This window comes from Anser cygnoides, chromosome 2 (genome assembly GCF_040182565.1).
Source record: "Anser cygnoides isolate HZ-2024a breed goose chromosome 2, Taihu_goose_T2T_genome, whole genome shotgun sequence".
NCBI lineage: Eukaryota > Metazoa > Chordata > Aves > Anseriformes > Anatidae > Anser > Anser cygnoides.
This window is the reverse complement of record NC_089874.1, coordinates 83,075,970-83,364,327: the sequence shown is the minus strand read 5'-3', so window position 1 is coordinate 83,364,327 and position 288,358 is coordinate 83,075,970. Positions and strand designations below refer to the sequence as shown.

The 288,358-nt window shown below is 40.9% G+C and overlaps 7 protein-coding genes and 1 long non-coding RNA gene across 16 annotated transcripts; 2 read left to right on the top strand and 6 right to left on the bottom strand.

Moving 5' to 3' along the window:
* Positions 1 to 106,434: 106,434 nt before the first annotated feature.
* MYLK4 (myosin light chain kinase family member 4) lies at positions 106,435 to 188,499 on the bottom strand. Of its 7 annotated transcripts, none has more exons than XM_066992535.1 (16): positions 173,826 to 173,960; positions 140,133 to 140,294; positions 137,292 to 138,105; positions 127,525 to 127,600; positions 126,508 to 126,973; positions 125,649 to 125,668; positions 122,691 to 122,796; positions 121,733 to 121,826; positions 120,921 to 121,030; positions 119,683 to 119,824; positions 117,281 to 117,351; positions 116,425 to 116,553; positions 115,742 to 115,894; positions 115,305 to 115,377; positions 113,610 to 113,685; positions 106,435 to 111,339 (listed from the first exon to the last, which is right to left on the bottom strand). In XM_066992535.1, the coding sequence occupies exons 3-15, from the start codon at positions 137,949 to 137,951 to the stop codon at positions 113,638 to 113,640; spliced, it is 2,148 nt and encodes a 715-aa protein (XP_066848636.1). In that variant the 5' UTR covers positions 137,952 to 138,105; positions 140,133 to 140,294; positions 173,826 to 173,960; the 3' UTR covers positions 106,435 to 111,339; positions 113,610 to 113,637. The 7 variants fall into 7 exon arrangements, with proteins under 7 accessions (XP_066848636.1, XP_066848638.1, XP_066848640.1 ...); XM_066992537.1 differs by having other exon boundaries at positions 113,610 to 113,682; XM_066992536.1 differs by lacking the exon at positions 106,435 to 111,339 and adding an exon at positions 111,363 to 112,962.
* Positions 178,432 to 202,573, top strand: WRNIP1 (WRN helicase interacting protein 1). The gene is made up of 7 exons (XM_013201121.3): positions 178,432 to 179,109; positions 187,195 to 187,386; positions 188,429 to 188,673; positions 194,991 to 195,220; positions 200,219 to 200,374; positions 201,193 to 201,272; positions 201,811 to 202,573. Exons 1-7 carry the CDS (start codon positions 178,447 to 178,449, stop codon positions 202,084 to 202,086), a joined length of 1,842 nt encoding a protein of 613 aa, XP_013056575.2. The 5' UTR covers positions 178,432 to 178,446; the 3' UTR covers positions 202,087 to 202,573.
* A 7,299-nt stretch (positions 202,574 to 209,872) lies between these two features.
* Positions 209,873 to 218,966, bottom strand: LOC106048981 (leukocyte elastase inhibitor-like). 2 transcript variants are annotated; one of them, XM_013201115.3, is made up of 7 exons: positions 218,779 to 218,966; positions 217,418 to 217,593; positions 215,092 to 215,229; positions 214,090 to 214,207; positions 213,206 to 213,348; positions 212,297 to 212,464; positions 209,873 to 211,546 (listed from the first exon to the last, which is right to left on the bottom strand). In XM_013201115.3, exons 2-7 carry the CDS (start codon positions 217,583 to 217,585, stop codon positions 211,145 to 211,147), a joined length of 1,137 nt encoding a protein of 378 aa, XP_013056569.3. In that variant the 5' UTR covers positions 217,586 to 217,593; positions 218,779 to 218,966; the 3' UTR covers positions 209,873 to 211,144. The 2 variants fall into 2 exon arrangements, with proteins under 2 accessions (XP_013056569.3, XP_013056568.3); XM_013201114.3 differs by lacking the exon at positions 218,779 to 218,966 and adding an exon at positions 217,930 to 218,441.
* Positions 218,967 to 219,248: 282 nt separating this feature from the next.
* On the bottom strand, positions 219,249 to 250,203 carry LOC106048984 (uncharacterized). Its single transcript, XM_013201118.3, has 16 exons — positions 250,066 to 250,203; positions 248,568 to 248,744; positions 248,098 to 248,184; positions 247,583 to 247,720; positions 246,913 to 247,030; positions 246,214 to 246,356; positions 245,299 to 245,466; positions 244,353 to 244,752; positions 228,917 to 229,198; positions 228,152 to 228,269; positions 226,782 to 226,953; positions 225,078 to 225,215; positions 223,808 to 223,925; positions 223,419 to 223,561; positions 221,505 to 221,672; positions 219,249 to 220,532 (listed from the first exon to the last, which is right to left on the bottom strand). The coding sequence occupies exons 2-16, from the start codon at positions 248,733 to 248,735 to the stop codon at positions 220,128 to 220,130; spliced, it is 2,766 nt and encodes a 921-aa protein (XP_013056572.2). The 5' UTR covers positions 248,736 to 248,744; positions 250,066 to 250,203; the 3' UTR covers positions 219,249 to 220,127.
* Positions 229,228 to 239,578, bottom strand: LOC106048982 (heterochromatin-associated protein MENT-like). Its single transcript, XM_048076113.2, has 8 exons — positions 239,460 to 239,578; positions 237,620 to 237,796; positions 236,472 to 236,558; positions 235,619 to 235,756; positions 233,490 to 233,607; positions 232,787 to 232,929; positions 231,207 to 231,374; positions 229,228 to 230,326 (listed from the first exon to the last, which is right to left on the bottom strand). Exons 2-8 carry the CDS (start codon positions 237,785 to 237,787, stop codon positions 229,925 to 229,927), a joined length of 1,224 nt encoding a protein of 407 aa, XP_047932070.2. The 5' UTR covers positions 237,788 to 237,796; positions 239,460 to 239,578; the 3' UTR covers positions 229,228 to 229,924.
* A 2,233-nt stretch (positions 250,204 to 252,436) lies between the features above and the next one.
* LOC106048983 (serpin B10-like) lies at positions 252,437 to 260,106 on the bottom strand. The gene is made up of 8 exons (XM_013201117.3): positions 259,982 to 260,106; positions 258,742 to 258,919; positions 257,752 to 257,865; positions 256,047 to 256,181; positions 255,528 to 255,645; positions 255,014 to 255,156; positions 254,334 to 254,489; positions 252,437 to 253,462 (listed from the first exon to the last, which is right to left on the bottom strand). Exons 2-8 carry the CDS (start codon positions 258,907 to 258,909, stop codon positions 253,058 to 253,060), a joined length of 1,239 nt encoding a protein of 412 aa, XP_013056571.2. The 5' UTR covers positions 258,910 to 258,919; positions 259,982 to 260,106; the 3' UTR covers positions 252,437 to 253,057.
* On the top strand, positions 259,995 to 277,087 carry LOC125184293 (uncharacterized). 2 transcript variants are annotated; one of them, XR_010829507.1, is made up of 4 exons: positions 259,995 to 260,049; positions 270,911 to 271,151; positions 272,914 to 273,064; positions 276,010 to 277,087. It is a non-coding gene; the product is annotated as an uncharacterized lncRNA (long non-coding RNA). The 2 variants fall into 2 exon arrangements; XR_007168078.2 differs by lacking the exon at positions 259,995 to 260,049 and adding an exon at positions 265,974 to 267,840.
* LOC106048985 (ovalbumin-like) lies at positions 269,480 to 277,224 on the bottom strand. The gene is made up of 7 exons (XM_013201120.3): positions 277,057 to 277,224; positions 276,366 to 276,416; positions 275,657 to 275,785; positions 274,718 to 274,835; positions 273,400 to 273,542; positions 272,922 to 273,077; positions 269,480 to 271,301 (listed from the first exon to the last, which is right to left on the bottom strand). The coding sequence occupies exons 1-7, from the start codon at positions 277,222 to 277,224 to the stop codon at positions 270,906 to 270,908; spliced, it is 1,161 nt and encodes a 386-aa protein (XP_013056574.1). The 3' UTR covers positions 269,480 to 270,905.
* Between the last annotated feature and the right edge of the window lie 11,134 nt (positions 277,225 to 288,358).

The window sequence follows — 288,358 nt, the reverse complement described above, 5'->3', positions numbered from 1 at the left end:
CTACAACTATAATTTCTCATAGCAAGAAGTATAACACATACAGACTCTTCTCTGTCTGCACTTCTCAAACACAACCACAAATGCACACATCCTGCTCCCTGGAGGCTGGGTAACAACTATTGGACTCTGGGCTCTTTCAAAAACCTGGCAGAAAACAGGCAGCACATGTGTGCTCGTATATGCGTGCACATGTGTAGGACACAAAAGTATCTCAACTTCCATTGTTTGCTTCCACTTCATTATATGTCTTTGCCTTTCTGCCTACTTGCATTTTCTACACTTGCTTTGTACCTGCTATATGCTCAAGTAAACAGGGTAGACAAAAAGCACACTGTGGTGGCTAATGATGCCTAGAATAGTGAAAAATAACTAGGTTGCATTTCAGTATATAGGACCGATGTCCCAAGTCTTCTTAGGTAGTTTCCCAAAAATAGCTCAGGGAACTATGAACCATTACAAGATACTGGAAAAAAAATTACATAGCGGTTTGTGATGCCAGCAAAACTGAAAGCATGTCATCAGTGTATACTTAGTAGATATTTATAAAATCCGGGAATTTCCACTTTCCTTATTTCATAACATATTTGTCTTTCTGAGTACCTCATGACTGAATGTTAAACACCACGGCTTGCTGAAGAGTATTTAGTGAAAGAAAGTTCAGTCCCAGCCTGCCATTGCTCACAGATGATTGCCAACTTGGTGCATGACACGGCAGCAGGTAGAGTGTACCTGAGGTGTTCTGTTGCAGGTTGGGGTCCCCTCATTCACAGATGTGTAGGTCCTTTTCATCTTCTCTTCCAGTTCCAGCCTGCTGGTAGGCTGAAGCAATTATGGATGTAGAACCTTGCTGGGGAAAAAAATTACTCTATTGAACGGTCAATTGAAATTTCCCCCAATCGTTGGTCAGTATATTTAAAGAATTACTACAGTAATTATGTTTTATGAGCATGAGTCATTTTTCTGTTTTTAAAAAAGTACTTCACTTTACCCATCTCTTTTAGTACATTTCCATTTGGTGTGGTTTGGCTGCACGGAGAAATGCGGCAGCTGGTTACTTGAAAATATTTAACAAAGCGCCAGATTCCTCGGCTCTGGCATACCTGTGGACCACATATATGGACATAATTGCAAACATCTGTCCACCCACCCATGTAACAGCTAAGAGGAGTCATTTAAGAAAAAGAAGGCTAAAATAGTCAGCGTTGAGGGTGAGGAACTGCAGAACTGCCTATTTGTATGTTTATTTATTCGTAATGTATTACCAACCAATGGTCTTCAGAGACAAATTCCCCTGCTGTTTTCACCAGAGGACCATGACAATACAATGCATTGCAGTACCACAATACATACTCACTAAACCAAACAGTGACAGGTTACAACAAAAGCATGACAATTTTAGGAGCCTTGTAATCGGTCAAGGAAGGACTTTCTACGGTGTGTGTGAAATCAAAAAGAGGAAACTAAAAAAGCCTTGGGGATAAATTGGGAAATGTTCCCTGGAGCTAGTTGCACGAAGAAGAATTCAGCTAAAATTTTGTGAGACAATTCAATTACTTAAGCAGTCAAAACTGAGACTCTGGATCCAAACTGCTCTCCTCCCCTGCAGTGAATGGTGCATCAGGAACATCAATGAGTCCTGGCCAGTCCTGGGTTGATCTGAACCTCTATACAAGATCACCCTGACCCCAGACCTCCTGAAATCAGTGGGTGGCATCAAATTCAACAATGGCAAGAGTTAGACCAGTATATTTTCCACCCTCCAAAAGTGGTTATATTTATGATCTCTATTCAGATCCCCTTATGGAAAGGAGTCTTTCACAGTAGCTTGAATGATCAGAACTAAAGGCCTTGGCTCGTGTCCTTTGAGCTTTGGGATGCCCAGAATCTAGATCCACAACATTTGCGTATTTGTATTATACTTGCATCACTTATACTCACTGGCTGTCAAACAGAAACCACCCCTTTCCTCTAAGCCACCCCCCACCCCGCCTTCTGCTAGCTATTCAAACAGGGGAATGGTGGATTGGCAAGATCTGGGAGACCCTCAGAGCTAGTAAAGACAACAGGACCAGTACCATCATTCCTTGAACCACGCAAATGGGATGTTTGGAAGTGAGACAATTCTAGGCAGAAGACTTGCTCATGAAGGAGCAAGAGGATGCTGTTACTTCCTCTAGTCTTTCAGCTCTGGGTTCTGTAAACAGGACACAGAATGGGTAGCTTAGAACAGCCTCACGGCTGCTTTAAATCTCCTCTGAATTGTATTAGGATACAAGGTGACCCTAAGACACTTTCTATCATTGGAGCAGAAGTCCTCCTTGCCCGGTTCATTTTATATATTCTGCATATAAATACTGCATATAAACTTTGTACGAGTTAAGAAGATGCTGCTTGCATTTATTTATTCCAGCAGAAGACTCCTCCTTGTACAGCAGTGCTGCCTTATGGATCCAACAGGCAAGAATTCATGTTAATGGTCCTAAGGCAATTTAAGACCCCACAACGTCCAGCCACCAGCCTTGCCCCACTGCCAGGCACTTCTGCCCCCACCAAGGAGGCAGCGGAGTGGAAATCCCCAGCCATGTCATAGCGAGATATTCAAGCCCCTTCAACGTGAGACTTGATCCATATGCAAATATTTTAAGGTTACAACTGAGTGCTCAGTTTACTACATATGCAACCAATCCACAATGAATTACTAAACTAAATACTAAGTTTTTCCTGCCCATTTATTTTCTCCTTCTCTTGTTGTTAGACTCCAGGTTCTGAAAGGAAAGGGACATCTGTCTGAAGAAATTTAGCCTGGGCAGAAAAGAGGCTGAGCACATGGCTTTCCCTGCTATGTCTCAAGGCTCTGTGAAAAACCATACAGGTGAAAAAAGATCTGTCAGTGCAGTGTTACAAGAAGCAGAACATACATTCACAGCCTGAACAAAAGTTAAATTGAGGATGTGGTGTGGTACAGTATTTGCTCGGACTGATAATTTCTGGCTGGTCAAGGTCTGAACACTTTGAATGGACTTCTTTTGGCATTTGGATGTACCTCACGGTGATTTACAATTGATGTGACACTGTGATACCATTACTCACTGTACAGTTCCACAGGCACGTAATATATAAAATCTGCACCATGTTAAAAGGCAAATTGAAAATCAGCTCCAAGCATTATTTTGTGGCACAAATTCTAGCTTTTTTTTCCCAAAGCCAAAATGCTGTCTCCCATCATAAATGCTACACATAAATACTGTATAATGGGAACAAGGTGTCAGCTGGAGGCTTGCAGGCTCTACTTAGTTTTTGATGTTTTTTTCCCCGTGTCTTGACATATAGTGTTGCAGTTGTGCTACCATTACTCTGACTGAAATGTTATTTTCCAAACAGATGCTGTGAGACCTAGATCTATATCAGATAAGGCGTAAGATCTGAGAAAGCACATGGAAGCCAGGCACAGATTGGTTTTGATCTGATAGTCTGTTTCTCTGCAGAACTGAGCTTCCAGGATTGTCATTTCTATTTGTAGAGAGCGGCAGAACAAAATTTCAACATCTCACTCCTGGAGAAGTATTGGTAGAACAAATCCTGGAGAGCAATAATTGCACTTCTGGATAGATACTGATGCCTCTAGCAAGGGTCACGTCCAGAGTATAGACTGGAGCTGTTCTCTTCCCCCCTCAGCATTGTTTCAGTTATCTCAGATGCTCGCAATTAATGAAGCAATGAAATCACTGGTCAATGATATGATGTCAACCATGATTTAATTGTTAGTAACCATTTCATTAATAGATAGATCAGGAACAGAGTCTGTATAATTAACTGTAAACTCTGACATCCAGCTATTGTCTGAAGTCTGTGCCAACTCTCCTAGCATGTGTTGCCCTTTGGAAACTAAACTATAAAGTCACGGCATGAGAAAATAACTGGGTATGAAAAAGTCTGTGTTCAGTTAGTAGCTCCTAGTGGTTTCACCACAGATGGAATATGAAGAAAGCATCTTGCCACACAGAACAGTGTAATCCAAACATACAGACAACAGAAAACCCTTTCTCGGTGGTGAAGGGTAGTCCTATAGGAGGTGTCAGCACAGGACATGGATGCCTTTTACAGAATCACAAAATGCTTCAGAGCTAGCCTACTTTTTGTCCACCAAGATTATTAGATAGTCCTCCTATAAAAGAGGGGCAAGGTCCTCCTGGCCAAGAGGGACAGGAATAACAACAGCACCATCACCTGGCAGAAGAAGCACCCAGGAGAGAGGCACCTGCAACAGGACAGTTTGGGCACTATGATATCATACATGCTCTTTTGCAGTCTCTCCAATTTACCAAGCAGTCTAAATGTCTAGGAAGGTTTTTATTTTATTTTGTTTTGTTTTGTTTTGTTTTGTTGTTTTTCCCTCTGTTACTCTAGTATCTGACTGTCCTGGTTGTTAGAAATCTTATTTCAGCCTAAATTCATGGATATCATATCCATATTATTTCCACTGTCTCTCGTGACATACCTCTTCAGCCTAACTAGTTCTCTACTCACTTGCACATGAAGAAGCAACATAACTGCTTCTAGTACATCAGTTACTGGAGTTAACAGATCAGCTTCATTTGGGCTGTGTGGCCTCTAGGGAGCAGAGCCACACCATGCCACCACTAGCTGGAGCCCTGGAAGAAATAAAGCTGCATTTCACTCTAGCAATTGAGTCCAGCTGTGCCACCTTTCTGTTGATGTGACTGCACAGCTTTCAGTTCTTGGACTAGGCCACCCTGGGCATTTCTGCCACATTTTTTGTTTGTGTCTAAAATTCTTCTTTTGAAATAGGTTCTCTACCTCCTTGTCTCTCTACCTTCTCCTTTGTAAACCTGTGCCAGCTTAAATACATCTTCCCTGAACACAGGAAATTGGAACCATATATTGCACTTCAGGTGAAGCCTTGAAATTGTCTTACACCTGTCACAGAAGTATTTCACCAGCTGCATCCTAAGATCCCAATCACACCCAGCTTGGAGATCACAGTCATTCTACAACTGACTGGTATATCCGGGTATACCTCCTTCTCCTCCATTGTTTCCAGATGTGTTTCTCAAGCACAAATTCTTGTTATCCGTCCTGAAGGGATGGATTTTGCACTTTGTGCTATTCGCTTTCATTCCATTTCCATTACTTCTGTCCTCAGGGCCATCCAATTCTCTCTGCATGGTATTCTAGTCCTCCTCTGAATTGACAGGGCCTTCCAACTTTGTGTCATCAACACATTTCATAAGCCCACTCCTACTTTTTGAGCCAAAACCAGTCCTTGAGGAACTCCATTAATAGCCTATCTCCAGCCCAATACTTCCTCTCTCAACAGTCTGCTGTCATCTCTGCTTTAACCAGTTTTCTACCCATCTTACAGTTTCTCTACTAATCCTCTTTTTCCTTAGCTAAGCAGACATTTTGTCACATGGCACCAAACCAACTGTTTCGCTGAAGTCCAGAACACTGTATTTCCTTTGTCTAGAGAAAACAGTCATGTTAAAGAAAACTATTATGTTAGTCTGGCATGACCAGACTATGACCAAACCAGACTGAAAATGGCATTTTACATTTTCCTGCTTATCTTTATTTTTTTCCTACAAAATTTGTTCTGCAGACTTACATGTTGTTGCAAACTAAATGACCCCAAGATATCCAGAGAACGTTCTTCCTTGTTATCCCATTTTGAAAGATGGATATGATGTTTTCTCTTCTTCAGTCATCTCCTCTGTCTTGAGTGTCCAGGAGAGGGCATTTGTAATGAACTGGTGATTTCATCTGCCACTACCCCAGGATTTCTGGTGTGGAGATTAACCTCCAAAATAAGCTTGACATAGCACTTCTGAGTTCTGCTTTTATCACCATAAGATTCTTGCCATATTGTCTGTATCTCTCTCCATTGTCAATGTCTTTGTGCATAAAAAAAAAAAATAAAAAAAAAAAAACAAAGCATGGTATGTCAGTTTTAGGAAAGTAGGAAAGTCATAATCTCCACCCTGGACTACTGCATTGCAGTTCCCTTTTCTTCTTTTGTGCTCAATTCCTACATACATGGCTGATTTTTTTTTTTTTCTTTTGGTATTAGCTTTATTTCCTTTGGAAGATCTAACACAGTTTGACTTTTGGCTATTCTTACTTTATTTCTGCACTTTGACCTCCACAATGCTGCTTTCTTTGCTGATTTGTCTTTCTTCTCATTCCTTTTAGGCTCTGTTATTACCAATGTGATTTCTGAGGTAGATTTTTATTCAGTTCCTTCCTACAAGGTCTCCTCCTACTTGTACCCTTACTTAGGAAATAAGTTTTCTGGACCTCTGACTCCAAGGTATTTCAATTTTAAGTAGCTGTTGTTTTTCAGCCTATATCAAGATGTGAATAATTCCTTTCTGACATAACTCATCTTCACATCTTTCACAACTCTATCATTCTGTCTCCCTATCTTAGTTTATTCCTGACTTTTCCTTATTGGTGTGGATCTTGAAACACATTCTGTGCCTGTACAGAATGACAAACTCTGGAAATATGGAACAAAGACACAAGTAGTAAATATCGTAATAATAATCTTTAAAAAGCATATATTTTTCTGTCTGTATACATATTTATTCACATATTTTTATAGAGAGAGAGAACACATGCATGCTAATGAAAGACTAAAAATGATCTGTCCAACTTAATTATTTAAGTGGCATTAACCATACCAAAGTATGGTGATGGATCTTAGCAAATCATTCTATCAATGAAAAAACAAAAGGAGAAGTGTCCACAGCTCTCACAGCTCACCCAGAAAAAAAAAAAAAAGAAATAACATTACCAAGTTGGCCAGATAGGACTGAAAATTCACCTTGAGCAGACCACTGGGTTATGAAGAATCATTTTTACACAGCTATGCTTGAGAACAAGACCATACATGAAAAATATCTCTGACATAGCTCTGATATCTCTGATTGAGACATAATATCAAGTCTCAATCTTTAGCTTCTATTCTGCCAAAAAAAGTGAAAAAGTGATTGAAATTTTTATTTCTTCTGCTTATCTTGCTGCTACTCAGAAGTTGAAGGAAAGGGTATTGGACAACACTGAGCATAAAACTGTCTGAGTACTTAACAAGGACCCCTGTTTATGAGTGATAACTAAATGATAGCAACAAGAATGATTATTTTTAATCTTTGGTGTGTATGCCTAGACCTAATCCAAATTAGAGTGATGGAGAAGGTCTGAAATGTTCTTCTGAAGAGAACTAGTACAGGCTGGCATGAGGAATGCCAAGGCCCTAACAAATATGTGCTATTTTAATTAGTCAATTTTAGGTAGAAATATCTGAAGTGAAACACTGAGCCTTGTCATGCAGGGCTAAAGTCTGCCTGCCCCTCATGAGGTACAGGGAGATAACCTTTAGCACAGCTGATGTCAGGACAGGGCAGAGCTGCATTTCTGATGCTCATCAGAATGCATGGGCTACACCTCTTGAGCTGTGCGATAGAGAGGAAGGAGGAATGTTGTGTTGCTTCCTTCCAGGCATGCTGTCCAGCTGAGATGCTTGAGTCTTTTCCAAGAACTATACTCAAGGGACCACTAGGAGACATCCTTCCTCTCTCAGCATCACTACTGAATCATTTCGTGTGCCACAGCACGGAAGAGGAGCTTTGGGACAACATTGTGCATAGAATGAGATGTCTACTCCCAGCTAACCTATGCATTTGCCTGAATCATTGTTTTGGGAAGACTGTTATAAGTCATAACTCATAATCTAGTGAATTATGAGTTCCAGATTCCTATCAGTAGCTGCTTTATAGCACCCCATGTCATCATGACTGTTATGTCACAAAATTCCCCCTTAGTTAAGCAAAACATTATCTTATCTGAAAGGATGTAAAACAGGCTTTACTAAAAATGGATACTGACTAGAGGGCAGGGGTTTTTCAGACAAATTTTATAAGCACAGATAGAAGTTCAGCTGTTGAACCTATGACAATTTGATGCTTCCCTACCCCGACTGTGGTTTTTTTTCTTCTTTTTTTCCTCCTGAACAAATGCTCTTTTTTTTTTTTTTTTTTTTTTACTTCTCTGGATGTGGAGAGAGAAACAGCACAGACAGTACAATATTGTCATATTATTATGCGGAAATATATATATATTTAATTGTAACCACAGTATGAAAAAAAATGCCTCGGAGGTCTGACATTAACAGCTATATAAAATTCAGAGAGGCTGCTCCCTTGGATCGCTCTATGGAGAAGTATGCTTGAGTGTGTGTTTTGGGTTTTCTCTCTCTTTGTCCCTCTCTCTCTCTTGACTACACAGGGAATCGGAGTAGAGAGATCCCAAAATTAAGACATTAAAAATATTTACAGATGTGCCCACCACCCACTGAAATTAGTCAGAGAAACTTTAGTGCCTCCTTAGTCAGAGAGAAATTAAGTGTGCTTATAATTTAAGCATGTTAATTCAGATCTATGGCAGGAAGAGTTTGTGTTGATTCTGCTCCCAGGCAACCTCCTACAAAAATGCAAACTAACTGCTTTGGCTGGGTCCTGGGATAATGATTTGGACTCAGGAAGTCAGTTCTGTGGTAACAAGAAAACACCAGATCCTGCACAGTTTGAAGCTATCTGCATGCATCCAGCCGACCTGTGTATCACAGATGTTTTCTGGCTGCGGAAAGCCAGCACTGAGCTGCCACGCAGTGTGGATGGCATGGAGCAGCTCAGTGACAGGTGCCTCTTACGTCTGATGCAACTGGAGCAGAACATGTGCCCTTTTCATGTAGCCGGGGACCGGTTTATGCATTTTCTCTCAGATGATGTCTGAAAGCAGGGCAAAGAAGCCTGACCATTACTCATCTATCCGTATTTCTGATTTTATTCCTCTAAGCTTTTGATCACTTTCAAAACACTTGGCTTCAAAACACTGCCAGAGTAATTCCTTTAAATTTTAGGTAACATGCTGGAAGAAAGCAATGTCTGTTAAATATTTTTAATTTGTCAGCGATCATCCACATCCCAGGAAGCAGGACCTCAATAGACGTAGCAGTTGCTTGGGAGGACAGATGTTTTCATAACCAGATCCCCCCTTCTCCTTGCCATTTCCCACCTTTTCCTGCTGAATGTGACACCACACAGTATGGAATATCCCTTTTGTTGGTTTAGGTCAGCTGCCCTGGTGATGTCCCCTCCCCACCTCCTGCCCACCCCCGGCCTGCTGGCTCTGGGTGGGTCTGGAGGGAGTCCTGATGCGGTGACAGCACCGCTCAGTGGCAGACACAACACTGGTGTGATACCAGTGCTGTTGTAGCTACAAGTGCAGAGCACAGCACTCTATGGGCTGCTGCAGGGAAAGTTAGCTCCATCCCAGCCAGACCCAGCACACTCCCAAGCACCTCTGATGCTCAAAAGGTTTCAGCGCCCATTTTTACTCACCTAAAGGGTGGAATAAATTTTGCCTCTCATCTGGCTTTAATTTCAGGCGGTGTTAGGACAAGCAGAATCTCCAGTAGTGTAGTGAAGAATTGGCTAGAAATATCCCCGTCGCGGCCAGGACACTGCCCTCCCGGAGATCGCTTTGCCACAGCACAGACAGTGTGCAGCCGATGCAAAGCGCTCTTTGAAATATGGAAACATCCAGCATTTTTGCATGGCAGCCAAGATAAGCCTTTGCCTCTGCCACTTTGCTGGAATCCACCCTGTGGAACTGGTGAAGGCTTTAGCTTGAGTGAAATGAGTCCACAGAGGCCAAATGCTGGTCTGGGATGTACCCACATAACTCTACTGAGACGATGTGCCTGAACAGGTGTAAGCCTGAGAAGGATTGAAAACCAGCGTTAAACCAATGCTTCGAACCCAAGGCTTTATTTTATCCCATGTTTTCCTTTTATGGCCCCATTCTGCAAGACGCACAGACACTGTAGTTGTGATCAGATTAAGTCACTGTGCACAGAGCCCAGTGCAGCACAGGGACTTCAGTTAGGACCTTGTACTCCTGGGCCCTAAGGCTGTCCAAAAAAATCCTCAGGGAAAGCTTTGTAAATGCTTAGTATTCAGCTTAGGTGCCAGAGTTTTACAGAGTGCTTATTATAAATCTTGTGGAAAATCTGACAGTGTCGAAAAGTGTCTGAACTGGAGCGGATCTTTTCTAGAAGGTGGATTTTCAGTATGCGATGCACTGCTCTGTTTTCAAGTCCCTATTTTAGGATACCAGATTTTTATCAGTTAGTTGGTAGCCAATTAACAGTTTTTGAAAAAACATATACCCCCACCCCACCCCGCCCTTCCAGCTAACTGATCATCTGAGAGAAACAGCATCAAATTATTTTCCTTCATATGACATGTCAAGTGGACAGCATCTTGCAAGCCAAAGATATAAACACTAACTCACCCACATAATTTTATTAGTCTAAAATAAAACCATATGATGTTTCTGTATCAGTGCCTGAAAAATTAGTTCACTAGATTCTGGCAATATAATGTGTCCCTAACACTTTTGTTCTTACACATATAAAGTCCAATGAAAAATGGGGAAAACTATTTTCAAGGAATAGCTGGAAAGCAGTTCCCCCAGAACAGAAGTTACCTCAGCTGTTTGCCATTACTGCCACTGACGATAACTCAGAATATGTTCAAAACGTACTGTATACAATAAACTACATTTTATAGGTGTTATTCAATAGCCGGTGAAGTAAACGAAAGGACTCAGATTAAGTTCAGTGGATTTTGGAGCTGTCTCTCTGCTTCACACCTCACGTTACAGTCGTACACTCGAACACTACCAACATTGTGTATCACACACAAATTCAGAAATGGTGTTACCTAGTTTTAGGAATAGCTGTACAGTCAAGGTAGCATCTACCCAGAAGACAATTGCTTCCATCTGTTTAAAAGAACGACATTCTTAGTTGTAGTCACATACTTTTAAAAGAAGAATAGCAGCAGAAATACATGAGTTCTGGCTTCACTGCTATTTCACTAAACTACTGTTTTGCAGCAGAGTTTGATTTTTCCAGGCAACAGAGCAAAATATAAATTACCTACAAAACCTGCTGTCCAAACCAGCACATTTGAAAATAAAATATAGTGATTTATGTAGTATCTTGTCATCGAGGGACTTCAAAATATTTTATAAATGAGAGTGACCCTGAAGTATCCTCTGTCGTTGCCTCCATTCCATGGAGGGGGCGTGCAGTGCTTGCTCTGCTGAGCGACTTGCCACGTCTGACGAGCAGAGCCAGGAGCTGGGGCCGTCAATGGTGTTGTCTTATTGACTTTTTCTTCCATGGTATTGCTTATCGCTCTCAGCAGGGTCTGTTAATGCTTGGAGCCACCTATAGTGAGGCCAGCAGGCAACATTTCTTAGTATAGACCCTACCTACTATAGTTAGAAACAGCTACTTGTGAACAACACAGTAAAATTAAAATAATCAGAAAACTCAATGAGACTGACAGGGCTGGAACAAAAGCCTTCAGTGCCCGAGCTTAGGAAATGCCTTGTAAATGTCAAGACCTATATCCCGTAGGTGAGGCACTGGAGAGCAGCATCACACACACCTGCCACACGGGACAAGGAAGGCAGGGCAGGATTTCAACCTGTAAGACTTGGCATTGCAGGAAGGAGTTGGAATAAGCCAGGTCTACTGCACATGGGCACGTTGGTACGAAAGCTGAGTGCCCCAGCTCTGATGTTTGGGTAGTTGTGGAGGCTGTTGTATGTCTCCACAGCATCCTCTGAGTCTCCTCAGCTCTGCCCTTGGCAAAGCACCTACTGTGTGGTGACTGACCGGAGTTGTCCCACCTAAGTAGCAGAGAGGATGAGAGATGTCCTATTGCTCTCCCCACATGTAGCCATGCCACCAAGCAGCAGGCCCAGGTGTTTTCTAAAGTAAAAATCTATTCTCGGCTCTCTATATTTAGCTCATGGAACGCCGGTGGGTTTTGTTTAGAGAGTATTTGGGATTGTAGCACATCGATAAGCCTGCAATTTGCAGTTAAAGAATTGCTGGTGTGATCTGCACACAGTGCTTCACGCTGGCTCTGAGGACATCTCTGTGCATCTGTTTTGCCTACTCATTCTCAGACACCACTGGCCTCCAAGTGAAACGGGTGATGTGATGTTTAAGTATGTATGAGAAAACCATCAGAGTTACAGTTTCAAAATGCATCTGAGAAAAATAGTAAGTCAAAGAATTCAGGAGAATTTATTGGCTATAAAATGGAATATATCTGGATATTTTCTGAGCTAAGGAGATACAAGACAGATGATATTGACAAGAAACAACTATTTAGGATTATCATTCATAAAAAAAAAAAAATCAGTAAAATAATCACAGCCAAAAGAAACCTACACATTTTTTCACTGCAATTATTTTCAATAAAGTGTGTCATTTTTCTTAGTCTGATATTTGGCACCAAGATGGAATTGTACTTGAAATGAAGCAGTAAAACACAATTAGCCATTTTATGTAGCAATGGTAGTTTCAAATCCATTCAGCTCTAATAAAAAAATGTAGAGTTTTTGAATCAACAATAAATCACAGATTAAGATGCCTACCAGAAACAAATACCAGCTCTATATTTTAACAAGTAACATTTGGTATTGTAGCCTCTCTGCCTGTTCTTTGTTCTCTTCCTTACCCCTTTACTCCATCAAAAGAGTTGATTTATGCCACCATGGTCAAAACTTCATTACCTGCTATTTAACCCAGTGGAAATAAACCCTGTCTTGAGCAATCTGGAATATGTGAAAAATCAGAAGTTTGCTTTTTGATCTTTTACTTTTGGATATTGAACAGAAACGCCTTTTCTTTTCCCTCATAACCAACTACCTTGATTTTTTTTTTTTTCATTTCTTTCAGCAACAAGGAATGGAAGATTAAAGAAACGGGATATGGTTTATAAAACTTTTTTCCACAGGCGTGCCCTATATGACAGACTGTGTCCCTGGAACACCTTGGCTCAAATGTAGTAGCTGTGGGTGTGGTGATTATTTCCTGGCACAAGGAGGGATTTCAGGAAAGCACTGACTCTGCCTTCTCCACCCAGGCAGGTTCCTGACCTCTACTTACAAGCGACAAGAGCCCTCGTGTGTATAAATCCTACAGGATCCTTAAGGCAAAACCACTCACAGTGTTTGCATTGTGGGACTGTTCCCTTGAAAATATAAATGTATGCGCAGCGTGCCTGAGGGTACCCAGTTTTGAATTATAGAGTGCCTTGTGAGCAGCTGTGGCATTTGGTTTGAAGATACTCCCCCTGCCTCCCTCCCCACTTCCCACTTCTTATTTTAAATTCTGCTTTTCAAAAGCTTGTTACTGAAAATACTCTGATAGATTCGTGGTGGTGCTGACAGGCAATAGCTTTGCAAAAGAGAATGAAAGATCACTTTATGGACTTCAGCTTCTTCCTGGAATTGCTGCTTTTTTCCTTTCACTTTTTTCTTTCTTGGCAGATATATTTTAAAAAGGAAAAAAAAAAAAAGTGTATGAACTTACTGCTATGGGGGCTGTTAGATGGGTAGCCACAGAGATCAAAGTGCTCTCTCCACTGAACAGGTATGGCACGGAAAGTGCCAATTCTCTCTTTTCTAAGTCTAAGCCCTGCTCCGAAGGATTACATTTATTAGGCAAGACCTTACACAGCTGAGGCTGAACGGAGCCTGAATAGGAAAAAGTCGTGCTGAATAGGGAGAAAGGACACAGGAGCTCTGTGTCCAGATTGGGTTTATACATAAGATTTATAAGGAGCTCATTCTACCTCCATTCTTTTCCACACATCTTCTGGCTTCTCCTGGAAGCTTCTCAAGGCAACTGTGAAGATCGTGAGGAGATCATTGCTGGGCCAGTGATCTGACTCTTGTGCTATGGCAGTAGAGGGTAGGACTAGGAGCTTTTTTGTATTAGACACAGACTTTTTGCTTTCTTTTTCTAAAGAAGAGTGACAGATCAGTAAATGTGGTCAATGCCAAGCACAAAACAATGTATTTTGTCAATAAATTACCCTTCTCTCTTTTTTGAAGAGGAAGATCCAAGTATTCTGATTAAGCTTGTTAAGGAGAGAGTGGTGGGGAACAGGAGCCAAGGAGCCAAGGAGTAAAAGGAAGATGGACTGCAAAACAACAGACCATGTTTTAGGCATATACCAGAGCAAACCTACCTAGGGGGTACAGCTTCTATTGTCTACACATTGCAAATGAGTCATAATTTGACCTGAGGCAGTGGAAGTGTTGCCAAGAGTTTTGCAGACTTAGGAGGAGCCTGTGAGACATCTTTGCCAAGAAGAGGACAGATAGGGTCAACACAGGGGACTCATCCAGGGACAAAGTTGCCATGTAGCAAGCCTGGTCTTTGGAAGCATTGAAACTTAGATGAGCTTGAATAGAGCCCTATCTTTGTTTAACCAAGTTAAAGGGAAATGAAATGAAAGGGGAAATGACAAGGAGAATGATGTGCAGAAATGGGCTATGCAATCTACAGCATCCCAAGAATGGGCTGCATCCCAAGATTCCTGGTAATTTCTCCACTTGTTAGCAAATTTTAATGAAACCCACAAGAAAAAAGAAAAAAAAAAAAGGTGTTTGATTCTCCTTGAGTGAAGATCTGTGCCACTATCCCTGCCATATATCACACTAACACACTAATTTAGAAGGTGAGATGTTTCTAGAATATGCCATTGCATTTACTCAGTCCAGTCCTGAAGGTAAATAAAAGGTCATCCTCAATTTTCAGAGGGGAATAGAAACACAGGAAATAGGTCAACAGTAAGTAATGTAGCACTGTGTGAGGGTTCCCACATATATTTGCATTGTAAAATAGCTGCACAATGATTGCCTAGTTCTAGTGAGGCAGTCCTCTTCCTTTATCCCCTTTCTTCTCAAGGTATAAACCCTCTATCTTCTTCAGAAAACAAAGCTGCCATTCAACAGCCTTGTTTGTGCACAGTTAGTATTTATTTGCTTGCAGGGGTTATCTTGTACAATAAATCCAGGAAAGAAAAATCTGCATGCAAGTAGCTCATTAAAGACAACCTGTTTGTTGATGTACATGTGCAGTGTCTGATGAAGACTGCTCAAAACTGACTTAGTGTTTTGAATCTGGATGTCTCTTCAGAACAAAGAATACAGACCAAGAAGGCATGTTTTCTCAAATGGTGCATGACAGGGACAGCAGCTTGCACAAAAATTTTGTCTTCTGCAGTGGCAAGAGCACCTGAGCTATGAACCCCTTCATTAAAAGGGATTGGGAATACAAGTCGAGCATTCACACTTCCCAATTTTGTCTCAGTGTCCAAAAATTTTTTAAAAATGTGTGCATTTTCCTCGAGGGCTTGAGCTTGGCTGAAAAGTTCCTTTTTTTTTTTTTTTTTTTTCCCCACCACATGGACTTTTTCTGTTATGGAGCATAAACAGAAAGCATCCAACAAAGTACCTAAACACATACTTAACTTCAGGCTTCAGTGGAACTGCTCACGTGTTTACAATTAATGATGCTTACATTACGTGGGTGGAATAGTCAAAGGAGCGTGATGGAGAAGGGCTGAAAACCCTGCTTGCTTTGTGGGCATCTGACTCCCCAAAAACTTTTTAAAACTCTCTTTAAAAAAAAGCAAGCAACCAACCAACCAAAAAACAATGCTGTATTGAGACCCTCGAGAGAATTGTCAATTCCATGCCAATACACTATGATTCAGTGGTCAGATCTGATGCTGTTAAGTGAATGAGGCAGCCATGAAATATTTCTTTGCCATGACCTATAAGAACAGAAAAAAATATTATTTGTTGAAGTGCATTCAGCACTCACTTGGTCATGAATTGACTGTTCAGTAAGTGGGTGCCTTTGTGTTTGTCACACTTACCTGGTATACACCTAGACTGAACATCCAGCTGTTACCACCACCTTGTCTCTCTTCTTTGCACAATGTTATCTGTACAAGGAACACATAACACTGCTATTTAGAGCATAGGAGATTATTGTTAATTAGCTTAGAAATAAATGGAGAGAACACCAAGCAAAGAAATAGGAAGCTAGTTTTGGTTACTGGTCGTGTGCCTCAGTTTCTTTGTTTGAAGAAACAGAAATGATGATTCCAGATGCCTCCGACTGTTTTCAGAACAATGTTGGAAGACACCTTTCTGTTTTACAGACTGTCCCCAGCCAAATAACAGATTTTTATCTGAAAAGGTTTGGTCGTTATATCTGTTCCAAATATTTGGGGGAAATGGTGGGAAAAGTGTATTTCTGTTAAGTTTTGTTTTTACTTGATTCTTGCTTAAACTTTCCAAAAATAGTCACTTTTGGAAAGAGAACAGCAATGGAATAAGTTCAGCCAAAAAGGCTAAAGTTTATGAAAATAATAACTAACTAAAACTGGGCTTTTCGAATGGAAACGTTTAAGATGAAGTTAATATTAGTGCTTCAACACACAGGTGCTTCACTGGATTTTTGAGTCAGAAGTATGGAAGACAGGAAATGAGTGGGAGAAAAAAAATTGTGATTTTTCTTCTCCTGATATATTTTTTAATTAAAAGAGGAAGAAAATAGAAGATGTCATGTACAGTATGTGATAGTGATAGAGTTGGCCTAAAGTACTGACGCATTCTTGTGCTTCCAGTGACTCATCTTTGGTGGGTAATGTGAATTGCAATTGAAAGTGGAAAAGTTTTGTGCAATTTATAGCAAATGTTGCAAAAACTAAGGCTCCAAAATCAACAGATCAGTTAAGTTCAAATAAGCATGAGATTGGGTCCTATCAAAGGCAATGACATTTAACATCATACTTTAGAGAATTAGCACATAGTAGTCTCACAATGAGGTACCTTCCATAGTTGTGCAATTGTGGAAATGAAAAAGAAAAAAAAAAAGGGAGAAAATAAATAATGAAATCATGTTAGTATTTTAGTTTACTGAGAGTTAGAGACTGACAATATTAACAACATTAGCACCAGTAAACTTTGGAGACAAATGAGAAATAATAGTAAAATTAGAGCTCAAAATACTTTTGAGAAATTGATTGATGTGCTACTACTGTATTTTAGTGCAAGTTCCTGCTTATTTTTGATGAACACTGCTTGGAAATTCCTGTTAGTATGACTTTTTTGGTTGTCTCATTTTCATAGAAATGTTTGGGCCCTCAGTTAATCAACTCTTAAAGCTAACAAACCCAGAGCTTTCAAAATGGACATGTAAAAGCGTCTGATGTGGCTCAGATAAATCATGTGAGCTTCCTCCTATCAAATTTCTACTGACAAATATATTCACAAATGTTTATTTAAAAGCAAACAGAAAAGAAGTTCTATTTATCTTATTTTCCTGAATTTTACTGATGTGGATGCTCATGCATATTATTTGCAATATTTGCCTTCTCTTCAGCAATCCTGTTTGGATTTCCACAGCAATCCATGTTCCATGCATTCCTTTCAGAATCCATGCATAATTCCTTCAAAAAGAAAGACTTTGGGGTCAACAATGGATAAAAATGGCTGAGCTTTATGTTCTTCTCTGTCTAAATTAGTGTATTAATATTGAATAAAACACGCATGTTTTGTGCATGTTTTTTGTTTTGCAGCCAGTTCTCTGAGCTCTCTCTCTCTCTTGATTTTCACCCCTGGAAGGAGGAGAGGATAAGTCTGTGTGGCACTTCACACAAGCTCAGGAGCTGCCTGGACACAGCAGATCCTAGTATGAAACCTCAGTCACTGATAAACACCATCTTGACTCCAGTAACACAACAGGAATATGCAACAGGATAGATAACAACAGTTATCTATCTACCAATTCAGTGCATGCAGCTAGGACCATGAAGCATTATTAGCTCAGTTTGCTCTTTCATGGGATTTGGAGACAATTTTTACCTGTCTATACTGAAACCATGAATTTCTCATGAGTCACCTCTTCGGTTTCCACAGTGGTAATCTCCACAGAAATTAACACTTTTTGTGAATCGTTCTCATCACCTTTGGCAACAAGTGGAACTCCAGGCTTCACTCAGTGGCCTTCAAGCTGGACCCTAGACTTACCTCTGCTCCTTTTGCACTAACCTCAGAAAAAAAAAAAAAAAAAAAGAAAGAAAAAATCAGACTTGCAAAATATGAGATCAAAATCTGCTCTTACCATTAGCATTGTCAATGGTCTAAAACAAGAATAACTGCCCTTCCAGAAATGTCTGAAGGCCTTTGAACCTGGGGCCAAAATGGCAGAGTTGGAGGTCTGGCGGGATATATGCATCCATGCATAACCAGGGAGTGGACTAAAAGCTCTGGCAGACATCAGGAGTGCTCCTGGGCTCCAAGAGCCATGAGTTGCTGATGAGTTAACAACTGGCATGGGAGTCCAATTAATACAATTCAGCTTTGGACTGATTTTTCTAGCTCCACTATGAGTTGTATTTTTTTTTTTTTTAACAGATTTCTGGCAATGTCTTTCAACATTTAGGATACCTTTCCTCTGAAAAAGAGATAACTGTTTCTATTAGTTACTATATTGTTGTTGACTTAACTGAGAGTGCAGTTCATAGCTCAAGAAATGTGAATATGGAGCATTCGGGTCAATCATCCTTCTTGAATGAGGAGGAGATGAAATCAAAACAACAAAAGGCAAACATTACAACAGGAAAAGTGCCACAGTATTGAGAAGAGAATAAACTCTCTCAAGAGAGAGGAAGAGAAAATAAAGAGAATAAAGAGAATAAAATTAGGAAATTTCAATCTAGTAAACTAAGTTAGTGAGGCCAGGAGAGGGGAAAATTTGAATCTCAGGCCAGTACTGGCATACATTCATCTAATGCTCATACTGCAGAACATCACACATGAAAGTTGTGATTTTTGAAGCTTCTTAAGTGATGTGCATGCACATTCCTGGGACTTTTTTTGGAGCTGAATGTTTGAATTTCCCCCAATGGAGTTGAAAAAAGAAAAGTACAGAAAAGTACTGCAGAAAGTACCCTGACAGGCCAAGCAGCTCACATTGTAGTATAATGCGATGTATATGCAGTCAGTAAGAAAGAGGAGTATCAGAAACACTACTTTTTTTTCTTCTTCTGAATATCATAGACATACAAATTATTCTTTCACCTCAAATACTATACTGGTCAGTCCAGGATTAATATAGAATTAGGCAATCAGAAGTTAAATGTTGATATATACACAGAACTGGCATATATTTTCTTCCCATTTACCATTTCTTTCTGTGTACACCAACAAGCCAATGAAAACATCACTTCTGATCTGATTTTAAACTACAGCAAGCTACTGCAGAGTACAGAAAATTCAGTCCCAAAAATGAATCCCTGTTACAGTGGCAAGACTGCTCATATGCGTGTCTGACCAAGCAATTCTAACTTTTGCCCAGATTAATAGCTGTTTCCCTATCTGCTCGTGAAATTTTTTTGCCTATGCTCTATGCATGTACTATATAGGCTGCCAGTCACTGTGCTTACATACATGTATATGCCTGAATTGACCATTTCTGGTTGTGCACACACTGCCCAGGAGAAGGAAGAAGATACCAACTCCTGTGAATGAATAACAGCATGCTCTTTTCCCTGCTACCTTTGAGATTTTATAAGGTCCAATCCTATTTCATGTCATTTTTCTTCCAAGAGATATAGCTTAGCAGGGGCCTATTGCTTTCCCATCAGCTTTTCTACATTTACAAAACATAAATTAATGCAGACCACATTAACATATAGTTCTGCTAGATCCATTACAAAACCTGGAATTCCTTCCAAGCCAAGCACTAGTGCTTTATTTCAGATTACTCTAAATCATGACTGGTCCTTTCTGCCTTTTGACTAATGGGATGTGATACAGGAGATGACCTTTGATTGGGCATGACCAGATCTTTGTTTTGACTTTTGCTGTTGTTGGCTCTGTTTGCAGCAAGAATCAACATTGCCGCTAGCTTCTGCAGAAAACACTCTCCTCTAATGCTTCTATGGGTTGTTTCCACTGCAGAGCAAAGAGGAGACACCGTGCAAAAGGGTATGGTTTCAGGTGGTAAAAGTGGAAGAAGTAGCTCTCAGAGAAGAGTAAGAAAAGCTGATACACAAGAAAGACTCAAGCCCTTAAACGTGAACACCTGATTTTCAGCTGTGCCTGATTTCCATCTTCCAGAAGCCCTTGGAGATAAAGGTGCTCAAGATCTCTGGAAAGAACTGCAGCATTTCCATTTTCTTCTATAGGGTCATATTCCAATTGCTGTAGCATGGGGTAAGTCCAAAACAATCCTGTAAAACTACAGAGTCTGTAGTTAGAGACAGAGGTCTTAGCTGTTCCTTAGACTCCAATACCACCTAAACTCTGGTTCTCCCACTGCCGTAAGTCTCATTGTCCAAAGCCCTAGCATAAACAAAATACGGAAAACAGCATTTTTACTAACCCTGGCAGGCCACTATGTTAGACATCTGCCAATTTTGAAGATTTCCAAAAGTGATACTGGTAATGTGAAGTCCTTTTTTGGTGATATTTACTTCCCAGTGACTTAATTTTCACATACAGAGATAAGGTACCCAATTTCCTGGGAGGTAAATCAAGTTCTGTTTGCTTTCTCAATGCCTTTACAGGTTCAATGTACAAAAGAGCTCTCCAGTTGAAGACCATGACCTACCAAGGACCCAGTGCTGTGAAATCAAGTGGAAGAAATGGATTTAGAGTGAAAGAAAAAAAAAGTGGGGTGTGGGTTATGACTTGGGGGGCAGGGGTCCTGCGCAAAACCAGTAAACCAGTCTGTAATTTTTGTGGCAGCAAGTAGTTTCCACTTGTTCAGTTGGTGTTAAACTTGTGGCCATGAAGTGCCCTTAATTTCTCAGGCATACATGAGACCTGGTGCCCTGAAGAAACTCTGACTCAAGTACTTACTTTTGTTCCTCCTACCTACTCTCCCAAGCCATTTTGGTTGGCTATATTACCCTTTGCTTCCTCTGCTAAAACCAGTCTTGCTGGCAGTGCTGCTTTTCCTCTCTAGAAGTAGCCACATTTCAGTGACAGGTGACATGAGTTCTGCAAATACAGAGCCAAATTTCACTGTAGCGCAGCAGCATGTATGTGATACCAATGGATTTATGCCTCATTGCACTATGGCGCTATGAGGCAGGCAGATGATAAAATCATCTGAGGTGAAAAGCATTATAAAGCATTACTAAAACAGCTATGATAGGTAAATTTTATCACAAGTCTAAATGTCTCATGCAGAGTCTTGCAAAATACTAGGTATTTACACAAATATCTCAGGATTTATTGTTAAGCTATTTGCCTCCCTTCTTTCCTTCCTTCTTTTCACAAAACTCTTCGTTCATTTTTAAAACACTGCCTGCTTTATTTAAAGCTATGGAAAACTGATCATCAGAGGAGTACCTCAACAACTAGCGTTTGGTTTGGAGACTGAAGGTCCATACCTGCAGCATCAGCAGCCCTGGCTGGGAGCTATACTGCTATGAGCCATGGCCTCATGAGCCATGTGTATTTGTGTACAATGACCCAAATGGAAAAGGAATTTCTGACATGTAAACAAGTATTTGTCTCCTGCAGTCTTGAACACAGACCCATTATCTTATCGTTCATTAGCAGACTATTGAATTCACATAATCGGTAATAGTTTCTGGAAGCTGTTTGGCAAGCAGATATGGAAATTACTAACTCACAGCTGGGTAAGAAAAAATGGCAAATACACACGTTGTGCTTGCTCTCTTCCCTCGCCCCTCCCCTCCCCCCTGCACTCTCTTCCTTGGACACTGTAGATTTATTGCCTCACAGTATTCACAGATGATGTTTTCATAGTCACTAATGAGGTCCCAGCAGTTTTTTAACAATAACAGGACATTACTGCCCTGAAGATATATTATGTGTTTTCCCCATTTTTCTCCATTTTGGTTGAATACTCAGAAGTGTACTAGCTTAAAAATCTCCTGTTTTATTATTATTATGATTGATAGTCTGGTCATGTGATATAAACAACTGCTGAGCTGTAATTTTTTAAATGATTAATTTGTATACAAACTTAAAATATAATCTTTTAACACACAGTTCATGGATTTGTACATACGAATGCCAAAATGCTTTTTTTTTTCTTTTTTTTTTTTTTTCCTACAGACAAAAGGGCAAGACAACAGAGATCACTTTTCTGTACTGCTGTGTATTCATTTTCCTCTCTGCAAGAATCTGGCTTCAGCCCATCATAGCTGGCAGTGATACACAAGGTAAAATGAAAATATTTACTGGTAATAGTTCCAGTTAGTTGTTTAGAGACCTATGGCCCTTCAGTGCTTATTCAGCAAAATTATTCCTTTAGACCCTCATTCAGGAAAGTATTTAAGTATTTGCTTTATTTTAGACGACTTTAAGTTACACTAACTCTGCAATAAGGTAGAGTTTGAAGGCTTACTTTTTCTTGAATTTAAGCTTTTATACATAAACTTCTATAATAGAAAAGTAAGTTTTATTTCAGATAGTGAGTAGCATGCTGCTTTCTTAAGTCAGATCTAGAACTTGCTGTCAGTTACAATCATAATGTTTAGAAGCTGTTAAAGATGAAGTCATGTTTAATATAGGATAATTTAATATGCTATAGTGTGTTCATTTAAACAAAGCAGAGTTTAGGAGATCGGCCTCTTGTTCAGCTGGTTCTCTGAAGTACCAATTTCCTATCCTTTACTTTGCCCATGACTTAAAATCTTTGCTCTGGAGTCATACTAAAGGGTGTTCTGCTAGATAGATAATTGCAATGAGCACCATCCATAATACTGAAACTGTCCAAGGTCCCAACCATTCCAACATCTACACGCTTTTAGCCTTGAACAAATGAATATTCACACTGACTTCATGGATATGGGACTACACACGCCCTTAACATTAACCACGTGTGCAGCCTCTTGCAGGTTTAGGACCAAAGAAGTTACTGGGTGGGAATGAGTAAAGCTGTGGTCAGAAAAACTCCCAGAGCTACTATTTTCTCAATTAGATCACACACCTTACTTAACAACTTCCAAGTCCCTTAGGTCTGCATGCAGACTGGCTACACTCTTCAGAGAGTATCTAAAGCAGAGGACAAAATCCACACCCACTAAAATCAACAGGAGTTTTGCCAACAGGGTCTGTGTGACCAGAATCCCTCCTCACAGAATGTGCATTGATTTTGGAGGTTGTTTATGATGAATACAATATGGACTTTTTTTTTTTTTTTAATTATTCTCCTTTCTCTCCTTCCTGTGCAGATGAGTTGACAGAGAAGGCAGAAGGCACAACAGATGAAAGAGGCTGCAAGAAAGAGGAGAAATTCCACAATTTGGTCCAAAGAAACAAAGATTTTATTTGGTCTAATGGCTGTTCCTTTTGTTGTCAGCTGGATTGTGCCAGGGATTTTGGTGAATTGAAAATACCTTGTGCTGTATTTTTTGTTCCTGACAGATACAGGGATAATGGGCTATATTTTGTTTAGCAAACCTTGATCCTGAGTCTGTAGGGAGACCCTCATGGTCAGGAACTTCTTTCTGTTCAGGTTGGATTAGGAGACATCTTGTTAGCTTTTAATGCTGCAATTTGTAAGCGTAGACACTTTGGTTCTGCACTCATTTTTAACCAATTGCCATATTTAGCCAACACATGGTTCCAATTTTACCCCACCTCAAATTCTTATGATGTAAATTTTCATGGAAAAGTGTCGCTTTGAAAACCAGAAAGCTCTATCAAGCAACTTAAAATTTCATCAGCAAATATATTTGCAACCATTATCAGCAGCTTGCTCTTGGCAATACCCCAGTGCACTCTCCTAGACAGTGGATTTCTGCCTCCTGTTAGCTGCTAAAGCTGTAATATTTTCCTTGAAATTTACTTGCAAGACTCTTATCCCCAAGTCCCTAGTATCTCCTACTTTCTTTGAACTGCTTAAGCCATTTCCAGCCACTGAAAAAGAGCCAGTCCTTTAGAGCAGATGACTGAAGTCTTGGAAAGGGAGAAGAGAGTCAGAAACACACAGGAAAATGATTTTTTTTTATTTTTTATATTTTTTCCCTTGGAATGATAACGTCTCCATCTAAGTTCTTCTGTTTTCCCTTGTTATTATATTCTTACAGCTCTTGATTATCTCACCTGCCTGACAGTGCTCAAACACACCAGATGGACCGAGTTTTCCATTCCCATTTCGCAATAGCTTTTCTTTTCCATGAGACTCGACTACACAACCAAAGAGAAAAACAGAACATTGGTCATACTCAAAATTAAGAAAATGCCAAGTTATCCCTTGAATGATAGAATGAATGAAGCCTGGCCTCCCACAGGACTGTCCTTGTTCTTCTTCCTATCACCTCCAAAGCTTGCTCATATTCCCTATGACTGCCAGATCAGAAATAAACAGCATTTACTGTGGCCAGCTCATAGTAATGCATGTTGTGAATCACCAGCTGGCTGCAACCAAAGAAAATAGATAATGGCTAAGTAGAAAATGCTTTTCCTTTGGGTGTCTGGGGTGGGAGCAGGGGACCACTCTTCCCCATCCAGCTGCCAGTTTTCCTGAACTTCCTGTCTGTGAAATTCCTACCCCTCTGCTACATCGGTTAGGAAATGTGCAATGGATTTGAAAGCAATTTAGATTGGGAAGAACGGGCAAATACTGTGATTACAAAATCCTAACCTCTGTACCAATCTGTCCAAAACATAGGGATACATATCTCAGGGCATCAAGTGGCCCTGCCCCTTGCAGAGGATTGGAGCTATCTTGCTCCTGGTAGAGGTTAGAGACTTCTTCTTCTGCTGAAGTCTGAGCTCTGAGAAGATGTTGCTTCTGACTCTTGCCAAACTGCTCACCGCACAGATGGTGAGGGCAGGGCTTCCTCTGGTTATGAGTTTTTTTGAGAGAAGTGGAGACATGCTGACATTTCAAACACGGAGTGGCAGTGTGGCAGTCATACCTCATAGCATCTGACTTGAAGCACAGAACAAAGTGCCAGGAAAAGAAGGGCAAGGCAAAAACATGGATGCATTTCCCTGTAACTTCTTCATATGTGCCAGAAGAGTAAAATCCCCGGCTTCTTTTTCTCAAAAAGAAATCTCCAAGTCTCTATGCACAAGATTAGGGAAGGGCTTTGAAGAGCTACTTTGGGAGGCAGGGTGAAATGTGGTGGGCTGGGCACTTGCAGAGGGTCTTGTAAGAGAAGAACCTGGACCTGAGGAGCTTTGTTGGAACAAGAACTTCCAGAGCTGGGTATCATTGCCACAAAGGGATGTTTGGACGGAAGGCGCCTGACCAGATCAGATCTGGCAGGAAGACGTTGTACCACTGCTCTGCATTTTAAATATGAAGGCTGTTTGGCAGCATTGCAGGTACCGTGCCAACGATGAGAGCAGGCGGTGCATGGCGTGAGGGCCTCAGGACTGGCCTCAATCCCTCCTTCAACATCGCTGTTCCTGCAGCACTCGGTGCACCAGCTGCCTCTGGCACCTCGCCTGTCTCGTCCCAGCACGCTCGAGCAGGGCGTTTGCTGGCGAGGAGGAAACTGCAGCCATTTTTAAAGAGCAGGCCCCTCTTCCCTCCGCAGCTTATTAAAGAACAGCTGGCGAGGCGTGCTGGCAGATAAGTGCTTTTCTGTTGTAATCTCGTCATAGATTAGGACAGTTTTCCAAATAAAGAAAAAAAAAAGATTAGTTAGTCAGTGATGAGGTGGCCACAGCGCTGGAGACCCACCCTCTCTTCTGTTTGCCTCCTTTCTGCCCTCCGGCTCCTATCAGCCGTGTCCAGAGGCAGAGGAGTGATAGCAGCCCCAGGTTCGCTGGGCTGGCACGCACTTACCTACGCAGCGTATTCACTTGTTGATTGCTTAACGCATCCAGAAACCCTGTCTGCTCAAAATCCTGCCACGAAACCTGCCACTGGCCTCCGAGCCAGTTCTCACCCAGAGACACATCAGCCGTGAAAGTGGCGTCTCACCAGGCAGAGGCAGTATTTCAGCCAAAGGCAGGCAGGCTTTACCCTAAAGGCCAAGGGCGATCGTTTTTCATGTAAGCACCTAAAAGCATGTTTCCCTGGGCCAGGTGCCCAGGGCTGGGCTGGTCCGCGTGGATCCTGTCGGTCTCGGCTGGAGCATGGAGTCCCTCCGGAGCAGATCCCAGCTGAGGGCTGGGGCCTGCTTTTGGTAGAGGTGGGGCTGTGTGGCTCACCCCTTGCTTGCTCCTTTGTGAACATCAGCCTTATCTGACTGCTGGGGAAACTGAAGCCAAGAAATAAAGTCTGGCTTTTCAGAGTGTGCTTTAGTCTTAAATGCCCTGATTTGGAAAGGCATGAAGACACCAGCTCTTCCTCTTGACTCTGGCTGGCAGTGTAGACCCTTCACACATCATATCACTTATTTAGAGCCCTAAATTTAGAACCTGAACTTTCAGCAAGGCGAGGTTTTGTCAAGCCATGGGTTTGTCACTACTATGTGTACCCTGCTTCCAGTTGCCTTTCAGGCAGTTTGTCCCTTTTTTGTCCTTTCAGGCAAGTTTAATCCTTTCAGGATATTTCTTGTCCTTGATTGATAGCAAGAGATGCCTATAATATGATTTCTGCTGTCAGACAGCCTGGTGTTTTAAAAAGAATCCTAAACAAAACTACACTTTTCCATTCAGAAGTACATGTTCATCTCCAGAGTACAAACCTGTTCTGATGAAAGCTAGGAAAACCATCCTAATTTTTAGAGCTACAGAACAAGAAAAGGCCGCTCTCAGATTTAAAGATTCACTGAATCATGCTTTTGCCGTTACAGAGTCAATCTGCCTCTGCTGCTCTTGCTTTTGTTTTAACTGGAACAGAGGAAAAAAAGATTAATAAGATTAAAATAGAAGAATAATTTTCTCAGTTCATTTCAATCCTCCCTTTAGTTCATTGTAGTGATGGAGAACAAGGCAGTTAACTTCTTCTTACCAACACAAGAGTACTGAGTACAATAAAGTACTACCAAAGGTAAAATCTTTCATTTCAACCACTCAATTATTTTCTGGTTATGTCCAGCTTAAAAGAAAAGGCGAGAATGACTTGGCTCAGTTTGAAGTACTGGATGTGGATTGATAATTTGCAGCTTCGAGCACCTCCTCCCCTCCCACACACAAATTCATAAATATAGGGATAATATGATAAATATATCCATTGGTCATTTGAAATTTCAGATAATTTACTACTAGTAGATTTCTGGTTGGGGACTTTCTTTCCCCAGCTGATTCAGTATGTGCTGTTACCTAAAATCAAAATCAGCCTCATACAAAGCTGCTGAAAGCTTTATGTGCTCTGAGAACACACCACACCTAAACGCAGTCAGACATTGTTTCCTCGCTGTAGGAGAGATTGCAGAGAGTTACAAATAATAGCTCGGTTGCCCAATGTATTTTTAATGGATTAGCAAAGTTAACAAATGGTATCTTATTTCTGGCTCCTTCTGATGTAATGTAATGCTTCCAAAAGCATACTAGATGTTCCAGCTCAATGACCCTTCCTCTTTTTGGGGAACAAATATACACCTCCCTGTTGCTCAGTCCTTCACGCCAACCTTCCAAAAAATAGTTGGAGACAGGACAGCATTTGCCCTAACTGGATTAAAAATACTTGGGTCCAGTTTTACTTTGTGATGAGAGGAGTTTTGACAACCAGTGGACAGCTTTAAGCAAATTGGATTTGGTGGGAAGGATGTCAGGGCACCTTCCCAGAGCAAACCACAAGCCTGTCAGGGACTACCCCTCCTCTCACAGTGGTATCAGCTTATCAACACCATCCGATGTGCTTCTGGCAAGGGTCGCTGGTGTCTGTTTGCAGGTTACACCCAGCCATGATGATCCTAATGGATTGGGAGGAGGGAACACCTTTTGTCTTTTTTTTAATTTATCTTTTTCCTCTTTTTAATGTGACCTTCTTCCATCTAAGCGACTGCTTTAGGCTCCTGCTTCTGGTTGGAAGGGCGGGGTGAATGATTTCCTCTTCCTCTCCCTTCCCTGTTCTGAGCTCTGCTGCACACATCACTTGGCTGGGAGAGGCAGAGGGGAAGGGTGTTTCTAATGCCAAGAGCTTGGAAAAGACTGTGAGGATATTTTGCATGATTCCTGTTTCAGGCAGAAATACACGCAACTGCACAGTGCAAGGCAAGAAAGAGCAAAATGAAAAAATCCCCATCCCCAGTCCCAGGGGAGTGCTGTGCAGATGAGACACTGAATCAACTCATCTGCCTAAAATGGCTGATTGCCCTGTAGCAACAGGCAGGAGAAGAAGAAAACAAAACCAACAAATTTAAAGGAAAAAATCAATCCAATTAAAGACCTTGTAAGACCTATGTAGTCAAGTGTTCCTTTTAAAGATTGTCTCTTTAAATTCTCTCTCTTGTTGCATTGCTCCAGAGAGATGCTGAAGCCACAGAAAGGTCCAGCAGAGATCCAGGTACCTGTGAAAAACCTCAGCAACAACATTGCTCATTTCTCCCATCAGCTGCCCCAGATGAAGTCTAGGGCCTGTCTCCCAGTTAGGAGATGCCAAATACTCCCCAGCTTCACTGCTGGGCTGTCCTAACCAAGCAGGCACCTGGGTGTAGGCAGCTTTATTTTGGTGACGTTTTGCTGGCACATTTCAAACCATTCAGAACTGTTTGCCTCATAACCCCCAGACCAAAAGGGACTGGAGCTGAGATACAAGCACAGTGGTCTATGCTTAGCAGTGTGAAGCATTTTGAGGACAAAGGACCGCAAGAACACCTTAATTAGGAGGAGGAAGCCATCTCCTTTTTTTCATTTTTCATTTTTTTTTATTCAGCTAATATGAATGAAGCTTAGGGAACCCAGGTGGCTACTTTTGCTGGCAGTATGAAGGCTGTATGACAGTGGGGAAACTGCCTGAATCTCACCATCTCTCAGTTCCTGGGTAGCTTCCCTCCACAGTCAAACAAAACCAGTTTTGTCTTAGACCTAAATCACAGCTCCCCATTCTTTTTCAGGTCAGCCTCTTGCAGTCTGATGCAATCGCAGCAACGCTTCCTGGCTGCTGCAGCTCACGCAGTCAAAAGCATGCTGTTTTCAACCTCCGGGATCAAAAATACCACGCTTCCCAACACACGCTACCTGCCCACTTCCAGGAACACCACTGAGTGCTACACACCCTGAGGGCGATGACGGGACGGTCACATCCGAGACAAGGAGTGACGGCCTTTGGGGACTGGTGAAGTGCAGCAGAAACGCGGTCGCTGTCTCTGCCCTACTCCCGGAGGCTGGCGGCAGGTCATGCCAAGGGGAAATCTGCTCTCTCGGCAAAGCCAGCACAGCCTGCTCTCTTTCTGAGCACGGTGGAAAAGGCACTTCTTTGTTCAGCGTTTTTACTAAGTGTAAAAGCGTAAAACCCTTGATGGCTTGCCATCTGGATGGAAAGTGCTCCCTGTTCAGGGGCAGGCAGGTAAAAGGCAGAGCATGTGGGTGCAGCCCTTTTTTTTTTTTTTCTCCAAGTTTTGAAGTGGAAAGCATTTAGTCTCTCTGGTGATTACTGCCATATTTATGTGTAATAACAGTAAATATTTTTGAAAGAACAACAGTAATCTGACAAGCACCAGCAGCGAGCGGTGCTCTGAGACCGAAGCGAGTCCACAACTCTGGGAAGGAGGAGGCTGAGAAAGGTACTGCATGCAAGGTGCAAAGCAACTTTGGAAATGTGTGTCTCCGGAAGGAAAAAAATGGGGCATGTGCTTGTTTGTGGAGACTGGATGGGGGGCAGGACAGAAAGGTGGTGCTGGAGACCTCGTGGGGAGGAGGGCAAGCAAAGCGGGAGGATGTAAAAAAGAGCAAAGGGCTTTTGTGAGCCGTTTGGCAGATGCTTGAGCAGGTGGAATGCGGAGTGTTTACACAGTTCATATTTCAATATACTAAGAAAACACGGGGAGTCAAGCTCTAAGCTGTTATTAAGCTCCCCCTCCTCCTGTCCCAACCACTTCTTTAAAATCTGCCTTCAGATCTCGAATGAAACTGCTCTCTGCTGGACCGATGGCGCTGGGGCAGCGACTGTGCCACCAGCTGAGAAAACAAATTTGAGAAAGAGAGTGTGCGCTCAGGTTAACAAGCCTTGGGCGAGTGGGTCGTCCCCCCCCCCCCCCCCCCCCCCCCGTTCCCTGTTCTCACCTCCAGTTCCCCAAAGCCCCTGGAAATAGTGCGCTTTGGTAGGAGAAGCTGTCAGGCGTCGAATGGCGGCCGGGTTTCAGAGCAGGGAGCGGGGAGGAGAGGGGAGATTTACAATGTTCCAGTTTTGACTTTTTGCGTAATGAAAACCAGAGGTCTAATAAAATACAGCAGCAGTGACATTGGGGGGGGGGGGGGGGGGGGGGGGGAGGAGGGGGGGAGAGAAAAAGGAAAACAAACTTTTAGGATAAAATAAACATTGTGCACTCAAGTAAGGAGTCTATCTCTATTTCCATCTATGGATACAGACATAAACACACTCTCCTCTACTAATTCAAACTAAGGAGATTAAATCCAGGTAAACTGAACACAGGATAGGTAGGAACATTTCCCATTAGCAAATCAGTCCTCAGCAATCTAGACCAGAAAGGAACCTTATCCAGAGGACTGTATGAGTGGCCCAGAGGCATTTCATGCTTAGTTGCCACTCATCCATATTCAGAAAGGGACCAAGAATATATTCTTTTCAAGCTCTTGGTTCATTCATTTGGGTCATAGTGGTGAGGAGGTTGCATTTACACTTTTATTACTTTTTAGGGAGAATTTTTTCTTCACAGGGCTGCAGCAGAGGAAGTAATAGAGTACAAATGAATACCTCAGTGGGCTGCTTTACATCCTGTGGGATGAAAATCATGTTGTGAAATAACTTCAGTCTCTGGTAGACATAGTGCTTCTCATCTTTAAAGCAATGTGGGAACATTATGTTCAGGATATATTGGCCAGTTACAAAAGCTGATGGACCTGTGCAGTGCACAATGCAGGGTGCATCCTCCAGAGCTCCTGCATAGGACACACACTTCAGGATACAGAACCAGAATTGCTACACGGTGGAAGAAAGGGGTCACGGGTTGCATCCTCTGCCCCTTCCAGTTGTTCAGGGAAGTTCAGCTTCTGAGCTTAATTCACACAGGTTGGTTTCATTCTCAGTTGCTGATTCTGGGAAAATCATTTAACTTCTTTGACTTCTCCAGTTACTCATCCATAAAACAGATAGTTTTATTTTAGCTGGGAAGCTCGAGTAGAATTTCTACTTGAAATTTTTACAGGAAAAGTAGTATAGAGGGAAAATAAATGCCTAAATGGCAGTAGCAGCAAGACATACTTGCAATTCACAAAGGGCTTCTTTGAAATGCATTTGTTAATTCTCTACTATTTGCTTGGGCTTGGGAACGACACATCCTTTGACCACATGCCATATTATTGGTGATATATTCACTAATAAAGTCACAGTATCCTGACGACAATGAAATACAGCATTTGAAATTCAATAACCACATCCTGTATCCTGTTCAAGGACCAAGAGCAGACAGGCTGACTGGCTTGCTGAGCTCCCGCTCTTAGATCACGTTTGGCTAATGCAAACTCAGCTGAAGAGCAATGGTCCTGACTTTGGGTGTCCTAATACAATCTCCAAGTTTGGGAGCAAGGTTTGTCGTCCATGCGTTTATCATGGCTTCAAGTCTTCTTGCCAGCACATTGAAGAAGATGTACTGCACTCTGCCTAATTCAGAACATACTTTGGAAAAGCAGGGAGTGCTTCGTGGACAGACTCAGACCTCCTCTGGCAGAGAACCAGATTCCCCTGATTCCTCCTCTCCTCCCCCTCCTCTCCTCAAGAAATTTAATGCAAAATATCATCTCTGGACAAGAGGCAATAAAGCTATTATGGAACACACAGCCAGACAGTCAAAATCCAAACCTGTATTACTACATTTAATTCCTCGTTCACCCGCCTGGAGAAATAAGTGAGCTGAAGCCTCACTGTCCTGAGCTATGCATGGGTCCTGGCCCTTTACTGGCACTCCCGGTCATACCAGTAAAGCACAACCCAAAAGCCTGTATCTGCAAAGTCTATCTAGGAAGCTAGGAAATGAACTCTGGGCAGTTCTCTATGGGAACAGCGTAGCGCGCCGATCCGATCCCACTTCACCTTTTTGCAACATCAAATCCAACAGCACCCTCCACTGTCTGCGGGAGGGAAAGAGAAGTCTGCCTGGGTAATTTCCTCTGACAAGATGATAAAAGCCAGCCAGCGGAGATCATTCTAATTACGACAGATTATCCAGCTGTTTGAAGAACACAAATTAATATAGATGATTGTAAGTAAGTGATTGGAATGTGGCCATTGGTTTGAGAAAATAAAAAAGAATGACACTTCAAAAAAATGCAACCAACTTTGGAGTAAAATTAAAGATGAAATCATAATTAGTCTACTGTGTATGTCTGCTATGATATCATTCCAAAGAATGCAAAATTCTTTATGGTTAGTACTTTTCCTTTATGCTGTTATTTTAAGATATTTCTTCAGACTCTAGAAAATACAAGTCAGATGTTCTTTCTCACAGTAAACCTCAGCCATTTTAAGTTTGAGCGACTTATAGGCAGAGCACCGTACACATAAGTGAGTCATGGCTCCTTTCAGTCACAAATGCAGGTCACTAAACATGACCACCAGCTACTATTTCTAGGATAGGAGGCCTTTCTGGAACAACAGTAGCAGGAATATTTCATGAAATGGATCTATAAAAATAGATTGGTTTGCCCAGTTTTTTCTTTCTTTCCCATACATTTTTTCCTACTCTTCCTCCTGTTTCATGTATGCTTCCCCTCCATAAAACATCCATGACTGAACTAAGTTTTCCACTAGCATTCACAGGCATAAACTAATGGAACAGAACTGCCACTGGGAGAGCCGCCTGGTAGTCAGGGAACGAGGTGCATGTACCAAAAATGTCTGCAGAGGGAAGGAGAGGGCAGGAGAGTAACAGGCAACCAAAACTGCAGAAAGAAGAGGGAAACGATGAAGAAAGAGGATACAGTGAGGAAAAAAGCCAGGTTCCTCCTCCAGCTCTGTGTACAGAGTCTCTTATCTCCTCCTGTCAGAGCTAAATGCGCTTCTGGTTGTGATTTGTTCTGCACTGTATCCATATACTCCAAAGTCTTGTGCCATTCTTGTTGCAAACACGCAATAGCTCAGCATTTTCTCAGTCTGTGTGTCCAAAGAGTGGGAGCATAACAAAGATATTACAGATCTGCCCAAGTAACCTCAGAAGTCCCCTAATTTCCAGCACGGAGCATCAGTTCCCAGCAAGGCAGACATGTCTCACTGGGGAGACTTCACAGTACTGACGGCAGGAAAACGCAGGGAAAAGTCTCTGTACTGCCTCAGATGAACAAATGGTGTAGAGCCCAAGTTGGAAAAAATCTTCCTGATTTACTAGTGTTTTGTTTGTTTGTTTGTTTTGGAATTAGCACTGCTAGAATTGGTGACAGGAGGCTGATAAGGTAAAAGCAGGGATTTAGGTGGAGGTAGGGGAGGAGACAAAAGAAAGGGTCCAGTGGGCAAAAAGAAAAGGAGGAGAAAGGTGAAGCAGCAGTCACAAGGCTTCTCCAAGAGTCATGCTTGACCTTTGCTGCAGCTGACCCTGTACCAGAGCATGATGCTGAGACCCTGGGGCTGCCTTAACTCTTTAGCTGCAGCAACATATGGCTTGGTGTGTCTGCTTGTGCCAGACTCATCAGAGGAGACAGGGACTGAGCTCATGCCTCTGTTTTCAGGACTGTTGCTTAAATACTTATTGTATACTCTATTTGTAATTAGAATTGGAATTATCAACGGGAGTCCAACTCCCATGGAAAACAATGTTGGGAACACATTTACCCTAAACTCCTTCCAAAAATGTGATTAAAAAAAAAAAAAAAAGTTTCTCATTTAATATTTCAGAAGCTTTTAAAAAAAACATACACAGTGAATCTAAAACTTACTTCCTGCCACACAAAAAAAAACAAAATATGGACCCAAGAAAACCCCAGACTCAGCCTGAATATTCATAATGCTGTTGCACAAGGCTTTGGCAAGACTTTATCCAGAATAATCTGTACAGCTCAGGTCACCCACACTCAAGAATGAAATTTATTCAGACTGGGACAGTTGTGGGAGACTTCAGGCTCAGGGAAAGAAAAGTCTGTCTTTCTGGGTGAGCCCGAAAGAGCCCGTCTTGTTTAGTCTAGCCAAAAGAAGGTGGAAACGTGTTCACTTTTTATAAATATATCTAGGCAGTAGACACCAGAAGGGCTGACGAGCTATTTAAGCTAAAGAATGATGTTGTCAGAAGAACAAATAGTAATAGGCTGCCCTGAATACATTCCCACTGGAAACTGTGACAGTTTTCTAGCAGAAAGGGCAGCAAATTTCTGGTAAAACATCAGTAGTAGTTGAAACGTGAAGAGCGATCAGTTTACGAGAGGGATTATGTAACATAATTGCCTGCCTTAACGAGGGACTGAGTCAAAGATGACTACTCAGGAGGTCCTTCCCAGCCCCGTCTCCTCAGCTGGCTGGTGACTTGGATGCCTTCCCCGTTGGGTTCCCACACTCAGAGCTGCTGAAGGGGCATGGTTTCAGAAAACATGGAGCCTCTCTGAACATTTTGCCTGGGTCGTCCTTAAAAAAGATACACTGGAAAAAAAAAAAGTCATGACTTACAAACACCTCATTTCCCCCCCCCCCCCCCGCCCCCCACCCCCCTTTTTTTTCTTTTTTTTTGGATTGCAGATTTAGGATCAATGTTCTCAGACATTGGCTTGAAAGGGGATTACCTGATACACTGTTAGATAGATGTTAACCTGTTAACAGCAATGTGTTCTGGTGCTCATGCCCTGTGGCTAATTTAATTGTTAATCATTGTTTAACAACACCTATGGCTATCATATACTATCAGTTGGAAATGGTAGTAATGAAACACTCTATTACCTTGAAGAATCTGAGTGGAGTCATTCAACTAGACAAAGCAAGTGCCTATATTACAGAAGTATATTTGTAGATTGCAATAGTTTACATCAAATCCATGTTTCCTCTGGTCTATAATACCCAAAACCTGAAAGAAGACAGCAAGTTTCATAAATATTAACAGACCTTCGAGTGTGTGTATCTGTCATTGTGACACAGATTATTACAAAAAGCAAGACAGGTAATCTTGGCAGCAGAAATTCAGTTGGTGTTCCATTAGCATCTGCTGCCCTATACTACTGAATTACTTTCCATTTTTATAGCAATTTTGAAACAGTTTCATTATAAAACTGCATACACAAAAAACTGCCTCCAAGCCACCTCATTCTTCTGACTTTTTTTGTGGTTCATCATGCAGATTCTGTCAATAATTTAAGTTACTAAATGATGGGATCCATTTTTGGCAATGCTTAAGAAAGGTACAGCTGTGAGTTCTGGTTTAGAAATGCAGAGCTTATATTATGAAACAACTGTTTGTAGCGAGGCAAGAAAGCAGAGAGAAGAGTGCATGAACTACTCCTGGCATTTAGACATCCTGGTGATGAAGACTGACTTTATGCAAAAACACATATATGCAGTATCTTAACACATATGTCAAGGTGAGTAAAAAGGACTGCTTTCCTTGATAACCTATGTAAAATCTGTTATGAAAACCAGAAAAAAAGAGATATGCAACAAATTTCTAGAAGCTGAGACTGGAATTGCATAAAGATTTATTGAATTTCTAGAATTTCTAGAAGCTGAGACTAGCATTGCATAATGATTTAATGAATCACTTATTTTGTAAAACCAAGGCCATTCGTAGCTGCTGTAGAAATGTCAATGAAACATCACCTGACTGTGGTTTTCATTCTGCTATCAGCAAATGTAAGCTGTTGGATACACTGCAACGTGGCTGTCTTATTTTATACTCAAGTCAAAAATAGCTCTACAGGCTAATCATATGGAAGGGAAAAGTACACAACGGGTTAAAGTACACTAGGGAACAGTATTTCTTTCAGACAGGTTTTCAGTCATTGCTGCTCCTGCTTGTTTTATGTCTACACTGAGGTCAAACTAGTGTGGACTAGTATTGAGCACTGTTTACAAGAATGCCTGAAAAAGACACAAAGCTTCAAACCTGGCAATTTCACACACTGAATTTCTACACATGGAATTTGAGAGAACTTTGCAACACAGGTCACCAGTTGATAGGATGATACTTTATTTTCTTGCTAAAGCCAAGAAGTTTGACATAGCTTTCTGAACACCATCATGATTTTTATATTTTCTCCCCAAGACAGCATTCATCAGCTTTCTATATTTGAGAGATCTTTGCATTCAAGAAGGAAGATCACCCCTTAAGAACATTCATCTTTCAACTGGTTGCAGGATTAATTTAGACAGGAAAGCAACTGATGAAGGTTGCCTATTAACTGCAGGCAGTCTGGCTGTTACAAGGCACTGGAGAGTTTTGGAAGATTATAAGGCCCTGCAGTCAACTGTTATAGTATAGATGTGTTTCTAATCAGCACAGTGCAGCTGATTTGTTCACTAAGAAGCACATATGCAAAAATAGCATTCATTTTCAGTTATCACTTAGCAGCAACAACAGTTTGGAATAAAGCAAGCCATAAAAGCATTTCCCACTGGAACACATAAATATTTAGGGGAAAGGGGGAGTTATTTTCTTTTTATAATATTGCTTTTGAAATTGAATTAGGATCCAGCTTATAGGGTAATTAAATAAAAACACTTGTATCTGCCTAAAAGCTCTTTGGGCAGGTGATATGCCTTAGGGGAGATGTTTAGATGGCTTTTATAACTTCTGGAAAAGCAAACAGCTATCTCTCAAGCGATGGCTGTATGGTTTCACCAAGTTTTTGCCCTAATGACTTAAGGTACAATAACTTCGTGGTTTGCCCATGTGGAGACACTGTGTTATCTTTTTGTTATTGTTGTTGTTTTATGGCATACCTTTAAAAACTAAAAGTGAATCCAAGCAGAAGACTGGTGTGTTTCTTTCCCATGGATGGGAAAACACAGACAAAAAAAATAAATTATATGCACAGTAAGAAAAGCAAACAAACACACAAACAAAACCGCACCGATATGCAGCATGTGTAAATGAGCCATAGCTTCAACTAGTCATTTCAAAGGCCTTTTCCATGGTCTATGTTTAAAGTACCAGTCATTCTCCAGTAAAGATTGCTGAATCAAGAGAACTGCTAAAATGCATCCCATCTGGGTCCCATGGCATGCCTGTTCATTACATTTAGAAGGCAAGGTAAAATGTCCCATCTTTCCAAAGAATGGACATGCTGTCAAATCATCATTTATGCCCATGGAAGTACTGAGGAAAAGGTCCCAGCTAATGTTTCTGAAGTGTTCATATTTTTATTAACTCTGTCCTCTCCATCCTTCTACTCATCAGGTCCGCCTTCACCTGCCAAAATATGCAAGCATTAAGCAGTACAATAAATTCTCATTTTTCAGTCTCAAGAAATATTCCCTAAGTCCAACACTGGATCATTCACCTGGAAAAATATAATCAAAGAAAAGTTTGCATCCAGAAGCAAAAATCAGATCACTGTAAAACCTAAACTATGTCTGAAGTTTTATGGACAGAGAGCTTGGATTTGCTCAGGTTCATGCTATGCTTGCTTGAGACAGTGAAACTCCACTTCCATGTAAAAAAAGATTTGGCAAGTCTCTGCTAAAACTGACTTCATTATATATATATATCATGTTCATTCCCTCATGATGGGGGCTCAAACCAGATCAAAGCACAAAACAAGGTAGTCGGCAACCCAGGCTATGTTCCAGATATAATTTCTCTTGGCCGTTTTGCCTGACTGTGGACTTGTACCTTCTTTTCAGGTACCTAGCACATCTCAGAGTTAACACGAGCAAGGCAGTGAGATGTGTTTCCTGCTGTCTGCAGACTTATATCAGGCATCAACTCCATTTTCTTCAAGTTTAATTTATTGCTTTCCTTGGTTATGGCTTCACTAAGATTCAGAAAGAGAAAATAGGTTTTAAAGTATATATATAAGAGGTTTTCTGATTTCAGCTCTGCCCCAGGTGTGGGTATGTGGACTCAGAGCACCTGGAGCTTCACAGAGTGCAAGACCTGAGGCTATCTTTACTCTCTGATGGTGGTTTTCATTCTTTCAGTTCAATAAAAGATACTGACTAAACAATGATCATAATCCTCAGTTTGTGTAATCTGAGGAAGTTCATGCTCCTTCCAATCTCCCTTGTGGAAAATATGGGACCACACACTCAGTTTTACCTTTTTTACTAGGTCATTTCTTCCCCCCATGGTCTTTTATAGCCCTTTTAGCTGACCGTATAAAGACAAGGGGTCGTGGCAGAGTTCTCATAGCTGAAACTACTGTGGAGCAGATTTAAAGCTGCCTGGTGATGGAAAGGGGTGCAGCCTCGCAGCTGGAGGCCAGTCAGAGCCAGTATCAGTGCAGGGGTTTGCCCTGACCACTTTAGAGCTGCGCTTGCTTTCCGAATTTGGCCCAGAGTCTCCTTGGCTAGGGAGTCAAACAATGAGTGAAAAAAACAGTGGTTACAAAACTGAGCAGTTATTACAGCCTCTAAGAACTCAGCTTGTTTGACAGCTGATTCCCATTAAGGGTTTGTATGGATCATGCCAGTAATCTTGATAAACCTGTGATAAGGTGTCCAGATGTCCTGGTTTTGCCAGTTTCTAATTAGCAGTCCTGGGGTCCTGTCAGTTTAAGTTGGTGTTTGCTGCCCAGGGCCATAAAGTGAAAAGTTCTCCGCATCTGATGTCAATTCTTCAAAGGAGGACCCCCTCCTTGCCATTGGATATTGAGTCCTGGTTGGAGAGACTGCAAATTCGATCAGCCTAACAGAAATTACAGGCAAGCCTGGAAACAATATTCTCATATGCATGTCCTATTCTTCCTACACACCTCTCCTGTGCCTATGGCCATGAGTGCTCTCTAGGGAGAGTCAGAGCTTCTTGTACCTCTTGGTGTGTCTGTGTAGACAAAACCTGGTGCCACTTCTCCCTGCACATTGCCAAAGTTTGTGTCTCAAACATGACCAGCGGAAAAAAATAAAATTACCCAAGCTGGACAGTGCTCTCACCTGAGGAGAAAAACTCCTCGGCTATCTCCAGTGAAAGAAACTGCTGGCTGATTTCCTGTCCCTTCCTGAGCACTATTTCAGCAACAATGTATGTTGTAAAGGCATCTATGAACACACACTAAAGGGACAAAAACATCCCAGGTTTTTCTCTTGCTGAAAGACAGCCACTCGGAGGAGGTAGTGGTTGAGCACTTAAAAAATGAAAACCTGAAGGGCAGGAAGAACAAGAGCTGTGTAGATGGAGTTAACTTTACTAGTCCTTCAATTCTGCGAGTTACAGCAATTTGCTCTCTGCCTGAAATATCATTCATTTAGAGCAGGCAGGCAGAAGCAGCACTAGCCACTTCCCTGCCCACAGGGATCTCAAGATGACAACCCCTAAAAACCAATACCATTTAAATTTAAAAGTCCAAGCAGGCTAGATCCACTTTAAAATTTCAAACAAAGAGTGCAGGTCATTTACCATCTTTCCATCAAGTGCTGGGAAAGGGAATTATGTGTGAGGCAAATTCAGCCAGACCCTTCTTTGCTGTAAATGCCCTGAGATCCTATAAAACCCTCAGCCATTTCTTCCATAGCTCTGGAGGAAAACTTTTCAAGAACAAGCAAACTATGAATAACTGGGGTGGAAGGCAATCTAAATGTTGTCACAACAGTTAAAAACTTAGGAGTTTAGCAGAAGATACTGAGATTTCTCATGTTTTCTGTAATAAGAGTGGTAGAAAAGCAGTAGATGCAAATTTTTTCTTGAGGCACAAGTGTAACACTCTTTTAGAGTCACCATTTGCTCATCCTTTAAAGCCTTTAGTTTTTGTCTCTTTTCTCCTGCCATGTACGTACATCAGAGTTGCAAATTACGGGGCCATAAGAGTCTTCAGAAGTGAAAAAAGCAGACACAGAATCCTAAAAATATCATCTCAGGTGCTGCCTTTCCATCCCTATTCAGGCAGAGAGCACTTGCTGACAGCCCCCCTGTGTTTTCCGTGTTACAAGAAGGCAGGACCCCAGGAATCTGCCAACATGGCTCCACTGCCACCTTCTCCTCCCTCTTTCCACGTCCCTCACAGCCACAAAATAAAAGCAGATGTGTTAAGAGAGCGTGGCATCATTGCTAAGATCACCCAGGGCCAACCAACAGGAGACTTCTTGGCCAAGGGTACTGAACCCTCACGGCGAGAGGTGAAAGCGGGCGCCCAGACGCTCTGCCTTGCTTCCCAGCCAGCAAGAGGCAAGCAGTGGCCTTGGCGTCCTGCAGGCATCAGCCTCTGCCGAAAGCACAGACACAGCACTAGATACAGACAGGCGCAGCTCAGGGCTTTGGTATGCTTCCCCAGGCAGACGGGAATCGTCCCTGTTTAGTTTCAGCGAGAACTCATCCAACCGATCCGCGGAGGAGAACCTCCAGTACGAGCTGCAGCGTGCCAGGAAAGTTAGCTGGTCATGTGAAATCTCAGAAGGAAAATGAGGAACCCCATTTGTCAGAGTTATAAACTGATAAAGTTGGAACCTTGCCTCTCAAATAATATTAATGATAAATAAAATTCAGCTTTTCAACGAGCAGGCAGGCTAAGCAAAAAAATACAATTAAAGTCAAATTTCTGGATGTCAGTCCCATTGCTGGCTCTACTAAACGTGTTGATGCAGGAAGCAGAAGCTCTGCTTCGTAGAGATGCATTTTTATGCTATACACCCATTAGGCTACATTAAGTTGTTTATATGCACTGTATGCAACGCAGGGACCTCACTGAGCGACTTCTACTCACACTGCCCCTGCCCTGTATCATGCTTGCTGCAAGCTTTGCGTTCTTTTTTTTTTTTTTTTTCAATAAGTGCAGTGAACTACGGTAGTTTGGACCACAAAAGACTATTGTTGGCTGCTTTAGAAAAAGGATTTATAGGCTGTGCCTTTTTTTTCTTTCAACAGATAAACGCTAACACCAAAATTATGGCACAAGCTCTTAAAGACCGATAATTAAAAACAAAGGTTAGTCCCTATGGAAAGAGGTACGGAGGTCTGTAAGATGTCCCTCAAATTGAAACCGACTGCATAACTCCCAAATAATGAGGATACAAATTAGCTATATGTGATCATCCGCTTCTGTTTATCCAGAGCATGTTCTTTTCTTGTGGTTTTTGCATATGTTGCATTTACAGTGTGAATGAGCCACACACAGCTAGTGTTCACCATCCAGTATTTCACGTGGGGAAGATGGCAATTAACATTTTGGCTTCAATTCGAGAAAATTTACCTCCTTTCCATGACCCGGTGCCTGACTTGCCTCTTAGAATGACAGCTAGGACTTGTATACCTTAGAGCAAAACAGAAAGAAACTTCTATAAAGCACAGCACTTCTCTCCAGAAAATACAATACCCACTGAAGAGGAGCTATGAAAATTCATTAATGCAGTGCTGGGAGAAAAAATAAAAAATAAAAAAATCCTGAGAGAACAAAAAGAGGTATTCCAAAATTTATCCTGTGAACTAACTCCTTTTGATGTACAAACTAGCCTACACATCAAACAAACCCTTGAGAAAATGTCTTGCAGTTCCTGATGTCAGTGATGTGTGAAATATTTTTTTTTCTGGCCATTTCTGAAGACATAATTTGTAATTTTAACAAAATGTTAAGGACCAGCCTAGCCCCTGGATAGGCTTACTTTATTATGCTTTTGACTTTGAATAAACAAAAGATGAGTTGCTCCCATGGTACATTAATATTTTTACATCAGCCCCTTGATGGAATCAGGGAGTGGAGAGCTGCAGCAGTTACCAAGAAAAGCTAAACAAAACCCAAGCAGCAGCATCAAGCCTTTTGCAGAGCTCAGGAACATCTGAATTTGGACTCGGCTGCACTCAGGAGGGAAGATTCTTGTTGATTTTTGTCTTGGCTGAGCCCTTCTCAGTGTCTCGAGACTGCAGTGCAGCGTGGCGTGCACACCACAAGTCCAGCACCTTGGCCGAGGTTTCCACCGCCGGCAACTGGAGCTCAAACCCTGGCCAAGGTCCAAAGGGAAGCATGACAGTGGTGGTCTAGACTCGCTCCCCTGAGAGGCTTCATCCACATCGTCTGCACACGCGCAGGGAGGCACGCACAGCCCAAATACGCCACGTGTCTGCGTATTTGGAGGTCAGGGCTAGGAAGAGTCTCCGACTGCTCCCCGCAGTGCTGGAGCAACAGATCAGGATGGAGTAACATCAGCAGAGCTGTGTGGGAGGCTGGCACAGTCACCGATGACGCTCTGCCTGGTTCCAGGCAAGCCTGCAAGTCCTTCCTTTCCACTAGCTTTACTAGGATGGGGAGGATTTCACCATAACGGAATATTTCGGCAAAGCCCCCCAAAAAAGTCCCCACTCCTTTAGCAATGATAGAGAAATTGTGTGGGCTAGGTTTGTGCCCAAGCAGCCAGAGCTAAGTGGTAAAGCTTGGGGGAAGCTCTTTCCACCGAACACCAGGCTGAGGAAATTGTCCCATCCACCCACACTTCTGGCTGGTCCAACTCATTCCCAAGGAGTCTTTCCCAGGGAAACACATTTAACACACTCGTACATACGCACGTAAGTGCTTCACAAATCTTTGTCCTCTAACAGGAAAATAAACATGGCTGGGTTGCAAGGAGCGCCTCCTGCAGAAGCTCGTGTCCCACTGCTGAGGGACTCAGTCCCCAGCTCATATCCTTAACTCCCCCTCGCCCACTTCTTTCCCACCCCTTCCTCTTCCCCCTCTCCTCCACATTTTAGTGTCTTTACTGACCCTTTTCTTTAAATACCCAAGGCTCTTTCTTTGGTCTGACTTCCCCCATGAGTGCCACCAGCTCTGTCTCCTTTATGAACTACTCGACCTTGGCATCCCTCCAGCACCAGCGTGTTAAGAAAGACATTTTCTATTCAGCAGCTCTGACTCCATCACATGTGTCTCTGTAGAGTAGGTCAGAAGGCAAAGCCTGCAGAGTGTAATAATATTTGTACTGCTGTCTAATCCTAGAGGGAAATTCGTAGGAGGAAAGAAGCACAGGGAAGTAGAACCAGCTAAGAGGATGCCAAGTACCTCCAAATGGCAGGGCTCTTCAATAAAAAGGGGAACAAAAAGGGGAACAAAGCGAGACGGCTCCAACAATATCCACGTTGTTTCTTAATCTAATTATATTATTACTCTAAAGTCTGTCATCTCAAGAAATACCCCTCATAGGCTTTTGTTATCTTTTCCTTTTCCATAGGTAAAGTTGCTCACCTGGTTAAATAGAAAGCTGCTGGTTAAACAGTCCAAATATATAGCAGATGCACAAGGATACCTTGAGAAATGATTGCTAGAGACATAAAATCTGATTATTTTCCCCCATAGTTCCTTTCTCTATTTCCTCATGTGGTGCAAATACACCTCTGTTAGAAATGTCCCTGTTTTCTTTTGGACCAAGGCATGATGGTCCTTTTTCAGCCTTTAATTATGGCATCCAGAAATAATTTAAACTTACATTTCTAAGAGACAAACACACTATAAAGAAGAGCTTTTCCTTGCTCCATGGAAGAAGCTTTATTCTTTCCAGCATTCAGGGTGAGGACACGTAACAACACAGCTCACTTATCTATTAGAAATATCTCACTTGACAAACTTTAATCTATTAAAGTTTTAATGTAGAGGAATGAGCATCAATCATCAACAACACCTCTATCTGTGGCATTCTGTCCTTCCATATGAAACTTAAAAAAAAAAAAAAAAAACAAACACAAAAAGCCTTCCTAATTCTTTCTGTAAAGACAAAAGTATTTTTTCTAAGTAATACAGATCCCAAAGTAAAACCATCACTTTAATTATGTTGCTTTAAGAGAAAAGAAACCTGCAAGAAAGAGATAATATAAAACAATCTCTGTTGTGAGAGATTTCTATAATTACTGTAGAAATGTTTGCAGCATGGTATTAAGGGCTAGTGTAAACTCAATAAGAGAATCCATAAGTATACATGACCTTGACTGCTGTCCTTGCACTGGTCTTCCTTGGAAAAAGTAGTACAAAATGCTGAGAATAAATCACAGGCTTTAATGTTACTAGTCTCTTGAAACAGTCACACAGATAATGCATTTTTCCTTGACACTTCCTAATTCTTCTTGTTTCCTCTGTAGAGTTTTTCTTTCAGTTGATCTGGATAAGATTTTTCAGTCTTGAAAAGTTACCTTCTCTCAAACCCTGTGCATAGTTTCCCATTTTTGCTGGTTTTGGTAAAGTGAAATATCCTGGGCTCAGCTCAGCTACCCAGAAGTCTGCCATTTGAGATGCCATTGAGAATCCTGCTTGGCTCCCTGCTGCTGGAGGTCTTGGTCACACTTTGGAGCTGTGCAGTTGCATAGAGTCTCTAATCCTCAGCGTAATCCTCACTGAGTAATCACCAAAAACATCTGGGAGAGATCACCAGTCCTGATCTACTGAAAATAGATTCCCACCAAAGTGTCCCAGAATCACACAACACTGTGCAAGAAAGGACAGCCTTGACATAGCTGGAGATCTGTTGGTGTTTGCAGACAAAGTGGTTTAAATACTTGTGTACTTAATCTCTGCCTTTATAATGGCAGGAGGAAAATAAGTATTACACTTGGGTTACCTTTTGGTTATTTGTTCGACATACATGGCATTGTGGAACAAGTTTTCAAGGTGGACACTGAAAATTTATTCTAAAAATATCAAGAATCATGAAAGTAATCATTTGGAGAAACAGCTCAACCCCTTCCAGAGAAGATAACTATTTCTGAAATGAGGAGAGGACCCTCATTCTGGGTCATTTCAAGTATGTCTTGAGACACACAAAATAATGGCAGGCAGAAGAACACTAAATATAATCAAGGCATCTTTTCCCCTTTTCTCCCTGCTATGTCTTTAATCAAATGTCTGGTCTCAAAATTTCTAAGAAATGTTCTACCATCCCCAGCCTGTCATTAAAAAAGCTTGCTGTTCTACAGAGAAAAGGTACCGAAGCATGAACGGTATGAGGGGTAAGAATATCCAATGAAAGTGGGAGTAAGAAGTGTCACAATCTCTTAATTAAAGAGATGAGGGTGCAAGAGCAGACTTTTCATCTGCGTATTGAGGTTGAAAAGCTGTATAAGTTGATCTGAGACTGTATTAGATTAATGCCTGTGTAAGTATGGGATACTGAGCTAGATGACCCATTAGGATGCAACATGGGAAAAAAAATGATTAGTCTGAGGCTGATATGCAAAATACAGCTGTGGTTAAAGAGAGAATAAAGTTTTCTTGGGGATGGAGGTGAAAAGTTATCATATCCTAAAAGAAATAAAACACCTATAGCTAATTAATTTGCTTAGTTTTTTCAAAAGAATCTATGAAAACTAGATTTAAACTTTACACTCCTGCCACTTATTGGAAAGTTTGAATTACAAGGGGATAAAAAAAAAGAAAAGAGCACAGTAGATATCATTCTCCATGAGAGATGGGGATCAGGATGTTGTATGTTAACAACCATTTGTAAAATTATTTGCATTCAAATGTAGGTTTAGTTTTTTATAAATCGCATTCTACTTTTATTGGTGCTGGCAGATCGTGTGATAAGAGATGTGCTGCCCCAGCTTGACAGATGGAGCTGAAAAGCTTTATACTGCTTGAAAATAAATCCAAATAATGTGTGTAAAAGTTGTGGTGGACAGAAGAAAAGATTTGCTTGTGGCTAGACACAGATCCAAGGCAGGTATCATACCTGTCCCACTGCACGGTTTGTTCCTCAGAAGCGTTCACGCTCTTCAGGATTCCCCTTCCCTTTTGCACATTGGCAGTTTGAGCAGAAGCATTTAAGGGGAAAACTGACCACTCAGACCTACTTCAGTCTTGGTCAGATCTCCCCCAACAAGGGGAGACATCTGCTGTTCTCCTCCAGTGAGATAGAGAAGGTTGCTCCCTGCAGCCTCACTGACGTGGACCGGGAAAGCCTATTGCAGGTACCACCTCTGAAGCAGCTTTCCACAAAGCTCACAGGACATCAGCACAGCCGACATAGCATGCAGAATATATCAGAAAACACAAATGTATGTGGGGGAAGAGGGAAGCTGTTTCAGTGTGGTAACCCATGTAAGAGAGCTCTACCCTTCTATTCTGCCTTGGATCGAGTCAGACTTTGAGGCCTGCAGTCTGCTCCACTACGACTACACAGAGAATTCCAGCTTCAGTTTTTGGCCTGGTTCCAGGCAAGATGAATGAGACCATAATTATTGACAGGCTTTTGCAATGCTTTTAGGATTCAAGTACACATTTATGTCACAGGTCACCAAGGTCTTCTTAACTGATTTGATTTTCATGATGTTCTGATTAAACATTAAGAAGGTCTGTTGGATATATTTGGTTTTGGTTTTCTAAGATGCTTTGTTTCTGACAAAACAATTGCACACAAATCTGGAATAAATGCAGAAGGAATAGCAGGCAAGAGAAAAGAGGCATCTTTGAGCAGGGCATTACAAAGCACAGCAATCAAACACAGCATGGGATGATTTAACGACGTTTTCAGATGTGTTAGCGTGGCTGCACTTTGGGAAGCCCTAACTATTTCCAGGGACCTGCTGGAACATCACAATATAGGCTAACATTTTTCTTCTAAGAATCAGCTTGTTCCTTACAGGTCTCAGTAAGCTCTTCTCATCCTGAGTGCTCCATCTCATGAGGGCTTGTGGTTATTTACCAGCTCTGCAATGGGATGTCAAGCAATTGTACTTTGCTGAGTCACTTCAGAGGGCTGCACGGGAGCACTCAGCTCTGCTCTGCAGACTTCTGTGATCTCATTAGCTCTTTCCCCTCACGAGCATCTAGTTCACCCACAGAAATATGTATGCAGTCTAGTCATTACCCCATCCCAGTTGCCTGGATTTTAATCACTGCTCCATCCCCAGTTGTTCTGTGATGGGATCAGGCATAAAACAAATCTGCTCCTGATTCTTCCTGTCAACAAATGAACTAAAGGCCATAAACTATCCTCTTCTTAATCTACTATTTCAGCGTATTAGCTAACATAAACCTGTTCCAGTGACCCATGTAATAGCCATACTGACATTTTATGGTTGGTTTCTCAATCCCATATGTAAATGATTAAAAACTACAAGGGATTTGTTTATACAAATCTATTAATAGCTTAGGGATTTTTTTGTTTAGTTTTAGGGTAACGTATTCTGAGTCTGAAGTGCAGAGCGCATAGCAGTGGCTGGCGTCAGAAGCCACTGTAATATACATTTCAGTTTCCTCCAGCCAGCCACAGGAAGAAAATTGATGGCCAGTTCTCTGGGGCTCGTGTGTTCCTCCTTGGCTGCTGTCTCCCACGCTGCTGGTGTATTACTCTGCTTTCACTGCCAAAGAATGCAGGACATTCAAGCTATTCCAAGCAGCATCCTTGATGTCTGGATTTCATGGGAATGTTTCACACCGCAGTTATTGCTAACTGTTAACTTTCATACCTCGGACTGTTTTTTTTGGCAGCTTCCTCTGTTTTGCTAGCCGGACAGATGTAAGCCAAAGCAGCCTTTGCTGCAAACACGAGATGTGTTGCCATCTATCATGCTGCTGCCAACAGGGAGACCCAGCTGATGGCACCCTGCTATGTGGAAAAAAAGAGGGGAAAAAAAGAGAGAAAGGAAGAGAAATAGAAAAGGTTTTTGAAAAAAAAAATAGTAATCCATCTTTTCTGTGATCTCCAAGAAAGGCTTTCAACTCATTCCATGGAATAGGTTGGAATTTCAGCATCTTAGTGCTGTTAACAGGCATTTCGGCAATAGTGTGTGCATATCAGGAGCAAGGAGACAGTGGTTGTGTCTAAGAAATTCTGGCATTCTTTACAGTCTTCTCCGTATTATACAAAAGCTTTTTAAAGCAGTTACTCTCTGAGGAATGACTGGAAAGGCTTGGAAGAGACAGAGGGGGATATAATGCCATCTTTACTACTTGTACATCTCCTCTGCCACTAGAGCTGTATGCTGTTAGGTCACAAGCACAAGGCCGGGTTAACCATCCTGTACAGTTTTAGAGCTGGCAGCATGTCAAATATCCTCAACACTGGCTTGACATTGTAGGAATGAAGAAGGGGCATGGGAAGAGACGGATTATGTTTGAAGCTGTTCCTATGGTTGATTCGACTGATACCAGAGAGATAAAACCAAGATGCAAAGCTTGGACTCAGACCCAGAGTTTGTTGAGTTTGTCAGAGTTCATGGGTCTTCAGATGCGGCACTTGGTTCAACTCCTCAAATTAGGGGCTAGAAAAAGTTCATATGGAGATATGGTTTGCAATTTTCCTCTTGTAGAGCACGAAAAATTAGGGGTTTGGACTGGGTTCACATACCACACAGAGAATAAGCTATTGTTTATGTCACAATGAAAAAGAAAAAAAGATAATTATTATTAGGAAGCAGGGTCTACTTTCTATTCAAAACTCTGAAAATCCCACAGACTTTTTGGTGAGTAGAAAAAACAGAGCAGACAGCAATCTTTCAGCAGATTATTTAACAGGCTTTTCACACTGTTTTTCTTTTCATGCAGAGTGCTCCTATGTAGAGAGCTGGTTGCAAAGCGTCATAGAAAAAAATGCTGAGCACAACGTGCTCCCTTGAAATATTGAGAATTCTACAGCAGCATTGGAAGAGGAGGCTTGCCTCCATCCCTGGCAGATCCATCGTGGCCACAAGCCACTTGCCTGTCTTCCTCCTCACATTGAAGTTATCATCCTAACCTCCCTCTGCAGTCACTGGAGAAAGAAGTGCACAACTCCAGAAGGTAAACTGGATGTTCAGATCTTCTGCGGAGTGGTTTGGCACATGGCATTAACCATCGAATTCAGAGAGTGTTCCTTGTAAACTCGGTAAAAACACCCCAAAGAAGTGCCATCGTTCTGCTGTAAACACTGAATTGATTAGACATCTTTGTCAGCCAGCTATTAGTACAAAACCAAAGAATATCAAGCTGTAAAGAAACTACAGATCTGAGAAGAAAAAAAAAAAAAAAAAAAAAACGAAGAAAGAGAGAAAAAAAAAGAATTGGGTTCAGTCCAGTTCAGAGCTTTCCTGCTAGTATAATTATCATCTTACTGACAGGGAAGAAAAACACAAAAGCATTAATGGTTTGTTTGAGGCCACACAGGAAGCCTGAGAGAGGACTGGAATCTAAGACCATATCTTCAGCATCCAACTCCTTAACCACAAGGCCATCCTCCTTTTCATAGATGTCTGTTTTGGGGAAGAGAAATAGAGTAATTCTGAATCCCATGGGCCAATAAATCATATTACAATGACAAGCAGAATCAGTGCTTTATGCTGGCGTATTCTTTGCTGCATGCAATTACCTTACCAGGGATCACTGGGCTGCATTTATTGGAAGCCCAGTACATAATTTGGTGGAGATAATGTTTTGCTGTTTCGTTAGATCTATCAGTGAGCTCGGTGGTCTCTAAATCTATTGTCCACTGAGTAATGGCCCCTATTGCAAAATCCTCCCAACATTTTATCATCATCTGCAATATGTTTTGAATTGACTTCTGAATGGAAAAGCAAAGGCTGCTGCAGATGAGGATGAACAATGCATCTGGCTAGAGATAGCTTGGACATACTGCCAATATGTCTATCTGGCAATACTTCCTCCTGTTTCTTATCACTCTTCTGCCTTGAAAGATTGTGATGGGGGAAGAAAGAAAAAAGGTTTTAGTAACTTCTTTTATACATAGTAGTCTAAGGATCAAAGGTGAGGTGAGACAAGGCTGGTAGGGAGAGGTAATGCCTTATTTTAAGCTCATAAAATAAAAACATCTGGCCTAATAAAAGATACTAGCTCTACCCTGTAGTTTGGCTGGAGGTCAGGGACAGAGAACTGCTCTGGTATTGCCTTCACTAGCTGTTGTTATAGTCATGCACATGCTGGTTCTTCAAAATGCTGACCCTTGCAGCACTCAAAGATGGAAAAAAATAGCTTACCATTTCTTTCAACTCTGAACAGCAACTATTGAGCATTCCCCTGTAAGATATCTGAAATATTAAAGTGAATCAGTGTGCTGTGAATGGAGGATAAAGATCAAAGAAGTCATGTGTCTTACTCCAGACTTTCAAGTGGTAGAGATTTGGGAATTACTCTTCATGAGAAAGAGCAGGAATGACCATTTAAAACTTCTCTATCTTTCAAAGGTAGTAGACATAAGAAAAGATGGGAGGAGAATATCAGAGTAATTTGTTTTTAAGAGTAGAGCTATGGTGAGTTTTACTCTGTATCTTTCCTTTCTGGAGGACAAATGACTGGGTTATCTGCACTTTTCTGAAGGGAGTGTGTGGGGAGAAAAGTGATGACCCCCTCATTTAGACATGCCCCTTCCATCTTTTCCACAAGTGTGGGATGAACCAGGTGAGGCAGCTGCAACTGGGCTTCTCATGCTGATTGTGCTACAAGAGCTGCTCACAAGCAGCAGGGAGTCTGAGACCATTTCTTTTCACAGGTGCTAATCCCACCAAGACATTGTTAACTAAGCCTGGTATTGCTGTCCTGCCAAGCTGCTTCTCACGATCCAACAAATCATAGTACAAATAATAAAGGAAAGAAGTCAACCTCAGAAGCAATTCAGAATACCAAAAAAAGGGTTAATGGCCTTGCTACCCTGAGTCAATCTTTCTCCTGTGGCTCCCATGGAGATCCTACGGCATTTTGGTAAGCAGTACTGTGGCTAAGTGGATATTCTTAGGAGAGGTAGGATGAAGCCTGACATGCACATCTCAACACTTCAACCAGGAGTTGGAATTTCATCAGCTCACACTGAACACTAAGTATGTGAGCACAGCTTTTGAAAAAAAGGTCTCTTACTCAACACTCACGTGTGGATTTAGAGGTCTTGCTAAGCACGGTCCTCCAATTCTAGACAGAGATACATATTGACAAGGTGCTGACCAGGTCCCCCTTCCTCTTAGTTCATATCCCTGTCCTACAGGAATTTATAGGCATTTCAGGACCTTTTGAAAACTGTAGATGTGCTCTGACTACACTTCACGCAAATACATGAGATTATCAGAGGCCATGTGTGGTATTGGGCTAGCTGATAGCTTACGACTGTTTCTGCTCGACAGTGAGAGAGACTAAACAATTTAACACTGTCATAACCCATTTCTGTGTTTGAAGTACTAAGAGAAACCATATGAAATGCAATGAGAGAGACAGTGTCAAACCTTACGCATAGAAAGCACCTTATACTCATTTTAGAGTGAAATAGCTGACCTCCACATCTTCTGAGACATGCAGGGGGTGTACCCTACTTTTGTAGCCTTCACCTTTCCAGTCTTGTGACTGTTTCAGGCTCAGGCTTCAAAGCTGCCCGAGAAAGACCTGGCCAGATGCAGAGATTATTTGCTAAACATCCTGAAAATATGCAGGTTTGTGAAAGTTGTGCCTGGCAGCAACTTTTACGCTCCCTCGCCAATGGAAAACAAACCTAAGTGCCAGAGGCTGTTCAGTAAAAGTTCACTAATAAACTTTGAACTGTTAAAGACTGTGTGTTATAGGTATTCTTGTTAGCAGTGTGTGTTATGTTTGGCTTTGAAAATACCCCAGCTTTCGTTTTATGCAAATGAACCAGTCAGAGACATCTGACAAAATTTTGGAAGGCCTGGCAGTATGGTTTTTTGGACCCTGCTGCACTTTGGAGAGAGGGAGCATGCATATATATGCAAACTAAATTAACCAGAGGTTGTTTTCTCTGCTGACATGAGCTCCATAGAAACGGACTGCTCCTCCATGCAGGCTTATAGTAAAGGAACATGCTGACACCTGCTCTGATCCCAGGTTAAGAGTATTTCACGCTCAGGAGAAGCCACCTCACTGCAAGCCTACTACAAGTTCAGCATTCATATTTCCCATTAACTGTGGGATACCAAGGAAAACCTAATAAATATGAAGCAATCTATAAAGGGACAGTGCCTTAAATAGTTGTAAAATTTACATCAACATGAAAAACTTAATCCAGATGTTTGTGACTGGATTAATTACTTGTAAGTGTTCAGGTACTGCTAGTCAACAATTTCTTGCTTGTAAGTTGTTCACCAGGGAACTACTTTCTCCACGCACCATTTCTGCTGTGTAATTCATCACTTAGGTCCCATAATATTGTTTCTGATTCCTGGCTGAGTAACTAAACACTTTTAGTCCTGTGTGTGGACACATTTAAACAGGAGCGTAAGGAAGAAACAAGTGAGAAAATAGTGAAAAGACAAGAAACATTTTTCAAACATGCTAACAATAATTTAAAGCAGTCATAGCCCAAATATTTAAGGCAAATCAAGTCTTTGTGCAATCATTCACAACTGAATCATCAGTTAAACTCAAAGTTTGGTAAAGCTAGCCATTTAAACAAAGAATTTGGTTACAGATGCCACTCTCACTAAAATCAACATGTCCTGTTGTCAGACCTCTTCTACTTCAGTGCAGGATGGTCAATATGGACATCTTTAGGCAAAGGGAGAGAAGAAAATCATTACATTTCTCCTGTGTAATTCTCTTTCCAATTAGAGTGAGGCAGGTTTTGCTACACTGATTGAAAAGTATACTTAAGAAAGGTACTGCTTAGGTTTTGTTTCACTATGAAAACTCCCCGCCATAAGGCTAGCTATAACTCTTCTAAACTATCCATTTTGAATGACTGTCATTAGGAAAGAATTTAGTGGCTTTGCATTTCATATAAGGTAATGTTTCCAGAGGATTTTTGGGCAGCAAATAGTAACTTTAAACAGTCCCAGGGGAAGTCTGAATGACGTATAGCATTCAAAGCACCTGAAAGAGTCTGTCTTTTACCATCAAGTTTAAAGCATCTGTTACCTTCTTTTTCTCGTCTACACCCATTCTTCCAACACAGATAGGAGCAATTCCATCAGATTTCTTTACCATTGCCCTCTCCATTACAATTCTTACTAATCCTACCCAATCCTACCCTACTACCTTACTAAGTAGTAACCCTAGTTACTACCTAAGAGATGTAGGAACCGCAGAGCAATAGAGTGGACAATCCTGTAGAAGCCCTAGGGATATTTTGAGAGAAAACCATTTTCCTTTAAATATTGTATCTTCAATGCCCAATAGTTGGCATGGTGAAGAGAGGGAATGCTGTTAAAAGATTTGAACCCAATTCTGTCCTGATATAAGTCTACATATTACCCATTTACAGAGCCTGCAGGTTTGTCCCATAGTGTCCTGTTGAGGAGAAAAAATACCTCACATGGTATGCTGCTTAATGGAAGTGCTGTGTAGCTTTACTGCACACTACCTTTCAGCATCTTTTGAGATAATATAGAAGCATCCAGTGCTCCACATGCATGGGCATATGGGGTTTTCTTTGTACTGACGGAAATCATATATAGATGAAAGTTCCTGGGAATAATATCTTGTCTGCTCCAGGTTTGAGGAAAGCTGAGTTTTCCAGCTGAGTTCAACTGTTTTTTCTTGAAACTGAAAGAAAGGGGAGGGGAGCAGACAGGTTTAAGGGGCCAAGTTCTATAACGTTCAAATCCAGCAAGTTTGAACAGGTTGAAAGTGAGGATAGAATTTGTTACATGGATGAAATTATGGCAGTACTTCCATCATCTCACAGCTCTGGCCACTCTGAAGCCAGTAGGAAGCAATGTGGACCTTTCTTGCTTAAATTATTTTTGTTTTGGAAAACGCATGGTAAGACAGCAAATTTTTAGTGTTCCCAGGATGGATAAGCAGGTTTCTTGTATGGGACAGAGGGAAAAAAAAAAGAAAAAAGAAAAAAAAAAAAGCTTATATTCAAAATCTCCTTACTGAATAAAACACATAATCTTAGTTGTACTTGGAAGACAGATAAAAATAAGGCAGAAAATAACTGGTTTTGGAAGTGCTAACACGTTATTTTACTAGTTTTCAAATATTTTAACTAACATAACTGGATTCCAAGGGCACTCCAGTGCAGGCTGCAAAAACAGGGCAGGCTACACACAATTTCTAGGTAGAGATAGATAAATAGATCCTACTACAGCACACATTAGAATTTGGATGAAAACAGTATCTACCCCTCAGTCCAACATGAGAGTCATAGCCAGAATATAAGCCTTTTCATTCTATCTTTCTATGATTCATTCAAATCCTCATATAATCTGGCACAGTTTCATCAGGACAAGACAAGAAAGCCACTTTGGAATTCACTATAACATTTCTCAAGGAAGAATCTCTGCACTGAATTGGGTAAAGATGTGATATGAACTTTGCACCTCTTACTTCCCTGATGAGTAACCACAGCCCACAGTTTAGAACACAGATAGCAACTTAAGTTTTTACTTTCTGTTTTGCCAACAATTCCAAAAATGTACAGAAATTTTTAGGTCAGTCCAAGATAATTTATTTCTTTTTCTCCACTTGGCCAGCACACCAAAACCTCCAAACCTCAAATTAATCATATTCTTCTTGTCTCCAATACTGTATCCCACCAGAGTGACCAATACATGTCTTGGGATTGCACTGTTGTAGTGAACTGATCTTCATCCATGCTTCATCTAGTAATGGTCAGGAGAAGAATTTACAAATTTAAGGTCCTACCAAATTATTTTAAAAGAAAACTCGAATGTAAAAATATTTATTATACCCAAGACTGTAACCAGAGTTCCAAAATAACCAGCATCACTTTAAATATGGCTGTTTCATCTATTGCATTTTTTATTAAGTTGAGTCATAAACATGAAACAAAAGGAGTAAACAGTGAAGTTATCACTGAGGGTGAGGAAGCATTCCACTAATGATAATATCTGTGTTTGCAGTGCCTACAAAGAAGGTTTTTAAATAGAAGGAAGATGTGTAGGGGAAGAGGAGAGAAACATATGACAGAAACAGTTGTGGATAGCAAATATTTTGGCCACTTTTTCCTTCTCATTCTTGGCCACAGAATTCTCAGGTAGCTTAAGACAGCACTCAGTCTCCGAGTGGTAATATGCTTTTGTACATGGATGAACATTTACATGTTCATGTATGGATGAACAAACAGTTTCTTATCTTTTGAGCTGTTCTACTCCATTACCCTTCAGCTAAAGTTTTCTCTATCTTGTTTTGAAATGCAGAATGTGGTTTAGAAATTTGATTGGAGCTTATGTGTTTTTGGTTTTGCACTTACTCCAAAATCTTCAGCTTACTGCCTGTTCCAGGCTCTACTTTAACAAAAAGCAGAAGCACATATTTCAGTACAGCTGAGATAAAATAAAACTATTTAAAGACTTATAGCCACTTAAGAGCTTTATAGATTGAGGCCTAACAGAATTGTGCCTTAAAAGCGTGGTTCAAGAAGGAGCAAGCAAGATTAAAAAATAAAGTAAAATAAAATTAAAAATAAAATAAAAAATAAAAAATAAGCTGTGTTTCTTCTAAGCAATTGTACCTCAGGGCAGAAGGCTGCATTTATAGTGGCACAGCAGAAGACAGATTTTCACACCGGTGCTGTGTGCCTGAAGCTCTCCATCAGTAATTGTGCATCTGCCCTCCAGAGGAGATTCCTTTCTAAAATGACCCACAGTCCCCACCTGCTGTCTTTTCCACCACTGTCCTACATGACAGAACTAATACTCCTAAAACATAATAGAGGATTTTCACACTTTAAGGTGTCTCCCCATAATTGTTCTCATGTTGTACAACTCTCAGGGTTCATGTACAATCTCTGCACCAATTTTTCAACCAGATGGTTGTCCCCAAATATAGCTGCTGAATGACACATTAAAGAGTTTGCAACAGGATATAGATTGCATGTATAAACATGACATGAAGAATGGCTAGGGATGAAGCCAGAATGAAGTAATACTGCAACTGAAAGAGATGGTCCCACTTCAAAACCTCACTTCTTCTCCCTCCCTCCATTTCAAGGGGTGAGAAACAACCTTAAGTATCGAGACAGAATGTTAATCTTTATATGTAACATTTATTATTTTTTATTATTACTTTAATGCTCAAACCTTAGACTGTAGCCAACTCTTGTTAATTTTTATTTGTAACAAAATTCATATATGACAAATAAAAAAAAAAAAGAAAAGAAACGTATGAAGATGTGGATAATTACAACTGAGTCTTACTGACATCATAAATCATGAAAGACCCTAGAAGTACTTGTAACTATGTCACTCTAAATTTCCCTTTGGGTATTCTGTGTATTATTACACACACTCTCTCTATAAATGCAGATTTAAAAACCCCATGAGTTTCAAATAGCACTTTATTACAGAGCATTTAAATCATTTTTGAGAGCAAGATCAATTTAAGCATGCAGAATTTTTATTAGTAGCACAAAAGAGGAGTCCAGCTGTTCCTATGGAGCAAATGTGTGTGAACCAGGCTTCAGAGCAATTTCTGCTGTGCCAGCCACAGTGTTAAATGTTGGCCAAGAGGGACTTGCACAGAACAGAGTGAACTGAGTCTGCAGCACAGCTGAGGCAACACTGCCCCACATTTTGCATTTCTTATTAGAATGACCTAGTCCCTGAATCACCCAAACAAGCCTGTCAGAGACCCTGATCTCACAGCAGCAGGCACTGTGCAAAACACAGTGTCAGAAGCTCCTCTGGCTCTCAGAATACTAGAGGTGTTTGGGGTGGAGGGTGGGAGGGAAGGTGTCAAGTCTAAGGACAGCATCTATGTCTTGGCAACCAATTACTTTGATCAATGTAACTATATTATAGACTGGCACATTAGTTGTTTTACCCAAATATGTGAACAATGGATTTTCTCAAAGTCAGGAGCTCACTATTAACTGCCAGGAATATACCTCCTATTTTGGGAATCACTGCTGCACTGAAGGTAGCTAAGTAAGTCACCATAGGGCACCCACTGGAGCTACCAGAGTTTACACCAGTTATGAATTTATCTGCTTCCAGATGCACTTTTATTTCCAACAAAGGGCTCTTCCAATGAAATATGTGCTTTTCTAAGCAAATGAGGTACATTTACCAGAATAGCCGATCTTTTTCTCTGAATGCCCTAAAAAATCCGACAGAAAAATGAACTAGGTCTGCCCTAGTTGGCCCCTGATGGCAATTGCAGAGTGAAAAGTTTTAATTGCCAAAAAAAGTCCCTTTGCCAAATTCATGCCTTTATGGAGATTGTCAGCAATTTTCGGTTTCTGTCCAAAAAGCTGCCAGAGTGAAATCCAATCACTAATGACAGCAGGATAAAAAGTGCACAGACTGGCTGTCTGAATAGCAGTTTATAATAGAACAAAAATGTTGTGGATTCTACATAGTTGATTCATGGCAAGCTTTTTAATAGAACATACATTTTAATATCAAATGCCCATCATTTTATCCCCTGGCATTTCTTGAATGCATGGAAAATGTTGGCCTGGAACACGGAAAAATAAAAGTATTGCTCACAGTACATTTCCCTTTCTCTAGTGACAACTGAACAGTTAATAAATGGATTAGAAGTGGGTACTACTGGAAATGCAAGCATGTTTGAATCCTTCCCAGTCTAGAACACTGGTTTTGACTCATGCATTTACCAAGGCTTCTTTATACTTTAAATGTCTTTCTCTGCAATAGGAGAATAATGCAAAGAGACTATGGCAGTCCTTTGTCATGTTTTAGCTCATGTCTCCCATCATGGGACTGATCTGCATTAGCAACTCAATGTAATGAACTAGGAATTGCATTATATTAGCTTACAGAGTTTTAAAGTGAAATGCACTGTACGAAGGGATCCATAAATATGATTTAAATTGGCAGGTGGTAAGGAGGGAAAGCAGGACCTTAGTCTTTTGCACCTTTAAACACAGGCATTTCTGACCAGCAGAACAACTGAGATTTTGAGCATATGAAAGAAGTTTACACTTATACAAAGTATTAAGTCCTCTTCCTCTGTTTTTGATAATTAGATTAGTTTGAGTTAGATGAAACATAGATGAAAGATAGAGGTACACCTGTCTTTGCAGCATTTATATTCATTGAGCTGCACATGCATGTACATGCACATGCATTCACTCAAACATTCAGAGCATTATCTTGATGTTTTATAAACTTACTGCTTAGTGTAAGCTAGAATTTAAAGATACAAGAATATAATACAAGAACATAAATCACACGTCTCCTTCATTCACATATTGATCTATAATGTCACTATATATTTACCTGCATGTGCACTGAAGCCAAGTATATGACTCTAATACAAGTTTATCTTTAACTATCATTTTAATTCCTGTTGCAATATGCAATTCCGGCATAAGACTTTACTGAAGAGAGAAATATATGCTGTGGTGTTAGTACATCATAGAGATTGGAAACTGAAACGTCTGTTCTTGGTCTGTTTTAATGAAATCATTTGATGCTTACCTTGTCTCAGTCAAATCAGAGCTAACACCTATGGATTTTATTAAATTTATTTCTCTCGTGAATTTTCATCACATCTTTAGGATGTCTCATCATATATAACAAGACACAGGGAATACTATTTTGCATTTATGCCCAAAAGCTCTTGACATAGCTACACTCTCCCTTAACACTCAGGATTGTTGATATGTATTCTTGTTTGGTATTCCTCTAGATTAAACACAAGTACTGTTTGGACAAACGCGGTGGTTCTTTTGCCACAGAAGTATTAAAACCTGAGAAACCAAATGAAAAATAATGTAATTCTTACTTTTGGAACATGTTATGTCTGTATTTATTAAATATTTTGTTTTGGATGAAACATTAACAGAGAAGACTGGCAGGAATTTTCCCCCCTGATGATGTGGATAATAAAATAATTAAGATCAGAAATAAGATCCATTCAGCAAGAACAGCAGGACAGCCACTAAACCCTAGAATATTAATAAAGACTTATCTGTACATCTTCAAAAACAACCAACGGGGGTGAAAAAAACAAGCAAACAAACAAAAAAAACACATGAGCTCCTTTTCCTCAGAAGCAGATTTTGGAGAGATAACATTGATTAGTGTGGGAAATAATCACATAAGTTGATGAAAGCTCTATATAAACATAAGATGTCCTTTGGGCTCCATTAAGAAGAATCTCAGCTGTTACAGGGGAAAAAAAAAAAAAAAAAAAAAAAAGCCAAAGCCCTGGTTCACTTCAAGTCAATTGGAATGGACTCATGGTATAAAAAGCTATGATGCACTATGCCTTGGGGACACAAAACGTTTGGGCCCTAGAATTTAAAGCACTGAAGAAGACAAGGCAAAATATACTTACAGAAGGCTGAAAAAATCTATTATTTTAAACCAATGAAGGGATGGAAGGTAGCTTTTAAGTCTCTCCAAGAGAGTTCAGCAACAACATAAAAACCCTTTGCAATACTTCAGCTCTTTTGGAGTTCTTGTTCAACAGCTGAGCTGTTCTCAAGCTGGTAGGCAGTTTCATCTCTCTGTGTTCATTACTGTGATTACTGTCTGTTCTTTCCCAGAGCTCCTTTTTTTTTTTCTTTTTGTTGTTTGTTTGTTTGTTTGTTTTTGTTTTAAATGGAGAAAAGAGTCATCACAAAGCCTTTGTGTAAGAACCTGGAGGACCTTAAGACCTGGAGTGGTTGTAAGTAAATAACTGACACTAAACAGAAATATTTTAAACTATGTTAAAATGAGGAAAACTCACAAACAAATATATAATCCAGTAAATTAAATTTCCTTGTGCTATACAAATAACTTTTTAAAAATATGTCTCTCTAAACTAACAGCATATACTTCCAGTTAGGGATTCTAGTTTTCCCCTCACTACTCCCCGTACTTTGTCTTAATGACAGTAATACACCTTCCACCTCAATGCAAGCCTTTGCTAATGACAATTTTGCTTAACAGTGCCATAGCACAACCTGCTGTACTGTTTGGTTGATGGTTGCTGTTACTTCTTGTTATTTTACATTACACTTTTCAAAATAATTTGGCCATTGTACACCTTCTTGTTCAGGCTTGTTCAGTCTAATAATACTAGATGAATAATAGATGTCAAGAGATTTATTCTTTTTCTAGGCCCGTCAAACTAATCAGTTGATAGTTGTTGGGAGTTGCCAAATTCACATTTTATGTTCCTTAGCTTCGGGAAAAGTGGTTAAAACAGTGACAGACCAATCCAGATACTTTGTTATTAGAAAAGTCCAAGTAATAATAATTCTTCACAGAATTTGCTCCCAGCCATCCTGTTCAAGTGAAACATTTTCTATGCATCTCTCTCACAGCAATACCATGAAAGAATAATGTGACACATGAAAGCCATCATGGGAAAACAGCACTGCACTTCTACATGTCTTTAGATTGTTAATATCTCAGCTCCACTACTTTTCCATGGAAAATACTTTCCTTCTCCCATCTGCCAGCGTCCACCTCTCAAGGATGTGTACTAGAAATGAAGACCAAATTGTACCTAAAGTTTTTAAAAAACATATGAAAGCCTGTCAACACAAAATTATAAACATTTGCCAAAGACCTATTTGGATAAAACCAAATGTGCAGGGCAGCACAAAAAACATCATTGTTTTGATTCAGCAAACAAGCTAACTATTTTCTTATATTTAAGTGGCTGGCTATCTTAATCATTATTAGCCATAAACTTACCCATTATTAGATGATTAATATCTTACAACTCCTCTCTTTCAAAACTATTCAGAATTGTTTGGTAAAAAATCTCATTTTATACATCTAGATTGCTCTAAATTTACTCATAGAAACAGGAAAAACTATTCCTGGAAGAGTCTGGTTAAAAGTATTTCTGCTCCCACTCCCCTTTCCCCATCCCCTCTTCTGAGGAGAATTTGAGTCCCACTTTAGTCAACACTAGCTTCAGCATTGACCTTGGTGGAGCTGGAATTTCACCCCTAGAGTGGCAGGAAAGGAAACTGAAGAAGCATTAACCTCGTAAGTCTCAGACTAAAAGACAGACAGGAAAATAGACTAATGGAGCCTCAGCTTGAAATGTACCAAGATAACATACTAAGCAAAGGAAGAGACCATTACATGCATAGCACTTTACATTACTACTGAAAAGATGGACCACCCTAGGAAAATACTTGCAGGCATGGGAAAAAAAAAAAAAAAGTAAAGAAGAAGAAGAACATTAAATTGAATTGAGTTATTCTGCTTTATTCATCAAGGAAAGGACTCAATATGTTGTTTATTTTAGTCTGGGCTGTTCCATGGCCTCTCAGTTTTCCTTAACACAGGGCTCATCCTTACAGTTGCAAATGATACATCAGGCAGAAACAGTTCATAGTGATCTTACTGAACCTTATTTCTTTGATTTTTCACATCTTATTCAACTCTCTAGTCTGCTGGGTCCCAATCTATACTGTACTTTTGTGTATTTCCTCCCTGCATATTTGAAGATGAAAGCAAAAGGAAAGGCATTGTTCTTTACTCTGTCAAGCCCTCCGGCGTATACAGGAGATCATCTTTGCTAGCTACAGATTTAGATATTTCCTTATCTAGGGAAAATCCTCAAGCAAATTCTCAGAATGTTTCTAAAAGGATTTAGAAATAAGCATAATAAGCATAAAAGACTAATTGGCATTTCTCTTGCAGAATAGCAATGCACTATAGACCCAATCCTACAAAAGCCTCACTGATATAAAAATAATACCTTTTATTCAAATTTGCAAAGAAAGCCTCTTCCAAGACTGCAACCTTTGCTAAGGCTTAAAAATAAATAAATAAAAAAATAAAAATTGATTTTCACACTCTGCTATACTTAATGGCAATTAAAAAGACCAATCAGTCTCTAGTCCCTCAGTGATTGATCCTTTGCAGACACCAAACATTCTTCAGCTCTTTGCAACATTTTCAGGGGACTCGTCAAGGTAAAGGGAAATGACTGTTTATATTACAGATAGGAAGCCTTTTATAACTCCAGAGAATAAACAAATCCACTAAAGAAAAATGGTAATAGGAACAATGTGAATTTTAGAAGGGAATGCATCAGTCTCCACTTATTTTCCATGACTGTGAAAACAATAGCAGGGATATGCAACCGTATCTGACACTTCATTATATCAAGACCAAATGAACTTTTTTTCTAAGGACATAAATCCAACTCCCAGTACTCCAGTCAAATGCAAGTCATGTAGTTCATCACAAGTAAGAAGTTTCTGCTACCACTGCCAACGCACAACTTCTTCTTCTGCAGGCTCTACCACAGACATGTAGTTTAACACGGGGTTCTTTCCAATGGCAAATATCTCAGTTACTCATCAGTGCAACTGTGCACTGATGTCTTACTACACAAGTTACTACAGCTGAGGAACACATTATTTCTCCTTTTTTCGTTATTTGAAGAGTATGATATAATCCTTTTAAATTCAAGGCACTTCAAGTGAACTATAGTAGTATTGATGCAGTGTTGGTTAATACCTTTTTTTAAAGTGTTTCAACATGAAAATTACAATCAACAGAGCCACAAGAACTCTTCAGAAGACTAAAAAAGGTGTCTGCCTCAGGGTGAACCAGTTCTTTTGCTACGCTTCACTGACTGTATTAATGAGCTCTCCATTAATTATGACAGGAGCATAGATATTAGCTCACATTTACACAATTGCATGCAGAAACTTTAATTTGTGTCTTAACTTGGAACTGAATCCCATGCATTGTTTCCATCCTGAAACAGTTCAGCACCACTTCAGTTGTGCCCTGCAGTAACTGAATCACTTTACTGCCTCCTCACAAACGCCAGGTCCTCAGCACATCCCTCCTATACCTTTCCAGGAAACAGCTGGCACCATGCCTGGAGGTGTATCAAACTCAAGCTCTTCTTGAGCAAGTGTCACTTCCAGCCCTTGGGGGTTTTAAGAGTACAGTGGCAGTTACTTCCAATTGCAGTAGCATTGCACAAGGGTAAGGATAATTACTTGCAGGCAGTCTGGTTGAAAGCCAGACATACCTCCCTCCTGCAAACACTTGAGCAATCTCTAAGGCATTGAGCAGTAATTCAGTAGGCCCTCAAAATGATCTAATGTTCAGTAAACATGTTGCCACCTTCTTCACAATGATCTCAACACCTCACCATTGTGAGAAGCCGGTTCTCTCTGTAACACTCAAGTTAGATCTTTCCAGAGCCACTTGTCAACGCTATATCCAACAGAAGATATTTCAGGACACCTTTTGAGATGATAATCCCTCTGGGCACTACCATTTGAAAGAACAGGACTGTTCAAGAGAGAGACTGGTCAGTACAGCAAGGAGACAAAAACTTGCTCTGCATGATAAACAGCCTCATGATGCCAGGGCAAAAAAGATGACTATGCTAAGTCCTAATAGACCTAAGCACCAATGTGTAACAGCCTAAGGGACTGGTCATTCTTCATACCCCAAGCCTTACAATGAGCAAAGGCCTGCTGTCACGACCATGATGTAGCCTGCATGGAGCAATGGATCTGAAATCACTTGGTTCATATTTCATTGGGTGCAATATACAGTCATCTAGCTTGCTCTGTCACACCACTCATCATACTCTGAAACAGGGTCCCTGTTGAACTTTTTTGGATTCAGCTGTTGCATGGCAATAATATGACCTTATGAGACATCTAAAAAACGTTTTCATATATGAACCATATTTTTTAATTTCTGCTTTCAATCTCCAAACAAAGAATAGTTATTCTGTAACATAATAAGAGCTATTTACTGGTATTGAAACCACAGGCTTACCGTAAGTATTACAGCATTCAAAATGCAATGTAATTCTTCTCTTTTTCTTGTTAGCCCATAATAATTTATTTCCATAATCACCTCAGCACTGTCTCACAGTTTAAGAAAAAAAAAAGGGGGGAGGGGTTGAAAAGCAGACTGTGGAATACTTGCATGTTGCTATTTAAATTGCTGTTTAATAGATCAACAACAAGCTTGTGGGTAAAAGCAACTTAAGTCTGACTGGCATTTAATTCTCCTTTTCTTTTTTACTTCTCTCTCCAACTTATTTTTTTCCAGCTTTGTTCCCCCTAACACACGTACACATACATTCTCACTAGCTCACATAATGATACTGACCACTGAAGATCAAAATATCGGCTCTGTACCTTGACTGCAGCAAGAGACACAGTCTTTCTTTTTCCCCGATGTCTTGTTTGGAGAGTCTACCCACCTGGCTTTTCCTCGTGCAGTAATGTAAAGTTTGAGAAGGAAACACACACACAAAACCCAACCCCTCTCCCCTGCCCCCAAGAAAACCCAGGCCTCAAAATCCAAACCCTTTAATTCCTAAGCATATTGGAGGCATGCTTATTGTCTGGGCATGTTATTCTCTTGTTAGGACTTAGAAGACTAACTTTATTTACCGTACATGCCTGAAGCCTGATCCAAGGCTCTTTAATATCCAAGGGTTCACTCCCACTGCCACTCTCCCTAGGCTTTGAATCAAAGTTGAGCTGTGCTTCTCAAGCCAATTGTGCACAAATCTTGCCAACTCAAAACCCAGACCTGTACAGATTAGTCAATCCTCCCCTGCCCTGTAGGTGTCACTGGGGCAGCCTGACCCCTGCCTAACCAAATCTGTCTAACTTCTTGAAATCCCAATCTGAACTCATAATTGTTTTCTGACTGATACATCTCCAAACTGCCCATTTGCTGTAGGCTCTACATTGCTCCCTGTGCTGCTTGTTGAGGAGCAACAGAGGATTATGGAAACCTGTTTATACCACTCAAGTTACACACCGCTCCCACACCAAAAGTCCCTGCATTAAAAAACAAGTAGCATCCAAAGCTGTCTGTTGGTCTAAGAAGCCTTCTTGTCTGGCACAAATGACTGTCCTTTGATTATGATGCAGGACACTGGCTGATGTTTAACAATTTAACCATTATAGAAGTCAGCACTGGTCATAAAAGGGATTAGCAATTTCAACAAAATAATCTGGGTATAACAATGAACCAACAGGACTGAGGAATTTACTCTGAGTGGCTATCTATATACTTTATTTTGCTTTAAATTTACCTGGCCTTACTGCTGAGCTCATGACTTTTGCTCACATTGTGTGACAGGATCAGTGGAGAGGAATGCGTTTTTATTTATTTTACACTACAAAGAGAGCATCCTTTGTATGTCCATCAGTCCAACCTCTTCTAACATTGCACACACAGCTATCCTAAGGAAAATAGAATTTCCAGAAGAGAATGGAGTCTCTCAAAGCAGACTTACTGACAGAGTTTGCTTTCAGTAAGTTAATAATGTATTTTAGAGTTTCTTTTTCTCCAACCATTTATCCCAGCTTCTTTTCTCCCTTCTTATTTTACTCCATCTTCTACTCCTGCTCCCACAAAGTTCCCATCCTCTCAGTTGCAGCAAATGATAGGCCAATTATTTGAATGACTGCATAATAAGGGAGGAGAAAATGTCTAGGAAAGGTTGATATAAGGGTGAAGGGATGCTAGTAGAAGTGGAAAAAAAAAAGAGATGGGAACTTCTAAATGTAATTCTAAAGGGTTACATTTATTGTCTATAAAATGATCTATGAAATGTTTTCACAGATCTGCATAACATAATCAAACAAACTGAGCTTAACTTAATTGGTCAGGGTGCAGGAACATATGACAGTACATTTGTATTTACTACACTTGGATTTTCAAGAAATGTCTCTGTTTGATCTCTGATCTTGCTATATTCTGAAGGCATGGCAGGGACAGCCTGTTATAGTTTGTTGTTGTGCAATCAGAAAAGTTTCCAGTTATCCTTCAGACCAACACTACAGAACATAAAGACCTTAATCCTTTATTTTTTTCCACCACCTAACATCTTGGAGAGCATTCTACATTTTCTTGAAAGCTATTTCCTTTCTTAAGCATTCAACCTAAATTTAGTAGAAGCTGGGATGCTGATGACCTCTACTCTTATTTATCCACAATTAGGTAATTCCACAATCGCTCTCAGGGCTCTTTCACCAAGTTATTTGTCATTGTGTCACTGTGTTAAACACTCAGAAAGAACTGTTGTCTGCTTGAATACTGAGATTCCATTTGGAAGAACAGACCTATCAGACCTTTTAACACCAACATTATTCAATCCTCAGGCAGATAAGTTGACTATTAGGAAGAGGCCTTACAACATTTTAGCTTTATAACATGTGAGCAGAGTTCTATTTTGAGATGGTTCAAACTTTTGTCCCACTCAACTCTCTCTTTCCCTGAAGCATAAAACCAGGTCTCAGAATCTGGCACTAAAGTGCTCAACCAAAAGGCAGAAAGATTTTGCTAAACCTATTGCTGTGGTTACATCATCATAGTCATAGTGGGTATGTATGGGAGACGTAAAAGAAAACAAGAAAAAAAAAAAGAAAGAAATCAAAATAGGAGTAAGTCTGTTCTTTATAATGTATATGGATTTATTGTTTCATTCCTTTTCTCAACTTAAGCACGGGGAACTTTCATCGTAATCCTTCCTTTCTCTGATTTTCAGGCTTACAGGAAAAAGTTTTTTTTCTGGAGGACAGCACCTTTAATTCTTTCCTTATGATGAGTCAGTCTGACAGCCTTACCTATGGTTTTGCATTGGTGGCAAAGCCTTGCCACCTCCATAGAACAGTTGGGGGCAGAGATACTTATTTCAAAGCCTCAGCCCTTTCCCAGCCTGAATTAATCAACATAAGAAACTTTATCTTAGCCCACACATAGCGTGTCATGTAACTCCTACTAGCATTGCATGTCTGTTGCTGTAGGAGATACATAATAGCATTTTAAAACTCTCCTCCTCAGTTTTGAGGCAGCTCTTTGGCATTTCCACTGGAGCAGGATCACCAGGGTGGCAGCTGAGAGAGCCATAGATGAAGAGCAAAAAAGAAAAAGGAAAAACACTTAGAAGCATATAAACACATACACAGAGCACCTACCCTCAGAAGAGGATGGGCAGAGCCACTGCCAGCTCAGCCCTTTTTGCAAGGAAAGCGCAGCAGGGAAAGCTGAAAGAGCAAACAGAGGAAGAAATGTAAACGGGTCTTTCCTGAAACAGGCTCTCTTCTGAGAGGACTCTCAGTCTTCCAGCATGTGCAGACTTAGAATTCTTTGACTCTAATAAAATTTTGTCCAAGAGGACTACAGGAATTTACTCTACAGTCTGAGAGCAGAGATGTCAAAGGGAGAACTTAGAATTATATTCAAGTCTCACAAATATGATGGAGATGCACATACTACCCTAATATTACAGTGGTCAAATATGCATCATGTAGGACTGATGTGTTCTACAAGAGCTGTTTTCATGTGTTTGGTAATACAAAGCTATCAAAATGCACCTGTTACACAACTATTAATTTCCTTCAAGGATTTCTACCACATCTAAAGATTATACTCCTGACAAGTTGTTTAGGACAAGAAAAACTTATTTTAAGCTCTGAAGACACTGTTAAGTTACCATCCATATCAAATAGCACAGCAGACAATGTAAGCTCTATTTGTGTAAATTTTATAATCAATTGATCTCAGTGCCCAGAAAGACCAGAAAAGGGGGGAAGGAATCTGATTCTCCAGGGAACACAGAGAAGAGCTCCCATTTAGATTTTCTGGACGAAAACATGGTAATTAAAATTAATCATTTTGTATTTATCATACTGATATTTTAGCAAATTTGCTATGTTTTCTGGTTAGCTGAGAAATAGTTCTCAGTCTACCTAGATACACACAACCCTTGCCCTTTTGGAAGGACTCCAGGTTCTGAATGAATTCAAAGGTATGTTTTATTTACCCTGCAGGACATATAAGCAATAAAATAAATTACATCAATCCTTCATTTCCAAATCCAACTTGAAGCCAGTGGAGTCTTTGACTTCATGTCAACAGCTTCTGCTGTTCTTTCTTCTGAGCTTTCCTAGCCCAATAGGACATTATATGCTGTTCTCCGTAGGGCCTTCAGGGATCACAATCTTTATCAGAGGCTCACAACTCCATCACATGGCAAGTGACAGAGATGAAAGTTTGTGCCCAGTGTAGTGGCATGTGAAAACAGAAAGGTTGTTTCAGAAAAAAAGGGAATTATTTCAGCAGTGGAAGATGACGCACAAAAGTAGACAGACTTAAAAAGCAGCCCAGATGGGAAAATCCCCAAACACCAAGCCTTTCTTCTGAAGCAGTTGTACTTACAAGCAACAAGTACATGTCCACACTAGCCACCTAAAGCTGAAGTGTCAAATATTAAGTCTGAATTAACCTTCGCCCATCTGGAGTGGAGGCACAAGTAGCCCAACAGCAGTTGCTTCTTCCCAGTGCTTCATTTTAGTGATTTCAAGAAAACTGCTCACGTCTCTCTCCGAAGTCCCCAGCAGCCAAAGCATGGGGGGGCTGCTCCCTGCCTACAGGGAAACAGAGGACCCTCCAACCTGCTTATGACAGACACCGCTCGGCAGTTCCTATCCCCACTGACTGTTTGAAGGGCACCAACTCCCCGGGAGGGCCAAAGACTCAGCATGCTAAGTGATGAGAAAAGCCAAGATGCAGCAGACTCTGCCTGCTTGCTGAGTGCAAGGGCTTATGGCAGGAGGAATAGAAACGGTTCCCTGTAAGAGAATGCCTTTAATAGGGGGATGCTGAGAAATAGCACTTGGGTGTATTTCTATTCAATTCCTGGAGCCGGGCTCCCCATGAAAGTTCCCACACTTAAAGTGTCCTAAACTCTGAATCTGTGGCCACTCTAAAGCTCACTGTAAGTTTTGTAAGCACAACAGACAATGTGAGAGGTCTGCATCATCTTACACAAGCTGCATTTCCAAAAGCAATCAATACCCAAAGCTCTCATACGACACCTCCTTACTAAAGCACCTCAGTACCAAACAAAACAAAACAAAAATTTATATAACTGTATAATGCCATACGTGCTATTGCTGAGTGGTGAGGAGAAACACAGAGAGATTAAGGAGAAAATCAGAGTCTGAGAGGAAATTTCACCACATTAAGAATATAACTGCCCTGCTTGCAAAGAAAGGCTGATGGTGCCTACCTCAGGAGAAAGCTCAGAGCTGAAGCAGATCAAGGTACTTCCCAGCACCCAAGGAGGAAGGAGTAGGGTTGAAGGCTGGCCCTGCTCCATCCCAGATCCTATTGCCAGGTGCAGGTATTTCCCGGTGCTCAGGGGGCAGGAGGAAGGGGTAATTAACTCCTTTTGGAAGTGCCAGGTTCTTCCCACATGCTGGATTGGGAGCACTGGGTCTTAATATACTGTTCTGGACTCCACTTCTGCCAAAAGCTAAGCTTTTCAGCACCTAACGTTCAGACACTTAGGTAGTTTTTGGACCTATCTTTACAAGGTTTGCCAAAGATTGCTTAGGAAGGCTGCAATAGTCTGAGGTCTTGAACCTCTGGTCTCCCGCTGTCTATATTGAAGTGTTAATCACAGTGTCATTCTTCTTCCCCAACAGGTTCTTTTTAAGAGTTATAATCACCAAAAGACAGAAGGGTTATATCCCGTTATAAAATAGACAACCATTCATATAGCTCAAATTTAATGCACAGCAACCACTGACATCAGCCTGCCAGCAACCTTGTGACAAAGAATTAGTCACAAAATGACAACTGACCCGAACTGGCAAATGCCTTGAAAACAGAAGCTGTAATTACATACAGCTTTGGTTTGGGATAATTAGCTAAATACTGGTCTCTTCTTGGAGAGAGGTACTTTCCAGTGTATTTGACCTAAACAACAGCTATAAAACACAGTCGAGCACAGAAAACTGTGGCCTCTCCTTCTCCTTTTCCTGTGCCTAGTTTTTAACTTCGGCCCTCATCCTGCTCCTCTGAGCAGGACAGCAGCACGTCCATGTGGCTCCATACATACATTGCCATCCTGTGGACAGATTCTGCCAGCACATGCGGCTGTGAGTAGGCTGCAATAAAAAACTCCTGTGAAGTTACTGCTACTTTTTCTTGAGGAGTACGGTATTACATGGCACAGAGAAAACGGGACTTTATAATGGACATGGGCTCGAGCTAGAGAATGCAAATCCAGCTGCATTTTTGAAGCTTTGCAGTTCAAGAGCAGTTGAATTAATGATTCAGCTGGCTTGAAAAATATTTGAATAATTCTGAGATGCAGGTAAGGAAAAAGGGAACTTGAGGGAGAAGGGAAGTGAACATGAGGCTTTGAAATCTTCAGGAAAAGCAGAAGTGGCCATTGACTTGAGGCCTACGTGGGGCATCAGGGAGCAAAAATTGACTGGGGAAGTGTAAACACAAAGGAAAAGCTTCGGCATGACAGATGACCCAAAAGCCTGTGGAAACTTGACTCTCCTACCAAGAGGCAGTCAGAAGGAGGGCATGACATGATTAGGGTGAGTGACAGGAGAAAGAAAGCAGAATCTGGGTGGGAGTCTGAGGGTTGCTGGCACATTTCAGAAAGTTGCCCTGGGTGTTACGTCCAGCCCTCCATGGCCGCAGCGAGAGAGATGTGCAAATCTAGCAACGCTGTTTTGGTTGCCTAACTCTTTTGGCCTCCACGGAGGAGGCAATAACTGTAACTGCTTAGGAAGGCAAAAAGGAAAATGTTGATTAGCACTTAGGAGAGGAAGTGGCTTATTTGGCCTGATTATAATCATGGGAACTTTGTTCCCTCTGCTCCAGTAACCACATTGGTAGCATTAACTGGAAAGCCAAGTAACTGGTAAAGAAACCACTGAATCAAACGTAATCTCATACTGCTTGCATAATTTGCCTTGAATGGACATACAAAGAACCTTAACCTTCTTCACACATTAGGCCGTTGGTAGTTCTCCCTCAAATGCCATTTCTCATCTCCTTTTCAGATCATAATCTGCCTCTTTTTCCCTTGGGTGGCTGTTAGGACAGCGCACAGCTTTACACAAGGGTGCCTCAGAGCACAGTCTGGGCCTGTGATGTACAGTGGCTACCACCATTAAATAGGCTGAATTAGTTAATTATGTCTTGAGAGCCTTTTCCAGGCAAAGGCTTTTGTGTGTGTTTAAAACAAAAATTTACAGTGCCTTAGACATTAATTTCAGTTCAGGGTCATGCAGGCTATAAGCAATAATGAAATGGTATTTTCATAATTGACATGGGATTGTATTATTAAATGTTGGAAAGCTGAAGTGAGATTCTCCTTTGTTCTATTTAATTAACAGCTTAAGTCATTATACTTCTCAATTAATAGGTATTTATTTCAGCACGGGCTAGAAATCTTTCAATGCAGGCAGCAAGAACTTTTCCAGGCCATGCTTATATGCCAGTGTAGAGCAGCCCAAGGACTGCTTTAGCTCATACTTCATATTTCATGATATTGGTGCATTTTAGCCATGCTGCCTCCCATCCTTATCGTGTTCCATGTCCCCCAGGCTAGCACACGCTCTGTGTAGCACCTTGACATTGGGTTTCTGCTAGCCATAGAGGACATCTAGTATGGGCATTTCCACACTTTCTGAGATCTTTTCGGTTTTCAGATTATTAGCTGGAAAATAGTTTCATATATTAACTGGAAATCAGGCTCACCAGATCTGAAAACAAAAGCAAAAACCAGGAGAATGACTGGATTTCCCTGGCTTTCCCCTTCATAGTAGACCATTGCTTTTATCTTGCAAGACTGCAGAGCAGGTTTCTTTTCCTCTGTTGTCCTCAAAGGCAAAACAACAAGAGAAAAGGTAGTAATTTGGCAGCTTTCAGATTAAAAACAAAGAAGAAATCTTGCAATGTACTTGTCAAGCCCTGTTGTGCATAGTGGAAACTATGGAAGCTTATTAGAAGACCACGTGGGAAAAAGATTTTGTTTGGAAAATGCAAATAGAAAAGAATAATTAAAAGGTAACAGAAGACTGGTCCTTTTAGTGCTGAAACAGACACCCTTGGCTTAGGAGCACCAAATAAAATTACCCTGAAAAACATCCACGTAATCCTCCCATCTTCTCTTTCTCTTTAGATAAGAGCAGGGCAGAATATTCCAGGGATTTAAGACATCATTTGTTTACACGGTCATATTTTAATCATCTCTAGGAAGCTAAGGTTACACAACCCCAGCGTTCAAGCGATCCCCTACCTTGCTGTTTATAAGAAGTGAGGCCTGACATTCATAATGTTCCCAGGCTGCTCCAAGGGGACAGGAGGAGAGGGCTGGGGAGGGAGGGAGGGGGAGGGAGGGAGGAGGGAGGGAGGGAGGGAGGAGGAGGAGGAGGGAGGCAAGGAGAGAAAGGTCAGCTCCCTTTTTAAGCATTTCTGAGCTAGCTGGAAGCTTTCAGCGTGTGGGTGGTAGGTGTATCGGCTGACACGGGGAAGTGTAAGCGTGAAGCTGGCCACCCAAGACCTCAGGGTCACTGCTGACACTCCAGATCTCTGCGCTGGGGAAGGCACCTGCTCCCTTGCCAAAACAAACCATCTCCTGCTATGGGCATACTTGAAAAGACCTGCTTTTGTCAGCCCGGGGGAAGAGGGAAGGGGAGGGGGCGAGGGGGGAGGAATTAGAGGGATGTGGGGGCTTTTGGTTTTACTTAAACAGTCTCAAATAACCAGTTTACAATGCAGCGATGTTCTTCAGAATTTATTAAAGGGGGAAAAAAAAAAAGGAGCTGAGGAGATTCGACTCCAGATCTGGTGAGCATTAATATGCATCGTGCTAGAATTTCATGAGGCAAGCGAGTTTTGTAGCCCTTGCTCTGGTGGTCCTCTGCTGACAGGATCTCAAGCCGCTATTTGTTATCTTTAGGCCTGATAAGTACATCTGGTTTTGATTCAGGTGGCCGCGAGCTTGTCTCAGAGTTGAAAAGGGTGCTTTGCTCAAATTGAATTTTCTCACAAATTTCAAACTGGGATGAGAACCAGAAGAAGCTGGGCCCTGTCACACAAAACTCCCGTTTTGCTTGCTTGGCCCTTGGGCTCGTAAAAACCTGGCACAAATCAGTTTCACCTGTTTGGCTAAGTGAGTACATGCTAAAAGTAATAAAGCTATTAGTGCAATCAGATATTTCCCCGCATGTGTTCTGATGTAAAAAGAAAAAAAGAGAGAGCGAGGGAAAGAAAGTGGGGAGGTGAACTCTTCTCAACCCTGCCTGTCACATATCTTCCTGTGTCCCTGTAAATTGGTTGCAGAGATGCTGCTGGTTCTCCACAACTTTGTGTTGGGCACTGTGGGCTAGCAAGGAGACCTGGCTGCAAAGACCTGCTAGAATCCATAACCCTCCTCAGAAAAGCAACTTAAGTTGCTGCCTGAGGTGAAGAGGGGAAGGCGCTTTTTTGTTGATCACTGTCTCTTACTTTCAGACTCTCTTTGTATGAACACCAGACTTATCCCAAAGTTCCACCTGGCCCTCTGCTGCCTGAGCAACCTGGGTCCTCCTGACTCCAGCTACAGTCACCTCCAGTGGCAGGACAGGCCCTGGGATGGGGCTAGCTCCTGGGCAGTGAGTAGCTCCTGGGATGCTATAGAGTTTGAAATAACACACACTTCTGATACCATTGCCTGGTGCATGCATATAATTATGTCCTCACAGATGGTGTCTTTCAGGGCTTAGGAGAAAGGCTCTTGGGGAAGCTTAGAGATGAAAGAGTTTAAGAGGCTTCTGGCCCCAAATGAAGGCCAATGACACCTCTCATTAAACCTATAATGGCAACACAGTTTATTGCTCATAAATTCATGGCATTATAGCAGAAGATCCTGCCCATGTGAGGAGATGCTCTGTCAAACACTCTAGAAACCTGCTGGATGGAAGGTACCATAAGTATTCTCTGTAGATTTTCATCCTGTCATTTACACATGCTCCACTTGAGAAACATTTAGGATGAAACATGGGGCATTGATCTAGTGGGTGTTTTCCACATCCCTTTTCCCCATTTCATTATGCTTTGCTTTGTTGTGTATTTTTTCTTGCAGTGGCTTCTCTTATATCTCTTCTTATAGAATAGAATCTTCACCTGACATGGAGATTAAGAAATTACATTCATCTTGTCATCCAAATATAGATAGGCTCACCTTAACAAAATGTATAGAACAAATGCCTTCAAATAAAATGATAACCCTCATGCAGATATTTTAAAACTGTGTCAAGGAGATTCTGTAACCCAGATCTGACTGAAGGAAAAAAAAGAATGACACTGTTGGCATTTTTCGTATCTCTCCATATTTTCCAAAACTAAAATTCTATAAAGATATTAACATTCTGTATAGATTATTGCAGAGAAGGGTGTCATTCTTTAGGAAAAAGGTTACCAAGTTTTCCTTAGGATGTTTTAGGTGTTAATGTCTTTTAAAAATGTATAAAATTGACCAGCTGTACCACTTCCTTCTCCAAAACCTATGGAGGAAGAAAACCAGCTGCCTTCTGATATGAAAGGCTGACAAAAGTGCAAAGAGCCATGTGACACTCTACTGCACCAATATTTAAAGTCCAATATTTAACACAGGTATTTCAGGTACTCTTTGGGGTTCTCAAGGAAGGTACGTCATTTCCATGCTCTGTCTGCATACCTGAGGTCTGAGAGGGTTTTGGCTTTTGATAGCCTTCTTGTAATTTATCACTCTGTTTAAAGTGCTATTTATTGAAGATGTCATAACTTGCTCTTGCAGGTTCTCCTTCGGAATGAGCATTTCTGCACAGCATATAAAATGGCCCAGTGCCCAGTTCCATAACTGAGCTCTGAAAAAATAAAGAATGTTGAGATTTGAAGGACAGTGAGAGGACCTCTGACTATAAACCAAAGAGTGAACTGAGAGCCAGAGTCAAAGTATTTCTGTCCATTAAGACCCACCTTGTCTGGGGACAATTAATGTGAGTGTCACATTCTTAGTCAGGTCAATGGAGACAGAAAGCCACAGAGTATTTGGATGGCTCTTTCAGCTGTATCCAGGCCCCTCTGGTACTTGAACAAGTGCTTGAACATCTGAGGGACCTCTCCTTCAGAGTGAGGCAAAGCTCACCATAATGACAAGAGTCATAACAGCAGCCTTTGTGACTGGGTGGTACAAAATTGGTCAACGATTTTCACATTTACTGCCCTAAATACCTCTGCCCCATTGTTCCTCAAACTGCCAATCCTACTTTACCAAGCTCTAAATAAATGTAACTTCTTATCTTTCCTTCACTTCTGACATCCTGCCCTGCCTTTGCACCTGACCTGCAGAAATTCTCCTCATTCTTGAGTTGTTTCTCTAGGCTGCGAATCGCAGAAAAGAATTGGAACAATCAAAAAGGAAAACACGCTTAATTTCTGCTGGTGGGATGCTTCCCTCCACCCGCACTGGCCTTATACAAGAGGCTGGCAGTGGTGCCTTCTCTGTGCCATGCACACTGCGTGGCTGACAAAGTTCACCTGGGGCAGCAAAACCAGGTCACCTCAAGGTCATCATCAAATTAATATCTGCAGTGTTTTGTGGCCCCTCCGAATGTTCTTTAGGGAAGAGACAGGTCAAAGGTAAGGCTATAGAGTTTGGAGAGTTTTGTCTTTTAAGTCACAGGCACATCCCCAGTTGAAGAGCAGCACTGGGAGCATCAGAGCGTCATTCACCATGGGCAGGCAGAGGAGAGAAAGAAAGGACAAAGCTCTGGAAACTAGCCAGTGCCTCTATCCCTGCAGGAGCTGGGGATCACAGTAGTAGAACAGTATGGGGTGTCTCTTTTGGTCTTTGTGCTACAGCTGACACAACTCCACAAACTACGGTTTGTCATCTGGCCTCTATCAGAACCCACCCTAATGCTCACACGCAATTCACAATAATTTCTCCTAACTCCTTTCTATTCTCCCAGCTAAAACATAAAAAGGCAGAATTCACTTGAAAACCAAAATTTCAGTACTTCTTTGTTTTTTCAGCAACCTATTTTACAATGATGTATACTTTTCCTCTTTTACCTTTCTCATCTTTCTTTCCACCAAACATTTTCCAACAGACACAGGCTAACAATAAAAGCAAAATATTTAAAGTACCAGAAAGAAAAATCAGATTTATACTGGTTGTAATAGATCACAGCCACGGAAAACACACAGAAGCAGCAAGAATGCCAAAACTTCAGAAGAAGCACATTTAACAACTGAAGGAATTGACCAAAACAGATTGGATTGAGTGAAGCTTTCTTTTAGAGGTATTGGTTTCTAGATTTTCTGTCTGCAAAATCTTATGCTGTTTGACTTACGCTCTTTGTATATCACAGGGTTCTTATCTGAACTTCTGTTCATTCATAGCTATAAATACAATATTTTTAGTTTAATTAAATTTAAAATAGGTAAAGAGAAAAAAACTTTGAATTTCATATGTCACAAAGATGCTGTAAATGGTAGGATACAGGATAACTGTAGAAAAACGGCAAATGTAGATACTTAAACTATGAAGAGATACATGCGGTCCATAGTACTATCCGATGCTGTTTGAATAGCTTGAATTCCAGGAATTCCTTAGAAATTTTACTTCATTTTTCCCCAAAAAATATACATAGGTTTTTTTTTTCTCCATTTAAAAAATAGATCCTTAAAGTTGACTACAAGCATGATTACATTTGAAATAGGATTAGCGTTCTAGTGAGTTATAATATTTAAAAAGTGTATAGTAAATCATAAGTGATTTTCAGAAGAAATCATCCATTTGTACAGATTAAATACGCAGAAAGTCAGAATGAAATTAATCTTTGTTTGCCATATGTCTCTTTCTGTACCAAAAGGGCAACAGTTAATTTAATATTTCTAAGTTAGCAAACAGTCAAATTCCAAAATATTATAACAGAAAATACTCTTGCAATGATTACAAACTTTATGCTCTGAAAGAGAAGAAAAGGTGCAAAGAAATGGATTTCAAAAAGTATTTTGTTTCTTTAAATATGGATATTTTCGTGCAATCCTGTAGACAGGATTTTTGTGATTTATCTTTCAGTTTATTTCATTTCCTATTTCCCTTTTCTCAGCCAACAAATACTTAATACAAAGACTGTGATTCGGCGTGGATTTTGTTTACTGATTACATTGAAAATACTACCTTATCAGTTCTGAAGACCTTTGTTATAGTGTAGATCTTTCTTGCCTCAAAATCAGTTGATCTTAGCGAATGTTTGATTTTCTTTACCGACTTGGATAAGCTGTGCCAGGGACACAAGCAAACAGCAACCTCAGTCTCTGTTATGTGGGAATATGTGCAGAAGCAATTATTTTGCTGGAGAGCTCTGTGAAACAATTCTGCAGACTAGCCAAGAATTGAGCTGCTTTATTGATGCGAATAAACGAAATCCCACTTATGTTTGGGTGTGGTACTGAGCTATTTCCGTTTTAAAGAAAAGGAAGGAGTGTCATCTACAACCACATAAGATGTGCAAGTGTGAGTGGAACCAAATCATCCCAAACTCACCTACATTCTTTGTGAAAGGCTCAGAAAATATGTGCAATGGATGTACGAATTTTGTTCAATTCCTAATTCTTACTCACACTTCAGTCCATTATTCTTGGTGTTTTGGCTTAAAAATATGCGTATATGCATATATTTTTTTCTAAGCCTTTTCTTTGTATCCCCGCTCTTCTACCAGTGCTGAAGTTTTACATGAAAGCAACCAAAAATACGGGCTTTCTTTTTGAATACTTCTAGGTTACGTGGAGTTACCTGCTACTGGATATTTGGTAAGAGATTTTTTTTTTTCCACATACAGGTATGTGAATCCTTCAGAGAAGCTGTCAGGTGACACTTAGATATTTACAATTCAAGCTACACCTGAAAGTGTCATTAGTTAGCCCTGGGGCTCTGATTCGTGAATGGCTGGCGCAGCTGTTGCAGCACAGAAGAAAATAGTTCCTGCATGTATTCCCTGTCCCATATGTGGGGATAGCTAATGTTCATGTGAGCAAACCACCGACTTGCTGCAATTTCTAGTCAAAATGCTACAAAAATTAAGCATAGACAGACCTATAATGAAAATACTCAAGGTATGTAATTTGAAGCAATAAAAAGCTCCTTAAACTTAGTGGGAGTCATGGCCTGAGTGTGCCCACAGGTACAGCATTTTGGAGGGTAAGGTTGAAAAAGTGGATGATAAGAAGATTTGGAAGATTTTAAATCCAAACCAGTTCCAGCCAGATACCCACTGACTTTTTTTTTTCTTTTTTTTTTTTTTTTTCAAGAGGTGTACAAGAACCTGATCATCATTTTGAGGCAGCCAGAAGAAAAGTTGTGGGATAGTACGACTTGTGCACTATAAACCTGTCTGGCTATTTTTTGGCATTATTGTTAAATTAAAATTATATTAAAATGAAACACTTCACTATTTAGCTTTCTGTCTGCCTGGCAGGTTTTGCTACATAAATCTAGTAGGAGAAAATTGGCCCACTTCAATTGGATGTTGGATATGGCATTTTTGCACCATCAAGAAAATGGCTGCACATTTTTTTAATTGTTTCCCTCACATATAATTTTTAAACAGTCTTATAAAAATGTTTTCCGTGTTTCACTCCCCACTGAATTAAGAATGCACATGAATAGTTGCCAGTTGGCCTATGCAATACTCATTCCAGCAGACAGCAATGAGAAAGTATGAAGTGGTTTTTGGAAGAACTACCTTTCTTTGCAGAACACACTAGACTTTGCATAGCTTGAAAGAGATGCCTTTTATTCCCTGCAGACCACTTCCTTCAGCTCAAGAAGAAGAATTTCCTAATTGGTGAACATACAGAATAAATGTAAGGAGTCTTACATGCACTACTTATGATCTGCTTTGCAAGTAAACAAACTTTTGCTATTTTCTTGAAATTTACGTGACATATATTCTCCAAAGATCTTGCTTGTGTATTAAGAGAGAAGTCTCTTGTTGCTGTAGGCACGTATGGCATTTAATTCTCTCCCCATTCCCTCTGAACTCTGCCTTTCACACAAACATACACATACCCATTAACAGATATAGTTGCTCAGCTATGGTTCATAAAGACATTATTTGGGGGTTGGGGAGGGAATTAGGAGGGGGACTCTCACTCTGGAAAGTCACAATTTCCTGGAAAAACATCATCATGCCAAAACACAAAATGACATTTAAGATGTGTGGAAGTCAGGACAACAACCAAAATATTTTGTGCTGCTGGCCCATTGGACAAAAGCAGTGTGAAAAAGCGCAAGTGGTGCTTTTATTCTATTTTGTTTCATTTTATTAAAAATAAAGGTCAGTCAACTTTCAGAAAATAAATAGGGAAAAAAGGTGACACAGCTCAGATGGGGAAAAAAAAAAAAAAAAAGGAGGATAAGGAGAAGGGACTGCAGGCAGGATGGGTACATGGTGTGAACGAAGCACAGGCATTAGAGGGGGCTGTAGGGGCTCCCTGCCACGCTCCACCGACCCCTGCCTGGGGGGCACAGGGGCTCCCTGGGGCCCCCGGCCACCGAACAATTGCTCACTTGTTGCAGGGACCGGCCGCCCAGCTGGAACAACACTCCCTGCTCCCAGACTGGCCTGGGGACCTCCTCTGCCGGGCAACTCCAGGCAAACATACAGGAAGTGTGAATAATTGAAGGCTTTTAGGAAAGAAAAAAAAAAAAAGAAAGAAAGAAAAAAAAAAAAAAAAAAGAAAAAAAGAAAGAAAGCCTCACAACTAATTTTCTGTTCTGGTGCTCGCCTGCCCGACTAGTGAAGGTGATTTATTTGGGAGCACTGCTGCAGGGGAGCGCAGTGCCCACCAGGGACACGTGCCTCTCCCTGTGGAGATGACAGTCCTGGGGCAGTGTCTTGAGCAAATCCTGGATGCTCCCTGCCACCTAGCAGACACCGACTATTTACTCCTTCCATGCAGCTCCATCTAGAGAAATGCCAGGGAAACTTTGAAAAGACATCTTTTGTAATGATCTTTTCTCCTTTCTGTTTTCGAGGGTTTGGTTTCTTTCAGCGTGCTCTGGACTGTGTCATATGGCGAAATCTGGCTCTATCTAGATCTAATTGTTTTCACAATTAAGCCTAGAGAGAGAGATTTTCCCTCTTGGATTACCAGGCTCATTTTAAGGAGGTAATTTAGTGGCTTAATTTAGTGACATTAAAATTAAATTTTAACTTCATTTTTTCTCCCCATGCTGAGGCATGTAATGAATAAGTTGCCTCCTGGGAGGGGTAAATTTTCCTCCTGTTTCTCCTTAGTGGAGAAGACACTAGGGAGGAAGTAAGCAAGAGGTGAGCTGAAAAAAAATAAATTAATCCTTTCACATTTGGACCCTAAGTCAGAGAATTAAGACTAGGCTAAGAAAAATACAGGTTGATCCTGACACCCCCAACATGTAATCAGAAGATCTTCCTCCTGCTGCCAGGATTCTTCTACCCAGACCTAGTTGTGAGGAATAGAACAAGCAGTGAAGATGTCTTTTTTTTTTTTGGGGGGGGGGGTGGGGTTGGAAATATAGCACCTTCTGCTCCCCTTTAAATTGGGCAGACCAAGGCATGGGCATCTTGATCCACTCCTTCCTGATGGCAACTGTGATATGCCTGGAGGAGCAAGCAAAGAGAGAAGAGCATTTCAACCACTGCTTCCTCACAGAAGGACTGGAGTTTTAAGGGGATTTATACACTTACAGGTTGCTTTTCTGGATCCTATTCAGGTCCCTTTGTTTATGCTTTGCCCAGACAAATCTCTTGACTTCTTGAGGTCAGTGTGAGCTTTGTCTGACAAGGATGTAAGGAATATTGAATAGGGCTTCTTGTTCCTGTATTCAATTTTATTTTCCAAAACATACAGTGACACACATGACAACATGGCTTTATAAAAAGACGAGGAAGGATTCATGTGCCAAAGAATCTGTAAAAGAATGTCAATTACATTAAGAAAACTGCCATCTGAGAGTCGACATATAGTGATGTGTTTCTACTAGTACTGCTATCAAAGGAATGGAAAACACTTAAGTGGCAGCTATATTGTAAAGCACAAACATTGTTCTCCAAATTCGTCATCTTGAAGATGTATGCTTGTTGGGCTATGATATTTTCTTTTTGTAATGCAATTCACAATGCATAGATGATAAGTGTTATTCCTTACCTGAATTTTTACACAAACTTTCAAAACACTAGGACTACTAATTATGCCTGCCTTACAAAATTATTAGTAATTTTGTCTTCCTGACAAAATTTGCCTTTTAAACATTCGCCTCAACACTTACCCATTTATTTCTCTCTCCCTGTCATACACAAAAGTTCCTTTTCACACCTCTCCCTTCCCACACATGATCCCTCAATCATACCTCACACATCTGTGCAACAGAGAAATAACAAGAAAAATAGCAAAGCAGGCTTTTTTCCTGATGTCAAGAGTAAAAAGCATCTTAAAAATTCTCACTGAGAAAGAAAATTCACTGTAATCAATTTGATCTTTTAAATATCCTAGCATTTTAGATTTTTTTTTCACTTTTAAACACAAACTTCGTTTCACATTCATGTACTTCCTAAAATTATGGATGCTTTCTAGAGATTTTTTTTTCTGAAAAGGCAAATAGTTCACTATTAAACCTTTCAGTAGATGATAATTTTTTGACTAAGAAAAAAATGACTGTTTCAAGAAAAGTCTGTAAATGTGTTTTGTTTTTTTTTTTTTTTAAATATCATTCTGTTTGTCAGTCTTGACTGATCCTCCTGAGTACCAATTGTATTTTATTTCTAGGCATGCTTCTAGAAACGAGTCCCATAAACATAAAAATTAGAGTTTGAGATTGAAAGTCTATTGCTCTGTGCTAATTTCAGACTTCAGTTTAATGCTCTAGGCTAATTTCAAACTTCATTGTATAGGCTGAGCTCCGTTTCACGTGGAGTGCTGCACAGAAAAAGGCAGGCAGGCAGAAATTCACCTCTGCTGTAACTCTTCAAAGCAGCCCCAGAGATGACTCTGCTTTGTTAGTACGGCAGTTGAGTCGGTAGTAGCTAATTCAAAGGTGCAATGAGGCCTCTGAAATGCTTTTCAAATATTTTTACAAGAAATTGAGAGATTCAGCCTTGAGAATTCAATGTGCCTTGCAGAGGGCTCATAAATAAACAGCTTTCAGGATAATGTTTCACACTTCAGCTAGCTCAAGAAAAGAGAGTATGTTACTCTGAAGATTTCTATGGAAAAGAGTTCCTCACAGAGCCTTGTAAAATACAGAAGTGCTTTCTGTCAGGCTTCACTTCCACATGACTGCCTTTTCTTCAATGTGAATTAATTACCTGTATTCTTTTGGTCTCATACGTAACTATGATTTTATGACAGAGTTTTCAGTGGCACTGGTTACACCCTTGCAACCCCCCTAGCTGTTTCTCAAAATCATCACCACTTCTTTTCTGCTTGTGTTGTTGTTGTTTGGTTTTGGTTGGGGCTTTTTCTGTTTTTCTGGGTTATGATTTTAAAAATGTTTCCTGTTTCTCTTCAGTTGTGAATTCATAGCTCCATCAGAATAGCAGAAAATGCCCCATAGTCACAAATCGCACATAAATCTGATCCCACATGGCAAGAACAAGAATATACCAACCAAAAAAGTCCTTTCTCATTAGCTAACTGTTTAAGCAGCATTTACAGGGAGCACTGCAGAATATGCCTACTGCAAAAATAATAATAAGAAGAAAATGACAATAGCCTGTTTAAGTTTTAATTTTGTTCAAACTATTTGATCTATACTGTTACAAGAGAAAAAGGGTTTATGCCTCACCTTGGTATATCATTTAAGAAACCTCTGTGCCGTGTGTGACGATCCGTTTCATTACACTGTGGATCTCTGCTCAGGGGTCTGAGCAACAGCTTCGGAGTTACTTCTATCGACTTTATCAGATGCTAAATCAGTCTTAAGTTATGAGTACTGTGTTTTTCTTTGCTCCACGCTGTTGCTTCTAGTGGGGTTTCTTGACAGCTTCTCAGCTCCTAATTCAGGTACCTGTGAAATGCACAGAAATGTGCTGTAGAGATCAACTGCCTGCTCTTATTCTCAAATAAGAGGACTAAAAAAAACCATGAATATTTCTGTTCAAAACCAGAAGTTTAATCTATGAATGAGAAAAGTCCACAGCAAATAAATGTCATATTTTATCTTGCTCCCTTCTTTTCTACTGCTTCCAGTTTCACTTTTCCAAATTTAAAATCTATTCAAACAGTGTTGTCCTATTCCTGTGAATGGGATGTAGGATAATAACTGCATAGTAAAAACAGCTTCTCACTTCTTTACACTAAGGTATAAATTCTTGACTCGTTTCTATGTTAGTGCAGACAGAGCAACCTGAGTCAATGTGCAATCATAAAGCTGATCATCTATTTGATTTTTCAGGTCATTGGTAAAAAGACAGTATTTCTTATATTTATTTTCACCTTATCCTGAAAATAATATTTTTCCACCCTATCAAAAATAAAAATTTCATTGTGAACCAAATATTTTGTGAAAGGCATTCATTTCCTGGAACATTTGTCAACTACATTTTAATTTTTGTAAACTGTATATTGAAATATTTTTATTTTCAGAATGAAAAACAAGCTATTTTAGTTTGAGAGTGTCAAATCCATATTGTGAAGTTCTCCCACATTCTTTGCAGGGACTTTTTTTTTCCAGTCAGAATTATCCACCTTAATGAGGAAGTACATCAAGCACCGAAGATCTGGAAGGTGGCCAGAGCAAGTCCTTTTGAAGTGATTAAACCTTGTGATTAAACTTTCCTTCAGGATTTTTCGCACTGTGCCCTGCCCTTATAATCTTGACTGCAGGTGAATTGACAGAGGGATACTTGATAGAAAAAGCCTATGGAATTTAAAAGCAAAAAAGGTGAAACTAGTGGAGTTTCATAGAGATGGTTCAGGGCTTCACACTTACAACCCCAATGGCAGTGAAGTTTAAAAGAGAAAAGTAATTTTCAGTAATTTGTCAGCTTGTCCAGCTGTTTTCTAAATAATGGATGTATCCTTACACTGTTTTACAGTGGGGATAAGTTTACTTACAAACACAAGCCTGCAGTAAAATTCGGAAAACCCATCTAAAGCTTATTTTCTCCGCTAAAGTGTGACTGGGATGCCGAGACAGGGAGCAGAGTGGGGTGGCCAGGGCGTCAAGACCTGCCGTCTCGTCACCCACCGTGGTGTGAAGGACCGCTGGTGGCCTCTCCTGGCTGGCTGACCTCCCCCTGACTTGGGGCAGGGAGAAACAGAAAGATTTTGTGCTCTGGCAGAGCTGCGCCTTCCCGTGACCCGGGCGAAAACCTCCAGCCCCTTTCCCACAACGCCGCGCCGAAGCCTTGCTGCAGCTCTCCGTTTATTTTTTCAGGTGAGTAAAGGCTGTATCAAGTGCTGGTTTCTCAGTTGCTTTTAATTAGGCTTCTGGAAGCCACTCTTTCATCTCGGGCGAAGCCTGCGTCACTTCGCTCCAGCTATTTTCAGTCCTAAAGCTGCGGGTTCACTTTCATGAGGCTAATTGAAGGCACACGGGAAAGCAGAAAAGGACTAATCCCAATGATTTGAGATATTTTATGGTTTGGGTGAAACCACACGTTTTTTAGTTGCAGAGAACCAGTTTCTAAATTTTAACCACACAACCACTTCCCTTTGGGGGAGGAGGGGGCATGGGAGAAAGCAGTTGCAAAGGACACGAGACCCCAACAGAGTCGTGCTCTGTGCGGGGAAGGTCGAGCAGGTGATGGAGACCTGATGTGATATAATAGGCTGGTTTGGGTTTTAAGGTCCTGCCTGTCTGGTCAGCTCCTCCTCATCTCCCGGGTAAGCAGGTGAAGAAAGCTGAGGGAAGTCCACCAGATCACCAACCAAAACGCCATGCGAGGATGCTTAAGGTGTGTGACTGCCATTAACGTTAGTTGGACTCCTGCAGTGGGAATTACCTTCCTGGGCTGGAAAATAAAGAAATAAAAGGCATTTCACCAGCTCTCGCAAATGGGAGCCTTTCATAGTCACCATCCAAGTTTTCAGCTCTAACAACTGTGCTGCATTTGGCCAAGGCATGTCACCCCATGATACAGCCACCAATTTTCTCAGTAGTGCCACTGAAGCGAGTAGGAGATTTTGATAAGTATTTCTCCTATAACATCAATATCTAACACTGTCTGGCATTTCTTATTTAATTCGGAGGCGGATAACCCACAACAATACTTATGTGTTGATTTCTAAACATACATATATAAACAGATACAGATATAAACATATACAACAGTTTGCAATTGTCTGTTCATGAAAATACAGCAGTATGCTTTGCATAGTGGTTGAATGAATAACACATGCAGTTAGGATCAAAAATCTCTCCACCCGAAAACCTGTTAGTGCTATGAATTGCCAGAGAATGTTTAAACACAAAATATTTAAGAAACAGCCATTTTCTGCCCTGGTTGTTCCACAGGCTTTTGATAGATCTTGTCCTTCATGCTGTTGGATTCATATTTTTTTTTCTGACTAGCTGGTGTATTGTGCAACACGTCAAGCATGTGAGCAGCACTAAGAAAGAACGAAAAACCAGAGAGCAGGGACATCACCAACATGGTGGTCTGTGGCTCCAAGTACAGGCACTCTTTTTCCTTTGACAGAGGAAGACTAAGAGATATTCAAGAAAGAACCAATTTTATGCTCACTGCACCTTGATTAAGTTATCTGGATGAATGGACAAAGTTTTGCTGCTGTTAATTCCTCCCTGCAACATGGGTGCAACCTCTTTACTGATGGTGATGTTGCTTGATGATGCTTGTACCTGGGGGGAAAACATAGTTCTCTGCTCAGGCATTGGTGGTAGAGATGGCTGTGTTCTAGGCCAACAAAATCAGCATAATCCCAAAGGTTTGGGATCCAAAGTATGCAAATGGATGGGTAGTGTAGGGTAGACAGAGCAAGGAGACAGAGAATTCAGGGCAATAACAGTCAGAAGCAAACACAATACAATATTTTTGGTCTTTTATTCTTTTGAACAATAAATCAGTAGAAAAAATATTTTTTTCTAAGGGTGGGACAAGGCTTTTTACAAATCAGAATCATAACTTTTGAGAAAATATTATGCATTTATGGGAGGAATTGGAATTGTTGAAGCAGCTTGTCCTGATAATCTTCCAGGGCGATAAGTTTAGCGTAGCCAAACCTCTCCGAAGTCTGATGGGACACCAGGACTTTCACTCTGAAATGACATTTTTCACTTCACAGGCACTCTAGAGCTTCTAAAGCATTTTAAAAGGATTAAGTAATTTAAAACTGAAAATAAATAATTCCAGTCTTTTTGCATTTCAAGAAAATTTGAAAAATTCTGCGTTGGTTTAAACCAAATGTTTTTTTCCTCTGATACTTCTGCTCAGTAACTGAACTGAAAACCCACTATTCATCCAGTCCCTACATAGGTAATTGCAGTTTGAAAATGGGAAAGGTTACATAAATTACGCTCAATGGTCCTTCTACTTAAATATTTGCTGGCTATTTTCTTGTAGCTTCAAAGCACAAGTGGCTCTCAAAGCAAGGTTTGAATGATGTGAAGGTATTGGGCTAGCTTGCAGTGGTTATGGGTTCATATTTTGCATATGGAGCCATTATTCCAACTAATAGATCACCACCAAGAGAAGCCATTTAAAATATCTTTATGGCCTATATCCTGACAGGGAAGAAGTTGTAAAAAGGTCATAAACTGTGCCAAGAAGCATAAAAAGAAGTTGGTGTTCTGCATTACAAGAAACGCAAGATAAGGTACTTGCACGTTCCAGGCATGGTGGGTGGGTGGGCAGGGGGCCTAACAATATCCAGATGGGCCCAGAGCACGGGTTGGAGGTAGGCTCTGCAGAGCCGACCCTTTTTCTCTGCTGCTTCTTACTCACGCCATTACCTCCTTGACCCTAAATTTCAGCCTTCTCCTTTTGCAACCTATGGTCCTTGCTGGGCTTGCTGCCTGGTGTCTCTGTGACTTCCTTCCTTCAAAGCCTGGGCTTCTCTTTGCTTTTCCCAACTAGCCAGAGGCCAGGCCCTCCTGGGCTTTGTCCCAGTCCTCAGGCCATGCTATACTGCCCTCTCCTCTTCCCTTGCCAGAGCAGGTGCCAGCTGTCCCACAGGCTGCTTCAGGGATGGCGTAGGGGTGGAAGAAGCCAAAGGGGTGGTCTGGCTCTGCAGGAGTTTGCAGTTTCTGGTCTTGTCCCCTGACAGCTGTGAGGTTGGGGATTCGGTAACTCTGTCTGACTCCTGCGCCTACATCCTCTCCCAGTTTCCCCAGGGAGCTTTTAATCAAAACACTGTGGTGGCTGGTGGCTGACCGGGGTTTGTCTGCATTTGCACTACCACAGATTGCCAGGCAGGACACACTTAAGTCCCCAACAGATTTTAACCCTTAGTCTTTATGCCATTATGCATAATGCCTTATGCACTCCTGCTCTGAATTTTGTTTCAAGCAGAATCTTCATTTTTTGTTTCTAAGCTGAATAATATTTGGATGTGTTGAGACAGCTTCAATGCCCTTAAAATATATATATATGTATTTTTTTTTTCCCTGAAGGAATGTTGTTTTTTTTTCCAGACTTGTTAACGAAATCTATCAACAGAAACCAGAAAGGGACAGATCCACATTTGTGCTGTGCCTTTTTTTACCTTATTATGACCATTTAGATGGATTGTATGCTGGGTAAGTTGGGTGCCAAGCTCTTTTCAGATATCACAACTGTCCAGAAGAACATTAGTGTAAATAAGAAACAGGCTGTAATGGCAAAATGTTTGGGTATTAATTCAGTCTTTACTTTGGCAAAAGCCTCCTACTGTCTTCAATGAGAATTTCCATACGTGAGAATGAGGCAAATGCTATAAGCCAGTTTTCACAACCTTTGTACATGCTTGCATGCACTTATGCAGAAATTTAGTCACACTGGGATGAATTCTCTGGGGAACTGCTTGCCTATCCTGCTATTGGTTTGCACAGTCCGCTTCTGAGTAAAACCCAAGAAGACCTTTGACTCATAAAAAACAACATATCCTTGCATGGGACACTCAGGGCTTCCCTGCCACATTTGGTCTTCTATAGATAGTAACAGCAGCCCTCTATTTACAGCTGTGCTTGCATAACTCCTGCAGCTGAGATCCACTGAAGCCAAAGTGGCAGTGTCAGCGTTATGCCATGATTTGCTGGCATATCACACATTAATCCCTCTGCTGCAGAGACTCACAAACCTGCTGGTGCTAAATAATCACTCCCTTTCAGCCTCTTCACTTGCACCAGTCCTTGCCAGACCCCAGTAGAGACGACTTAGCCAGTACCAAACTCTGCAGGAGAGCATGGGTCTCAATGCCTGCATTTGTTTCTGACAGACCTCCAGCCAACCTGCTTCTCTCTTTTTTTTTTCTTTTTTTTTCCCAGCAGGATGGAAAAACACACTTTACCGTTTCTAGCTCTGCTCCCTGCTATGCGGTCTTATGAGCTCTTTGTCTCACCTATGTATTATGTAGCTCTCATACTTATGTAATGGCTCTACAAAAGCCAAAGCCCAGAGGAAGCTAATCCAGGGATTTAGGTTCATTATGGTATGGGATCCCCTGGAGTGTCTCCTTCCACTTGCAGTAGACAAGGCCAGAAAATTCCCTTGTTTCCGTAAAGGTGGGTGTTGTAGCCAATAACACCCTTGCCCCAAATGCACCAAGCACCAAGGGAGTGTATGTGGGACTGGAGATGAGAATGGGCTCATTTTGTATGCTACTTGAATTGTAGATAGCACTGAGGATGTAGCTTTGCATGGCAAAGCCCCTGATGAAGTTTGGGGGCTCTGATTCTGAGGGCTCTGCCTGAGGAAAACACACTGGTATCAGTTTCAAAAGGCTTGAGAGGCTTAAATACTGCACCTGAGAGTGCCTAAAGCCCTTGCTCAGCTACCACCTAGTTGTGTGAAGTCCCTTGTCACTTGCGTTTCTACCACTGCCATCTTCTAGCCACCCAAAGCTCAGGCTCTTAGTCTCAACATTGTTTACCTCTCATTTACCATGCTAGGTTGCAAAGCAAGTACTTCAAACCTGGGTTTTGCCACAATCCACAAAAACTTGTTTTGTGCCTGTTTCACTTGTGAAGCCAATCTTGGACATGCCAGCTGGACGTGTGCCTACGGAAGGCACAGCCAAAGAAGGTGGTCCCCTCTCACCGTCTTCTCCCAGAGGCTGAAAGGTTACAGCACTCACTGAGGATCTGGGAGACCCTGGTTCAGATCTTTCCGCCCTCTGCAGTAATTTGAACCTGCAAAAATAGCCAGTATGCCAGGGAGAAAGTGAGTGATAGTGTCTCACACAAAGGCCACACACAAAGGCTTCCCTTGGGATGAATGACGCAGATCTCCTTCTTCCCGCATAAATGCCCTGACCTCTAGACCTCACCTTCTCCAGTCCAGTGAAGAGTTATTACCAACAAATGAATCAGCTTAGTGGTGGGAAAGGCCTGGCCTGGAATGCCATATACAGCCTGATCATGGCTCACATACACCTACCCTGGAGGTAAAAGATGTGCATTCAAATTCCCTCAAACAGAAGCGAGAATTAAGCTAAGAGAGGACTCAACTCGGAGTGATTTTCAGTGATCCCAGCTGTGCCTTAGGGCTGTGGCTGGGAGACTGATTACACCATCTAGTGCTAAGGTTGCCCGTAAAAGCCCTGTAACACCCTACAGAAAAGTGTCCTTACCAGCCACTGGCTACCCAACAAGCAGGTAGAGGCTGCCACACTTACGGCTCTAAGACAGGTATGTAAAGGTGGTTATGGCCAGAGCTGCAAATCTCAGACTAATGCATATGATTTTCTAAGAGTGCCGGAAACTTCAACAGTCCAGGTCACTGTCCTGAATACTATGGCAAGGAAATCTTTTCAAGGATCCTTTGGGCATGCTGAGATAATAGAGGCAAAAACAGTTTCTGCAGTGTCTTCCTCTGGGAGAGAGATAATGAAGCAGAAATTTGGGTCCATACACATTTCTGCTTCTCTTCAAATTTTCCTCTTTGTGGCTGTGATGCTGGAGTCACCCTTACCACAGTCTTAGCCTATGCACAAGCTCTTTATATCCCATGCAGTACCGTCTAGCTCTAGCCATTTTGCATGAGCATCCAGCATCTCCATGTCAGGGTCAGATATAAATTTATCTAGAATCCTTCCCAACTATGAGGAAAATCCTGTAGCTCAAGGGTTGTTGGTTTTTTGTTTGGCTGGTATGTTTGTTTGTTCTTTACTTGTATGCTTGTTTATTTATTTTTATTAGTGAATAATATTTATGTGTGTGTACACAAATTCTTATAAAAGTATGATCATTTTGCAGTTGGAAACTTTACCACCAGCCTGCAAGTGTGTCATGAGGACAGACAGTGCTCAAGTGATACTAAAGACCATCTCACGTTCGTTTTCAGATCATGGCGGGTGATAGATTTCAACGTCCTTAATGTGTAATATTTGGAGCGTTTTTTGTTTTGGTTTGTGGTTTTTTTTTTTTTTTGGTTCTTTTTTTCAGTATGACATCATTTCACAGATTAATGCAGAATGACAACCAAATTCCCATGGAAGAAAAGGCAAACGGGTGATCTTCACCAAACTGAAGTCCAAAGGCTTGTTTTTATACATGTAATGTTGCTCCTGAAGAGCTTTTCTGTCTTCAGTATTCACTACTCTGGCAAACTACGTACATTGCAGCAGACAGGAAGTGTTCGTCACTTCCCTGGACTAGCCATGAGCGTGACATTGAAGCTCATAATCCTTTATTTTCTTCTTAATTTAACCATGGTATCTTCAGTGCAAGAAGGCTGTGTAAGCAAGGGAGGAACCGAGACTTCATTTTTCACCCACCATCTACATACCCAACCTCCTAAAGAACTGATTTTTATGCAAGGTTCCCTGAAACACAGTCCCAAAGACTGCAGTCAATGAAACAAACAAACAAACAAAAAACAGATAGGCATCAAGCAAACACTGAGAATAGCCCTCAGGGTTGATTTACTAAGTGACAAGACACGGTTGTATCAGTGACTATATTTGCGCTTTGCGCTTTCCAGATGGAAAGGCGTTCCTTTGTAGAAGATGCAGGAGGGAGCAAAGGAGATAAACCTTTGTCCCTGCCTTCATGAATGACTCCTTCATAAGGAAGCTGTGACTGAGGGAGGTCTTTAATGTATTCTACGTGTTGTCCCAGTGTGGGCAGAGGCTGTCAGCAACAGCAGGTAAAATACTGCTCAGATGTAAATCCTGGCCAACTTGTCCCGCTCCTGAAGTCTGAGAAAGGACAATGTCTGGGAGAATTCAGGGAAGAATTCCACTCTCTGGCCTATAACCAGTAAAAGCACTGTACAATTTGGTATGGGAACATAGCCATGGTAGGAAATTTAGGAGGAAAGAGGACAGAACAATACAAAAGCCTTTCACATGATGTTTGAAGAGGGTTCTTGTGTCCAATATATATGTAAAACAGCACCCCAATATACACCATTGCCAAGGAAATGCAATCAGAGATCCTGTGAAGTTAGCTTCTGCATGAGCAGTAAGAGTTATGTTAAATTGCTTGGACATGGAGAGTTTATCTAATGTCTCAGCTGGGACTGCTTTCAACTCCTGATATTACTTCCAAGATACCATGCAGCTTGAGAAGGATTTCCTATGGTCTCTTCTGGTTCTTACGTAGAATTATAGAATGGTTTGGGTTTGAAAGGACCATAGTGATCACTCTGCCATGGGCAGGGACACCTCCCACCAGACCAGGCTGCCCAAAGCCCCATCCAGCCTGGCCTTGAGCACCTCCAGGGATGGGGCATCCACAGCTTCTCTGGGCAGCCTGTGCCAGTGCCTCACCACCCTCACAGTAAAGGATTCATCTAATCTAAGTCTACCCTCTTCTAGTTTAAAGCTAATAGGTCATGGAATCATAGAACTGTAGAATATCCGAGTTGGAAGGGACCCAGAAGGATCATCGAGTCCAACTCCTGGTCCATCTCCTTCTTGTGCTGGGGGCCCAGAGCTGAGCGCAGGTCTCCAGGTGGGGTCTCACAAGAGCAGAGCAGAGGGGGACAATCACCTCCCTCGACCTGCTGGCCACGCTGCTTTTGGTGCAGCCCAGGATACGGTTGGCTTTCTGGGCTGCAAGTGCACATTGTCAGCTTATGCTGAGCTTCTCATCAACCAACAGCCCCAGGTCCTTCTAAGGGCTGTTCTAATCTATTCTCCACCCAGCCTGTATTTGTGCTTGGGATTGCCCTAGCCCAGGTGCAAGACCTTGCAGTTGGCCTTGTTGAACCTCACAAGGTTCGCACAGGCCCACCTCTCAGGCCTGCCCAGGTCCCTCTGGATGGCATCCCTGCCCTCCGGCGTGTTGACTGCACCACACGGCTTGGTGTTTCCTGCAACAGAACCACAAACATCACCAACAGAATTTCAACATTCATGCAAAAAGACCAAAGTGCACCTTCAACGGTATCTGCAACCAGAGGATGTGACAGAAAACAGACTGCAGAATTTGACTTATTATTAATAATGTCTCAGAAGCCAGTGAGAGCTTAGCATGATTTTATTTTATTTTAGATCCAACAGTGAAGCTAGGGCAAAATATCTTTTTCTTTAAAAATCAATAAATTTAATTCCATACTTATTTCAGTTTCCAGAATATGGAGGTATGTCTTACTCTTTAGAGAATAGTTCAGCTGCCCACATTTTTAGAAATGCGCCTTTTACTGTCACCCCAGTCCATTAAGTAGCAGTTTTCAGGCAGAGGGAGCACCATAAAATACAACATTCTGTTCTGCTAAATACTTTGGCAATTATCTCAGACCTAAAAGCAGTGTTGGCTTAGAACTTTGGTTGTAGACCACTCTCTATTGCTTCTGTGCATAGAAACATAATTTGCTCTCTTCCCTTGATAAATAGTTTTCTGTATTTTTGTCCCCTTGGATTTTAACCTCTTGTATGGAGTTAGCAGAAATGACTGAGGAAGGAACATTTCTTAAGAGCTTCTTATGTGACAGACTGGGAAAGTAAGCATTCACATGCTGCCAAGACTGGAAGGTAAGGAGAGAAAGGGCATGTTTTGGGCAGGATGGGGATATTTTGTGGTAAACTGTCATACTAATCTGAGGTATTTTAGCCCAGAGAACTACAGCTGCTGTCAAAGAGAAAAGCTCTTCATTTCTGCTGATCTCGCAGCTTTGGATAACGTGTATATTTGCTGTTGCCAGTAAAACAAAGGGTTCTTCCAGAGGGCACTGCTGATCTAGAGGGCAAAGTTATATATATAATATTTTTTGGTATACCATGATATGTTGGTCCTAAGGGAACTCAAGCATCCAGGAAAACTGAAGTTAGAAACGTGGGTGGAAGCTTTACAGCCCACAGATATTTCTAAATCCAAACGACATCCTGAGGAAGTGAGTCTGGAGAGGGACTTTCTCATGCTGCGCTCTTTCCCAGCTATTAACAGCATTATGTGCTTCACAGCACCGTTCGTGCAACAGAAATGCAGTCACTTATCAGAGATGAAGGCTATTTAATCTACTAAGGAATTCAGCCTTTGGATTAATGCATGGTATGCTGCTGATACTCCCTCTCCAAACATAATGTATTGCAGCCATAAATGGTGAAATTAGGCATGACAAATTGAGACTTGCAGTCTAACTGCCTCCCAGATGGGTTTGGGTTTTGCATAGCCACCCACACTGAAAAGTGTGTCCTCAGCCCCTCAGCCATTTTAGGCGCAGTTGGAGCAGTCGTAGCTTTACGGAAAATGGCTATTTGCTACAGGTACTGGTTAAATCTGGGCACTTGTAATTGGATATGTAAATGCATAAGGAAGACACTTTTGTGGTGTACTGAACACAATTTTTAAGCATTTAGTTCCTGAAATTTTGAGGCAAGTATATGTCATGAGCAATTGGGCAGCTCAAAATACACGATAATTAGCTAGATGGAGTTGTCTACACTTCCTTCATTTGACTCTTAGATTTCTTTGGGTTCTTCTTTCTTTATACCACCCTCCTCTGTCCAAATGACAACATCTTTGTCTTTGTTCCAGATATCCTAAACCCAATGCCAGTTATGATTTCTGTACATTACTCTCATTTCTTTTCCCACCACGGACACAAATTAATAGTTGAAAGAAACAAAATGAGAGAAAAAGCCAAAATAGCGGCTGCAGCAGAGTAAGTGGTGAAACATATATACTGTTTAAAAAAAAAAAAAAAAGTTGGAAATGCTTTTTAGCATATTTGAGTCTGCAAAGGACTGAACTGCTGGGGAAGTCACAGCTTTATGATCTGAGAGCAGCTCTGTCATGGGATACCTCCTAGTGAAGATGTAACATCTCTGTGCACACACACATATACAAACACCCCCAAAACACATCTAGTATTACCTGGCATTGTAGAGATATCATAGGTAGAGTGTATTTTACCTAAAAGTTTTGGAATGATTTCACACAGCAGTTTCTTTGAATTTATGGCACCATTATAGCACAGAATTATTTCTATTTTACAGATGAAGAGAATCCGAGTCAATAGGGCTGGTGAATTAAGGACAGGTTAGAAGAAAAGGCTTAGGCAAATAGAGACAAATATAGAAAGGTATTCAGAAAGCTAAAGAAAAGCTGGATATTTTTTTGAACCTAGATAATATCTAACTATCATAATTCCCTACTGATAGCTTCATCAAAAAGGCTAAATAATTAAGAAACATGGAAAATAAACTGTTCTTCCCTCATTTTAAAGATCTCCAAAGCTGAGAAGAAGCCTCTTGGAAAGGGGTGGGCAGATGCTCATACTGGTACATGTGCAGCATGATTAAGAGTTTTTCAGTATTTATATCTTTCACAACAGGGATGCATTTTCAAAGAAAGAAGCACGAACTACTAGCAAATGACTTAGTGGCCTGTACAAATAAATAAATAAATAAATAAATCAGAAACTCTTAGGAGAAAATTACAGATTTAAATTTTTTTTTTTGAACAATGTCTTGCCATTACAAATCCTATATTACATGCCACTCACATCACCGCTACAGATTTCAAATTGTTCTGAGCATTTATTATGTATATTTTCAAAGACTATCTGGTACATTAACCATTTACTTTCCTTTAGTGGCATCAATATCCTTGTTATTGGAGTCTTTCTCAATCTTCCTGTTATGCTATGGTAACATCTGCTGGTGGAAAAGTCTCTATTACAGTAAATGACCTTCAAATATCCAAGCAACTTCTAGAGTTAGTTTATCAAGCTGCTTAAAAAAACTAGTTCTAGGAAACACTTTTAGGTGGTGTCAATTTCAAAAAGAAATTCATTAGGATCATAGAAACAAACAAGAGCGGAGGAAGGTCAGCATGTTCCAGCAGAGGAGAAGAATTTATTTCCCAAGTCTCCAACTTACAATAATATGCAGGGTTCCAGAGATTTTTCTGATCAAGTATTAAAATTCCTTCTCTCTAAAATGTGCTGCTTGCAAATGTTTGCATTTTGTACAGGAGCAAGGCCAGAGAACTGGTAGCTGGTGTGGTATGATAGTACTGGAGTTGGGTAAGGGAAATAAAATGAATTTATATCGTGACATCTGATTTTCTCTCTCAGTTAAAAATACGCTATCCTAGACAGGGACATTCAAAGAAAAATGAATGAACAAATAAATAAACAGGTTATGTTTGTAGGTACCCCAGTATGAAATCCAGATTTCTCAGACCTAAAATTCAGAGGTCTGTCTGAATTAGGACAGAAAGGATCAGACACAGGTACATTAGACTGTGTAAAAACAGAAGGAGAAGGAAGCTTCCTTCAGCAGATCCTATGCCAATAAACGAGTATACTGGCCGGAACACAGGAACAAATCTGTCCAGGGAAGGGATATCTGTAACTGGTTATTACACAGTCCCCTGAACCTTTGTTGGACGCAGGGCAGCTGGGCTGGAGAATGGCCTCACTGACTTGCCTTTTCTCAGGCTTTTCTGGCAGCAAGGCTGATGTGTCTTCAAAGGGCTCATTCACACTTCAGCACCTGTGACACTCAAGATGATAAAGAATATTTCCTTTCTCCCCCTCCCGATTAGATACTCCATGTCCATGATGTATTTTGTAGTAAATTATTTCTCAGTCCCCCTGCAAGCTTTGAAAGAGATTGAAAAAGAAGGAAAATAATGTTCTATGCTGCAGAAATGGCAATGGAAACAGCTTTCTTATGTGCCCGGGGGCTCAGCTTATAAAGACTGATTTGGTGCTATCTCCCAGTTTTGTGTGGGGGTGTTTTTTTTTAAAGGAGAGGTGAAGTGGGGGGAGCAGCTCGACAAACTTACCTGAGTTTTCTTTATTTCAAGCATTTCTTGTCAGGACTTACTGAGAAAAAAAAAAAAAGAAAAAAGAAAAAAAAAAAGAAAGAAAAAAATATTTAAAGAGCAAAAGCAGGAAAGGGCCATTTGGCTTATCTTGTTCACTTCCTGAAATCCAAACAAACTTTCAGAAAAGTCTGTATCACACCCTATCCATTCACCCTGTTTCCCTGCACTGAGGATGGGAGAGTCTAGACAAATCTCGGCTTTGGGAAGCCTTTGGAACTTTTTCTGAAAATAAGTTCCAAATATTTTGCATGCAAAGGCTTTGAACATATTGGAGAACACTAGCTGGGAGGTTTTTTTTTCTTTTTGTTTTATTTATTTGTTTTCACTCTAGGCACCGTTGCCAAGAGCGCAGGAGAGATGGGCTGGGAGGTCTGCACCAGCGAGCAATGACTCGCATGACGCGGTTTGGGTGACTTTGCTGGGATACCACTTGCCAGTAGTGACTCAGCCAGCACCACCCGAGGTCCAGCCGCAGCTGGATGTGACAGCCCAAGGGACCCTTCCACGCCTCAGGCGAGCTCCTGCCTTTATACCTCTTGCTCCAGGTGCAGCGGCCTGGTTTTCCAGCCTCTGCCGACCAGGCCTTCCTCTGGCTGTGCCCTGCGGCTCCTTGCTCCCTGTGAAGTTCAGCAGCACGGCTCCTCTTTACGAAGGCAGCTTTCTGGACCCGAGGAGACGTGGGTGTGAGAAGCTGCAGCCCCTTCCTGGTTCCCATGCCTGGTTTGCAACGAGTGGAAGCCAGGGCTACAGCCACATACAGGCACTGCACCCACATAAGGTGTCCAAAAAACTTTGTGTGTCTGGGCTTTGGTTTCTGCTGAACCAGGGTGTGTTTTAACTGGTGCCCGACATTTTCTAGACAGGCGAAAATCTGATTCTTCTTGCAAGTCAGATTAAACAAAAAAAGAAAGAAGAGCAGTGATGCAGATATCCACTGCAATACAGAAGGGAGGAACTTCCTCAGAGCTTACGCCCACCTCCTTTCCATGCTCACTCTGTTGGCCTTCTGCTATGGTGCTGGCTAATAAGTGTATTTTTTTCTTCTCTTGAATCCCATCCTTCACAAATATTCTGTTCTTTCTCATGTGTCCTGATGGAAGAAATGCTCTAGAAATGAGCCCATCTGTCTGGACATCCCAGGAAACACGTCTGTTAATTTTCTGGCATAAAATTGAAGCAGCCAGTGCAGCCTCTTCAGTCTGTGGAGATGTAATTGACAATTCACTGAGATAAGGGATGAAAGTTGGGAACCTTCATCGTAGACTGAACTTCTTAATGTCTTAAGCCTTTCTTGTGAGAACTATAGAATGGGCATGTTCAATCCTAGCTGTTTAAAGTGCTTTATCTAGTCAACCTATTTGCTTAAAAGCAACAAAATTATATATGAGGCTTTCAGAACACTTTTACTACTTGTGTAAACTTCTAAAATTTATTTTAAAAAGTTGGAAAATCCAAATGTTGTATAGCATTTTTGACCAGCTCAGTTGACCATAGAGCAACTAACAACCTTAGGAATGCTGTCAGGAAAAAAATATGGGACGATGCTTCTGAGATAAAATGAAGGATTTAAGAAAAAAATGCCACCAGAAAGATGACATGAAGGAAGTTTTGACTGGTTTCCTGTTAATATGAAAATCAACCCTCATAACACTGGTGTGAGCTCCTGAAGTAGCCCAGTTCCTTCGTTTATCTTATTTAGCAGTGGCTGAATGACTTTGGGAAAAAGCTAACTCACATGCTTTCCTGGAATACAGGTTGAGATTTGGGAAAGTGTGGGAAATTTGTGTAAACGTTTTTCACACACCACAGCACAACTTACATTTAGAACTGGAAGAGAAAAGAGTGGAACCGGGTGGTGAATTGGATTTTGGTGGTTCTATGTTTCTCATATATCCAAAATCAAGGCATTCTGGGGAATTCATAAGGAATCTCTATCTCCGGTGAAACTAGGACCAATTTCTAGTTTGGCCATGCACAGTAACAAATTTGGCTAATCTCCTGTAAGTTTGGATTAAACTGTTAATAAATTAAGCCTAAGCAGCAGCCAAATTTCACAACTTGCAGCTAAAATCTGTAGTTGATTGAAAAACCCTGTAGCCTGAAAGAAAAAGGAATTTTGTGCCAGTTTTATGTTGTTCCTTGGACCGGCACTCAACTGTCTCCTCATGAGAGGCTCGTGAAAACCCAGGGCCCTCCCATGACCTGCCCCGTGCCAGGAGCACGGACCCCCTGGTCCCCTCCCATGGCCCCTCTCCTGGCTCACACATGGCCACTTTTTGCATTAGCAAGCTATAGGGCCCAAGTGGACTATGCCTCATTGCATAAAGAGGAAGACAAATCCAAGGCACTCAGCCAGTTTGTACGGATTAAAGGGCATAAATAGTCATGGAAATGCCTGGAACTTAAATGATTCCTAAGAAGGGGGGAAAAAAAAAAAAAGGCCCCAGTCCATCCTGTAAATGGCAGCATGAGCATAATATCTCAAATGTGTGGTCCTCCTGTTTAAATAGAGAACTTTTGTTGAGTGAAAAATATGGGAGATATTTTTCATAGATTACATCTTGTAATATATATTCATGACAGGAACAGAGATAGGACTATAAAACAGAGCACTCCGGTACAAATTGTGGTCTCCAAAAAAACACATCCCAAAGTATTGCACCCTTCCACCTACCTGGCCAACAGCCCCTTTGGATGCACTACCTTCTGAATTTCCTTCATCTGGTAACAGGTGGTGGGGCAGGGAAATCTCACTGAATACCAGAGAGATGAAGCTGACTTTTGAGAGTTAAAAAAAAGGGGGGAGATGTAGAGAAGGGACAAAAACAGCTTTTGAAGGGTGGCAGAGGCAATTTGCCCCTCTGTATACTGCCACTTTTAATCTTTGAGCCAATTCTGTTGCACATTTATGACCAAGAAAAAAGGTCAAGCTGGCAGAGCCTTAAATTTGGGGTAAAGGGAGGCACTGGTGTTGTGGTTTGCTGTTTACTTTGGTTTCTTTGTTGAGAGGTGGTTTTTTTTTTCTTTCTTTTTTTTTTTTTCCTTTTTCCTCCTAGTCTGAGCTACAGTGATCCATCCATCTCTAAATGTTGACACTTTAACCCAATACAAATCCCCCTGCCTAGCTTTCTGTCTTTTCCATTTTCAGTTCAGATTTCCCTCGTGGACTTGCAATTCACTCTCAGGTCATTAATATCCTTTGCTGGCAAATCCTTCTCGATGTATGAAGTAAGAGCGCCTGCCGACGACTGATCTTCCCTCACCTATTACTTCCAATAAGAAATGCAACCTCAGCTGCCTTTTGACATTTCCAGCTCCTATATTTCTACCCCTATCGTTCGTAGTTGCACAATGGCCACTTTACCTCAGTTATCAAGGCTCTTTATTTTTGCCCACTCTCTGCTGACGTTTGCCTGTAACCTCACTTTTCTGGAGGGGTGGCAGACAGGAGGCAAGGTGGACTCAGGCTGCTGAGCATGGGCTTTTCTAACTATCCAGGATGTGGCGCAAGCCAAGAAAGTTCCCCAGCGCTCTGAAGAAATAAGGACGGGGCGGAAAAAAAAAGAAGCAGCAAGCAAGTCTCAAAACCAATTTAGGCAGAATGAATGGGTCTTTGTTCTCTAGGGCAGGGTTTGCATTTATATTTGCTGTGTTAGCCACGGTCATGATTTAATTGCACATCTTAATGACTTTTGGTGTTTCCCTTAAAGAGCCAGAAGCTGGAATCAAGGGATTCCAGAAGGCTCTCTGCATTCATTCAGAGCAAAAGGTAAACCTTTATTTTTGCAACAAAGAGGAAGAAAATTCTCCCCAAAAGACTCCAAAACCCAAAGGAAAATAAAAAGAAATTGACTTATATTTTATTATTTTTTTAAGAAGTCTCAGCATCTTTAAGCCACTCTCAGGATTTTGGAAGGTGTTGAAGCTTTGATGCTCAAAATTAACAGTGCTGCCTTTACATGGAGTATGCTACTACTCAGGAGTTTGCTCAAGAAATTAAGGCCTCCCTCCATCTGCTTTGCCAGCACTTTTGGTCTGTTCCTTATTCCTTTGGTTCAGGTGGTAGCAGAGAGAGAAGATGCTGCCCATCTCACTGTGGCTGTCTTTCGAGATTGCCCATCGCTCGTGCCTTTGCTGGTTAGGCACCCTGTGATACCTGAACATGAAAGTTGGTGTCAGCACATGCTATACAGCGTGGAGCTTTTCCCATTTAAATGCAAACGCAAGAACACAGGGTTGGGGTTGGCAGAAGAATCAGGCCAGTGTTTGACCTCTCACTGTGCTGGGGTGAGACCCTTCCCCACAAACCAGCACAACCGATGGGCCCCATCCCTGTCTATCCAAATCACCAGTAACATTGCCTTGCCTTCAGAGGTGCTCACCACGGCAGGAAGCAGAGCGCGAGTGGGATTGTGTCCTCCACCTTCTGCTGCCTGATTTTGCCTATTTGTAACAAACTATTTTCTGTAGCCTTCTCCCCTCCTTTACCCATTTTATCCTCAGGATGACTAATAGATTTGTCAATGTCTAGCTGAGCTGCTGGGCTCACATTCATGTCCCCACTTAATCGCCCACTTTTTTCAGGTGACCTAGCCACATTCCCTGCCTGTGTCAGGGACTTGTGCAGACAGCAGGAGCTGCAGCTGGGATAAGCACCAGAGGCTGGAGCTGAAGCTCTTCCACAGAACGTGCTCGCTGGTCCACCAGCCTGCAGCCAAGCTGGCTGTGGACATGAGAAGCTTCATCCCACCCCTGGCTGTTCATCATCTTCCCTCTGCCAGAGCTGCACTTGTGAGTGTTTATTAGCTGCTCTCTGTCAGCATGAACTGGGTTAGCAATGATCTACTGCCTGAGCTCTGTTTTCGCTTGGGAAAGGCTGGGGAGCACTCACAGAAGTGGTGAAGCAGCACACCTGGGTGGCAGGGGCTTGCTGGTGGTAGTGGTGGGTGGTGGCCAGCAGCTGGGAATGCAGCTTGTTTAGACAGGAGAGCAGCGTGTGAGCAGGGCTGGAATGGGAGCAGACTCTGGCCAAGCCACTTTGCACCTCTGTTCTCTTTACAAGCTTGCTTGTCTGCTCGGACTGCAAACTGTGCGGGTGAGGGACTCTCTCAGTCATGAGATGGAAAAGCAAAATGATCTCAGAGCAGGACCCCTGGACATTATCATGCTATGGCAGTAGTAGTAAAGGTGCAAAGCAATTAAGCAATGAAGCAAATGAATTTGTTCTCATTTCTTCTCCAACTTCCATTCAAACATTCTGCTAAACTTTCAAAAGTACTTTTTCCTCACTGGCAAATGTAATACTGCTAGATTTCCTCACTCCTACTAGCATCAATATCGTGAGCTTACAGTGAGCCAGTTTTCCGATTTTTCTTAAGCCTGGATTACTTCCTAGCTCACTGCCATACTTGCTGTGGATATTTTCCTTCCCTTGACCCCCACAAACAGAGCCTTTCTTTATTTATGCAACATTTCCATAACAAGTCTTCACTGTTGATGCCACTTGTTTCTTTGGAATTTAAGCTTTGATCGAGAGGGTATATAGCTCCAGCCACCAGGGACTGGGGTGAAAACCCTTGGACTGACCTGAGACACTGCTGTCATATGGGTTCTGCACCTGGTACACGGAGAGAAGGCAGGGTCACTCGTGGAAAAACAGCATTTATTTTCGGGAGCCCAGGAACTGCCACCTGCACACTGATGTTGTTAGCCAAGTGCCAAAGGAATGCAGGCCTGCTCAAGGACTGGGAACTTGTGTCCTCGCAAGTGGTGAAAGCCAGGCACTGGGAACTTGCAGGTCTTTGCTGTAAGTTATTGACCTGATGACCACCAGCAAGGCTAATGGCAACCAGGAGCATGGAAATGGGCAGATGGGGAATGAATATGAAGGACCCCATTCTTCTATTACACCTGACACTGAGGTGACAGATGATGGCATGCTGTGTTGTATTACGGTGTCTGCAGTTTAAGAATGGCATCAGAAAGCAAACATACGCATATGGAAGAGATACATGAAAATGGTGAAAAAGGGAAAGAGAATTATCTTAAAGAAAAGGTAATGAATGGGCTTGGTCAGTCTAGAAGCACATAAGTGAGGGGAAGATGCTTGCTAGTAGGGATTTGTTCAACCTGGCAAATGTAGGGCAAGACCCAAAGGCTAAAAGGTGAACAAAAGCAGAAGACGTAAGATGTATTTTTTTAAATGTGCTAAAAAAAAAAAAAAAAGTTTAAAAAGCAATTGCGTGAGCATTTATGCCATTTTATGTATTGAACAGCAGACATGGCCATCACAGAAGTCTTCTCAGATCATATAATTTCTGTTTCTACTTCAGTTATGTTTGTTTAGCTTTTACAGAAACAGAGGAAGAGATAACACATGGAACTTGAGACCTCTTTTCTTGTCCTTTTCCTCAGGACAACCATAGGATTTCTGTGCACAGAGTGAAGACAGAATAGGTGTTTTACTACGTAAAGAACCAGCCCTAGTTGTTGCCTAATGCTCTCACATCCCATTCAAGCCAGTAGAAGAGTGGTCGTCATCTCACTCAATGGATTTAATATCTGATAGGATCTCTCTCTCGATGTACAAACCATACGGTGGAGAGCTCTCTATTTATGAGAGGGGTGTGCACGTTTCTTCATGCTTTTCTACTTATGTCAGCTGATTTATATGCAAATCCTAAATCAGATCTGTCTGCTGTTCCTGTTCTGCAGAGGAGCTAAGGTAGCGCTGTGGCTAAAGTGAGAGTGGTATGAAACAGCAGTAAGCAAAAAGCTCTCCTGGCTCCTCCATTTGTTCCCCACATTTGCCTTGGCCAGTCTCCGTGTCGCACAAACCCTCTGATCCCTTTCTGGTATCGTACCTCAAGCACTTCCCTACGTCCTTCTACGTCATGTAAATACAGGCTAAAACCTGTATTTTGTGCAGTGCCTGAAAAAAAAGTGTTCTATCAGTTGGCGGGGTTTGAAAGGCCACCCATCTCCGCATGGAGGGGCTGGCGAGGCGGTCCCTTAGTGGGACTTGGGGGTGCCACAGCACTGCGCACCCCAGCCAGCGTGGGCAGGTCTGGATACAGCTTGACTTTCCAAGGCAGCCCCTCAAGAAAGAGATTGGAGGGACCGTTTTATTGACTAAGAAACAACAATGCTGACCTCTCGCGGCCACAGCAGCCGTTTGCAGCAAGGTGTCTCAAGCGGCATCCTTGCTCAGCATCAGCTGCAGGGCTCTGCCTGGGGCTGCTTGGCCCTAGGGGTTGTACCAGCTCTTCGCCTCTTGAGACGCTCCCCATGGGGACATCACCTTCTCATTGCTCTCAGCTCCACCCCAGTGGTGCTGGCTGGCTGCTGATTTTGACCACAGCTCAGGAAGGCATCCACGGTCAGGATCCATCTCGCTGATATGCCGGGAAATCAAGCTAGCTGCACGCTTGCACACTGAACAGTGACCAGACTGAAGGACAGTGACCATAACACATTTCAGTGAGGAAAGACCCTGCCATGTATTTCTAAGCCATCTCCAGCCTCTGAGCCCACACAGTCCAAAATGGGATTGGTATAGTTAAGGAATTTGCTCTGCTGCAAGTGAGTTGTCTTGGTATCCTCTCTGCGGACTCACTTTTGCTTCTGAAGGACCAAGATCACCCTTGAACATCATTTGCCATGACCTGTTTTCAGTGGTCAGATGTCGCACCTACATATGTTATGGAGATAGCCAAAGAAGAGGTTACAAAACCATGACTGGACACTTAAAGCAAAGAGGGGAGGTGCATTTAAGTTAGCTGGTGAGGGGTGGGTGAGTCTGGAAAAGGACAAGGTTCACTTCCCTTCCTCTTTCTGATCTGGATAAGAATCAGTTATGCCCTGAAGATTGCTTCACATCTGATTTTTGGTGGCAGTGAGCATGTTCCTCGTGTACCCAGTGGGGACGGGTGCAGGTCGGGAGGCTTTGGGCTGGGCAGCTCAGCACCTGAGGATAAAATAGAAGCACAGCAGAGGCAGGAGCAGCACTGAGGGGAAGACAGTCCACATGCTCCCTGGTTCACACCAGCGCTATTTGGCTTGCGTTTATTTCCTTATAACTGCTTGCGGTATTCAAGGGCGGAAAGTAACCTGCTTCTGATCTTAGGATGTCAAAGGTTGTTTCTGTGTGATTTTTTACATGACTGTATGCACTGCACTGGCTGCCAGGGCTTCCACTGGTTTGTTTCCTGATCTAAAGAGGGAGAGAAGCACTCTGCACGTCCAGCCCTGAGATAACATCACCTGGAGCTGTGAGCACTGGGTCCTCGTGTCCTCACCTCTCACCAAAGTCACCGAGAGCCAAGGGACCCACAACTCCCTGAGTACATGATGGATTAGCTCCCAAATGAATACCTGCCATGGGCAAGAAAAGTGCGTCACCCTTGGTGAAGTGATCTTTTTTTTTTTTTTTTTTTCCCCCCTTCCCTTCTCTTTGGATGAGGAGTCTTCAAGAGAGGAATTTGGAAATCTCCAGTCCCTTTCCAAAACCTTTCATTAAAACAGCCCATAAAAGCAGTCTCTGGAAACTTTAGGAGGCCTTTAAGAAAAAAAAAAAATAAAAAAAATTAAAATTAAAATTCGTTTTTATTGAACAAATGGGCAGGACTGAAAATATTCAGAAAATTAAAATTAATTTGAAAATAATTAAAACTAAGAGAAGCTTAGTGTATGTTTCCAAGTCCTGGGTAATATTAAAGTAGCATTAAAAAATTGCAAAAGAAATTTACTGTGAGCAGGTGTTTGAAATAATTGGGGGAGAAAAAGGGTTGACTATTAATTAATGAAGAATTATGAATGTCCCTTGTTGGACTTTTTTCCTGTAGTCAACATACTTTTAACCACATGCACCTAGCGAACACATTTTAAAAGTGTGGAGTTGCTTTACAGACACATATAGGGAGCCGAGTGTTATTTTATCCACATTATTTTATTTTTGCCAGTGGCATGTATTTAGCAGGAGCTGTTGAGATGACTGAGGTACTATGGCAAAGTCTTCCTCATCAGCTATAAAGCCCAGATGCTAATATTTTCAAGGAAAAAAAAATTCCTACATGAGGGTTAAAGGCATTTAAAACTAAAAAAAAACAGTGACTGGCTTCAGAAAAGCAAATGAAGAGCAAACATGGGTGCAGCACCTCAATAAGTCCAAATAACACCATGTCACAGATAACATTAAGGACTGTTAGAAGACTTTCTCAGGAGAAAGGGAAGACAGAGCCTTTGTGCAAAGGCTACACAGCCCACTGACTTGGAAGAGCAACCTCTCATCTCCTTGCATAGGACACACACCGAGAAAGAGGCTACCCAGCAGAGCTCTGTTGAAAGGATTGCTGGTCTCAGGGCTGCATTGAGCTGGTGCTAAGAGGCAGCATCTGCATGTTCTACACTCAGCTCTCAGAAAATTGTTTCCTGGGCTCTTCGCTCCCTCCAGCCCCAGGATCTACCAGCTGGGTTGTGCTGGCTTTGCTCCGTGTTAGCAAGGATTGTGGCGCTCCCCCAGGGATGGGGGTAACTTTTTGGTCAATTTAACTTATAGATTAACCAGGGGGTGTCCTGTTGCATGCTTAGATCTTATACCTGGAAAGCTTGGAATTAAGTGTGACTTCTACTGTAAGAAATCAAAGCCGGTTCTCAGATCCTCAAGCATTGTAAATGTCTCAAGTGTTGCAACCAGAGTTGTGCATAAACCATGGAGGAAAAGCGCTGCCCACTGAATATAGCCGAGTGCCAGTGAGAGATTGCTTCCTGCTTCCTCATCCTATAACATTTTTCTACTTTTCTTGCTTTTTTTTTTTTTTTTTAATTAGAAAGTCCAATTTGAGGTTAATTTAACACTGCAGGAAACATTCCTTTTGATTTCAGGTTGTTTTATTAGTTGGTGATCTCCTACATGGGTTAAGTATGTTCCTCAGACAGCAATACTGAATAACTAGCCAACAGTCCAAAGTGTAACTGTTTAGGGATAAAAGACTGGCACCAGCTGCATTGAATGAATGAGCACTAGAAATATCAGCAATTTCTTCTTTCCTCTCCACTGATCTGATCTGAGGATGTGCAGCAAGATTTCGTCCAAGGGTACGCCAAGCCCTAGTGATTTGCAGAGAGAGCAGTGGCTTTGCTACAAGGGGTGAGTAGAAACTGTAAGCCTGAGCAGACCTTTGGCTTAGGTATCTGCATTTGTTTCAATGGAAATTACTCTTCCTTTATGTACCTAGAGACCTTCATAGCTAGTACCTGGCAAAAAGTCACTGTTTCTTTCTATTGCTTACTAGCATAAATGACAGGCACATTAAATACAATAAACAAAAACGATGGAGTAAACAAAATCAGCATTTATTCCTGTCATCTGTTTACAAGGTTGCTTTATGTTTTTCATGAAAGAACACGTACGGGAGATATATGAGTTAATCTACAAAACCAGATGTGCAACGAAAATGATATGGTACATGAAAATCCACATGCTTTGTGATTTAGTTCTCATATGCCTGTTGTCTAAGAGAAGTTGCTGTGGGGTACACAAACATTAGTTCTGCCACACCAAAATGTGATTGCTAACTCTACTGACAGAGCTAAACAACATATTTACAAAGCATTATATCTACCAGTCTTCATCTAATACTTGAAACAGGTAGTTAGTTGTTCAGCTATTAAGCCTTCATGGAAGGTGAAAGAGTCTAATGTCCCTAAATGGATTCATGCAGTGTTTAGTTTTATTCACAGGAGACATGAGGACAAGTATATATCGGTGACACCGGAAGTAGTATGTGAAATTGCAGCATCCTCCTTGAAAGCAGGAAGGAGTTTGGAGCATTGGTGCTCATTCATCACCACTGCAGTCTTGACACTAAGCAGAATTACAATCCTTATCCCATATTAAGACACCACAAGCTAAGAAATGCTCTGCTTACTGGTGAGGCCAGGGGAAGGGGATGGGAAGTTTTCAGATCCCCATCAGTGGAGAAAAGCAGAACACTTGCTGGCAGGGGCCATTTTGCTGAAAAAGGCTGCCAGTAATTTGTAATGTCAGCACTGAACTGAAGATCTAAAGTATCTTGACTCTTACTACAGCAATTTAACCACTGCAGAAAAATATATCTTCACTGAACTACTTCAACTGCTAAAAAAGTAAGGTTCTTTTTATTTTAACTGCTGAAGACTAGGGCAAAGTAGGTTTTTAAAATTTATTTATATATATATATATTTTTTTTTTTTGGTGAGGAGGGGAGATTAAACTGGGGTCTTGTGCTACTTGCATCTCAAAATGTGGTTTAAGGTTTTAAGTTTTTTTTCAGCTTCTGACATTAGAGGAATATGGAAAAGAAATTAAAAAGTAGCTTCTGTTGTAATCTCCAGACCAGATTATCACAGATTGCCAGCTGCTTAGTCTATGAGGGTACTCAGGGGAGTGACCAGCTTCAGGTTTACACAAATATGGATATGATAGTATGGAAATATTTCTGTGGTAGAGGTTTTTACCCATTTCATAGCCTCCAGGTTGTTCAACACGTAAAGAGTTGGAAAGCCACTAGCATCCCACCTTGAATGAAACAAATTTGCATATAACTCTGATGATAATGTTAGACTACTCTAGTAAAACCTGAGCAAAACTCAGAGGTTTTATCTAGCTGGATCTCTCTGCTGTATCTATAGAATTAGGAATAACAGCATCCTAAATCTTTTAAGTGCCGGACAAATGAAGTTGAACTTCCCTAAGTAAAGTTACCTCCAAGACCATGGGAGAACTTGGCAGTCAGAGAGTGTCTTCAGCTCCCTGTGAATTCCCACAGGTCATTCCTGCAGAAGGGTTGCTGTGTAATATAATTGTTAAAGCTGCCTGTGTGAACAGAAAATTCTTTTCCTTTCTGCAGCCTAGCAGAGAGTCTGTATGCAAACTTGGGGTCAAGTCATCGCCCGGTATAAATCACTGTGTTCCAATGGTATGACCTCTAATTTTCATGTCTGGAAGAATACAATGGCATACACAGAACAAATACTTCATCTTGGCACTTTATCTCTTCTACCACAACTGATGTTTCCAGATCACTCTGTTCCCTTATGATTCTTGCAGAACCTGCAGCCACCTCTGACTGTCTGTGGTTATAGAGCTGAATGGAGTAACTACAGCTAAAGTAAAGTGCCCTTCACACCTAAACCCGCTCTCAAGCACGGTAATTCACAGTTTCCAAATAAAGTCTCTAAAACCAATATGCAACAAAAATGAACAATAAGCAAACTCACATAGATGCAGTTGACTTATTAGAACTTAACCGACTTATTATTACCTAGTAGAAAATAAATAGTGATGTGTCAAAACAATAACTTAATATAGCAGTCTTTAGTTATTAGTCATTATAGAATATATTTAAGGAAAACAATCAACAACAAACTTAAACACACACAGAACAGCATGCTGCTCAAAGTGCGATGAGACAGAATTAGGAAGGCACTAAAAGGGAGCTGTGTCAAGTATTATTTAACTAAACTGCAACAGTCAGCAAAGATACAAACAAGCATCTCTGGAGACACTTTTCTCAGGCACACCACTATACATGGTAGTGATAATTATGCAGCAGTGTAATTTTTTTACCCTTAATAGCACTTATGTTCGTGGTAATGCATATGCCTCCCTTTTGTCTCAGTGCTGCAAATCTAGTCTTTGGGGCAATAGCAAGAAGTACGCTTGGGATTTTTCCTCCTCAGCTGGATACCTGTAGTCCTGTGCTTGTGCCAGACATCAGTCACTGTAGACACTCGTGCAGTCAAACCCCCTCCAACTGTCTCATCCCTGCTTCACCCCTCGTTACAGGAGCAGTGGGGCACTTTACAGATGAGACTCAAGAATGTGACCATCATTATCCATGTTAGTGACAATGGAATTTAAATCCCTCGAAAATATTAGCACCCTGCCCAGTTGCACAAGCAAGGAAGTAGAGAGGTACCCTCTCCTTGACTCATGCCTTTTGAAAGGGCCTTCCCTCTCAAAGCAAGTGAAATATGTCCACCCTCCCTAGTAATTTGTGTGTGTGTGTTTCTGACAGAGAGCTGTACAGATGATCTCTGTGGCTGTAAGAGGCCACGTTCCCCAGTAGACTCCTGGAGTATCAGTGCCTGACTCAGTGCAACGCACCCTAACATGTGGCTGATCCTTATGGCATGAAGCTCTGCATCACAACTCAGCTGCACAGATCTACAAATGATAAATTCTCTTAGTTTAACTGATCAACAAACCAGATAAGACTATAGTCACACTGTTATTTTAGTATAGTTTTAGTATATTTAGTATAGTTACTAAGAGTCAAAATGACATGCAATTATTCATACTCATGTAAATGTCCACCACAGGAAAAACAAAACTCAAACCTACAATACTGGCACTGAAGTGCACGATGAGATCTAGTCATTCCAAAGTTAGCCTGCTGTATGTTAGTATGATCATTGAGTTGTTTACTGCACAAAAAGCTAACTGTTCTGAAGGTAGTCAGATAGGAGTGGGAATTCCAGCCCTAACAGAAAGGTAGCTTCTCTGTTTATTTTGCACATGGAAACTTGAATGGTGGCTAAAAATAAGCAAACTAGTTTCTATCTCAAGGTCATATTCTGGTTTTCTTGCATTGAGGCTGCTCAAGAGCAACTTTCCCAAAGAGACTTCCATTTCTGCTAGTCAACATTTACTTCAGTTAAGACTACAGATAAGGATTTTGAGGTGGCAGTGCTCTACATGGTATCATAGTTACATGGTAAACCATTGTGTGATTGTAGTAATGGTTCTCATCTATTTGCAACAACTATTACAACACGTCAGTATTTCTTAGATTTCACAGCTGTAAAAAGCCCTGCTTGTTTACAGAAGCAGTCTCAATAGATCTACTACAATGGCGTTAAAGCATTGGATCAAACTGGCTCTAGAGAATGTCATGATGTGATGTCCCATTAATGGGCCCCTTTTATTTCATATATGAGTGCTATTCAGAAAGGACAAAGGTATGAAAACAATGCATTGGGTAGTGATGAATAATGCTGTTGAGTTTTGTCTTTATGTTGATCCCCTTTAATAAAAGACATAATTCAAATATAAATATGTATGAAATGTATAGATAAATATATAGATAATACTATGTTAATATGTAGTTTGATCAGAACTGGATTAATCAAAGAAAACCTAAAGGCACTGCGATACGTGAGCATCACGGAATAAAATACTTGCTATATTTTGCATGTATGTAGTTCTGAAACCAAGCAGTCAGAAAGCCATATACAGCAGGGAATAATTCTTATTATTTTAACCTCGCAGCCCAGGCAAGTAAGATTCAGATTCACTTAATGAAGAGCCATACTCAAACAATATCAGGTAAAGAATTCCGTTGTTTTGATTCCCATTTTTTCCTTACTTAGGAGTCAGAAGGACTTGGTAGCAATATAAGAAATGAAAACTAGAAAAACAGAGGTTATAAGGAGCAGCTATGAGTTACACTTGCATAGCGGAGAAAAGATCCTGCATGGATATGAGTGAATAGTGCCTTGTTTTCTTTCTTGTTGAATGAATCCAAGTGTATTTAAAATGAACAGCAATTCATCAGGCTAAACAAATCCTAAAATGTATCATGGTTGCAGCAAATTCACCTACCTGCAAGGAAAGCCTAATTTCTCACTTCCATTGGTAGTACATTATCATGGCTTTAACTTTCATTGAGCTAATCCTTAGCTCATTTTAGGATGACAGGAAAAACAAACTTCAAATCTACATAATGCAGCTTTAAATTGGCTCTTTGTTTGTTTGTTTGTTTGTTTTTCCTATGATTTGATTCCAGGGTCAAATCATTTTTGGCTACACATATAACACAGTGCCAATTTGCCTTCTGGCTGAGGAGAAACAGTCAATTTAACCTGATAATTTGAATCCTAACAAGCTTTGATAACTAAATGACCCTCATGAAGGCAAGTTAGAGAAAAGATTGTTGTGAAACCAAGCAAATGTAGCACTCCCAGACATGGAGAACATGGTGCTCTAGAAGAGACACCTTCCTCAAACTGGAGAAATACTTTCCTTCTTTTGAAAGCTGAATATAGAAGCAGCAGCTCAGCAATGCTGGGATTTATCCTGCAGCTAAAATGCTGTTGGTCCATTTAGTAAAAGACTCGGTCATGGCAGGGGGGTAAAGCACCAAGACTGCTGATATTTTCAAATCTCTTAGCAGCAGTAACCACACAGCAGCTTTTCTACAAAACAAACAAAACAAGAATCCAGTTAATTCAGCAGTGTGCTTTTTTATTTGGTTACGCGTTCTAGGACAACCACATGGTGGTTTCTTTGTGCATAAGGAAAAGAAAGCAGTGCTGAAGCTTCTTGCTTACAAAGGGTTCTTGCAGCCACCTTATTAAAAGACACCTTTAAAAGACAAAGCTTCTTTGTTAAGTGGAGAAAAGGTCCTGGAGGTCTCCCTTGAAATGTAGCTACTCTGCTTTTTTGCCACTCTTGTCATACAGATCCCAGCACGGAAAGGGAGGGTGTAAACCTCTCCATTTATTTGTGTTACCGCTGCAAGCATTTATGATGCCAGGCCTAAATCAGCTGGCACTTGAGTGTATTATTTTGGGTTAAATGTGGTAACCACACTACTTGCCTGATAAAAATAGCTAAAGGGATTCTTTAAAAACAAAGTAGTGCTATGACTTTAGATCCTCTCATTAAGTAAACTCAAACTCCAAATAGAAAAACACACACAGAGGAAATAACACTGCAAAAGCCAAAACCAGGTTTTCCTGCAGGTTAGATCATGGGTAAGTTATGACTTTACAAAACTATAAAAGGTTTATTTAAAAATAATTTTGACTACCATTGGACAGACAATTTATCTCAAAGATGATCTTGGTTGCAATAGTAATCTGTGTAATACAGTGCTTCCTGGTTTAAAGCAGGAGAGTTTTCAGCATTTGGTTGCTGTGCAGACAGTAGCTTGAAACGGCAAACACAGATTAAACAACCAGGAAAATCTGTTTTGAAATCTACTATGTAGAAGTGCACCAGTGATTGGACCAAAGCTTCGTGTAACATGTCCCCGCACCACCGAAGCTGGGATGAATGCTGAGGATCACAGAGAGCTATTCATTCCCAGTGGATTCCCACTGCAGAAGGTGGTGCTGGGACTTTATGTATCAGGAAGTTATGTGGCTTCACAGGGCAAGCAGGAGATAAGAACAGAACCTTAGCCTTCACTGACCTCCAGTGTACCATGGAAAGGCAGCTTCACATACTTAAGAGAGCTCATTTAAAGATAAATAACTTGTGTGGGACTACACCACACTCATAAAATCTGTGCTAATCCTATGCTTAGTCAAAAATTTCAACCACTCACAATAACCTGTCTTTTTTAGATGTTTCTGGACAAAACCCGTTGCAAGTAAAACCCACCACATCTCCTGCCCTATCAAGCAGATGGTGGATGGTGACAGCACTAAAAACTTGCAGGCGGTGAGAAGTGGACCACTTTTATTTTGGTGTCCTGGTTGTTACGCATGATGCATGATTAAAAGGAAGTGGTTTTACAGTGTGTGTGTTCTCAGCTTTGTTCACATCTTGACCCTCCACTGAGTCTTGTCCAGAGATGCCCCCAGAACCTCTGAGTGGTTCCCATGGTCCTTCAAGAGAGGCCCCACCTTCTGTGGTAGTTTGTAAAAGGGGCTGTGGGAATTGGTGTGCTGGTTTATGGAGATGTTGCGCTGCCTGAGGTAGCCGGATTTCGAAGTGGCTGAGTGAGCATGCTTTGGTCAAAGACCAGAGACACAACATGAGAGCAGACTTTGCCTCTTCCTGGCCACCCTGGGGGAAGCAGCCAAGCCAGCCTGAGAACCACGAATGAAGAGTTTGTTGATGAAAAGGCAAGGACAGGGAGCCAGGAAAAAAAAAAAAAAAAAAAAAAGGTCAGAGAGATGCTGTCGAGATTGTTCTGACCGCTACACACTGAAAGAGCAGAGAAGTGCCCTGTCAGAATCGGGTCCTCTAAAGTGTGGAGCAGCTTCTTTTAGGGGACACCTCACTTTTCTTTCAGTACAGTTACTGGAACTGCCCTAAGGGTCTGGCCCGGGCTTTTGCTAAAAAGTAATTACTTTTCATATTTCTAGCCCTTTAAAACCATACTCCTAACCACAGCATGAAAACCTGAAAGCTTTCAACACTGAGAAGTTATTGGGTGAAATCCTGCCCCATGAGAGTCAGGGGGAGCATAACCATTCCCTCTAAAATGGCCAGGGTTTGCAGCACATATGGCTTCGTATATATGAGGGGGTTTGTATGTTGCTGTGACTTGGTATAAGTGATAGGGCCAGCTTACATTTTGAATGCATTCCAAACAACAGTGAGGATGGTAGTGGTGAATATATTTTGGCCTGTACAGTTAGGACTGTGCAAGGTTTTTGGCCTCCCACTGATCCCTTACACACAGGGGCTATGGTATTTATGTCTGAAGAAAAACTCAGGACCCCATACAAACCTTCTGTTTGGCAGCTCTTTCAGAGAGATTATGGAGCCGAGGGTGCTTGGGACACACAGGTGCCTTTAGCCTTCTTCTAGTGAAAAACAAACAAAAAAGATAGTGAAAGATAGTTGCCATTATTGGAGCATTAATTGAAGATCAGTCCCATCTTACCTCTAGTTAGGGTATTGGCAGAACACTGCAGCATCAGCATGTTTAGTGAAGCTAGTTTAGAAAGTGCAAGAGGTACAAACAGAAAAATACCAGAGGAGGAGCCACAAGGATAAAATGAGTTGCGAGGTTTCTATGAGGATAGGGTTTCCCCAGAAAAAAATTGCTGATAGGAAGCAGCGTACCAGCTGAGCAGCCTGTACCTTTGCAGCATTTACAAAGCCAGCCTGTTCTCCAGCCTGCAGCAATCAGAGCTTCACTGGAGCCAAACTAAAGGGGTTGAATGCTACCCTATGAAATCCTCTACAGTAGGTGAAAAACTCTCTTATTTTTACTGTGTATGCTCATTTATAAATCTAATAATCTTATGGTCATTGTTGTACTTGGAGATTATCAAGAAAATTAAGTTTCAATTAAAGTGATAACGATTTATTTGATTATTAGTATTTCCCATTTCATCCTATTTCTAGTTATCCTTACTTTGTTTAATAGGAATATCTATCAAGGATAGAGCTGTTAGGACACTACTCAGTCCATCCTCCCCAAAACTCACACCACCTTACAAGCAGAGCTACTATTGTTTTATTATAATTGCAATCTTTGATCTTATTTTAATAAAATTGTTGTATTAGTTAATAAGATAGTCTAACTCTTAGTGATGGCTGCAGTTCAAAAGGCACCTTGACATATAAGTCCTAGGTACTACAGCGGTCATTTTATTTAACATAGATGTGCTTTGCCTTGAAAGGAATAGTGAATATTGCACTCCAAACTGAAGACAAAAAAAAAAAAAATGGACCTGCTTAAAATGATGATCCCCCTTGAACCACTAAACCACAGCGTGGACTCAGTTAGATTCATCCAACAGCAAGGTCATCAACAGTCTGAATCTCCCATACTTACTGACCACTTAAGAGAGAAATAATCAAAATGATTTAAAATCACACTGATTCTCCAACTCAGCCAAATTGATTTGTTTGGGTGAACAAACAATGGCTTTTTTTCTTCTGGCCACTAAGCTGACTATACTTAAGGGGCAAGAAGGTGCTAAAATAAAAAGATATGCACTGGCTGGGGTTCCAAGCCATACTGGGAAAAGTAACCCTTGGGAAGAGATAGGATGAAATCTAACTGCACTCATATGCAACTTCAGGACAGCCTGAAAGACTTTTCAAAGCAGTAAGCAGAATCATCCCCAGCTGAGAAACTCCTCATATTACCATATTTCAACATATGGTAATTCTGTGTTCATTATTTAAACAACCCCATTTTGCTAAGAAATGGATCCATTCAGCAACACACACCAGTCGCATAATGATATATGTCTTCCCAGCCATGCAAGAACTGATAAGCAAGTGTGAGCATGCAAATTATAACAGCTAAGTAAAAACAAAGGGACACACATGGCTCACAGTAGCAAGAAATACGTCAGAAGGGTGGACTCAAAAACAGATGAGAAAAATGTCAAAGCAAATAGTGATACTGCAACATGAGAAGGCAATAGCAGATCTACAATGCACAAGGATATTTAAATTTAGGGACCTGGAGTCTGCAGTGGAGCTTGTGGTCTGATAACCAGGGGTGTTTTAAGGCAGCAGTTGCGCTTATTCTCCAGCTAAAGGAAAACCAGAATGCTAGTAAGTGTTTTTCCCAGAATATTACAATCCAACAATTATCTCCTACAGCTCTTGTGTTCTGCCATCATGCAATGCTGTTGTTTCAGGATGCTTTATGCCAGATGGCAGCTAACCCATGAAACCAATAACATGAAAGCAAAAACTCATTCACGTAACTTCACAGTACTTTATGGTCATAATGAACATCAGTGAAGTGGCATTGTAATATTTTACATGGACATTCAAAACTTTGATAAGTCATGATAATTCTGCAGTTGGGCAGTATAAGTTATACATCTGTGGCATGATGGCATGGAACACAACAAAAAAAAAAAAAAAGAAAAAGACACAGTGACTATATACCATTTTTCCTTGATGAGAAGCTTTGAGATGAAGTCTTTGGCCTGATCAGAAACACCTCGAAATTCTTCATCTTCAAAATCCCAGCTGCAGGCCAGGATATTGTTGAGAGTCTCACTGTCATCATCACCCAAAAAGGGAGACAATCCACTGAGGCTAAAGTAAAAAGAAATATGTTAAATCCTTCTTTGCCCATTTCTGTACATAATCTCTGATGTGCCATCTATGATTGTTCTGTTACTCCTGGCCCACCTTGCAACTTGCTATTGCCTAAGAAAGTTTCCAGACCATTCCCATTTTCTCTTTTACTTACATTTTTAAATAATCACCCTTCTTCCCCAACAAATCAAGCATTATTTTCTTTCATTAAATTCTTTCATGTTCCAGACCACTGTCTGCTCTTGTACACACCTACTGGCAGTTTATCAAGAGGTCTACATTATTCTGGAAGTGTAATGTCCAACTGCTCAAGAGAGATGCTTAATGGAACAAAGAAGAAAAGTTCATGGTGCTTGAAAAAGGGGGGGGGGGGGGGGGGGATTCCTGAATATGGAATTTGGAAAGAGGCCTACATTTTCTATTCTGTCTACAAATTTTGTCAGTATTCCAGTATAACAATGTATTTGGTTGACTGACACACTTCAACCTAGAAACAGCTTACAAAGCAAAGACTGAATCCTACTTACAGCATGTAAGCAATGACTCCTACACTCCACATGTCTGTAGGAAAGGAGACAAACTCATAATTCACAACTTCAGGAGCAAGAAATTCTGGAGTCCCAAAGTTAACTCGAAGTTTTTCCCTGGGTTTATATCTAGGCAAAGGAAACATTAACAAAGAACATGAAATACAGCTCTAAAGTTATGTTGTAAGTTGTCCAGTTGGATTTCAGAAGCATACAGGACATTCAGGAGGAAATCAAGGACAGACAGAGGTACAAAGTAATAATAAATGTACACATATATATAAGAATAAAAAACGTTTGCAAGCTTTATATCATACTTCAGGACAAAAACAAATGGCAAAATAAAGGAAGAAATTCAGATTTCAAGGACTCCTCAGGGCAGCTGTTACCGTCCTTTTGAACCTTCCCCGTATCATAGGCCTGGAATTTTTAACTAGTAAATTCTTCACTGAGGTTATGGTATCTTCTTAAACTAGAAAGTGATATAGCATGGGTTATATTGTAAGAGCCTTTTATGGTTTCTTACAACTCTCTTTTGAAGAACCTCACAACACTGGTAGCAGGAGACCAGATGAGAGGTACCAACAGTTTCAGCTGTTCCAATACACTTATGTGCATGCTCGGTCAGAATCAGACCTCTTTCAACCTTCCACCCAAAAAAGGCTTCAGAACAAAACTTTTTACTCAGCTTCAAACCTTCCATATTAGAAGATGTCCCTGGTAAAAAGAGCCATACTAAACTTGTCCCAGGAACAGTAGGAGACCATTATTGGTCAAATGTGTCATTGCAGAAACGTGATACTTTTTTTCATTGTTTCATAGTTCATTTACAACTAGCAAGAGCACATGCACTTACCTTCTTGCCAATCCAAAATCAATAATTTTTATTTGATTTGCAGCTCGGTTCACACACAGGATATTCTCTGGCTGCCAAGAGACACCAGAAAACACTTCAATGAGAAACAAGTATGACATATTGGGCTTTTAGCAAAGTGTAGTATGAAAAAACATCATACAAGCATCTTTTGCTTTCCTCCTTGGTCAGATTTCTCTGCATGGGTACCCCCCTGCTATCACATAGCAGTCGAGGTTGGGTGTTCTGTGCCTTGTAACTGCTGCTTCTCCTTTGCATTTCAATTTGACATAAGGCAGCAGTTCAGATAAAGAACTCATTAGGGGAAGTGGGACAGAGAACACAGACTTCCAAAGAAAGGTTTCAGGATGCTGGCACTGTGATTTTACAGACCTTATTAAGCTGACACTGGAATTTAAAAACAAAAACAAAACAACAACATATTTTACAATTATCTTTTAGCTTTACGTTTCCGAGTTCATGGATGTTGTGGCAGTAACTGTCTGATTGAACACTGGTATGTTAGCTAGTCACATCAACTTCACATTTTCATTAGATATTATAGCAAAAGGTGGGATTCACAGGTTAAATCCCTCTGGATTTTCACATGGCCAAATGTAGTTCTTCATTCTCTGGCAAGAATCCACTGGCTTCCTAGAATTTGTCCAAATTCATACAGAAAGGACTGAGAATAGAATTTGGCCAATTGTCTTTGAAATGTAAATATCTAAAATAGAGTCTTGTATTCACTGCCAGAAGTTTTATAGCTACTCTGTCTTGTTGCTCTTTGAGTCCTCTTTGAAATAAAACAGCCCTCAGCACTTAAAACATTAGTTAACCTTTGTCACCATTACTAATTCTTTTTACACGTAGGACTTTTAAACACCATATGTCCATGGTTTCTGAGGTCCTGGATGACTATGGTCAGGATGGATTTCTTTCAATTTCAAGCTTTCTTCCTCAAACTCATGTGTCTGTGAGCAAACAAAACAGAAGGGAGAGGCCATAGCTGGGTAGCACACGAGAAGAGAGGTCTCTGCGAAGAATTTCTTGGATTATATATATGTCTTTATGTCAGCAGTTTGACCTCATATTTAAACTGTGCCACCTCCAAGAACATAATCAGCGTGTCCCAAAGAACTTTGTGAAATTCTGCTTGACAGGTTTCTAGTTATCAGTATGTTTATAATCAAAGAGAAAAGTGAGTCTGGTCATTGATCAGCAACTGAAGCAGATCCCAATAAACATCTGCTCATTTGCTTAACCAGTACTATAATATAAATGCTAACAACATTAAAGATGTACTATGTTAACTCAGTTATTACAAGCCAAAAACAGCACTTGTAGTAAAAATCTCATCAATGAGAAACCCCTCTTGTGCGCTTTTTGTTTCTTTTTGCTTTGTTGTAAAGCTCAGGGATCATTAGGGGGCTTTATAACCAGTCATAAAACTTAAGACATCATCCCCTTTTATTCCTGCACTAAATAATGGTAAGAAACATGTCTTTTATTTGATAAAAACCTGGTTTAAGGGAAAAAGATGCAGCTTAAATGTCCAGCTTAATGAAAAATACCGTTACAACATGCTTTCTGAGGGGTGACAGTTAACCATTAGCAATCAACTAGTGTAAGAACATGCAATTGGTGAATTCATTTTTTGAAAGAAAGAAGGGGAAATTTTGTGGATACTGTTAAATAGTTCACAAAACTAAGCAAGCTCCTGATGGAGAATCTGCTACCCTTTTCTGGACTTTCAGCTGTACTGGCAGCTATTGTTAAACACAACACAGAGATGCCATATCTGTTCCATCAGCCACTGACTGTTTTTTATTGCTTCCATTTTAGCAAGTACATTTTAATGTATTTTCCCTCAGGCTGGCTATCTACTGATGCCTTTTCATGACCACAACAGTGCAGCATAGACCTTAGAAAGATATGCTGGGTTTTCACTGACCACAAACGACCCTCGAATGACCCTCCACTCACTCTTGCCTTGGTTTCTGCATGGTAAAAATGCAGTTAATTCCCATGGCTGATGCATAAGACAGAGATCTTGTGCAGCTGAATTAAGTAATAGTCACACAATATCTTGAGATCCAAATATCAAAATTGACAATAGCAAGATATTGTAGCCAGTTGCTGGCTTTCTATAAATTAATTCTGTAGAAAACTCAAGAGCTATAGGGCTTGATGACATGTGACCACATCTCTCATCTAAATTACTTACCCCTGTAATGATTTAACTGACTCAATGTGGTTAAAGTAAATACCCATCAGTTTAAGGAAAGCAGAATAAGGACATTTGTTGTTTCTGCCATGGGAATCTGCTAAGCTGTATAGCCTACCCTGAAGAAAGAGAATTTCTACAGCTGTCATTGCACAAAACAAACATGTCAGTTCTCTACCTTTAGATCCAAATGAAGAATGTACATTTGGTGCATGTACTGAATTCCCTCGCAGATCTGTTTTATGAATGAAATAGTATCCATCTCTGTCAAATTGCAGTTTTCATCAATAATTCTGTCAAATAATTCTCCTCCTTCCACACTGATGAGAGAAAGACAATGAAGTGGTGACTAAGCCCAAATCCAAACCCATGTAGTTACAGTAATACATAATTTATACAATTGACTATTTTAATCATTCACAGTCAGGGAGGTGTGCAATATGAGATGGTACTCTCATCTGAACTTTCCAAGTACTGGGTTTTGATGCATATCGTCCTGAGCTTCTTCAAGGCTTGAGAGCCCAGTCTCCCATTCATTGAGATGTGCCATCTTGGGATGTAGTTTTGTACCAGTGGAATGAATGAAGTCACATGGAAAAACAAGACAATATGCTAGACAATCTGCATTTAAATACTTGGTCTTCTGCCTCAGAGTTTAAGGGGAACGTGATCCAAAATCTCAGTGTGAAGCATGCAAAATCAGTGAAAATGACTTCTTAATTTCTTATTACATTTCAGAATGTCTCTAGCTTACCAATTCATATCTACACAGACTTTTAGCTTTTGTGTTATGCTAAACATGTAGATTAAATTCATAGGGCTATATAAGAATATACTGAAGAGTCAAGATCATATGACTTCTAACCTTTTCCGATATATTTCATTGTTTTAATTACATTATTTTTGGCTTCCTTAAAATATCTTTTTATCTTGACTTTAAGGCAGCAATTTTGAACCCAATTAGCTTGATAAACTAGCATAAAAGCCAGGTTAATCCTTCTGGGGACCCAATATAAAGATTATCTGCAACATGGACAGTTGGCTCCTCTTCACTCTAAGATGTATTTTCATTTGCCTCACAGAACTGGAGATATTCTGACATGTCTGTTTCTTAGCTGACACAAAATACCATATGAAATTAAAGAGAATCTGTATAACAGTACTTTAAATGACGTAATGGTTTTAAAGCACCAGTAGTGTGGACCATCACTTGAAAAAAATGAATAGATGGTTCCACGGGACAACTTTTTCTTTAATTCTTGAATTTTTATTTTTATTTTTTATTCCTGGGGACATCTTTTATATCTTTTCACCTGTTAGAAGCCTTATTTCTAATATCAGGAGAAAGTAAGAAGGAAAAAGATAATTCCAGCAAAAGTGGTAAAGACGGAAAGGGAAAGAAAAGAACACACTTACTATTCCATTACTAGGACAATATCATTTTTGGATTCAAAGGCATCATACAGCTGGATGAGGTTCACGTGATTCAGCTGGTTCATGACACTTATTTCATTCTTCACTTCATCCTGTAAAAAATCATGAGTACTGTTTCAGAAGCCTTTATTCTAAGAAAGCTACACGAACCAGGACATCATCAGTTTGAACCAAACATCTACATTATCGTCATGTTTTCATTCATGGCAACCATACCCAGGGTTTGCCTTTGATTGCTCCGGCAGTGGTAGATATCTCTGGACTGAACTCATAGCTTGAGCAGGGGACTGCTTCAGTTATATATTAGGAGAAAAAGGAAGGGGAAAGAAAGAGGGAGAGCACCGATGGGCAACTGGTGTGTTCAAAGATATATAAAGAAAAGACAGAAGTGAAACAGGATTTGTTTCAAACAGCTGTAGGTATGAAAAATCAATATGTGTAAGAAATGTCCAAAACAGTCCTCAAAACCTCCCTTTGCAGTCAGGGGAGAAAGACTGGTACCTCCATTCAGCCCAACTATTTTACGTGCTTTGGCTTCAGTTATGCCATTCTCTCCAGTGACTATAAGGGGATTCTCAGTGATCAGCTTGGCCACAGACAGCTATGCCTTAGACAGATGGCTGAGACAAATCCCACCCTTGAATGCCATTAATGACACAGCTGTCATGAAAAGGATGCTATGCATGGCTTTCCTGTGAAAGCAAGCCCTGGATGGCTATGAGGTTTGCAAAACATGCCAGACCTGTAGCTGAAGAACAATGTGGGATCCATTATGGAAAAAAGACTCTACCAACCTTCTCTTTAGCACCTCTGGCTTTTATAATTTTGGCTGCTAGCTTGAGACCCGTTGCTTTTTCTTCACATTTGTGCACTTGACCAAATCGCCCTCTAGGGAAAAAAAAAAAAAAAAATCATCCAGTGGTGCTGGTGTTGATCCTGAATGTAAACTAGGTTATGCACAGCAGAAATGATCCTCTCCCTAATGAGCTCCATTTCAGTTGCTCTATCGTTGCTATTTTGTTGTGTACATTAAACTTGTTACTACTCATTTAGGTGCACCAAAATCACACTGTTTTAGCTGATATTCCATCTGTATGATTCAGTAATACTTGCTTCATTACATCTACAAGCTTTTAATATGTTATGAGGTATCCCAGGCAAGCTAACAGCCATACATACTGTAAGGATAATAACTCACTTAAGTGTACAATCTGCCTCTCTCCATGTCATCATTCTTCTCCAAGGGAAGGATGTGATTTCATTAGCAGCTGCTAAGACCATGCTGCTATCAGAAATTACATCACTCTATCCTAAATTATGTCATCATGAGAGATCAAGCAACTCTCATCAAGCAACACGGCCTGGCAGATTAGCTTTCTGATCTATCTGAAAACATGCATTTTCAGGGATGGGCTGTGCTGATGGGGAGAAACCTACATGTCTCTACATTCTGCTGGCTGCAATGTGAAGTACTACAGAAACATAGGAGCACCGTCACAGAGCCTGAGGGCAGCTGGCTGACCTAGAACAACACCAAATACAAGCCAAGTCTGGTGATGTCAAACCTTCAGCCAAAATTCACTTACACAGTAAAATCAGCCTCCTGTTTTCATTCCTCTCTAAAGCACTGTTAGAACTTAGACTTTCATGACTTTGCCTCTAGTGAGGCATGTTGCTTCCATTCACCTCCTGGGGTGTCTGGCTGTAAATTTTTGCCTTGCTTTTTGTCTTGATTGGGTTCACTTGACTTACCCTCCCAGGATTTCATTCTTGTTGACGTTATAATAACTGCTGATCCCCACCCTTTTGGCTGAGACAATCCGGTGATCAAATGGTGCTGGTGGAGTAGAACTATCATCTACAAAAGAAAAAACAAACAGCATATGAGAGGTCACAAGCAATGCTCATATATGTCTCATATATTTTAGTCCCTCTTCCCCCCAAATAAGTTAAGAACTGAATATACCTACTGTAAGTTATATAGATAGTTCTTTGTTATTTAAAAATCGTTTTACTCCAGAGCTCTGGTTCAGAAAACAGGGTGTTGTAATTGGGAGCTACGCTATCAAGACAAGCACTCCTTATTTAGTTAGCACTTTTTGCATTGTGAGTAGCAAGAGTAGCAAGAGGCAAGGTGAAGACAGCTAGACTAAGCCAGTGTAGCTTCATGCCCACAAAGAGCCTGAGCAATTTGCTTAGATGTTTTGGAAGGAATCTGGCTTTTTCTCTAATCAGATTTTTTTTTTTTTCCTCAGGGACTGTTAATAGATAAGTATGTACTGTAATTCTCTCTTGGGGAAGGAAGAGAGAATGAGATCTCCTGCAAGCCCAGCTAGAAGAGGTCATTTCCCTTCATGGAAACACCTTATGGTGTTCATAGTGCAGAAATCCCTTCTCTACTGACAATCTGATTGACACAACTTGTCATTCTCCCCAGCATGGTCATTGCCTTTACAGATCGCGTTTAGAACTTGTGAACGTGATGGAGTTTCATCCCAGCAGGTAGCACCTGGGATTTCCACTATGGCTCAGGGCCCAATGTGGTAGGACACATGCTGCTCTGAAGAGTTTCTGTGCTTAATAAAAGAAGGCAGATAAAGGCTAAAAAAGGACACGGGGAAGGGATGGTTTCCCAAGATCACCCTGCAGTGTCTACAGAGTTTTGACACAAATGCAGATCTCCAGTATTATTGTTCAGACCTTCACATGTTGGACCATTCTGCCATCCTGATGTCAAAATCCCTGCTGGAGACCAGCCCTGCATGCCTAATTTCTCTTTGGATTTTTTGCAGGGTGTTGCCATTTCAATTTCATACCCATGTTGTTTTTCATTTGATTGATAATCCCGAGAGTGACCTTTGGCTGACCAAGGTGACAAATACTTCTTCAACTGGTTGGGAGGGCTAGAGCCACAGTGTTTCAACATGAGCTCTCTGGTCTGGAATGCTGGCTCCCTTTTGTGTGGGTCTTGTTGAGCAATTTTAAACCAGTCATTACTCCAGTGAAAATGATTAAAAACACAAACAAAAAACCCATGACAGCATGTAGCTGGCAGGAACACTTTGGTCATTAATGTAACAGTGCATTGTCCTTATTCACAGTGAACGTCCATTTTTCCAGGACACCAGCTGTGTACCTAGATTTTTTTTGACAGTATTAATAACTTACATGGTCAGGAAGTTAGTTCATGGTCAAGGAATTGAGAAAAGCTGGGACTCCTGGAAGTTTGCCACCTACTTGGGATTCTGCAGAGCTTGAATTGCATGTCCTTGAGTATAAGCCTTTGCATGTTACTGAGACCCAAAACTTGCCAAGAAAACCTCTATCCTACAGGAAGAATTTGACCATAATGGCACAAACTCCAAGAGCCCCAGCATGTAAGAGACAGAACATGGATTTTGGAAAGCTCAGTTCTCAAATGTTACCAAACTTTGGGCAAGGAAGTGCTCATTTAAAGAGGCTAGATTATGTGCCAACATTTTAGCTTTCAAGATTTTCTCAATGACAGACCCTCAGTTTTAATTTTCCTACACACCAAAGGGAATTTCTCCCTATTAAAGAATGTTCTGCTCTTACAGATGAAAGATGCTCCAATAGAGAGAAACTAACATTAATGCCACTGGTAACAGTTTACAAAAGCTTAAGACAGATAACAGAGTTCACAGTTTTAGTACACTATCTCTTATTTCTGCTACCAAATCTAAGAGCCTAGCATAGACATTTAATAACTGTTTCCTTTTTCCACTCCACCCTCCACTCCCAAAGCAAAGAAATTCATTGTGTGCTATGCGTGCACACGCACATACATATAGCTTCAAGTGCATCAGGCCACCACCTCACGTTCTATCATTTCATATGCAGGGATAAGCACTGAAATCCTCAAGCAAGAGATATAATGTTAGAAATCTCTGCCTCACTCTGCTCCAGAGTTCATTGCGTGAACACCATTTATCTGACTGTTTGGCAGCATCAGTCAAGCTCCCACACAACAGTCTGTATTTCTTTATTATATAGACTGCAGTTGTTCTCAATTCAGATTGCAATGGTACTAACAGGAAAAAGTTGGTTTTGCAGGCTATGTCCAGAACATTGTAGATTCTGTGTTAACACATGTTCTTAGTACTTCCACAGGTCAACCAGTTTTACCACATATGATGTAATTTCTCCCACTACTTTATATCTACAAGTTTTAGCTCACTGTTATTAAAAGAAGAGGGAAAGAAGATGGTAATAGTAGAGAAGTTGTGGGAGAAGCAAATCAGTTGCTACTAATTTCTGTCAGAACAGAAGTCTCTAAGAAAAGATGATCCAACTCCTCAGGCAGTAAATTTTGGTATAATTTGATGCAAGCAAACAGAACCATGGTATTTCCCACCAGTTTAGGATGTGGCCCATGAACAACTGCTTCCCATTGCAGTTACCATGCTCTTCTTTTTCATAATTATGATCATGATGTCATTCCTTTTTACAGATGTCTTTGCCTGATCATCACTCTCAATACCAGTGGAATCAAATGTTTGGGTTTTCCCTTTAGGACTACTTCTTGTAAGAACTTTTTTTTAGTTTTACGTATGCCACCAGCAATTTTCTGCATCTAGCCTGCTCTGTTGTCGTCTTTGACTAGGCCTTCAATGTTCACCCGATGCATACTGCTACTACTATGCTCAAATTGATGAGTCTGCTCAGTGACTGAACTATAATTTCCTGTACCTTTTCCGCAGCCTTTACACCTGCAAGGACAAAACATGGCATTAGAGTACAGTACACATAAAGCAGAACAAATTTAGAAATATACATGAAAAACACACAGACACATATTGCATTAGGCTATTTTGTGTTATGGTGTAAAATAATAAGGTCAAATAAACTGGTTTAATAGTCACTTAGAGGAATAAAATGACCTCTAAGTAATCGTGACAGCAAAATGATTGTCCATTACTGAAATGCCCACTTGAATTCTACTGATTTTAACATTTGGCTATCAATCTCACCTTTAAAGCAATGGGAGAGGACTGGGATTTCATTCTGTTCATATAGGTTCCTGAGAGCTTAAACTGGTTTATCCCTGAAGGGCTAAATATAAATGCAGCACAGAAAGAATTACAGTAAACAAGTTTATCAGTTTAATCGCCTGGGCAAAGTTTCACAGTTTTATATTACCGAGTAAGTTACTAAATGTTGTAGTAACTTAATTACCGGTTGGTACGTGGCCTAACCTAACCTTACTTTGCTCACAGGTTATATGATGCTGCAATGTATAAACATGGCAGAGTGGGAGAATTCTCCTCAAAGATTAAGAATAGCATCACAATTTCCATCGTCCTAACCTTTCTCCCAAGCAAATCATCACAGCACACTGCCAGTACCATAGATTGCCTGTCTGTTCTCAGGGTATAACTTCAGTTTAGAGCTTAGATTTCAGACAGGTAAACTAATTTTCCACTTTTGTATTAGGCTGTATTTTCACCAATATTTATATTAAGCAGCCACTTTGACGTGAAACTTGAATTATGTGTTTTTCCGAAGCAAGTATCTCTTAAACATGTATAGCCTAAGTTTCAGATCTTACCTTCCCTCTGTTGCCTCTTCATCTTGGCTTTGTCCTGCCTCATCTTGATTTGGAGAAAGTGCTGGTGGTTCCTCATCCTCTTTTTCATTCTTATCAGCAACTCCTTCCCCTTCATTCTTCCTCTCTTCTTGTTTTTCAGCTACAGATACCTGACGTTCCTCCTTCCTCTCCCCATCTGCTGGGGACTCACTCTCAATCTCCTGCCCATTTATCCTTTGACAAGCATCATCAATGGCTTCTTCTTCTTGCTGCCTTTCTGTAGTAAAGGATTTCTGAACAGAGCTCCTCCTGTGTCTGTTATAGTTTTCAAAAGCCAAATATTCTTGCTTCTGCTCTGGCCCTTCAGGATGAAGTCTGGGAGGATCCATTTGAAGCAGAACAGAACTTTCCCTCTTGGCATTTTCCTGGTTGAGTTTATCAACTTCTTCTTCGTGAGAGCAGGACTGGCTCTTCTGTATGGCCCCCTCTGTAAGTAAACAGATCAAGAAGGAATCTGTCAGTAATTCCCTGACAGTCAGTAGCGGTATTAAAGTAGGAGTTGCATGCTCAGCATAACTTCCATTGCTTTTTGAACTAGGCACTCACTATCCTTTCCTACTTTCATGTTCAGTGTAAATGTCTCATAAGCAAGAGAAGGGTTATAAGCTTCAGCAGAGTACTTTTTCTTTAAAACTGGGATGTCACGGGCCACAGATTCTTTCCTTTCAGACATAGCACTGGAAAATGTTTTGCTCACTCAAATTTATTATCAGGTTAATAAAGTCCTTATGCAAAGCACTTCTTTGAGCAGTTTGCCACTATGTGCATAGGCACATGACAAGTTAAGTTGCTTGGATGTGATGGCAACGTGATGTTATATGGACAATTCTCACTCATGCTGGTGAGCATGCATGTAACCCAAACAAGAGCTGCTCAGGAGAGTAAGGGTTATTTTTGTGAAGAAGTAAGGGCTCTGCAGTTGTACCCTTAGGACAAGAAACTGATCAGAAAAAAAAAAAAAATAAAATAAATTCTAACCTGTTGAATCTGGAGGTTTCTTCTCTTTTATAGAATTTGTTCCCGTCTCACTTAAATGTGACTTTTCTTTGATGTCCTGTGGAGAAGGCAATGGATATGTTAGTGCGTACAGTATTCATGTTGCATTGTTCCTCATGAAGCTGCAGCCTGATTTGTTTGGTCAAATCCAAATACTCTATGATCTAACTCATGCTTCTCCTATGAACGACGATTTTTTTTAATCACTACCAAGCTGATCAGGTTGGTACTGGTGTAAAGCAGGAGAAATGATCTCAGTTGTAATCAGTATCATTGTTGGCATAAAAACAGCCCAGAAAAGATCAGGATTGAGCCTCAGGGACTGAAAGAAAAGCGTTCCAGGAATGAGCTGTTACCCTGCACCAGCTTTTGCTGTTAAAACTAGGTTAGTTAAAACAAAACTAGGAATATTTAATATTCTACTAAAATTTTTAGTAACAGTCTTACTGACATACTGCAAAAAGATTTTTGCTGTTAATCAACGTCTGGTAACAGCATTTCTAATGATCCATTAATTTATTACAGGCTGACCGAAACAGTTACCATGAATCAGAGCATATAAACCATCCCGTCAGCTTTGTAGTGTTCTCTTATCTACATTTTACAATGTTACAGTGACATCTAGAGGTGCTCTATGCTTAGCCAGTTCCTCAAAAACTTAGCTATTACTTCTATGTTTGTCCCTGTTTACAAATATTCCTCTGCCATTTGCTCAGTGCATTTTTTCATTGGCCAGTCCTCGATGTGGTAGAAAGGTGACCAGTGCTTCTTTTCCACCTACCTTCTTCCTCTCACAGGACTATGGAACTGGCACCATTATTAGTAGTAATAGATCCAAAAGGTGTGAAAAATGCAGATACCTCCAAACATTTTCCAGAGAGACTACTTTCTCTCTTTGAGCAGCATGGTACGTTTCAACAAAGTATACAGGGGTAAGGCACTAAACTTTGAGTGTTTTAATCATGTAAGCAGTCCCACTGCTTATTCATATTGTACTCTGGGCATGAGTCAGTCCTGTTACTAAACACATTTCTGGTAATCCCTCTGCATTTTTATGCCTTTTTTTTTATTTTATTTTATTTTAATTTCATCAAGCTATGCAGAAAATAGGCATGAAAGAAACACCCTGAGAAGCAAAAACAGTTACGAAAAACTGGATAAAACTGCATGGAGGGATTTCAGCAGGACTTCTTCAGAAAATCTTAATCTGCAAGGGACAAAGAAACTGTACTGTGAGCATGAGAGTTGAGACTGACAATTCTTTGGGATGCAGTCAGTCCCATGAAGGTGCAAGCCGCAAGATGAGAAATGTCTAAATACAACAAGCCAACTAGCCTTGAAATATAAATTGGAGCCTTGTTCACATGGAATTTAAATATAAATGTCTCGGCTCCAGGTGGATCACAAAGAATCAACCAATGCTCATTCTGTTTTTCACAGTGGAAAAAGCACAGAAAGAGGCACGGAAAAGCCTTGGAGTTATTCATTCTGCAATGTGACCGCAATTAGTAATGCACTCGGATTCCTGTAAGTATGTCAACCTCACCACACCGCTGAGGACATCAGCTCTGATCAAATACAGTCAGCTGAGCAAATAACCAGAGAAACGGCCTCCAAGCTCTTTGATGCATGGTGCCAGATTTCACTTCTGCATTCAGAATTAATTGCAGGCACACAGTGCTTCCTACTCAATATTGCTGTAGTTTGCAGGTGTGAAATACGGAAGCCAGCTTTTGAAAGTCCAGCTAGTGGAACATTGGATGATGCTGAATATCTGAAACTGCCATGGTGTTACATAAATTACTACAGTGTTTATTCAAGCATCACTTCTGATCTCTTATATTTTAACAGCAGAGGAGGAGCTCATACTAATCCAAATGAGAGCGGAAAAAAAAAAAAGAAAATACAAATAAAACATTTACTGGTATTCTTCAGAATTAATCAGTGCAACAATTTGCAATTAGTATAGGGCCGGTAGTGCATCAGAATAAGAAAAACAAATACGAGGACTAGATATTTGACTGATACAATCTATAGACACGAGTGGCCTGTCTGTGCACACTCTAGTTCACTCCATGTGAAGGGTTTTGCTCTTAGTAGCAACATGTGACTTCAACTTGTCAAATTATAGTCCAGCAATAAAAATATGACTTTCCCCTCACTATTTCTTCCCTTGAAAGGGTGAGATCACACCAGATCTCCTGAAGTTGAATGAAGTCAATGGGCTCCTTCACCTGTGAGCAGCCACGGCCATCACACTTCCCTGAGGACCTCATCTGAAAAGTGTGGGGGTTCGTAACACGCTTCTTCCTTCAGTGTGGGTACAGCTAAGGGTCCTTTTAACTTAATCCTTATGGGACTTTATTTATTCATGCATTATTCTTCCTGAAATTTGGTGGTGTGACTCTTTTCAGTCCATACTTCCTAAAATTATATGAATTAATATTTCTCAGTGCAAATTTGCCTCCACCCTATTATTTTCCCTTTCTTTAATGACTCGAATATACACAGTGAGGTTTATGGCACTACAGATATTTTCCCTACTCATACAAGCCTGAATCTTTTAATGAAGTTTTCATTTTAGTTCCAGAAAAGGTTAAATATTAAAATTTAAATTGTGAGCCTACAAAATATACCAAAGCAGAAAGGTGTCTGTACCCATACAAGTTGGTATTGTGTATTCAAAAATACATTTTCCAAACTTAAACATACTCTTTCATATTCATATTTCATTGTTAGACCCTAAGTAAGAGAGAGAGAACAAAAGCCCACATGGTGATAACAGAATAATGTAAGATACTCTGGTGGCTAAAACTCCAGTATAGATCACAGAAAAAAAGACACTTTAGGAAATTATTTAAATTGACTTCAGAAAGTATGTCATGAAACCTGCAGAAATTAAGCAACAAGCAATCGTATGTATAAATATAACATATTTTAACAGAGATTTCAAGTGCAGTGAGAAATTAATGTTTTTTATAGACATCTGACTCCTTTTTAATGAGCTGTACTTAGTTAAATTCCTTCTTTATACTGTAGCAGTCCTAACCTTGGAATGTTTTCCTAGCTAACTTTCAATTTTTTTTATTCACCTAATAAAACTCTTTGATTTTTTTTTTCCTACTGCAAAAATTTTTGTAATAAATGGCCTCATGAAGCAGCCCCAGGCTTTTAGTTAGAGGTCCTTTATCACTCCATTGCATTTCTCTTGATGTTAGAACATTACGTTCAACTTCAGTCGGTTGATACCAAGACACAAAACTTTGCATATGCCTAGAGCATGCTTCTTACACAGTTTCTCTTTCTCAGGTTTTTAATATACTTTGCAGAGCTTTATTATGGTTTTTGTATAAGACCTGGTCACCATCCATTTATCAACATGATTTCAGCAACTCAGGCTTTGTGAAGATTTCTTTTCACTACCAGACAGAATTCAGACATGGGTTTTTCCACCTGAGCACAGCACAGTGGATCCTCTCAGCATCTCCACACTGGTACACAGGAGAATGTGTCATGTATGAAAGAGACCTTGGGGCATCAGAGTGCACGGTGATGCCTCCTGTGCTATCCCCAAAAGACAGTATCCATCCTTACCTTGCTCTTCAATATAAACCCTGTTTTTATCTTCCTCTCAAGAACCCAGCAATGTAAAATGTGAATGCATTTCTGATTCAAACTTATTAATGAGAGAAAATGTACACATGGGAACTCTGCTTTTTCTGTCAGGTGGTACATCTGCCTCAATATCATTTTTTTCAATGCTACACAACCCACTGGCACCTTCTGGCAAAATTTTTGATTTTCCACAATCTTTACAGTGCTCCTCGAACTATATAACGAAATCACTTTTCTGTATAAACCAAACCCAAGTCACAAGACTCTTTCAGTCACACACACAAATACCCCCGAGCCATGAGTTATTATCTCGGAATAACGTCACCCTAGGTGAGACAGCCTCAGATCCACCCCTTCTCCATACTGCTTGATGTCCTCTTGTATGTGAGAACTGATAGGGTCCCATGTGCTTCACAGGTGCACATGTACGTCATATGTACCTGGGCCACATCCCAAAAACTTCCTAGGTGCTATTCTCCACATTTTTCACATTACCAATAAACATCTCATCTTCTATAGCGGGCTTCACTTTTGTCACACTGTGAGAAAGGAGGGGAAAAGTCAGCTCAGAAGTCAATAAAACCCATAAACCACCCATCTGCCAAACTACTGGGGCAACTTTTTGCAATTGTATTGGTTGAGTAGCCTCACTGGTATGAGAATATTTCACAGGTTTACATACTTAGCTGAGCTAAGCATGCAATGATATGCATGGCAAATATGTTCAGACTTCTTGAACCGCTCCTCGTAAGTTGCTTTTGGGAAATCACACCATTGGGAGATTTCCAAAGAGTTACGAACTTCAAAAATCATCCTCTGCAGCTCTGATGACTCACTTTTAACTGGAGTCCAGAAACGCAGGTTTCCTAATAACGCACTTCATTTAACACCAAGGGGCTTTGGGTGGTGGTGGGGAAGATCTGGGATTTCTTTATTTCCCTTTTACAGACACACATTTTCCTGTGGCACCTCACCACGAAGGCAGCACACACTGAAAGGAATGTGCTTGGACTCATCCCAGGCTCTGCTGGGGCCGCTGCCCAGCCAGGCATCGCTGCTCCGCATCACTGGTGTGTGCGCACCAAACCCAGGGTGCTGCCAGTACAGCACCAAATTAATTACGTTCCTGAACAGCTACCCTTGTCATCAAAAGCCAGCATGGTGGAGAGCCTGCCTTTAATTGGTGGTCTTCTGATGACTGGCGTGGGCAAAGTCCTCTTGCCTGGGCAAAACCCTCCTACCACTGTCTCCCCTCTTCAAGGAGCCTTTTGCAGGACTCCTCTCCAATAACCTGTCTTGTCTTGCTCCCCTGCACTTACCAGTTACCTCTTTGTCTCATAGGTCTCTCTAGATTTGCAAAGGAATTGTAGTGGATTCCTGAAATGCTGACTGTAACACGCAGCACTGATGTCATGCCAATAAGCCATATGAGGATGTATGCAGTTATTCAGAAATCAGAGGTGCCTGCTTTAATTCCACACGTTCCTCAGAGGTATTGGGGGAGCAAAACCACAGCAGCAGCAGCGCCCAGGGCAGGATGCTACCCAAGGAACATGACAGCAGAGAGCAAGTTCAGAGGCTAAATGAAAGCAAAATTACACAGCATTCTGAATTGGAAGTGCATGAAAAACCTCCTGTGGTTGACAGCAGGGGAGAGAATGGGGCAACATTAGATGAAGATGTCTTGTCTGAATAAAACACCCTGGTTTTACAGAAAGTGAGGGGGGAAAATATAACTTTGATATTTTAAAGCTCACTGGAAAACTGGAATGCTCTACTGAGGAAATATTTAGGTAAATGCATCAGTCCTGAGGGACAGAAAAGCATTCCCAAATACAAAGGCAGCTAAAGCCCATGCAAGGCTGCAAAGGCAGCACTGACGAGCTGTGTTGCCCAAGCAGTAGACGACACATCTGCTGAGATCCTACAGAAAGATTCTGCCCTCAAAACCACTGAGGATTGCAGAAACTCTTGCAGACAGAATAAAAAAAATGAAAATCAATTCCTGCCTACTTGGCTGGAATATGAAAAATTTACAGAACACAGCCAATCTGGAGAGAATGTAAATAATGCATAAGGGACCAGTTAGTATTTGTAGGCAAAGTGACAGAATGAGAAGAATGGTAAGAGGCTGAGGCTGAACGGATCTTAAAACACAGGTGGCAAACAGAAGTTTCATTGCAGACTTCTGCTAAAGCAAGCAGTGACTTGCAATCACAGTGATACCCGCACAGGAGGGACAGAGGATTGAAACAGAAAGCACAACTCCCACTGCTGGGGAGTTTTAGTGTGGGAAACAGCCTTAAATTGCTAATAGTCATTAGTCCTGTGGCAATGCCTGTAGAAATGGCAGGAGACTGAAATTATAGCAACCTGCAGGCAAATGCAGAAAGTTCAGCACCGCTTTTATGATGGCAACAGAAGGGGCTTTCTGACTCTCCAGGTGAGTATTTGCAGGTTAATAACATAGGATCTCTAAGCCATTTAATTTGGAGGGAATAAGTGAAGTATCGCTTTACCCTCTTTCTTTATGGGTGGAAGGACTAAGACTGCAAATGGAGTTACAGAGTCATTTTGCAACAGGATTATCACGGACTACTTAGAAAGGTGAATATGAGGAAAACCTCAGGACTTTTAAAGACACTTACTGTAGAACTGCTGATTTCCCTGGGCAGTAGTAGTGAGAAAATAACTTCAAACAACAAGTAATGCGTGCTACTCCTCTCAGCCACATGGTGACGGGGTCATGCTGTATGCGGTGGAAAATGGCTGGGAGACATTTGGCAGCAGTGACAAAGCACGAAGTGTCTGCAGGCTACACAATATTATAACTCCAACCCCAAACAGAAATAAACTAACCTCCTGTACGAGGCAGCAGAGGTATTTCAGGATGGCAGTAAAAGGCAGGAAAGCAGAAATTTTGTTTCAGAGAAGAGTGATCCCTATATTTTGCAGAGCACAAAAAGTCCCTGTGGAGGCTGTGATCTGGAAACTGTTCCAGCTGCTGCTGAAGCCAGAAGAGAGATTACACACCCCAGCTGCTTATCACCACTTCTCTACCTCTCTCCCGTTGCCCTTCTTCCCTCCCAACAGAGGCAGCTGTCCCCTTTGTTCTGCCTTTTCAACTGCTCTCTGCTCAATCCGGTTCCGTAAAATGAGCAAGTTAGGAAAAAATCAAAATCATCCCTACAATTAAGAAAGCGGAGCACCTCTCCAAAGAGGGAAGGATGGAAGGGCAGGTGATTCAGCAGTACGTAAGCACTGCTTTATCCAAATGTATGGTGGCCACTTCTTGCACAGCTTACTAGTAACTAAGGATGATTGGATTATTTTGCAGACCCAAGCTGTGGACAGCCAGGTATTTATCAGAAAGCTCAGCCACTATCAGGCAGCACGTGCTGGTAGCTTGGGGAGGGTGGGTGACAAATTGGCCCGTCACCCAGGACACCTGACCACCTCCAGCAGTGCACAAAAGCAGGTGCTGTCCTTCCAAAACAACTGTAGAGAGCGGATCATCTTGCTCATGGCCATAAGGGAACAGAATAGGGCTGTCCATGTCTGGAGCGATGGCAGGGTTGCTCAGTGATGCAATACGGAGTCCACCTGCAGTAACAGCAATTTTGGTCTTACCGACTGGTGGCCAGCACTTCTGTGTTGGTCAAAATTGTCTTCAGGTGGGGGCTGGGGACAGCGATAAGGACTGTGTTAACAGAATAAAGGGTTAATTTTTGCACAACTGGGTAGGTCTGTTCATTGCTATGCCACCAGGTATCACTGATATACTTCAGGTGCAAAATTCTGCAAGGGCGAGAAGATACCCAATCCGCTATTTCTCAATTTCTTTTTGAGAAATTCCGTTTTGCTTTTCTTTTTCTTTTGTCACAATATTTTAAAACTCCATTTGTAAATCTATTTTGAATAAGTGGCAGGCAGAGGCACAAGCAACCGACTTCACAGTGTCTCATGCACCTGGTGTTTCACTAACTTGCTCAGAGATGCTGTTTCTACCTCCTCAGGCAGGGGAGAGTGCTTGTCCTGAACGCTGATGAATGCTGGCTCCTACCAAACTAACACCCAGGCTCAGCAGTCTTTGCTGAAGGATATCATACCGTTTTCCATTATTCTTAATGCAGGGCTGAATTCAAGTCTGTTTTTACTTAAAACCAAGATGACTGAGTGTTTACTAAAGCCAGCTGTTGTTCGCAAGATAGCTTGATAATTTTATGATGGTCCTTTACTAATAAATCAAACACACAGCGAGGAAGGTAATGACAAGCTAACATATGTATGCTATCTAATAAAACAAACATAATATTAACAGAGTAATAATATCACCAGCATGACTCCAGACGTGCTCCTGCTGCCTTTGCTAAGCCCTGGTGCTAGACAAGCTCCTACTGAGGCCACTCTACATTGCCGAAAGTCTGCCTGAACAGCAATGAATTAGCAAGGGGATTACAAATGGAGCTGCTTTTGGAATAAAGACAGAACCCCCCCTCACCCCTCCTCTTTTTGAGTCTTTTTCAGTAGGCTGCCACCGGCAAAAAAGCCAGCACGGTCCCCTCCTCTCTCTTCCCCCATGTTTCTACAGCAGACGACAGCCTCTGTCACCGACACAGGCAGAGCTCTACCTCAGGCTGCAGTGATCGCAGCTTTACACAGATGCCCTCTGCGTCTCTCTCTGTGCATGGGGCTTTCACAACAGATGCCTTTGTTGGTGTTTTAAAAAGTAAAAAGTAAAAGAAGCCTTAACTGCAAAATAAATAATATTTTCTCATCAAGGTAAGGGCACAAAAGAAGGAAACTTCTCTTTTGTTCTCCTGCATTGAAACCAGCCCGACCTGATGTTCAAAGAAGGCCTGTAAAAAATCACTTTTATTGCCTGTCTCCTTTGGCAGGGCAGCAACTTCTCCCCCCAGTTACCGATGTCCTGGGAACAAGGCTGTGCATGTTATATCCTTACATGGTGGCAGAGCAGACAGTTCAATGGATGGAGCTTTACAAGGAGCTCCTCTGCTGCTGTTCAGCACCAGCCGCCGTGAAGTTTCCCATGAGGGCTCAGATGCTTCTGGTCTAGCTGAGAAGTGGGGCTGCCTACAAATAAGCCAGCTGAGCAATACTGGGCGCTTCTGTTTTCAAGGGAGGCCATTTCCAGTGATAACTTCACACGATGCTTCTCCTGCTCAAAAACTTTAGAAAACCAATCTCCCTTAATTACTCTTTAAGTGTATCAAACAGTGAAGCCTGTATGTGATCTTTTTTTTCTTTTCTGAAGGGGGAAAAATAAAGCAAAGCAGAAAAAGAATATGAAAGGCAACCTTTTTGGTTCACTCTGGGTTCAGCATACTTTGTTAGAAGAAATTCCTTCATTTTCTAGTGCTATTGGGCTTCTTTACCAAACAAAGAATAGTCAAACTGCCTTACAAGGGCCTATTCTACTCAGTGGAACCTTTCAAGAGATTTTTGTGGTCTCTTAATCTGGCCTGTAAAGAACAGAACGAAACTCCCATTACGGTGACACAGGCATTTTTTCCCCTGAGGAAGTTTACACAAGCCACAGCTCTGGTTACAGTAACCTTACCTCGGATCCCAGTTTAGAAGCCCTCCCTCCCCACTGATGTCAGCAGAAATACCAGATCGGAACAGCACACTTAAGTTGTTCTTTGAAATAAAGGACATCATACACATGCACAGCCCCAATCCAAAGTCCACTGTAGTCATCAGAAGGTTTTTCATCAGTTTCACTGAGTGTAGACTACACGACATACAACATGACTCCTGAAACTTGATTTCCCCCGATCATTATAAATCTGGTGAATATCACAGTAAAATGTATATCCAGGACCCAAGCCCACTGAACTCTGTGACAATCTTGTCACCGATGTCAGTGACCCCTAACTATGCATTATAACTGTAAGGAGATCATTAGAAAAAAATAAACGGGGTTATCACTAAGTAGATTTTTGTATCTTTTCCACCAAAACTTGCTCAGTTTGTTCTAATACGATTCCTTTTTAAAGCATATGGGTTGTTCTCGCTTAAATGTTAATGAAATGACAGAGCTAAGCATACAGGAGAACATATCTGTGGCTTGCAACGATTCTTGACAAGATGAAAAACAAACCTAGGCTCACCTTTTCAATTTTCTTCTTGAGCAGGGCACCAGCTGTTGTCTGCGAGAAAATCTGCATCCCAAAACCATGTCCAGCTCCTTTTGTGTAATCACCGAACTTATAAAGCTTACGTTTTTGAACATGGTGTTTTAAGCTTGAATGATGAATTATTAATGTTTTAACCTTTTCAGCCAGAGGCCCTACAAGCTTCTGTATTCCAGAAACACTTTGCTCCAGTCCATCTAGTCTTTTAACTTGCTGCTCTGCATTCCTGTTTATATCAGAAAGAGATTTTTTCATTGTAAGGCAAAGCCTCTTCATTTCTTTACTTTTTAGATTTTTGTTTCTTTCCATCCTCGATGCAGGTTCAGATGTCTCCGCTTTTACAATCTCAATATCTTTTTCAATGCAACAGATTTCTTGAGAAACACTGTTAAGCTTCTTAAGGACATTGTCTTGCAGAGTCAACAGCTTATCTATTTTTTGTTCAAGGGAGGCAAACTTCATATCCATGATGTTAAAACTTTCAGATGTGCTGACATCACTGCTTTCAACACGAAGAATTTGGGGTGGCTCCATTGCAATATCAGGCCCTTGGTTTTGCAGAGCATTTGGATCAAATATTTTGGCCAAGTTGTTGACCTTAGTTGTAGAAGAGCTCTGCCTGCTGGATGTGGTCATTTTGCTGGCTTGTGTAGGAAGAGAAAATGCTCTGATGCTCAGCTGCTTGAGGACGCTAGCAGTTGCAAAGGCTTCCCATCCAGACTGCGCAGGTATACAGGCTACTTTGGCAACTCCAGCTCAACTAATTAACAAACTACTCTCATACATTTGACTAAAACAGAGGGAAGAGACACCCAAATTATTTAGGAAGGAAAGCGCCTTGAATCCATTCTTTTTTTACATACATATCTGTTTCCAAATGAAGCAAATAGAGAGGTGAGCATCCTAAATGCACTCGGTTCAGTGACATCAGCCCTAGCAGGGACAGAAGTATTTGCACGCCAAAGGAATTTGTCAGCAAAAAGGCTACACGATATGTGAGAAGCCTCTAAGGGCAGAGGCGCCTTGGCACTGGTGCTGATGCTTTTCAAAAGCCTAGTATGCAATGTGATCCCTGCTCTGAAGAGAACAAGGGCCCTAACAGGGACCTTAAATGTGGCTGCTTGAAATTGCTACGTCTTAAGGTGTGCTTTTCAGATGAAAGCCTCTATTGCTTCAGAAGTCTCTTATTCCAGGCAGGAAGTTGATAGAGTTGTTAAAAACAAATACACTACAGAAAGTAAAAGAAGGAGATACTGGAATGCAGATACTTGAAATAGTCAGAGCTTTTTCTCTACCCTATAGCTAGCTCTCCACACAAGCAATTCCCTTCATAGCCAAAATATCATTTACTTCTGTATTTATTGAGACTATACTAATTTGCCACAACTGAAGAGGCTCTTACGTTTTGCTATGATCTGGTCATATAAATTCCAAAATACAAAGTTTGATAGAAAGTCTATTCTTTGCTTTGTTTGCCTGACAGTAAAAGTCTCAAAACCAGTGGTTAGTATTCATAACTCAGACAGTTTGTTTAATTTTTTGCTTCTGCAAAAGGCTTTCATTTTTTTTTCAGAAAGACAACATCGGACAAAGAAGAATCAGCATGACTGGGAACAGGACTCCCCTAGGCATAGGTCTGAATTGTTGGTCATTTTTCATGTTGGTTGGAAAAATAAAAGCAGATCTAAAAAATAATAAAACCAGAATTTCTCATCTGAAATCAACCATATTCCACATGAACACAAAGCACATTAGTATGGATCACCTTGAGGGAAAAAGGTTGTCTCTGAAATACAAAGAAAAGGTTACCTTGGACAAATGACTGCCACAGATTGACTATGCATAGGTCAATCTGCGCTGGTGCGGTGCCTCTTACAGAAAACAACAAGTCAGCCCGCTGGTTGGAAGACAGACAGACTGTTGCTCTACTCAAAGGATTGGATCAAGAGCTTCTGAGATCCCCGTGATTTATTTCTTTTCCCAACCTCAGTTTCTCCAATCTTTAAATGAGGAGTGTGAGGAATTATGAGGTAGAGCACATAGTGATTTCTGAGTATCTACCACACCAAATATCCTGTCAAAATCAGTAAATCAGTTCTGCTCATAAACTGGAGAATGTGAAAGGTCTTCTCCTTATTATTATTATTTTTTTTGGTGCCAAGGATGTCTTTTACAGCCAATCACAGCTGATGTTTTTAAAAGTTTCCAAAGGCATTCTCACACAGTCATTTATGAATCGATATATAGACAGTGTTGATAAGCTAATTCAGGAGCTTGTTCTTAGGTTACCACAGGTTAATATAGGAAAAATGTTCCTAGGTACATTTGTCACCTCCTGAGAGCAGCGTGTTACTGTGAGTGAAAGGTGACCTGTGTCCATGCGTGACCCTAAAACGTGGATTGAAATCTTTTCTTTACATAACAGACATTACCAAGAGGTGACCACCACGTGTTATTGTGTGTAGCATGTTCGCTGAGTGGATTGAGAAGGTTAAAGGATTTTAAAATAGGAAACAGGACAGGAAAAAAATGAAAATAAAAAGACAGGGAGTTTAGAGATCCTTATTTCATTGTAAGAATAATATACAGGACAGCAGTTAAAAAAAAAAAAAAAAGAGGAATGAAGCAAGGAATACCATGGAGTCTACTACAGAGAGCAGTTATGTTTAAACCCTTTTGCCTTCTTTTGTTCATCTCTGTTAGAAAGGTAACTAAACCCTTCTGACATTTTCACGTTTGCAGAAGCCCGTTAGACACAACCTTCCAGGAGAGGTGTTTGCATGACTGTAAAATGGACTGGTTTGAAAAGCCATTTACCTTGGGTGAAGCATCCAGGCAAAAGTTCACTGAGAGCTTTCTCCTTATCCCCAGGTCCCCTGCAAAAACACGAGGCTAAAGGTTTGTTGTACCTCGCCACCCATCCAGCTAGGGCTCCTGCTCGGGTGGATTTCACAGGGAAAGCTGTCAGCCACCAGGATCCTTTCCAAAAGGAACATTATTTTGTAAATGCACGGAAACGATAAAAAAAGGAGATACAGATAGTAATGGTAAAATCATGTGTTATATTACTGTGCACAGCCACATATGTTAAACATTTAAGTCTCTTCTAACAGTTGTCCAGGGAAACGTTACATGAAATACCTCAAACCAGTACTATAAACACTAATAAAAGTTTTAAGCACTGTGAGGTAAGATCCTATTATCAGGTATCTTCTGTAAAGTCCTATTGATTTAATATTATGCCATGACATGCAAAAATGCCAGACACGTTTAAAATACAAAAAGTCAGCTACAAAAATGCTTCCTTACAAACTCATCAGTATGTGCTAGTTCTGTCTGAAGCTGAAGTGAGCTGGAAGAGAGCACTGCAGTGTAGTGGTTAGAAAAGAGGAGCAAATGAAAGAAATCTAACAGCAGCTTGCTTTCTGGACTCAGCAAGCTCCTGTCAGTAACTTCTTCAGAGCTGGGAATCTGTGAACCCTGCCTCTTGCTCTGCAAACTGGAAATCCTCATACATGCTCAAATACCTCTCAGGAGTTCAATGGGAGTCAATTATTTAAGGTAAAGTCTTCTGTAAAAAATAGTATTATTTAAAGTATTTGAACATTTCTTTCTTTGCAGGGTGCAAAAGAAATATTACAATATCTCAGAATATTAGCAATATGCCACTACGTTGTGGAATTGACAATATCAGCCCAAAGACTGATATTGAACACTGGGAATTTTTACACACAGTAACAAACACCTGCGCTATATAACATAGTGCAAATCAGCTGTGATAGTTCGTGGTATTTAATAATCTGCCAAGAGTCTTATTTATATCCATACAATCGCTGCTCTTTTTGAATTCTTTTAAATGGCTCATATATTATAATAATAATAATAATAACAACAACAATAATAACAACAACTGTATTTCTTTTTTCTTTCAAGTTCAGTGGGAGAAGCTCTTAAAGAAGCATGTGTAATTTTCAAAGTATATGAGCACCTAAAGTTTGAGAGAAATAGCAAAAGAGTAGCAACGGAAAAGTGGCTGCTCCTGTCATTTTCACATTTTAAACACCTCTACAGACATCATAAAATGAGTCTGCAAGAGATGTGATAAAACTCTATACTTAGCATTAGTGTTACATTTGTAAACAAGATGCATATTTATGGTTGAAATTCTGCCGTTAGATGCATAGAAAATGATAAAGGGGTTAAACGTGAAGACCGGGCAGGCTAGAGAACCAAAAAGTCTTCCTTCTGCTTTCTCTCTTGAACTCCACCTGTGGTCAGTGTTATTTTCTCTGGACACATGAATATGAAAACCTGGCTAGCATTAGGAAATTACCACCAACCAGCCAGTTTGCTACCCCAGGTCCATTAGCTCTCTGCTTCTGAACAACAAGCCCCAGGTTCAGAGATGCCCAGACCAAGCTCTTAGCACGTTCCAATGCAAAGTCTGTGAAGGACAGGAGGACCTCAAGCTCCGTAGCATTTGGATGTCAGTCTCACAGGTATAAGAGAAAAACAACTTAAAAAAAAAAAATCCTGATAGCCCAAAACATCCAAACAGTCTATAATCAGTAAAAAGAGCTAGTATTTGCTTTTTTAATATATATTTCAGATGTGAGAGTTTATCAGTGCAAAGAAAGCCCAAGAACTGCTTTCTGCTTAAAAGAGATGTACATTCAATCTTCACCAGCTCTCGGTCCTCTGACGCTACTACTGAGATGCGAAGTTCCCTGCCTTACCTTCTCTTCTTCTACTGGATTCGTGTTATAAGGATTTTTCCTCCCTCTCCCCCAGTTTTGAACCTGAGTCTTTTCAGTTTAGCTCAGTTCTTCACATTTCCTAACTGTTAAAGGCCCAGACAGAGCACCTCGTAAATTTACTGCTGCTGGCATCAACCATTTAAACAAGAGCACAAGTGGAAATGTTTGAGTCCTGGAGTCTAATTCCAACTTTTTGGGCTGTAAGCTGTGCAACGGGATATGCTGAACTGAACTTTATCTGGAGAGTACAGTACCAGGCTCATCTATCTCAAATTGGTCTAAACAACATATCCCCCAAACTCCCATGACTGGTTTGATATTTTACTATTACAGAGGGTTGGGGTGTCTTTCCAGTGCTCTTCTCCCCCAAATAAAATGGGGATGCCTGCCGTGCAGGAGTTAGCAGCATGTGTGTGACGCATGCTCCACATTCCAGCCATTGCTCTCTCCTATGTGTAAGCAGCATGTGTTCTTTTGACTTTTCTGTATTTACGTCCTGGCAAGGATCAGGTTTGCATAGGGCATATATTTATGAAAAGAAAAAAAAGGAAAGTGTGAACAATTAGCTGTGACTTACAATTGCTAATTTAGACCAGGCCACTGTGACCTCCACTTTCAGAAAAAGAGGCATTAGAAAACAACCTCCCCAATCACTCAGAGATGAATTTTATATGCTTTTACACAACCTAGGTAAGAGTGGATAGGATGAGATGTATTTCAAGTTATATCCATACTGAATCATCCTGTACACCTATTATTAAAATGGAGGGAAGATCTGGAGGAAAGACAGCTGTCTTTATGCTGCTAAAAGGCAGCATGTAGCAAATCAAGTTTTTCATACAAAAGCTTGGCTTATACATTAAGCATTTTAAAACTTTCAGTGCTGAAACTCCCATAATTTCTGTAAGCAGTCTGTTGCAGTGCTGACAATTTTCAATGTTAGAAAGTTTTCTTAATCTAAATTTCCCTTTGTGAAACTGAAATTGATTTTTTCGTGTCCTATCTATGGATGACAAGAACAGTTGTCTTCTCCTTTTCAGACGCCTTCTACTACTTGAAGCTTATTATTGTATCCCTCTCTTGGTCTTGACTCTAGTGTATACGTATATCGTACACATAAAATCATTACCAGTGTGAGTGGACAGCATTTTTGTTAAGAAAAAAAGGGGGAAAATGCTCATGAATATTTTTCTTAAAAAGCTGCCTTACTACTGAATAGAAAGTGGAAATATTCAAGAGTGGGGTGGAATATGCAACCAATTCCTCTGTGAAAATGGTACAGGTCAGCTTCTTAAGTTGTATCTTCTAGAAACAAAAGTAAGATTTGGCTTTCCTTTGAACATATTGATTTCCTCTTCTATTAAAAAAAATAATTGCTCACATCCATAAAATAAAATCTCAGAAGAGATGAAAGAAAAAGAGACATTCAGAAATATACTGCAGGAGTTAACTTTTCAGAAGCTCAGACAATAAAATAATCTATTTTTTTTTAATGACTTAAATTAAGACCTTTGTAAAATTAACTTCATCTACAACTTCCTTGTTTTTCTGCCATCTTTTCCCAAGTTGTTTGTTTATTTTTAATCCTTTCAATGTCTATTTTGTGAGTTATAGCACATTGCTCTATATATCTGGGACTTACATATTCTTCTTCCCTCCTTAAAAATGAACTCTTTCCAGCAATCTCGACCACCTTCTTTTCCTCAGCTTTTATCCCAGGGTTTATCTGTACTCATTCATTTAATGAAAACTTAGCCATAAAACAAGAAAGAGCAGGGAATATATGTATGCCTACTTTTATCAAGTTCTACTACAAATTCACTATTCTAATGCTGGATCTTTTGCAAATAAGCAATAACAATCTTTTTCTGAAACTATGATCAAGGGAGATGCAGATTTTGTTCTCAGATTCGCCTTATATTTTGTGGTTGGACTGGCCTTAGGGCTTAGCAGAGAAGTTCCAATAATATTGTGTATCTTTGAATCATTGTTGTATTTTACAGACAAATGATGTATTTGTATTTTTCCCCATTGTGATAGTGGTCATAAACTGCAGACGTCCCTAGCAAGAAGACTTCCTCTTTTAATCATTTGCAAACAAGGCATTTTGAGGAGGACCGTTACATCATTTACAAAACATTTATTTAGAAATCTCCGAAGCCTCAAATAAGAAACAGCTTTGGACTACGGGGTACAGGAGAGCCACTATCTGAAACTTTCGGGGATTGCATATGCTAGTCACGAAGCAGAGAAAGTACTGTATACGGTAGTGCACAAGTGAGAATTAAAGCATGTCTGCTCTTTCTCTAGTACACAACAACATCTCCCTGAGAAACAATATAAGCTTACAGCTGCTCAGCTCTGAAACAGATTAGAGAGCAAGCATGAAAGCTATGAAACAGATTCAGAAAGTCACGCTGTTTACAGAAAGTTCACAGATGTCAATGATGGTAGGAGAGGAAAACCATTTTCTCTCCCCCCTGCCACCTCCCAAAGGAATCAGGGAATTTATCCAAAATGATACATTTCTACAATCAGCAGTCATGTTGGACTCCTTCACCATGGGGGCTGAAATAACTGTATGGCTAAGATTAAGTGACATACAGTGTCATAAGTGATATACATTTATGGCTCCCCTGGGGACTGCCCAAACCATTAGTCTGGAACTTTGCTCAAGGTCAGAAAAGGAAACAGCTTTATACAGGGCAGAAGCATACAGCAAGGGAAGTCTGGCACTGAACTTCATGAGGTAGGACTAGGGAATTTACTGCTCCACAGGGCTCTCTGCATACAACTACTCTACGACCTGTTAATTAATTATGAATTCTGACTTCCTTTGCTATAATGACCCTGCTAACTAAGTATCCTGGAGATACCCTAGTGATAAATCACGAGAGCAAGTCCCCAAAACGAACTGCAGAGTGAGCCTGGCTATAGTTCAGTGATCAATCTGCAGATGCCATGCAATGGCCATTCAGAACTAACACCACTGTCGATTTCTGAAGCTCTCTGAAAGCATTCCTACAGTCACCTTTTGCAGGAAGGAAAAAAAAAAAAAAAAAAAAGTGAATTGAGCTTGCATCTTACTGTAGAAAATATCTAGCTCTTTGAAGATGGAGATGATGGTGGAGGACAGTAACCATATTCTGGGGGTGATGTTCTCCATACTGTGGAGCTCTGAAGACCTCTTTTATATGGGAAGATATTTGCTCAGGAGAGGCAATCAACTGCTGCAATCGACTGCAAGACACACGGTGCAGCATTTGTACAGGTCAAGCACAACTCACTCACTCAAGGCATCCCAGAGTTAGCAGATTTCTCGGGGTGAATAAGAACTGCATAGTGCATACAGAAGCCACTATAATCAGCATCTGTATGCTTAACAGCTGAAGCCGAAGGTGAAAGCACTGCACCACTGAAGTTCAATCACCATTGACATTTCTCTGTTGAAGGTCAGTCTCCACTATCATCATCTCCAGCTGTCAAGATATCACCTCAAGAGTCTCACCTCTGCTTGGCTGTCCCCATTTTACTACGTTAAAAAACAAAACAAACCTCAAAACCCAGAGTTTTTTAAGGCTGAAAAATACTGTGTGATAAATTACCCATTAATAGCATAAAACTCTATTTCCAGGAAGCCTGTTTAAAGGAAAATTCCTGACTTTCTGAGGCTAAAGCAGAGGTGTCATAACTCTGAAACAGAGCAATGAAAGAAGTACTGTCTCCAGGTGCAGCAGGAGCTGTACCTCATTTCATCTGCTGGGTAGACTGGTTAAAATCTTTGGTAGCAATCCAAAACTTTCTGGCAGCTAGCATCCTGTATTAAAATTTATAAACCACGAAAGGCCTTTTCTAACAAAAAAGTTAATTCAGGATGGATAGGCTGAAAAGACTTGAAAGGGACAGTCATCAGAAGTGGTTATATGGAAAATTGGATGTAAGTAACACCTTTCGCTCCATCAGAACATACTAAAAATACAGCAAATGTAATTTCAGTGAGAAAGGGAAACTGTATTGATTAAAAGTTCTTTAAAAGGGCTGTGGAGAAGAGCTCCAAAGCTGCCTGGCCTGTTGGGAGGTAGGAGTTTTACAAAGGATGCATTATCTCCTCCAGAAGAAGCATACCAACAGCTCAGGTGGAGCTGTAAAACTTACCTATCACCCAGTCCCTGGTATCAGGAACAGCGGGCATTGTCTGTGGTGGCTGCCCACCCAACAAGCAGCACCAACAGACAAAGCAGGTGAGACCGGTGGGTGTCTCGGGCTGTCACTCTGTGACCAGCTAGATTTGTGAAACTAATCCTTAAAAAGCGAAGGCAATTACCTTCAGATTCATTAGAAATGAACCTACTGCTTACTGTGAGAACACTGCAAAGATAACAATATCAAGCTTAGCGAGGGTCCCAGTGTGGCTACTGGGGGAATGTAGTGCTCTTCTGCTGAATTCCTGCAGACTCGTTTTCACCTGTGGTGGGTGGTTCATTCCCTGCTGCCTTCTGCTGTGAGACTGGCCATGGAAGTGCAGAAGTGGGAAGAAGGGTTTGGGGTTTTTTTGCTTGTTTGTGTTTTAAAATGCCAGTAAACTCTCTCCACAGCTACTATTTGGGTATTGCTGCATCATATACTCACTAAGAAATTATTTTATCCTACTCTGCTGCTAAGGCACTGCACCAAAACCAGGAATCCACTCATCCTGCAGGTGAGCCAGGGCATTGCTTGTTTAGCCAGGCAGGCTCTGCTGAAGCAAACACTTCTTTACCACTATGACTGCAACCAGAGTTGGAATTAAACAGATTTGAACTAGTAAATCAGCATGAAAAGCCATGTGCAGAAAATGATCCACCTTGATCCACCTCGTCTTCTAGAAAGTCTAGTGTGAAAAGTGTGGAATAAATGGCACATTCATATTCAGCATGTATGTCAGAATCCAAGACTGGGTAGAATAAGAAGAAAAGCACCCTGAAATGCACATACTGAAGACCAGTGTTTTTAGGGAAGGGGTAATTTGAGCTGATTTTATATGTAAGGTTTGCCAATTTTGGTGTATATTTGTTGATATTTTAATAGTTTGTAAGTTGTACCTGGCAAGTTTCCATAGCATACCTTTACGCTTTAGGGGAGAAGAATTCAAAGAAAGGGTGTTACATAAAACTTAACTTCTGAGCTATATCAAAAAGACCTAAAATCCAGGAAGTTAAGTATTATAGTTTTCCTGCGTTTTGATCTGTTTGTTGCATACCAAAACAAATAGCCCACTCTGCTCAGTTTCATATGACAGGAGGAAAGGACGTGAGGTAAAGGTCACAGAAATCTCCCTCCCTCTCTCCCTGTCCTGCCTATGGTACAGGTGCTAATACTGTTTTTTGATGGTGGATATTCTCCAAGACAGAAATGCCTTTCAGCTACTTCTTCTTTTGTAGCTATTTTCTTCCCCACGGAGCGATCATCCCAACAAAATGAAACATGCTTAACCTTACAGCTGAACTTTGAAAGCCATCACAGTCACCACCTATTTTTGTATTGCTGAACCCCCACATATTCCAACTAAATGATCATTCCAGATGCCTGGCCACCTGGCTGTAAAGATTAGCCACAATCAGTGTCCAACTGAAGACATTCAAGGAAATGAACAATATCAACATCAATATCAAGCCATTAGAAAGATCCTGTGTGGGACTTCAGTTTTCAATTACCTGATGAGATCTGAAAAGTGACATAGTAGCTGGCAGGACAATAATGTACCAAAAAAAAAAAAAAAGAGTCAACAATATCTTCTATGTTAAAACTTTTTCTCTCGTAATAAATAAATAAATAAATAAATAAAGTCAAACTTTAACAGTTCAGCTTAAAAATTCCAAAAAATGAGCATCAGTTTTGCACTTAATACTGTGAGTACATTCAAATTAAAACATTTCCAAGAAAAAATAAAATTAAAAAATATGTTGTACGTATGCTAAATATATTGTTATTACCACTTAGACAAATATTAGGGAGAGGGGTTTTGCTGACAATTACCTACTTTTTCTAACTGAATAGAAGAACACTTAGACCTCATTGATTTTTAAGGATATTGCAAAAGAGACTTCACAGATTTTGTTCATTCATACTTTCTCCGAATATTATATTTACATGGAATTTGTGATCCTGGAGGGCATTGAGTTGGGGCAGGGTTTTCTTTGCAGATAATTCTCTTGCCTTCAAGAGCCTGTAGTGGCACTGCCAGGTGAACCTCCGCACACTCACATTTTTTTCTTCTGTGCTTTCACTTCACTCTGTGACACTCTTTAGGCAGACTAAAATCAGCAAAGAACCTGTTTAAATGGAATGAAGTGAGTAACACAAAGGATGCACTCAACGTGAAGGAAGAAAAGTCCTGAGAATCAAAATGCTGTGAACAGTCTCCTCTTTATTGTCCAGGAAGGTTACTAAAATATTCTGTGTGAACAGATGTTAGGACAGTCCATAAGAATGAGGGGAGAAACTCTGAGGTTGCACATTCATCGTTTTTCAGCTTCTCAGTGCTTTTCTTGGGAAGCAGAGCTCCTTTAAGCAGGCCAGGAGTAAAATAACAACTTGATTGTCTAGTAAAGAAGATGAGCTAAGGTTTTATTTCATAGAAATGCTGCAAGGAAACTGCTGTCAGAGGACAGTTTGGGCATCTGATGAATACAGTGACCCCAAAGACACAGCTGGATTACGGCACCTATCACTGAAAAACTATTTCCCTACCTTAATGTGCAGGATATGTAAAATCATGCAAGATTTAAGGTTCTTGGCCTTTGGGAGAAGCCCAACTGGCTGAGCAGAAAGAGTGCTTCCTTTGGCCAACCGTAGCTTTTCCCAGACAGAAGTTTCTTTTCACAGAAATTTTATCAACATGCAACGCTGGACTAGTCTGTGGTTTGAATAAACAATAAAGTACACCAGTGTTACAGAAGCTGGCTAAATAAAGCAGTCTAGCATTACTGATTCGTTAATATTCCACTGCTGAAAGGGTGTGTTTCAGCCTGTAAATGTTGAGGAATTACTTCTTTTTTTTTTTCTTTTTAGAAATAAATAATTTATTAGCGTTACATTGCTTGCACTGATACCATGTTGTATCATTTACACAACTGCAGTCCTACTTCTTAAACACCTGAATTCATGTGACTACCGGAGTTTTTTTCTCTCTCCTTTCTTTTTTTTTTTCCCCAGAAGATGTGAGGCAGTGTTTCATTAGACTTTGAAGGACTCCAGTAGTCGGCACTATTAAACCAGGGTCCAGAATGAAAGCCTTGTGCTAATAAAATGGCTTAAGTGCCTAAAGCAAGGTACATTTTCCCAGCAAGTACAGGAGAACCAAACCAATACACTCAACCTGCCTGCTCCAGAACTTAGCAGTTGAGCCATTCCTTTGCCAAAATGCACACATTGTGCTTCCTTTTGTCACCTGCTCCAAATTATAATTCAGTTACAGTGCACACCTGCAGGCTACTGACCCAGAAGCTTTAAGCTGTTGCTAAATCCATGCTGTGGGATTTGGAGTTGGGTTTATGACCAGGACTTTAAGCTAAGGACACCAGAACTGAAGTATGATCCATTTAGGAAGGAACTTCCACATGGGTGGCCAGAACAGGTGCAAGGCAACCTTTGCTAAGGGTAGTCATGTTTCAGTGTGCTTCACCCCCTGGTATCATTATGTGCATCCAGAAGTATTTCTGACTGCTCTTTGAGAAGTCTCAGGGGAGAAGTTTTGCCTGCTGTTTTTTCTTACTTGTGAACTTCTGAAGCCCTGCTTGAACATTCAGGTGAAAACAACTGCACTGAGATGTTATAGCAGGGGGAACTCCTCAGAAGCTGTAAAGTGGCCATCCTCTGAACCAGTCACAGAGGACTCCAGCTGCATGCACTGGCTAGTAGTTTTTTAGTGAAGCAGGTGGCTGGAGCAAGCACTACCTTCCAGAGAACCTCAGTGCTCTCCCAGAAACAAGTTCAGCTAATAGGAAGAGAGGGAAAAAGTTCACACCCTTACCATTCCCACTTGGCCATGTAGTTGTCCCAATCACTAACTGGTTTTCTTATCTTATCCAAGAACAGAAAAGGGGGTGATGATGTTTAGCCAGGATGGTCTGCTTGCACCTGTAGGTTCTCATGCATGAGGGGGACCAAAAGCTATCTCTAACTTTGCGTAGTTAAAAGGAAAGAAACAGGAGAAACGTCAGGACTCCTGCTGCATTGTACAGTTGATCACAGCAAACTACCTGTATTCTGCAGTACTACAACATTCAATAAGCCCTCACAAATAGGAAACTGACTTGAAAAATCAGCAGGATTAAGAAACATTATACTTATGCAATGTAAGAAAAACGAGATTCTTGAGGAGCCTGATCTTTTGCATTTATTGATGTTTTCATACAACATTGTTTTATTTTTCCATATTAAATAGATAATTAAATAAGCATAACATTGGTCAGAATAAGTTTGTTGTATTTATGTTAATGAAAGATTAGTTCTGAATTCCCAAGTGTCTAGTGACTCTGCTTCTGGGACAGGGAAACACGAGAAGAACAGTCTTGTTATGAAACAAACTCTCCTTTTACCTCAGAGGACCTCTCCCCTCTTCCCCTGACCTATCCTCATCTGCTCACTTCTTCTATTTACAGAACTCCATCAACGTTACTCACTCTAATTTGATCACAAGTTTTTGGGCTCCGTACAGAAACCACCTGGCCAATTTCCACGGCCTCTGCTCCGTGGAAGGGCAGAGCAGAGGATCAAAATGGTCCTTTCTCGCTTCATGCAGTGGTGGAAGCTTATATTGTAGGCTATTTTTCTTTTAAACTCTGTAATGCCTTTGGAATCACAGACATTAAGTCACACAGTTTTTCTCCTTCCTAATTGAAGGGAAAGCATAGGTAGATAAAGCCCTACTGACATTCCTGTCTGGCTTTCCTCTCCTCCTCAGCAGCATAGCCAGTAATTGGTACCATTACACTTGTTAAAGCTGGACATAAGCAAACAAAGAATAAAGTTACAGAACCTCTAAAACCCATAAATCAAACTCTAGTCATCTAAAAGATGTTTTGACCCTCTATAGTCAAGGGAGAGAGAGAGAGCGAGCTCTGCAGGACAGTCACAGTGCAGGACAGATGGGAAGAAGTGTTCCTGGTGGTACTGCTCTTCTTTCTGACTGAAGAGACAGACCTGCTTCAGTTGGACACCTGATTTTTCAGGGATGATGGACAGAGAAGCCTAATCTCACCTTTCATCCCCACTTCTAAAATGGTTACAACAATGCTTAGAAAACAGACTGTCATCACTGCAGAAACTTGAAATACGGCTTTCAGCATTGTTGAAATTCAGTCAAGGACAATCTGGGCAGGACAATGCAGTTGTCCAGCACATTATGAAATGAGTCTGCCCTGATCCAGTGTGGTAGGTTCTAGTGAGAGACAACAGTAAAACAGTCTAGTCTTGGCTCAAAACATTAAGTAGTGGGGCTTTGATTTTGTGAGAAGATGTGGTGGATGGCTTTTTTGTCTTGACTCCTTTGAATATATTGCTCATGAATGTTGCTTGGAGAAATGACATCAGCAGGGATCATGGATTAGACTTAGTCCTAAGGATGGGAAATATATGAGAACTGATCAAAAAACAACAATTACTTCCTCACTCAGCCTACACAACAGAGATTTGTCTGCAAAAGGGATTATTTCTCACAAAATGTCCAACTTTCACTCTTTGGAAAGGCAATATTCATGAGCTGGAAAAAATCCACATTCTTTTGAAAGGCAGGGCAATTTCATACAACAATTTCACTTTGCAATTCTGCCATGCTCTTTGGTTCCTTGTTAGTTTGCTTAGCTGGTTTTATAGTTTTGTAAAACAATTCATTCCTTTCCCTCTCACTTGCTCTCTCCCTCTCTCCCTTTCTCTTTTTCTTTTTTTTTTTTTGGGGGGGGGGGGGGTATTTTTAAAAGAAAATCACTGTTTCTAACTAGTGCTTTTTCCTTAATCTCAGTATTTACTAAAAAGTTATACATATGCCTTAAGTAATATCATGGCTCTAAAAATCATGATCACTGAGATGAATGGGGAATGACTGATTGCTATTTCTCCCAGTGCAAAAAGATGAAGATGCTCAACACAGTTACTACACATCAGGTTTCAAATGAGAAATAACAGATCACCACAGCAATTACATGTTGGTCTGGTGGCAATAGGGTAAATGGACAGAAAAAAGGTATCGGATGAAACCACAAGGGATAGTTTCAGTAGTGGCAATAGTGAAGATGTAACTTCTGGCCAGGTGCTATCTGACTGCCTGAAGCTAAGAGGGTTTCTCTGGGCAAGAATGTCACCTCATGCTCCATGATTTGAGATGCTGCTACTAGACATCTGTAGCTGGGATGCTGACCTAGCTCTAAATCTGGAATATTGAAATGAAAGTCCCTGCTTAATTGCTACTAATCCTTTCTTTCTGCCACTAGAGTATAGTGAAGATATTTCTTTCTTCTAGGTCTGTGCTACCCAACAGCACAGAAGATTTCAGTCTCTTTGGTTTCTCTTCAGTCCTGCTTGTACCTGGAACCATTTGAAGCCTTGTAATGACCTCATTCACCTTTCCACCTGTGGGATTCAATTTCATGATTGCTGCATTATTTTTACCTAAATTTTTCATTTAACATTATGTAAAATGAATTGTGATTACCAAGAGTGCAAATCTATTCCCTGACCAATTCATATGATCCAATGTGAGAATTAAAAATAGTTGTCACTGGAGCTAATCAAAGAGTTTAGAAACAAAACACTAGACTGTATTGGAAAATGATGGCTCATGAAAACAGATTACTTTGATGGACACATGAGAATGTGCTACCTCCAAATAAAATTAATTGGTGAAGAAGGCAATCAAAGCAATGCTTTCAACCCTATTGGAATGAAGCATGCATACTTTTCATTTCAGTGCAATTTTGTATATTACTTTCCTCTCTTCAAGTGCACTAAATCATTACAGTGAAACTGAAAACCTTATGAGATGAGGCAGATTATCAATTTCTTTGTAAACCAATTTCAACCAGCTTGCTTAGTGAAAGGCTTTGTTAGCTTCTGGAAACCAGCTGGCTGAACCTAAATTATAATTGTGGAGTGGAATCAGCTAAATTTGACATAAAAATATGATCTTATGTGAAGCTAGGTTTTGTTTTAAATGCCAGTCCGCTGAGCACAACATACAGAGTTAAGGCAGAGCATGAAGCTCTGACAGCAGATATATCTATTGGGATTTGCACAAATGTATTTTTTTTAATATTTCTTCTTTTCTTTTTTTTTATTTTCTTTTTACCCCTACACGTCTTCTTCTTGCCATTTTCCTCAAACTATATCATTTCTTAATGTCATGCTTCAGCCACAGTACCCACACAGCACAGCCAAATCCTTCAATTCTTCAGTTTTGCTGTACTAGCTGTTTCAAATTTAATTTCAGTGGTAAACATGCCACAATGGGCAACATCGCCATATATCAAGTAGCTGTGATCAGGCAGATCAGGTACCAGTAATTTTCCTGATGGAGATCCAGTGTCAGAGATCAAGCACGAAGGATCAGATGTCTAGCTTGCCGCAGCTCAGAATCAAGTGTCATGGATCAGGACTGTAACTGCAAGGAATTAAGTGTCACGTGTCACCAAGCAGGGAGTAGATAACGCCCTGGACCTCATGGGGGACTGTGTGTCCACAGCTTCACCACTGGGCATCAAGGATAAATGCAGCAAAGGCAAAGGTGGTTAAATGGTTGCTCTCTTAGTTGAGCACACAGCCTCTTTGCCCAACACTGGTTTGGTGTCATATTATATTCATACAGGTGTGTCTCTGGGTGAGAATTACTTGCAATACTGCTTGTGCACTCAACCTTTCTTGACGCTGCTAATTATGCATTTGACTTGTTACTCTCTTTACATATATATTTACATGTGTTTTAAGAAAAATGCATTGAATGCACATAGTGACAGGGAAAAGTACCAAACATGCAAAACAGTGCTCCTGAAGGGACTGAAGACATGTTATTTCTTGAAATGATCCAATCTGAATCCCAAGGATCCATCAGCACTCCACTCCTCTTGTATACGTTATCATTCTGCTCAGGTCACTGTTTGGCAGCATTTTGTGCAAAGCTGTGGATCCGTGTAACCCAGGCATTTAGACACTGCAGAGCACCTGTTGGTAGCACACTCCCTGCTTCACACTAACTCCATGCACAGCATTTCTTAGACCTTGGAAGTATGAAGAAACTGTAAAAGAATAATCGTTGACTTAACATGGAGATTAAGTATGAAGTTGCTGGTGGGCTCTAATTCCACACCATTTCAGCGCACAAACATGCATTTACCTACCCGAACAGATTAAACTTGACCCAAGAAAATTTTCACTGACAAAAAGAGACTGTCACACATAGCAAGCAATTTATGTGAACCTCAAGGCCTTATTCCCTTACAGGGGACAACGATTTACAGGTCCCAAATAGAAGCTTAGAGGTGTACTTTAATATCAGTAAACAATGCAATTTGCTTTTTTGAGGTTTCTCAGGCTTTCAGTCTCATTGAAACTTGCAAGGACAGAGTTAAAATTGATTGCAGACTAAAAAGTTTCAATCTGCATCACTAGTGCTGCAGTCCCCCTCACACTACAAGTTAGTCTTCTCGAGTTCGGGATAGACTATTTGAGCACCATTGCTTTAAATTTTAGTTTGTTTTTAAAACACTCAACAGAAGATGTAAGCCCACAAAATATGAAAGAGCAAGACTGCTAGACTGAAAGACAAAAAAATAAAAAAAAAACAAATCCAGCTCTTCCACCCTCACACCTTCCCAGTCTATTGGCAGGTACAACAACCATTTGAAATGTGAAATCCTGCAAATGCCTTTAATCCGAAAAATGTTTTGGTGGTAGCATGTATCCTGGCTTTCCTTCATCCAAGATGGACTATCTAGACACTGATCATCTGGAAGGACAAAGTTTGTTTCTGCCCTGCTTCCTCTTGAGCTGGGAAATAAGACAGATGCAAGCAGCTTTATTTTTTTTAATGTTAGTATGGACAGTCACAGATCTGTAGATTTTAGGATACGATAATTGGTTTATAATCATATATTCTAATTAGCTTGCATTAGTTCGTGAAGATTATCTTGAGATTCTCAAGAATCCCCAGAAAACAGCCCACTGTCAAGATGCCTACCATTGCTGAACCACAAAAGGAAACAATACTGCCCTCAGGAACCACTCCTGGAAGGTACTGACACAGGGAGGTTCACAAAGAACATCCAAAACTGTGGCTTGAGGCTATGACACATTTTGATAGTGCTTGGTATTAAGTCCTTGGTATATGAGCCATCTGTAAATCCGATCTATTATTAGCAGGGATAACAGAACATGCCTGGAGCCATTTAAGGAACCATAACAATTGGAGAGAGGTGGACTTGTTACACACAACATTCATTTCACTGGACATCACTTTTAGTGAACTTAGGGGACTTGGGGGCTTTGTTCCTTCAGTTCCCAGCTAGCTTTGACATAAATGATTTAAAAGCTGGGACAGAGGAGCCAGCTACACCCATTGCACCGCTACATCTCGTGTCACAGGTCTGAACCTTTGTCACACCAACACCTGCTGTGCTGCTGACAACTACAGTCTCCTAACTTTTCAAGCTGCCCTGACACCATCAGCATATCTCCAGAGGTCCACAACCTCTCCCAGGGGTGTGAAACTTGATGTCTGTTTACCAGTGCCCAGAGATCACTGGAGAAACCTCCCAGGGTGAGAAACACGTCTGTCCCTGCAGAATTAGCCGTGGCCATGCCTATTAGCAGTTCTTCATCTGAACTCCAGCCTGAGCCCTGAAAATCAAACGAGCAGGCTATTCTTACGCATGTTTGCTCCACAGCGTATTAGGCGTATGCATTTGATTTCCAGGAATTTGCAAAGTTCACAAGGAGCAAACTACGGAGAAATTCCCAGAAGTTATGCTGGCTCCCTGCCACTATGGCACAAATGCTCCCTATCAGCTAGGACTTGAATATGCCCCTTTACAAGCATAGCTGCCTCTTTGAAGCCCAGCATAAGGCAGGCAGAAATGAGATCAAGAAGGGCAACATCTCCTTTTCTTTTACAGGGGCAACTCCCGTGCAGTGTGGCTGTGGCAGAGGTACGGAAAGCCTCCCAAAGGGAAATGCTTAGGGAGGAGTTATGGCAGGGTCAGTCCAAGCACAGTTTACAGAAGAATGATTCTATGCTTTATCTTTCAGTGGGCTGCTCTGCTGTGTTGTTTAATTACTTTGTTTGTTTGCCAGACTTTAGCCCATCTCAAGCAAGACAAGGTACTCCATTCTGATAATCCCTCAAATAGCTCTTCAAAGAAAGTACCTGAGAATTAAAGACCCACTGTAACCAGCAAAACCTGGCTCAGAAAGTCAGCAAACAAGACCTCTTTGGCAAATTCTGAAACCTGGTCTTCATACCTGTTTTTTTCTGTGTCTCTACCAAGATATTCCTAGGAAAAGACAACTCCCATTATTTGCTCATTGGCGACTTGGAATACGTCCGCTCGAGTCACGCACACATGAATTTACATTCAGAACAGCTGGTCGAAGTCTGATGATTTCTGATCCCTTGCATGCCTACCACACAGCATATTTACTTGGTGTATGAAGTGTAGAAGAATGAAAATCATCTGGGAAAGGCAAATGATTGCTGTATCATATTAGCCAAAAAAATTTTTCCTCCTCTCGCCTATAAAACCACAGATGACCTGACAGCTTGACAACTCTTTGTAGAATCCAGCTCCATTTTCACCCCTGAAGATAGCTCTGTATTTCTACAGGGAAAGGTCAGTAATACTAACAAATGGAAGTATCATTCATTCCAATGAATGAAGCCTCATTCATTTGAGGCAGTCAGGCTAATCTGTGCTGCCCACAGCACAGAAGTCAGCACAGGCAAAGATCTCTAAAACATCTAGGTATATCCTGTCTTGCAGAACACAGAAATATCTTCTCCCACACCCAAAGCCAGATTCCAGCCTCACTATTTCCAAAAATCCACTCTTTCATACTGTTTGTGGGGTCTGGGCTAGCCAGATGGCTAAAACACTACAGAATCAACCCTTAACGTAGAAAACGGAAGAAGACAGTTTAAGTGAAATGGAAAAAGTCCTCAATTAACAACATATGGGAAACTTAACAAATACAGGGGAAAGCTAGAAAGACAGATGAGGAAGGAGCTGAAAGAAATTGTGAGCATTGAGGAGGCTACAGAAAATAAGAAAGAAATGGAAGATTTCTGAGGGGAGGAAGACCAGAACCGTTTTCATGCTATTATACCAGGAAACACATAATCAGCAAAGTCTCATACTGCTCACATATAACATTGCTCCAATGACTATTATTAATCATTATCAATCCAAAAAGCAGGAGAATCCTGCAAGGAAAAAAAATCCAATATAAGAAAAAAAAAAAAGCAACAACAGAAACACAGCACAAAATACAACAAATAAATAAGTCTAAATGATTTATGAGACCGAGACCTGCATCACCTAACCCCTCTGATGAATGATTTCCAGCCAGATTTGGGCTATTAGCTATGTCATTCCTTGATAAAGGTTTTTCACCACTGGAGGTCACTGTAAACTTTAGTTGGGCTTTACCACTCCCTGAAAAAAATGAACTCTATGCAAGTTATGAAGGATCCACATTTTGGGGTGAGATTGAACTAAAGCAACACTTGCAGAGTATTTGAAAAACACCTGTAGCTAACCGGTGAGAACTTCTCTGTGCTGGAGGCAGACTTACTCTTGCTCCAACTTACACTAAGTGAAGCAATTGGAAGTACGCTGAAGGAGTAGACGTGCCTGTGTGTACACACTGATTAGTTTTGCATCTGTCAGCCTGCCTCTCTTACCACCAGTCTTGCAGACACTCTGAACACCAGCAAGCAACACGCGGTAAGGTGATGGAGTCACACTGGGAGACCTAATAGTGTAGCTCCTAAAAATCATAGTGGTTTGTTGTTGTTGTTGTTGTTTGTTTGTTTTTGAAGATGAATGACGATTAAATGCAGTAGAATCTCTAAAAAAAGAAAAAAACAGAAACAAAAACAAATGTTCGGCAACCAATCCTAATAAAGAATAACCATCTTAGGTTGGAAGGTTTAATTCCTGTGTAACCCATAGATCACAGTTCATCTGAATGCAATTTTCTTCTCTCTTATCTTTGCATTCAAATGACCATTATTGGGAAGAGTCTTTCAAACAGTACTTAGTACAGCCCATTTAAACAGATAGCAGTACATATATAATATAAGTATTATGGATTTTAAACTGATGCTCAGGAAGTAAAGACATGTTAGTCCAAGTTTCTGTCTCCGATACTGTAGGACTCCTACTAATATGCATATCAGAAGACAGAGCTGATGTTCACAAAACAGAGATGCTGTGCCACTTTCAGGGAAAATAAGTTTGAAAACACTGGAAAAGAAAAAAAAAAAAAGAAACGAGCCCAACTAGTTCTCAATGGCTTTCAAAAAACACAGCTTCTTAAACCAAGGAATTTACATTTTAGGGACACAACTGAAACTCCCATTTGACCACCACTCTGACAATGAAGCAGTGGCAGCTAGGCAAGTTTTATCTGAAATGGACATTATATTTACCAAAATTCCACATTTTGTTGGTGAGAGGGAATCATCTGAATACAGATTTCTTTATTTTCTGCTCACTGAAACACAGCAGATCAATTCATGGCTTGTGTCAACCACAATAGCTCCAAAGCAGTTTGATCTAACGAGAACTTTTGTAAAACAGAAACAACCTGGGTTATTTTAAACAGAAATTAAAAAGGGGCCAGCTTTTCTTCCCCCCTCCTATTCATCTTCTAGCTTTACCTTTACTCCTTTGCATTTTAACTTATTTCAAGGCATCAGCAACAGAAGGCTGATCGCACAACCCACGATACAGCAAAATGCCAGCAAAAACTAAACCCTGTAGAATGCAGCTTAAAAAAAATCCTCTGATGTGATTAAAGCATTATACGGTAAAGCAAAGGATATCAACAAAGACAAGTTCACTGCACTTGATTGCTTGATTGTGTTGTTCTCCTTTTGTTTTTATTTACACATGGAATATGAGGTCAATATGAATACTGAAAGAATAACTGTCTTTTTACTAGTTGTATGTGGGGCTGAGGATCTTACTCAACCTCAGTTCAAATAAATACATATGTTATTAATAATACCTAACAACCCTTATTTAACAAAGCATTTCAGCACATGCTTAACTTTAAGCGTGTGATCACTGTGATCGTTTTATCACTGCAAATAATGTGTAATCCAGGACCACCCACGTGCTGAGCTATCTCCGGACATACCCTCTAGCATGTGGTTTTAGCCCACTGGAAAGTAGAAAATCTCAGCTTTCCACTGGGACGAACAGTACTTGCTCGTTTGCAATTATAATTAACTAACAGATAGCAGTACTTTATATGCCTTATGTAGTTCAGAAAGCTATCTTCTAGTTTCATCTAGTTCTTTCTAATAATGAATGACTCTTCTGGACTACTGTGGAGTACCTCAAAGACTGAAAGAAGAATGCCTTTATAAGCTGACAAGGAAAAAAAAAAAAACAGATATTGAACAATGGGTGAAGAGATACTCTAATGTCATGTTAAAATTTATTCTACAAAATGTTTACTTGGCATAAACTTCACTGTTTCATTTGAAACTCCAATATAAAGTCCTGTTCCAAATTCATGCCAATAAATCTTGTATATAACACTACCAACATGAACTTCTTTTCTTCTTGACCTTCCATGTATTGATGTATTTCTATAAATTATCATGATTTCCAAACTGAACTGTGAAATGCAGTTTCTAAAGTCAAATGTGATTTCTTTTTTTTTTTTTTAACTTTTAAGAGTCTAATTTTTTCTTTGGTGTCTGCTGAAGACTTTTGGAAAGCATTCATAGTGCCAGACACTGCTTACATTAACAGTATGATTCCAGATGCACGAGATCCTGGGAACCATGGAAGACTTGGCAGATCTGGAAATACAGCTCAAGTCATTATTGCCAACTCATATTCTTCCAATTAAGCATTCCACTGATTTTGGAACCTAGAGGTAGCTAAGAAGCCAATTTTCTCTACCACAGTCACATGATGCTGAAATGGAGATGACTGAAGAATTTGTGGGGGGAAAAAAAAAAAAAAAAAAGATCCCCCACATACTTGGCAAATGCTAGCTAATAACATAGAGGGTTTCATACAACATGTGTGAGAAAATACATTTCCAGATATATGAAACAGGTGTGATGAGGAAGACATTTCTTTCATTACAAGGGGGTCATGCTGCAGTAGCCCTGGCCTGCATAGCCCTGCTCGTGTCACAGACCTGCTGGGTGACCTTGGATGTTTCTTTCCATCCCCCTGAGCCCCTGCTGCTCTATACAGTTCTATAATGGCCAGCCTACCTACACTGTAAGGTCTCCAAAGTGACAGCTGTCACTCATTTACACTGTTCACAAGTAAACTCTAATGCGGTAAAACTTTGCATTGCCTGAGGAAATAAAGGACCAAATGCGCATCCCAAGCTGGCCTCCTGAACTATCTAACCATGCATGAAAATGCCACTAATGAGGCAGGGGGAAGAAGTACAGCACAGGCGTGAGCCAGGAATAGTGCAAACAGGCACCACACAAACTTTTTTTACAAGTCCCACGCTAGCCCTCACAAATATTTTGAATCACTCTGCTGGCAATTGGTGGCAGACAGAAAATATTTTATTGAGATTCTTTAAGAAGATCATTAAATAAAATCCATTTGACTTGTTAGGAATTTCAACCATGAATTCCTAACTAAAGATTTTCACAGTTGTTCTCTGGAGTAGACAGAGGTAAATGATTTTTACATTTGAGTGACTTACAGTTGAATTTACATTTATACAATATATATATATAAATTACATTATATTCGTACAACTTTGTTATAAAGATTTGTAATACATATTTTATTATGCACTATTTTGTGTACAAGGTGTTCTCTTTATAGAAAGAAGAGTGCTGCAAGTAGTGTGCTTAATGAACGCAGTAACGTGACAGAAGAGGCAGTAGCTGTATGTATGCACCTCACCTTCATCATGTGGAAGCAGGGCACCTAAGAGAAAATGCTTCCAAAGACCTGAGCAATTCAAGTATTTGGATAAACCCACACATTTCTGCGTGTGCCTCTATTTTAACAGACAGTGAATTTTTCTATAACTAAAAGTGAAGCTTGTCCATAGCAGACTTTAAAGATACCAACCTTGGATGTAGTGCTGGAAAGAGGCAGATCTTCTGCCTCTTAGTGCCTAGAATATTGCCTTGAAAGAAGAACAACTTTGAGATTCTAAATGAATAAGGGAAAAATACATCTTTATAGAAATCACAAGTTAATAGTTGTAGTAAATTTATCTGATTCATTTGTCCTAATTATCTGGATTTTTGTCATTTTCCCATTTTAGTACTGCTATATGGACTTAAGATCTTTAGACCCTACAACTCTTTAGATGCCCTCACCAGCAAGCCACATTTCCATACTGTACTTTTTTATTCTTACAAAACCATAATAAAGCCCTGATAGCATTATGAACTGGAAGAAATAAATACATACTGTAAGCTTAAATAGGAGAACTTAGTTACCTTTGGGATGGTCTAAAATAGGTAGAACCAAGATGCTTTAGGCAATTTATCCAGGTTCAGAGCTACCAAACACAGGTCTACCATGAATTTCCAAAAACAAACAAACCAAAAAAGAGCAGAAAATGTTTGGTTTGGCAAATGAGACAGTTCTCTTGGTGAACATGTCCTTTAAAATGCAATGATGATGTTAAGAGCTGTGCTATCATCAAAGGTCAACAGAATATCATCCTGCACCTTGTTGTCTCACTGCCAACAGCCAACATAAAGGGCTGTAATTTTCTCCTACCGTCTTCAACTATAGTCACTATTTAAGATATGAGGTCAAATAAACAGGCTCATAAGTAGATAGGGTCATAGCTGAAATTAAACCTGTCTGCCCATGTATCTGCTCAATCACTGTTTAGTCCAGGCGTGAAGCTGGGGAGATCTTGTGTACCAGTATGTCTGTTTAGTTAGCCTTGGAGACAGGGAACTATGGAAATATACTCTCTTCTCATTTTAGTATCAATAACAAATTCCTTTATATGTATTATAACAACATCTTACATGATTTCTTTAGTGTCAGGACATATTATAGAACATCACTTTCATGTCTCTCAGGAATTTCATTTGTAAATGCCAATCAACTAGTTAAAAGTACTTGACTAAAAAAATTCTCCTTAATATACTATTCAATGTGTACCTAACAGTTATGCTTTTAATATAAGCAATTAAGGGACTTGTTTAACTCAAGAGAAAACTAAATATTTTCAGTAAACATGTAAGACCCAAACACTAGGAATTATGTTGGACTGTCCATATAAGTGGAAAAATGAAGATCCTCAGCTCCTTCAAATGCTCATTACACAGGAGGTTTCTCTTTGAGATGATGGAAGTGTGACCTCTCCTGTGCAAAGGCCCTTGTTTGGAATCCTCACGCTGGGCTCAGCACTGGAAAGTCATTTTTATTGCACCGTGACTTCTGCTAAACGTGTCCACTAGATGTTGCACAAGAGTGCCAGAAGAGAAAGGTCACAGGGACACTCTGGATTTATCCCCCTGCATCTCAGTGTATATTACAAATTGGCTCGGTAGGTAACCTGTAATGAGACACCTTTGAATGATCACAGCTGAAAGAAGTCTATGCTAAGCCATGCATCCAAGGGCAAAGAGGAGTTTTTAAGGAAAGGAGGTATTTTTCTAACCAGCCAAGATTTACCATTTTTTTTACACTGAAATAAGTCTCTATGCCTTTGATGTATCAAAAGTGATCTGTTTTTCATATGTTTTAACAGCCACAAATTCCAAAGGTTATGATAAGCCTCTCACCACAGTACTCTTAGGATCTAAATAAAAACCAAGGAGAATGAACTGGGGGAAGAAGGAGTAAATTGCAAGTAAACGAACATCAGAAAAATAATGAAAACATCTAGGAAGCCGCTGCGGATTCCTGAAATTTTAGATTCTGGATCATATAGCATGAAGGACCTTTGCAAAGTAATTAGCATTCATGAAATGGCTGGGATCCAGCAGGCTGAGGGTTCTGAGGCATGCCTCTTCCCAGATCTCAGCATATAGCTATGTAAAGAGGATACTAGACAGAGAGTCAGCAATTTCATTTCCATATTACAGTTGTCTCTGACACTGACTGAGAGCATGACCTGAGGAGACTCTTCATCCATCTCTCTGTCTGTTTCTGATTTTACTGATCTCCTATCCAGCTGTTCAGACGATGAATTCTTTGGACCAGATCCTATCTGTACAGTGAGTGCCTCATACAATCTCAGCTAGGGTCTCTGCTTGCTCATAATAACACATATAGTAAGTATCAAAGGCTGTTTACAGCCAGCCCACTGAGCAGCTAATAAAAGCAAAGCTAATGAGGGAAACCACAGCTATTTGGAAGTTCGTTTATCATGCTGAACATCATATCTTCCAGTGCTGCACATTCATTACACTCTTTGTGGAAACTGAGTTCTTAGTAACTGAGTAATGGGTCTCTCAGAGGCAAGACAGAACTGAGCACAAGGTGGATGTTTGCTTTCAGTCATAGCTATTATCCATCCAGAAAAACAATAACAGGGCTGTGACGTTCTCCTGCCCAACCATCTAACTTGTCTAGAGGTCAGTCTTACAGACTCTTTCTGTTTAAAATACATGTAAGCTGGCACATGAAAAAGAGAAAGGTCCAAGAGCATAAATACCAATATGCACAGGTCTAATAAGATCCCACAGCCTTCAAAAGATCAATAATGTTGATAGGACAGGATGAATTTAATGCAAAGCTCATCTCATTGCTGGTTGAAGGCTTACAAAAGTACAGTTACCTGCCTACTGGAAGTGTTCTTCTGCTGGGATATCGCATGTAGAAATAAAATGCATCTGCTGGAAGTTGTTTGTTATAGCTCTAAATTTTCTTTCTCAATTAACTCTGCTTTGAGAAGGGAGCATCATGACCTAAGGGCAGCACTGTTCCTTCATAATCCCTTAGGAAGCCAAACTCACATTTTTTCCAGAATCACAGAAAAGTGAGCAAGATCCTCCTAGACACTCTTTAGATCCCATCCCCTTCTCTCTGCACTTTGGGAGTTCCTAAAGTACCATTCTCAAATACAAACTCAACTAGAGATCACCAGCCTTTCTGATCACACCAGCCAGAGGTCCAAAGGTTCACAGGTCTGAGGGCCACAAGACACGTCCCAGCTTGCAGAGGAACCAGGCAACTCTGGGAATGGTTTACTTGCAGATGACAACAATACCTCTCTAGAAAGAGAAGGGAAGGGATGAGTCTGGAATGGACATGCCATGGGGTCCTGAGATGACACTGGTCTCAGCCTGCTGTTGGCTCATTTCCTCCCAGAGCAAAGGATTCAGATTATCCAGGAGTCCCTGCACAAGCACAGCCCTACTGACAGTCCCTGGCAAGGAAGCTTGCTCTGCTTCTGAAATACTTCTGAGTCCATGCCACCTTTCTATGCATGAGGGCTTAGGAGATAACCTGGGAACCTTGAACTTCATATGAGACCTTTTTACTCAAAAGAACAAACATAAAGTAAGTTGCACAGCAACCGAAAAAACAGATGTCTGACAGATGTTACCACGCTGAATTTCAAAAGTGGATTTGTGCCATGTGAAAAAAAAAACTGACAGAGAGCTCAGATAGTCACTGACCTATGCAAAATTTGGGAAAAGAATACTTTAGCACAGGTAAATACTACAAAACAATCTCTGATAGTCTTAACACAAGGTATTTTAAAACCTATTTCCTTCACAACACAATGGTTATGGTCATCTTGCTAACAAATAACAATTAATACACTAGCCTTAGACAGATAGGTCTTAAACACTGGAAAATAATAGTAGCAAGGCAGTAGAAGTACAATAAACAGAATAGTGTTATGAAATGAGCTTCCTTTTCCTTACATACCAAAATTCACCCAAGAAAAAATGCAAAATTTTAGTGACCTAAGCATAAACAAAAAGAGAATATTTTTCAAACTTATCTGCAAGCAAAGTAACAGCTCAAGACTGCATCAGAGATAAAATGCAAATCACTAACCACAAACTTTATTTTTATCTGCCAGTGAACCTAAAGAAGCCCCTTTCTATAAAGATCAGGGTGCTAGTGTGGTTTTGACATGTATATTAGTTGTTTCACTTCTCTTTACCACTCCTGTTTGACTGTCTTGCATAAAATGCACAATTATATGCTGTTAATGGCTTAGTAACTGAATGTGACTGAACTTTAAATCCAGCAGAGCTGCATATCCCAGACAGCATTCTCCTTGACAGCACGGTACTCAAAAGCTAGCTCTTCATCTTCTGTCAAGTTGGTTGAAGAGTGGACTGAAAGTTCATTACTTAAGGTGAATGTTTCAAAAAATAAAATAAAATTATCAAATCATCACTCAGTGACACTTTATCAACTTAATTAACAACATGGATAAAGACATTTCTAATATGTTTTTACTTTTTGAGTGTACCCTTAGTTTTTCCCTTCTTTCTACTTCTCCATGCATGTATATACCATAAAGCAGAATCAGTTTAAATGGGAACAGCATCAAAAACCTTAATACTATCTGGCCTTTTTTTTTTTTTTTTTGCTTCTACTTAGAAAAATATTAGTTCAGATTTCTGGGAGAACAATTTTTCTGATGAATTAGAGGACATCCACATAATGAGTTTCTTAGGTTACCATAGAAGAGTATTACAAAGAATTCTACACTACTTCTTGCCTTTCTTCTATCTCCTTATGTATCTTATTATACAGAGTGCTGATATACCTAATAATCTTTCAGTTATTATCCTCATCACTGTCCTTTGAGCTCTTCACCCAGCACATGAAAAATTTTGTGGTATTCCCACGAGATCATGGCTCCCTGGCTAATAGTAGTAGACAGATATGCGGGGTGAGGTTGCAGACATTTCAGAATGCAAACCCTTTACATGAAATCAGTTTTGAGATTACGAGAAAATTCTCGTTTGCAGCAAAATAATTAAAAGCCTAAACGTTCAGGCAATTTACAGCCTCAGAGTTACTCTAGAGACAGCGTCTTCCTTTTTGTCTTTCCGAGCTCATATATTTCTTTCATTCAAGCAATGTTTCCTGTCAAGAACTCTTCTAAAAGCTGTTGAGTTAAAACATGTCTGCGCTGTATTACTTTGCGGGAAACCACAACAAACTTATGCACTATCCTTGACTGCAGCATCTAGAGATATAACAACGAAGCACTCCCAAGAATTAGCTGCTAGTTCAGTGGGAAGAAAATGCTACACAGAAGAAAATAATGGGCAGTAAGTAGCCTTTCCGGGGATCTCTGGGTCTCACGTCAAGACGGGCTGGCGACCTCACTCCCACCATGGCCAAAGAGGGTACCCTTGAGGTAATCCCTCGTACTGTACCCAGCAGAGGTCACTAGAGGATGCGTCATGTGTTAATGGAAGCCAAAGCACCCTGACAGCAAGGGCAGAGATGCACCTTTCTGAACAGCACATCAACAGCGATCTGGGACTTACAGCAGGGTATGCTCTCATAAAAGAGAAGAATATGTTCTAAGGGAGAAAAAGACTTTTTTTTTTCCTCCACTCCAAGAAAGAACACACAGGTTTAACTGGCTACAAACACAAGCAGCATTCACCCAGTTAAACAATATCAATACTGATCAGTGGAATACATCTTAATTATTAAAAATATATCTACTACCTGTGTACTTCCAGGAGCAGGAATCTTTCTCTTTCTTCCACAGCTTAACACAGCCCATAATGCATGCCAGAGATACGAAGCCAAAAAGCAGAAACTACCTGCAATCCAGGCAGCATTTCTTTGCAGGGGTAGATCCATCCCTTTACTTTTAATCAACTGATTAACTTGGGTGTCTTGGTCTAGCAGATGCAATTTGGCAGGCACCCTCAAAACCCTCCCTAGTTCCATAAGTACCACCTAGCTAGACAAGGCTTGGAGACGCGGCAGGATCCCATCTCATACTTCAACACATTCCCTGAACCTATAAGGAAAAGAAGTGATGGCCTACTGACAAGTTTGAAACAGGTGCAGAGATCTACACATGAGATGTGTATTGCATGGACTTGAATGGCAATTACTCTGACATCCCAGAACTTCTCAAATGAAAGCAAAGTGTCAGCGCAATCCTTTTACAGTTAGCAGAGCAGGCCACTGGTCATCTACTGGGTCCTTTTCCTCTTTTAGTAGACAAGAAGTGGGAAAAAAAAATGAACAAACAAACAAAATAAAGCGCAAAATTCAAGACATTCACTTAAAATGTGTCATAGTGCACATGCACAGGAAAGTCGATTTGAAATGCCATGGCTTTACTGTCTGCAGTCCCTTCTGTTCTTGTACTTACAGTCTACTCACATTGCTCTCATATCCAAACCACCTCCATGCACCGAGCAGTTCCTACTTCCCCATCTGATATCCAGTATCTGCTCACTTGCCAACTACCAAGGATCTAATGGATGGAGATGCTGGATCATTTCAACCAAAGGGATATGACACTTCCAGTATCATCATGGCAACTTCTTTCCCCTAAAATTTTAAGAAACAGATTTCTTTTGCTGAATTTTCCCAAGTAATTCAATGTGGTGTAAATTCTGCTAGGAAAATTTTGGCTTGAGCAGCCAAAACCTGGAAAGGTTTTAAAAAACTGAAAACAGGATCTTAAAATTGGAAATAGTAAGCAACTTTAGTTAAAAAAAAAAAAAAAAAAAAAAAAGCCTGCAACCAGCTCCATTACGAGTCCAGGGAAGCTGTTTTACTTATAGAGACAGAAAACTGAAAATCTGAGAAACAAAGGGTGTCATGTTTCATTGGCACATGTGAGGATGCAAAGAATATATAATCCTTACATATAAGGATATATTTAAGAGGTGCCCATAATTACCAACAGTCATTATGGAAGATGAAACAGTAAGAAGACTGCAATTTCTTTTCCACTTGTATATTTCTTTGATCAGGGCAATGAATTTAACACACTCCCTCTGGCTATGGGGAAATATGAGTACTGGAAATCTCAAGTACTAAAAATTCAAAAACGAAAGTATAAAAATCATATCATCATTTGAGAAATCAAGAGATTCAAATATTATGACTGTCATTCTTTCCTTACTCATCTTTTGGTTTCCAAGTCTTCAGAGCACTTATGAATCCCATTTTGAGTTGTTATGTAGTTGTTACGTTGGGGAGGGTGGCTTTGGTTGTGTTTTGTGGTTTTTTTTTTTTCAATCAGGTAATCTTGATACTCCTTCTTTCTGAGAAAGACAAATTCTTGTAAATATGGGAACTGGGAGCAATAAGTAAAACACAACTGCCCGAAATCATGCAATCACACATATTGATACACGACAACAGGCTGCCGTGAACTTGGGACCTGAGGAGTGCACTGCAGAAAGGATGTTTTGTACAGCCCTGCCAGACTGAGCTTGGCAACAGGATGCCTGGTGACAGAATTTCAAGCAAGCTAAAAAGGAAGTTGGGAACTTGGTCCGCTTACATTTTTCTGACTATAACAAGGCAACCTTTAGACATGGTGCTTTGATTTAGAGGCTGTAGGAAGCCTTTATTAGTTAAGAAGTCTCACTGAAAATGTACAGAATCCCTTGTAGAATTTTGTCAAAGAGGCATTCTTGATTAAAATGGTAAAACAAGAAATAGGTTTCTGTCAAACTATTTAGATAAATATCTTTATCAGTATTTGTGAGTAAAGGAAAGTTATTTTGGGTTAAATTACTCAACAGTGATCATTTTGTTCCCTGTTCAAAATACTGCCATGAGCCTGACCTCACCTAGAAAAAGAAATGTACAATGGTATCGTTACCACCAAGGCCATTTCCTCCTCTGCAACACAAAGGACGCAGCAGAAGGAACTATTAGAGAAATTGTGGTGGTGGTCAAGAGAAAGAAAGCAGGCCCAAAGGAGAAAAGGTTGATCCCATTCTTATTGGAGACAAGGAATTAGAGGACAAACAGCTAACACCAGATCTAGCTTAACTGAATCCCAAATACTGAGTATATCCAACAGGACTATATCTAACACTTCCAACTGGGATAAATAATTAAAAGTTAGTCCTTAAACTGTTTTCAAAATAGCATTAAAGGGATATTTTGGCATGGAAATCTGTATTGCCAAGTAAAGAAACATTAAACACATGTGGAAAAAAAAAGATTTAAAATTAAATTACTATTTTTATTTTTGATTAAAGAAATTTTCTTCACAAAACGACAACGAGAAGTATTTTTTCTAGCTTTGTTAAAAAGAAAAAAAAAAGACAAGAAAATAATTACCTGTCTTGAAAGTGCTTCATATGTCTCTAGAGCTTCTTCAAAATGAACTGGCATAGCAACGATCTATTCAAATAAAACTAGCTAGTGGGAATTTAACCTCCTTTATTCTTTGTTGCTTTGTTTCCTTATAAGAACACAACTAAGAAGGCCTGAAATATGACCGTAAGGAAAGAGCAGCTCTGTTTCTTGCCAATTCTGTTCTTTCTAGGAAGACAGCAAGAATAGTAGAGCTGCTAGAGGTTATTGCTTATACAATAACAAGCTGCAGCTGATAAAATTACTTTTTTAGCAAACATTAAAATTCACATTTATGTTTACCAATAATGTCAGAAATACTATTCTGGTACATGAGGCTGTGCTTTAGCCAATTTAATATATCTGAGCTCATGAACTGAACTGCAGTGACTAGAGAACAACTCCACAAATGTAAGGTAAAGCATAAGAGGTAAAATCATAGGGAAAAAAGTTTGAATCAACGCCTTTTACCAGTGCCTTTTCTTTCTGTTTTGGAGAAGACTACAGACAAATGTGCATGTAATGTGTGTGTTGCCACCACTCAGTGGACAGCAGGTAATGCATTACCCGCAACAGTCCAGCTGCATCTAAACTCCAGGTAAAGGCTCTTCACAATGCTTATACCTCCAAGGAAAAACTGATGTGCATGTATAGGGAGCAACTCTACTGTCATAGCATGTTGCCCAAATGAATGCTGTACGGGCACTACGTAGCAAATAAGTAAACGGACGGTAAACCAAGGTAATGGCCAAGCCTTGTAGCTGCAAATGATAAGACCCAGAAACCCAACAGTTACCCTGTCGACTTGTAATAGATTCAACCACAGGAACTGCAATTGTAGCTCCAGCTCTCTAGGTTGCTTTAAGAGCAGTAGCTTTATGCTTGGGGAGAGACCCTGAGTTTCAATTCTCTTTCCCTGGGTGGTCTGCCAAAGTTCAGAAAGCTTTGAAGCTTTGCTTAAGACTAGATTTAACTTTTGTCTGATGTTTATTTAATATTGCTCTCCTAAAAAAGTGGTCATTTAATTATTATCCAACGTGGGTGGGTTTACTTCATTTTTAATTTGTAAAATATGAGCCTAGCAGCTTCAATTGTTCTGAACATTTCTAACAGAAAAGAATCAAGCTGTGCCCATCAGAATCGTGGAACCAGGGTTTAAAAACAAGTCATTGACCATGAAGAGGACAAGTTTACAGCATTTAAAATGGCTCTGTCATTAGGGATAGGGAGTTAGTGCTCTAATTTCAGACAATGATTCAAAATAGAATAATGGCGTTGTCTCACCCATCACTAACCAGGTAAGATCCAGAAGGGAGAGACTGCAGCTTTGATGACCATGAACATGCAGCTTTGGCTGGGCCATCAGCAGCAGAGTAGGTGGGGAATGTGGAGCTCACTGGGAGGTAATGCATTTTTGTAAATCATGTGGTAGTTTCACAAACATTTTACCTTTACACAGTTTAGTGCTGTTGTCAAAAGAGTTGGTTTCACCCTCTCACAGCTGCTCAGTCCTACCCTGCGCCACCGCCTCCCTTGGACCAGAACAACCACTTGGTGTGGCTATGCAGTGTAATGGATCAAGGAGAGATTTGGATTTTTGTTTATTTTTTTCATCTGGTTCTTACACACACACAGAAAATTGTTCCTATAAAACGAAATGACTTTCACTTGTTAATGTATCACCTGAAGCAAAACCCTGTGTTGGTTAAACACGTGCTGCCAACTATATAAATGGAGGCAAGGGGACATTCTAAACAAAACACATGTAGAAGAGGTAAAGAGCCGTTTTATCATGAGTCCTTTTGAGTCATCCTCTCCAACAAAAAAAAAAGGTCCAGGTGGAGAACTGGTGTGGCAAAGAGTGCCATCTAGAGGACTGCAACACTGAAGCTTCTTGACAGTTCAAAGACATAAATATTATACTGTAAAGTCATTATTCATGGCTGATGGTCAACAGTTGGTGGGTTTACTTTCCATAGTTGTACTGCAATGGCTGTGGAGAGACTTTCTGTTTAGAATTGTTTTGTTTTGTTTTTACAATACTATACTGAAAGATTAAAATTGTGCTTGCTTACGTTAGAAAAAAGTATTTCTAGAAAAATAGTTGTTTTGAGGAGGGCAATCATTTTCTTCTGTAATTATATCAGTTAGTCGAATCCAGCATTTATTTCTTCTAGCAAGTACAGACTTTGACCACTCTATGCTAGATGGTCTCTTGAGTTGCAACCTACTCCCACCAAAGTGAATAGATATTTTATCTCTGCTTTCAAAGTGAGCAGGACAACATTCACAGAAATTATGTACATATGCCCACAAACATACACATGTAAATGCATACCTCTGAGCAGAGTTTATTGCACTTCCTGCCACCACAATCATCTTTCTTTCCTTTCCCAATCAGTATAATCAAACTTTGTCAGGGAAGCAGACCAAGCTGAGACCTTTCAAAGTAAGGTCTTGGTTTTCCTTTCATCAACATTCACAGCACAGTTAGGACCTAATTCTGTATCCCACTGAGAAATTCCTAAAAATTTTGTGTGAAAGTTAAGCTTTGCAATTAACTTCTAAGCTTGTAAAAGCTTAGGAAAAATATAACTGATGTTTATGTATCTGGAAACCTCACTCCAGTGATCTGGTATATTACCAGACTTCAGTTGGACTGCCTTTCACCTTTGAAGTCTTGTCCCCAGGAGACTGAGGAGCTAAAATGGGAATACAGAGCTATTTCTCCAACTAGCAACCAGCTGTTCTTCTTCTAAGCCTATCCACTTTTCCCCTACTGCACCTCCAAACTCTTCCTGGCTTATCTTACAGCACTCCTAACAAAGAGCTAGCTCCACCATTAGACTGAAGAAGCAAACATCAAGGCAATCGGTTAGAGATTTTGCAGCAAAAAGTGAGGAAAAATCCCACCATCTCAATTACTATCTGCAATTTGTCATCAAAGATACATTAACATACACAAAGCAGCTCTCATGGCTATGTATGAAGGTTCACACTTAGTTCCTTCTGCCTGACCATAAAGAGACAAAGGAAGAGTCACGTGGCAGCGATATCAGCTTCTGCTTTCTCACCTGTGCAAGTTGTGATTTTCACTGGAAGAAATCTGTTTTAAAAGAGGTGAATAACAACATCCAAACCACAACCACCCAGATTTTTTTTCTAATTTTCACTGTAATTCTAAATGAAACTCCCTAAACACATCCTACTTATATGAGACGTACTTTGTTTTAATATGCAGAGCATTTTCTTTTACTAAAAATAAGAAGTTATTAGTTTACTGAAGACTGAAATATTTTTGTACAAAAGGGACCTAGCAGATTAAGAAACATCATCAAAAATTATATTTTTTTTTGTAGTTTTGAATACAAACTGAAATGTCACCGAATTTATACCAATGCTCCAGGATATCATATGAACATGAAAATATTCAGAATATTTGAAAAACTGCTCTAGCCTATCAGCACAAATAGTGCACAATCAGCCATAGCACAAATTTTTCTTCAAGCCTTTTCACAAACTAGTGTGTACTAATTATTTCTCATTGCCCTAATGTAAGCATATTTCCTTAGTTCTCGTCTAAGTGACATATCAATAAAAACAGTTGTTCCTCTATACCGTCCCACAGAAAAAGCACCACGATACAAGGAGAGTTTTGCTATTTCCAAACATATTTTGGCTGATTGAGATGGAAGATGGTGAGTCAGTCATCTTCCTGCCAGAGACCACTCAGTGTAGCTCCCACTACTGTTCCTACCAGAGACAAATGCAGCACAGAGCTACAGTGGACAATGCTTGTCCCTGCCACCACGGCACACTGCAAGGAACCATGCCCTATTCCCCCTCTGTTAAAGGGAAGCAAAGGATTAAGCTGCCTTAGTTCTTCTGGGAGATGTGCTCTTCGCATGAGACTCATACAGTCCCCACAAATTCTACTGCTGTTAGGTAGGACCAATGCTTTCAAAACATGAATCCAAGGGAATCTTAAAAACCTTCTGGTTTTTAAGAGCCGCAGAACCACACAACTTCTTTGGAACTTCTGAATTTAAGTAGGTAAACCCCCAAATAAAAACATACATGCTTATTTCTATGAATCCAAAAGACTAAAAGATGCTGACCAGACCCTTGTAGTGGCAATACACGTTCACAGACAGAAATGAAAAATTCAATTCTACTCTGAAATAGGCATAGTAAACTCTTTAACTAACTGGAAGAAGAAAAGAAGCATGCTTTGGGAAGACAAAATTAATTATGCAGTTAGTTACCTTTTCATCTTCTATTCCAGGATCTGATTCACTGAATTTTTCGTCCTGAAAATGTGTAGTCCTCTCCACTTTTTCCATGCTCTGAAAAAAGGCTGTTTTTTCCAGCCTGTTGCTGTTGTATCGTGTATTGATTTCCTCCAGCCTGTTAATCTTAAGTAGCTTCATACTGTGCCCAGTTAATTTACTGTCTGTTTTCCTCTCCACCTTAGATTCGTAAACCAGTGAACACTCATACCTTCTGATTTCTCCTCTTTCTTGTCTGTACAAAGGAAAGACAAATAGTAAATATCAATGTTATTCATGAATTTTACCTTAGAAAACTGCCAGTGTTGCAAAGTTTTTTATATCTCAAATATCTATTGTTATATATTCTGAACCAATACAAAAATACAGTATTAACAGCACTCTTTGTCTACATTGAACACTAGATAATTCAAGAAGGCTACAGGACCGATGTAATTTAATTTGTTTGTAGAGACTATTTAGCTCTACCAAATCCATATATATTGATGTTGCTTGTAAACCTTGTTTATGGATCACTACCCAGTTTTTAATCACTTGAGTAGCTCCCTGTTGCTCAGAAGTGTTTTCTTTCTCTCCACTGCAGTTCCAGCAAGTGACGTGTGAGAACTCTGGGACTGAGCCCATGAAATTTTAAGATATTAAACAAAGTGGTTTAAGCCTGAACTCACTCCTTCTCTCTCTTTCCACGGTCCTATACCATGAAAAAAAAATGTAATTGTCAAACTGATTGTGATCTCAGGCCTTCTGTAAAATGCTGCAACAGACCACATACCTCAGCTGGGTTCCTTTCCACTATAGGTCCTCACTATATGTTTAGCACTTATATAGGATCCACTTATATAGGATCCACTTATATAGGATCATCAAGGCTTGTCTAACAGTAAAGTTGGCTGAAAAGTTATTAAGTTATTGCAGGTCAGTTTAATCTCTGGTTGCTACTTTTGATTAATCCTCTATAGAAAAGCCTTTATTCCACAGCAAGGTTGTGGGGCTCCCCTCCTCGCCTCCCCCCCCCCAAGTAATTCATTACACTTGGAAAATATGTCCTTTTTCACAATTAATTCTATAAGACTACAAGAAACTACACTAAAATTTCACTTAGCAACTCAGAATAGACTCAGGAAATACAGGGCAAAAACTGTTTTCATTATTGCAAACCTTCCTTCACTGGACTAGAAACCCAGCTACAAAAGCACTGTAGCAATGCTTTAGTTCTAGAAAGTTGGATCTGGTCAATCTCATTAGTTTTTATTTTAACTTGCATAAATACCATAAACTATATGGCATAATTAAGAATGTATATACAACCTTACATTCATCAGCAGCATGGGGAAACAGCTCTCGGTACACAACCAGAGACCCAATTAAATCAGTTATTTTTACCTAAACACCTTCCAACAGAAAATGTTCCTCGTTGTATTTCAACTCCACATCTGTACACATGCAACAGATTATATGTATACCTACACCAACTCACTTTACAATGCCCAAAGTTATTCCTCCAAACTCTTCCCAGATGCGGAAGATGCCTTATGCTATCACAAGTGACACAGGAGGTGGCTTGCTAGTGGTGACGTTTATAGATCATGGCCAGTAAAGTGCAAGCTTGCAGCTAGCAAATAAGCCTTCTAGGAAGATTTGTTACCACGTTATTGCAACATGGTGGCAATATGGGACCAAGATGCTCACAGACCTGGCAGCAGGTAGAGGGCCCAGGGTAGGAGCGACACCCCAGAGCACACTGTTAGTAAGTGAGATGCATGTACACCAGCATGGAACTGTGAAACGTCCATTGTCTGAACAAGTCTTGCACTCAGTATGCAAAAACTCTAGGTCTGCTGCCTCTAGCCATCATCACCAGCTCTCATGGCTCTGACCTCCCTTCCCACCTCCTTCAGGTGAAAGGACACTTTAAGAGCTATTTCTCTACCAGGTTCTCAGATCAGGGCTTGTGAGTTTTGCTAAATGCACTAACAGTTGCAGGCTACATACCACAAGGGCTTAATCTAACCTTTGAGCCACAATTCTCTAGATCATTCAATCTATACAGCACCAAGAGGTGATGGAACATACTCCAAAGCTGTTAGAAGAAGCGAGTGAGGTTTCCAGATTTCCTACCCCCACCTCCATGTCTACAGCTATTCAAAGCCATGTGTTTTTGAGCTACCTGGCTGTGAAAACCACTTTTGACCTGATGTGACTGCAAACAGGGAAAGTTGATTCAGGCCCTCCATAGTTCTTCAAAGAGCACACCATCCTGTAGGTTACGACCACCAAATGCGGCCATCCATCTAATGAGAATGACATGTCCTGCTGGAAGGGCATGTTGTTCCCTCATAAGTGACTGATGGGTCACTTATCTGGGAAAGTATTAGTGGGGTGGAAAGCCTGAAGGCATTACTGTGCTCCATTACCCAAGAGAGATTAGGATCGAGTCCAAATCTTACTGACTTCTCCCCCATTACCACTTGTACATATTACTGAATTGATAACTTAAACAATGGAAATTTTTTGAGGTGCACAGAGGGCAATTTGTTTGCAACTGCCCCCTGCACAGTCCCAGAGAAGCAATCCCATTCTCATCATGTGCCACTGTGCAATGTGAGGCTGTAGCACTCCACGTTTTTGAAAGGAGAGAGAAGAAAATGTGTTCAATTAGATGTTGAGCTCTGTTTCTCCCAAAGGAGGGTGAACCTTCCCCCCATCATTTATACACCCTAACTTCGATCTGCTTTATTTTGGGTCTTCCTCAGCAAGCCAATCTCTCACTTTAAGCAAAATAACTTGCTTCATGTGTCACATCTTCACTTATACACTCAGAAATCACAGACCTAACACAGCAACACAGAGACTTGCCCAGTTGTATGCAGAGGGGGTATATACAATCCTACACAATAGTAGCATGAGCACAATAAAAGTGTAAGTGATTAAGTGAATGCCTTTAAAACTGCTCCAATATAGAAAGAGGCAGGCAAATGCGTGTCAGACAAAAGAAAAACCCATCAACAACCTTTTTCTTTCTCAGTTTTTAGTTTGTAACCCTTTCACCCGGAACTAGGTTTACATGATGGGTTGCACAGCACTTTGCTCAAAACTCGGTCCTTTGGCCTCTGTCTTGAGTTCAAATGAAAACTTTATTTCTGAGCTGTTGGTCATTTGCAAACCAGCCATTTTTAATATTTAAGCTGGGAGACAGGTACTATTACATACATAGTAGCCAGACTTGTTTACCTCATAGATCCTGGCATAGCACATCTTGACATTAGACTGACCTGAAATTTACAAGCTGGGAATGATTATGTAATAGAATATAATTAAACCTAAATATATAATTCAGGAAAGAAAACAAGACGTAAGGTGGAAAGAATTACCAGTGGGTCAAATTCGGGTGGTAAATTAGGATGCTAACAGCACTGCTTACTATACTTTTCTTTAACATACAAACCACTCAGCATTCTGTGTAATGCGGGAGCTGTATTTTCTTCTTAAAAAGAATTTATTGGTATTTTGTCAACCAAAAAAGAAGCTTTGGTGTATTTCATCAAATGACCGAGGTGGACCCCCAAATACAGACTATGATATAATGTTAATCAGCGTGAAACTGAAGCAAGACCACCGCACTTCAGGCCATCTAATCGGGGCTTGTGTGGCCTGGCTCACCCTTTCCCAGTGCTTGGTTGTACAATCTGAGTCAGATCATGCAGCGTGCTGGCTGAAAATGTGCAAAGCAACAACAACAAAAAAGCAGCAGTGATAACCCTATGTTGCTGTGGAATCACAGCCAAAGAGACCACAGAGATGCTGCACATCCCAAAAACTGGAAGAGTTTTTCAACGTGTTTTGACATGTTTTTCAACGTGTTTCACCTCGAGTACTGTATTCAGTTTTGGGCCCCTTGCTACAAGAAGGACACAGAGGTGCTTGAGCAAGTCCAGAGGAGGGCAACGAAGCTGGTGAGGGGTCTGGAGAACAAGTCTTACGAGGAGCGGCTGAGGGAGCTGGGCTTGTTCAGCCTGGAGCAGAGGAGGCTCAGGGGCAACCTTATTGCTCTCTCTAGTTACCTTAAAGGAGGCTGTAGAGAGGTGGGGGTTGGTCTATTCTCCCACGTGCCTGGTGACAGGACGAGGGGGAATGGGCTAAAGTTGCGCCAGGGGAGGTTTAGGTTGGATATTAGGAGGAACTTCTTTACTGAAAGGGTCGTTAGGCATTGGAACGGGCTGCCCAGGGAGGTGGTTCAGTCGCCATCCTGGGAGGTCTTTAAAAGACGTTTAGATGTAGAGCTTAGTGATATGGTTTAGTGGAGGACTTGTTAGTGTTAGGTCAGAGGTTGGACTAAATGATCTTGGAGGTCTCTTCCAACCTAGATGATTCTGTGATTCTGTGTTTTCAACATGAAGGCAGAAGACAGCAGCTTAAAGACAAATCTAAGGATGAGCAGGCCTCACTCTGAGAGGTTTGCCCCGGGGCTCCTATGGCTGCGCGGCCCTGACCCCCTGAGGGCGCCCTTTTGGCCCATGCCCGCGGCAGCCATTTCGCCCCGGGGCTGTCGGGGGCTTGGGCGGTGGCTGTGTGGCTCGGACCCCCTGCCCTCTGCGGCATGCAGCCAGGCTCCCTGCGGCTCCTCCGGCCGCTAGGGGCGGGCTGGGCGGCAGCCGGGGCGGACTACAGCTCCCGAAGGGCTGCGGGAGCCGAGGGCGGGCGGTCTCGCTTCCTGCCCCGCCGGTGCCCGCCGCGGGAACCGATGGAGGGCGCGGAGGAGGAGGTGGCGGTGCGGTGCCCGGTGTGCCTGCGGGAGCTGCCGGGCGCGCTCATCAACTCGCACCTGGACCGGTGCTTGCAGGCAGGGGAGGGCGATGCGGAGCGGGGCTGGTCGCCCCCTTCCAAGAAGCCGCGCCTCGCCGCCGCCCCATCGGGGGAGACCACCCCGGCGGCCGCCCCCGTCTTCTCCCTCTTCAACAAGGGCCGCGGCGGCGGGCAGAGCCCCGGAGCCCCCGGCGGGAGGAGCGGGGCTGGGCGGGGGGACGCCGCCGAGAAGGCGGAGGAGGGAGGCCTGGCGCTGGGCGGTGGGACAGCGCTGCGCGGGGCCAGCGTGGCGCAGAAGCTGGAGGGGAAGCCCCTGGCCGACAGGCTGCGGCCGGACACGCTGAGGGATTACGTGGGGCAGGAGCGGGTGCTGGGCGCCCAGACCCTGCTGCGGTCCCTGCTGGAGTCCCACGAAATCCCCTCCCTCATCCTCTGGGGGCCGCCGGGATGCGGCAAGGTGAGTGGAGCCCCGGGCCTCCGGCGGCAGCTCACGCCCAGCGTCTTCCCCGGTTCCTTTCCAAGTCCGATCAACCCCGAGAGCGTCTCTTTTTTTCCGTATTCCCTCGCATTTTGTTCTTTTTTCCCATCCCGTGTATTATTTTGGCTTCTCCGTTGACTTTATGCTGACTGATGCCCTCTAGTTTTTGCAGAGGTTGCGAAAACACAGCTTGCCTCTAGAATAAAATGTAAGCAACCCACACTTGCCAGCTAATCTCCCTACAGTCTGCACTTGAATTACACAGGCCAAACTGTTCATTTCAGACAATAGGCTTGCTTTAGTAAACTTCAGAGGCATTACTAACATGCAAAAGCTGGGAAGCTTGAAAACAGCAAGAAAACAACCTGTAAAAATATCGAGGAAACGGAGTGAGATACTGGCAGATTTACTACAATGTGGCTTGTGAGCGCAGGTTTGGTTTTACCCACAAATTCTCTCTCCTGACAGGAAAAGACTTTGGTGTGGAAGGGAGCTAAGACTGTTGTTAGGCACGCTGTGCCAGGCACTCATCCAGCTTCAAACAGGCAAACCAAAAGTGGTCAACCCTTCCAGCTTTTGGTCACAAATCCTGGCTACAGCAGGCTCCTGTTGTGCCTCTTCTAAGATACTTGGTGCAGGCTGTGGTAAATCCCCGAAGGCACTGTAATTGCAGCACAACAATGAAGGGGTCCACAGCTGTAGTGAGTGAAAGACCAAATGAATAGCTCAAGTGTGTGCAAGTGGGGAGCACTCAAAGATCTCAGCCTGATTTTATCATTTTTCCCTGTATTCCCAATTTTTGGTGGGGGGAGCTAAACAAAATATGTAGTTACCTCTGTCAGGCTAATGTATACACAGCTCTGTGTTTTGCATATTATACATATATATATATATATAGATGTCTTGGATATGAATGAGAGCATATATGGGAAATGTGGGATAGGGAAAATAATGACTAATGAATTAGTGCTAGCAGAGGAGTTAAGGACAGAATTGCAGCTCGCTTTTGTTAGTATATTTGTTTGAAGATAGAGACTTTATGTGTGTGGTATTTAAATAATAATCATGGTTAATTACAGTTAATCACAGTTAATAATGAGCAGGTATGAGAATAACAGATGGCTACTGTTGGCAAAGATGCAGTAGGTTGTTCAGGCTAGATAACGTGAGCTTATGTAATCGCTACTTCCTTTAAAGTACCACAGTAATATCAGGAAAACCCGATGAGATAAAGAAAAGTACATTCTACAAATTTGTTAAAGGGGAGGTTGATTGACTGAAGTAAGACGGCTGGAGAGAGAAGTGGAGTTAAGCTCTTTGGTTAATCAGTAGTCTAGTAGTTTATTAAATAAGTAACATTCAGGGACCTACTTTCATGTTTCTTCATGTTATTCTGTCTTTGGTTTCTGGTTGTTTGTATTAACAGTGCTTGCTTGGTCTTTCTTGAAGCCCTTTTTCCTTAGGAAAAAAATATGTTCCAAACACAGTGGTCACAAAGTGAAGGCCACATACAGTCTCTGGAAACTAGAACTGGACTCAGTCAGCTTTGGATTGTGTTCTGATAAATGCACCTTCTTTGAAAGCCTGTAGAAATGCTTGTTCGTGAGGTGGTGATAACTTAGTTGTGTTACAAGGCTTTTGGAATCTCCTGTGGTGCCTAAGATAGACTTTGAATAACGAGTGGTCGGTTTCATGTCTGTAGTAATGAAGCTTTCACTCTCCTTTCTCAGGACCTGTCTTCCTTGCTTATATGCCACAAGTGGAGTTGTATTTAGTAAGCTTGCTTTTCACCAAATGCTACTGTTCATCAGATTAGACTTCTGAATTGCATAAGGACTGTCCCTTTTGCCCCATCAGGAACAGTTCCAAAGTCTGGTACTCTCTCTCCAGATACTTAAGTTCTTGGCTAGTTCATCTCTTTTCTAGGTTGCCTCTCAACAAATAGCTCCAAGGCTTTGCTCTTTCACCTAGTTTTTAACGTATTCTTTTGAAGTGTCAGGACCATATATGCCTGGCTGAACCAGGAACTCCTACTGCAAAAAGCTGAATGTTTCCCCTCACCAATGCTTACTAATATTTCTAGGATGGTGTTGGAGTAAAATTTCATTTCAGGCCTTCTTCTCCATAAGTAGTGTTTGATTTGGTTAAGTTGCTGAAAGTTCCGTACTTCACTTTTTTTTTTTATTTTTTTGTTAATTCCTGTCCTTAGAGATTTAAAATGCAAGGTAAAAAAAAAAAAAAAGTCTTCCGTAAGGATGGTAAAAATTGTCTGTGGATGTCTGCTTGCATCTTTCATGTGCTGTTTGGAATGTGCATTTACAAGATGTCTAAGAAAACATTTCATGAAGAAGTAACCTGAAATGGGCGAAGGACTGATGGACAGGAAGCGTGTTTTCTTTCTACGTGAAGAATCACATAGATTATTGTTTGAAATATTTAAATGATCTCATGAAATAGAAAAGTACTAGCACTGCCTCAGGACTTAGTTGGGCTGATAGTTAAAAACTTTCTGTTGCACAGTTCTTTTCAGTGGGGAAAAATATTAACAAATGACTGTATTATCTAGCTTCAAATGTAACAGGCCCACATGCGAAGCTCTACCCATCAAAGAAGAAGTCGTACATTAGTGGGCAGATGCTAAAAGGAATATTATTAAATATATTGGTCTAAACTCCAAACTGCTGTGTAAGGTGGTGTTTTGGACTTCTTAGACTTCTTCACTCTCCTCCTACCCATGCAATCTGGTTATTGCTATCCGTCTGTGCTTTTTTCCATTTCTACAGCCAAATGCCATGTTAACTGATACTTTTTTAAAAAGGGTAGGCTGAATCAAAAAATAAGTGGACATTGAGTTAACCCTTGGGGACAAATTTCAAATGAATTTATGTATTATTTATCAGTCTGGGCTTTTACGAGAGGTGTTGTAGTTCAACAGACTTTTTCTGAGCAAGAAGAGAATCTTTGCTGTTAAACTGCTGCAAAAGTATTTGATATTGAAGGTCAAGAACACATAGAGAATTTTTATTATGAAGATAACAAAGCCAGTACCTGATTAAATGCATCGTGCGTTGTTTTATGCTGATCAAGTTAACTTGTCCCAGGTGCACTTGAATATTCAAGGAAGCACAATCAAAACCAAAAAGACAGAATCAGGATACTTTTGTTGAGGGCTAGCTTTCTTTTTTTGAATTTTCATTTGTATTGTGCCTTCTTACTTTAAGGGAGTGTAATCTTTGTACTTTTATTTTGTCATCCTAATTTCTTATGAAGCCAAAGTGCTTTAGTTGAACTTGCTTTGACTCCATTTTTTAAAATTTTGTGACTACTAAGTATTAAACCCATGAATGTGTTTTCCACTTTAAGAAGCTGACCAGTCGCAGGCCAGAAGAAGAAACACTGCCTCAAAGAGATGCCGTGGTTATTAACTTATGAACAGTTAGCTTATTCATCCTGACTACGCAAATTTTTAAAAGCCTGTATGAATCCTAGTGTAATCCGAGTAAGCTGCACTATGATTTATGACACCTTAATGCAGGGATTTACATTTTTGCTTGTCTGCCATGGGGCGCCAATTTTAGTAGAGTTAGCGGGGGGACACGAGTAACTTGAGCAGAGAATAATTTTGCTGCCACAGATAGGGTTTAAGCTTTATAAACCTGAACATTCTGTTTTTAAATATGGTAAACATTCCCTCTTACGTATGTCGTTTAATGAGGGGAAAAAAGAAGGCAACAAGTAGCTGGAACCTGCTCCCTGTAAACAACATGGCAAAGTGTTCATGCGTGATTTTCTTGGTCTGTGTATGCAATCTGGTACTAAGTTAACATATGCCATGTTGATATAGTGCAAAATGTTTTTTAAAAACACCCAACAACCGCAAGTGGTCTTTGAAGTTTCCATCAGATCTCCACTGAGTTTATGTTTTATTTCTAGGAGTCCCTTATTTCTTCTTATGATTTCTGTTTTTATTCAAGACTGTCATGCAGTGCTTTGAAACACAGGTGGCAATTTTAAGCTGAAAATGCGCGGTGTCTTTTACAGTAGCATAGAGTTCAGAACAGCTCTGAAAAATGGGTTCATCTTTGCAGTTACATGGAAGAAGTGTTCAAAAACTGCATGCTTGAGTTTGCGTATGTCAATTTAAATTGGCAATATCTTTGTATAGTTCTCTGAGAAGAGAAGACTGGAGTTAGCTCATTGTGTTTGTAAAGCATGATGAAACAAACCTGGATGGAGCAAATGAGGGCACAGCTCTGCTTCAGAAAACACCATGCAGTGACCTTGCCTCTGTTTATGCCAGGTCTGGCTTGGATTTTGGAAGTGCTGGAAGCCACTTGCTGTTGTTCAATGACACCTTACTCCTCCAGTAGTCTCCCTGTGGGCTATTTGGGGTGTGAGGAACCAAACAAGAGGAGTAAGAATAGCATCTGCCCTTATATAAATGCCAACTGCTGCCACTTTTGATTGCATTTATCTCAATAGGCAGCGTCCTTGAGCCATGCTCATCTGCTGTCCTGGCAATTTCCTTTAGGCATAACCTGACTCATTGCCCGCGTCTTTGTGACACGGCGTGGTAGCCTGGGTTCAACTCAGTGGTGTTGGATAGGACAGACCCCAGCTTTTTTAAGCTGTATCCCAGGGAGCTGCTTTCCCAGTTGCAATCTAAGGGTGCTGGCACTGTTGGCACTCTTCACGAGGCTGTGCAACCAGGCATGGCCTGTTGTGACTGGTCATCAAGTGCGCTGTGGCCCTGCTGCCCTCTGAGGGAGGGCTAAGGGTGAGGGGAGGCTGCTGATGGTAACACCATGGAAACAAAGATAGAGAAATCTTGGCAGGATAAAGGAAGAGGCAAAAGTACAGGGAATGTCATGGTGGAGGGCAGCAGGATGCTGGAGTAGAACTCGGATAACGTGATTGGAGACCCTACAAGTCTGCAGATGTAGCGAGCCAGCTGGGAGAAGCATGTGTGTTGGAAGAGAGCTCCTGCACTGCAGTGTGTTCCCATAAAGTGTAGTGTGAATGTCAGCTCCTCGGGAAGAGGCTGAGAGACAGGAACAGAAGAGTGTGAGCTGTTCTGCACACCTTGCAGGAGCTCCACAGCGTGACTGCTGAAAGCAATGTAGATGACACTTGAGACTCAGTGTGTTTTCTCTGACCAGCATCTACAACAGCTGTTTTGCCAAATTCATGCAATTTAAGAGCAAACAGGGAAAGGCTTCATGAACAGGAAGCCATGGGCAGATTCGTTAACAAGGTCTGCCTGATCTTCCAGTGCAGCGAGGTAAGGATGACCTTAGGTTTCACAGACAACTTCTTGACTAGGGTTTCCTTTGCTATGATCTGATCGTATACACAACCCTTCCAAGTTTTTCAATTTTACTTTCTGAAGAGAGAGAGGCATTATTGCTCTTAATCCCTACAAGGGGCTGTGCAGTGGGTGGTGTTTAATCACCTGGTATAAAGCTGCAAAAATGAAAACACCACCTTGTTTCCAATTAGTAATGCAAAGTCATTGAACATCAGCCTAAGTGGGACAGGCTACGTTTGTACTTGATTTTTCCTGTTTTCTTCCAGCCCTGGAGGTGAGGTTGCATTTACTAGTGGCAGCACAGAATGAGGAAATAGGTTATGTTCAAAGAGAGCTGCACAATCAAGGAAATTCATAGGTGTGCAGAAAGTTCTTGTCTCCTGCTACAAACATCCTACTAACCAAACCAGCAAATCTGAGGGACTTAGCTGCTCTGACATTCAGAGGTGTGCTTTAATCCAGGACTACTTCTATTTCATTCATAGCTAGTATCAAAGCATGGAAGAACCAGTAGCACTGCTGCTGGGAGTGGGCTTGTTTGGTTAGTGGGATTTTTTCTGTGTTTAAATCTTGGTTTGTTGCAGCCTTTGGGGAAGGAAGTCCCAAGTCGGGTTGACATGAAGAAATTTCCAGTGGAGGAGGGCTTTGGTATTCAGGTGTTCTGTGTGTAGTAGATCTGGAAATAAGTGACTGCAGGGTCAGGTTGAAGGTTATTAATGAGTCATGGTTCTTGACTTTTTGCGTAGCATAATACTGGCTTCTGCTTGAGAAAAAGCAGGAAAATAAATTGGGCTTCAGCTAAAATCAGTTTCTTTTTGGCTAACGACTATCATTTGCTATACTCGTATATCTTGCAAAAATTGTGAGTTTTGACTCGCAATACCAGCTGTGCTGATTGATAGAAAGAAAAAACATGTTCGCTCTGGGTGTAGAAAAAGTGATCTCTGCAGACTTGAATGTCTTGATTTAGACCTGTTCTTAGACTTATGCTGACCGTAACTAGGCCCTTCATCTGTGTGACCTGATGTTGATGAAGTGCGAGCTACCAGTTGAAGTGAAGCTATAAGAATAGCCGTTTGTTTGTTTGTTTTTTCCTCTCACCACTGCTACTTTTAGAGAAAGAAGAGGTACTTTTTTCTTTTTCATCTTCAGATTTGATATATTGGGGTTTTCCATGCTTTCAGTGGTTTTGAGTTATGGATAAATCCTTCAAAGGTACATTCTGAATCAAGTTGCTTTTGTAAGGAAATGCTAACTTTTAGTTTTATGGTTTTATTCTGTTAGCGAAGTCTTAAGTATCACCTTTTTTCCCTGGTCTCCCAGCCCTCCCTGATGTCTGTAGGCTTGGCTGTGAGCACTTTCCAGAGTATTATTCAAGTCTTGTCTTCTGCAGCATTCTCAGGAGGGAAGGGGCTGGCGCTTTGAGCTCCAGCAGATGAGGGGATCTGACACGGGGTTTGTATCTTGTATCAAGAGATGAAATGACACCTCTTCTGAAACCAGTCAGGAACCCCTTACTAAAGCTAAAGCAAGGATAAATAATTATATATCCTTCCCCTTAGCTTCCCTTCTCTCATCTTTGTCTGGTCGCTGTTTTCGGGATGTGGAAATCCATTAAAGAGACGGCAATGCTGGTGGGGCAGCGAAGGAGGTCCCGCCAGCACCACTAGCAGTGGTCTGGTAGGTGGTTGCTCCTGCAGTCTCTCTGCAAGAAGGTCAGGTTTGGAGCACTTGCTGCATTAACCTGAGTACCTAAAATATCTTCTGAAGCAGTTTTGTCAGCACCTGTTCTGCTCCTCAGCTGCTGAGGCTCTCCTGGCTTCTGTCTCCTTGGGCTCCTTCATTACTGGAAGTGAGACTGATGGAAGAATCACCCATTTTTCCTCTAGCTGTACTTTCAAATGGAGATGCACTTCTCAAGACATGCAGATACACCTGCCTTTACAGAGGGGAGTGAAGGAGGGACTGAAAACTATGCCCGTATTCAGGTGTACTCAATCTGTGTGCAAGGTAGCGCTGCAGGCTGCTTCTCTGCTTTAGTGGGTGCAGTGAAATTCCCTATGAATAAATTCTGATGGGAAGGAGTTGTCTACAAGGAAAGGAAGACGATGTGAGTGCTCATTAAAAGCAGGCAATGTTTTGTTCAGCCAGCAGCCCTTTTACTTCCCTGAGCCAGCACTTGGTTACTATTGACTATTTAGATTTAGAGTTATGTTTTCTGAGGTCTGCATATAATTTTTCGGTATTAACTCTCTCATGCTTTTGTAGAGAACTACTTTTTGATTAATTTCATTATTACAAGGGGTGAAAATAGAAAAAGCTTTAGTTAACAATGTTTATGTACCTTTTTCTTTCTTAAGTAATTGCAGTGTAAGCTCTTCTGCAGGTATCTTGGAATGGTCCAGCTCTTTATTCTTTAATGTACTCGACAAAATAGTTGTGTGGTGAATTGTAGTCAACCCATCTTCTGTGACAGCAGCGTATTTGGAGAAGAGTTTTCCTTCAGTGATAAAGGCGGCAGCTGTCACTGCTGGCACTTAAAATATTGAGACTGATACTTAAAAGTGCAGGCCCTAGAAATGCAGTGGTGGAATTGGCAGCCACAATAGCGTGAACTAAAATATCCTACTCTCTAAACTGTCAGCACTGTCCCTTTGTCCTAAATATATAGCTTTGCTCTTTATATACTGTCTTCGCATGAGTACTTTCTGTATCCAAAATGATTGTTACAAGGCTAGCTCCTACCGCTTTTTCAGACCACCCTGGCACACATCATAGCCAACAGCAGCAAAAAGACGGGCACAAGGTTTGTGACACTGTCAGCCACAAGTGCCAAGACAAATGATGTTCGAGATGTCATCAGTCAAGCCCAGAATGAAAAAAGACTCTTCAAGAGAAAAACCATTCTCTTTATTGACGAGATCCATCGTTTCAACAAATCTCAGCAGGTATTGTACTACATCACTTTTTTGGAAAAAGCTTTTGTCGGAACTTCTGTAAAATTCCCCACTTTGCCTTAAGATGGTAGCGCACTTTGGGCTTTTGTTTTTAGTGTTTGTAGTAAATAAATTAGAGTTATGAAAATTAAATTCATAACTAACTTCCAAGCATCAATGTGTAATTACTGTTATTCGAAGATTTAAATAAAAGGCTGAGCTATACTTGTAGCTGACTTACATGCTGGACTCTGTGATATTTTCCTGAAATTTTATTTCTCCAAAGACATGTTAGTAGCATTTGCTGTACCTGTGTTCATTTCAGCCTCCATGCTGGGGATTAAATTCCATGTTACCTTTAAAAAGGTCTGGAATGTGGATGTGCATAGGGTGTGTTCGCTTTAATGTTGTGCACTCTTCCCTTTGAAAACAGAAAATTAAAGCATGGCATGGTACTTTGGTGTAATATGTTGCTGCAGCCATTGCTTGAGTGTTGTAGTATTTTAATTTTTCTTTTCCTAGGTATTATTACCTTTAGTCACGCCATGGAAAGCTCAAATTTTGTCCTGCTGGTTAAATTTTTATATGGAACCATGTTCTGATCCTACAGTTTTCTGAGACATCCTGTTCAATTAGGTAGAGAAATGTAGCCCTAAACATTGGTTCAAGGAGTTAGAAGTAGCCTCATTATTTGATATATTAGATAAGTTATTTTCATGGTATTTTGATTGCCAAACAATAAAACAGTCACATAAACTAAAAATTTGCAGATTCTTGACACTTCCTTTTCAGCTGGGAGGGTCATTCTCAGTGCAGGCATGGGTTATCAAGGTGAGCAGCCCACTGTGTGCTCTATGCATGAAATTAAATCATTTAATTAGCCAAACTGATGAGGTGCCTTGTCAGTGAGGTTATTTGTCACATCAACAGGGAACCCAAAGACTCACAACACCAGAAAAAAAGTATTTGAAAATGCCAGATAGCCTACTCACATGGGATGCTTGAGGTTGTCATTGATTGAGATCAGGTTTTTCTGCTTCCCTCCCATGCTCAGGACACTTTCCTTCCTCACGTTGAGTGCGGGACAGTGACTCTGATAGGAGCGACGACAGAAAACCCGTCCTTCCAAGTCAATGCCGCTCTCCTGAGCCGATGCCGGGTGATCGTTCTGGAGAAGCTCTCAGCTGAGGCGATGGAGGCGATTCTGATGCGGGCCGTCAGGTCCTTAGGGGTCCAGGTTTTGGGCAAAGATGACCAGCACGACAGCTCTGCAACTGGCAGCGGCAGCGAGAGCTCGGAGTGAGTACTTTATGGGCTGCAGGGTGTTAACGTGCACAGCCTGAGGAATTGACTGCCTGCCAGGGAGACGATGAAGCAGTTGGGGGTGGGAAGAGAAACCCTAGCCACTTCTGATAGTAAAGAAAAGAGGTGGCAGCATATGGCAGGGGCGGGGGGGTTGGGGGGGTGACAGGAGAGAGAGAATTCAAAGCACTGGCTCTCCATCCAAAACATAATCTCACCGTCTGGATTAGGAGAGAGTTTTATACTTGGATCTGTAGCTCCTGACTCACCCCCCAGGATATTTAAATCCATTCTGCTGCTGGGGATTTACTGTGGAAGCCTGTAACTGAGTCTTTGTCGCGTCCTAATGTGTGTTACTTCTTGTTAGTGGTTGTGAAAACATCGCATTACCATTAAGTGGCAGATGGGGCATCCCCTCTTAAATTAGCTTGGAAGTGCCTGACGGAAGTTTGTTGTTTTCTGAGATTTTTTTGGAATGAGATCAAGAGAGAGTACTACTGTGCTTTAGCTGCAGCATAAGTGCTATGGTATGTTTTACAGTATGCTGGGGAGGGTGTTTGCTGTGAGATGTTAATAGATTATCTTAAAATGTATTTTGTTTTTCTCTGCCCCTTTTTGTCCAAACCAGATAGTCATGTTAAACATTTGGGAGAGTATTTGGAAATACCAAGCTCAAGATACATCCCCCTATGGACGTACATCTGCCTTCTGAAATGGCTAGCTGGCAAATAAGAATAATGCTTGATTCTGCTACTTTCACACAAGATGTTGTTACAGTTTCTTCATGGTGTACTTGTGTGTACTTGTGTGTACTGCTAGTAATTTACAGTGCATTAATGCGGTACTAATTGGGCAGGCACTCTTGATGCAATAAATAGAAGGAAGTACGCTTTTTCCTTTTAGCATTATCACAGAATAGAATCAATAAGAAGCAGTAACCTGAATGCTGAGGTCAGGGCAGGGAATACAAGCTGTCCCTTCCTCCCTCCACTTCTTTTTTTTTTTTTCCACCAGCGTACCATGCCTCACTTTTACTCATTTATAGCTTTTGCATGTTGTAGTAGTGTGACTTTTAGAAGAGAGGGCAGTACAGCATGTCATCCTTAATGTAATGGCACAGCTGTGGCTGTGGCTACACCCTGACTGGGGTTTGGAGACTTTCCTTTATGTATGGGATTAAAGTAGAAGGCATAGTTTCAGCTGCAGTTGTTTGGGTTTGGGTTTCGCTAGACTCTCGTATCTGTAACCTTCCGTTAGCTATGGATGATTTAAACAGCGTGGTGTGGTGCTTAATCAAACTGAAAGAAGTCTGGCAGGCAGGCTGTCAGACTAGCATGGTTTCAGAAATCTATCCATGAAGAGAGAGTGCCCCATACCAGTGACTAAGCAGGAGCCAGACATTTTAAAATGAAAATAGAGCTAGGAATTTTAGAGCTTTTGTTACAGTTGTGTGTTCAACTTTTCTTATCTTTCCTACCACTGTCTGGTTTTGGTGTGTAGTTAATACATCCTGTTGCTGTTGAGTTTGGCTTTTTTTTTTTTTTAAACCACCCTGTCCCTTGCTGTGGTTCAGTTTTTGGTCTCCTTCTTCATTCCTTCTTGCTTCGCTCTCCGTGCCATTTTTGATCCTTCGTTTCTTTTCCACCTCCTACCCTGCAGGAGCAGCTGCATCTCTTCTTTTATCTCTTTATCTCCCTACCTCTATGAAGCAGGGCTAGTGTTAGATGCAGGCAGGTAAGAGTTCATGCTGTTCTGAAGAATAAACAAAAGTATATCACAAATTACAGTGGAGTAGATTGTTCACTGGGCTCACATCTGTTCCAGAGTTGGAAAAGGTGCTGCAGGGCAGCATGTCCCCATATGTGAGGCATACCCACTTTAGAAGGGATGCAGAGATCCAGCCAGAAGACAGAAGAGGTGTGGACGTTGTATTATGGATTTAATCTCCTCAAGGAGTGAGTTTTCCTGTCCAAACCATGTGCAGTATGAAGTTCTGCATGTGCTCCTTGGAATCATTTTATCAGATTGTATCACAACACTTTTCTGACATGATATCTGACCAAGGTGAGGTTTTGAAGAAGAGGATGATTCTTTGTGGTCTCTTCTTTTACCTGAAGAGTAGTGTGAGGGTGGGTCTTCCACAGTTTCTACAGGTATATTCGAGCTCAGTGAGAATGCAGCCGCTGCGGAATGATTCAGCAGGTTTCATTGGCTCTGCACTGCGTGCATGGGCAGCAGTTACCAAAAGGAAAGTGTGCGCTACTAGAATCTGTTTACGTTTTCTCACTGGCTTTCTCTTGTCTTGCTTCTTCTGTTGCTGAAGGTTTCCGATAGGATTAGATCACCCGGCTTTTTTCATCCCACTGCATCCTTTTCTTTCTGTAAAGCTGAACTAGAACCACTGGAAGCCATTACAGAATTTGGTATCCTTTTCTGTGTGATGTCATTGCACTTACAAAGTTTCTTTAACAGTTTTTGTATGAGTTACTGGGTTTCTTTAGGATAAGATGTGCTTTGTGTTATATCTTCATCAGCTTCGCTGCCATCAAATGGTGCCTCATAAAGCCTGCAATAAACTAAAAGAGGGGAGATTATGAAAGGAAGTTTACAGGCATGAAGAAGAAAAGGAAGGAGACGTGAATGTGAAAGATGCTTTATATTGCTGAGATTTTGCTTGTACTTTTTGCGGTTTTTGCCATCTCAGTAACAGCACAAACTGTACCAGCTATGCACTGATGCAGTACACTTGTGCTGTGTCACTGACAGAGGAAATCAAATTCTTCTTTTAATTCTTGACTTTTTATTATTTAGGTGCTGCCCTCAGAGTGCGCTCTCTGATTTGTCAGATGGTAAACTGGGTGGTAGATTAATGTATTGAAGTTAGGTAGCCCAGAAGGCACGCAGCTGATTGAAATTGAAGATTCCCAGTTTGTCGTTGGCAAGCCTAGACATCACGCAATTCAGCTTGTTAGTGGCTATATTACAAGTACTGACAGGTTTTGAATTTGCTGGTTTATAAATCAGTATTTAACGTGGGCTTCCTTTGGGTCTTGGGTGTTGAACACCTTTTGAAAATTGTTCTCTTTTTGAAACACCTGTCTAATTTTCTTGCTAAAAATAGAGTTGCTCGGATGAGGCCTTCTTCAAAGACAATGCTGTAAGGCTGTGAATAATTGATATCATGCTGCTTCATTTAAGATGAAGAATTATATTTGTCCATAAAACTGTTTCAATCTGTCCAGGAGTGACTGTAGTGAAAATAATTGCATTATGAATGCTGTAATATACAGATTTATACGTGAAAGAAGCAGTGGATACTTTATCTCGTGCTCTGCTCAATTATTTCTAAACCTTTCATCGTACAGGTTCTCCTTGCTCGGACTTCCTTGCATCTACTCTCATTGTATCAAACGCTGGTTTTGTGCAGGTTTTACGGGTAGTTGATGCTACGTTTCATACTGGTTCTTGGCACAAACTGCGTTGAGGATATTGTGATAAGGAGGGAATTGGAAGAATGATTTATTATCCCATGGTGGTAGTTTTCCATTACTTGAGCTAGTATATCACCTTCGGCTCAGTGAGTGATAGATACTGGGGTGTCCCTGTTGGCTTGTTTTTATTTTTGTCTCCAAGTATCGTCAGTTACAAGGTAGTAACATTAAGCATTGGCATCCAGGGGGTGTTCTGTGTTAATTTTGGAGAGTGAAAAAAAAACAAGACTGCCCATCTGCAAGAGGTTCAGGAGCTTGTGAAGAGGTCAGAACCTATGGGAGTTGTTCTGCCTCAGCGTTTGAGGGTGTGGGGAAGTCAGGGTAAAGAGAAAGGGTGTAGGGTGCCTGAGCTTCTGAGAATAGGATGGGCTTAAAAATGTAAAATACAGCGAATGATGAGATTTAAGATCTTAATTTCTTAGAAAAATGAACTGAATTCACTTATTCTGAGTATAAAACATTATTTATAAATTCTGAGTAAGAAGGGAGCTGAGATTATGGAATTAGGGAAGCATTACGTTATTTCAAATCATTGACTTCATCAATACACCGCGAACAGCTTGCCCATATGTGGAAGGTTTTTTGTTTGTTTGCTTTTTCCCGTGGCCTGTATGTGTAGTGCTGTTGTTATAGACGACGACTAGATTTGCCCAATATATAACACATTATTTGGAGTGAAATTTCTGTTACCAGTATATTGTAACTTGGATTTCACCATGGAAGCAGGACAAGAACTTGCTTGTAACCAGATTTTTACATACCTCGTCGTGTATTTTTATTTTAATTTCTGTAATGCTAAATGCTAGTGTTGAGTCAGTGGGGCACTTACAGTCAAGTAGTGAAACTGAAGAGACAGAAATATAACTTCTCTTTCTTATGCTGCTCTTATTTAGCAATTAAATGGTAACAGGGCTCTGAAACCTTGATTCTTTTGGGATTCCTTGCAGGTTCACATGTGAAACCTTCTCTTCAATCTGCCCTGCTAGTGTATTGAGGTGTTTGCTCAGTGCACTGCATACTTGGTTTTGTTCCCTGTTGATGGAGGTATTAGCAGTAGGGTGTCTGTGTGTAGTGCTTGCTGTGTTTTTACAGATAGCCTTTGCTTTCTTTGTTGTCCTGTTTAGATGCATATAGAAAAATGTGTTGCCCACCTGTAGTGGTGAGAGTGAGCATCGCTCCTTGCTTTCCAAGTAACTTGATGTATAAGCTACTTGACAGAATTAAGGCACTGTGTTGTTATACTCTGCTGTTTCCCCTTTCAAACACAGAGGGTGTTTGAAACACCAAATGCAAGTTTTTGGAAGCTAATGTTGCCATTCAGACTACTTCTGACTAGCATGGGAATAAGGGGGAGTTCAGAGCTGCTCAAATACCTGTAGCTGCAGAGCTGCTTGCAGCTGCTGCATGCTTAACAAAAACATTTTTCATAACCCCATAAAGAGGTGGGCCAAATAATGAAGATTAGTAGAGCTGCGTGTCTGGGAACCCTGGCATTATCTCTTTGTACACCACTGGTAATAGCAGTAGTAAATCTTTCTGGGAATGAGGTGCAGGGCTGTTGGTGAATCCCTAATAACTTGGTGAACAAGGGCTTCATAAGAAATTGCCTCTCCAAGTCCTGTGCGTTAATCCCTTGCTGATGTGTCACTGTTCATTTTCAGTGCAGTTACTAGAAATGGCAAAGTTAAGGTGATTACTTCTGTCATGCTATAACTCCATCGGCTTCTGTTTTCAAATCAGTTGTATCCTATGTCTGGCAAACACCTTAGCAGTTAACTTGTTTATGCAACTGAAGTTTGAGGGTCAAATAACAATATGCATGTGAAATGTGCAGTCAGGTTGGTTTGCATAGCACTGGGAGCAGGGATTGCAACCCAGTGAATGAAAACCTGGAGAAAGCGCTGGAGTGCTTTACTTTCCCAGATTTGCCATAGATGGGCTATGAGACCATGGCAAAGCCTTCACCTGTTACTGCATTTCTCAGCTCTTCCTGTCTTGTTTGTTTATGTTGTGTGTTCACTGGAATTCAGCCTTTTTGTTATGATGCGTTCTCATAGCCCTGGTGTGCTTAAAGCAGTGGATGGCAAGAACAGGGACTTGTGTGTACTGGGGTTACTTCTGTTTTTTCACAGCCTTTCTCTGTGCTGAAATAGCTTCTGTACCCCAGTGACTGAAGTTGTACCTGTTACCATTTCAAATAACAAGGTGGAATGCATATATGCTTTATGATTTACATCAATGCTTCTTGTCATAGCTTTTTAAAGAACATCTGATAGCAGCTCTTAATGTCAGTAACCATTAGTTTAAATACTCAATAGTTACTTTGTGCATCACTATATTATCTCATGCATTTGGATAGCTTTCTACCTCTTCATTGTCCTTTCACCAAGGAATTCTAACTGCTATCTATGAAATGCTGATGGAGTAAAACTGTGTGATGTTCAAATGACTGTGCCAGAACTGTGCTTCTGGCAAAAACCTACCTCTAGTTTCCATTGAACTTGGTGAGAGGAGGTAATCTCAAGGAAAAAATAAGGAGATTAAATAGATGAGAACTTCTGTGGGTTTTTTTGTTTGTTTGTTTGTTTGCATGTTAAATACAATGCCAGTAAAAAAATGCATTGGACAGGAGGATGAGGGGTAGGATTCCACAGTTTTATCCCAGGTTCTGCAGTGCTTAATCATGACAGACAGAATGAGTTAAGGACAAAACGTAAGCCCAGTTGCCTCTCAGCAGACTTTGCAAAGAAATGCAATATCTAGCACAATGTGCAATGAGAGGAGCACAGCGTGGGATAACAGCTTGTGGTCATTTTGTTGCAGATTCCCTGTGTACATAGAGGAGAAAGCTCTAAGTACCCTAGCCTACCTTTGTGATGGTGATGCAAGGACTGGATTGAACGGACTTCAGTTAGCACTTCAGGCCAGACTGGCAGCAGGGAAGACCACTCCTCTGAGTACTGCCAAAGGATGCTCTGCTGATGGAGTTGTGATAACAGAAGAGCACGTAAAGGAAGGTCTACAACGATCTCACATCCTATATGATCGAGCAGGTGGGTACCTGATGCAGTTTCTGCCATGCAGCATTCTGAAGAGCCTCTGTAATTCCCGCTGCTTCTTCCCCTTTCATACCAGTTGCTCTGGTGAAGCAGTGGCTGTACGGAAATTTGGCCTGAAAAGTTGCATTTCCTTTACAGTATAGCAGGCTCATCCAGAAATTCCTTCTAAGCAGTTTCCTCTCACTGCTCAGGAAGCATAGGTTAGTTGAGAGACTTCCTTGCAGTCCTACAGACAGTCGCATGGTGAAATTACTTTGTTCCTTCAGGTTATTAGAATATTGAGGTCAAAGAGGGTTGCAAGGTGAAGTACTATTTTGATGAGAAGATTTGTTCTTGGAGGGCTGGAAATGCTCTATTGTAGTTTGCTTATATTTTTAGAATTGCTTTTAGAGGTAATGCATTTTGTAACTTGCTTAGTACAGGTTACATAAATCTAATTGCATTTCAGGCTTCTTAATGGGGTAACCACTCTTGCTATACTTGTAACTTGGCAATGTTAGGCACCATAGTAGTTGGCCTGTACCTCTTTATGCAGGTGGTTAAAGGCCAGGGACTGAATGTTTGAAATTAAATGAATCGCCTTGAATGCATGTGCTAGTTCTTCAGCAGTACTTGAATTACTCTGCCATAGCATCATACAGTTATGCCAGGCAGTGTTTTTCCACTGTATCTGATATGCTGAATTAACTGTCAATGTTTAAAAGCTGTGGTGAAATTTGTAGAGGTTGTTTGCAATGCATTTGCCTGCTCTCAGCCTTGATACAAAGAGGAAGTGACGGCTCATTGTCAGTAAAAGTCAGCTGTGCAGATATTGATATGTTGGCAGCTGAGAAGGAGAGGATAGGTAGGGGGAGGGAGGAGAAAAAATTTATGGGGTATGTGGCAGGAAGAAGTCATGATTAGGGAGAAGGAGGAAGGGGAAAATCTGTCCAGTTTACTGTTGCGACTCTCCTGTGCTGCGTAGGTCCCTTGTGTGTTTGCTGTCGCCTTGTGGCTGCTGTCACACAACTCATTTGTGGCCATTGCTCCCAGCCATCCTCTGCCTATTTGCTTAGTTAGAGATGGCAGAGTGACTCCGCCTAAGGCTTGTGTGAAGTCTAGGTAGTGTGTGTCAATGATTCTTTGAGCTTTGTGTGGCTTTTGTCAGATTTTCTTTCAGAGGTGGGTGGCAGCAGTGAAAATCCTCTTTCTTGATTGTATGAATGTCAAAAAGCCTGTGATTGCTAATGTCACAGTAGCAAGTTGCATGGGTATGTGCCTTTAAATTTTCTTTTGCAGAATAGTCTGTGTCTGGATTGACCACTTTTGGCAACAACAGAGATAGCTATTATGTTTTATGTATAAAGTGCTTCTGGATAGAGGCTACTGTATAAATATTGATATTTTTGTATTATGCTTTAATGCTTTTTAAATCTCATTTCTTGTGCTGGAATCCGCAGCCTTCTTTTAAAAAAGGGTGGGGGCTTCAGCCTTATAAAATGAAGAGACATGATGCTGTTTAAACATGATGATAGCAGCATACGTTTGAGTGTAGCGTGTTCACATAGCAAGCACCAGATAATTAGTGTTCAGTCTGAGTTGCTTAAATATGGAATTCAGTCTTTATATAGTTTAGTTTTGCTCACCTTAAGCAATATTTGCCAAATGTATACAGTTGTGCATGCCTTCATGTACTCTCACTGAGCAGTCTAGGAAGGAAATTATTCTTAATCCAGGCATTAGCCTATTGCTTTGATTTGGGTACAGCCAAGATCTTTGCGTAGATAATCTATGTATTTTAGCTGTCAGAACAAAGAAACCACTAGACAAATTTCACTGCCAGGCGCAGCCTGCAGCCCTAACAATGTGAAAGAAGAACTGTTTAGTTGTATTTTAGCTTTTAATTGTAGTTACATTTTATTTTGATTTTTTGAGAAAATGATGCAGCAGCTAAATTAATTGTTAACTATAGATGGACAAAGACTTGATTTTTTTAAGACGGAGTTTTATTGTCTCTTTTTGCTTTTATGTATTGTGGCGCATTGCTTCCACTGATTTAATAATGAATACCAAAAATAAAAATCAGAATAATGGCAGGATTGTTGTTTTCATCTGTGTATCAACAGTGTCAGCTATGGTAAAGAAGAGAAATATGTTGAGATGAAGATAAAGTGTTCCAGATTACAGAATGTTAACTGCTGTGCCATCCTATTTTATGAAGGAGGAAAGAGAAGGTGCCTTGTTCCGTTGTATTTGTTTGCCGGCTTTATTGTTTTCTGCTGGGCCAGAATGAGAAGGCCTTTTTACCCATGCTCTTATTTCAGCCTTTCTTCCAAGGCTTTATTCTGTACTTTATCAGTGAGCAGTTGATATACCTTTGACTAGGACAGGAAATAATGTGAGACAGGGACTGTTATATTACTTTGGCTCGCTATAATTAGGGATTGCTGAAGGAGTCCATACACTAATTATGGTCAGTGAATTTTTTTTTTTAACCTGTCTACTATCAATAAGATCTTAGAGAAATGAACACCTTAAATTAGCTGGAAAACTCTTCTTAAGCACATAAGTGATTTAGGGGCAAAAAAATGAGAATCAACATGATTTATGTGTCTGTATACATTAGATACTCTAGAAAATACCATCTTCCCTGAAGCCTTTTCTAAAGTGTCTTGTTTCTCGTAGGAAAGGTATTTGCCTGTGTGGGAACTTAATAGAACAGTTGTGTTTTGATTCCAAAAACTCTTCAGAGATTTGATTTCAAGAGGCATCTGGGATGCAGAGCAGCAGTGATAAGTTTGCATATGTATCTCTGTAAGCTGAATTCATAAGGCCAGAATCTACAGTGGCTAACTGGCATGAGAGACAGAGCTAATAAACACAGGTCTCTAAAGAGTTTTGTCTAAATTTTTTAAACTGTTTCTGGTATCTCATGTAGCGTATAAACTGCATATTTAAAAAAGAATCATAATACACAGTTTCAACAGAAGGAAAAATATGCAGTTACATGCATCGGCCAAAGAGATTTTAAGTACAATTCCACAGTTTTTTCTGAATAAGTCTGTCCAGCGTATAAATATTGTCATTATGCTGGTGAGTCAGTCACACAAATAACTTTGAGGAAGGAAATAGAGGGAGAAAACTGTCCCCTTGCTCAGCCAAGTACTCTGAAGGTTGGTGTCTTTGGTCCTAACCTATCCATTGGATTCCTTCTGCCTCTGTAGTTGGCATTCCCAGGCACGACACGTTACAGTAGCCCAAACAGTGTATAAAAGCACTTCATCTCTCCCCCCCCCCCCCCCCCCCCCAAAAAAAAAAGCAAAAATCCAGGCAGATGCAACCTTTCAAGATATTTAAAGGCTGTCTTCCTTTTGAGAGACCAAAAGACGCCTCTCCCAAGATGATGATGCGAGTCCAGCTGCTTGGGTTTATTGCCACTAACTCAAGTGCTATGACAGAGCACAGACATGCTGTTTATGTTGGCGTGAGTAATGACTACATACCACAGGGCTCTTTGTGTGCAGTCCTATCAAAAATAGCTGTCTGCAAGCCTGTGTACTCTGGGAGTGCACACTCTGAATTCCCCACAGAACCGCAGTGCAGCTTGAGCAGCAACACTGGAAGATGGGCCCAGTTTCTGACCTGGAAGGTGGAAGTCTTACTGACTTTGAAAGGAGCAATTGCAGTGGTATGGAGGCTTTGGTTTTCTTAATGACATGTGCAGCCTTTTATTTTGCAGGGACTACAAATGACAGTGATGTCTTCTGATACAGCCCTGAGGCTGTAAATCCTTTTAGCTGTAGGAAGAAGAGAAATGTTAACAGATGGCTGTGCACGCAGCCAGTTGCCTTCATAATATGGTTAGCTGTGAGCCAAGGAATGCCAGGCACTTTGAGAAGTAAAAAATCAGATTATGTGGAAAGTTTAAAAACCATATCACAGGAAAATACTCTTATAAGTTTGATTAAAAGATATGCATAAGAATCAAACCCAGCTGCATGGCAAAAAAGTTGCAAGCAGGAGGGGTCTCAGTGTACCCAATAGTGCCCCCCTATTTTTAACTATAGCCCTAAAATATCTGTGAAGTGGCTTTGTTTCTCCTTGGAATTCATGCTTAATCTTATATTAAACTTTAATGTTTAAAAAAAAAAAAAAAACTTCCTTGTAAATCATTGTCTCCCCACCCTTTATTTAGCAGTCTGGTATTTCAGATAGTTGGTTGTTTTTTGTTGTTGGTGGTGGTGGTGCGTTTTATTTAATTTTGTTGTTGTTGTTGTTTGAACTGGTTATAATTTTTAGGACCTTTCCTAAAAGGTTGCAGTTGTCCACATCTGAACCCAGCATTTTGTAGTGGTTTTGTCAGGGCTCTGTGCTGTGATTCTATTTCCTCCAAATTTTGTAGTGTCGTCATTATATAATTACAGCAATGTTTTCTTTTTTCCATGTATAATATAGCAAATTCACATCTCATTTACTGGATGCTTCATTTTCAAATTTTATTTGATGTGAAATTTCTTTTTCTAAAATATCACCAGTGTTACACAACTTTTTTTCTCTTCTGTTGCTTCCTCACTGCTACCTACATGTGTTTGTCAGAAAGCAATGTTTGATGGTTTATACATTCTCATACTTTGCCTATTGTGAATTAGGAGATATATAAGATCTTCTTCCTAACTGCTTAAAATACCAGTTTTGTTTCCTACTTTTGAAGGAAAGTTCATAGGATATCAAAATCAAATTGCCTTGTAATGTGTAAAAGAAAAAAAAACTTTCCTTTTCATCTGCTGTTGCTCTGATATGCTTATATAGTTAGTGGAATGGTTCTGGTTGTTTTCAGCATCTTCATGCTTTGCTTTGATGAACAACATAATGATATATGCATAAAAAGAACTTGAAAAAGCAGGTTATGTTTACCTACTGTGACTTGGTAAAATATATTCTGTTCTTTTAAATGTATCTCACTTAATTTCTTCCAAATAGCTTTGTATGTTTCTTCTCACCCATTCCAAATAGGAGAAGAACATTACAATTGCATCTCTGCCCTGCATAAGTCTATGAGAGGCTCAGATGAAAATGCTTCCCTTTACTGGCTTGCTCGAATGCTTGAAGGTGGTGAGGATCCACTCTACGTGGCAAGGAGGCTGGTAAGATTTGCAAGTGAAGATATAGGTAAGCAATTGCAGTATTTCTTGTTGGAATATTATGTTAAATTCAGATTTTCCAGCATTCTGGTTTCCAAAGATTGGTACAGGGAGTAATAAATGCTGCATTTGGAATAGGTACAAAATATTGAAATGCACTATATCTGACAAAAGTTTAGTATATGCACACAGAAGCCTACATTTGATGTCATTGTGATTCCTGCAGTACATAGTCAAAACAAAGATATTTTTTTTTTGAGGTTAGGTTTTGGCACTGTATTAATATATATTCTTTCAACTTTGGTGATGATTATAGGTCTCTAGTAAACTTGTGTCACAGAGAATGTGTATTTCAGGGATGTCTGGGTTTTTCTTTGTTTGTAGTGACTGTTGGAGCTAAAAGCCTACCCTAGCATACAAACTTCAGATTTGATAGCTGGCTCTGAAGTTTTAAGGCATCTTCTTATCCAAAGTAACAGATGCAGCAGTGTTTTTAGTGCATGTGATGGGTGAAGAGTTACTAGATTTGGGGAAGCTATGTCTGTACAGTGTATTTCCCCACTTTTTCAATTCCAAAAAGTAAGTGGATCATACACTATGTGCTACTGCTCAGACTGCCACTGTGTGGCAACAGATTCAGTTTTTTGGGGGGGCAGCATGGAAAAAGGAAGGTTGTAGGTGGAGAGAGTATATCTTAAGTACTGCCAAGTATTGTACCAGACAGTCTGCCATCTGAGACAGTACCTTTGCAGTGTGCATGAATAATCTTCCTTCTTAGAAGAGGGGAAAAAAAGGTGATTAAAGTAAACTGACTTTAACCTGCTTTCATCTGATCCTTTTCTGTAGGGCTGGCAGATCCTTTGGCTTTAACGCAAGCAGTTGCTGCTTATCAAGGTTGTCACTTTATTGGAATGCCAGAATGTGAGGTAAAAGCTTCTTTAATTCACTGATATTAAAGTACTGTAAATTGTAAAAAAAAAAAAAAAAAAAAAAAAAAAAAAAAAAAAAAAAAAAAACAAACAAACGAAAAAAAAACTATTTCTAATTGTAAAAAAGAAACAGATTGCAAGGACAAGGCAAATTTAGTTATTTGCTCATTCTACGCAACACTTCTTTGAGTAAGAGAATATTGTAGCTCTAAAAATAGAAGCTGTAGTTTGAATTTCACTGCATATTTGATATTAAAAAGTGGTATTTGAACTAATTTCAGATTTATCTATCTCTTCTGTTTTCTCTCCATTACAATTAGTCATATATTTTGACATTCTAAATTAGTTATTCATTTCTAGAAGCAAACATCATAAAGAACTGAACTGTTGTTTAATAATATTCATATTGTAGTAGCCCGCAAGGTCAGTATAAAAATACAGGCCTTTTCAAGCTGCACAAAATGTCTGAATAACAGTCCCTTTCCCAAACAGCTTAGAAAAAATCATTTAACACTTTCTCTCTTCTTGTTTGCAGGTCATTCTAGCACAATGTGTAGTGTATTTTGCAAGAGCACCAAAGTCTATAGAGGTGTACAGTGCTTACAGCAACGTGAAAGAATGTCTGAGAATGCACACAGGACCTCTACCACCTGTTCCACTGCACCTGAGAAATGCCCCGACAAGGCTTATGAAGAACTTGGGCTATGGTAAAGGCTACAAATATAACCCCATGTACAAGGAACCTGTAGAACAGGACTATCTGCCAGAAGAGCTGAAAGGAATGGACTTCTTTAAGGAACAAAAAACATGATGGGCTTGCTCTGAATGTTTTTCATTTTATGATTTATAAATGTGTATTGGGATGAAAATTCCCTGTATAGTTTTAGCCCTGTATTCCTGAGGCTGAAAGTATCAAAGCACTGAGCCTCTGAGATATTTCTCATTTTACTGCTGTCATTCCAAAGTAGTTTTGTAAACAATTCCACTTAAGCAATATGGAAATGCAAAAGTAAACTTAACCAATATAGTATTGTCACCCTCTGATTCAAATTTAATGGTGCAAAACAATGAGACTTGTGTTTCTTACTCTTGCTGAGAGACTAGGAATATTATCGTGCTGCTTTTTAAAATCAGTATCTATTTCAAAAGTTTAGAATGTTTATTTTCAAAAAAAAAGTTGTACCTCCCCATTAAAATATTATAAGCAAAATATAATTACACTGTAATTCTTTTGTGATGTTCCAGAGAAATTTTGTACAACAACATTTATTAAGCTAATAAAGTTGTTGAAAACAGTCTTTGCATATGTTTAAATATTCTTGTGACAGCAGTGTAGTTTTGAAAGTTTGAAATTCCTGTAGCTTTATCATGCCTACTTTCCACAGCAAGTCCAAAATGATTCTGGAAGTAGAATAGTCATGAAAATAGCTGGATTATGTTTGTTTTTAAAGTTACATCACTTAAAATCGTTAGTGTCATGATGTTTTGAGAAACGCTTTTGGAAAGGAGATTTCTGGTAGCAAAACACCCTCGTGTATTTTGAGTTGTGTTTTAGCAATTCCATTAGTTTTTAATTGGAAAGTTGATACACACAAATTGACTTCCTGCTTTTATAATAGGAAGATAAAGCCAAATTCTCTAATGAAAACATATCCACATCCAAGGTTGTTGGGTGAATATTTCTGTTAAGTGGAACATAAGGTCATGGCAGTGTCCCGGATGTTGACAGCATTCCTTCATGTAAGTGCTGATTTCTCTTTTTTCTCTTCAATCTTAAGTGCGCAGTGATCTGGTGTGCTGAAAAGCCAGTAACTGCTGTAACAGCATATAACCGTCATAATTACTTCTTGGGTAGTATAAGAGGACTGTTTTTGGCTGGAATCACAGTAGATAATTAGCTAAGAAGATTTTCGTTATTGAAATGCTGAGTAGCCACTGGGGCAACTGTCTGCACTTGTTAAAGTGCCATGGAATAATCTGACCGCCAATGAACAGGATATGTATTGTGGCTGAAAAATGCCTCCTACACAAGAGCACGCTGCAGTTACAGCTGGATTTGCTTGCTACATACCCCATATACTTAGCAGGCCTGTGGTGGTTACCTGATGGATATCAGGGATTCCTATGCTGATCCTACTTAGTTTTATGAAATGTGCTGAAATCAAAACTTAGCATGCTTTATGTATAACTTCTGATCTTCTTTTGCTATTCTACTAATAATATGTCCCCACTAAATGAAGAAGGTGGCTCTGCTGACTTCTCTGAGAGGTGCCAGAAAGGTACTAAATCCCCTCCTAAAGGTTTACTTACTACATTTTTTTTTATAATTATTGAATCGTTTTTTCAAATGTGTTATATTCACTGAACAGTGACTGGTGCTTTATGTCATTTGCAGTATTTGACAGTTTTTTTAAAACTTTAAATTCAGATACCTAACTCAATTTGTAAATGACGATTTCATTTTTTAGGGAAGGAGGAAAAGCAGTTTGCATTGGAGTGATACTGAGCTCCTTGCATCTTTCTTGTGCTGCATGTGTGATACAACCCAGCCACCTGCTGGCTGGCTACCTGGTACACACGAGTTGCAGACAGATATTTCTTAACAGTTGAGGTATTTGGTGCTGTGTGGAGCTTAGATCAAAAGGGATGCCACGACTTTACATCTGGAGTTCATTCAGAGCAGCTTTTGCAGACCAGGAGGTTTGTGGTCTGAAGATGGGGTTCCAAGTCAGGAAGCTAACTTTCCTGGAGGAGGAAATTCAGCTGATTGCTCTTATGTATCAAGATACTTTGGTGGACTCTAGCCTTGATGAAAGTTTTTGAATACACAACCCAAAAAATCTTTGCTAAAAAACTTATTACTGTCTTTTCTTAACCAAGTGTTACTTGTATTGGAATTGATTTTGTTCTGAGGCTCCCAGCCTGGTGGTAGTCATTAAGTTGTTCTCCATGAACAAAGTATAGAACTTAAGCTAACGATCACATTGTAACTTAAATGTTTCAGAAATTAAACTGAGTAAATGTGTATGTACTGCTAGAGGGTTTGAGTCAGATTCTTTATGCATTGTGTTCTTCTTCCTCAGGTAAGTACCTGTATTCATCACAACGGCTTGGTTTAGCAGGCCAGAATATACTTCTGAATTTGTCTCTGCCCTTTCAAGATATTTAGATAAATGGGAACAAAGACAAAAACATGGGGAATGTGTAAATTCTCTAAAAACTACAGGAAACTTTTTGTTTAGGTGAGACTTACCATGAAGGTAATGAAATACTCTTTACCAATAGATGTATGACATAAATGGATGTGTGGGGATTGTCATTCATGTAATTTTATAGAAAAGTTATGCAGTAATAGAAGTTTCAGAAGATGGTTCTGTTAAATGCTAACAAAGGATCAATCCTCATTCCTGACATTACAAAGAAAATGCCTTAAGTGTAAGCTGTAAACTCTTCAGCTGTTCAGGTGTGTAGCAGGGACTCTGTGTTTTATCTGTTGGAAAAGAATGGAGGAGATGAGTGAAATCATTATGTGACTACTTTTGTTAATGAATAATTATAGTGTCTGTCCCATAATAAAGAGTAAGTGAACCTTTGGGAAAAAAAGCAGATTAAGACATTCAGGGTAGTATTATAATGATAAAATGTATGAGACTAGATGTAGTACTTGAAGGGGAGAAATTTTTCATACTTTGTAAAACCTTTCCATCAGCTTTCTTGATCTCATATGTGATAGCCAGAAAATAATTACTTATGGAGATCTGAACTTCAACGTGAAGTGACTGACCAGGTGCATAACACATACTAATGCAGGACGTAAGGCTTGCCATATCTGTGAGGATTTAGATACTAGCATTTATGTTGTTACGTGCATATGAGAAGTGTCATGGCCTAGAACAGTATATATTGGTTAGTTAAAAATCCATTAGTGGATTTTTATTTCTGAGACCAGTTTAACTCAATATTTGCTTACTAACGGATGCTGAAGACAGTTACAAAAACACAGTTGTATTTTTATTTGCTAGGCTAGTATTTGGAGGACATTGAGTGTTGCTATTTGGGTCAGATATTAGAGGGTATTCCTGGTGCATGCTTCTGGAGTATGCTGGGCAGGGGATTCAGTGATGAAGAATACCAGCGAAGTGTGAATACAGGTTTAGAATTACTGGGAAAGCATTTCAGACTCATTCTTAGTAATATTAGGTTTTATGTATTGCAAGAAGTTGAAACTACCAAAATAATTCAGCTTTAAATCAGGTTTTGGCCAGAGGTTTTGGTCAACAGCCTCCCTGTCTGGTCTAAACAGTGGGTTACAAAATTGTCAGTAGGCTGACAGGAGGCCTGACAAATCTTCGCAGGCCTCGGATGAGGCCTGGACGTGAATAATACTGATAGTATGTGATAGCTTTGAGCAAAGTTCTTCCTGAAGACAAGGAAGTCTTTTGACAAGCTTAATTTACTTGAATTTGCATGGTGGTTTTTCTTTTTTAACCCATCACTTTCTTGTTTTTGTGGCTTGGTTTAGAACTTTCTTGTTGCTTGAAGTAACGTACCCGTGAGTGTGCAAGTGGCAGAGGCCAGGGGAGAATGCCAATAGCTCACCCATTATATGAGGAGGATGCACCCTGATATCTTTACTTACGACAGAGTGTACTGCGTATGCTGGGCAGGATGAGTTGAACCCATCTCTTTCCTCTGCTCCTCTCTTTCCTTGGTTGTCTCCTCCTAGGCCCCTGTTTCAGAACAGGGTTAGTCAGGGTATAGTTTCCAGTGCTGGAGTAAGTCTAAGCAGCATTGTGCTCACCTTCAGAGGGCAGCACAGCTTGGCAAAATGGTCAGAGGTGCTTTTTCATTACTTCCTCAGTGGGTTTTTCTGTCAGGGCTGCAGGAAAAGAGCTCCTCACAACAGCTCCAGCAGACATTGAAGTCTAGTGACCTACTAAAATATTGGCACCAACAACTTAGTTTCAAAGTTGCCATACCTCATGGCTTCTTTCTCTGCAAATTATTAATCTTTTCCCATCTTCCCTGTGGTAATTAGTGTGATCCTAAACTGTAAACAGAGTTGCTTTCCTTTGCTCTCTCCCTCCCCATGATGCATATCTCTTACAGCCATTCCCTCTAGGGTCACCTCCACTGTTTGAAGAACTCTGTCCTCTGTTAAGAAGTCTGTCAGGACCAGATGTATTCATAAATGGACACTTTGCACCATTTTCTCTCTCTTTTAAATGATCCAAAGGCAAAATGTCCATTTTCTCTCAAGATGATCTATAAGTCTCTACGTAGGATTGACACTGCTGTCAGCAAGCAGAGGCCAAACTCCTACTGAGATTAATGTCAATCTCCCTTTTTTCTTTATATCAGCTGTTCCACAAAGAACTGGTGCAGACCACAAGAAAGGTTGTGCCGTAGACCAAGTTTGGGAATTGAGTACATTAGAGAAACAACTTGTACCAGTACAATTTTTAAAATAGTCAAATTCCCCAATAGTAAAATATCAATGTCAAAGATACAGATAGTAAGACTAGATACAGTGACTAAATATGTTCTGAATTAGTTCCATTGTAGTTTTTAGAAAATTAATGTAGTGAATATTGCTTCCATTATTTAACTACTTTGACTCTCATGGATGAAAAACTGGAATAGTAGTTAGTAAGGAGTTGTCCAGGCTTTTATGCTAAATATTAATATGAAATTATTACTCCTACTTAATTTTTTTGTATTATTTTCCATGCACAAAGATTTTAAATCCTCAGTTAACCCTGGGTTGCATTCTTCCCCTTCTCTCATTTTTCTCTCATGTTGAAAGAAAGGTTCTTGGCCAAAGAGACTGTCTGCCACTTTCTGTAACATGACTTAAAAAGAAGCAATTACACAAACTGGTTGTTTCAAGTTCTATTTAACCGGAAAATGCATCATTTTCTGGTTGATGTGAGGAATTTGAGGAGAGGTTGCCTACAGAACTGCCAACAGCCACTGCACATGTTCAATGTGTTTCCAAACAGACAGTGCTGCAGGACTTTGGCTGTATTTGCTGTTTTCTATTATTAAGTAGTGAAGGATTGTATAGGTCCCTTAACGAATATGGATAGGAATATGTATTTAGTTGGTGCCACAAGATGGCATGACAAAGCTAGACAGGTTTGCTAAGAAATAAGAGAAAAAATGACTAAAAACCAATTTCTGATTTCAATTGCACCTTTTTATCTCTGTAGTCTCAAATGGATTGCAGTTGTATTTCTGTCTAGTCAAGACACATTGAAAAAACAAGCCAAATATCTGGGGATTTGATCAGGTTTATGTGCTTTACCAGCTTTTTGGTTACATATAAGTATGTAAAAGATTTAATAATGAAAGTCTTACTAAACATGCTTTGAGTTAACTCACTATATAAATTTATCTCTAAGGTATGGGAACTTAAAACCCAGATGTAGCTCTCTACCTTATCCAGGATATGCTATTTACTTTATACAAAGAGCAACTTAAATTCTGTGAGTCAGATATCAGCCCAATGGTATAGAGGTTTTATCTTTTTTAATTACTGAAATCAAAGGGCTATCATAAAGAGTCTATGTAAGCAGTAATACAAGTCTGGCTTACTCATCACATCGCAGTGTACATATATTGCTCTGAATTTTGGATTGGTATAAAGCACAGTGTGCTTAGGGAGAGAGCAAAATGGATTACCTTTTGTAATTCTCTCTTCCATTGGAGAAGAAACTTGTATTTTGCTGCCTTAAACTAGTAGCCCCTTGCAAATTGGTTTTGAACAGGGAAGTTCTTTCCTATATATTTATCAATCCCCTCCCAGGAAATTTATCTGCAGTCGGTCTTTTTCCTCTTGAATATTACAATTCCCTCAGTTAATATAAAGAAGGGATCTTATATGGAAGTTATTTTTGTGTATTGTGCAAGCAGAGTTATGATTGCTACTTAGTTAAGACTAAAGTAAAGTTAGGTTCCTGATTTTTGTATGTAGACTTATGATATGGCATTAATCTTGTATGTTTTATCTTTAGCCCATTAAATTTACAATTTCTTCTTTAGTCTTCAGTTAAAGCATACTGAAAGTTATCAGGCTTTGAATGCAGAGAGGCCTCAGTTCATTCAGTAGTTTTAAAAGTAAAGTCCATTGCATGAGCTAGTTGAAGCTGCGTTTTTCAATTTATTTTTTGGCCATATGAATATAATTAGTATTCTACTTTTCCCTGTTACAGTCAGTCCTTGTCACTTGTTCTGAGGAGCACAGGAAAAAAATAAATATGTAAAAACATCCACCACTCTGTTATTGTGGGGCATGAAATACAGGAGGGAATTACCTGCTCGTAGGTTTGCTGGCTCTTTTAAAAATGGCCACATGTGAAGAAAACAATACTGACATTTATTGAAATTCTTATTGCTGTGATTTGATTTTCTGTAGCCTGCCTGTAGAAAGCCAAATTTGTCTCTGTATAATGTTTCAGCTACTGAATCCTGAAACCAAAGTAATAAATTAATGTCTCTACATAAAACCTTGCATGATAGTATGAAGCAGTGTAACTTTGTCTACTTTAATCTCCTGGTTACGGTTACAGCCCTAAAAGCCTTCAGAGGTCATGTGTTGACTGAGTTGACTGGGTTTAAGCATATTAAGATAAGGATGTAATATAACTGAGTTTATGATCCTTACTTGATCAAAAACCTATCTATGGCAGCAGAATCTTTATTTGCCTGGAGGCTACAACCAAAGGCCCAGAAACCTAGAACTAATGCAACGCTAAACTATCAATTTTTTACACAGGTTTTGAGCTGGTGTTTTTACCCACTTATAAGACTTTTTTACAGCCTTGGTGCAGAGTGGCTGGAAAACTGTGCAGAGGAAAAGAATCTGGGGGTGATTGATGCTCGCTTGAACATGAGCTGGCAGTGTGCCCAGGTGGCCAAGAAGGCCACATGGCATCCTGGCTTGTATCAGGAATAGTGCAGCCAGCAGGACCAGGGAGGTGATCGAGCCCTGTACTCTGCTCTGGTGAGGCCACACCTTGAGTACTGTGTTCAGTTTTGGGCCCCTCAGTACAAGAAGGACATCGAGGCCCCAGAGCGTGTCCAGAGAAGGGCAACGAAGCTGGTGAAGAGCCTGGAACACAAGTCCTGTGAGGAGCGGCTGAGGGAGCTGGGGTTGTTCAGCCTGCAGAAGAGGAGGATCAGGGGACACCTTATTGCTGTCTGCAGCTACCTGAAAGGAAGGTGTGGGGAGCTGGGGGTCAGCCTCTTCTCACAGGTAACTAGGGATAGGGCTAGAGGGAATGGCCATGTTTACCAGTGTGCAGACCAAGTGCTCATGTCATTTCACATTAACTGTTATTCTCTTCCTGTTCCCTGTGCTAGCAGATGGTCATTACAATTACAGGGGAAGCTAATGCTTCACTTATTAATCTCTTTTCCAAAGACAAGGTTGTTTTTTCAATGGTTCCACCTACTCTGAACAGGCCAGGACCTTCATATAGCTGATCATGCCTAGCAATTTTCTGGGCCAGCAATTTTCTTTGGAGCTAGCCTTTCAGCCATGTTGACGATTACTTTTGTACTCTGAAATACTAAGTTGTGTGCAGAAATTCCCATTTTGAACACAGACTTATAAAGTCTTTATTGGTTACTTGAAGACAAAATTATTATGCAGTTTGCAATTATATAAATGATTGTGCCCCACTTACAGCTGAGGTTGTACAGGTAAACGTTAGAAACAGTACCCAGCATATACATGGAACAGGTAAATAATATCCAGAAATAAACACAACGTTAACAGTGTGTAATTACAGTGGCTACATGGCAAAAAGCTGTTGCACAGTAGAAATAATTAATGAATAAAGAGGTAGTGGAATGGAGAGCTCAATAAATGTTGAATCCTTGTACATAAAGAAACATCAGGTATTTGCTGCAGATTATTGATAGTTGTCCTCTGGGAAGCTGAGGAAGAGGGGGTTTTTTGTTGTTGTTTTGTTTTTGGGTTTTTTTTTTTGAGATCTCACAGGTTCTGGACAGAAGCTATACCATCCCGAAAGCTTGCAGAAAGGTACCCATTACCTCCAAGCATTTAAAGCTTCCTAGCCCTGACAAGTGGTCACGCATCTTTCAATAACAAAAATGGCACCAAACTATGTATTTGAAAAATTGCCTTTATGTCACCTAAAGATATTACTCATCTCTCCTTCTTCTCCTCATTTAAAAATTGCATTATAAGTTTTCTGGGTAATGTCTGGAAGGGGTTGCTTTTGTTTAAATAGCTTAATCCTTTCTCTATTAATAGATGTCTCCAAACAAATGTTATCTGACCTTCTGCTCCATGACAGAACTGGGTAAACTCAGCTGTTCACGATAATGCCTTTTGGTGCCTAGAAGTATTTTATTAATGCATCTCTGAAAAGCAAGACTTTAGGGAAGACATAGCTTTTCATGTACATGTGCATAAGGAATGACTGGGCCAGTCAACACTGAAGTTGTTATATCAAGGTTTTGTCAGCCTTAACAGCAAACACAGAGAAACCCATGGAAAGAGGTAGCGTGAATGGGTGTCTTAAAAGTCACAAGTTTCTTCCAATAATATTTCTATTTCTCATCCAATTTCAAAAGAAGATTTCTTCTGCCTACAGTTAAGTTTGTCTCGGTTATTTCCTAGTGACTAATGCTGTTCTGAATCTCCAGAAGAAGAAAAAAAAAAAGAAATTACGAATCAGGTTCTCTGGGATTGTTTTCACAGTAAATGCAGAACCTCTGTGACAGTTACTAAGAACAAGACAGGGAGCCTCAACTTTCTGTGTCAAAATCCAGCTCATTCATGAGCAAAGTATTTGTCAATTGCTACAGGAATGATCATGCAAATGATAGGTTGTCTTTCATGGAGAAGCATATTTGCCAAAGAAAAGTATGCTTTGAGTTGGGTTGTGGCGAATAAAGAAAAGGAAAGGATGGTCAGCATTGAAATCCTCTTCCATAACCATGCAGAGCATAGCAATGCCAGCAGTGGCAGCTGCAGCTTCCGTGCCTTCCTCATTCACTTCTACAAAAGCCTTGTGGACAATTTTAGAGAGGAAAAGGTCACGTGCCCCTGACATTCCTGACAAGTCAGCCTTGGCACTCTCAAACAAATCCAGCAAACCCATAGCAACTAAATCTGATTTAAGGTCATAGCTTTCTTCTAGCTTAAATTTTGGCAAGTGCACATGAACATCAGTTGAATATAGATGCTCTGGACACGTCCATTCCTGGAGCTTCTCTAAGGTGAGATGCTTTTCCAGCTAGAATTAAAAACACAGAAATCATTACGCGTAGCCAGGGTAGAAATACGTCACTTTCAGTAGCATTTAGAGGGCTTTATATAGTGCTATACAACTACAAAGTAACTATACAGAAATGACCATACCCTTATTTTTGATAGCTCCACATAGATCAAATGAATGCTAATAAAATTAAGTGGAGTCAGTGCGATTTTTAGTTGATAAAGTAAAACAAATGTTTGCTTCTTGCTGCTATGCAGAGAAGGGAAAAGCATGCACTGATGGCAACTAAAACTAATCATTCTTCCTGTTTAATCTGAGTGGAATTACATAGATAAAAATCAGTAACAAAACTAATCATCAGAGAGATTGAAGATGCTGATATGTTACTGGTTATCTAATGGAAAATAGTCTAACTACCATAAGGCTAAGAAAATAAAGATTTTCAAAGGTAGCAAGAGAAGGGTTCTGTCAGAACAAAACAAAAAATAAAGCAAAGCATGTTAATTTTGTTTTCATAATCTCCCTCATGGTTCTGTTCAGCAAGCTAAAGGACACGGGAACACAAGCTACAAAAACAGGCCACAATTTCTCTCCCTGATTCAGCATGTGTGTGTGTGCTCCTTATTGCAGTGTTAGCAGAGTATTATCTAAAAAAATATGCTTGATAGATTTGGGGCTCTAAGAACTCATTAAGGGTTCATTAAGGCTTTAATTCTGAATGGCTGAACTTATCCATTAAATAACTTTAGCTTAGCTTATACGGGTCACCTTTTGCAGTCCAGTGGAGTCATCTTCAATATCATCAGGTAACAGGATGATCATACTAAGTTCTCTTCCCTCATAAGGCAGCTCCAAAACACGGATCTTCATGTCAGAGATGTACCCAAAACGAAATTTCTTTTTCTGGTACATCATTTTCACTGTTTTTCTTTCATTCTGGATTGTTAAAAGGTACAGAAAACGTTAAAATACTAATTTAAAGATCTGACAGGATACAGACAAGAATTGCATGCTTGCAAAACCCCCTCCCTCCTCCACTATATCAGGCAATTATAAAACAACCTTCATCAGACTCCTGGCTGCATGTTTAATAACATGTTTTTCTAAAGATATAATGAATTTTTATAATACTTGGTTTTACTTTGGTTTTTATGCCACAGTCATTGCCGAAACTGAAAAAAAAAAAATTCTTCAAGTTGCTGTACCTTGCTCTAGCAGCAAAAATGACTGGGGAGAGTGTTAAAAGTCAAAGATGATCAACCCTGTTCAGCATAAATCAGATAACTGTATAGAGCATCTTGTAGAGCTGTTAACATAAGCAGAACATATAACAAGAAAATGGGGCTCAAACAATATGTGCAATCACTTTAATACTGTTTACCTGGCATCACAAAGAGGTACAGTCCATAGCAGCCTTTGGACAGAATGCCAGGCACAGTCAGGGTCCTTGTCTACACATAAGAATCACCTCTGATATTATTCCAATAAGTGATAGAACAAAGAGCTTGCTGAATACAGAAAAATGCTAAAATCCATAAAGAACCTCTTTCGGGTAAACCGAAAACAATCACTATTTGCATTCTTTTATTATTTTACTTGTAAGTAAATCTTTAATTTAAGACCTATATTTTTTGACCTTGTCATTAAATATATAATACTAAAATGCATCTGTTTTACCTTATTCAATCGAAATGGCATTTCAACGGTGTTGGCTTCTTCAAATTTCTCTGCCCAATTTCCTTTGAAATAAATAGCATTCACCAAAACAAGCTTGGTCATGCCATCAACTGAGCCTTCAGACAACAGGTTAGGGATTTTACCTTCAGAGGGGACAACAAAAGGAAAGTCACAACAAAACCTCGTAATATACTGATTGTATACGAATCATCCATAAAATTACTGATGCTATAGAAATACTACAAATATAAAACCCTTCTCCATTCCCATGATAAAAATGGTGTATTTCAGCACCTGCTGCTTTACTTCACACCATGCTTGTTACTAGTACACACTACTATAACTTTTGATATACCATAACTTGATGAAAATGTAATATTTTAGCTTAAACCGTCACATATGACTCATTATCTCTCATGATTTGATTCTAGCTACCTAGATGAAAAGAACCCGAGGCAACCCAAACCACAGAGAGCTCCAGCACATTGCTTCAGAGTCAAATTCCTCTGCTGTATCTGCAGTCAACTCTGCAAGGACTAGAAAATACCCAGATTTAGCCTTATTGGATTTAGAAATATATAAGATATGGACCAGGGTGTCATTTTAGTCAAATTTAGACAAATTCACCAATTCATTATTACAAATTTATGTTTATATAACTATCCCAAATCTACCATTGGCCTGAACACAAAAAATTGAAATGACTTCGGATTTATGTAACTGTTGAAATGTCTTGCTTAGGTATTCTCTGGTTCTGTCAATGAAACAACTGAATACCCTGGGGCAAAATTAATTTACTCCATAGGCAGCAGGAAATAAAGTCTATTCCTGCTCCTAAAGTATGAAAAAAAATGTCTGTTACTTTATTAATGAAAATAGTTTACCTTCAGTTTTCTCCTCTACCCACTGGTTAATTTTCTTCCGGGCTTCATCACATGCCTGAAGAAAATCAACTGTAGCCAGATCAGCTCCATATAATTTCTGAATATTAGTCAGGAAATCCTAGATTTTGGAATGATAAGGGCAGCTTTTATTGCATGTAGATAAGAAAACATCTCTTTATGATACAGACAACATGCAAATCAAACGTTATCACCCGCTCTGAGGTGGGGCTCTGACAGTGCACTGTCTGGGTTTTTTTCTTTGTTTTTTTATTGCCATTTCCGATTGAAACACCACTGAGTAAGCCTTATAGTACATCTGCCACGTATACATCTGTAGTGCTTACTACAGGTGTTCCAGTGTTCATCTGTCATTCTCTTGAAACAGCCTCAAGCATGGCTAGGAAAAAAAAATAAATCCCAGAAAGGGATAAAAACAGCAATACCTGGATATACACAAAGAGGCGTGTTGTTTAGACACACAGGGAATCCCAGATAAATGTTTTCAAAAATATTTTAAATAATGTGGTTCTCCTGACCAATTAAAATCCTAAAAAGCTGGTAACAACAGACATAGGAGAGGGATGTTATTATAGTTACTGTAAACAACCTAGACAGCTTGCTTTTTGCCTTGAGCCCAAAAGCAGCAGATGTGAACAAACAAACAAAAGGCTTTGCTGCATAACATCCTGTAGGTGCATCCTTCAGATTGTGCAGATGCCGACAGATATGGAAGTGCATACACATGTATGCAACACTTTTGTTGATTGCCCAGTAACTTTTAGAAATATGCCAAGAAATATTTTTACCTCAAATTCTCAAATGGCTACATTTTCAGTAAATTTTCTCACTTACTAAAGCAGAAAGTTACAGGTTTTACATTTGGACTTACTCTAGTGGTATTTTTGCCAAAGGGCATTCTGAAAAACAGGAAAGCAACTGATGGCTGAGTTTCAAAGTCTCCCACCAGGTTCCACCACACAGTTATGATCTGCATAAACGTACCGGCAAAAAGCTGTAGGACTTCTCTCCAAAAAGTCGATTGGCAATCCGTAGGAGATAGAAAGCATCCCTTCTGTTTATATCTGTGGTCAGAGTCCGAAATCTGGAGTGAATGTCTTCAACTTCATCGAAATGAAGTGTCTGAAATAAAAGACATGAACTGCTGCTAATACTGTCTCTAAGCAATATGCAACGTATCTGTACAGTCTGCCTGATTTGTTAAATTGGAGAAAGAAAGCAAAAGAAGCTGGAAGCTGCTTAAGAGACTTCTGTAGACTCCAAAGAATGAATGAAACCATTGCCTAGGGGCTATGTTGGCCATGTCAGTCACTTGTGTTAAGCTACTGCTTTATATTTAGCCCCGAATGAAGCTGTTGACTGTAATCTGGAGTCCTACTCAAGTGATGTCTGCATATTTCCCCTCCCTGGGCCACTGGGTGATAGGTCTTATTCCAAATGGGAAATTGAAAAGAAAACTGATGCCACAAAGACACTTTAGGTTTCTTGCCTCTGTCTTCGGCCATAGGGAGCTTGGGTTTTTGGTTTTCAAAAGATATAATGAAAACTAGGACAGGGTTTATATGAGCACTTAAGGAAGATGAGGTCTGGAGAAAACTTAGAACAATTATTTTTGATGGTTTCATGAAAATATAAGCACTTTCATATAATAACTATCATCTTAAAATTAAATGCAGTTATATTTTATATTATATATATAACATATACACACATACTTGCATATGTGTGTGTGTACACACATACAGACACCCCATACGCAAGTATATACCATATTATACACCAGTACCTCCTTTCCCAAAGGGAAGCTGGCTAGCCAAGTCTTACAATAGGATAGCAAGAGCTACCAGACCTCACAGACAGCAAAGACTAGAACAAAGCAGGGACATCTCACCCGCACTTAAATCAAGTATTTCTCAGTAGGGAAGACTGCTGTGTAACAGCCACTGAATCCAAAGCAAAGCCCTTATTTTACCTCACTGGGTTTTGAGTCAGGCCTTGCTGCCCACGTGAATTCAATCTGTGTTGCACATACAGATAGATGAGCAAGACTAGCACAGAGACAAATTACGATAGGATTATGACCACAAAAGCAAATTTCTATATGCTTGTAAACTGCCCTTCGTGCTTATCAGTCACTGTCTCCTTAATTAGCTGTGTTTTGATAAATAAAGCATTACGCTATGGGAACATGCATTACTGAAGGTTAGTGTGCCGAAACACACACAAGCTTCTTTTGCGTTATTTCTGATCTCAGTAGATTTATCCTGGGTGGGGCTGACAGTTGAATCATAAGAAATATATGTTCAAAGTCTGTTTGTACAAGTAATGATTCAGTTTTACTGTCTTATTCAGTAAGCACAGCACTGGTTAATAGTATAAAACAGTTCTTCCTAAAGTTCAGAATACAAAGGTGAAATTAATCATAAGCAAATACGTTACAAGGACTGCACTGACAATTCTCATACGCCCATTTGCACTAGCAGATGTTTGCCTAACAAAGAGAAAAACAGCAGCAACTGAATCCCTTTTGTGCAGGAGACCCCAGGGGAAGTTGGCACACTCCTACCTACACCAGCTTTTGTAATTTGCACTCAGAGTTGTGAAACCACCAGCTCTAGAAGACTAACTTAAAATGCAGAAGCTACTTGCCCCAGCTTTCACGGGGCAGGCTGTTGAACGTGGAAGGGCTGATGAGCTGGGTCTGCAGCAAAACCCAAGGTGAACATGCCAGACCATTGTCTTTTGAACCCTTCTACCTACCCTATGGTATGAGTAGGCATGTGGGCTCAGCTCCTCACAGATATCTGGGTGCCTAGCTGCTACTACGATATTGATGTTTAGGTAGCGTCATCATGCATTATCATAGTTGTCATGCTTGAAATATAAAGCTATATTATTATTTCTTACTTACAAAATACACTTGGTATTATTAAGCGTGCTGTTAGTAGCCATGTATTACAAAGCAGTAGTTCTTTGTGGAAATGTGTCATGAAAACTAGTAAGGACTTGCTGCTGGAACTCCACTCAATTTAAATGGTGACTGATAAATTAGTGCAATTAGTTTACTACCTCAACAATTAACTTAAGTGAAATTACTTAAGTGAAATTAAGTGAGAGATGGGGATGATAGCAAAGATGGAAAGACAGCGCTGGAGAAGGACAGGCAGATAGCAGAAAGAGACCCCGTGAGTGTGAAACAAATTTTGCCCCTCGCTCATAAAAATAATGCCCTTCTTTAATTTTTCCTGCCTCTAAAATTTAATGTCTTTTAACGTTAATAAAATATAAAATGAGAGAAAACGTTGCTAACCTTCAGCACCTGTGCCTCTGTATTACCTTTGGCCCCTAAAAGGACCATAGCCAGAGCTGCAGAAACACTGACAGGAGAGAAGAAAACATTTCCTGTTGGGTTGGTCTCATTAACCCTTCTGAAGAGATCAAGTGCAAATCTGCTGTTCGCATTACTCAGGTTCTCCATGGCTGTAGCTGAAAAATAAAGCATTCAGTAAGGGCTCCAGGAAGCACTCCTGAAGGAACTAATGCGACTCGGTGAGTCACAAGGGCTGGGTTCATCTGGGTGCATCTGGGTACAGAACCAGCAAGAAGTTCACTCTCAATTCACCTTAATAAAAAAAAAGAAATGGAATCTGTCATGTTGAAAAAGCATTTTTTTTCTCCCCCACGTACATTTGTATATCCCACCCTTCCTCAGCACGCTAACTTTAAAGACACCGTTTAACCACACAAGAAGCCGCATGCCTCGGTAGCACAAACCACGCTGCAAAAAGGCGCCAAGCCCACCGGAGGCATACTCACGCTTACCTCCTGGGACGTGTACGGCACCGCTGCTTTCACCAGCCTGCTCTGCCGAGGCCAAGCTCCCACCAGGGCACAGGAGCACCTGAGCAGCCCCACGAGTGCAGGCAGGGAGCCCGGGGCTGCTGTTAGCTGCTGGGGCTGTGCCCGCTGCTGAGAGCAGGAGCAACCCACAGAACAGGTGCAGCTCCAGGGCGGGCACTGCACGGCCGGAGCGGTGATTCGTTTTAGCTACATCCCCACCAGGAGCCCTTGGGAAGCGGGGTGAAAGGTGTGAGGGCTGGGTCAGGCATGGAAACATACTCAAAGGCTGGCGGTGGTACCGGTTAGTACTGTAAAACCTTCCTGCTGGAGCAGGGAGACTTTTTCTCTTTGCTTGCAGGGGGGATTTTAGGTTTGGTGGTTTCTAGCTTCTCTCTTCTGTAAGGTTTCACTTCACCGTGGACATTTTGTGCTCCTTCCCCCCCACAACCAAGGCAGCAGCCCAGCAGTACCACCGCGCTACCGCCCAGACCCAGCTACGTGGAGAAGCTCGCGCTGAAATCAGGGGGTTTCCAGCCCAGGCTTTCTGTAGAAATTCTAAAAAAAATCACTGCTTCAGCTGCCAGGCAATCGTGATTTTTTTTTTTATTTTTTATTTTTTTTAGAAAAAGCCTAGATAAAAGACAGAAGGAAAAGCGTACTTTTACTTTCACTTCAGTGGCGCCGGGTGTGCGCAGCCCCCCAGTAGCACCCTGCGGGGCGTGCAGGGGGGGAGCAAAAATCCCTCTTTCCCTTCCGTCATGGCCCCATTCCTGCAGAAACCGCACTGGGGCAGGGGCTGACCCACCCCCCTCCTGCTGCTTGCCCACCTACCTGCACCGCGCTGTGCGGAAGCCCCGCTGCGGTCCAGCAGCCTCGGGGTGGGGAGAGCCAAGGCCAGGGGTGTGCGCAGCGACGTGCAGCCCACGCCTGCTGGTGGCTGCTTCCCTGACACCAAACGATGGCTTCGTCCTCAGCACCTGGCGTGGCTGATGCACCGCGCCCACCTGGACAAGCGAGCGCCCTTTGGACGCACTCCGAGGTACAGGCAGCACCGGCCTCCTGGCCAGAAATGAGTGCTTGGCTTCAGAGCCCCTGCCCTGAAGGCTCTTCATAATGAATCCTAAGACGGACCCCAAACTTGGCAGTAATCCCAGTCAGCACCTAGGGTTTGCAGCATGGTAAGGAACGAATTCCTAGTGTTAGGTGAAAGCTGATTGCCCTCCATCAAGAAGTAGTTATTTTCTTCTTGTTACAGGTGTTGCATGATTTATGGTCACCAAAGAAAGGAACTCCCACAGCACTCACCATGAGTTCATTTATTATTTCAGGAACAGCAAAACAAATCACTGTTAGCAAAGTCATTTTAGTTTTTATCTTTGGCAAAAGAGGTTTAACAAACCATGAACAGGAAAAACATGCAGATAGAAAAAAATAAAACTTTGGCATTTAAATACCACAGAGGAACCATATGCTTTTTTATTACATTCTTTGTTAAAGGACTAATAAACTAAGTGATAGCTAATATACCCAGCTGTCACATAGTGGTAAGACAACGATCCTTACCCCATGAAAACCTGCAAGGTCACTTATTACAGAGACATACTTTTATTCCCACTCTTGTATAAGTGCTGTCCAGTTATCATCCAAAAAAACAAATCTAGTCAGGATGCTTAACAACATATAGCAGGTTGCCAAAGCCTCCTTTCATCTCCCTTCACCTTTATGAAAACGTTAAACGTTCTGGGAGAATGAAAAAAGACAAAAAATACTGGGGATGGGAAGAAAAACAGGGAACACAGCATGAGATGTCTTCCAATCTATCAGAAACAAAATCTACTTCTTCCTTTTCTGAGATGTCACTATCTGATTCACTGTCTGGTGGCCACAAAAAGGAAAGTGTGATGGGAACTACAAGCACAGATTCAAGCGTTCACTGAGCATATTTCTTGTCAGCAAGAAGTTAGAAAACTCTCTACTCAGGTGCACAGAACAGCAAACCTGTTTTAAATGGCAGCTGCTGTGTATGTCTAAGTGTCTCTGGTACTCTACTGAAGCCCAAATTAATGACCAGAGAACTGGATTCAGGCACAGTTGAAAGAGGCAGTTAGTGTAAAAGAGTAATCCTATCCTAAAGGAACAAAGTTACCGTGTTAACAGCAGCACTTTGTCAAGACATATTTTTAGGGAGAGCAATATCTGCCACAAAACAGAATGCTGGAAGTTTTATTGTGCCGGATGAAGAAGAGGAATGGATGATCAGCAGTGAAATCGGGAACAATCATAGCACAGCGCATTAACATCACTCCTGCCGTGGCAGCTGCTGCTTCAGTGCCTTCTTCATTGACTTCCACAAAGGACTTGTGAACCACTTCGGAAAGCACTAGCTCGTTACCAGCTGAGATGGCTGAGAAGTCTGCCTTCTGTAAGTCAAATGCATCAGGCATTCCCATGTTGCTCAAAAGAGGTTTCAGATCGTAATTTTCTTCCAATTTAAATCTGGGCAAAGACACGTTCACCTCTGTCATGTCCATCATTTCAGGATTAATCCAATCTATCAGCTTCTCATATGTAAGTTCTCTTTCCAGCTAAAAAAAAAAAAAGCCTCCAAAGTTACATAATTAAAACAAGAAGAGTCACAATTTTATGCAGGCATAAGTGCTGATTACTATATCTGTTTATAAAGTGCATAACGTGCATCTTTTTCTGGAGCTCACAGGGTCTTAAGCCAAAGTACAAATTTTATTACTTACTAGAGACTATGGCTTCAGCTGAGATCAATCCTGTATGCTCTCTGTGGTAGATACATTACTATGAGATAGTATCTCAAAGTTTACTTTTATAAAACACATTAGACTGTAAAAAAATATATATTTTTACATATGGGAAGTAAAAGCACAGAAGAACTGATGACAAGGTCCAAAAGAAACCAAACCGAGTTCTTCCTTTTAACCAAAAGATCCTATTTCAGGACCTTCCAGCTGACAGGCTGGTGAAAAAGCCTGCCTACAACACCCTTTGTAGTCAGTGTTCGAAAAACTTACTAATAGAGCACAAGGCAACCAAAACTTGTATCTCTATTACTAATTGCTTGGCCAGAGCACAAGGCAACCAAAACTTGTATCTCTACAACAGAGGAGACCACAGACTTCCCTGTGAGCATTCTAAGTAGAGGGCCAGTGACAATGTGCCAGCTGTTCAGTACGGAAGACCTATGGGACAATCTATAGAAAGTCCGTATTGGAAATTGTAATTGCTCCCCCAGATCTGCTCTCACCTGCTGCTCACCGTACTAGGGCTTCACTATAACCACAGCTAACTCCTGCTCCTGATGAGGGTTACATCTTCCATAGCCTCTGACTTAGGGGGCAGCACACAGCTTGACCAGTAGTGAAAAGAATACATGCCACTTTGGGGTCAGGGAAATATGGGACATATTTCAGCCAATCCTGAGCGCCAGTGGTATAATAGCTTTGGAACTGAACTGCAGGTTCACATGCTGTACCAAACTCGCATCCCTGGCCGGATACAAACTGTCTGGATTTAGCTCAACAGCTTACCTTTTCCAAGCCAGTAGATTCATCCTGGATTGCATCAGGGAGCAGGATGATCATGCTGAGTTCATTGCCAACATATGGGAGCTCAAGGACTTTGGTCTCCAGGTCTCCAATATAGGTCATGTTAAATTTATCTTTTCTGAACATCATCTGCACAGGTTTGGTCTCATTCTGAAATAAAGACATCAACAGTTACTACTGAGCCAGTATGCTGGTCTTAAAATGCAAAGCAGGCAACCAGTTACTTAAAGCTTTTTAGGTCGCTGTACAGTCAAATTCTAAGTACACTTCAGTGTACAGCCTTGTCACTCTTCCATAAAGTAAAAGATAAGAATTAAGGATGCCTAAGATTTAATTTTTAATTGCTAATGTGGAAATATATGTGAAATTTGTTTTAAGGCAAAGAAGCAAGAACACACATTTGTTCAGTTAAGAACTACTGAGAAGCACTAAGGAGAGCTGGTAAGAAGCAGGGCCTAGGTTCCTTGCTTTAAATTAATACAAAATAATTTCTGTGTAGGTATTTTCATTTCACCCCATGTGGCTCTAAGCACTATAACAAAGCAATTGAAATATTTTAATATGCTACTAAAATGCTAAGGCATTGAGAGCATCATTTTGAATTTTTAAAAGTCACAGGGGTAGTAAGAAGGTGTAAGATTTTTCTGTTTCATTTTTCACCATCTCCTTCCATTTACACATGGAACATCAGCTACTTTTGGTTTACATTTTCCTCCTTTTTAGTTAAGTTTAATCACTTCTCCCCTTACCTTTACAAGATAGCCATGCAAGGTGTTGCCTTTTTTTTTTTTAAAGGAAAGTCCATTGAAACAATGCCCTCAGATTAATTATGCCAGAAGTGATTTTGCAACAGCAATCAATGACGCATGTAAAGGATGGATAAGCAAAGAAAAGGCCACACAGCATGCCAAAAATCATCCAGCAAGTCATAAGAAGTGCAAAAGTCAAAGATATACTAGATGTCATAGGATTCTGAGAAGACTACCGGGATGTTAAAGTAACTCTAATCCTGGACAGACTGTAAAATAACTAGCTTAAAGCTTCAGGTTAGCACCTGGGATTTCCAACTGCTCATTTGAGCCTACTCATTGACTTCTGCAGCTCATCAGTGGCTAGTCATTAGCAAGATGAAAATACAAATTTAAGCCATTCGGTTGTAACAAGGAAAGAGGTTTGCAGCTGTTTGCATATCTAAAAGTGAGTTCCTTGGCTGAGCCAAAGTAGCATTACTCAATCTCACAGCTACTTGGAAAAAGTTGTATCTTGATCTCAAAGACTAGAATCTTCAAAAACAAGCAAATAAAACTGTTTGCAAAGAAAACGGTTATCCAAGAGCTAGGCTGGGCCTCACACCCTTATACATCATTGGATCTGTCTCTGCAGGAGAGGAAAGAGCCTTAAGCAAATACATAAGCCTGGGCTTTGTGTCATCTCTGTGGGGAAACCGATGGCAAACCTTCCTTCCAAACAGGAACCAAGTCAGTCCAGTGGTTTCTGAAGTGCTACAGTACATATAGTATGGGGAGAGCAATATAATGCCCTATATGAAAAGTGGAGCAGTTTCAAGCATTCTTGGATATACTTCATCACTGTGAGAGTGACAGTTTGAAATCAGGCATGAGGGCTTTAATTTTGCATAGTGCTTGTTTTAAGCAGGTGAGTTCTTACAGAATTCACATTACCAATTCATTTTCATCCTGGAGAAATACTTGTGTGATATTAAAAATCCTAGTAATTACATGAACCTTAAGAGAAACTAAGCAAAGAGCTTTCATATCAAGGGGACAGGCAGTAAGAAGCTCCATGCAGCCTACCTAAGGTAACGCTGCCTGAATGATTTTTTTTCCTTCCAAGTTAAATGTATCATTGTATTGTCAGCACGTTAGTACATCATACCTTGTTAATTTTAAATTGCGCTTCGTTTGTCTTCTCTTGGTCAAACTTCTTTTCCCAGTTGCCTTTGAAATAGATGGCATTCACCAACACAAGTCTGGTCATTGAATCAAGAATTCCCTCTGCCAGCAGGTTTTTAATTTTACCTTTAGGATACAATGAAAGAAAACACAATTTTTAACAGTGGCATGTATATAATTATCACAGATAGTATCTAATGTGTATTAATTATTGGCTAATTAAAGTAATTATGTACCTATCAGAGAGAGTTCAATAATTGTGGCTTCTTTTTTTAAAAGAAAAAAAGAATCACAATATGACATCTTGAAGTAGCTGTTTATGCAAGCCCTGACTACCACTAAATGCAGCAGGGAGTTCTGCAAAACACTCACCTTCAGTCTTTTCTTCTACCCAGCCATTTATTTGTTTTCTGGAATCCTCTGAAGCATTCTTGAAGTCAGTCTGTTCTAGTCCAGCATGGTAGAATTTCTGACTGGATTCTATAAATGACTGCCAGAAACATTCAAAACAGCTTTTCACCAGTATACTCTTACTGACATTCAGTCACAGATGATTTTTAAATACACAGAAAAATCTATTCCCTCTCCTCCCCCAGTTTCATATAAAGCTATTAATGTTTTGTCCTACACGTTCCAATTAGTTGTAGTATCACCTATTGAAGCTAGCAATTATTTTCCCCTTTAAGTCAAATGGCTTCTTTTATATGCTACAAAGTTCTACAGACTCAACTGAGAAATGATGTGCCTAGGATGTTTGTTCTTTTTGCTTGAGTGAGAAAACATATGATGTTACAAGCTTCTGCCCACATAAACTTCATTGTCAAACTTTCCAGGCGAATGAAAACTTTTAGGGCAGAGGGGAAACAGATTTTTCTTAGAGAAAAGAAAAATTCTCTCAGATTTAATATAATTAGATCTTTATTCACAAATGCAAAATTCAGAGTATAATCCATGTAATTTTAGTCTAATATAGGAACAAAACTAACATTCTTCATTAAAAAACACCTGTAAATTAGGAAGCACTATAGTGACAAACAGTGACAACATAACAGCATTTGTTTTTCTGCAGAAGTTCTTAGACATAGAACTCCATCACTCCCAGGAAAAAAAAAAATTAGACCCATACCTCTATTTCTAGGAAAGTACCTAAAGAACCATGTACCTAAAAGTACCTATTATCCTTATTTACATATTCTGATAAGGAAAATATTAAGAGTCACGTACTCCTCCTAGTATGTTCTCTGGATGACTTAACAGAGAAAAGAAACTCCAAATACTGTCCATGCTGGACAGCAATAACAAGTATTTTTCACCGTATTTACACATGATCAAAGGAAAAGAGATTTGTAAACCATTTGGCCCATAGCACCCCCAAAAAGAATGGGTGATGAAACCCAGAAGATCTATAGTCTGATGGATTTTATAGTGCTTTGCACCAGTTACGCATTCAGATCACAGGGTCATCTAAAAGGATCTGCTCCACCTAGTTCAGACCTCAGTCTTCTGCACTAACTCTCAGGTTGGTAGGTCTCAACCTAGAAAGACTTGGGAAGTAAAACCCAAAGCCTTTGTCTGACCTCCAAAGGGAATACCTAGTAAGTACATTATACTTAAAAACATCACAAATTTAATGTTTACTTACAGAGAGAAACTCAAATGTCGTTTCTCCGTAAAGTCGGTTAGCAGTTCTGAGGATGTATTTGGCGTCTGGATCGTTAATTTCAGAGAGAAGTGACTGATACCCATTGTGAGCATCCTCAGCTTTGTTCAGAGAAAGCACCTGTAGAAAGACAAATATCCTCAATGTAGTCCATGTCTTCTTTGAAGCAATTGCTTCAGCACAACTGTTTTTTGTTTCTTTTTTGTTTTGTTTTTTAAATGAGCTTTGGGCTTAAACACTGACTTGAAAACATATTTTTCATCATATCTCCTGTTGTGCAAGTAATAAATAAGGTTGCAGAAAAGAGAGCAGCATTAGGTTCCTTGACTCTGGCTGAGGGTTAGAAGACCACTGACTGGTTGAGGTTAGAAGGGACCTCTGGAGGCCATCTGGTCCAACCTCCCTGCTTTCTAAGGAATCCACCCAGCCCCCAAAGAAGTCTGTGTCTAGACACATCCTGCCTTTTTCTTAATGCTGCACAAGGTTCCTCTTGGAAAACTGGGTATTTATAATCCCTATCCTTGAAAGCCTAGCAAGAACTCTGTTAAAATCCAGAGACCAAAAGAACCTGAAGTTAAAAACAAAGCAAAACTTCACAATTTCACATTGTTTATAATAGCACCAAAGGATTTTATTTAATATCTTAGATCCAAACAAGGGAGGATACAAACCTGATCCAGTCCTTCAAGCAAAAATCGAAAATAGGCTGCTGTAGATGTTGTTAATGCAAGCAAGGATTTAAACTCCTATTAAAACAACATCCCAGCTCCACTCTCATTCTTCTTCATCACTACTACCATTGCTACAAGTGTAAATGCATAAGTGATCTGTTCCAAATTACAGTGCCAGGAAGAGGGAGGCAGGCCGTACCTCAGTGGATGTGGGATAAGCTGCGCTGCAATTACTGATGGGTCTGAACATGCATATAGGCAGACCCTACCATTAATACAGCAGTCACTGTTCATTACACTAACTCCCCTCTTGTTAACTTACTTCCAAATTTACATCATTAGGTTTACTTTTCATTGATCATCCAGCTTTGTCCTGTTCTAAACCCTTGCTCAGGTACCCACTGGGACTTCAAAGCTATGTTCTTAGCCCTGCACCACTTCCTTCTTCTGGATGTTCCAGGATTAAAATTCTAGGTTGTGAAAGCACAAGCTAACATACCAGATGAGCAACTGGTGGTTTTTCTTGGTTTCTTAAAATCTGGGACTAACATGACATGCTTACAGGTTGGATTTTTTTTTTTTTTTTAAAGTGCCTGGCTACATGTTCAAAACATGCACAGTCTGACAGTCTGATATTAAGCCCAAAAAAGATGATAGAAAAAAATATTTTATGTAGGTTTATATTTGTATAGCTATAGGTGAATCTTCAGCTACAAGAAAAAAAATCCCAGATACCTCTTAATGACATACTAAGGAAGATCTGTATCTCCAAAACAAACCCCCCCACACAACATAAGAACAGGAACCTCTTAATTTTATACTGAAGGAAGGCCCCCCGCTACGCAAGCACAATAAAACACATGTACTGCTTACGTGCATACCAAATAAAGATCTCCGCTCTCCGAATCCAGAATGATTATAACGATTTAGCATAAATGGAGGTCACAGACTATAATACAGACTTACTGTTCATATTGTTCATCAAATTCAGTACACTAAGTTTACAGAGACATACCTTTGCTATTTGGGCTTCAGTGTTACCTTTTGAACCCAGCAAAATCATAGACAAAGCAGAAGAAATACTAAAAGGAGAAAAGAATAGATTCCGTGTGCCATTTTTCTCACACAGCTGTCTTAAGAGGTCCAATGCAAAAGTGGTATTTGCTGCACTGAGGCTATCCATGATTCAGAGCCTAGGAGATAAAACACAAAAAGAAAGGAACGGCTCAAATTTATTTGAATACAAACTGATAATCTGTGTTTTACGTTTCCCAATATAAACTATTCACAAAATGTCTTGGTTAGGGTACAATATTATGAAAAACTGGTTTGGTGGAATAAGTATCTTAAATCCCATACTAGGCAGTAGGTGGATTTATTGCTTTTATATTTCAATCCCGGACCTGTAGTAGAAGGAACGATTCCCATTGGCATCATTGGGCTTATTCACTGGCTAAATAATACTACATCTTTTGAGATGTGCATTCATGACAGTAATTTGTTTAGCATTTGTTAGAACAAGTCTCCTTTGACTCTGCAACGACAATTATTCGCTTTAGAGGATAACCAAAGCAAAACGGCATTAGAATGGCAGAATTCCAAACTTACCTTCTCCAAGCCTGTGTATCTGTAGTAATTCCTTCAGCGTACTTGTTTGTGCGCAAGCTGTATTTTAAACCTAACAGCAAGCCTGGTAGAAGTCAGCTGAACGAGTTGACCTACAAGATTCAAATGAAATTTATCTGCTCAGCATGACAGATTAGTGCAATTTCCTGCTGCAGTACAAAGAAAAAAAATCAAAGTCCACTGCAGCTTGGCTTTTATTGTCTACAACACGGAAATATACATGATAAAATAGACTGGTCATAGAGAACTTGATGGTACATGCATGCTCCAACACATGTAACTCAATGCCTGTCAGACATCAGCCACATAGCTAGCTAACTAACCTGACATTAGACCACATACCTATAGAAGGAGCATTAAATGCCTGAATGCCGAGTTAACTACAGGTAAGTACCACCAGATGTAAGGTATCAACTGACAGTAATTTGTGTGCATATGTGTGTTTTTATTGTTGAGGCAGTGCCTAGCGTTGGTATGTTGCTACAAAATACAAAACCAACACCTAATTCATATTCCTGATTCACCATATCAAATAAAGAGGACGAAAGAACAAGTTTGTGCATGCGTTCTTTTCCTTCTATAAAAATATCCTTGCTAGCAGCTTTATTACAGACAACAGTAGGAACTTTCTTGTGTTTCTCTTCTCCTCTAACTGAAAAGAAAAAAAAAAAGTTTGGATTGAAAAAATCCTTCAATTCTGTCTGAAACAGGAGTGATGTAACTACATGCACTTTACAGCGTAAGTAGGAGGCACTTTACATTTTCAGTTCACGTTGGTTATTCCGACAACCAAAATTTTCGCTGTCAGACCGCCAGCAAGGAGGTTTTTGACGTGGAAGTGCCAGAAGTTTTTGTAGGCTTTCCATGACAGGCAAACCTTTACAGACAAAAGGACGCATCTCACACCATTTGCCTCAAAATCTGTGCATTTAGCCAAATGTCAAGGAACAGCGCAACAGCTGAGACGTTGGGCAAGGAGCAGCATCTTTAGCTATCCACGCTCTTCCCACAGCTCAGGAACCGTAACATAACCCAACAAAGGGCTTTTGGAGACGATGCAGAACAGCGTAAGGAACAAGAAAACCCAAGAGGCAAGCGCACGTTATCTATTTCCACCTGCCTGCCACAAACCCCTCAGAGACCATGCCATAGACAGGGAGCTAGGCACACAGCACCGCGCCGGCGGCAGCGATTTTGGGGTGTCCTGACCCCAAATCTGGTCTCCTGCGCTTTGGGAAAGGCTGCTCTGAGCTTACAGGGCTCCCCGGGGCACCCGGCCCCAGCAAGCTGCGGCTCTGCCCCGGCCACCGCCCGGTGGCCGCACCCCGGCGACACCACGGCACGGCACAGCCACCGGTATGCAGCCGGCGGCCCAGCCGCAGCTCCCTGGCTGATACAGGCTTCCATGATGGGAAAGGAGCTTCAGGGAAGCGCCAAAAAGTCCCCTGTTCCCCTCAAAAAAAAAAAAAATCCAACGCACACTGCCCGTAGAAAACAGTACAGCGCACCAGCCTCCCCACTCACCCAGCCGGCCGGCCACCGGCGTTTCCCCGGCCTCCGCTCCGCCCTTCCCCCGGAAGCCTTGCCCGGCCACGGGCCGCCCATCGCCGGGGAAAGGGGCTGGAGGTCGGCCCCTCCATGGCCGCCAACCGAGGTGAGGCTGGGGCTGGGGGCTCCGCCGCTGCGCCCCTTCCCCGCTATGGCCGCGAGCGTCCGGCGGCCATTTTGGCCGCAGCCCCCCTCCATCTCCGCAGGCCTTGCTTTGCTTCTTGTTTCCTACCTTCTCTTCCCCCTCTCCTCGTATAACTGACAGAAAACACCATCAGGCTATGAGCGTTATTCGATGTTATTATTATTATTAACGAAGGCGAGCTGTTGCTGTAGCCAGAGGCTGAGCATGGTTCTGGCACGCCTGTAGCTCTAAGTGAGGCAAACAGCCCTTACAGGGGTGTGGTTTTTGTAATTATTTTTTGAGGCAGTCTGTGGAAGAATGCATTGATGTGAAATTCAGAGATGACGAAGACTTAAGCCTGGGGAGGTGTAAGAAACAAGGGGGGTGGCTAGCTTTGCTTGGGAGGGTCTGCCTCTAGCTGCAATGCAGGGACCTAATCAAAGGCTAAACAGGCTAATTATAGCAAGGTGGAAGTGCAGACCACATCTGAATCGGGATGTGGTCATGAGGGTGAGGACTGGGCCTCACGTTTGCATGCACTGCAGTGAGGGAAAGGGGGATGACAATGCCACGGCTGATAGTGGCTGGGGGACAGAGTTACCTTGATGGCCTAATCTGAGTGCTAACCAGGGTTGCTCTGTCAACACGAGGCATTGTGTGCTCCCCTAGGCACTGTCATAGCTGTCATTTTGGGGTAGGAGAAGCAAAAGGAGAAGCATTGCTTCAGGCCATGGGGTGTGTGGTCTGATAGAGAAGGAGTCCAGGTCCTGGTATCCCTCCAACTGCAGCAGGAGTATCAGGTTTTACCCCGAGCTGGCAAACCGCTATCTGCTGCTCTGCAGGGAAGGGAGTAATGCTGACTAGGGTGAGCAGAGTCTGCCAAAGAAGAGGATGGTTTGGGATTTGTTGTGTCTAATAAAGAAGAGGAAGGGGTGGTCAGCTTTAAAAGTTACTTTAGGTGTTCTTGATCTCATCACCAGGACACCTGTGGCAGCTACTGCCTCAGTACCTTCTTCATTAACCTCCACAAAAGCTTTGTGAATAACTTTTGAGATGAAGAGGTCCTTCTTCACTGACATCCCTGTGAAATCAGCCTGAACTGGATCAAAAGCGTTTCGTATGCCCATGCTGCTCAAAGTGGATTTAAGATCATAATTTTCTTCCAGCTTCAACTTGGGCAGGTACAGTTCTACTTCAGCTTTCATCATATTGTCTGAGTTGGACCATTCAGCCAGTTTCTCATAGGTCAGCTCTCTTTCCACCTGCAACGAAAGGAAGAAAATAGTCATAATGCAAAGGACAAAGAGAAAACATGCACACCAGAGTATAACACTTGTCAAGATGTAAAACAAAGTCCAGCTACCAGCTGGATACGCAGCTGGGATGTTTTCCATATTCTTAGGACGTGATCCTGCAAAGTGCTGAGTGACTTACAGTCTTGTCTATTTCCTTAAAGGTGGTAAGGTGTAGCCGTGAACCCTCAGAATAGTTCCTTATTTTTTGTGGATGCGAGAAGTATTGCTTTTTTGCGATGTCATAATGATATTAATAGGCCTTCAGTATATGTGTATATGAAAGATATTTCTCTTAGTGGTAAGTAAGTAGGATGCATAGGACCTTGGGTACAAATAAAAATGTTTGCTCTGATCTATTTAGAGTCTGAAACTGATCCTGGCATGATCATGAGTGGCTGCTGATACCTTGTGGGTCAGGATAGGACAGTCAGTGCTTAGTTTGAGAATCCTCACCACAAAAGTATCAGATGCAAATCCAGACTGCAAGTGACATAAAATGATTAATGCAGCTTTCAGAAGAAGATTAATTCTAGGGCATGATGTTTCAGATTTGTTTTTTCCTTCCTTGTTCTGCTATTCTGGCAATAGAAAAGAGGACACAAAATAGGCTAAGACAGTAGTGTGGACAGACTTTCTTAGGTGTATCAAGTAGAATATTATGTTTGCATCATTAACAAATGCCATGAATCCTAGGCTGAGAAATCATTGTATTATAGCTTATGAAACAAATTATGCACACAGCAAATCCCTTTCTGCCATAATTTTGAAGCTCATTCTTCCTCACTATTTTCATCTGTTTCCATTAATGTCTCATAGTGTATGTGATGCAACAGTATGTAAATTTTACCAGCTCCAGACCAGTCGTGTTGTCACTGATGTCATCTGGTAGGAGAATGAACATGCTGACTTCATTTTCCACATATGGCAGCTCAATGATTTGGAATTTCATGGTTGTTTCATGAAGGATCAAAAATGTATCTCTCAGAAACATCATCTGTACTGGCTTAGTCCTGGTCTGTGAAACAATTAAGACATAAAAAATAAGTAGTACTTCTTCATTCCTTAGAAGTAATGAAGATTAGTTGCTTCTTTGAACTGAAAGCAAAGATTTGTAAACAAGTGTAAGACTCAGCAACGTTTGAATATTTTTCCAGTACCGTTTCCTTCAGACAGTATCCCATATGGCCCTGTTCCAAAATCAATGGAATCTTTGAAGAAAAATCCATATAGACACATATGCTATCTACCTGCTAACTTAATTACATGTAATGTATTTCTCACTCTAAAAGCAAGGAGTGAGCTTTGATAAGCAAATAATTACTCTGTATTTCAGGTTTCCTCACAGACTGTACATTGTTGGAGTGAATGTGTTGTGTGAGGGTTGAAATGTTGACTTTCTTTCCTTGGATACCATCAACTCTTTTGCATACTCCCAAGCAGTACTGATTTTCTTGATTTGCCTCTGAACCATATTTTCCGTGACCTGTGCTGGCTTTTCCTCAAACCACAGAGGGTTTGATTACCAAATGGAATAAAATTACCCAGCAATTTTCTGCATTCCCAAGCTGTGTTCATGTTCACAGACCTTTACTGATATATCCACTCTCTCCTTTCCATTGTTACACAAGTGCAAAAGTTCATCTGTTTGCAGGCTTTGCTATCAGATACGCTGTGAATTAAACCCTCTCTGTGTGCTGTGTACCATGAGTAATCCTAAAACCACATGTGTAGTGTAGTAGCTGTCAGATACACAGCCACAGTATCGACGCAATTGCTTCAAATCACCCGGTATACAAAAGATGTTTGCATGCTTAATCTATGTCAAACAAGGTATGTGTTTCGATTGACAAATCCTTTTGCTCACCTTTGACATAAAAATACTCATGCAGTGAGCTACTGTGAATTGTCAGTGCATGAATGTTTAAATAGTTAGCTCAATCATATCCTCAGCGTATACCGAACACATCATCCACACGCACTTGGCTAAAATGTTGAACCCTCATGAAAATTCCACATGAGGTTTTGCGCAACCGCAAGGGTACATTAGGAAAGAGCAGTTGGTTCAGATAGCTTGAACTCAGATTATAGACTATCTGTCTCAAAAGCATAAAAGAGACCTAGGTGTCTAAACACTGCTCTCAGAAGTAGCTCAGTCCCTTTTGAAAATGGCACCTCAATACTTAGAGAAATTTCTTCTTATGCTTAAGTTACTTAACCATAGTGTTTTGGTAGGAAGGAGCTACTAATTAGAGAGAAAATCTTATTCTCGTGCATCTGTGTAAATAAGATAATTCTGTCTTCTTTTCACAATTGCTCTTCTCACTGAGTTTATACCATGTGCCTATCTACAGGTAGTGTTGCAGAAATGCAGATGAAATATTTAGAGGTTTCTCACTCTTCTGTAATAGATAAATTGAAGGAATTTACCTTGCTTAACCTGAATGGTGTCTCAGAAGTATCTTTTTCCAGAAATCTCTTTTCCCAGTTTCCTTTGAAATAAATGGCGTTTACTAAGACCAGGACAGTGTGAGAATCAAGAGATCCTGCAGGCAGCAGATTCTGGATCTTCCCTTCAAAATCAGAGAAATAAGACTGTTATTTCAGTATGACAGTGTGAATTACCAATTTTAGTTGTGCTTTCTCTGTGCCTGTGTATCTAGCAAAAGTGTTTGCATCTGGGAGATTTTTTCCTGTACCTTCTTCATAGTATACATATGGTTAAAAGTATCTCTATTTTTTTAATATATTTGCTGCAGTTTTGATAGTAGATGACATTTGAAATTGGTTAAAGCTTGGACATTCTGGGAAGCTGGTTAAATGCAGTTTGAAACATTCAGAAGGAAAGCCTTCTTTAATCAGGGTGGAGCCATTCAGTATCTACTTCTGCCTCCAATGAACAGAAATAATTCAGAGGAGGCCACGACTGGAAGGATCAAAGGAAAGACCTTGTGAAGAGCAGCAGTTAGGTTTGGAGGGAGCCACTCTTCAAGCCATTTAACTGCACTTTGCTTGTCACCGCCCCTGAGTTTCCATCTCTTGTGGATCCCTGGCTGCAGGAGAAATACAAGTGGAAATGCAAATGATTTGGAAATGGGAGAAGAAAAAGGCATTAGAGTGGTACTTAACTTACTTTCTGTTTCATTTTCAACCCAGGAATTGATCTGTGCTCTGGCTTGTTCCGCAGCTGTCTTAAAGTTTACAGCTTGTGGTTTTACTTTGTAATACCTTGTAATGAGTTCCAAGAATTTCTGAAAGATAAAATTGGAAAATGAATGCTTATGTAGTTAAATTTAAGCTACAAAAGTGGTAGAAATAATCACTTCAACAGTTATACAATCTGCTAATACACAATTGGTGAAAATATAATTAATTTGAAATTAGATAACCCTTAAAATAAGGTCTGATACATTCTGTGCTAAATATTAAGTGAGGACTGATCAAAATTCAGTGCTTCTGTCTCATGGAGAGTGATACGTCATGTTTTTGTACTTGAAATTCAAAATCGAAATTTGTAGTTTTGAAATATCACGTGAAATAAACATTTTTCACCTTTTTTGTCATTGTTATTTCTCAGAATGACCTTTTCATATCATTGAAGTATTTTCTGCTGTGTGATGTAGAGTTCAGTACAAGAGGGAAGAATAGCCTCACAAAGTTGAAATAACATTTTTAGATTTACTTCAGAGTCAAGGAACCCGCCAAGAGTTTGTGAGGACAATAGAGGGTCAGGCATAAAAGGAATGGCATGGTAGGATAACACTGTGGCAGAAAACTAGAATCGACTTTTACATTGCTGTGAGACAGTTCTGTGAGACAGTTCAGGGAGATTCCCAGCAGGAAATTCTCTAATTAGTCTTAAAGGGTAGATACATGAGATTGTGGAGAAAATGAGCAATAAGCATTCAGCAGGACTTACTTAATTTAATGACTGAGTAATTGCTAATTACTCAGGAGATGGAAGCAAACTCCAAGATCAAAGAACAGTAATCTCATTTAAAACCACCTTCCAAGAAACTGGATGATGATTAATACAATGTCACTTCTTAAAAGGATGTCAAAGATACGGGGAACTACAAACTCATGAGCCCACAGGGCACATGAATAAATAGGTTTAGCGGGCATGTGGATAAGCATGATGTATTGGAGCAGCATTTTGTAATAGGAAGTCCTACATTACAAATCTGTTGGAGTTTTTTTGAAGGTGTCAGGAAGCCTGTGGGTAAGAAGGTTAAGCCATTACAGCCTATTTGGATTACCAAAAGGGCATTTCAGAAGAATTCCCACCAAAGGCTTTTGAAGAAGCTGAGTATCCGTGGGACTACAGAGAAAGATCTCGTCCATTTAAAAGAACGGAAACCAACAGGAGGAGGAAATAGTGTTCATGGTAAATGGATATTACTATTGGAGTTCTGCAGGGATAAGTGATGAGATTTGTGCTAAAATATTTAATTTATAGAACATAGATCTAAATATTTACATTACAATATACACATAGAAACATCTGTAAATAATCCAGTGGAGGGTAGTATATAGAGCATGATTACACTTCAGGAATGAGGTGTTGAGGCTATAATGGACAGTCGTGTGAAAAATACCTGCCCGGTAACGGTCAAAAAGGCAAATATAATTTGAAGGGTTAGAAAGAAAGAAGTTAAGTAATAAAAGGATGAACATTAATTGCCACTCTGTAAAGCCATGGTGTGCCTATGGTTTGAATTCTCTGTGCAGCTCTGGCCTCCCCATCTCAGAAATGCTGGAGTATAAGTACCACCGACAAGGGGAACAAGGATGACCAGGGATACAGAGAAGCTTCCTTTAGAGGAAAAACAAACCAACAGTGATGCTAACAAGTAGCAGGCTGAAAAGACACAAGGAGCTTCCTACACTTCAGCTGTGGAAGTCCTGGTGCTAAAGTCTGCAGTAGGTTTAAAAGGCAAGTCTGCAAATTCATGAACAAACAGCTCTCCAAGGTCTGTTAAATAGATGTGGCCTCTGGTTTGGGAAGTCCCTGAGCTGCAGATCGCTTGGTGACCAGAGTGGATTCCGGAGAAGCATCACTATGCAGCAAGCCATGTACCTCCTAAGCTTTTGCCCACTGGTGGAGACAGGTGGACCTCTTGTCCAGGTAAGACTAGCACAGTATGGCTGTCCTCACATTCTCACTAAAACCGCAGTGCTATCATTTGGAAAATTTTGATCACCTCTATTATCAATAGCTTTTAAACTCAGAATATTTTTAAGCAAAAACGTTCAACTCACAGGCAGTAACGGGTAGGTCTCTTCCTCAAACAGTTGGTTGGCGCTTTTCAGCGAGTAGGTGTTTCTGGGCTTGTTGATGGCAGACAGGAGCTCTTTGAAGCCTGCATGGATGTCTTCAGCTGCCTCATGCTCAGGACCCTTGGAAAGAGATATCAATTAGTATGGAAATATTTTTTCTCTCTGGAGGTTTGCACCTTCTGTGGTCATTTGAAAAGCCTCAGGTCATTTTAATTTAAAAGGAATGCCAAGAGCTAGAGCTCTTTTTTGTTTGAGTATCTAGCATATTTGCGGCACTACGTACAACTGGACAAATTGTTTCTGTCTGTAGGGTGAAGATTTGATTCTGCAAAGGTGCCTAGGCCAGTGGGGTCATCCGCTGATGGTGCAGCCAGGAGGTTGGATCATCTCTTTTCAGTCATAGCCTGGCCTAATTTTGAGTATCACTAGGACCATTAAGGCAGCCTTGCAACTTTTGAGCTTTTTGAGCTTTTGACAATGGGCATCTATGCAATTGGTGCATGGTGGCTTAACATTAGGTTGGTGAGGCAGCATTCCTCGCTTTAGTCTTTTTTCACTCGTGCTGAGACATGGACTTCTAGGAAGGACACATGGAAAAGCACTTGGTGGTCAGAGGATAGAAGAGGTTGAGTTTTGCAAAGGAATGGGGACAGACTGAAGAGGTAATGGAGAGAGATGTCTGGAGAACCACATCAGGCAGACCTTGCTACAACTTAGAAATTCAGTGAATTACTAAAATGAATGCAGATATAATGATTTATCTTGAGGATTCATCCTGAGCCATCTAAAAGGAGAATTATATTTATTTCTCTGAGTCTTTTGTTGTAATACATGCCATTTCTCCATTCTTTGGTCTCCCCAAAGAAGGCCTTGTTGTCTCAGAAGAACTTTCTTCTCTTCCAGTCTGGTTAAAATGAAGAACCTGTGACAATGACAAATTTTCATAAAGACAGCTTGTTTTAAGAAGCTAAGCGTGCTCAAGTGTATGTAATTGTATTAGTCTTCTACTTAGGAAAATTCACCGGTCATGCACAATGTTAGTTAATCTACTGAAGTTAATGAGGACAAGACCTTACTCTCAATTTATACTCTATAATTATTTCATAATTATATCTATTTTAGTTATACTTACTGCTTAATAACAGAGCACTATCATGGCTCAGACATGAATTTATTTGGAACAATGGTCAATTCATGCTTAGTTATGTGGAATTTATTTTCAGATCCTGACTAATCAGAACAAACAGCATAGTGCAGTTCAGAGTCTTACTGCTGGGATGCCAATGTAAAACTCTAAAGTTAATGTATGTACCTAAATGCATATAGCCTAAAACAGTACAAGACCAACAAGTTCTGTAAAAGTGATCATGAGATCATTTTTTCACTTCTAGTGTGTCTCCATTATGCATGGGAGGAAAATTACCTGATTTATGGACTAACCATGTTACAAGCAAAGATATTTGTACTGCTCCTGTGCAGTCAGGCTTGGAATCAGGAGAGCTCACTGATTTGGGTGTGCAGAATGAGAACACAGATATACCACTTTCAGAAACAACTGGGGTCTAGAAGCAGTGATAGTATCTCTGGCTCTCCCTTCTCTAGAGTGTTGCATATTAATTGCATATTAATTTTGTTAATAAAGATGTCTTTATTACTACTTGAGCACAACGTCAGGTGAATTATTCTCTTCAATGGCAATTTAAATGGAAGGCAGAGTTCCCAACAAGACTGCAGTAGTCTCTAATGTCAATAACTTCCCTCTGGCAACTGTTAAGTGTAAGCTAAATGTAGGGGTAGTAGAGCAGGGAGCTCTTGGAAATAAACTGGAAGAACAGTGACCTGCAGGAATGAGATTATTTCTTGTACCCAACACAATGACAAATCACTGTTTTCCCCATGTTGCTCCTTTCTGTTCCACATAGGCAGGTGGGTAATGCGATTTGTGTGGCAACCAGCTTTAATACTGCTAATTTCACAGCCTACCTTAGCCATCTGTGCTGCAGTGTCACCTTTTGCACCCAGATAGACCATGGCGAGAGCAGTTGCAATACTCCAAGGAGCAAAGAAAATGTTCTGGCCTTTGGAAGTTTCATTCAGCTTTTTGTAAAGGTCCAGAGCAAAGCTGTTGGTTGATGCTGAGAGAGACTCCATCGATACAGCCTGAGGTAAATGATTGGCAGGCAGAGGTGATGACTGCTTCTTCACAATTTAAACAAAACAAAACATCAAGCAAACACAAAGCTCCTAGTGGGAGATTGCCTGCACCCGCTCAAATGCAGTGTTGGGATGTCCCTGTTAATTGTCAAAATACTGCATAGATACCAAGTACAGTCAGATAGTAGGATTTTTTTTAAGACCTGCATTATTTCTCCCTTCCCCATCGCTCCTAAGTATTTATAGTCTTGTTTCAACCCTTTTACTTAGTCATCATCAGATAAGCACTATTTTAGCTAGGAATGTTTTCACAAACTAAAATAATAAAAAATGAAAGCATTTGCTTAAGTTTCATATAATTATTCTTTGGTTCTGAGGTTGTGAAACAGAAGCATTTCCCACTGTGCTTCTTTGAGCTCTTCTCCTTATTTCTTTAAACTTCCTTAAATATTATTTTCCACCGAAAGAAGCATAGTGAACTCATGCAATTCCTTACTTGTATTTAAAAGGCTTCTAGAGATCTGTACATTGCTACATGTTCTTTGTGGAGATAGATCTACATTTGGTACCTGTAGCTGGATTTGTTAATTACTGTTTTTCAAGTAAACTCTTGTATCTTACAACCCCAGAAATTCAGAAATTTCCATTGCCTTCAACAGTATGAGGACTGCTCATACCAAAGACAGTGCATGGTTGCATCAGGTGAAAGACTAAGCAGTAGATCAACAAAAACAATGGAACATTTTAATCCATCTTCACCCACAATTTACATGCTTAAATCAAAACCAGCAGTCCATAAGACAGTTGCCATGCAGTGTTAGAGATACCTAGAGCCTCCAGGATCCTCGAATTTGGATTTCAAAGTTTCCCAAGGCTCCAAAACAGCTTCCAACATTCTCAGGAGTGCTTCAGAGGTGAACACCCTGCAGTGTAGCTCATACGTAAGCATGTTTAGGACCAGGTATCTCTTACTGCTGTGCCTGGAGGAGCTGATCAGCTAGATACTCTAGCTGATATCTAGGAGCAAGAGCAGATCTAGGGAACAGGGCTGAGATGAATGTTTTTGCCTGAAGAATTTCAAACCAATCTCTGCTGTTTCCAGAGTGTGCCTGAACTGAATCTGCACGCAGCAATCAGACATTTCTCAGGCTTGAGAGAGAAAACAAGTGCAGGTTTGTGCGAAGTTCATCAATCTACTAGACGATTTGGTCATCCGGGAAAGAAAAATTCTGGATGCCTGATCCAGTAGTTTTTTTTATACAAATGAAGCAGCGGTTTGAGCCAATGCACCCAATGCTGACTGTCCAAAATGCTGTGTTAGAGAGTCATGCTGTCATGTGTCTCTAGGAGCGCATTCTCTCCTGCAGTCTGTACTCACTCCTAAACCAACTCGTAGCCTGGTGATTAAGGTAGGCACCCTGCCTACTGTGAGGAAACTTTCTGCCCTCTCTGGCTGTACAGGTTTTGCACAGTCTGGGTTTGCATCCTGATCACTGCGCATTTTGCACAGTGTTTTCCAAAGAGCTGCAGTTTGTACTAAGAAATGAACAGCCCCTTCCCCTGCGTGACATTTATGCCATCATTTAACTGCTCAGTTCCAATGAATTTATACAAATTTTTAAGACTTCCAAAATAAAGCTGGTTATATAGATATGAATGTTTACCCTACCTGAAATCCTGCGAGAGAGGGAAGAGTTAAGATGTCTTCAGTCAGGATCTGTTGGTGGTATGTGAGGCAATGAATATTTTGGAAATGTAGAAATGGTTGCACCTCCCTTTTCTTCCCTACATCCTCCTCTTGTATTAATGTGCCTGTTCCCTCATTTATTCCCATTTCTTCTTTCCATCACCAGCTTGCAGAACTTAAAGAGAGGGAGAGAAGGAAGGTGAGGTTCAAAACCACTGCTAGTTGGTGTGCATCCTGAAACCTGAAGGCCAGTACACCTTTCTCCCAGTGGTGTCTAGCCTGCAAAACTATGGGAATTGCAGAAGAGAATAGAGCCACACTGCATTGACAAAGGACACGCTGAAATAATTTTACAGCTTCCTTTTCTTATTACTCTGCAAATTGGGAAATTAATAGAAACTAATCTAAAAGATTTGACTGAAAAGGAGCACTGAAGTAGGCTGTTATTGCTGTTGTCAAATGGCAAAATGTGACTTGTCAAATTTCAGAGGGGAAAGGTTTGAATACTCGTGTCTGTCAGGTCACATAAAACCCTTATTTTGTGATATTTTACACTTGTCCTCTTATGTCTCAGAAATCAGATCCTCAAGAAAGCTCAGAAGGTACTACCACAGTCACCTAAAATACATGATGAGATATAAGTGAACACTGGGCTCATTTGAACTGTTGGATGGTGCTTTAACAAAATGTGGCTCCTAGCAGAGGAGGTGAAGGTGCTTTAGATAACTACAGGCCCTGCACTATACCAAGCTCCTTATTCCTCTGTTACAAATGAAGGGAGTTTGGATCATCCACAAAAAACTGCTTGGAAGCTCTGCTTGTAATGACTTGTTTTACTGAAGCTGTTTGTATTGCAGTAGAGAGTGAAAACAGCAAAATGCGTAAAATCAGAGATCAGTAGAGACATACTACAAGGCAGTTATCTGTATGCAAATATTTTACTTTAACCAACATAATTAACAATTCCAGTTTTCCTCTGCTTATATCTGTGTGGCTTAGATTAACTGCATTGATCCATTTCCTTTGGAATCATTATTTATCTTTTCTGGTACACGTATGGTTACTTAGGAGTGCTCCCTGCCCACAAGTTTGACAAATGCACAACAAACTGATTACCAGCATGCGGTCAACCTATATGGAAAAATCATCAGTATAAAGAGTCCAAACACATATTTAGAACAAGAAATACATTTTTGTGTTTATATTCACTTTGAATCTGACTGATATGTATGCCATACAAGGTTTCAGGAGTGATATATGTGCCTCTCTTTTTTCATGTTTTGTTTCTAAGTGCCTGCATTTTTCATACCTGGAATATCCATCTTTTTTTCTTTCTTCCGAAATGTAGCAGACACTTATATTTAGTTATGTGCTTAAGAAATGTTCTTGCTACATATCTGAAATTGCTGTTACCTATTTTTTTTAGCTAAATGTATAGGAGAAGGAAAAAAAACAGTTAGTGATGATAATTACTGTACTGCACGCTGCAAAGATTGGCCAAAAATACAGGAAGATTAAGAAAGGTTGCCCAAATTGTGTAGACACTCTTTGTGGTATCCACTGCAAGATCCTGTTAAGTAAGAGAGAGTAGAGTTTCCAAGGGGAGCAAACACGTGAAGGAGAAGGTGCTCTTGGTTTTGCCATGCCACGTAGAGGAAATAGTGACTTGCTGCAAGCAATGGTGGAAACAGTGTTTTGTAGCATCAAAACTCCTGACCTGTTGTCTGTAAATACATTGGCCTCTGACAAATGGCCATAAGAAGTCTTCTGATAAAACTAGTCATTTTCCTCAGGCAATCCAATGAAGTGATTTTGGACTTTTTGAAGCCATTTTTCATCCCCAGCTTGCTCAATGTGGATGTGAGTTTGCATCTTTCTACCTGTAGTTGGTTTACTCAGTAGTCTGTGTGGACTCTTTGGGCATTTTTTTTGACAATCAGTTCTCTTGTGGTTGCATCTGTTTTAAAAGTAGCACAATTTAAAAACAGTCCTAGACTAAGTCTGGTTATGTGTTTGTTTGTTTGTTTGGTTTTTTATCTGTGGAAAATCCCATTCAACTGGTGGAGATACTCAAAACCCAACTGGACACAGTCCTGACCCCACCTGAGCAGGAGAGTTGGACCAGATGACCTCAGGTGGTCACTTCTAGCTTGAATGATTCTGTAAGGGTTAGCCTCAACTGACAGCCAGAGCCTGGTTACCATGAAAGCAGTACAGAGAGTCACAAAAAAAACTCTTCAACTCCCCTTTTCCCCTGTGTCCCAAGTACATTATGTTGGATGGTATGCTCTTTAGCAGCACCTCCCAAGCAAAGCTGAGGCTGGGACTAGCTCGATACCAAAGACAGTCTGTTTGACCCTTTGCACCTCTTACAAGCTCTCAATACTGTGCTGTAATTCCTCACAGATGCTCAGAGGTACTGCTTTTCAAACCTCTGCATTGTGGTATGAGTGAGGGGATGCGCAACATTTAGTATGAAAAGACCTTTTATTGGGTTTGGCACAGGACTCTTCCCATCTCTGTCTTTGGGCAACTTCTGCTGTTACACGGCATGACTCTGCAAACAGGGTAGACACAGTTTAGTCTTTCCCAGCAATTTTTTATTGTGAATACACACAGCATAGACCTTGGACTAATATGCTATAAGGCCAAGAATTAATATGCTTACCAACCCGATGAGCCTTTGCTGGCCAGGCATCACTCAATGGAGGGAGGGCTGGTCTTTATTGCTCCCTAGAAGATGCTGAGCCTTGATGGTGCTGGTTGTCGCCTTCCAATTATTTACTTTTTTTTTTTAATTGAGGTTTCAAAACCTCTTTGTGTTCGTGTTTCTCCTTTAAAATCCTTGCTGTGCTAACTATTCAATCCTGACAATAACTCCTCTGTTTGTGGTTTTACTTGACTTAGTTTGTGTGGCCATTACTTACAAGCTTTTTGACACCTTAATAATATGTTTCTTAATAAAGCTGAGTCAATAGCATGCAGCTGGGCTGCACCAAGGTAGGTTCTTGATGACAGACAGCTGAACCCTGTTCTGGGGGTTACAGGTAAGGGAGACACTGATTTTAGAAGCAGCACTTTGTACAGGGAAGATGATGCAGGTGTACTTTGCTGGGTGGAGGCATATTTCCAAACAGACTACCTTTTGTTGAGGTGGAGGGTGAGCTGTAATTATAGGTGGAATTTTGCTGAGAGTGTTTGTTTTTACAGTACTTTCCTCCTCAAGCCTTGTTGCTTGATATAATGTTCTCTGATATGTGGTTGCTTTGTACTATAATGGCTACAAAGCTTTGTGCAGTTCCTTATAAGCATAGGAAAGCACAGAAAGGGATATTTGGAAGCTGCTTTTCTGGGCTATAGGCTCAGGTCAGACTTCTTATTTCTAGTGTATTGTGACAGGCAGATGAGCCTTCTCGGTAGGTCCAAGGGAGGCAGATAGTGCGATAAGCTGTGGTCAGAAAGGGAAAAGGAATGCTTACCATGAAAGAAAATTCAGATGCCTTGAGTCTCTGAGCAAAAATTTGCTCACCAGAGTTTAATTTGATTTGTTGTGTCTAGTAAATGTCTAGAATAACATGCTGAATAACAGCATTTTCAGTGCTGTTTGATACCTAGAGGAAATAAGACACTGGTGTATCAGAGTGACCCAGCTTTATCTTTTGGGGTGATGTGGTGGTTGGTTTGGAACAGGATGGGTGGAAATGTATGTCAGCTGTGCATTGTAAAGGATGCTCTAAGAGAACCGGGTAAGTCAGTACCTTGAGTAGCACAAACACAACTCCGAGTTCATTTATTGATTAAATGCAGATCATGGCAAAATTATGAAGTAAAGCATCAATCAAATTCTCACTGGTGTTTCTCTCAGAACCAGAACTATCTTGGCTGAAATGCACTCTTAACTTACAAATCCTACATTTATCAATGCATCGTATCTGATATCAGGAAACTGTGCAGGCATTACCAAGAAAACAAGTATAATTACATTAAATTAAAAAGAGGAAGCAGATTTGAATTCTGGAGTTTTTTGATTGCATATAAATAAGAGGTAGCAAGAAGACATGTTGCTTGTAGTTTTCTTAGCCTTTATGCTTGTTGGAACTCTTAGCAACCTTATCCTTGAAAGTTTATGGAAATGAGGACATACTGCAAAATGAACAGAAGTGGGCAATTAAATGTTAAAGGCTGGACCGTTTTCCCTCACTGCCCCCTTTTTTCATGAAGCTGCAAGGGCAATATAGAGAATGCGTGTGATGTACCTGTGTGCATGCAGTGAGATGGGGAGATAAGGGGCATTTTGAGATGAATTTGGGTTTGTATTAAGTATTTAATTAACTTCCAACAATCTTTAAAATAGTGAAGATAAGGAAGCTATACTGTAATGCAAATGCAGGTTTCCCAGTAAGGAAAAGAGAGTATATAGATTTCTACATTATTTTTTTTCTCTTCCTTAGGGGATTTTTTCCTCTCTGAGAGGTCTAAAAGTATAGGCTGCATTTCCCTTGAAGTCAGCACCAGGCATGGGGCTAGATGATGGGCTGCGTGCAAAAAGCCTTTATGACTCCTCCTTACTCTTGAACAACAAAGCCAGAAAAGCAGGTTTGATGCAAGGGAGCAAAATTCAGCGTTCTGCTTTCTGTGAAAAGCTGTCTCATTAGCACAATGGAAAGCAACTGCAGAATGACAATCTTTGAGGCACAGTGTGGTCTCTGGGTGCTGCCTTACTTGGGGGTGTGTGGAAAGAAAAAGGACATATACGTTCAGTACCTATGGCTATATGGCTTAAGGCTGAGCTTTGAATGCTGCAGTTCACATGTTTCTTTTGATAAGTGAACTTTAGGTGATGTCTGGGAGCAAGGAATAACTCATTCTAAGGGGAGCAGAATCTGCCAAAAAAGAGGATGCTCTTGGATTTGTTGTGTCTGATGAAGAAGTGGAAAGGGTGATCAGCCCTGAATGTCAGAGGTTGGTCGATAAGTGCAGTTGTGTGTACGATAACTACAGCAGTAGCAGCAGCTGCCTCAGTGCCTTCCTCATCAACTGCAACAAAAGACTGGTGAATAACTCTGGAGATAGCCAAATCCTTCTTATCACCCATTCCACTGAAATCAGCGCTGTTGGTGAAGGCAGTGGGCATTCCCATACTGATCAGATTATCTCTGAGCTGGTATTTCTCCTCCAGTTTGAACTTAGGCAGGTGCAGATCCACAAGAGTTTTTGTCATCTTCTTTGAATCAGCCCATTCAGACAGCTTCTCATATGTCAGTTCTCTTTCTAGCTGTTGTTCAAGAAAGAGGAGAAATTTGATAATTGCAAGAGAAAAACAACTGATTATAAAATAATAAATTTTTCACCAATTGAATGAGTTAAACAGTTTTTAAGTGGCAAAGTTAACATTTAGGTGAAAGCACGAAATATAAATTGGTTTCACTGATGATCAGAGACAGGGTGTGAAGCAAACAAGAGACACAGCGTTGCAAGTTTTTAAGCGCCACCTCTGCCAAATTCATTGCAGAAGAAAGACAGGGCACCCAATGCCTGCAGCTGACATCCCCTGAGGTAGTTCTGTCCTCTCTTTTAATTCAGTCATCACGTGAAGGAAATTGCTGGGAGATTCCCAGCTGTGTGCCAAGTGGCTTGGTCCAGTTCCATACAGATGTCAAGAGGAGAATGAGATAGGTATTAAAGGAAATTAATTCAGCTATCGGGGGAGACCAAACTGCATGTCCCCAGAGGAGGAGATTTGGTCACTAGTCTGTCCTTTTTGTTTTAACGTCTGGGTGGTGATACAAAATGGATGTAGCATTTTTTTATTTTTTTTTACCTGTTCAAGACCTGTAGTACCATCTTTGATGTCATCGGGAAGTAGGATGAACATACTGAGTTCACGTTTCACATACGGTAGCTCAATCATTTTGAAGTTCATTGTTTCCATGATAAGAAGTGGAAATACATGTCTCATATACATCATCTTCACAGGCTTAGACTTGTTCTGTAAAATATTTATTTATCAGTTACAAATTATTCCTTGAAAAGAAGAATGAAGATGACTCAGCACAGTGGAGAGAGAGAAAACATTTGTAAGCAGCTTTTATAACAGCAACTTGTCATAATTTTTCCACAGCTCTTCTTGACTGGGCAATATTGTTGATCTTGGTGTTTGCCCCAGAGCATTTTTTGGGGGGCTGAGTTGACTGATTTTTCTCTTCACCCCAGAACATGCACAGCAGCCCACAGAAGGAGGAAGAGAGAAATGTCTGCAAGGATTAGGGGGACAGAGCAGGCATGGCATACAGCCATCCAACACTACAGCAGAGAAACAGCTACGGTTTGAGAGAGCAAGTATTGTGCAGTTTTTCTGTGCTCGCCTCTCTCTGGCAATAAGGGACTGGCTGATCATTCTTCATATCACAACCCTTAACAGAAGATAGTGCTCATTGCTGTGCCAAGGGGTTCATGGTGAGGGGAATTTCCACCCTGTTTTGCAAAAAGGCCTTATGTGACTCTAGTTAGTTTTTGGAAACTGCATAATCTATCTGGATCTACTTATCCTTTGCCTGAGCAGTGTCTTAATTTTGCATAAATGTTGGTGAGCTGACCACTGCCACATTTTGCTGTAACCAGCTTTTCAGAGAGTCTGTTTACTGCAGGGATACGTAAGGACTGATGAATGGAAATACTGCAGCAGGAGATGCTGTCACCAGGCTGTTCACTGCAAGGAAGGCAAAGAGGAGCTCACCTTGCTCAGTCGGAAGGGTTGCGTATTCGTTGATAGCGCTTTAAATTTCTCTTCCCATTCTGCCTTGAAGTAAATGGCATTTACCAGGATCAGCTTGGTGTAGCTTTGCACATCTTGTGAACTCAGCAAATTCTTGATTTTACCTTTTGAAATCAGAAAAGTCAGGTTTTATCCCACTGTAGCACGGTGAGGGCATTTTGTTTGTTTGTTTTTCCTTCAGTTCAGCTCCTTAGTGAAAAAGTCCATGCCTCAGTTCCCTACCCCCTAAATCGCTTCCCTGGCACAAATCAATGAGTCTGTTTGCTGTTTCCAAAGCTGCTCACTGCCTACTTCTTCCAGCTAGCTGACAGGGATCAGCTCCTACCAGCAAAAAATGCCACAGCTTCACAGTAAGCAGCTGGGAGCAGAAAGCCGTGTGCTGCCTCTGCCAGTGGGTTAGGCCAGGCACGAGGAGGCTCGCACCTTTGGGCAGTGCAGGAAAGTTCCTCCAGGCAGGCATCCATCCCCACCTGCCTTGGAGGAAGTTCCCCAAAGACCTCACTGAGGTCTGCATCAGGTATTTCGGGCTGTCCCAGTGCTGCTCTTGCTCTGCCCTCCCACTGCATCTCTGCTTGCTGCCCATTCAAGGGCACCTGCCCAAAGGGAGTGTCAGGCTGACTTATTAGCAGAGTAAAGATGTTGGGGTCAAGCTCAACTTACCCTCAGTTTCCTTTTCCACCCAGGTGTTGATTTCCTTCCTGGATTGTTCTGATGCTGTTTTGAAGTTAACCTTTTGTGGCTCTGCCTTGTAGTATTTCTTGCTGAGCTGTATGTATGTCTGGAAAATGGCAATAAAAACAAAAAAGAAAGAAGCTCTATAATGTACTGTATTTTTTCAGCCCCAAAAGGAAGTTGTTAGCTCTTGGACTTCATGTTAACTTCTTGTGCATAGAGGGCTGTGGGATCTAGCTTTTTGCCCTCTATTGGGCTGTGAGTTAACAGTTAAGAAATAAGGACAGAAAATTCCCTGCTCTTCTTCCCAGTTTAATTTCGAGAAGGGAGAAAGACTGCATATCCCATGGATGTGCTTATTTTAATGTCCCATTTACAATTGCATGTACTGCAAATCCTAATAATAAATTTCCTAATAATAAAGCCATACTGCATGAAAAGAAATCCTGCATTACTGTCAAAGGATCCTTATATACTGGGAGAATGCCAACTGGTATTTTCCAGTGAAGCCTATCACTGGAAGTCAGGGCTCTTTATTTGAAGTACTGGGGGACAGCTTCAAACCTGTTCTATTAATGACAAGTAAATACAATGAAAAACTTTTTTTTTTTTTTTCAGCTTTTCTTAATCCTCTCTGAGATAAAACTGTTCAACTTACAGGCAGCAATGGGTAGGTTTTTTCCAGATAGATACGATTGGCACTTCTCAGTGAGTAGGTGTTTCTGGGTTTATTCATGGCAGCCAGGAGCTCTTTGAAGCCAGCGTGGATATTTTCAGCTTGCTCATGCTCAGGGTCCTTGGAAAGAGAAACCATACATTTAACTATTACATTTTTAATGAAGTTTTCAAAGCATGCTAAGTGATGCATGTGGGGAGGGATTTGTGTTCCTCCCTCTTATATTTTCTCTCTCCAAATTTACCACCACTGCAGTTTGCAGGGCTCTGTTAATGACTGATTTACCATACAGCAAACCTTCCAAAATAGCCCAGTGACTTGTCCTTCTTTTGAGTCTGAGTGAAGAGAACTAAACTTGAACATGTTGTGAAGCGTGTTGGGTTTTGTACTTTAAATATAATGAGAGATACAGGTGAGAAATACTGGGCTGTTAAAGCTGTATCTGGACGTTTTGATTCTGGAGATTCTTTATCTTATCTATTATCTCTAATAGATACCATTCTTCTTCTTTTTGGTCTCCCCCGAGAAGGTCTGGCCACAGAAGATGACCCATCAGCTCCCGCAGCTTTAGTGAAATGAAGAACCTGCAAACAGTTTCCAAAGGTAAGAAACGGGCATGAAGGGACTTGCATGACCTAAAGCCTAATGGAGATAAAATGGTTGTCTTGTTTTACTCCTTACGATAATTCATTCTGCTTGTGTGACTAATCAAAGGGATGCTGAAGTTGTAGTATGTGTAAATCCCACAGAGTAACAAAGGACAGCACTGATCCCCTCCCAGAACATCAGTGTTCGTGCAGGCATGCCACAAAGCTGAACTCCCTTCCACAGCAGTTGCACTCAGCAATAGCAATGCATTTGTGTAAAGCCAGATGGTTTTCCCCAAACAGGAATGCTGGGCATTTCCCTGAGTCTGAACAGGAGTGCTGGGCAATGCTGAGCACCACAGCTTCATAGAGCAACCTACCTCTGCCATCTCTCTTGCTGTATTGCCTTTTGCACCCAGGAACGTCAGGGCCAGAGCAGATGATATACTCCAGGGGGAAAAGAAAATGTTTTTGTCCTTATTGGTCTCATTCAGCTTGTTGAAAAAATCAACTGTAAACTTGCCAACTGCTTCTGAGACCTGTTCCATTGCTACAATCTGGAAAGAGGCAACAGACAGAATTTTACTGTTTGAATGTTTAAAATGATGTATGCAATGCATGTTAGTGAGCAATGTTACATGTGCAACACAATGCATGGGCACCTACTAAAACTAATAGCCTAGTAATATGTTTCATCTTCCATGCAGATACTGTTTGCCACCTGTTAGGAGCAGAAATTTGTTAGGTTTTTGTTATTCAGCTAATATTTCTCTATAATTATAGATATGTCCTCTTTTACAGAGCTGCATTTTTCTTTGTGTTTCTTTCTGCCTTTGGTTTTCAAAATGGTACAGATTTTTAAACTGCATATTTTTGTTCCATTTCATTCTTAAATTATTTATCAAAGTAATGTTCTCAGGGGAATCTAAATATCTCTGTGGTTTTATTACATGGGTTCATAACACATCTAAGCTTCCTGCTACATCATTTTTGATCTATATAGAATTAAGAGCTGATACTGAGAATGTATTTATGCATAATTCTTAGGCTTATGGTATTTCCCTGTCTAGCTACCCATTTCAACTAGTACCATGTATGGCTAAGTTGTTATTTGCTTTTAGATTGCAGTATTTTATTCACAAAGTCTAACTGCCACCTCTTCTGTATGTTCTGACAAATTTATTTTCCTCAGAAACTGGCAGATTCCTTGAAGCTACAAGTATTCCAGGCTTTAAGATATTTGCCCAGTAGTACCTGCTTCATGTTTTCCAATCAAGAGACCAAAAAATGTTGTTGTTATTATTGTCATTATTATGTAAAGAAAGATTGATACCTACGGAATGGCACTGCAGAAATTGTGGGGTAATCTCTGAAGTCTACAGGTAATTATTGAGTGGTTGGTTACCAAACCACTACAGTTCTTCTGGCAGTCATTGTGAAGTCTATACCAAGTCTGTACCACAGAGTGATTTCCTTTGAGAACTTGGTCAAATAAGCATCAGGATGGAAATCTCTCTGCTTATCTCTAATGTACACTTCTCTGAGTCCCTGGCCTGAGAATGCACAGTGCTGTGCCATTGCAGAATGAAAATGGCCTTTACTTCACCTGACTCCTTTATTAAACTACAGATTTTAATTAAGACAGTTACTGCCCTGAGAAAATTTTCCTTCTCATGATTAATTCTACCCCCAACTAACCGTTTTCCTTAGCCTGACAAGTTAATTTTCTCTAAGGCTTGACATCTAGAAAAGCATAAGTCAAGAGAAACGATTGCAGTGTAACACTGGTATGTTACAATTTACTTATACAGTCATACAAGGTACAGACCACCTTTTAAAAGCATTGGAAAAGTTACTTAAATTGGTTTAAATATTTACCTGTGATCCCGTGAGAGAGAAGACTTAAGCCTTGTCCTCAGCCAGGTTCTGTGCCTGTGTGTTAAGCAATGAATAAATTTAGAAACATGGTATAGCTTGCACCTCCCTTTCCGTCTCCCCTACATCCAGGCTGTTCCCGCCTACCCAGAGCTGCTCTCTAATGAATCCCCAAAAGATCTCGTGCAGTTTTTCCTCCTTGTTGACCTTATCACTTTTTAGTTTTAGGCATTTCAAAGGGACAATGTGGATTATAATCTCAGTTTTGCTGTTCCACCACAGTAGTCTACTGACAGGATAGCAAACAGTTCGCCTACTCCAGTGGTCTTCTGATGTTTTGTAGACAACTGGTCTATTGTTTAAAATAAATGAATCTAGTAAAAAGGTTATGGAACCAGAATACATGGTTTTAGTTTCTGAATGTAAGAAAGTTATGTAAGTAATGTCAGTAATGTAAGGAAGTTATGGTAGGCCTGATTCACCTCTCCAGCCTTGCCCAGCTGTTACTCTTGGGTTTTGTATAAGGTATATCAGCATTAAGTGGCAAGAGATCAGTGACTGAATTAGACTCTGAGAGTCCAGCTTCAGAGTCAAGATCATTAGGAGCACAGGCAGAGGCAAAGCCATGAAAGAGGTAAGGCTGGACACCCCTGCTTCTTGTGTTGGCGAAGAAATCTTGTTGCATTCATGGCTGGAAAACACCTAAGAGAAACACTGCAAAACATGGAGCTAGTGCACAGTACTTTCATGTGCTTGAAGAACAAGGACTGAAACAACCCCAGTGGCAGGTCTCGAGCAAAGATGGAGTGAAAGAATACAAGAGGGGCAAACACGGCATAGTGGTCGTCGCTCTACTGTCCCAGAAGAGGGCTGCTGTTGGGTGGTGGGAGAAGAGGAAGGTGGTGGCAACATCTGTAAGAGTCTGGGGGACAGGGGAAGGGGAATGGAGGAAGGGAAGGAAACTGTACTGTGTGCTAAGCATTTTGCTGCAAGCCTGATTACAGGAACAGAATGGGTCAAGCCTTCTGAAAAGTAGAAGAAATCACTGTTGTGCAAGGCAATGAAGAAATGCCAGAAATTAAACAAGTGGTGGTTTTAGTATGATGAGCAGAGTCATCAAGAAATCAGGATAAGATAAAGGCTCACTGAATGGTTAGGTGGTGGGAAAGGCCGTGCTGGAGAGACTCCAAGTTCCAAAGAAGTATGCTGACAGCAAGCAAGCTAGCTCCCTCTGCTAGTCAAGACGCAAGAATGCCAGAGAGGACGAGAAATGGAGATGAGAAGGCAAAAGGGGTGTTGACAGCAGAGGAACAAGAGAGAGAATCACACAGGTTGGTTGACAAGGATTTCCAGAGGCCAACTCCCACTTGGAGCAGACCCATCAGTAGATAAGGTCACCCACAGTCCTTCCAAGGGTGGAGTTTCCCCAGCTTTCCTGGGCAACCTGCTCCAGTGCTGTGCTGCTCATCAGGGGAAAATGTTGTTCCTCAGCATGCAACTCACCCTCCAAGTTTTGTTGCCATTTGCCCTTGGTAAGGATCCAGCACCGCCAAGAGGACACTAACTCTGTTGTCTTTACAACCATGCCTAAAATAGAAAAGGTGACTGATATTTCTAATGACTTTAAAGGCCTGTGCCTGAGTTTGGATGCATGTTGTCAATGTTTTGTTTCTCCTTGGCCTCCCAAACATGACTTTTATATGTTCCCGAGGAACACCAGAAAGTGCTTGAGAGGCTTGTTCATGGAGACATGAAGCCATTCCATTAGGTGAAGCACAACATGTCAGAAATGACATACAGAGATCCTGTGACATGTCTCACAGCTGAGACAGAAGGCAGCACTTGTGAGGCTGGATGGGGATGGAATAAAGCACTTGCTTTACAATGCTGTCCCTGTGCTCCTTCCCATTTGTGAAGCAGAGCCAGAGGGGAGCCTGGCAGCAGTTGGTCACATGGAAGAAAACAGAAGGGACTCGCTGACAGCCAGCAGCCTCATCTCTGCCAGGAAAATGGGGTCCTGCCTTCCCAGGAAGGGATGTTTCTAGTGAGATGCTGTTGGTATGTGCAAGTGCTGTAAAGAGACCCAGTCCTTTCCTCTCTGTTCTAAATTCAGAGAGCTAGGAGCATCCTCTACAAATGTGCAAGACTGATTAGGATGCTCTCCTTTTTAGGAGAAAGAGCTATGACAACAGTGAACATGTAGAGGGGGATTTGCAAGTAATCTTCCGAAAGGTGCTTAGAGAGTTAGCATTACAGACTTGATTCTCCAGTTTGATCTTGCTTGCAAACAGTGAAATAAGTGCCGAAGGGAAAGTAAAGTAAAGCAGTGTTGGGCTGGCAACCGCTGAATGAAGGAAAGGTTATGACAAAGGAGAGGGGTTCAAGGCACGTGTTTTATTTTCCTCCAGTTCTGTGTTGTTGTTTCAGTATTTGCCAATTGATGTAGGGCAAAAATTAGAACGTACATGTGTTAGCCCCTTTGCATGCAAGAACAAATCACCAGTATCAGGAACACAGAGGAATTTGCAGGTTTATTTCATTACCAGCAGTGCCAGGCTGTGAAGTTGTTATAAAACTGAGCAGGCTCTGGTTGAGGTGGCCCTCCTGGAACAGCTAGCTTAGCAGAGATGTAGCAGCTTTCTGCAGGAAGGAGTTTTTCCCATTTCTTTTCTTCTTATGTGCAAAGCAAGTGTGTTGGGAAGTACTCTTTTAGATCAACCTAGTCTGTTGTGCATAGTGACAGTTCTGGTTTGGAATCAATGTTGTTCTGCCACAGTTTGGTGCTTAGAGTGCTGTTCTACAGTTTTGGGGTTCTTTGTCCAGGAAAGTGAGCCAGAGGCTTGAATTCAAGTTATTTTTAATGTGCTCTCTTCTAACAGAGATTGTCAACAGTACAGGAAAATGGTAAAGTGCACAGACTATGGAGAAGTTCTTCATGGTGTGTATTGTGTTCGTTATTGTTGTTGCAAGGGCGTGTTTAGTAACAGTCAATTTTTTATGGGGAGCAGAACCTTCCCAAGAAGAGGATGCACTTGGTGCTGTTGTGTCTGATAAAGAAAAGGAAAGGGTGATCTGCTACAAAAATAACAGCAGCACCAAGGCTTCGTGATGTCAGAGCTGCTGAACTGGCAGCTGCTGCCTCTGTACCTTCTTCATTGACTTCCAGATGACACTTGTGAAAAACTTGTGACAAAACCAGATCGTCATTCTCTGACATTCCTGTGAAATCAGCTTGACCTTCAGTGAAGGCATCTTGTATCCCCATCTTGCTCAAAGCAGATTTGAGGTTATATTTCTCTTCTACCGTGAACCTGGGCAGATACAGCTCCACTTTAATTTTCTCCATTAATTCTGGGCTTGTCCATGCAGACAAGTTTTCAAAAGTCAATTCTCTTATTAGCTGCAGTTAGTTAAGAAGAGAATCAGAAAATTAGACAGCGTTCAAAAACCTGGGCCCTAAAGATTATTTCTTCTTTTTTCTTAAACTGAGAGCTTTTCAAGCTGTTACAAGAATACAAAAAAACAGCAGTGAAATACCAACTGTAAGATCTTTTGTACTAGAAGAGAGTATATTGCTTTACAGTAGGTCAATGCAATATTTGAACAGTTCTCAGTAATCATCAGGTGACATAGCAGGGTTAAATATTTGTAAAACAACAACAGTGTTAAGTAACAATAGCCTGGTTGATTTGCAGCTCACATTTCTGTCTTTTGTACAGCTTAGAATTTACTGAAAACATTTTTTTCTCCTCTATGAACACTCACTAACATAAATGAAAATTTAGTAAGAGTTTACTCTCTGGAGGCAGGATCAGTGTCTTTACAGAAGGTGGCAGTGTATATATATATTAGCTCTGGACATCGTGAAAAGTAGTGGAGGCTGTTCAGTTTGTGCTTTTCTTTTTGAATGATATCACATCTATCTGAATTGGAACAGACAGTGAATCTCAGCAGGGCTGGCTTTCTGTCCTCATTGTTCTTCAGCTGGAATTAGAGCCAGTCTTGCTGGGTTTGGGCTGCCTCTTTCCAAAGGCAATGAGCAACATTAGGAATCACAGAAATGCCCCCTGCCAACAGCTAAAAAGATCTCCAAGAGGTTCAGTTTCACAGTGTTGGGCCAAGTTTGGGGTTTGCTTTTCCTTGAGTCTGATCAGTGCCCTCCTTCTTAGAAATAAGATTGCAGCCCAATCTTTTACCTTGGACGTGCATAAAATAAGTAAATAATGGCATTCTTGTTTCTCACATGATTTGAGTTCTCTGTTGCCGCTTACCTTTTGTAGGCCGGCGATGTCACGCGGTAGGAGGATAAACATGCTGAGGTCATTATTGACATATGGAAGCTCAACAACATCAGTCTGGACTGATTCTATGTAGGTCCAATTAAATTTATCACTCAGGAACATCATTGGCACTGGTTTAGTTGCATGCTGCAACAAATCAGATGAAATGCTTGAAATTTGTACTCTGAACAGTAAAGCACTAAGTTGAAATAGCACAGTGGAGGTACATCCTTGTGGCTCTTAGAGGTGGGACACAGGATCTACGGACAGCTTCTGGTCTTCTGGGGAGGTGCTTGGAGGCTAAGCAGGCTACCAGAGCTGTCTAGGATGACGCATATTCATAGGAAGCTGTGTTCCACTCTGATTTATTGTATAGTTGAAAATATATAGAACTAGTTTGTACAGTTTTGTTCGCCTTGTTTTTCCTGCCTTAAGAGGAGAATGGAAGTTTGTTTCAAGTCAGCTTCTGACAATTATACTTGTGCTTCTGGTGCTAGTATGTGTGTGCAGTCTTTGTACTGAAGATGTAGTAAGGAAAATATACCATATGATTTAAATGAATTAATTTTAATGCTCTGTGGATTTAAAAAATGACAGGAAATTATTTCCTCCATCTTTTCCATTGTTTTTTCTACATGCGGTCTAGTATATAAGGCATTATATTCCCATACCGTGTTTATTCTGAAAGGCCTTTGCCTGGTAGCTTCAGCTTCAAACTTTGTTGCCCAAGTTCCTTTGAAGTAAAGTGCATTTACCAGGACTAGCCTGGTGAGTGAATCTATGGATCCAGGAGGCAGCAGATTTTGAATTTTACCTAGAGAAAACCAAAGGACATTTACACATTTGTGCAGCTTTACTGTTTCAGAGTAAACGTTGGAACAGTTTCTGCAGATGTAAGGCAGGGAAGTTATAATTGCTGATATGGCATGCTTTTAGCTTGAGATTATTCATAAATACATGGTAACCATGATTTACAAAGAAGAGTAAGCCATGTTCCTCTCCCTTTCAGATAGAGGAAGAATTTTAGTAAGGGCTTGCCAGCAGATGACTACTTTAGGGAAAGTAGTGATCTGATTTACCTTTCTGAGATTAGTTGTTTACCTGCCTTGGGCCCCTTGCATAGAGACATTGTTCAATAGTGAAATTGCCTCCTTTAGGACTGGGAGAGGAGAGGCTGGAGCTTACCTTCAGTCTGCTCTTCGACCCTGGAATTGATCTCTCTTCTGATTTCGTTTGCTGCTCCCACAAAGTCAACTGCCTGTGGCTCTGCATTGTAGTATTTCTTGGCTAACTGTAAGTATTCCTGCATTGCAAGAGTGGCAGGCAACAAACATAAGACAGATGTCTGTGTGAATGCCAATAAATAACTAGCCAAGCGAAAACACCATAAAATGACATAGGCTACAAGCACAGCATTTTGTCAAAAGAATGAATTATTCTTTTTAGTGGAAATATGCAATTTAAATGTTTTCACCTAACCACATCTGTGAATCATATTGAAATTAGATACACATCCCATAAAAGTAAAATTATAGTGTCTGAAGTCTCAGGAAGAGCCTCACAGGAAGTATGTACGTTACCGATAATAACACAATTTGCAGAGGTAATGAAAATATTTTAAATTATATCATTTATGGTTTGTTGTTATAGATAGATCATAAAGGTTGATTAGCACTTCATATTATGAATAAATGGTCTACATACCTTACTGAAAGGCAGTGATTTTTCTCCATATAACTGGTTGACACTTCTAAGCAGGTAATTTTTAGTGGGTTTGTTGATTTCCAAGTTGAGTGCTTTAAACCCAGTGTGGATATTGCCTGATTTGCCAATTTCTGTCTTCAAGAGAAGGAAAAAAAAATGTTATTCATTTGTTCTGTAGAGCTGTTCAGATTTCTAATTTCTCTCCTCATGCAGCTCATTGTAAAGTATTGCTTGTACTGCAATGCAAAAGATGTACTAAATTGAACAGCTATCAAAAGAATCATTTGAAATTGCTAAACGTTTCAGGTACACTATAGGCTCTGTAAGAGCCCTGGAATGCAAGTGGTAAGAACCTGAACTATGTAAAACATTTAAGGGTTTCTAAATGGAGGTTGCAAAACTAAGTATATCCAGAGAGTGAGAGACAGAATGTAATTGCTAAACTATGCACGCAGATTTGGCTGTGTGACTCCTGATAAGTTTTATGAAAGTCGAGTTGCATGGAAAGTTTGCCCTACTTTTCTGAACCTTGCTCTAAATGTTAATATTTTGTAAATTCTTTGATGTAGCAATCCTGGTAAATTGTTTATATTGAAGTAACAGGATGAAATGATTGTGGACCCAAACTCTCAAACCACCTCAAGGAAATCAAGCTGTGAATTAGTAAACTAAACCTCTGGGTCTGTACTGCATTCATCTTGTCATTACATCAGAGTAAGAGGCATGAACAGACATTTAAATTTCTAAGCTGTTAGAACGGTCCCTTTGCCCTGCCCCCAGTGCTCCCTAATTTTTACAGTTTGGATGGGCATTAATCATGAGGAACAATCCCTCCCTCTCCTGTTCATGTAGAATAAATGGGTTGTTGACGTAGGCCCCAGAATAAGTCTTCCCACTGTGGGATTTGAGTGTGGGATGCAGATTCAAGTTCCCATTCATCAAAACTCACTGCCGCTAGGGTTTTGTGGGCAGACTTCGGGGAAATTGTTCACTCCATGAAGAATAAGGATGACTGGAAATAGCAGGGAGAACTTTAGGCCACCGTGGCTGAATTGTCAGTGAGGAAAAACTGCTTTTACTGACTCAGAGGAATTATGTTTGATTTCCAGATTTTTCCATTTTCCTAAATTATAGCTAATTTGATAAAAGATGCCTGCTATTGTGTCAAAGAAATGTCTCAGGAATATGCCAATTTCCATTTCTCTAAGATTTATGGCAAGCATCTATTGGTCTACGCTGGGAAATTCCAATATGCCAATTTATTATGCTAACTTATTGAATGAAATGGAGACTAATTTCTGAAATGTATCAAGCATAGGTAGCCTGTAAAAATTAATTCTTTTCTGTTGTTGTTGTGTTGATGCTGCAATCAAATGTGTGGGAGAGTAGCTTTGTTACTGTGATTTGTTCTCTCAGACAGGGACCATGCCTTTTCAAAAAGATCAAGAGATCCATTGACAGGGAACAGCCACATTAGATTTTAAATTTTGCAAATTTGAGGTTAGATTTTGCAATTCTACCTAAAAATGGGAAGTATGTCGTAAGTATTGCATTAGATGGAGGTACCATAGGATGCTGTACCAATTAATTGTGTACTATGCATTTGAGGAAGGCAAACACATGCAAATGCAAACATGGAGGGAAAACAAAAGCAAGAGAAAATGTTACAATGCCCATAGCACGATAGCTAGATTTGGTGAGATACCTTCTGGAAACAGGCACGTCGATTTGACAGATGCTCTTCTGTTCTGGAAAAGACTTGCATTCTTATGGTTGTGGTGACATTTCTGGCTCCTTCAGCTTCATTAAAGTGAAGTACCTATAGTGGAAATCACAATAATAAATGTAACAACAGAAAATTTGCTGTTTCAGTAAAATCTTTCAGTGATGTCATAGGACTGGTGATGAAAAGAACCAAATTCAGATTTTACTCTTGCATCCAGTCCTGACTGAATATGGAACTTGGTTAGGCTTTGGGGCCCATGCTTTCAAAATGGCTTGAGCACACTAAGATGAGGGTTGCAGGGCAAAACTTTCATGTGCCTGGCATTTCTAGAGGAATTTGCCTGCTTTGAGTTAGCCCCTGGGCTGACAAGACAATGACTGGGAAGAGCCAGTTATCTCCAGATGGGGACTACCAAAGCAGAAGTCTAAACGGAGAGCTGCTACATGTCAGAAAGCAGGAAAACGCTGGGGGCAGATTCATGCCCTGAGTACCTTGCTCTGGGCACGTGCACCTTACTCAAGCTGCAAAGGGGTACATCTAAACTTGGAGCACTTCTCAGAAGATCCATGCCTTTTTGTTTTGTTTTCCCTGCTTCCTAACGGGAGATCTCTCCTTTCTTTGAAACCATGCTGCCCCTCTTTTGTCCTGTAGCTCAGTAGTTAGACTGCTGCCTTAGCAGGTGGGACAACTTCTTTTGCCTTAGCAGTTGCAAACTCACCGGCTCCCATTTGTTGGGGGCCTCTGTTTGCAGAAGCTACAGTAGGCTCTATCTTTTGACCTGCACAAGTGGAGGAATGATCTATTCACTGCAGTGGACAACAGGGGCAAGACAGGTACTGGCATACATGGAGAGTTTTGTTTTTTGTTTTCTGCTTATGGTTTTCTATGAGCTATCATAGTAAATTTCTGGCATAGAGGATGTTATTCCAAGAGATCAACCCTCTCAGACCTTTTGGGGCCCAGACTCACCTTTGCCATCTGATCTGCAGTGTTACCTTTTGCTCCCAAATACACGGTAGCCAGGACAGATGAAATACTCAAAGGGGCAAATAAAATATTCTTGTTGCCATCTTCTTGACACTGATATTTGAAAAAGTCAAGCGCAAAATTTGTGTTTGCTTTATTTAAAGCTTCCATTATTCTGAACCTGCACAGAAAGGGAGAAAAGATGCAATTAGCTAAGCATTAATTGTGACTGCTATGTATCTACAGGTTTCTTTTCACTTTTTTTTCTTTATATTTTTATTTTTTCATGATTTGAAGGCTTTCTAAAAGTATTTTCAGAACTTGTGTCCTTTATAAGATTGCTAGTACAGCACAGTAATCCTCTGCATGACTGAGACTCACTGGTAGTGTATGCAAATTAGACCAAAGGCAAAATCTGGACTGTGCCAGGTATTTTCTTCAGCTCTCCTATGACCTCAGGGAACTGAGTGAAAGTGTGCTGGCTTGTCAGTACTGCTACACTATTCGTTTCTGCCAACTTTGTTATTCATAGTGTATGAACACTCCTTCATTCACCAGAAGTTCACGTGGAGAGACAAATATCCATGCAAAACACAATCAGGAGGAACAAATGAAAACTCATCGAATCAGGATGGTTACACTGTTGCACCACCCCAACTTCTGCATGGTAAGAATCTAAATTCCCTTTTGACTTTCAATAATTTCCTGAAACTCTGTCTTATGGTGCTAGTTCAGATCCTAACTTCCCAATCTTCAGCATGACGTCTCCTTAATCAGTAGACCACATGTGCTGCTATTTACTGTTTGCATTGTGGTCGTAGCTGAGAGACCAAGGCATGGACTAGGAGCTATTCTGGTTGGTATAGGATGACCATAGATTAAATTGTTCTTGATCTCAGCAGTTTGCAAACCAGGAGCTGTCCTCACGTACATGAGAACTGAAGAGCACAGGTACAAGTTAGCCAATTTAAGCAAACACAATATTTCTCACCTTGCTATGACATATATGCTAGCCAGTAAGCTCTAGAAATTACAGAACTATGTAGAATAAATTGCTCTTCCTGTATATTTCTAAGACTTGCCCCTCCTAGACCATACTTCTCCCATCTTAGTAAAATATTTTCCCAAGCATTTGTTGTTTCCCATTCAGATCCCTGTTGCCTTTTCTCTATGCATTTGTCAACAAATTAACATCATCCAAGAGCATATGAAATAAATAATCTCTAGAAATAATGACAGTTACCTTGTTTTGTGCAGGGAGGAAGACTGCTGCTCTGGGTGTCTCCAAGGTTTCTGCAGTTCACACGAAGGGTAGGCTGAATTTATACTCTGTCTGGCCAGTTCTGCAAAGGTTCTTATGACTCATAAGTATGCAATTTATTTTGCCCTGAAGGCCACATCCCTATGGAAGGACTGAATCATCTCAGAGTAGGATGTGAAGTGATGGTGAGAATGATACCACAGAAAGACCTTACAAAACTGACTGCAGAAATACTTCTATAAACATTTTTGTGGCAACAGGCTAGTAGCAACTTGAAATGTTGTTTCAAGTAGTGATGGTTCTTTTGCCATTTTGAGGATAAAAAAAATAATCAGTAGCTGACCTACTTTTATGATTCCTCTAATAGAAAAAAATTCTGAGGAACAGACAGTGACATCATATTTGTGAGGTTTTTCTATTGTCCGTTTCCTACTGATAAAGTATTTGTCACTTCTGGTGGGTTTTTATTTTAGCAAAATGAATTTTGTTAACCTTGGAGAATTATAAAATTGTACAACCAGGGAAATATTTTCACTGTGAGACAGTGAAGGTTGAGAAACAAGCATCAGACCCTTGCTTTTCTTATCACTGGCAATGTCACTAGAACATGATGTGGGTTTTAGATTAGACTTCTCTTTTCTCCTGTCTCAGTTTCCCTGCTCTAATCTGAAAGCTGCTGTTTCACCTATATAGCACCTCAGGATGTATTCCTTATTTTCTGTTCCAGAAAAATTATATTCTGTCAGGTACTCTGTCTTCTCACCTTGGCTACTAAAACATCTCCTTCCCTGATTCTCCTCGCAGTCATGTTGTCCCTATTTTTGTTGTCTTGTCCGTCTCCACTCTCACTTCTGACTGAAAAATTCTGTGTAATCCTAGCTTTGCCTTTATTTTATTTTTTATCTCCCTGTTCTGTTGATACTATCACCTTGAATACAAAGACAGGAGCTGGTTGTATTTCCAGGGCTTCCTCCTCGACACTGAGCAAGACTCAGTCCCAAGGTCTATCCCCTCAGCATAAACTGCCTTCTGAGACCTTTATTCTGCCCTCCTGTCCATCAGCTGGCACAGAGTCTCCTGTGCTGAGGAACAAGATGTGGGAGTGCTTGCAAAATTTGGTGTGGGGCACAAGATGTTGCTGCTGCAAAGGACACCTTGCCAGTGGTGAACCGTCTGCATCAATATGCCTTGGGAACTGAAAGTTTTGCTAACATTGTTTTCCTACTCGTGAGCAGCCACATAACTTTAATAGGATGGTGTTTTCCTGCCCCTCGGGTGTTTTTGAAATTGTAGCTACATAAAAACAATGTGTTTCAGTGTGGGTTATAATTAGATGCATCTGTTAAGTTTTCCAGAGAACAGGAAAGGTGTTCACTGCAGAATTAATTGCTTCCATTGCGCTTGGGAAAGTTGTAATTTGTTTATATTGGCTTTAAGTGATTTCCAAAGCCTAAATGATTTGAGTCATCCTTGCAAATTTAGCCATGTTGTTGAACAAATGATAGATACACTGGATCAACTTCATCCCTTGGAGCAAGTCCTAGGATTTTCTGGTTTTAAAGCAGGGATGAATTTAACTTGTAACACTGCTCGCTGTGTTACAGGAGGCGGCTGAGGTGTTCTGTATGTGCAGAAATGCTGGATTGGACTGAATGAGGGACACCAGAGGGCACGTGTCTCAATGGGTGGTGCTGCGGCTGACTCAGTAGCAGCAGTTCTCCCACTCTATATTAAGTCAACACACGAGCACACTCAAAGTTTTATATTTGTGCTGGTAGCATCCTTCCTGTGGGAAGTAAACCAGTAGGCTCACTCACTGTGGTCATTCATGTTTCCACTTGGTCAAGACATCAGTGCCCTGGCCAGTTCTCAGCTGCATAAAGGCATTTTGTTTTCCTCCAGTTTAAGTGTAACTTAGCACAAGTCAATGTGACTTCTTTCTTACACAGTGTTGTTCTGTTCATTGGCACCTGGGCTCAGGAGTAGGTGAAATTCTTGCTGTCTATATATAGAACATTTATAAACTACTCTAAAGGCTCTTGAGGGTCCTGAGAGAAAGATTTGGTAGCTTCTGTTTTCATGGAATTTTAGGATACAACTTGCCATGACTGGTTTTCATGTTAATCAGTAGGTTATTTTAGCTACCAACTCTTCATAGTTCTTAAAAATCTGATTTAGTTCAGACCATAGGTGTTCTATATTTCAAAAGAAAAATTTTTGGAAGGAAAGCTATTCAATTTCCTTGGCATCTAATATTTTTTTTTTTTACCAGCAAAAGCACTGTTTATTTACTTGGGAGGGAATAATTTCAGGTTCAGACAGCAAAGCAGTCTACCCACATTTCTGTCTCAGGCAGAGCAGGCCAGTAGGTTTTAAACATGAAATAATTTTAAATGTCCCCAAACCTTTCTAAGGATTTCAGGAGGTGAGAAGCATGGGGAAAAGAAGAGTTCTGAAATCTGAGAATATTGGAATCCTGTTGGAGGTCTGATTTCTTTAACCTCTGTGTGATTTAAAATTAAAATTTTGACTTTTATTTTCATAACAGCCCTCTTATTGACAGGGACCAAAACTATAACGAGGACAGGGGCGCAGACACTGAGGAGATGGTAAGGGTGCTGGATGATGGGGTGCTTAAACTCCCCTGTGCTAAGGAGGCCCCTCTGTCATAATGTCATTGAGGGTGCAGCACGAGCTTTTCCTAACCTTGTCAACTAAAATATAAGAATACCTCTATGTTTCACCTAGAACGGTTGCCCCAGATTTTGGTTTATGTTCTAGAAGATTTTTATGTGGGATAAATTTGTATCATCCTGATAGTTTTCTAAGAGTATCTGTTTTCCCTATAAAGCTTTGGTTGGGAACATGTGTCTTTATTTTAAAATAGAGTAGATAGCTATCTGTTGTGTACACACTACACGTAAGTTTTCAAGCCTTCCCTTGCCAAGCAATCTTTGCTGACATATTCTAACAGTATTTAGACCTTATGAGTTGCTAGAGGTGTGGCGATGTTCCTGTATAGGTATTACTGAGACAATTTGCTCCACACCTGCAGAAAGCAAAGGTGTGGTGAGATTTGGCACATGAATTAAGCACTGGCACAATTCATCATAGTGCTCTATTACTTCTGTGTGCTTTGGCTTAGACACTGCTATAAATTAAGGCAGTGTTTTTCCTGAGAAATTCAGTTCTGTTAACTAGCGCAACACTACTGAGGAAGGACTGGTCTCTATATCTGAAAAGAGATAAGTTTATCAGTTAATGAACAAATATGCTGTTTCCACATATACAATGGTGCAGTACTCCTTTGAATGATTCAGATGGCGAGCATTTTTAATGTAACCCAGGTAGTAGTTAACATCAAAAATATGAGGAGCAGACTGAATTTCTCAATCACAATGCATGATACTGCATTGTGAGTAATGATGTACATATGGATTGTATGCACTTTAGCTGAAACTTGTCATTTTTCTGAAGAAATTTCTCAAAGGGTGTAACTGTACGTCAGCTGCACAACTGCTGAATCAGAAAGCCAGTTCCTCCTTGGTGTTGCTGGGAGTTTCCCAGGATGCAGTGCTATAGTGCAAGGTGTACATGTTGTGGGATGAAGAAAACAAATACCAAGTCAATGCACCTTCAAAATACAAGAGTTCATCCTGAACTGATGTGCAAGAGCAGGATATAGAGAAAGGGTTATTTTTCAAGAAATCCATTTAAACATTTGTTATTTCTTCATTCAACTTGATTGCAAATGCTCTTGCTTGGTGGCAGTCAGTTTTCAGGAGGGAAATTTCCCAAATACTCGCTTGTGGAAATGTGCTGGCAATCTTCGCAGTTCACTGATCTGCTTGACACCTGCTTCGTATTTTCACATGTTTTAGGCTACTATTGGGACTGATGTGAAATACTTGATTAAATACATATATGAAGGCAACAAGCCTTTGTCCTGAAACACAGTAACCCCCAAAATGGGTCTGGGAATAGAATTTTCCCCTCAGAAAGACAGGCACCTTGGGAAGCTGGATGGTAATTTGTTAGCATTATTTGGGCATCTCTTACCAGTGCCTTTGTCATTGCAAGATCCTTCCCCCTTTTCATCTCTGGCATTCTCTCCCTGTTGCACAAAGTAGCTCAGTCCCTTGAGACCTGATGTGCTTTTACATGATTCAAGTTAGCAAGCTCTGCGTAGTAGTGACCGAGTAGAAATTAATGATGTGATACACACCAAGTAAGACAAGATGATCTCATATTCCTTTCTGATTTCAGACAAAATGAGATGCAAAGTTTTGATTTTGCTCCTCAAGCCTTTGTGAGAGATGCATCTCTTTGTCTATTGTCCTGCAAAAGTAAGAACTTCCAGGGCATTGCACTGAGGACTTTCTTTTGAAATATTCTGATGATCACATACTCTTCTTTACCACAGCATTTCTGAGCTCTTTGCAGCTGCTCTTTCCAGTTGGAATTCAGCTATATGCAGACTTCTGTGACTACATTGTCTTTTGGACTGCTATATTTTGAGTCTTTTATGTCTTTCAAAGCCGAAAGCATAACACCCAGCGTGTGGTTTAAAACTAGTGGCATTGTCCCCTTGAACTGCTCTAGACTCTTCTTTCTTCTTGATTTAGCTTCACTTACTAGAACTATGACTTTATTTTCAAATGCTTTCTTATTATCCCTTCCTTTCGAGGTTGCTAATTCCTTGTCTGGGAACATAGACAAAGCCTGTTTAACTTGGACTCTGCATTACAGAGGCAACATCTGGCTAAGAAAAATTAGCAGAGTGCATTCAAGGAGAGGCAAAGTAGTTGTTCTCTGTGGCTGGGGGAATGGCGTTCATCAGCCCCCACCCCATCTTCTGCAGATGCAGCTGAGATGCAGCTTGGCCTCTGTAGTTGAGCAACACAGGCCTTTATTGCATGACAGATGGTCCCTCCAGGCAGCAGTAGGAGGAGGAAGGCTCTCCTCCCACTCCATTTCTTAGTCCCAAACATTTCTCTCCCTGGCCTTTATCCTCTTAGAAACAGGGCTTGGCCTCAGCTCTGCCTGCTTCCTTCACTGCCCCAAGAAGCAGATAGATTGCTGAAGGACAAGGAGGAAAAAGGAAGATGTGGTGAGGATGGGGATAGGTAACAGCTTGGGGAAGGGGAGTTACTGGATAGCAATGAACTGTGCCCATGGGAAATGAGACAGAAGAGACAGAAAGAGAGAGGAACTGCTCTTACATTCATCCCTGTGAAGCTTAATGGTCCCTCTCCAGTCTTCCTTGGCCACCTTTAATTTCCATATCTCTGCATTCCTTACAGGAAGACGTATTAATCTGACATCTTGTTATTCTCTCTCTCCCATACTGACCTTTTACCAGAGCTGTAAATTCTGAATTTTACCTAAGTTGGCCTTCCAGTGTAAGGACTTGCTCCCTTCCAGGATAACATTCCTGTTATATGTAAGGTGCCACTACTAGAAGTTCATTGCATTGATTTCAGTTTCTGTGTTGCTATTGCTAACATTTAGCAAAAGTAGCAAAGTGTGTCAGTTGAAAAAATAAAAGCTCAAAATGAGTTTGGGATTTTTTATTTTTTTTCCCCAGGAGTACCATGCAATTGTGTTTGCTCATTTCACAGGACAGTTAGACTGTGTAGTATTAACGTCTTTATCCTGTGATATTTAAGAGTGTCATAGGGAGGAAAGGGAGGACAGACAAAATGATTGCACACTGATATCCACATGACAGCAAAATGGAGTCAAAGTATAAATTATGCTATTAAGACTAAAAATGTGTAGCATGCAGCTACATATATCTGACCTTTGCTCCTAAGTGCTGTTAACTGTCCCAAGAATTTGTTGTTCACATGGTGACTAAGCACTGTTTAGGGTTTACAGAGATAATCTGTAGACTTTGGTTCAAAAGGGGTTAAAAGTCAGGCAAGACGGTGAGAGCTTTGTGGGCTTCAGGAGAACCAAAATGCAGGAACTGGCAGGGCTCATCCTCACCCGTGACCAGCTCTCATTTGATGAGAGAAAGCCAAGCCAGCCAGATGGCTTCCATTACTTCTATGTGAGTGACATTGGGATTTTTCTTTAAAATGAAATGAAACACAAGGCTGTGGGTTCTCCAGCCTTCAAGATATGCAGCACTTGACTGGGAATTTTTCTTACATTCCTATATATTTGAAGAATTAGGACTGAAACAAGCAGTAGGACCCTAGGGCCATATTCTGTCATCTCTATGGAAACTCATTACGTGAATTACCTCCCTACTGGTGTCAGACTGCAGGCAGGCAAACAGGTGTGGTCTTGTCTCTGTGCAACTCACTAATCCATTGCGTCTCTTTGCATGTGTGAAATTACATGTGTATATGGGGTGTGGTGGCAGAACAGTGAAAGCCTCTTATGATGGGTCCTAAAGCTGTGAGTCTGACCCTTCTGTGATTGTGCTGAAAGCGATACTGGGGATAAAAGGGAGAGTGATCCAGCTGCACATCATGAGACGGGGGAGAGACAGAGGCTCTGGTGTGCAGTGCTGACTGGTTTGCATTTGTGGGGTTGTGGTGGTTTTACTCGGGTGGGCGGCATCGCTCCACCACAACCGCTCTCTCACTCCCCCTCCTCAAAGAGGAACAGGGAGAAAATACGATGAAAAGGGCTCAAGGGTTGAGATAAGGACGAGGAGATCGCACAGTAATTATCATGATGGGCAAAACAGACTCAGCGTAGGGAGATAGTAAGATTTATTACCTATTACTAACAAGCTAGAGAAGTGAGAAACAAAGGAAAGAAACCAAAAGCACTTTCCCCCCCATCCACCCTCTTCCACCTCCTCCCCCCGAGCGGCGCGGGGGAACGGGGGTTATGGTCAGTCTATAGCACTTCTTCGCCGCCGCTCCTTCTGGGTCACTCTCGTCCCCTGTGCTGTGGGGTACCTCCCACGGGATGCAGTCCTGGCTGAACTGATCCGGTGTGGGCTGCCCACAGGCAGCAGCTCTTCAAGAACTGCTCCAGATATGGGTCCGTACCACGGGGTCCATCCCTCAGGAGCAAACTGCTCCAACCTGGATCCCCCACGGGCAGCAGCTCCTGCCAGGTCACCAGCTCCTGCGTGGTCTCCTCTCCACGGGCTACAGGTCCAGCCCGGAATCTGCTCCGGCAGGGGTCTTCCACAGGCCGCAGCCTCCGTCGGTGCAGGTCCACCTGCTCCACCGTGATCTCCTCCATGGGCTGCAGCGTGGAACCCTGCTCCACCGTGGTACTCCATGGGCTGCAGGGGGACAGCCTGCTTCACCATGGTCCTCACCACAGGCTGCAGGGGACTTCTGCTCCGGCGCCTGGAGCACCTCTCCCCCTCCTTCTTCACTGACCTTGGTGGCTACAAGGCTGTTCCTCACTCCTCTCACTCTCCCAGCTGCTGTGTGGTGCAGCGTTTTTTTTCCCTGTCTTAAATATGCTCTCACAGAGGCACAAAACAACATCACTTACTGGCTCAGCTCTGGTCAGCAGTGGGGCCCTTACCTAACATGGGGCAGCTTCTAGATCCTTCTCACAGAAGCCACCCCTATGGCCCCCTGCTACCAAAACCTTGCCACATAAACCCACCACAGGGGTTGGAGTGAGAAAGCTGTACCCTTCTGTTAGCACAAAGGAGAGGACTTATTCCATGCTATTTTTCCTCATCTGTGTATGAGATGGACAGACTGCACAGTTGGTTAAGGTCGTAGCTACTGAAGACAAAGAACACGATTGTCTGTTGCTCTGCAGGCAGAAGGCAGTAGGAATCAAGAGACAAGACTGGCTCTGTCTGCATACGGCAGTAGATGTACCTTTTTGCATCTTCTGTGCGTGAAAAAGTATGTTTTAATTGATAAGAATTCCAATGGCCTAGAAATAATGCAGCTTTAGAATAAATCTGGTAAAAGCTGAGTGTCCTGAGGATTTTGAGTACTCCCTTTCCATGGACAGACCAACAGAAACTCCAGGACAATAGTAAACACAACGTTATCTCTCTCATAATAAATTTCTCCATTTGTTATCTCCTGACCAGCAATTGACTAAGTTACAAGAAAGTGAGGGAAAATATTTGAACTATTTATACACCAGTGAAGGTGGTACCATGTTACCTTCTTTCTTTTGCAAGATCCTGTTTGCTAACAGCGAGTTATGGCCCCTAGGTGCTGCCAAAGTATGTGTTATCTTGAGGGAGGGAATGGGGGGAAAACTAAAACAAGTAGAACAAGCAAAATACTCTGGGGTGGAACTGAAAAAAAAAAACACAACCTACCACCACAGACCACCCAGTACTGGTGCCATGCTTTTCATACTGGAGTGAGGAAAGAGCATAGTATCCTTGCAGTAACTTCACACCTCAAAACCCTCCTCTGTCACTCTTCATGCACTTCCGTGACAGTTCCTTGCAGGTCTGTTTCCTTTCTTATTTTGGGACTGGAGGAGGACTGGAAGATGGTTTCATGGACAAAACACGCTTGGCTTGGGGAAGAGTAATTGAATTTATTGCCAACTGATCACAAAGTAGAACAGTGAGAATTAAAAACTTTAAAACAAACAAACAAGCAAAAAACCACCTCCCCACGCTACCTCCTTTATTCCAGGCTAAACTTCAGTCTCGATTCTTCTATCTATTTCCCATGGAGCAGTTGGGGGGTGGGTGGAGGGTGTTGGGGAATGGAGGTTGCAGTCAGTCTACAACACTGTCTCTGCTGCTCCTTCATTGTCACTCCCCCCAGACCCCCGCTCCTGCGTGGGCTCCTCTCCACGGGCTGCAGCTCCGGCCCGGGGCCTGCTCCTGCGGGGGCTCTCCATGGGCCGCAGCCTCCTCCAGGCCACATCCACCTGCTCCACCGGGGGCTCCTCCACGGGCTGCAGCGTGGAGATCTGCTCCATGTGGGACCCATGGGCCGCTGGGGGACAGCCTGCTCCACCAGGGGCCTCTCCACAGGCCGCAGGGGAACTGCTGCTGCCTGCCTGGAGCACCTCCTGCCCTCCTGCTGCAATGACCCTGGGGGCTGCTGGGCTGCTTCTCTCACATTTTCATTACCGCTCTCTCAGCTGCTGAACCTTTTCATCTATACAGTTATGTGCTTTCACAAGTAATACTCGGTCTAAACGTATTTTCTAGCTGGTAAATGTCTCTTGAAAACAATGAGAAGTAAATCAGGGAATTTCCTGTGGAAATGTTCAAACATTTTAGTAGGCAATCACAGCAAACCATATCTTACAAACATGTTCTTTTGCTGTTCTTAACCTGCTGATACAAGCATCAGGCTCTATAGCCAGTGTGCGTGCCACAATACTGCTGTGTCCCACCTCCATGGCCTGAGGTGTCAGTGCAAGGGTCTCCAGCATGGGTTAGTCAATCTCCTCTCAAAGTCCTTGGTCCTTGCACCCCTTTATTCTGCAGCAGCAGCAACGAAAGGAGAATGGGGTCCTGCTTTGAAAGCCAGACCCTTCCAGCTGTGACTGGTCCCTTCCCACCCTGTCCCTGTGGAGTACCATCAGCAGGTGAGGTTGGCAGAGGCTTTTTTGGACAAACCCAGCTCCTCTAGAAGAGCCTCCAGGCATGGTACAGGCACAGGGGAGGAGAAGTGGCTTTGAGGCAGTGATTTGCTCCATGCCCTGTTCTTCCCCAGCCTGAGAGTCTCTGGTGCTGCCCAGTGGCCGCGTGCCACCAAAGCCTATTCATTCCTGCACACTAGCCCTCTTGGGTGGCAGAGGGGACAACTGACGGCTGCTACCATCAGCCACCAATTTCTGAATTTGTTCTGGTCAGTGTGAACAGAATTTGCTCAGCTGTTGAGCAAATATGAGCTGAGGCAGCTCCTCGGGTAGCTCAGGGTTGGGCCTGGCAGCCCAGGCCTGTCCCATCACCCCAGCCAAGAGCAAGGCATCAGCAAACTGGACACAGTGCTCCAGATAAGGTCTCACAAGTCGTGCTTAGAAAGGCGAAGCAGTGCTTCCTTGCCTCCCTGTGTTTTTTTAGCTGATGCATCCCCATACATGGTTAGCTTTAATAGCTGCAGGGGCACCCCACAGACTCTTGTTCAACCACTCACCACCTATCAGGACTTCCACAGAGTTGCTTCCAGCCTGTGTGTCCATGCTTATTCCTCTGCATAGGTCCTTCCTTCTCCGGTAAAAACCCTTGCTGCATTTGAAATACTACAAATGAGATGTGTTTGCTTAAACATGTTTTTATTAAGATTAAAGTAGTAAAAGAGTACATAAACAAGACCCATTACATGTGAATACAAGGAAAACAATTTGAATAGTAACATGCCATATTTGGTCATGATGATTGAGCCAAAAAAGTTTAAGGAGAAATGTGAATTATAAGATTTCTATAAGGCATCTTAGAAAAGTGAGGAAGAGCCCTGCAGCACCAGGAGCACAAAGGAAAAGCAATTGCCTTGTCAGCACAGGAATGGTTGGTGACAATCGATAGTTTAATCCGAGAGCTTTCAAGTGACTAATTCTGGAGGAGTCACCACAAAGCCTGGTCATGCAGACACCTGGCTTAATTGGAAGGCTGTATTTTTTCCCCCATAGGACTTCTGCTGGTAAATCAGGTTGTATTTTTCAGTGCGATGATTCTGATAATTCAGTACTATTACTGAAATGTTAGTTTGCAGCAGGAACATCTCTGTTCATGATTATGCTTTCTTTGGGTGCAGTTTTCATTCCCTTAACCCTTTATCCATGATGCATAAAGGAAAGGCAAAGGGTGCATGTTCTCATATTGTAATTTCTCTCAGATTTATGTTGTGTGTGTTTTGTTTTTTTTTTTGTTTTTTTTCCTTATATGGCTGTGACAGAAAATATGCCTTTCTTTTTTACCCTTGGTATTACAGTGCTTTGGGTCTTGCTGTAAGGGGCAGAAACTCTTTCAACTTTCTTTTCTTTAAGGGGAAATCCATCTGCCAAAGAAGAGAATGCTGTTGCTTGGGTTGTGCTTGATGAAGAAGAGGAATGGGTGGTCAGCCCTAAATTCTTCGGAGACGCTTGTAACATCCATCCCAGCTTCTGCTGAGCCTACCACATCTCTGCCTGCTTCAAAGATTTCCACACATGCTGCGTGGACAGCCTCAGACATCTTTAAGCTTACTGTTGAAGAGATGCCAGACATATTTGCTGATGAGCTGAACAGGTCAGTCATTCCCAAGGCCATGAAGACAGATGTGAGGTTATATTTCTCCTCCATCTTCATGCGGGGGAGGTACACTTTCATCCTCCTCTCTTCCATCATAGTAGAACTGGTCCATTCTGTCAGTTTTTCAAAGCTGATTGTAGTCTCAAGCTGCAAGGAGACGAGAATGACATCCATGAGATGACAACTTCCTTCACAGTACTTTGCAGTACCATGTACCATTTACCATTATGGGGTTCTTTGTATTTTAAACTGACTGCTCTTGGCATGGTGCTTTTCTTAGGCATGTAAAGATTAATGGATCTAGGAGAGGAAAGCATAGTATGACTCTCTGCTCTGTCCCATTTTCTCTTTCGTTAATAGACTCACTGTCAATTCCTTTTTTTTCTTTTTTTTTTCTTTTTTTTTTTTTTTTTAATTTTGATGACTACTCTGCAAATTTAACCTAAGGTCCTTCTCTGTATATCTTCTTTGCTCAGGAAATATATTCCAAAAATCATTCTGTGCTTTTGAGTTTTAAGCTCTCTCTACATTTAAGATCTCTGAGTAAACAAGATGATAATGGTAACCAATACAATACCTAAACAATCAGCTGTTACTAGATTAGGAACTGATATTTTTAAGAGAACTTTGCTTTTTGAAAATTAGAAACTTAGCTGTAAAGTATCCTTCCATTTTAGCTACACTGTACGAGTCCAAGATCACTTGATTCAAAGTTATCTTTACCATTTAAAAAAGAAAGTGTAAAATAGCATAGTGACTGGTTGCACTGGTAACTACTAGAGGAGTGAGAATCCCTGTTAGTGATAGGCATCCAGAATAATTGGTTTCTTTCATTATTACTGATATTGCTTTATACCTAGTAATGTTTCTTTCCCTGATAACTTAGCAAATCCCTCTTACATGGATCTTGCCATGACAGGTTGTAGAAATGCCATTTCAATATATTCTCTCTCATCACCTTTATACAAATTATTTTTCTTAAATGTGCAGATTCTCTTTAATAAAAGCTTTTCTTTTTCAGAATTTCTAGTCAAAATGCACAGTGCTTGTTTCCTACATATACATACTTTTTTTTTTCTAGAACTGTACATAATCTTCAGTATGCATGTCTGCAGTCATAAGTGATAGAAATTGTGTCTTTTCATCTTTGTAATTTAGATTCATGAGTTAGTGTGCAAACATTTCAATGAATTCTCCTTTGTTACTCTGCATTTCTATTCAGATTGTCATTAGGAGCATTGTAGTTAACATCCTATTCCTGTATTATGTTCATATCAGCAATAGTATGTTATGTACTTATTATTTTCTGAAATTGCTTTACCCATTCCACTGTCCTTCATATCCAGTTTTTAATATAGGTTAATTTATGAGGGTATGAAGGAAGCATGTCAAGCACCACCAAATGAAACTATCGTTAGAACCAGTAAAGCTAACATGAACTTCCAGAGAAGCTCCTCAATGTGCAGTAATGGAGATAAGGCCTCTGGAGCTCAAGTCACTGCAGTAACAGTTGCTTAGCTGAGAGAATAATTTCTTCTGTGGCCAACGTTTAACCCTGTTAAGTACTTCCTTAAGCAATCCATGCTCAGGACAAACTATTGCAGCACCCACCGAGACAACTGTATGCTTCTAAGCAATAATCACATATTGTCAGTGTTCAAATTTGTGCTGGTGAAATGTTTTAGGATAACTTTATTGAGAAGGGCTTTGCAACAGCTAAATTTCACTGTGTTTATGATTTTCTGAACCCAACTGCTAGGGCCGTACCTGCTCCAGGCCAGAGACTTCATCAGGCAACAGCACGCACATGCTCATCATTCCACTGGCAAATGGAAGCTCCAGGATCTTCACTTTCTCAGAAGTCACTGTGGCCAATTTAAATGAACCAACCTGGTACATCATCTGCACAGGTTTGCTTTCTTGCTGCAGAACCAAAAAAGAGAATATAATTTTAACAAATATTATTCTTAGAGGGTGGAAATGTCTAGTTATGGTTAAAATGACTGATTGCTCTTGTCCAGAAGGACTTTTTCAAAGGAAAGTTGGTGTTTCAAATTTTTTTCTTAGAAGCTTTATAGTTTCAGAAATAGTGTGAAGAGAGAGACATTAGGAAAATTCCCTGTGATTAACAAAGAACAGAAGTAGACAAATAAGCAGATATTTTAATGTAGTGTCTGAATAACAAGGTGACTACTCTCTTCACAAATTCTAGATGACATCTATAAGGTGATGCATGCCCATGTACCTCGGTCATTCTGAAAGGCATGGTTTGAGTGTCTTCATCCTTAAATGCTTTCTCCCACATTCCTTTGAAGTAAATGGCATTAACCAGGACCATTGTAGTCTGGGAATCCACAGAGCTTGGCTGAAGGATATTTTTGATGATTCCTTTAAGAATGAACAGGAAAAAAGAATTGTATAATACATTGACAATCACAATGTTAAATACAGGTTGTAGAATTTGTGGGGAAGAGGGACAAGGACATTGTTTTTTTTCTGCAACTATAATCTTGTACTTCCAAGGTTGACTTGCTCACTGCTGTTGACAATAGCTGTTTTCCTCTCTGCAAAGAGTCACAATAAGAGCTGTAGGACCCAGAAATTTATGTGTTACAAAATGACTAAATCTGTAAAATTTATGATAAGAAGAACCACTAAAACCTCTTTTATCTGAGGATGATCTCCAACCCAAACAGTACCAGCAAACATAAATATACTTGCTTCAAAGTTGAAAGAGATGTTTACATAAAGAATATAACAGGAGAGGAAAACATAATTTTACTCTGTTTTTTTTTCTAATATTTTGCTCCTATTTATTCTGCAGTCCTCATGCAAGCTTTAGCAAGCGCCTCATGTCCTCTTCCACCAGTAACTTAATCATCGCCTGATTTTCTCCTTCAAAGTATGACACCACACCAGAGGTTGCGTGGTTGTCAATGTTTTCATCTCATTAGAGATATTAGAGATTGAATTCAGTTAGAATTCACTGTCTTTTATCTGTGTTTCAAGCAGAAGGGAAAGGAATGCTTTAAGGAGGTGAGGAAGAGACTAGAAAAAAATGGAGGAACCACATGGAGAAGCATTAGGGCAGAAATCAAAATCATGATACACCTCCCTATCATCCCTTAACTCTGGTTTTCCATTGCCTTTACCTGTTAAGATTTCTCAAGTGCCTTTTGACTGCATGCCCTACTTAACAAGTACACAGCAACTCTGGGAAGCCTGGAGGAAAACATACTGGCTGAGGGAAATCAGGATTCTCAGTATAGGGTGAAACCAGTTGTCACTGTGTACAAAGCATGTTTTAATGCTGTCCTTGTCATTAGGACTGGAAATATTACATTCCTGTAAATCCCCTGCAGACAGAGAGTCCTCTAATAGAGGGGTGTCTGGATAGTTCCTTATGATGATAGTTCCTTATCTGAGAACTGATCTATTTTCCAGCAGCAAGAACAAAAGGAGAGGTTTTGTATTTATCTCTCCAGACTTAAGTGCTCTCCTGTGCTGTTCAAATATGTTGGCAGAAGGGAAAATACCTATGCTGACATTTTGCTTGCCCTTACCATTTGTTTGACTTTCAACCCAGGAATTGATGAGCTCTCTGGCTTGATCTGCAGCTGTTTGGAAGCTGATAGACTCCAAGCCTCCTTTATACAGTTCCTTCACACATTGCAAGTATTCCTGTTAAGGAAGATTATGCAGTTTTCAGATCAGAATTTTAAAACAGTTTGCAAATGTAAAATGCACGACTGAAATTAACAGATGTGAATAAGATACTAGTGTAAAATGCTATTCTATACTATATATTACTACGTACTATGCCTTATAGTATATTTACTACAGTAATATGCTGTAGCTCTATTGATTAGCCTTAATAAGCAGTCACAGCAATAAGACATGATTCTACTCCATAAACATTCTAAGATTTGGCATTTACTGCTTCAAGCAACAGTATATGCTCAAATTTTTCAAGTGTTTTCCAGCACTGAGTTGGATCTAAAAATGTTCATTCATTTCAGTTGAAGTATGCTTGTTGTCAGTTTGCCCACTTTTTATTTTGAAAATGTTTTCCTTTGCTTTCCAAATGAAATGTTCCTTTCAATTGGAAAACCTGGATATTTTGGTCTGAAAGCATCCTATGGAATATTTTGAGAACCTGAAGTTATTTCCATGTTTGTTTTACAATCTGAGATAATAGTTGGATTTAACTCTTTCCATCAAAAATTATCTTTACTGATATTACTGATATTATCTTTACGTTACTTATACCATGACACAGTTGGATCATGACTGTACTTTGCACAAACATCCTTTTGGCTAGGTACATACTCTCTGAAGACTGTACAGGTTTAGGGCTGTGATAAAAAGAAGTCATGAATACTGCCTTCCATATGCAAGAAAACTTCTTTAGCAGAGCCTAGACTTCTGACAGTGCTTTAGCATTACAGAACAGTAGGGCTTTGACACGGAAAAGTCTCGGATCAGATTTTAGAGCAACTCACCGGCAGGATTGTGTATGTCTCTTCAGCATAAAGTCTACTGGCAAAGCTGAGCGAAAAATTGTCACTTGGTTTGGTGATTTCAGTGAGTATGTCTCTAAGTGAAGAATGGACACTTACAGATGTGCCACACTGAATACAAATAAAAAGATAAGGGATGTTATTCTAGTTTTAGTACTTTGTAGGTTTTGAATAGTGTATGACAAGTGTAAAGTAGTTCAGATATTTCTGCTTACAAAACTGTTGTTTGTTCCATCTGTCTTGCTGCTTATAACTATACTGGTGAAGTCCTTTTCTACTATATACAAATTTTGTGCTGTTTTTCTTCCATAATTTTCTCATACTTCTTTCTGCAGGACTCTTAACTGACCTCTGCAGTAATCTAGCTCCAGCAGATCAGGTAGGCTTTCCATCTTTCCCAGCCAGACCCATTTAACCACCATCATCCAACTACCTGGCCTAAGCATGCAAGTATCCACAATTTTGTGTATTTGCCCAGTATTTTGGTCCTGGGTTTTATCTTCTGTTTGTTCTGAATCCCCTGTTAACTCCCTTCTTTCTCGATTCGTACAAACAAAGAATTCCCCCAACTGCTGGATGCAGAGCACTAGATGCTCATCAGAAAGGGCTTGGAACTGAGAGATCTATCTACTCCATCTATCTAGAGATTTATCTATTAGACATAGAGAAGGAGATGAATTTTTTTCTTTACCTGAGCTTCCATACTCTCTCCAAATCCTGGGATTTTATCGAAGTGAACAACCTGTAATTGAAAATAATAGTAGCTGAAATAACAGGTATAACAAAAAAGGTTATGCAACTGAGATTAATACATGATGTTTGAAATATAGCTGTTGGGTAACTGGGAGGCTGTATGACTAAAAGGGTCAATCTATCTGTACCATCTCTGAATATCTGTTCATACTGCTGTCTGCTTTGACAATCTCTTTTTTTTCCCACAGTAGACATATGGAAATCAGCTCCGTTACATGCTGTTAAGACTAAATTTCTTCCAGGTAACAATTCAACCTTCCTCTATGAAGGAAGTGAGAGCTGTAGGAAACTCATGTGATATATTTTGCAGACTGGAGATGGGTTTTGGCTTTCTTCAGATTTTATCTAGTTTCCTTGTTCTAAGCAAAGAGCCACTGGAATGCATTGTTCTTTTGAAGAATCCTACTACTAACGATGATAAAATTCAAACTAAAATCCAGTTTCAAGATTTCTGGCCAGTGCATTTGTTTAACACTCTGGGAGTTGGAGGTGATGGCAGCTTTAGAGAATTCTGGTTACAGATTTTTTTGCCTCTGATCTATGCAAGTTCCAAGGTACATTATCATATAATTAAGTGCTGTGGCTCCATTGAGCAGGACAAAGGTTTTCATCCTTAACCATAGTCTCACCTGATCTATCTGGGTCCTGGTGTTGTCTCTTGCACCTAGGTAGACCATGGCCAGAGCTGAAATGATGCTCAAGGGGGAGTAGAAGATGTTCTCATTGACATGCTGGACTTTCAGCTCCCTGAAGACATCAAAACAAAATTCCGTGCTTGCTGCACCGATGGAGCCCATTGTGAAATCCGTGTTGTCTAGAGCAAACAGCAGAAGCACAGTGACAATGTAATGATGGAATGCTATACAAACACAGTGCGATGCAGGATTTTCTGTAGTGAGCCACCCCTTTAAAGTACCGGTAGTTTTTAGGCCATTCAATAAAAAAAAAACAAATAGTTTTAAAGTCATTCTTTGTTAACATGCCTATTGCCATACCCACCTCTCCTGCATGTTCGAAACTGTATTCATAAATCTATTTCTTTTTGCATTTGCATTCAGTTGCCTTTTTAGCAGTACATTTTCTCAGAAGTCTTAGTTCCATATATAGTTTCTGTTTACCTTTTAAAAGCAGTCAAACAACAATTGTTTGTACATATTTTCATTCAGTGAAAGATAGAGTTCCTCTGATCAAAACAAGAAAATATGACCTGTTTGATAGACTTGCAAAGCTGGAAATTCAAAGTGCAAATTTCAGTAGGTTTGGACAGATAAATGTGAAAGCAGAGGCTCGCTGACTGTTTTTATATTCTAAAACTAAATAAGTGAAGAAAAATATCTACTTGTTCCATTGTACCTACTGCCAGTGGATCTTTAAAGGCTTGCATTTCTACTCTTCTTTTAGTAATGGAAGAATAGATAGGGAATATAATTTGTCTAAGTCTAGAAGAGAGACTGATGCACATAATTCATATATATGAATATTCAATTCCACCCTATCGTGCTTTCAGACATACTTGAAAAAAGCAAGCTATATGTATATATCCTGTACTATAACCTTTCTGAGGAGTTAAATTTTGTTAGTGACATTCAGACAGAAGAGGAATGCAGACATGAGAAATTAGCAACTATAATACAGCACTGTCAAATGAATAGTTGTGTAAAGCAGTAGGATCTTTATATTTGTTTCTGTCTTTAACTACTATGAAGTGCCAGGCTGTACAAGTCCTGTATAGCTAGTATGCTTATATAAAGCACAGCTTTTGAGGTCAGCATGAACCTAGTTTTCTTCCTGTAATTTATAGAAATTGCTAAAGTTATTTGTCTTCCAGAATCCAGCTTCTCATATAGGTGCTTAATGCTGGAGCCTGAAGTTTGTCTTTGTCATATTAAACCCCACCGAGGTTTTTAGTGACCATGCATGCGAATTAACACACACGTCCACATGTTTCTCTCACATTCTTTTCTGTAAACAAATTAACATTTATAGATTATTGTAAGAATATAAGTTTATACACCTACACGTTTTGATCTTGTGTAGAGTTCAGCAGCTGTATTTTGCAGGAATTAAACTGTTAGAGAAATTTCACACTAAAATAACCCTAAAAATTCACTGAATGCTACAGTGTTGCTCTCTGTGCATTCTGTTGAACTGGAAGTCGATCAAGCAAACTGCAAAACATCAAATTTAAAAGATACTGAACAATACAATAAGGTGCTCTGAAATAAAAACATATTTTAAGCACAAAGAATAACTGTTTTAGAAATCTCCTGAAAACCAACACATAGTTTTTACACATAATAAAACAGAGCAGAATACATACACACAGGTGAGAAGTTTTTGTAGAGAATATCATGCAAATATTCTGACCTTAAAGATACCAAGCATAAGACAATAATAATTATTTTTTTAAGTTTAGGCACAAGCAAGAGCAAATATAGTGGGAAGGTAAATTTTCCTAGAGAAGCGCTTACCGTTTGAGCTTCAGCACCAAAGGTAATACAGCTTTCCAGCTGTATGTTGAGAGACTGGCTGCACCCTGGGGAATTTATACAGTCTGAATTTGGACCCACCCGCTGGTGCCCTTCAGAAGTTTGACCTTTGACACCATAAAATCATTTGATGGAATTGGGTCAGATTTACTTTCAATGGGTCCATTCTGGGTTGAAGGGAGAGCAAATATTAGTTTCTTATTCTGTGTAACAAAGTGTTTCCTGCTAGTTCTGCTAATCCATCAGGACTGTTGAGTAGGACAGAGGACTTTAAGCCTCAGTTACAACTAGGTACCTGGATGTTAATGAAAACAACAACAACAAAAAAAAGAGAAAAACTTTGTGATGGAAAACATAATTAGCAATTATTAGTTAATCTGCTTGTTATTATGGTTGTAGGAACAGAACAGAATTCTATTTCAGTTGGTCTTTCTTGAATGTACAACACGCATCTGAGCCATGCTAGACAGGAGATAAGTGAGAACAGGACTTAGCCTAATTTTCTCCTGACAAAATGAAATGAAGAAGTGTGCATGTGAGAAAACCAGCTGAGATGAGAATGAAAAGCAGACGCATTTTCTTTGGAGAGCTGGAATATTTAGAAAAAGATCTTTTGATGGGTGTGAAGGCCTTATAAACAATTTTTATTCTCAGGGAGTAATAGAAAAACATAGCTCCATAGAAAGCAAAATGTATTCAATTCCAAATGTGTTTATGGTATGCATTTCTCATGTTTCTCATGAATAACTTAATGGCCTGGCAGATGACGGAAGAAGTGTAAAATTTAGCTAAAGGAGTGTTCATGGTCCAAGGGACAATCATAATATACAATAGCAAATATATTTCAGTTATAGAAGCTATTGTCTTCTAAATAATAGAAGACAAACAGTAAAGAAACCATTCTGACCTCTGAAAAGCATTGTGTGATTTAAAAAGAGAAAAAAGAGTTAGTACAACATAATTCTTCAGAACATATGTGGGGATTGCTGTAATCTCTGTTAAGGAGAAGAGTTAGGTTCCTATAGCTCTAGCAAAAGTTTAGACCATGCAGTTTTCTTTTCCTTAGTCTGCTTCCTTTTGTGAAAATAAATATACTTCTACAGTATATAAGTCTGAGGACTTAAGCAAGACAAGATTGTAGTGGAAATGTTATTTTTTGCTAGATATCTACAAGTGCCAGCTGAGGCTTTTGTTGCATTTTGTTTTTAAGCAAGACTGCTGCTTCTATTTCAGCCCCTAAGAAAGTCTAAAACCCTTGTCTGTTTTTTTCTAGTAATAGACTTGCTTCTCAAAGTGTTATCTCTAACTATAAAATATGTATTAGTCTGCTGATAGAGAAAGGAGATTGGGAGTAAGTCTCCCCAGATACACTTTTAATCCAAAATCTCCAATCTGGTGTCAATCAACACCAATAATAAATTATGTATAGGTATCCTGCTACTATATATCCTATTCTTGCTATGTGTTTCTTAATACGCAGATTGACATAGACCAAGTAGTCCTGTCATAATAAAACATCCTGGTGAAATAACAAGGAAAAGAGGGTCAGTTTTGGCTCTCACTGAGGCAAGGAACTGTTTACCGGACAGGCAGATGCTGGAGAGGACATCCATCTTCAAAAAGATGCTTCCACATACTTGGAGATACTGGGACAGTGCTACCATAGCTGAGAAGAATGGCTGAAGGTCTCCTGAAGAAGGAGGCAGTAAAGAGGCAGTTTTAGGGGGAAAATTTCTTTCTGTTCGGAGGCTTAGTCTGAGAGCATGTCACCCAGAGAACTGGGCAGCTAAGCCAGTACCTTAGCTGCTAGCTCACAAGCCACTCACAGGGAGATCAGCAGTAAGAATTAACAAGCCTTGTGAAACAAGGAGGATGAAGTGCTTTTTAATGAAAACTCTCTAGGAGAAGCTCTATTCTTGACTGAGTTGTCAGGCAGGATCCTTAATAACTTCTGTCTCAGAGAAGTTTCTGCTAAAGAAAAGGAACAAGGTACCCACCATGGCCAAAACTGTCAGACATTTTGTTTGAGCAAACAGCAGATCAGGTCAGAAAGGGTTAGGTATTTCCAAAGTAATGCTGGCATATATAGTAAACCGTATGTATTTATGTATTTATTTATAATACGTAAAACCTTTATGAATGTAATTTAGTGCGTTGCCTCCTTCGGGCTGTTATGAATAAATGTGTTTATTAACACTTCGCCATAACTTGTCTTAAGAGTAGTGAATAACAGTTCGGTATACTGGGAGCCAGGGCACTGAACTCAAGTAAGCACATTCACTCTTTTGTATCCAATAGCAGAGAGGGTACAAAATTTCATTTCTGTAGCTCAGGAGGTAGTATTGGGTCTGTGTAGCAAGTTTTTGAGAGTGGGAGGGTTGCCCCTCTGAGCAGAGCCCAGAAGCTGCCCCTTTTAGACAAGTGCAACTCCCATTCCCCACTCCTATGTGCCATGCAGGGAGAAGAGGTAGAAAAAGCCAGGGGTGGGAGGAAGGTGCTCTTAGTTTTTACTGGTCTAATCTGTTATCAATAGGCAATCAATAATATTAATCTTCTTTATGCTGAGTCTGTTTTGTCCATGACAGTAACTGGTGAGTGATCTCCCTGTCCTTATCTCAACCCACAAACTTTTTGCATTATCTTTTCTGCTTATGTCCTTCTGTGGAGAGGGAGTGAGAGAAGAGTGTGGTGGTGCTTAGCTTCCCATTGTCGCTAAACCACCACAGAGGTGAGGTGATAAAGGCAGAAGTGATTTCCAGTGCTAGGTGTCCAAATGAAAATTTGGCATATAATAAAATACTGGGACGTGTGCCTGGACAGTGAGTGTCAGAAGTGTATCACACCTTGCTTTCCTTTTAAGCTGTGTGTCCACAAAATTCTGGTCATCGGGAGGCCTTCAAAGCTGGAGATTAGAAGTCTGAAGAGGACATATCAAAGTGGGCAGATGCGTCTACAGCTAATAAGCTGGTTTCTCACATTGTTCATACTGAACCTCAGGTCTGTACCACTGTTTTAGCTTCCTATCCCTTTTCTGTTCAGGACCACTTGGTGTTCACAGGTATTTATATTTCCACATATTAGTCTTCCATTGCTTCATATAAGACTTGGCCAGTACACTTGACTCAGTCAAATCTGCCTTCAAAGTGTCCCTGAAGCCTCTTTCTTAGACAACCATGATTCCCCTAAGGAAGAATTTAAGATAAGTTCTGCTTTGATAGTGGGTGAGAAAGATACTCTACACTTATTCCAAGAGGTCTGTTTTGGTTTTCTGTGCTCAAACTGATAGTTAAGTTTGGAAGGCCAGTTGACAGAAGGCCAGTTACAAGCAGCAAAAACTGTCCTTGAGCAAATGAAGATCTTGATCAGAACAGGCCGTCAGCATAGCATTACCAACACACAATGGGTCTTGCATAGTCTTCTTTGCATGTGGTCTAGAGAGAGTAAGCAAACCTCATAGCAGTTGGAAGGCTACCTGAGGCAGCTGGCAATGGCTTGCTGTGTCCAGCACAGCTGTGCAAAGCAGTACAAATAGTTTTGTCACACATCCTTGTCTGACAATGCTTGTCCCAAGTAAAAGGTCATCTAAGGCTCTGCTACCCTTTCCACTGCCAAGCATTTCATTGTGGAGCTGTCCCTAAACCAACAGACTCTTGAGTAAGTAAGCCTTGGACACCTGAAAGTATAAAAGACACTTTCTATACAAATGCAGAGGAAGTCCAGGTCAGCTCACAGATCAAAGCCTCCTATCCAATCACAAAAACCTGTGCAGAACTTGAGATTTTGTTCTCCTCTTTGCTACTGCAATTTTGCCAGCAGGCAGAAACACGTTAATTCTTCTGTGTTTGCCTTCATCCCGCATTGTGGATATGTAAATTGCCTTTCCATGAGGGACAGAAGCAACCATTCACAGAGAAGGAAATCATCTTGTCCAGATTACAGCTGACTGTCTAACTGGTTGCCATTGCAAACCTTGGTGCTGTAGCTATCGATGATGGTTTCTCTCTCAGTTGTTCTGTGGGATTATGTTTTTTCTCCAGACCAAAGAAAATGACATGTCTGGTCAATTTCCTTTGGACAGGAACTCTCCAGCAAGAGACGGGGAGAAAATACAATGAAAAAACTTTTCTGGATTGAGATAAGGACAGGGAGATCACTCACTATGGACAAAACAGACTCAGGATAAGGGAGATTAATATTATTTATTACCTATTGATAACAGACTAGAGCAGTAAGAACTAAAAGCAAACTACAAGCAACTTCCCCTCATTCACAGAATCACAGAATCATTTAGGCTGGAAGAGACCTCCAAGATCACCTAGTCCAACCTCTGACCTAACACTAACAAGTCCTCCACTAAACCATATCACTAAGCTCTACATCTAAACATCTTTTAAATACCTCCAGGGATGGTGACTCAACCACTTCCCTGGGCAGCCCATTCCAATGCCTAACAACCCTTTCAGTAAAGAAGATTTTCCTAATATCCAGCTAAACCTCCCCTGGCACAACTGAAATAGCCCATTTCCCCTTGTCCTATCACCAGGCACCTGGGAAAACAGACCAATCCCCACCTCGCTACAGCCTCCTTTAAGGTACCTGTAGAGAGCGATAAGGTTGCCCCTGAGCTTCCTCTTCTCCAGGCTAAACAACCCCAGCTCCCTCAGCTGCTCCTCATAAGACTTGTTCTCCAGACTTTGTTGCCCTTCTCTGGACTCTCTCGAGCACCTCGATGTCCTTCCTGTAGTGAGGGGCCCAAAACTGAACACAGTACTCAAGGTGCGGCCTCACCAGAGCCGAGTACAGGGATACAATCACTTCCCTGATCCTGCTGGCCGCATTGTTTCTGATCCAAGCCAGGATGCTGTTGGCCTTCTTGGCCACCTGGGCACACTACTGGCTCCTATTCAGCTGACTATCAACCAATACTCCCAGGTCCTTCTCTGCCAGGCAGCTTTCTAACCACTCATCTCCCAGCCTGTAGCGCTGCTTGGGGTTGTTGTGCCCCAAGGGCAGGACCCGGCACTTGGCCTCAGCCCATCGGTCCAGCCTATCCAGATCCTCCTGCAGAGCCTTCCTACCCTCAAGCAGATCGACACACGCACCTAACTTGGTGTCGCCTGCAATCTTACTGAGGGTGCACTCAATCCCCTCATACAGATCATCAACAAAGATATTGAAGAGAACTGGCCTTAATACTGAGCCCTGGGGGACACCACTAGTGACCGGCCTCCAACTGGATTTAACTTCATTCACCACAACTCTCTGGGCCCGGCTATCCAGCCAGTTTTTAACCTAACGAAGTGTACGCCAGTCCAAGCCATGAGCAGCCAGTTTCTTCAGGAGAATACTGTGGGAAACGGTGTCAAAAGCCTTACTGAAGTCAAGGTAGACCACGTCTATAGCCTTTCCCTCATCCACTACGCTTGTTGCTTTAGGGGACATAGAGCCAAAGCAGGGACAGCGGGCTGTAAGGGGACATGGCATGAGTGGCTTTGGGCTGAGTGAGGGAGTCATGCTGTCCTGTGGGACCCTGCTGAGTGTGGAAAGGAGGACCTGACAGGGTGGAAGGGGGCTTAATTAGGAGCCTGGCCTGAGTAAAAGGTGAGTGCTGTGGGGATATCAGAGCCCACAGCTAGGCCAGTCCCACAGGAAATTTTATAGGAATAAGGCCCTGCATGGCCAGAGACTGGCCAGGGCCCAGTCCCACAGAACCTGAGCAAGATCTGGAAAAGAATGGTTGGAGCTAGCTCAGAGAACATGGCCAGCTTCAAACAAGAGTCCAAATCATAAGGCAGTATCATGGAAATGGGGCACATCCAAAGTCAAGCCAAGAAGTCCATTCACAGGTCAGAGTTAGGATCGAATCCAGTGATGACTGGCAGGTTCTTATTGGCAAGGCATGGCCCAGGTCACACGAGGAGTCCTTGGCCAGCTATTGGCACAGCTGTGTTTGAAGTGGAGACTAGTAAACACTATACTAGGACATCTAATGTAGCACAGGGAAGAACTGAAGGCCCAGGGCAGAGCTTAAATCATAGAATCCCTTAGGTTGGAAAAGACCTCCAAGACCATCAAGTCCAACTGTTAACCTAGCACTGCCAACACTACCACTAAACCATGTCCCTATGCACCACATCTACATGTCTTTTAAATACCTCGGGGGATGGTGACTCAATTACTTCCCAGGGAAGTCTGTTCCAATGCTTCACACTGCTAGCTCATATTTGGCCACCTATTGACAAATACTCCCAGGTCCTTTTCCTCCGGACAGCTTTCCAGCCACTCTTCCACCAGCCTGTAGCGTTGTGTGGGGTTGTTGTGCCCCGAGTGCAGGACCCAACACTCAGGCTTGTTGAACCTCATACAGTTGGCCTCAGACCAGTGATCCAGCCTGTCTGGATTCCTCTGTAGATCCTTACTGCCCTCAAGCAGATCAATACTCCTAACCAACACTCCCACCCGTCATCTGCAAACTTACTGAGGATGCACTTGATCCCCTCGTTCAGATCAAATAGAGCTCCTGGGTGCATAGGTGTGTAAAGGCTCCAAGTGTGTCAGGTCATGGCCATTAAAGGCTTGTTAGTGCACACAGGGCTTTGTCACACCAAAGGAGATGGTACTAATAGATGAACAGCTTGGCTTTGTCAATTTAGGAGAGATGGCACTGGAGACATGGCAACAGCTTGGGTCTGAGGTCCATCAGGAGGCAGGCCTGGAGACAGGCACACCTAGAGTGTACCTCAGGCAGGAACCAAAGGACTAAGGCTCAGAAGTAGGCTTCTGTTGTGGGCAACAGTCTTGACTGGGGGAGTTTCACCTAATTTCTTGCTGATTACCAAAAAAAAAAAAAAATAATAATCAATGCAACAAGCTATGAAATTGACATTTAAACATTTCTCCGCTCTTCTCCACAGTCAACTTCAGTTTATCACCTTTCCTTCCTTGCTTCCTAGGTTTTATCTTCCTTGTTGCACTCTCTTTAGTGAAGCAATGTAAGATGTTGGGGTCAGTATATAATCTTTTCTGTCTGCCAGTAGTTGCTGGTTACTTGTTTATTCTTCTCTAATGTGCTCCATGGGATACAGTTCTTCAGGGGCGTCCCTACCCCAGTGTCAGTCACCTGCAGGCTGCTGTCCCTCCAAGGTGTCACTGGCCTAACATATGTTGCCCATGGCCACAGTGCCTCAGAGGCTTGTCCTCTCTCATGGAGCACCTCCTCCCAGGAGCGTCTCTACCTGTGCTCCCAACATCTCCTTCCACGTGTCTCTTCTGTTTTGTTTCTCCAAAATCATCTCTCACATTTCTCCTCACGTGTCCCCTTTTTCTGACTCTCCAGTCTTCCTTTTTTGTGTCTCCTTACATATCTCCTGTCACTAGCAGCTACCACCTTTTCTTAACTATGTTTGAGCAGAGGTGCCATATACTTTTCTGACTGGCTGAAGATTGGGCGCACAGGGAGTTGTTTTCATGAGTTACAGAGTCACCTGCAACTGGCTGTGACTGGCCCAGGGCAGTCCATGGCTTCCTCTCACAATGATCACCCCTAGTACAGGTGTGTACTTCACAGTCTAAATTCCCCTCACTTGGAAGAAGCATTTAAACTGCACCTCTTGATTGTGCTTCTTGCCCAAGCTACTTTGCATGTCTGTGCCTGGCCACGAACCTCACTGAGCTAGACTTTGTAATGCACTACTGCAAGAGTTCCTTTTGGGTACCAGTAATAAAGACACTCAGACTTCATAAGGTATTGATTAAAATACCCTTAGCTAACATTGAAATACTTCTATCTAATGCTTTTAGCTAAGACAAGTTAAAAAAGGAGATAGCACAGATAACTGCACATCCCATCAGATTCTGGAACTCTAAACTTTGTAGCATTGGAGGAACCTTTAGTCAGGGCACAGCACATTGCGCAGATCCCATCCATAGAAAGGTTCACTGGCATTGTGGTCTTTACAGTGTTTTTCTTAGGATGTTCTTAGAAGTAAGCAACACTGTTGATCATTTCTACTGCTGAGCAAGAATGTATTTTTTATGGACACATGCTGTTTCACGTCATGATGAAGACAAATATATGCCAGTGGCATCATCACCAGGTGCCAGTCCGAGGACCTCTACAGGTCCTCCATTACAATTAGCAGGCTAAAAGTTTATCCTGCAGCTACATGATACTTTCAGCAAAGTACATGCCTGGAGGACAAGCAATGAGGGCAGCATAACACAGCATAGCATAGCACAGGCCTGTGCTTGATCAGGTCAACTTTTATGTGAGCCTCTAACTCTTCAGCATACAACACTTCAGGTTAGGACCGCTACAGACCCTGACCCATGGTCTTAATCTTCTGGCTTGATCTTTGACCTACCTCACCATTACAGACTTGATTGGGAATCCCTGACTTGTGGCTGTAGTCTTGCTATGCTTTCTCAAGTATCTTTTGGGAGCCCAGAAAAGCTTTCTCACTTGAGTCCAAGATGTTCTCTGAGTGCCCTTCCTCTGGTGACTATGACTAGAGCACACTGCCTGCAGAGCCTTGTGACTTCACCTGCGGATTTGGTTTGCTTACAAGAAGATAGTGAAATGTGCAGAGACGTGGAATGTTCGCGGATGGTCTCCAAATGATTTTGTGATGGTCCCTTCTCCAAATGATGTGAGAAGGAAAGGTACACTCAGTCCACAGAGCGCTTCTCATGAGACATTACAAAGAGTGTGATTGCACCTGGCTATTTTCATTCCATATAGTACTGCATATCTAAAACAACACAACATGGAGAGAAAATGGGGTGTAGTGGCACTTACTGTGCCAGCTCCTTTACAGAATATCCTGCTGGCCCAGACCAGCAAAGCACAGGTACAGTTCTGGGCCCAGACATTGATACGGTGGATAGATTTCTTTCATCTTTTCTGAATCTGTATTTTTACCTCTTGTTTTAGCCTTGAGAGAGAGAGGAAGTTTTCTCCTTCATAAACTCTCTCTTCTGTATTATTCTACTCTGACGCTCACAGGCTTGTCATCTTAAAATGCGTCCGGACTTTCATCAAATAACACCTCTGACTTCCCCCGAGAAAATCACTTGGTTCCAAGCACAGTTCCACTGATCAACATTTTCAATATATAGACCAGAATCACCCACTTGCACAAAAATTAAAATAAGAACAAAATTGGAATCTATATTAAGCACCCAAACCTAGTTTTCAACAGATGTCTATCTTTCAGAAGTCTGATAAGCATTACTTTTTATCCCTAATGATACCTAAGGGGCTATTTTTAAAACAACAGTCAAATGCTTCTGTTTCACAGTGAGGGTATTAAGTAGACCCTGTGTCTTTAAAATCTCTCTTGGGTGTAGTTTTAGGAAGACACTTATCATTTCTGTCATGATTTTCTTTTCCAGGACAATATTTTATGAGTCCTGCTTTTTTTGTTTGGTTGGTTTTTGTTTG

Excerpts from the sequence above, each read along its gene's own strand:
- MYLK4 (XM_066992535.1), bottom strand. The coding sequence starts at position 137,951 with ATGACCACATCCAGCAGGCAGAGCTCTTCTACAACTAAGGTCAACAAC. Across the intron at positions 127,601-137,291 it reads TCAAGAAGAAAATTGAAAAG|GACATCAAAGAAAAGTCACA; the intron begins GTGAGCCTAGGT and ends CCTTCTCCACAG. Across the intron at positions 122,797-125,648 it reads GTGTAAAGGCTGCGGAAAAG|ATGATAGTTCTACTCCACCA; the intron begins GTACAGGAAATT and ends TTTCTTTTGTAG.
- LOC106048984 (XM_013201118.3), bottom strand. The coding sequence starts at position 248,735 with ATGGAACAGGTCTCAGAAGCAGTTGGCAAGTTTACAGTTGATTTTTTC. Across the intron at positions 246,357-246,912 it reads GGTGGAAAAGGAAACTGAGG|GTAAAATCAAGAATTTGCTG; the intron begins GTAAGTTGAGCT and ends TGATTTCAAAAG. Across the intron at positions 229,199-244,352 it reads CTTTTTTGGCAGATTCTGCT|TTATACGAGGAGAGGGGGAA; the intron begins CCCCTTAGAATG and ends GTTTTCTGTCAG.
- LOC106048983 (XM_013201117.3), bottom strand. The coding sequence starts at position 258,909 with ATGGAAGCTTTAAATAAAGCAAACACAAATTTTGCGCTTGACTTTTTC. Across the intron at positions 256,182-257,751 it reads GACGTGCCTGTTTCCAGAAG|ACAGAAATTGGCAAATCAGG; the intron begins GTATCTCACCAA and ends CTTCTCTTGAAG. Across the intron at positions 255,157-255,527 it reads GGTCGAAGAGCAGACTGAAG|GTAAAATTCAAAATCTGCTG; the intron begins GTAAGCTCCAGC and ends GGTTTTCTCTAG.
- WRNIP1 (XM_013201121.3), top strand. The coding sequence starts at position 178,447 with ATGCAGCCAGGCTCCCTGCGGCTCCTCCGGCCGCTAGGGGCGGGCTGG. Across the intron at positions 179,110-187,194 it reads GGCCGCCGGGATGCGGCAAG|ACCACCCTGGCACACATCAT; the intron begins GTGAGTGGAGCC and ends CCGCTTTTTCAG. Across the intron at positions 187,387-188,428 it reads GTTTCAACAAATCTCAGCAG|GACACTTTCCTTCCTCACGT; the intron begins GTATTGTACTAC and ends TCCCATGCTCAG.
- LOC106048982 (XM_048076113.2), bottom strand. The coding sequence starts at position 237,787 with ATGGAGTCTCTCTCAGCATCAACCAACAGCTTTGCTCTGGACCTTTAC. Across the intron at positions 233,608-235,618 it reads AGACCTACCCGTTACTGCCT|AAATTCTTGGAACTCATTAC; the intron begins GTGAGTTGAACG and ends TTTATCTTTCAG. Across the intron at positions 230,327-231,206 it reads ACACGACTGGTCTGGAGCTG|GTGGAAAGAGAGCTGACCTA; the intron begins GTAAAATTTACA and ends CTTTCGTTGCAG.
- LOC106048985 (XM_013201120.3), bottom strand. The coding sequence starts at position 277,224 with ATGGGCTCCATCGGTGCAGCAAGCACGGAATTTTGTTTTGATGTCTTC. Across the intron at positions 275,786-276,365 it reads GAGAGAGTATGGAAGCTCAG|TGTGGCACATCTGTAAGTGT; the intron begins GTAAAGAAAAAA and ends ATTTGTATTCAG. Across the intron at positions 273,078-273,399 it reads TGCCTTTCAGAATGACCGAG|CAAGAAAGCAAACCTGTGCA; the intron begins GTACATGGGCAT and ends TTGGTTCTGCAG.
- LOC106048981 (XM_013201114.3), bottom strand. The coding sequence starts at position 218,224 with ATGTTTCCATGCCTGACCCAGCCCTCACACCTTTCACCCCGCTTCCCA. Across the intron at positions 214,208-215,091 it reads AGTCCTACAGCTTTTTGCCG|GATTTCCTGACTAATATTCA; the intron begins GTACGTTTATGC and ends TCCAAAATCTAG. Across the intron at positions 211,547-212,296 it reads ACTCCACTGGACTGCAAAAG|CTGGAAAAGCATCTCACCTT; the intron begins GTGACCCGTATA and ends TTTTAATTCTAG.